Below are 287,835 nucleotides of genomic sequence, written 5' to 3' on the forward strand. Positions count from 1 at the left end.
AAAAAAAAAAAAAAAAAAAAAAAAAAAAAAAAAAATAAAACATGATTTTAAAAATAATTTCATTTTCAATCATAGGGGTATTATACAATCATTTGTTAGCCATTCTTCTATCCCCTCCGGTTTTTGTTTTGTTTTTTGTTTTTTTTTTTGAGATGGAGTCTTGCTCTGTCGTCCAGGCTGGAGTGCAGTGGCGTGATCTCAGCTCACCGTAACTTCCGCCTCCTGGGTTCAAGCAATTCTCCCACCTCAGTCTCCCGAGTAGCTGGGATTACAGGCGTGCGCCACCACGCCCGGCTAATTTTTGTATTTTTGTAGAGACGGGATTTCACCATGTTGGCCAGGCTGGTCTTGAACTCCTGGCCTCAGGTGATCCACCAGCCTCGGCCGCCCAAATTGCTGGATTACAGGCGTGAGCCCCCGAGCCTGGCTATCCCCCTCCCTTTTTTCTTTTTTTGAGACTGTGTCTCTCTCTGTCCAGGCTGGAGTACAGTGGTGGGATCTCTGCTCACTGCAGCCTCCACTTTTCAGGCTTAATTGATGCTCCTGCCTCAGCCTCCCAAGTAGCTGGGACTATAGACATATGCCACCATGCCCAGCTCATTTTCGTATATTTTTTGTAGAGTCAAGGTTTCCCCATGTTGCCCAGGCTGGTCTCAAACTCCTGGACTCAAGTGATCCATCTGCCTCTGCCTTCCAAAGTGCTGAGAATACAGGCATGAGCCACTGGACCCAGCTATGCCCCTCTTTAAAATCAGCTTTATTGAGGTTAGTTAATACACATAAAATTGACTTTTTTTAAACAAAATCTTCCTTTGAACACAAAAAATTCACCACTTTGAGAGTAATATTGTAATGTTTTGATTAAATGTACACAGGGTTTACATCAATTTTTTTCTGTAGCACAAGTCCGATAAAGGATACATTAATTTGTAATCTAGTTTGACAGCTACAAAGCAGAAATCTTTCCATATAAGTTATTCTTAGAACTTCTTTAGTACCGAGTATATTTAAGTCAATTCTATGAATTGACTTTCAAAACAGACTGAATTGGTGTAAAAAAAAGAACGTTAAATTCTATTTTAAGTAAAAGTTAACTAAATTAAGCCCTCTGTAAACTAAGGCTTACTCTACTTTTATTTATTGGGAGACAAGGTCTCCCTCTGTTGCCCAGGCTGGAATGCAGTGGTGCGATCATAACACTGCAGCCTCCTCAGCCGAGCACAGTGGCTCGCGTCTGTAATGCAAGCACTTTGGGAAGCGGAGGTGGGTGGATCACCTGAGGTCAGGAGTTTGAGACCAGCCTGGCCAACATGGTGAAACCCCGTCTCTATTAAAAATACAAAAGTTAGCTGGGCATGGTGGTGCACCTCTGTAATCCCAGCTACTCAGGAGGCTGAGGTGGGAGAATTGCTTGAACCCAGGAGTCGGATGCTGCAGTGAGCCGCGATGGCGCCATTGCACTCCAGCCTGGGTGACAGAGCAAGACCCCGTGTCAAAACAAAAACAAAACAAAACACTGCAGCCTCTAACTCCTGGGCTCAGTTCATCCCCCTTCTTCAGCCTTCGGAGTTGCTGGGACTACAGGTGCTGCCACCACTCTCAGCTAATTGTTCAATTTTTTTGTAGTGACAGGGTCTTTCTATGTTGCCCAGACTGGTCCTGGCTTCAAGCCATCCTCCCGTTTTGGCCTCCCAAAGTGTTAGGAGTATAGGTGTGAGCCACTGCACCCAGCCTACTGTACTTTTAGATGACAGATGTGTGTCATAAGAAAACAAAGTGTGGCCGGGCGCGGTGGCTCAAGCCTGTAATCCCAGCACTTTGGGAGGCCGAGACGGGTGGATCACGAGGTCAGGAGATCGAGACTATCCTGGCTAACACGGTGAAACCCCGTCTCTACTAAAAAATACAAAAAACTAGCCGGGCGATGTGGCGGACGCCTGTAGTCCCAGCTACTCGGGAGGCTGAGGCAGGAGAATGGCGGGAACCCGGGAGGTGGAGCTTGCAGTGAGCTGAGATCCGGCCACTGCACTCCAGCCTGGGCGACAGAGCGAGACTCCGTCTCAAAAAAAAAAAAAAAAAAAGAAAACAAAGTGCTAACTAAATTTTTATTTTTTATTTTTTTTTTGAGATGGAATCTTGCTCTGTCACCCAGGCTGGAGTGTAGTGGCATGATCTCAGCTCACTGCAATCTCTGCCTCCCAGGTTCAAGTGATTCTCCTGCCTCAGCCTCCCCAGTGGCTGGGACTACAGTGGCTGGGACTACAGGTGCCCGCCACCATGCCCAGCTAATTGTTGTATTTTTAGTAGAGACAGGGTTTCACCATATTGGCCAGGCTGATCTCAAACTCCAGACCTTGTGGTCCGCCCGCCTCGGACTCCCAAAGTGCTGGGATTACAGGAGTGAACCACCATACCCGGCCATAACCAAAATTTTATTTAGTGAAACAATTTTCATACTATGGCCTTTAGTCTATAGAGAGAAATTTAGAAAATGCTCTATAATTTCCATAGTAAAATGCAATTAATTTTAAAGTGTGGGAAGATTGCTAAAAGTTATTTATTGGGCTGGGTGCACTGGTTTATGCCTGAAATCCCAGGCTGGGAGGCCAAGGCGGGTGAAACACCTGAGGTCAGGAGTTCGAGACCAGCCTGGTCAACATAGTGAAACCTATCTCTACAAAAAAATTAGCCAGGCGTGGTGGTGGGCGCCTGTAATCCCGGCTACCCAAGGTGGCTGAGGCAGGAGAACTGCTTGAACCCAGGACGCAGGGGTTGAGGTGAGCTGAGATCATGTCACTGCACTCCAGGCTGGACAACAGGGCAAGACTCTGTCTCAAAAACAAACAAAACAAACAAAAAAAATTAAAGTAGTCAATCTTTCTGCTTTTTTAATTCTCTTTAGTAACGTACCTATCTCTAGGTTGAGTAATGTCTTAAAATTGTCTAATTCAACTTTCTATCTAATGATTGTATCCCTTCTAAAATAAGATATTCTTTAGAGTAGCTAGTTTAAGGAAATGGGTTTTAACGTAGGGTCCATGGCTAGGGGGTAATGGATAAACTTTAAGAGAGATCATAACCCTTTGAACACACATTCAGAACTTGATGTGCTTGCATTTCTGTGTGTGTGTATTTTTTTTTTCCCTTTTCTTTTTTGAGACAGGGTCTTGCTCTGTCATCTAAGCTGGAGTGCAGTGGCGCGATCTCGGCTCACTGCAAGCTCTGCCTCCTGGGGTTCAAGCGACTCTCCTGCCTCAGCCTCCGGAGTACCTGGGATTGTAGGCGCCCGCCACCACACCTGGCTAATTTTTGTATTTTTAGTACAGATGGGGTTTCTCCATGTTTGCCAGGCTGGTCTCGAGCTCCTGACCTCAAGTGATCCACCCACCTCAGCCTCCCGAAGTGCTGGGATTACAGGCATGAACCACCACCCCCGGCCTTGTGTGTATTTTTTCTAAGGAAAGTTAAGTGGTTCCATCAGATTCTGAAAGGTGTTCCTGGCTGGCATGGTGGCTTATGCCTGTAATCTCAACATTTTGGGAGGCCGAAGTGGGTGAATCACTTGAGGTCAGGAGTTCAAGACCAGCCTGGCCAACATGGAGAAACCCCGTCTCTACTAAAAATACAAAAATTAGCCAGGTGTGGTGGTGGGCGCCTACAATCTCAGGTACTCTGGAGGCTGAGGCAGGAGAATTGCTTGAACCCAGGAGGCAGAGGCTGCAGTGAGCCGAGATTGTGCCACTGCACTCCAGCCTGGGCGACAAGGGCAAGACTGTCTCAAAAACAAGAAAAAAAAAAAAAAAAAAAGATTTAGATACATTCCTAAACAAAAGCTTTAAAATGAGACATTAGAGAAAACTAAAGGCTGGTCTGAGTGCAGTGGTGTTTACAACTAATTGATCACAACCAGTTATAGACTTCTCAGTTCCTTCTCCACTCCCACTGCTTCACTTGATTAGCCAGGAAGGAAGGAGGGAATGGAGGAAGGGAGGGAGAGAGGGAGAGTGGGAGAGAAGGAGGGAGGGAGGGAGCAAGGGAGGGACCAAGGAAGGGAGGGAGGGAGGGGAAGAAGGAGGAGGAGGAGGAAGAAAGCTAAGAGCAGCTTGGGTACTTTTTCACACATAAGAATAACATGAATGACATTTATATGCTGCCTCTCAAGGGGCAGGCAAGGACCCACAGTATGCATCCATCTCTGTTCTCCACAAGACTCCCTTTGGGGTATAAATATGTGTTGAATAAATAAGTAAGTAAACATTATTTCACCGTTTTGTTTTTGAGACGGAGTCTCACTCTGTTGCCCAGGCTGGAGTGCAGTGGATCTCGGCTCACTGCAAGCTCCGCCTCCCCGGTTCACGTCATTCTCCTGCCTCACCCTCTGGAGTAGCTGGGACTACAGGCGCCCGCCACCACGCCCGGCTAATTTTTTGTATTTTTAGTCGAGACGTGGTTTCACCGTGTTAGCCAGGCTGGTCTCGATCTCCTGACCTCGTGATCCGCCCGCCCCGGCCTCCCAAAGTGCTGGGATTACAGGCATGAGCCACCGCGCCCGACCACCCAGTGTTTTTTGATGGCACTTATCAGAGAGAGAGGCTTGTAGGCTTGAAACAAATCCAGTTCAAATCATACCCAGTACATTCATGCCTTTTTTTTTTTTTTTCTTTTTTTTTTTGACAGTAACAGGCTTAATTCACTTTATTTTTCTTGTATAAAAACCCTTTGTTGTAGTCACAGCTAGAGCCTGAGTCCTCTGCACGGAGACTCTGGTGTGGATCTTGGGGAGGTGGTCAGTGAATTCCTGATAGGGAGACTTGGTGAATACAGTCTCCTTCCAGATGGTCGGGGGTCAGGTAGCTATAGGTCTTAGAGATGGCATCCAAGGTGGCCTTGGCAAAGTTGCCCAGAGTGGCAGTGCAGCCCCTGGCTGAGGTGTAGCAGTCATAGATACCAGCCATCATGAGCAGCTTCTTGGGCACAGGCTCTGAGATAATGCCAGTGCCCCTGGGGAAGGGGATGAGACGCACCAGCACAGAGCTGCATCGGCCTGTCACCTTGCAAGGGATGGTGTGCAGCTTACCGATCTTGTTCCCCCGGTAGCCTCCGCGCACGGAGACAATGGAGAGCTTGGCCAGGATGATGGCTCCGCGGATGGCGGCGGCCACCTCCTTGGAGCACTTAACAACCAGACCAACGTGGCCATTGTAGTCCCTGATGGCAACAAACGCCTTGAACCTGGTACGCTAGCCAGCGCGGGCGGATCTACTGCTTCTGCGCGGGCATAATCTTCAAAACCTCATCCCTGAGAGAGGCCCCCAGGAGAAAGTCAATGATCTCAGATTCCTTGATGGGCAGGGAGAAGAGATAGATCTCCTCCTCCAAGGACCTGATCTTCATGTCCTTGGCCAGGGGGCCCAGTGTGGTGACGGGCATCCCCTCCTTATCCTCGGCCTTGCCTCCGCGAGCTCCGCGGTCTTGGCCACGGCCCCATCCACGGCCGCCACCCCGGCCTGGGCCCCATCCACGGCCGCCACCCCGGCCTGGGCCCCATCCACGGCCGCCACCCCGGCCTGGGCCCCATCCGCTGCCGCCACCCCGGCCTGGGCCCCATCCGCTGCCGCGACCCCGGCCTGGGCCCCATCCGCAGCCATGACCCCGGATCCGGATGCCACTGCCGGATCCCGATGCCACTGCCGAATCCCTCCGCGGAAGCCACAGCGGTTTCCCTTCCCAGGGCCCCCGGGGCCTCCGGCGCCTCCCCCGCCCGCCCCCGCCCGCTGCGCGGGCGTCATCCGCCATTTGGTGTTTTCTCGGAGAAGCAGTACATTAATGTCGTAACAGAAAAATGTATCTGCTATAGTCACAACTTTTAGAATCTAGGGATTATATAAATCTTTTGTTGTTGTTGTTAGCTAAGTAGCTAACAACACAATGAAACCTTATAACATTTCACAACATTTTGAATAGTGTTAACTATTTCATGTAACCCATCATGAAAGAAATGTAAGAATGAAGGATCCCAGCCTGATGTGGTGTTGTGTCTCCGCAATCCCAGATACTCAGGAGGCTGAAGTGGAAGGATTGCTTGAGCCCAGGAGTTTGAGGCCAGCCTGGGCAACACAGCCAGCCCCATCACAAAACAAACAAAAGTATCCCATAACCAAAACATGTATTTTTCTATCTGGAATTACAGCTCTTTTAAAATAGAAGGTGAAATACATGTAACTTGCTGGAATTTCATTTAATAATTACATGAGATAATTCCTGTAATCCCGGCACTTTCGGAGGCCGAGGCGGGCGGATCACGAGGTCAGGAGATTGAGACTAACATGGATAACACGGTGAAACCCCGTCTGTACTAAAAATACAAAAAAATTAGCAGGGCACCGTAGTGGGCGCTGTAGTCCCAGCTACTGGGGAGGCCAAGGCAAGGGAATGGCGTGAATCCGGGAGGCGGAGCTTGCGGTGAGCCGAGATCACGCCACTGCACTCCAGCCTGGGCGAGAGAGTGAGACTCCATCTCCAAAAAAAAGAAAAGAAAAAAGAGGGAGTTTCGCTCTTGTTGCCCAGGCTGGAGTGCAATGGCGGGATCTCGGCTCATCACAACTTCTGCCTCCTGGGTTCAAGCGATTCTCCTGCCTCAGCCTCCCGAGTGGCTGGGATTACAGGCGCACACCACCATGCTCAGCTAATTTTGTATTTCTAGTAGAGAGGGGGTTTCTCCAATATTGGTCAGGCTGGTCTTGAACTCGCAACCTCAGGTGATCCACCCACCTCGGCCTCCCAAAGTGCTGGGATTACAGGAGTGAGCTACAGCGCCCAGCTGAACTGTACTTTTCAACCCAAGAATTACTGTTCGAGGAGTTTAGATTTCCAGGTCAATTTTGCCATTTCTTCTCTTCAAATAGGATATCGTAAAAACCTCATGTTAACAATATATATAATATGTATATTAAATATACATATATGTATATACATATATTTGTGTTAATATGTATATGCATCTATGTATGTAGATACATATAATATGTATATAAATACGTAATATTATTATATGTATATATATATATATTTTTTTTTAAGACGGAGTCTCACTTTGTCACCCAGGCTACAGTGCAATAGCATGATCTTGGCTCAATTTCCGCCTCCTGGGTTGAAGGGATTCTCCTGTCTCAGCCTCCCAAGTAGCTGGGATTACAGCCTTGTGCCACCATACCCAGCTAATTTTTGTATTTTTAGTAGAGACAGAGTTTCACCATGTTGGCCAGGCTGGTCTCGAACTCCTGACCTCAGGTGATTTGCCTGCCTCAGTCTCTCACAGTGCTGGGATTATAGGTGTGAGGCACGGCGCCCAGCCTTAACTCGGTATATGTTGCCAAAATGAAAATAATCATCCATAGTAAGCCTCAAAATCTCCTTTAAATAAAGTTCTGCTATTATTATTTCTTTTGTTTCCTTTTTTTGAGACAGAGTCTCGATCTGTCACCCAGACTGGAGTACAGTGGCACAGTCTTGGCTCACTGCAACCTGCGACTCCTGGGTTCGAGGAATTCTCCCTGCCTCAGCCTCCCAAGTAGCTGAGATTACAGGCACCCACCACCACACCTGGCTAAGTTTTGTACTTTTAGTAGAGACAGGGTTTTGCCTTGTTGGCTAGTATTGTCTCCAACTCCTGACCCCAGGTGATCCACCCACCTCAGCCTCTCAAAGTGCTGGGATTACAGCTGTGAGCCACTGTACCAGGTCTCTATTATTATTTCTTAAAGGGTAGTCCATATATGAAGTAATAAAAGTTCATGATGCCGTATCTGACATGGATGTACTGATACTGAATTATGACCAAAACTTTTCATCACCCTTAGATAATTGAAACCATAAAGCTTCAAGACATTTTAGTTCTGAAAAATTGGTCTATGTTCTCAATTCCAAAGTAACGGGGTTTTTGTTGTTGCTGTTGTTTTTTCAAACGAGGTCACCACATGCCTTTTGTGGGGTGGAGAATGTATTTGCACAAAAAAACTCCAACATTTGTATGCTCAACAATGCATACTAAAGACTTGCAGCATGGAAGGCTTGATGTTAGACAGTATGACACATTCATTCGGCAAATATTTACTAAGTATTTACTATGGGCCAAGCACAATTTAATGTATTGGGAAGTGGCAGTGAACAACATAAACCAAAAAAATCTCTGCCCTCATGGAGTTTACTTATATACAAAGATAAATCAGACCTTGCTAATCAGTTTAGACTCCAACAGGAGAGACAAGTGTAAAAATATTTTTAAAAATGATAAATATTTTGCAATAAACAAAGTGCTATATCAAATTCACATTTTAAAATTCTGAAATCTAGGTCGGGTGCGGTGGCTTATGCCTGTAATCCCAGCACTTTGGGAGGCCAAGGCGGGCAGATCACGAGGTCAGGAGATTGAGACCAGCCTGGTCAGCATAGTGAAACCCCGTCTCTACTAAAAATACAAAAAAAAAGCCAGCATGGTGGCATGCGCCTGTAGTCCCAGCTACTTGGGACGCTGAGGCAGGAGAATTCCTTGAACCCAGGAGGTGGAGGTTGCAGTGAGCCGAGATCGCTCCACTGCACTCCAGCCTGGGCAGCAGCAAAGTAAGACTCCATTTCAAAAAAAAAAAAAAAAATTGAAATCATAGGAGTAAATGATTTTTTCTTTTTTTTTTTTTTGAGACAGAGTCTCACTCTGTCGCCCAGGCTGGAGTGCAGTGGCACCGTGTGGGTTCACTGCAACCTCTCTGTTGCCAGGCTGGAGTACAGTGGCATGATCTCGGCTCACTGCAACCTCCGCCTCCTGGGTTCAAGTGATTCTCCTGCCTCAGCCTCCCTAGTACCTGGGATTACAGGTGTGCACCACCACACCCAGCTAACTTTTTGTATTTTAGTAGAGAGAAGGTTTCGCCATGTTGGCCAGGCTGGTCTTGAACTCCCGACCTCAAGCGATTCACCTGCCTCGGCCTCTCAAAAGTGCTGGGATTACAGGCATTGAGTTACCGAGCCCGATAATTTTTTTTTGTTTTTTTAAAGACAGTCTCGCTCTGTCACGCAGGCTGGAGTGCAATGGCCCAATCTTGGCTCACTGCAACCTCTGTCTCCTGGGTTCAAGCAATTCTCCTGCCTCAGCCTCTGGATTAGCTGGGATTACAGGTGCCCACTACCATGACCGGCTAATTTTTTTTTTTTTGAGATGGTGTCTCCCTCGGTTGCCCAGGCTAGAGTGCAGTGGTGAGATCTCGGCTCACTGCCAGCTCCGCCTCCTGGGTTCACACCATTCTCCCGCCTCACCCTCCCGAGTACATGGGGCTACAGGCGCCCGCCACCACGCCCAGCTAATTTTTTGTATTTTTAGTAGAGACGGAGTTTCACCGTGTTAGCCAGGATTGTCTCGATCTCCTGACCACGTGATCTGCCCGCCTTGGCCTCCCAAAGTGCTGAGATTATAGGCGTGAGCCACCGCGCCCGGCCATGCCTGGCTAATTTTTGTATTTTTTTTTTCTTTCTTTTTTTTTTTTAAGTAGAGACAAGGTTTCACCACGTTGGCCAAGCTGGTCTCGAACTCCTCGCCTTAAATGATCCACCCGCCTCGGCTTCCCAGTTTTGAGATTACAGGCATGAGCCATTGCACCTGGCCAGTAAGGGATTCCTTTACAGGAATAGATTTTTTTTTTTTTCCTTCTGCTTTCCCCACAAACTTACCTATCCGTGTTATTTGAGTAAAATTTTCTTTCCTTCTCTCTATCTCTGATCCTGGTTATATGGACACAAAATATCCCTCCCTGCATTATTTTCCAGTGTCAAGCAAGCATCCCTTTCTCTCTTGCATTTTATAGTACGCTCTAAACTGGTCCAATCATTTTACCAATATTCCCAGTCTTAGTCCTTTTTCTGAAAACTAAATTCCACAAATACCTGTTGAAAACCACTCAGTGCTCTCGTGCAATGAAAAAGAGAAAGGGTGGTAGAAGTAGTTTAACTCTTTTTACAGCTGTGGAAACAAAGGCCCGGGAGGTGAAGAAAACTGACCCAGGGTCACAGCAACATCAGCTACGCACACACAAAACAAGCACCAGGGCAGCATCCACAGTTTAGGAATGAAGACAAACCGATTGACAGGTAAATGAAGTTATTGCAAAGCAGCTTCTAATTCAAAGGCACAGCCAAGGACTGTGACTGTCTTACTTTTCAGTTCATGTATCTAGTTAGGGGTGAGAGCTTGGGCTTGCAATTCACTCAGTGGTTCTTCAACTCCTTAGGAGATAGGAGTAGGGGGAGTCCCAAGTAACAGTTTGTGGAGAAAGCAGAAAAAAAAAAAAGAAAAGAAAAGAAAAAACTATCCCCTGTAAAGGAATCCCTTATTAATGCCAGCCATTAACATAAGCCGACGTCCTGGACAAATTTAAGAAATTTGTCTCAACAATCCAAGTAAAACAATACATTTTCTTTTTTTTTTTTTGAAACGGTGTCTCGCTAGTTGTCCAGGCTGGAGTACAGTGGCACCATCTCAGCTCACTGCAATCTCTGCCTGCCGGGTTCAAGCAATTCTCCTGCCTCAGCCTCCTAAGTAGCTGGGATTACAGGTGCCCGCCACTACGCCCGGCTAATTTTTGTACAATTAGTAGAGATGGGGTTTCACCAGTTGGCCAGGCTGGTCTTGAACTCCTGACCTCGGGTGATCTGCCCGCCTCAGCCTCCCAAAGTGCTGAGATTACAGGTGTGAGCCACCGTGCCCAGCCAGCAATACATTTTCATAAAATATTTCCTTCTGTTAGAATCAGACCCTTGTGCTTCATGTGAACTTAGGTAAGAAATATTAAGTAGTAATACACAGTCCCTCCACCCCGTGGTAGTTTTTTTTCCCTTTTTTAAAATACATTTTTGAAACTGAAGGATGCCTGCTGCCTGTGAAGTCCCAGCCCCAGGAAGTCCTGATGACATGTGCCCTTTCCCTTTTTTTTTTTTTTTGAGACAGAGCCTTTCTCTGTCCCCTAGGCACAAGTGCAGTGGCTTAATCTCGGCTCACTGCAGCCTCAAACTCCCGGGCTCACGCAATCCTCCTACCTCAGCCTCCTGAGTAGCTGGGACTACGGATGCGCAGCATCATGCCCAGCTAATTTTTATACTTTGGTAGAGATGGGGTTTCACCATGTTGGCCAGGCTGGTCTCCAACTCCTGAGCTCAAGTGATCCTCCTGTCTCGGCCTCTCAAAATGCTGGGACTACAGGCCTGAGGCACCATACCCAGCCTCTGATGTTTCACTGAAGCAAAAATATAATAAAATTCAACCCCACCGACTGGTAATCTGGAGTAAATCAGAGCATAACATTTTTCAAGTTTGATATAAGGAAGAATTTACCTTACCACTAGGAGTGTGTGAGGTGACTGTTAAAGCAGATTTCTTGGCCGGGCACGGAGGCTCAGGACTGTAATCCCAGCACTTTGGGAGGCCAAGGCAGGAGGACTACCCTAGGCCAGGAGTTTGGGCAACATAGTGACATAGTGACATCTTGTCTAAGAAAAAAGAAAGAGAGACAGAGAGAGAGAGAAAGCAAGCAAGCAAGCAAGCAGATTCCTTGTTACCTAGCGATTCTGATATAGCTGGGCCTTGAATCAAGCTTTTGAGAGACAGGAGAGAGATCACAGGCTAAATAAATCATGGGGTTTCTTCCCTAGAAGCCTTTTAGTGAACTGATTTTACCTGTTTGCGAGTTTAAACGAGATCCTGACTGAAGTTACTAAGGTAAAGCAGGTGATTTTTTTCAAGATCTCCTCCACCATCAAAACTTTCAACCTTTAAGCTTTCCATAACTTGCAGAACCCCTGGTAAGCATAAATGTAGGTGTTTTATTTAAAAAGGTAATGATTTTGTGTCTGGGCAAACCTCATCTTGGGTCTGTTTTCTTGTCACCAAAAATAGGAAAAACATACTACTTCTCCCTGGGGTTGTTTTATCATGTCCTTCAGTGATTAACACATCTTGGTCCTGCCACTGAACTAGCTGTGTGTCTGCCTGCATTGACCTTCCTTGGCCTCAATGGTAAATGGGTATCTAGTAGATCCCTAATAATCTGTCTAGCCTTCAAATTATAGAAACATCTTTATGAAACAAGTTCAACTGAAAGTCATGTAAAAGAGAATGTACAATCCCCTAGTTATTAAACAGAAAACAAACAAACTCACCAAACTTCCTTATCCAAAGTATCTAAGAATTTGGAATATATTTAAATAGGGCCAGGTGTGGTGACTCACACCTGTAATCCCAGCACTTTGGGAGGCTGAGGCAAGAGGATCGTTTGAGCCCAGGAGTTCAAGACCAGCCTGAGCAATATAGTGAGACACTGTATTTAAAAAAAAAAAAAATTGCTGGGCATGGTGGTACGTGCCTTGTAGTCCCAGCTACTCAGGAGACTGAGGTGGGAGGATTAAGTCAAGTAGTTCAAGGCTGCAGGGCGCTGTGTTCGTCACTGCATCCCAGCATGGGCTATGGAGGGAGGCTCTGTCTCAGAAACAAACAAACAAAAGGGGTAGATATTGTATCTTCCCACTTTGAGTCTTCTAGTACTAGGTTGTAACACACATTGCCTCAATCTCTCTTTTCATTAAATAAAAAGTGCTAAAAGCATACACTTCCAAAGATAAAATCTTAACTACCAAAATTATATTTTAGAGAAATTGTAACTTACTATTTACTATAATGGATATACTATTTACTATAGTGGATGTAACCAGAAGATACCTTCCAGTTATGCGTTCTTTTCCTGTTACAAGTGCTTTAAACACTTTGACTTCCCTTTACGTCACAGAGTCTGATTTCTTAACATGCACTCTAGCCTGGCTTTTGAAAACAAGACTATATTTGCATATTTACATTGGTATGTCCATAGCAGGATTCAAAATCCAGAGTCTATTACTTCATTTTACATTGCAGAATCACTTTGATAACGCCAAAGTGGCAATTTTCTTCAAATGTATTGTTTTCAAAATGAATTTGTGAATATACAACCTCTAATCAGCTACATATAGATATAGATATAAAATCAAAATCTCCAATGTCCTTACATTACCTGTAAGATTTTTATTTTTAAATCAGCAAAACTTGTTTTATGAGCTTTTTGCAGTGTTGTGATCTCGGCTCACTGCAACCTCCACTTCCCAGGTTCAAGCAATTCTCCTGCCTCAAGCTTCCTAAGTAGCTGGGACTACAGGTGCGTGCCACCACGCCCAGCTACTTTTTCGTATTTTCAATAGAGATGAGGGTTCAACATGTTGGCCAGGCTGGTCTCGAACTCCTGACCTCAGGCGATCCGACTGCGTCAGCCTCCCAAAGTGCTGGGATTACAGGCATGAGCCACCACACGCGGCTGTCAGTTAGCTTTTAATAGGTTATATTCCAAGCTTTCATGGAAAAGTTAGAAAAGGACCATATTTTAATCCACGATACCTGATTTTTATAAAACAACTTTAACAGTCTTCAGTTTAACTTTCTTTTCTCTTTTTGTTTTTTTGAGATGGAGTCTCGCTTTGTCGCCCAGGCTGGAGTGCAGTGGCACAAACATGGCTCACTGCAACCTCTGCTTCCCAGGTTCAAACAATTCTCCTGCCTCAGCCTCCCAAGTAGCTGGGACTACAGGTGCGTGCCACCACACCCAGCTGATTTTTGTATTTTCAGTAGAGACAGGGTTTCCTCATATTGGCCAGGATGGTCTCGATCTCCTGACCTTGTCATGTGCCTGCCTCGGCCTCCCAAAGTACTGGGATTACAGGCATGAGCCACCGCGCCTGGCTCAGTTTAACTTTCACATTTTTGAATTTACTTGAAAGAAACATGGGAAAAAAACTTTAAAAACAAAATAATTGTATTTTATATTATATAAAGTTACATTAAACGAAACCACAAATAGATTTTTCTCATAATTAGTAACAACTTCATACTAACAATACTTTCAAGTTTTTACTTTGTTATAGGTTTTAAAGACTGTAAGCTTGATCACTGGATTTGGTTGTAAGAAGATACTCTAAATTTTAGCTTAATCAGGAGTTCCATAAATCTGGTATTTTTATTTTTTGTTGCTTATATATCCTCTCTGTGCTTCACTGTAATATGTTTATTTCTATTAATTGCCACACCCAGAGAGTAACTCAGTTTATTACTATGTTAGCAGAACATTGCCATAGGTAAAGAAAGATGATAAATGCATCACTTATTGTAACAAAGATAAACTTGTTTTTGTTTTGGTTTAAAAAGCAATGGGCATTCTTCATCCATTTAGAGGCTCAAAGTGTTAAAAATGTTTAGTTATCCTAATACAATATGACTCTCCCTCACTTTGCAATGAAATAATTTAAGAATATTTAATAAATAAAGAAAAATTATTTTAAAGAATAACAGGAAGGAGCTACCATTTGATTGAAAGAACATTCTTCATTTATAGCAACTTAAAACTTTGTTGGTGGTCATTCCTGAAGCAACATTACAGTTTAATCTCAGTTCTCCTAACCCCAAATAAAGACAGTAAATAACAGGACTCACACTTCACTTAAATCTGAGTTTTCTGTCCTTATTTAAGTTTCAAAAACCATTGTTGTTTTCACGACAAGAACAGACCAGTATCTATCTTTGGCTCTTTTTTTTTAGAGACATTTTCTCAGATAACACTGCTTATTTTGATTAATGTATCTATTATGGATAATGTACACAAATAGAAGTGGTAGAACAATCCAACAGAAAGGATTTGTGATAACTTCATGCTTTGGAGATAAATTTAACTTCAAAATATGTGACTCGTATTACTTCTACCAATTTTTAAACTGGTTATGTTTATGTTTTAATAATATTGATTGATATTTTATATGTATAATACTAACTACATATATTTTAAATAGAAAACGAGTTATAGAAAGATTAAAAAATGGAAAACATATTTGTATGATGTAAGTTCTAATGGTGATATACTAGTAGCATCATAATTTCAGTTCAATCTATACTGTTAGTCTTATCTCCCGAGCTTTAAAGACATCATACTCAAGTATTCTGATGGTTAAGAAAACACTTTAAAAGTAGTGCTTGCCTTGCTTGTTTTAACCTGCAACCTCAGAATTTGAACACAAGTTCTATCTTGCTTTGCTCCTTCACTAATCTCTCTAAAGGGCTTCTCAGCAGAAATATGTGCATATATTCACATGTCCAAGTGCACACACTGAGTGCATTCCATACCCGACAAAACTGCCCTCAACTGGAAGATCTGTTGTTGTTGAGGGAACAGAGTAATGTTACCTTTTGCCCTATTGTCTATTTCACTGAATTAAAACATCTACTTGACTTTTTTTTGTTTTATTAATTTTTAAAACAAAATTCAATTTAATCTCTTTCAAAAAGTCACTATATTGACTTGGGATTAAAATAAAATTTGAATATATCACTATGGTTGCAGAAATAAGCACTTACAGTGTACTACACTACAACTTTTGATGTTTTAGTTTATTTTCTATTTGGCTTTTTATAGATATTTATATTTAAATGAAAAGCAAAGATATCATTTGAATCTTGGTAGTGAAGAAATACAAAAGCAAAGAAATTACCATCAGATATATGGTAACAGAGTCAAGGAACAAAATTCTAGGCAATTTTGAACAAACGAAAACAAAACATGGTAACATCATTCTGTACTTAATTGTCTAATAACAAAATGTTCACCAGATGACAGAAACAGTATCTATTTCTGTTATAACAAAAACTGATTTTTTTTGGCTTTTATGAATTGTTACTTCGTTGGTATCTTTTTTATGAATTAGATTTCTAATAGCTGGATTAGATTTAGGCTACTTATAAAAAAGGAACCATGCAGTTATTTCAGTTTAATGGATGATTAAAACACAAAATATTTCATATTTATTTATATTGTACACAATTTAAAAAGTCTTTATTCAAATCTTAAAAGTAAGATTTACTTTTAAATTATTCTTCAAGCCTTGGAAAATGCTAGGAAAAAGATTTTAAGTTACAAATAATATATAAATAGTTTACCCTACAAAGAAAAAATAATTAAAAAAACAGAAAAACTGCTTCAATGAATGACACAAGACCCCCCCCCCCACCCACTGCCAAAACAAAATCAATCAAGAATTGGAAATTATCAGTCAGGTCCAATTATTGATATTAAATTAAACCTCAGTTCAAACAAAATTTTGCCTTTAAGAAGGCACTAGTACTGTCAACTTAGAAATAATTGATCACTAAATTTAAGTCAGTTGAGAAAAAGCAAGAAAAATTTTCTCTCTCTCTCTGTATATTTTTAATCCCCAATGTGATAGTGCCAACAATCACACTGGGGATTAAGAATATACACAGATTAAGAATATACATGTGTTTATATTTAAACAATCCTCTATTAAAAAAAAGTCAATCTTTCAATAGAAGCATGTTAGGCATGAATTTCAGGAGAAATTTTTTTACAGTATAGATTTTTAGAAAGATGATTAAGTTTTGTTTTTCTCTACTATATCTTATGCTCTCAGATTCTTTATGAACTTCAGCTGAGATATTTTGAAATAGAAACAAAAAACAGAAACCCCTCACTTAGCCTGCTGTTTCCCTCTTTAAAGCTAGGATCATCATGCTAGAGAATAGCTTAGGACCAAAATGTAAACTAAAATCAAGAAGGAATGAATTTTAATGAATCCAAATGGAAATGGTAATGATCTATCATCATCTTGCAAGTAAGGAATTGTAAAATTTATTCTGCCTCAGTACATCTAAAAATTAACTTTACATTTATAGATAGCATGAGGCATTAATCAATTTACCTTAAAGATAGACTAGAAAGAGTTAATTTGTACCTAAATATATGTCATGAGATCTGCTGTTTTATTAAAGAACCTTTAATTTCTGAGATGTTTGGAATGAGTTTCTGGAATAGAAATGGTCAAGAAAACAAAGGGTCCAAATATGAACACAGCAACCTAGCATGTGTCTTTTAAATGTAGGTGTTAGAGAGTGCTGAAAACTAGCTATAACCTCAGCATGTGCTTCGTTTTCAGATTATTTTAGTGGGGAGAGTAGGTTTTTATTGTTCTTTCCAGTGGGATTTCATGCATGGATTACTTTCCCATTTTACACCATTAGTTAATACATTCTCTCTCTACCCTCTTCCTTCCACACTGAGCAAGGAAACCTGCAGGATAAATGAGTTGCAACCAATAAACAAGATTAAATACCCAAATCTTTCCAGTTTCCCCAGACCCCTCCCCCTATAAACAAACGCCTACCCTGTTTTCTATGGCTGGTCTGCAAACACATATGTACACACTAATCACCAAAGAGTCTTCAGAGAAGGTCTCATCCTTCCCACCCCTCCTCCAGAAGAAAGAGTATTTTAAAGTTTTCACCTAAGTGAAGTAGTATTAATACAGGATATAATTCCAATAAAAGTACTCATGCTTATCTACTACTTTAACAACTATGGATAATGTTTACCAGATAAAAATTCCAATTCCTGACTCAGGAGTTGAAAATTTAAAAAACCAGTTTCTGTCAAACAGAACAGTTTTTTGTTTGTTTTTTTAAAATACTGATTGTATAAATCTTTGATTTTGACAAAACATTAAAAAATATCCCAGGTTTTAGAGTTTTGGCTTGTCTAAATGATTAATTTTGACTTTTTTTATTTTTACAATTACAATTTTCTCTAATAAATTCCTCAATAGTTTTCTACTGTATCATTTCCAAAATAAAAAATAACTGAATATATAAATTCCAACCTAGAATCATTTCACAATCTTATTTTCATAATTTAAATTTCTTAGGTGATAAAGGATTATCTAAATTATTAACTCTATAATCTTTAGCATACTACAAATTCAGTCCTTAAGTTTTAATTAATTTATTCAACTCAAACCATTTCTAAGTTATTCTAATGTTTCTGATGAATAATTTTACATGACAAGTTCAAAAATACTATCAACCACATTAGTGACATGTAGTTGAATTATATAAATGTAAATAAAATATGTTTAATGATTACTTCTATTTTAAAGTAGTTTTTCTTTACTAACCAATTCAGTTGTTAAAATTTGTTTTAAAATTTTGGTACATGGCAATTTATGTTACTTTAGTTTTTAGAGACTAACAGAACTAATAATTTTTTCAAAAGCACTTAGAGGAAGATGTAACATCACAGGATGTAACATCACTAAGAGTAAACAACACAGAAAATCTTTGAACTCTCTGATTTAAACCAATCCTCTCAAAGTTTTAAATATTTACTGAAGAATTATCATTTTACCGTTTTTAACCAAATCGAGTATTTTGTCAAGACAAAAAATGAACAATTATCTGCAAACAAATTAATTTATATTCTTAACTGGTACATTTCCTTTTCTCCAGATAATTAAAGGTTAGTAAAGTCTGTTATGAAATTAGATATACCAAACAAATTTATACTTCCTTCTTTTTTTGTCATAGCCAGAGTTCTGATCTGTATTTCTGATGAAACCAACAGCAATTTATGTATATAATTACAAACTCACCAAAGACACCAGCACCTAGTATACACCATTGTGGCTGTTTGCCTTTTCAGTTAATCAAATTAAATATGATTATTTCGTTTGTTTTGTGCTTTTCCAAGTCAAATTCATATTTATTTTTTCTCACCGTCTCCACCAAACGTCAGTAAAATTGGAACATTTCAGCTACAGAAATCGTTAATCCTTGAAGGTCGGTCTCAGCTTCATTGGTCTTAGGGCAGCTTCAACGAAAACGTGGTCTCAGCATAGTTGATTTTACCCGGAATTTTTCGTTTGCTTTTTTTGGAGGGGTTGTTTGATTTTGCTTAAAACAACCCTGTGGACCACAAAGGGGTTTAGGAAGGGAGGGGGCAGGGCGAGTCGATTACTCTAGAAGCCCAGAAAAGTTCAGGTACCTGAGAACACATTTGGTTGTAGTTGTTTTAAGTTAAAAAAGGACGTATAAACTCTAAGATGTTGGAAATGGGCAGGGAAACGAAGATGTGACTCCAGCTGCTGAGCATGGCGCAAATCCAGAACCTCCGGGCGCTGGACGTTGGGGGAAGGGAGGGGACCGTGCGGGCACCATGCGGTCAGCCAAGGGGCGGGCTCCACCCACGGACGCAGAACTGCTTTCCACCCTTCCTCAGCGTTACCTCCCTCTTTCCTCCTTGGGGGTTGGGGCTGGGGGCGAGCAGTTAAAGGGCAGGAAAAACGAGAGCGAGCAGAGGGGAACACAATCCCACCTCTCAACCTCGACAAAACCAACGAGGGAGCAAAGGGTTATTTTCGCGCCACAAAAGATGGAAATCCAGGGGCGGCTCCGGGGCCAATGAATGGAAACCAGCAAACCGCTCTGGCGGAGGCGGCCCACGGCGATAGGCTCCCCCCGTCAGCCAATCGGGAGCGAGGAGAGGCCCCCGCCCGCAGCAGGGGCGGTGTCTCTCTCGACGCCGGTTGCTCAACTTGGACTCGGCAAGCCGGCCCCGGGGAGCGCGGGAGCCCCGCCTTGTACCCGCTTTTGCGCGCCAGTCTCACGGCCCGCCCCACCCCGGGCAGACCCGCAGGGCTCGGCGAGGGATTCTACCCAGTGGGTACCAAGCATCTCTGAGCCCCACGGAATCCCTCGCGCACACACGCAACTGAGACCGGAGGTGCGGGAGAATCGCCAAACCCACGCTGCCCGGTGCGTCCCCGCGCTGGCGGGCGGACTCAGGTGGGGTGGCGCGGCGAGGGCCCCAGCCACACGGCTCCGCACATACGGACGCAGTCCCAGGAGGACCCAGAAGCCCGCAGTCCCGCGGTAGGGCCCCGGGAAAGGCGGTCCAGTGGTCCAGGCCCTCCGAGGCGAGCCGGCGGCCGACGAAAGACCCTCCCCAGTGTTGAGCTGTGAGGATCCCGCCCTCTTTCTCAGGGCAGAGCCAGAGGAAAAAGGAAACAACCCCATCTTCTCTCCCGGGGCACCATTTTTATTTATTTTAAACAATAAGATATATGCAGGCAGCTTCCAGGGAGAGGGCAGATCCAGGTTACCACTTACTACGCCTCTGGTTTAAACAGATCAGAGTCCAGGAGGGCCGTTCAAAAGCGCAAGAGCCTGTTAAAGCACCTCCGAGGAGGCCCAAGCGACACGCCAGGCATTGTGTGCCCACCCGCGTGAGGGGATTCGGCTTGAGACTCCAGGCTGGTCCCAAGTCGGGCATGAGGAGGGGTGTCAGCCCCTTCCCCCCATCTGCCCACTCAGCCTTTGCCCCTGACGTGTGGGTACAGCAACGGTAACTGGCCTTCTAAACATAGCTATGCTTTAATATTATGCTGACCCAAAAGAAACATTTGTACAGTCCTCAGTTCAGCAGATAAGGAGGAGATGCAGCTGTCCAAAGAGTAAACAGACTGCAATTGGAAAGACTCAGCCGCATCCCAGAGCACACACAAGGTGGGAGTTCTTTCTTCGTGGAGTTCACATTAATTAGGAGCTACAACTGCTTCAGGAAGAAGCTGAAGTAGCCTATAGCCAGTTAATTTGTGTGAGATTCATTTAAAAAAACCTCGAAGTTAAATTAATTTTATATTCATTCTTGAAAATTCACCAAAGGTATCTTTGTACTTGAAGTGCTAGTGCAAGAAAACTACCTAAGATCTTTTGACTCAGCCCTTAAATGATTGGAGACTGGAAGTGGAGTGGACTGCATCTACCTCTCTTTGATGTCTGAGCTTATATTACTCATGTATGTTTTTAAGGTCCTAGATGGACTATCCAGTTTGTTACAATAATACACAGATTAGGTTAACAGGAGTCCCAGGAACATATTTCATCAAAACATACACTTGTTTTAAATTCCAGCTGTTAAGATTTGTTTGATAGTGCCAGACAAGCATGGACTAGTATTTATGGAAAATAAACAATTTATTCCATGCTTTAGAAGTAGATATTTCCTTAGGTCTCAGTTTTAGTAAGAGCAAATACAGTTAACCCAGAAGCCATGGTTCAATTGATTTTGGAAGCAAACTGAACACACACAATTTGTTTTTATGAAAAATTACTAAAAGTTAAATGATCAACAGGTTGTAAAATTTACAGTGATACTGAGAAGTGCAAATATTACCAAATGAATGAATGAAGAACATTTCTCCAAATGGCTTTTCTACAACAGGTACATTTAAAATAAATCCATAATTTTTGATATTTACATTTTGCATACCACAGAAGCCAAAAGAAAGAATACATTTCTTTTTTAGAACTGAAGTTCTCTTTTTTAAAAAAATAGCTTTAAAAAAGTTAAACCTAACCATAAACTTAGAGAAATTTTACCAAAACGTTCTTTCAAGGCTGAGCTCTTAATTCAGTTCCAAATATTGTAACACAAAAAGACGTCTGTCCCCCTATTTTATAAAGTAACAACATTTCATTAAACGTGAATGAAATATTGTGAAAGTGTGTTTACGTTTAAAATGTTGGATTCGCTTGGCAGGAAAGAAAAACCTGTAAGAAAGAACAGTTGCATTTAAAATGGATGATCTGACACCTTCCGGTTCCTTAACACAAAATTACAAAGTAAGTTCCCTTTAAAAGACAAAATGTAAATACTCTTTATATCATGCAGTAATTCCCATGTTTAAATCTACCATTCATCTTTTAAATGAAAAATACACATTTTAAAATGCTAACAACGGTTTTGACAGAGAAGCTTTTATCAATTTCCGAAGATGTTTCCAGCGTAAATCACAATATTTCCTCTATTCAGGATACCTTTTTTCTACCAGTAAGAGTACCGTCATTAAAGATTCTTGTCTATATTTTCATGTTATATAGAATTTATTTCACTTAAAAAATTAGCATTTTATATCTTTTCCATAGAATACCTGTTAAAAATATACCTGTTAAAAACACAACTATCTAGTGCAAATGAAACCTTTGAGTGGAGTACACAATCATTAAACGACACTTGGAGATTTCCACTAGAACCCCAGCACTGCCTTCGTTTCCGTATTGCTCGTCTCCAGTTCACATTTTGTTGGCCCACAAAGGCTCCACCGGGCCCAAATCCTCCTCCGACAACCACCATTGTACTCATTACATATAGAGAAAATTATGTATGGCTCTCATGGCCAAATGTAGGCAGAAAAGAGGCAGAAAGAGGCTCGAACAGTTTTTCAAATACGAATCCCACCTAGGGGTAACGCAGGACGGTCTTCCAATTTTAAGTCTCAAGTTCTCCAACTAAAATTAATTAAATAAAAGTACCAGCCTGCTCCACTCCTCCCCCTTTAAAAACTACAGGAAGAGAGGATTTCCCTTTAAGTACCGACTTCTCCCACTTTGACTTCTCTCCTCCAGCGGCCCAGGTCCCCGACGACCCCAGCCCCTAGCTAGAAACCTCCGCCCCTGCACTCCCCTCCCCCACCAGTGGCCAAGCCCGCCCCCGGCCTCATTTATCCTGGAGCCTTTTCTGAATCGCGCAACCAATGGCAAACGCGAAGCCGAGAGCCACCGCGAGCGCAGGCGGAGGCGGAGGAGGTGTCGCCCAGACACCCGCCCAGGACGCTGCGGGCTCCCATCCCCCACCGCCCCGGGCCCGGGCCGCCCCCACTCGCGGGGTGCCCGGGGCCCGAGAAGGGCGCACAGGGTGGGGTGCGTCGCCCGCCTGTCTTGCCACTACCCCTTGCCCCCTTCACCCAGTCCCCCACCCCTCCTCGCATCGTTTCCGTCCCTGCCAGCCTTAGAAACGTGCCTGCGGCTTTGCTGGGGTTACACTTCTAATGCCATTAAAGCCACCAGGCGAGTTCGAGATTGTGACTCTGGTTTTGTTGTTAATAACCTATTTTGAAAAATCGAATGATTAAAACTACGGTAACTAGAGCTGAGGAATTGCCTGTTAGTACCTCTACCCATTTCCTCAATTAAAAAAAAAAAAAAAAAAAAAAATCAGTATTCCAGCCCTCCCTCCCAGGATCCGCCCAGACCAGATAACCCTTTCCAAACTCGAGTTGTGACCGTCAGCGCCCCGCGCCGCGCTCCCCTCGGTGCCGGCTGCGGTTCCTTTAGCATTTTCCCTCTTCCTCCTCCCCCTTCTCAGGGTCCCTCTCCCAATCTCGTTTCCCCTCCCCCTCTTCCTCTCGCTCGCTTTTTTTTTTTCTCCGAAACCCACTCTAATTGAGGCTCTGGGATTCCTCACGTGAGACGTTGATTTGTAGTTTGAACACGTGGCTCATTCAAAAAGCCGGACACTCGGAGCGGATTTTTTCCGCCTCCTGCGCCTTCATCCCTCCTCCTCCTCCTCTCCCCTCCCTCCTGCCAGTCACCCTTCTGGGTTTTTTATGGGGAGGCGGCGCCTGCCTCACGTAGTGTGATATTTTCACAGTCCGCTGGCCGAAGCCAAAGGGGTTGGGGAGGAAGAGACAAAAAGTAGTTTTTTCCCCTCCTCCTCCTCCTTTCTCTTGCTAATCCCGCCTCCTTCTCAGACTTAGGAAGACTGGTGGATGCGTTTGGGTTGTAGCTAGGCTTTTTCTTTTCTTTCTCTTTTAAAACATATCTAGACAAGGAAAAACAAGCCTCGGATCTGATTTTTCGCTCCTCATTCTTGTGCTTGGTTCTTACTGTGTTTGTGTATTTTAAAGGCGAGAAGACGAGGGGAACAAAACCAGCTGGATCCATCCATCACCGTGGGTGGTTTTAATTTTTCGTTTTTCTCGTTAATTTTTTTTTAAACAACCACTCTTCACAATGAACAAACTGTATATCGGAAACCTCAGCGACAACGCCGCCCCCTCGGACCTAGAAAGTATCTTCAAGGACGCCAAGATCCCGGTGTCGGGACCCTTCCTGGTGAAGACTGGCTACGCGTTCGTGGACTGCCCGGACGAGAGCTGGGCCCTCAAGGCCATCGAGGCGCTTTCAGGTGGGCCCGGGCCTGGCCCCACCCGGGCTCTCGCCCCAGCCCTGCACCGCCCGCCCAGACCCACCGGGGTGGCTCCGCGGGCCCCAGGCCCGGCGCGCTGGGGGAGCGGGGGTGAGGCCTCAGCGCCCACACCCACGCGCGTGGGGGCCGGGGCTCTCCTCAGCTTCGGCTCCCACTCCAGCCCGCGGCTCTGCTTCCCCGGCCGGGGTTTGTTGGGTGAGGGCGGACGCGCTGTCAAGAAAGCCCCGGCGCTGGCTAAGGGGGGCGCGGGGCTGGGGGAGGCGCGCTCCCCCGGCGCCCCGCCCGGGCCCAGGCGCGTGCTCCAGGCCCCGGCACGCTGGGCCTCGGGGGCCGAGCTAGAATGCCCGCCTGTGTCTCATTCCTTCCTGCTTTCCTCGGTCGTTATTTACGGCGCTGTCTGTGCTGCGCCCCGAAACCCCGGCCGTGGAGAACGGAAAGTGGCCTCAACCTTGCTGCCGAGTGAGACCGCGGGGCTGGTGCCTCGCACAGGCGGCCCCGCGCTTCCTCCCCACCCTGCGGGAGGAGAGAGTGTGCCCGGTTTCCCCGTTCCACCTCCCCCGGTCCGACGAGCGATAGGGGCAGGTGGGCGGGGGCGGCTGGTCGCCTGGAAGGGAGTCGCCGCCACGCACCGGGCCGCCCGCCGCTCTCCGGGCCCTGGCGCGGGGCTGCGGCCTCCGGGTATGGCTCCGCCAGGGCGAGGGACGGTGCCGGGCGGGGCGGGACGCCCGGGGGAAGGCTGCGCTGGGGTCCCCATGGGAGCCCCGTGCTTTTCGGCTTCCCTTTTAATCAACTCAGACGTGGTGCGGGCGCCTCGCAGTCCTTCGCTCTTGGTTCAGCCTGAGCCGAGCTGCGCCTCTGCCAGTTCTCCCGTTCTGGCTCTCCCCTGCCGTCCCCGACCCTTTCCCGCCACTCCTTGTCCTCCCCAAGCCCACTGCTGAGTGTTCCCGGCGGGTTGGGCTGAAGCAGAGGGCAGAGCCAGGGCGCCCCCTCCTGAAGAAAGCCAGGGGAGCCCCCTGCCCCGAGTCTGTCCTGTGGAGCGTCTCCAGGGCGGTGAGAGGATGGGCCGTGTCCCTCTTGCGGGCTTCGTGTTGGTGGCCCCCAGGGGTGGGTGGGGGAGGCTTTGGGGACTGGACTGATACCCAAGTAGTGGGCCCGTCAGCGGACCCTGCTCCTCAACCATCTGCGAGTTAAATGCCCACGCCGCCCGAGGGGGTCGGCTTCTCCCTCCGTCTGGAGCCGCGTCCGGGTCTCGGGGACCCTTCGGGGGCCTCAGGAGGCCATTTGTGTCGCCAGTTGGGCTGTGCGGGTCTTTCGGGCAGGGAGAGCCGCTGAACTCGGCCGACCGTCTCTCACTTCTTGTGTGTCCGCAGGTAAAATAGAACTGCACGGGAAACCCATAGAAGTTGAGCACTCGGTCCCAAAAAGGCAAAGGTGAGCTGCTGCTTCTGTTTCCCCCGATTCTGTTCTCACTCCGTTATTGGGTGGAGAGACTCAGCTGAGAACTTCTTGTCCTTTGGTGCTTACCCGGCTGCGGTGTGGCGTGGTGTTCTGGTCTTTTCCCCTTGCTTTTAAGTTTATGGTGGGGGTGTGTGTGTGTGTTGATGATGCTGGGTAGGAATTGAAAGCTTGTCTGTGGCCTCTGCCGCGGGATTATGGTTATTGGTTACAAAATCTCTCGGAAGCTCACAGCTGAATGTCCTCGGTCAGAGCGGGTCTAATTGCTCCTACGGGAAATGGGTCGAAACAAGCAGTTTCGGGGGGTACTCTGCAGGACTTGGGAAGCAGCGGATGATTCCCCTACCCCTCCAGGAGCAAGAAAGGCGAAACCAGCTGCGGAAACGCGGGGGGCGCGCCTTTCTGTCCGGATTTGGGAGGCCGTGGGCGCGGCCGACTGGAGAGGAATTTGCCTCTGCCCTGTGAGCTCGCCAGGGGTATTGGAACGCGTGCGTAAACGCCGGGGCCTCTCCGGCCCAGAAGTGCCTTTGAGTCATTCCAAAGTTCTACAGGTTCTTGCAGTCAGCACCTTTGTCTCCCCGCTTTCCACCCCACTTCTCCTGGGTACATTTTTGCTTACAACCACCAAATGATGAAGACAGGAAGATTTTGTGCCACTTAAGGAGGGGGATTTCTCGTCTCCGAGATCATGTGTGTAGTATGTCCCTTTACAGAATGTTTGCAGATTGTTTTAGCCTCTGAAGCATTTTGGAGACATGGCTGTTTCCCTTTTTCTTTTTCTTATGAAGCCTTTTGGAGCAGTGGAGACTCCTTTCCTTTCGCTAGAGCCGGCCAGATTCCGGCTCTATTTTTTTGTTTTGTTTTATTTTTTAAAACCTTCAGCCAACTCACACCATAGGTTCCGGCTCTAACTCCAGTTGGAAAGGCACTGCTGCCTCCCAGTCGCACCGGGGTGGGCCTCTAAGCCTTTCTGGGTTTTGCAAGATGGGGTTAGGGTTTCTGCCTGCCCCTCTCCCATCCCCCCAACTCCCAACCTGAGCCAAACAATAAGCTGAAAGTTAATTTAAATCAGGACTGCGTGTATCTGGTTAGATAGTGGTGAGAGTGTGTGTGTGCTGGAGAGCAGGAGAGTTTGCTATGCATTTCACTGGTGCTGTGCAGAAATAGATGGCTACAAAACATGTCATCTATATGCCTGTGTAGATTCCAGCTGTCTTCCCAGGCAAAGCATTTTCACAAATCTTGTTTTTAAGGATGAGTTGGTTTGGATTTTTCTTGTTCTCATGCTTAAATTTCACTAAGATAATTGAAAGGGATTTGAGTGACTGGATAGATTGTTCTAATTGGGAACTTTGGTAGGGGTCACATTACTTTCATATAAATTGAGCTTGGTTTAACAAGAATTGAAAATCGAGGGAGAAGTTATATTCCCCTAAAAAGAAGCTTAAAGCCATAGCCTGAATTAGTTAGGAAAAAAACATAAGCACATTTTGCGAATTCTAGTTGTTATTATGTTTGGTCAGTGTGTCTTAATTTTGTTAAAATGTTGAATAAATAAGCAAATGGTTGTGCCTCAAGTACTGGCATTTTAACTTTTGGGAGTTTCTAAATTTAAAAATTAAATGTTTTGGATTTTTACAATTCATTAAGCTACATGTAAATACAGATGACTGTGCCTTCCCCTGCTGCTTTTCTTTTGCTAACTGATGGGAATTTCTCCCCAGGTGTAGGGGATTAATTTAAAAACATTACCTGGTAACAACGGCCTGTTTTATTCCTAAAGGCTTTTGCTTAGTCCAAAAGCATATATATACTTAGTTACTTGTTACTTTATAATAAACAGGAGTTCCTCTTTAGGAAAGCACATAAGGTAAGGTGTCACCAGTGACAGCAAGTATTTAGCAATGTATCTTCCGTTTATTAATAATGTAGATTACATTTTTAAGTTCATTTTTCACTAGCATTAAAATGCTCAGGATTTTAAGTGATACAGTACTATCTTACTAACGAAGTAAACAGGGATGAGAACACTGGAGATTTCTTTTACTGATAGAACAGTCATGTTCCTTGCTTGTGTTGAAATGTCTTAAAAGTAGAGCCTTTGGCCGGGCGTGGTGGCTCCTGCCTGTAATCTCAGCACTTTGGGAGGCCAAGGTGGGTGGATTGCCTGAGGTCAGGAGTTCGAGACCAGCCTGGTCAACATGGTGAAATCCTGTCTCTACTAAAAATACAAAAATTAGCCGGGCGTGTTAGGGGGTGCCTATAATCCCACCCAGCTACTCAGGAGGCTGAGGCAGGAGAATTGCTTGAACCAGGGAGGTGGAGGTTGCAGTGAGCCATGGTGCCACTTCACTCCAGCCTGAGCAAGAGTGAAACTCCACCTCAAAAACAAAAACAAAACTTTTTTCCTCTGCCCCTGGAAATCTATGTTACAATTATTTTAACTGACCCTTGGAGCTGTGATGCAGTTTCTCATATCTGGACTATTCCACCATTTTCAGAGGCTTTGGAAGCAGACAGAGAAGGCATCAGGGTGACAACATGCCCAGCACCTAAGGGAAGGTCAAGAGGTTGTACTGACTGATGGGGGTTGCTCTGATAGTTGAATGCCACAAACCAATCCTTGCCAAGCCTGCTGGACTTGAGGGTGGAGTTCTTTCTGCTTAGCAGTCATTTCATTCCATCCCATCATCATGTGGGCATCTGAGGCAGGCACACCCACATGTGCACCAGTGACCTTTATACTTGATATACAAGGCATGTCAGGAACCTGGTGCTGGAGAATGCACGCTGAGATGGATGAATGGGCTTGCGCTGACTAAATAGGGGAGCAGGCCCAGGAGGTGATTGGAGGCTTGGCAGGCTGGGTTAGCTTTGACTTCCAATGGAGCTGGGCGGGGGGACCCTTTCAGGAAGGAGTAAGGTTGAATTTGGTTCAGACCACGCTTAGCTCCCAATTACTGAGGTCTCAAGGGAATGTGGAAGGAATGTGGCTTTTCTGCATTCAGATACCCCTCAGTTGGGGAAGATTATAGCAGTTACTTTACAGACATTGAAGTCTCCTGCATCTGGACTAAAGAGAAGATTGCACTGGATATCTGTGATAGTGTTGCACTTTCTATTCTAAATGTAAAAGCTATAGAACATGAAGACTTCGACTCCGAAGTATAGGCTCAACTTTTTTCCCTCCACTTTGGAGGTAAGGGTGGGTATGGAAAATAGTTGGTACTTGGAAATGTTGTATCTGAGTTTGGTTGGAAGAGCTGCTGGTATCCTGTGGGGCCTTGTTTGTGCCCCTATGTGATTATGTAAATAGCACTGATGTCCTTTTTTGTTATGTTGTGGGCTGTTGGGCATGGGAGAGGGAAGAGGAAAATTGCTGACACTGGAGAACTGAGGGGATGGTGGTTTTAGTTCAATTTCCTTGACTTTTTTAAATTATAAAAATAATTTTTCATAAGTTCAGTTTTTCAGAACCTAACCTTTTTGTTGCTGCTTCCTATGTGATGAAGAACCTAAGCATATTTTTATGAAACTTCCTCACGATTTAGCTGTTGGCATTGTTTAGGATTATGTGTAGCAACAAATACATTTGAAGAAAGGAGGAAAAAAATAGGATATTATAGTTAATATTTTTCTAGGCAGGATCCTTTATTTTTTTCTTCCTTTTAGGGTAGGATTTTTTTCCCCCCTCAGAGTCTCGCTCTGTTGCCCAGGCTGGAGTGCAGTGGCATGATCTCAGCTCACTGCAACCTCTGCCTCCCAGGTTCAAGTGATCCTCCTGCCTCAGCCCTGCTAGTAGTTGGGATTACAGGCACGCGCCTTCATGCCGGGCTAACTTAGGGTAAGATCTTTTAAAACGGACTATGGTGCCTAAGCTCAAACGTTCTTTTTTGTTTACTTAAAAAAAAAAAACAGTGATAGTTGCCCAACACTATGAATGTATTTAACACCATTTAATTGTACTCTTAAAAGTGATTAAGATGGTAAATTTTATGTGTTTTTACCACAGTAAAATTGGGGGAAAATGCAAAAAAGAAAGTGAAGAACTTATTTCCATATTAGTCTCCTGTTTAACATGTAAATTGGGTAGAACTTATAAAAGTCATTGGGGTTTTAAATGTATCTTACTTTAAGTGGCTATTTAAAAGCTAGTGTTGCATTTTAATAGGTGTTAAGGATAGAATAGGCTAGTGTCAGGACCAGCAACGTGCCCATTAGCCAGGGCACATGACCCTTCTATGCTGCCTCCGACTTCAAAGTCCTAGGACAATAAAAGCTGTTTTTAATATAGAACATCTAAACACAGGTATGAATATCAGTGGTACTCCTTCCTTATCAGTGTGTGGCTCAGGTGAATCGTGTGATTCGGGAAAGTTTCTCACACATGCAGAGACTTGAGGTTCTGAATGTTAGGAAGCTTTCTTGGCTGGTTAAATGATTATAAACTGGGTTATCTTTAGAGTGCTCAGTTTAAGATCAGTGTGGGATTGCCTAAGTGGTTGTAGCTGAAAAGATTTTTTTCCTGATTTCATATTTTCTCAAAACAAATTGAGAGAGTTTGAAAGATTTCTTACTTTGGTTTTGATAAGAGTTTTTAAAAAAATTAGATGCATGTTGATGAGTAGCTTCTACTGTGTGGCTGTCCGCAGTAACCCTGAGGAAGATGTTATGGAAACATGACATGTGCCTGGAGCCAGTGGAAATTGAGAATCTTGGCTTCTGTTTCTGGCTTTCCCTTTGATTTGTGTGATCAGTTACATTCTCTGTTCAGGCCAGATGCCATTATGATAAACTACAAGGGGCATATAGTATTTTGTTCTGAGGTTTTGCCATTGTGCTCAAAATAAATAGGTTATCAGCTAAGGCTTAAAAATATCTTTTGGAATTAGAGAGATCTGGGGTTTTTCCTGTAAGGAGCTTGACTTAAAATTTTTTTTCTGTAGCTCTGTTGTTTTTGCCTGTGTACCTCTTTCATGCAGTCAGCAAGGGGGAAATGATCTTTGCCATGCTTTGAAACTCCTATGAGCGACACCAGTTTAGTTAATGTGTGGTTATAGGATTGGGATTTTGTGTTAAAGTGAAGCTGTCGAACTACCTTCATGTATTTGAAGTGACTCCATTATAATTGTTTTTAGCAGCATCCAGGCAGCAACTTTTCTAGCAATAACTAATTTTTGGAAGGTGTGAGTTAGCCATTCAGTAACTCTGGCGGTTGGTTTGGTCTGGGAGGAAGGAGAGGCGGAAAGACGAGATGGTTAGCTGTGCTATTCTTAGCTGAGTTTCCTTTATTGACTGTTGCCTCTGATTCAGGCTTCCAGAGTCATAAGACAGGAGGTGGCAGTGTGGTAGCAATGACCAAGGGGTAGGATTGGTATTCTTAGTTAAGATCTCAGCCCCATAATTCTGATGTTACAAATTGGCTTGGACTGCGAGGATTTTGCTTGAAGGCTGGTGGCAAGCATCCGTAGTTTTGAGTGTTCCATTAAAATTAAGGGTGTAATTTATCATGGTCTGAAATTGCTGTTTGGCAAGTATTCAGTATTGGTAAATAAACACAGTTATAAATATTGACATATTATGTGAACTTTATTGCCCTGAAGGGGAATACATAGTACGTAAATTATAGATATTTTAGAGAATTATCCTGAGACCACTTAACTTGATTAGGAAATAGTTTAAAGTTATTGTAGAAATATTCTTGGGCCAGGTGCGGTGGCTCACGCCTGTAATCCCAGCACTTTGAAAGGCCGAGGCGGGCGGATCACGAGGTCAGGAGATCCAGACCATCCTGACTAACATGGTGAAACCCCGTCTCTACTAAAACTACAAAAAATTTGCCAGGTGTGGTGGCGGGCGCCTGTAGTTCCAGCTACTCGGGAGGCTGAGGCACGAGAATGGCTTGAACCCGGGAGGTGGAGCTTGCAGTGAGCCAAGATCGCGCCACTGCACTCCAGCCTGGGTGACAGAGGGAGACTCTCTCTCTCAAAAAAAAAAAAAAAAGAAATATTCTTAGAGGAATCTATTGAACTATAAGCTGAAAGGAGCCTAAGTCTTTAGAATGTCTGGCATTATTGCATTATCATTAGTTGTTTAGGAAGCTGATTCTCTTGTGGTCATGGTATATCAGTTATCTGTTGCTGCGTAAACAAACCACCCCAAAACTTAGTGGCTCAGAACAATTTATTCTTTCTCATTCTGTGGCTGTTAGGTGGTGGTTTCTGATCCACATGTATCACTCAGGTCCCTTACTAAACTGGGGTAAAAGGACCAGGGAAGCTCTGCTGATGTAACTGGCCATCCTTGTAACCTTTCTCCAAATGGTATCTTATTGTTCAGAAGAAGCTGGAGTTTTTTTTTTCCTGGCACAGTTGACTAATTTTACCCTAAGTGAAAATGGAAACTGCTAGTCTTCTTAAAGGCTGGGCTCAGAATTGGCACATTACTTCTGTCCCATTCTATTGATTAAGGCAAGTCATCAGGCCAGCTCAGATTCAGGGGAGATGTGGAAATAAACTCCATCTTTAGTTGGTAGAGTGGCATGCATGTACCAAGAGGGAGGAATTGATGGTGGCTATCTTTGTATGTCATCTTCCACAAGTTGAAGGAAGTGTGGTTTCAAAATGCTTGGAACAGAAAATACCTGAAAATTGCATTTAGCACTGTTGTAATATTCTGGCAGGCGATGATGTTATTAGCTTTGGAGGTAATGAGTAGTAGCTATGCTCTGTGTAGCCATAAGGAACAGCCAACAGGATTTGCTGATGGATTAGCTGAGGTGTATGAGAAACGTGAAGAATGACAAGATTTTTTTTGGCCAGAGCAACTGGGTGGAAGATGGTGCCATTTACCAAAATGGAGAATATTGGGAGAGGAGCAGATTCTTGGGTAGAAAACAGGAACTTTGGTTTTGATATGGTGTTTCTAATACTAGAAATTTAAGTGAAGAAGGTTAGTAGGCAGATATATCAATTTGGAGCACGGGGGGAGATAGGACATAGAAGTGACATTTGGGGACTTCATTAGCTTGTGGCATTTGAAACCATGGAATTGGACACGATCATCAAGGGACTGAGCCTATGGCTCTAGGATGAAGGAGAGACCAGCAAAGGAGGGTGAGGAAGGACAGTTGAGCAGAAGAAAGCAAGCAGGGCAAACTGTTTCTAGAAGATAAATGAAGAAAGCCTGTGGAGAAGGAGGGTGTAATCAGCTGTGTAGAATACCACTGAGAGTGATGTAGATGGATGAATAAGTGAGTGGGGGTGGTGGTAAATCTCGGCCTTCTGGCTCTGCTGTAAATAGAAGGAGAAAGATTACAAATTTTGGAGCAACCTAGGATATAACCTTTCTTTCAGAATTCATTTATTCAATTTTTGTTCATTAGTTTTTTTATTTATTTATTTTCTTGAGACAGAGTCTTGCTCTGTTGCCAGGCTGGAGTGCAGTGGTGTGATCTTGGCTCACTCCCCCTCCTGGGTTCAAGAGATTCTCCTGCTGCAGCCTCCCGAGTAGCTGGGACTACAGGTGTGTGCCACCATGCCCAGTTGATTTTTGTAGTTTTTAGTGGAGACGGGTTTTACCACGTTGGCCAGAATGGTCTTGAACCCCTGACCTCAGGTGATCTGCCTGTCTCGGCCTCCCAAAGTGCTGGCATTACAGGCGTGAGCCAGCGTACCTGGCATTTTCTTAGTTTCTAGAAATATCTGAGTATTTATGTATCTGTTAGAGATGTAAGAATCTCCTTGGTAGATCCTCTGACTCAATGGACAAGGCTTGTTTGTGACAAATGACAATTGATCTATTCTTTTTTTTTTGAGATGGAGTTTCACTCTTGTCGCCCAGGCTGGAGTGCAATGGCGATCTTGGCTCACTTGCAGCCTCTGCCTCCTGAATTCGATTCTCCTGCCTCAGCCTCCTGAGTAGCTGGGATTACAGACACCCGCCACTACACCTGGCTGATTTTTTTTGCATATTTAGTAGAGACAGTGTTTCACCATGTTAGCCAGGTTGGTCTCGAACTCGTGACCTAAGGTAATCTGCTCACCTCAGCCTCCCAAAGTGCTGGGATTACAGATGTGAGCCACCGCCCCTGGCCAGTTGATCTACTCTTGTACTTTTTAACATTTCTGGTGAGTGTGAGCTCACTTTTTTTTTTTTTTTTGAGACAGGGTCTTGCTCTGTTGCCCAGGCTGGAGTACAGTGATCACAGGTGTAGACTACAGGCACCTATAGGCACATGCCACCTCGCCTGGCTAATTTTTAAAAAAAATTTTTAGTATAGACGAGGTCTTGCTGTGTTACTCAGGTTAGTCTTGAACTCCTTGGCTCAAGCAGTCCTCCCACTTCGGCCTCCCAAAGTGCTGAGATTACAGATGTGAACCACTGTGCCTGGCCTTCACTTTCTTACAAAGTCATCCTGCTTTCTTATTAACATAACATTGGGGAAATTGTCTGAACCTATCTTAGGTTCCAAAAGAGTGTAGACCAAGTCCAGTTCTTCTTCTTCTTCTTTTTTTTTTTTTTTTTTTTTTGAGTCAGAGTCTTTTTTTGTTGCTCAGGCTGAAGTACAATGGTACGATGTCAGCTCACTGCAACCTCCTCCTCCCAGGTTCAAGTGATTCTCCTGCCTCAGCCTCCTGAGTAGCTGGGATTACAGGCGCACACTACCACACCCGGCTAATTTTTTTATTTTTAGTAAAGATGGGGTTTCACCATGTTGGCCAGGCTGGTCTCAAACTCCTGACCTTGTGATTTGCCTGCCTCGGCCTCCCACAGTGCTGGAATTACAGGCGTGAGTCTCTGCACCCAGCCCCAAGTCCAGTTCTTCTATATGGTGGACTAAATGCGTGATTTGACAAGCAGAGGTTGAAACTCTTGGCCAAAACGTTTATGGGTATGAGCCAGGTTTAAAATACCTTTATCATGATTATTTTAGGACACTAGCATAAATTAAGTATTCCTTCCATTTTGTTCATAAAACTTTTGCTAAAAGAAATACTGGAAATCTTTTGGGAGGAACTAAATTCCTTCATTTTTACACTAAAAAAAAAGTGGTCGTAGGCAAAGTAGCATGCTTCCCCAATTATGAATCCTGTCTTGTGACCAAAACCATTAATCAAAAATTGGGTGATATGTTAGATCAGTTGATTTTGAGATAGGTGACTTGTTCTGAATAACTCCTTTCGAGACTTTCCTGCTGGCTATGCAAGTCTTTTGATCAATAGAGTACTACTTCCAGGATGTATTTAAATATTATAAGAAAGGAAAACTTATAAAAATGAAATAGCACAATAGATGCTTTACCAAGGATTCTCCATAGAACCCTGGGAGAATCTACCTGCCCGAGGCCCTCCAGATAATCACGGGAGCCCATTACCAGGTGCTACAACTCTGCCTGACTTCATCCCTCCCATTTAAGTTGTCCACATACTCAAAGTAGCTTGCACAGGAGCCCAATCGTGTTTGCAGTGGCAAGTCAGAGCAGAGATGTCCTATTTCTTGCCTTCTCTAAGTACGGAAATCTCTTTTGGCTTTTTTGAAGGGTTGATTTATCTTCTTTCTTTAGGAAAAAGACTAGTATACAGGTAGTCTGCTCTCTGGGGCTTATTATAGAATAAAAACATTTGGATATCCTGTTTTAAGACAGAAAAATGAGACTTTTTTTGTTTCAATGTGTTTTTTAGTAGCTTCATCATAATGTAAGCGGATTGCAGAGAAGTTGAAGAGGGACCTAAGGATAGGAGGTTAGGACAGAGGGCATAGAGAGGTAGATGTCACGGCTTTGTCTCAGGAGGCTGATTGTGGTTCCTGGGGATGTGTACTTAGATTGCAAGAGGTAGAGGTATCTGGAGTGGAGTCCACGGTGTCTGTCTGTCTCAGCTTGTTATCAAATTTGGTATGACCCTGACTTGCAGAAAAAAATGTCTTGAATGTAAGATACTGCTGAGGATCAGGAGAGTAGGAGGAGAAACTGTGCTGAAACCTCGCGATGAGGAGACTGGGTGCTTGCCATATGTGTCCTTGTTGAACCAAGGGAAAAGCCAGGAGGATGTGGGATATGAGGTCTGGATCTGGGCTTGTTTTGTGGGATGTGAGGTCTAGATCTGGGCTTGATTTCCAGCTCCACTTACTAAATGTATGATGTAGTTTGAGGATGAGGAATTTGAGGTCTTGGGAGGTTAGAATGGAAGTGATGCTTCATAGGATCCTGTCGGACAATGTGTGTAAAGGATGAATACAGCGTCACCCAGTAGTCATTCCAATGGAAGCCGCTGTATTTTTCTCCTTGAGATTCAGATGGGGAAGCTGGATGGATGTAGATTAGATTTGTTGGTGATAACAGAAACATGGAAGATCTTTGTTCTCTCTTGGGATGTGGACTCAAGTAATAATCTGTGGGTGGTGTGTTTTTAATTTACAATGAGCATGTATTACCTTTTTTGTTCAGATACAACATAGATACAACAGACTGTATAAATATTAAACAGATTGATAATTTTTATATATGTGCACATTCAGATTAATTCAAAAATACATAAAATGTAAAAAATGTTTTTCAGTCCTCACTCTCTCTAGTAGTTCCCAGGGCTTACTTACCACTGGTTGTATATTTTCTAGAAGCTCTATGCACGTGTCCACAAACATCTTTGAATATAATAATGAAATCATACTGTTTATAATTTTTGCTTTTACTAAATAATGTATCCTGAAGAATCTTCAATGTAGGTACAAATAGTTCTCTTTTTTAACCAACAGATGCATTGTTCAACATAGGTGTGCAATAATTTAGCCATCCTTTTCATAGTAACTTTATTCAAGTGTACTTACGTGTATGCCATCAGACTTCTGGTTGAGAAGTTTGTACTTTTTTTTTTTTTTTTTTGAGACAGAGTCTTGGTCTCGCCCAGGCTGGAGTGCAGTGGTGTGATCTCTGTTCACTGAAATCTCCGCCTGCTGGGTTCAAGGGATTCTCATGCTTCAGCCTCCTGAGCAGCTGGGATTACAGGTGTGTGCCACCACGCCCGGCTAATTTTTATATTTTTTGGTAGAGATGGAGTTTTGCCATGTTGGCCAGGCTGGTCTCGAACTGCTGACCTCAAGTGATCCTCCTGCCTTAGCCTCCCAAAGTGTTAAGATTACCTGAGTGAGCCACCATGCCCAGCCCCTGGTTGAGAATTTTTATAACATAAATTCTTAAACTAGGAATTGTTATGTCAAAATATGTGGACATTTAAATTTGAAAGCACTCTGCAAAACCTAAAACTAAATTTCGGTTTTGTTTTTTTTCTTTTCTTTTTTTCTTTTTTTTTTTTTTTTTTTTGAGACGAATCTTGCTTTGTCCCCTGGGCTGGAGTGCAGTGGTGTGATCTTGGCTCACTGCAACCTCTGCCTCCCGGGTTCAAGGGATTCTCCTGCCTCAGCCTCCCAAGTAACTGCGACTACAGGCATGTGCCACTACACCCAGCTAATTTTTGTATTTTTAGTAGAGATGGGGTTTCACCATGTTGGTTGGCCAGGATGGTCTCGATCTTTTGACCTCATGATCTCCCCGCCTTAGCCTCCCAAAGTGCTGGGATTAAGGGCGTGATCCACTGTGCCTGGCCCCAGAACTAAATTTCTTATGTTGACATGATTAGTTGTAATTTTGACAACAAAGTGCTTCTTTCAATGAAGTGTGCAGTGAGACCATTTGATTAAGAACTGTCTCATCAAACATGGAGGACTATATAATTGTAGGAACACACTCTTCTATCATAGATGTGCTAACTCTGAGAAGTCTGCCCATTTCATTTGTGCCCCTTGTATACAAAAATTAAGTAAAAAGCTGTAAAGATGAAATTCTGATACCTTATAGCTAAGATGTCTAGGACTCATGCTCTCCCATACTTAGCACCTTAAATTTTGCATCCTACCTCAGAAACTAACAGTAGTTTCTTGCGGAGGAAACTTCAAGAAGGTCCACATTTTGAGGTGGAATTTGATTAAGAATTAGTTTCCAAAAGAAGGTGCTACACAGCTTTTGGTCCTAGCAGGGCAGATAATGAAAGAATCTAGTTAAGAGAACCTGTGGTAATAGTGGTTAAAAAACAACAACAAAAAAGCTGGTTGAAAAGTGAGCTCTCCCCAGATGTGGTTTTTTTTTTCCTAAGTGCAGTTGAAATTTTTAGTTTCTATATTTTTTGTGTGCTAGTTTACCTATTTTTGCATTTTTTCAGTTTCAGAAATGACTTAATTCCTTACGTAAATTTTTAGTTTCACAAGCATAGATTAAGTGCCTGTGCTCATAGTTGATTCTATGCTAGGTTTCAGGGGCTAGAAAGAAGAGTAAGACCCTGTGGGGCACAGTGGCTCACACCTCTAATCCAGCATTTTGGGAGGCTGAGGCGGGTGGATCATGAGGTCAGGAGATCAAGACCATCCTGGCTAATACAGTGAAACCCTGTCTCTACTAAAAATACAAAAAATTAGCTGGGCGTTGTGGCAGGCGCCTGTAGTCCCAGCTACTCAGGAGGTTGAGGCAGGAGAATGGCTCGAATCCGGGAGGTGGAGCTTGCAGTGAACTGAGATTGTGTCACTGCACTCCAGCCTGGGCAACAGAGGGAGCCGTCTCAAAAAAAAAAAGAGTAAGACCCTTGTCCTGCAGAAAGACATGGATGGAGTACAGTGGCTTTCACTTTGTTCTGTCTGAGTTCCTGGGTGACATTCTTTTTATTTTTCAACAGTAATTGGTGGCTTACTGTGGCAGTGATCCTAAAGGTGGGTTAAAATCCCTGCAATAAAGAGAAGTTGTGAATGTTCTAAGTAGGGTATATGTGAGATGCCCCAGAAACATATGAGGCGGGGGCATTATTAGGCTTAGCCTGTTACCAATGAGGAATACATTCAGAGAGGGATGTGGAAATAGGCAGAGGCTAATAACCATGTGCACCTAAGAGGGAAGAGGCAGAAGGGACAGCAGGAGCCACGTCATGTAAGTGTGAAACATCCTGGGGTGTGTGTGGGAACTACAAGCTGTTTGAGATTAAAGAGGCTGGAGTGTGAGGCAGGTTAGTGATTGAGGCTGAGCGAAGAGGGCAGCTACAGCAGCCTGTGTGCATGATGGAGTGACTGCATTATTCTCATTCTTGATGTGTTTGACTTTAGGAGCTAAGTTTTTTTTTTTTTTTTTTGAGACAGAGTCTCGCTCTGTCACCCAGACTGGAGTGCAGTGGTGAGATCTCGGCTCACTGCAAGCTCCGCCTCCCGGGTTTATGCCATTCTCCTGCCTCCCGGGTAGCTGGGACTAAAGGTGCTCGCCACCTCACCCGGCTAGTTGTTTTTTTTTTTCTTTCTTTCTTTCTTTTTTTTTTTTTTTTTTTTGTATTTTTTAGTGGAGACGGGGTTTCACCATGTTAGCCAGAATGGTAAGTAGTTTAGTTCATGCCATTTAGCAAATGCTGATTTGGGATATCATGGAAGACTGATGCCTAGGTTAATTTTGGAAAACGCTCACCAGACATCCCATTGAACTTTTTTTTTTGCCTCTTCAGTACTTCATAAGCATGGGACTGGCTATGCTCCCAAAACATTTCATGGAGTTCACACCTGTTCTTAGGGTATCCTCTGACAGGGTAATTAAGGCAAATTGTGATACAGGACTAGGAATCTTATAATAAGGTTGACTGAGCCCATGTTATTATTATTATTTTTTTTTTTTGAGAGGGAGTCTCGCTCTGTCGCCCAGGCTGGAGTGCAGTGGCGCGATCTCGGCTCACTGCAAGCTCCGCCTCCCGGGTTCACGCCATTCTCCTGCCTCAGCCTCCCGAGTAGCTGGAACTACAGGCGCCCGCCACCACGCCCGGCTAATTTTTTGTATTTTTAGTAGAGACGGGGTTTCACCATGTTAGTCAGGATGGTCTGGATCTCCTGACCTCGTGATCCGCCCGCCCCGGCCTCCCAAAGTGCTGGGATTTCAGGCGTGAGCCACCGCGCCTGGCCCATGTTATTTTTTTAAGGTTAGCTGTGGCGAGACAGTCATCAGTGGTGCTGGTTAAAGCTCCTAGTATTATATGATTTTTGTTAAAGACATTCCAAGTGATGTAATGAACTTTTGGAGAAAAATGTGATAGACGCTTCTGTGTGCGCGTACTACTACCTAAACTTGGGGACAACAGTACAGCACAGTGGTGGGGGGGCCAGTGGCATCTTGCTTGGAGCTACACAGGCCTCAGCAGGAACCTTTGCTTAGCCCTGTGATCTTGTGCAAACTGATTAAACTCTGAGATTTCTGTTTTTAAAATCTGTAAGTGAGGATAGTAAAACCTAGTGGAGAGGGTTATTGGGTATTAAATGATAATGTCTGTAAAGGACTTCTTGGATTATCTGATACTAAAGTCATATTATCTCAGTAATAAGTTTGTGTATTTACCATGTGGCAGTGGAAAATGGGGGATGGATGTGCCTGTTCCTGTATGACCCCATGGTTTATGGTTTATGTTTTGTATATACAGAGACATAGGAATGTTTCACATTTCTTTGTAAAATACGGGTTATGCACTGTGAATAAGTTAAGAATTGGTGTTTTATATCTAGGTGCATGGATCTTAGAATCCCTAAAATGTGTTTAGTTATGGGATTATCTTAAACAAGAGAGATCATGCTTAAGGGAAATAATAGACCAGGAGATGAATTCCTAATTCTAAACAGTTTAAAAATGGACAAAGGATGAGAAGTGGCAGTTCAGAAGGGGATAGCTGAAAAGTCAATCTGTGTACAAAAAGATACCCAATCTAGGCTGGGCATGGTGGTTCATGCCTGTAATCCCAGCACTTGGGGAGGCCGAGGTGGGTGAATTGCTTGAGCTCAGGAGTTTGAGACCAGCCTGGGCAACATGGTGAAACACTGTCCCTACAAAAAATACAAAAATTAGCCAGGCATGGTGGTGCGTGCCTGTAGTCCCAGCTCACTGGGGGGCTGAGGCGGGGGAATGGCTTGAGCCCAGGTTTGCACCACTGCACTCCAGGCTGGGCAATAGAGTGAGATCTTATTTCAAAAAGCAACAACAAAACAAACAAAACCCTAATCTAACTAGTTATTAGGGAAGTACCAACTATAATGACATTTTTTTGCCTATGAGGTTGGAGAAAAATGAATAAGATTGGCAGTATCTGGTGTTGGCAAGGTTGTGGAGGCATGGCCACTCATATAGCTAGAGAGTACATTGGCAAAGATTTCTTGGCACACTATTTGGCAGTATCTATTAGAACTTAAAATGAGAATACCTTTCAACTAAGTGTCATGGAAAACAACCCAGTCCTCATGGCTTTGTGTCATCTGTAAGCACAGTTTTAACCAGCAGTATTGTAAAAGAGCTCCATCCAAATTGCCAAGCAGGAATTGGTAAAAGTGGTCTCTAGTAGGTGGGAGTCCATAAAACACAGAATTCTTAGGTTATACTATATTACACGTCACATTTTAACAGGTATCGTACAGATAATCTGAAACTAACACTATTGTCTACTTTTCAAGCAAAAAAGATCTCTGGCTCTAATTTTACTGTTTGGGACATTTTGTAATTGCCTATCTTTGAGTTGTAGAAAGGAAATTTTTGTAAAGGAAGACAATACTAAGAGTCCTTCCTTTTTTCTTTTTGTTAAAAGTGCTTTAAGGCCAGGGTGCTTGGCTCATGCTTGTAATTCCAGCACTTTGGGAGACCATCCTGTGTAAGACAGCAAGAACCCATGTTTACTTATTTCTGTTTGTTTGTTTGAGACAGAGTCTTGCTCTGTCACCCAGGCTGAAGTGCAGTGGCATGATCTCGGCTCACTGCAACCTTCTGCTCACTGCAACCTCCGCCTTCCGGGTAAGGGATTCTTGTGCCTCAGCCTCCTGAGTAGCTGGGATTACAGGCCGGTACTACCATACCCAGCTAATTTTTGTATTTTTAGTAGAGACGGGGTTTCACCATGTTGACCAGGCTGGTCTTGAACTCCTGACCTCAAGTAATCTGCCCGCCTCAGCCTCCTAAAATGCTGGGTATACAGGCGTGAGCCATTGCGCCTGGTGAACCATGGTATTTTGTTTTAGATGTAGTCTAGCTCTGTCACCAGCCTGGAGTGCAGTTCCGTGATCTCGGCTCACTGCAACCTCTGCCTCTCAGGTTCAAGCGATTGTCCTGCCTCAGCCTCCGGAGTAGCTGGGACTACAGGCTTGTGCCACCATGCCTGGCTAATTTTTGTATTTTTGGTAGAGATGGGGTTTCACCATATTAACCAGGATGGTCTCAATCTCCTGACCTTGTTATCTACCCGCCTCAGCCTCTGAAAGTGCTGGGATTACAGGTGTGAGCCACTGCGCTCGCCCCCGCCCCCACTTTTTTTTTTTCTTTTTTTTTTTTTTTTTTTTGAGATGAGTCTCACACTGTTGCCTGGGCTGGAGTGCAATGGCATGATCTCAGCTCACTGCAACCTCCGCCTCCTGGGTTCAAGCAGTTCTCCCACCTCAGCCTCCCGAGTAGCTGGGATTACAGGTGCCTGCCACCACGCCCAGCTAATTTTTTGTATTTTTAATAGAGATGGAGTTTCACCATGTTGGCCAGGCTGGTCTTGAACTGCTGACATTGTGATTCACCCACCTTAGCCTCCTAAAGTGTTAGGGATTACAGGCGTGAGCCACCATGCCTGGCGGAACCCATGTTTAAAAGGAAAGAATAAGCACTTTAAAATAATGTTCAACTATTTGTAACTTTGAGGCATGTTTAATGCCTTTCTCCATAACAGCAATTTCACTTGTAGTATTCTGTTACAAAGACATACTTGGCAAAAAGACATAAGTGTTTTTTCCGTATTGTTTAATAGTTAAAAATAGGAAATAACCTAAATGGCCATCAAAAGAAAACATACCCTGTTCTGGCCTGGTATGGTGGCTCACGCCTATAATCCCAGCACTTGGGGAGGCTGAGACAGGTGGATCACGAGATCACAAGATGGAGACCATACTGGCTAACATGGTGAAACCCCATCTCCACTAAAAACAAAAAATTAGCTGGGTGTGGTGGTGGGCACCTGTAGTACCAGCTACTCGGGAGCAAGAGAATGGTGTGGACCCATTCTCTTGGAGAGTGGAGGTGGAGTTTGCAGTGAGCCGGTATCACGCCACTGTGCTCCAACCTTGGCGACAGTGTGAGACTCCGCCTCAAAAAACAAAACCCAAAAAAAAGGAAAAAAGAAAACATACCCTATTCTAACCATATATTCCCTTTTTTTTTTTTTCTTGCTCTGTCGCCCAGGCTGGAGTGCAGTGGTATAATCTTGGCTCACTGCAGCCTCTGCCTCCTGTGTTCAAGTGATTCTCCTGTCTTGGCCTCCTGAGTAACTGAGATTATAGGCACCTGCCAGCGTACCAGGCTAATTTTTGTATTTTTAGTAGGATGGGGTTTCACCATGTTGGCCAGCCTGGTCTCGAATTCCTGACCTCAAATGATCTGCCCACCTTGGCCTCCCAAAGTGTTGTTATTACTGGCATGAGCCACTGCACCCAGCCCTAACAATATATTCTGTGGCATATTTTGTAGCAGTTATAAGGAATGATAGAGGTTTGTTTTGTTTTGTTTTGTTTTGTTTTTGAGATGGAGGTTAGCTATTGTTGCTCAAGCTGGAGTTCAATGGTGCAATCTCGTCTCACTGCAGCCTCCACCTCCTGGGTTTAATCGATTCTTCTGCCTCAGCCTCCTGGAATGATAGAGGTTTTATAATAAACCCATTACATGTTAACATAAAATTTTCAATTAAAAAACTCTTTTTCTGAGACAGAGTCTTGCTCTGTTGCCCAGGCTGGAATGCAGTGATGCAATCTCAGCTCACTGCAGCCTCCGCCTTCTGGGTTCAAGTGATTCTCCTGCCTCAGCCTCCCGAGTAGCTGGGACTACAGGCGTGTGCCACCACACCTGACTAGTTTTTGTACCTTTAGTAGAGACCGGGTTTCACCATGTTGGCCAAACTGTTCTCAAACCCCTGACCTCAAGTGATCCGCCCACCTCAGCCTCCCAAAGTACTGAGATTAGAGGCGTGAGCCACCATGTCTGGCCCTAAAAAACTTAAGAGAACTGTTTTTCATTTTTGTAAGTTTCTTTGGCCTAAGAGGCAACTGGGAACTGGTAACTACTACTGCATTCAGTTTGTTGTCATGTATTGTTTTGATTGAAGCATATGAAGAAAATCCAGCCACATACGGATATGTAGTTAGAAAAGGAAGGAGTATAAATAATTACAGATATTCTTTGGTCCTACATCAAAATATGACAAGGGAGAGTTAAAAAAAAAAAAGTTCCTTTTTTAATTTAAATTGAGACAGGATCTCACTATGTTGCATAGACTGGTCTTGAACTCCTGGGCTTCAAGTAAGTGATCATTGTGTCTCGGCCTCCCCGAAGTGTTGGGATTACAGGCGTGAGCCACTGCACCCAGCTACAAGTGGTAGGTTTTTTGCAGATGTGCAGGGGTGGGGGCTTACTGGTAAAGACCGGGAAACCACCTGCTGGACAGATTCTAAAAGAGCTGTAACACCAAGTTAGTGGTGTTTTTTTAAAGGCTAGTTTCATTGTGGAATCTGAAATATCAGTGAATTTTTTTTGTACTTGTTACAAAAAAAAAAATACATTGATTCTCTTATACTTGGAAAGGATCTTTATCCACGAGGATTGGGAGGCTGTCAAAGCTTATTGGTAATAGATAGAAGCTTTTCAAAATACTAGTTTTTACTTTAAAGCTCAAATTTAGTCATTTGGCAACAAATACTTCAGGAAAATAGTTTTACCTGAAGTGACAGACTCATTTTATTCCTTTTTGAGAAAATATCTGCCAGATACTCAGGCTTTTAAGTGACTACATTTTGCTTGTAGTTCCTTCAGGTAGAAACGGTGCGTAAGTGGTTCGTCTTGCACCTCAAACAACTGCACAGTGCTTTTTGTGCAGACAGCCGGGATAGGTAGCAGAAGTGCTTTATGCATACTTCCCTTTTCTTCATATAGATCATAAAAGGATGTATACTCAAGGGTTGAGATTAGGGCTTTTTTTTTTTTTTGAGACGGAGTCTCGCTCTGTCACCCGGGCTGGAGTGCAGTGGCCGGATCTCAGCTCACTGCAAGCTCCGCCTCCCGGGTTCCCGCCATTCTCCTGCCTCAGCCTCCTGAGTAGCTGGGACTACAGGCGCCGCCACCTCGCCCCGCTAGTTTTTTGTACTTTTTAGTAGAGACGGGGTTTCACCGTGTTAGCCAGGATGGTCTCGATCTCCTGACCTCGTGATCCGCCCGTCTCGGCCTCCCAAAGTGCTGAGATTACAGGCTTGAGCCACCGCGCCCGGCCAAGATTAGGGCATTTTTAAACAGTTTGCATAATTCTTCACTGCAAATGCCAGCGAAGAATACAGTGACTACTAGTACAGTTCAGTGCCACTGTGTTGCTTCATGCTAAGGACCAGCAGCTTTACTCATCATTGCTTTTGCTCTATCAGTGCAAATACAACACAGCAGAAAAGGCAAATAACATCTTAGTGTTATTAGGAAAATAGTCTTAACTTCTTAGACTTCCTGAAAGTGTGTCAGGGATTCCTTTTTTTTTTTTTTTTTTTTTTTTTTCTTTTTTTTTTTGAGGCGGAGTCTTCACTCTGTCCCCCAGGCTGGAGTGCAGTGGCACCATCTCGGCTCACTGCAAGCTCCGCCTCCCGGGTTCGCGCCATTCTCCTGCCTCAGCCTCCCGAGTAGCTGGGACTACAGGCGCCGCCACCGCGCCCGGCTAATTTTTTGTATTTTTAGTAGAGACGGGGTTTCACCTTGTTAGCCAGGATGGTCTCGATCTCCTGACCTCGTGATCCGCCCACCTCGGCCTCCCAAAGTGCAGGGATTACAGGCGTGAGCCACCGCGCCCGGCCAGGGATTCCTTATACCATACTTTGAGAATGGCTGCTCCACTCTAATGTGTGGTTTGAAATTAGATCAAGTGACTGGGTGTAATGGCTCATGCCTTTAGTCCCAGAACTTTGGGAGGCTGAGGTGGCCACGTCGATCACTTGAGGCCGGGAGTTTGAGACCAGTCTGGCCAATAGAGTTAAACCACCCCCCGTCTCTACTAAAAATACAAAAAGTGATCCGGGTGTGGTAGTGCATGCCTGTGGTCCCAGCTACTTAGGAGGCTGAGGCACGAGAATCTCTTGAGCCTGGGAGGCGGAGGTTTGCAGTGACCCAAGATTGCACCACTGCACTCCAGCCAGGGCGACAGAGTGAGACTCTCTAAAAAAAAAAAAAAAAAAAAAGAAAAGGGGAAAAAAAAGTATCACGTATATACATATATATACACACACACACATATATATATATATATATTCTTTTTTTTTCTTTTTTTGAGATGGAGTCTCGCTCTGTCACCCAGGCTGGAGTGCAATGGTGCGATCTCGGCTCACTGCAAGCTCTGCCTCCCGGATTCACACCATTCTCCTGCCTCAGCCTCCTGAGTAGCTGGGACTACAGGCACCCGCCAGCACACCCAGCTAATTTTTTGTATGTTTAGTAGAGATGGAGTTTCACTGTGTTAGCCAGGATGGTTTGGATCTCCTGACCTCATGATCCACCTGCCTTGGCCTCCCAAAGTGCTGGGATTACAGGCGTGAACCACCGTGCGTGGTCTGTATCAGGTATTCTTGAAAATATGTATTTAGGCCGGGCGCGGTGGCTCAAGCCTGTAGTCCCAGCACTTTGGGAGGCCGAGACGGGCGGATCACGAGGTCAGGAGATCGAAACCATCCTGGCTAACATGGTGAAACCCCGTCTCTACTAAAAAATACAAAAAAAATAGCCGGGCGAGGTGGCGGGCGCCTGTAGTCCCAGCTACTCGGGAGGCTGAGGCAGGAGAATGGCGTAAACCCGGGAGGCGGAGCTTGCAGTGAGCTGAGATCGGGCCACTGCACTCCAGCCTGGGTGACAGAGCGAGACTCCGTCTCAAAAAAAAAAAAAAAAAAGAAAATATGTATTTACATAATAACAAGAGCAAGTGAGGATTTTATGCAATTCCATGGCATATTAGCCTCAATAGGGAAGTCAATATGGAGAAAAAAAAAAAAAAGATAATCGGTATAGAGAAGCAAATGAAAAAATGCCAGAAATTCTAAATAAAAAGAAGAAAAATCTAAGTGTATGAAAGATAAAATATTGCCAGGTGTGATGTCTCAGTCTTGTAATCCCAGCACTTTGGGAAACTGCAGCCCGGAGGACTGCTTGAGCCCAGGAGTTCAAGACCAGTCTGGGTGGCTGGATGCAGTGGCTCACGCCTATAATTCCAGCACTTTGGGAGGCCAAAGTGGGCAGATCACTTGAGGTCAGGAGTTCAAGACCAGCCTGGCCAACATGGTAAAACCCCATCTCTACCAAAAATACAAAAAAAATTAGCCGGGTGTGGTGTTGTGTGCCTGTGGTCCCAGCTACTCAGGAGGCTGAGGCACGAGAATCGTTTGAACGTAGGAGGTGGAGGCTGTACTGAGCCGAGATCAGGTCACTGCACTCCAGCCTGGGTGATAGAATGAGACTCCACCTCAGAAAACAAAACAAAACAAAACAAAAAAACCAGCCTGGGCAACATAGTGAGACCCCATCTCTACAAAAAATAAAAAATTAGCCAAATGTGATGGTGCATGCCTGTAGTCCCAGCTACTTGGGAGGCTGAGGTGGGAGGATTGCTTGAGCCTAGTGAGCCGCAGTGAGCTGTGATTGTGCTACTGCCCTCCAGCCTGGGCAACAGAGTGAGACCCTCTCTCTAAAATGTATTTTTAAAAAGATAAAGCATTTAGAATAAATAGTTAAGGACTGCTGAAAACAAATAGACATGAGCAGGATGAATCTATTTTTAGATAGATTCTAAAATCTGAAAAACCGCATCACCATGCGGTTTGACCATGTTGGGCAGGCTGGTCTTGAACTCCTGACCTCAAGTGATCCTCCTGCCTCAGCCTCCCAAAGTGCTAGGATTACAGGCGTGAGCTACCACGCCTGGCACCAGGTGAGGCATTTTTGATGGAATTCCTCAGAAGTGATACTGCTTTCAGTGCATCTCATCTAGAGGCACATAGTGCTTATTGATTTTTGTTCCAGTAGTGGTGGTAACTTTGACCAATTGGTTAAGTAGTGTCTGCCAGGTTTCTTCAGGATAAAGTTACTTTTTTTTCCCCTCCTAATAAGAACTTTGTGGGGAGATATTTTGAGACAATGTAAAGATTATGTCTCTCATAATACTGTCACTAATTTTAGCAAACCCATTGATGATTCTTGTCAGCAGCTGTCACTGCTACTATAGTGGCTGTCAAATGGTGGTGGCTTTCTACTTCTGTTTTTTCTACATTTATTATTTGTTTTTTATTTTGTTCAAGACAGAGTCTTGCTCTGTCGCCCAGGCAGCAGTGCAGTGGTGCTATCTCGGCTCACTGCCACTTCTGCCTCCTGGACTCAAGTGATCCTCCTGCGTCCCAAATAGCTGGGATTACAGGTGCCTGCCACCATGCCCAGCTAATTTTTTGTATTTTTAGTAGAGATGAGGTTTCGTCATGTTGGCCAGGCTGGTCTCAAACTCCTGACTTCAGGTAATCCACCCACCTTGGTCTCCCATAGTGCTGGGATTACACGTGTGAGCCACCACGCTGGGCGTCTACACTTACTATTTGGAATAAACTTTACTTTCCCCAATTTACTTTATTTTAATATTAGACTCATGGAATCTTACTGCATAGATTATAACATGTTACAGTTGTTATTTTATTGCTCGGACTGTGGAAATGAGGTTTTCCAAAGGCAAGTGTATTAACATGGTGGTGGTATTCTGAAGGCAGTGATTCAGCACAGATGGAAAGATGATTATGACCATCTAATGTCCAAAGATTATGATCATCTAATTTCAAAGATGAAATCTTTGCTTGTGCTTCATTTTATTTTTTCTTTTAATTTGTTTTGTGCTTCATTTTAGACGAGCAGCTTTATACTTACTACAGACTTATCTACCTAAATGTAATAAATCTAATACTTTCTGGGGATATCTTACAACTAGTGAAAGTAAGGTCATTCGTTGTTCATATACATGATGCATTGCCTTAAATTCAGATACTGCCCTCTACTTAAACATAACTATTATATGTTGTATATGTCATTTATGGTCATTGTTAATCACCTGCAGGTTATTTTTTCCATACCAGTCTAACTTTAGCTCATGATCATGCATTTTTCCCCAGTCTCTTGCATTTTGATGTGCTATCTATAACAATATTGGTAAAGCATTGTTATACCCTTCTTCAGCGTTCCTATCTATTCTTAGGTCTCTTGATGAATAATGTACATACCGAAACAAATCTAATGGAATCTTAAGCTGTTTTCTGTATACAAAAAGCACTCACAGGAACTAAGTAAAAGCAGTTTTACTTAGTTATACTAAGTAATACTATATACTGTATACAAAATACCCATAGGAACTAAGTAATAGTTATACTGTATACAAAACACCCACAGGAACTAAGTAAAAGTAGTTTTTTCTAAATTAATTAAAAAGCTTGGAAGGTTTTAGAAAAATAGTGCACGTGGCAAAATTTAAATAATTTATTTTTCTCCTTCCTTAAATGCAGCTACTGTGCAGTTTATTGTGTTCCTTTAGGGAACATTTGCATGTATATGTGAGCATCTATGAATGTATGCTTTTTTTAATAAAAAATACAACTTAGCGCCACAGCTTACTGTTTTATTTGTTGTTTTTAGAGATAGGGTCTCACTCTGCCACCCAGGCTGGAATGTAGCGGTATGAACATAGCTCAGTGCAGCCTCTAAATTCTGGGCTGAAGTGATCCTTCCACCTCAGCCTCCTGAGGAGCTGAGACCACACCTGGTTAATTGTTTCCTTTTTAAATTTTTAGTAGAGATGGTAACTCTATGTTGTTCAAACGGGTCTCCAGCTCCTGCTTCAAGTGATCCTCCTGCTTCGGCCTCAGATTGCTGGGATTACCGGCATGAGCCACTGAACCCAAATACCTCACTGTTTCAAAAAGCAATTTTTTTTTTTTTTTTTTTTAAAGACAGAGTCTTGCTCTGTCACCCAGGCTGGAGTGCAGTGGTGCAATCTGAACTCACAGCAACCTCCACCTCCCAGGTTCAAGTGATTCTCATGCCTCAGCCTCCCAGGTAGCTGGGATTACCAGCACCCACTACCACGCTCAGCTACTTTTTGTATTTTTTAGTAGAGATGGGGGTTTTACCATGATGGCCAGGGTGGTCTTGAACTCCTGGCCTCAAGTGATATGTTCGCTTTGGCCTCCCAGAGTGCTGGGATTACAGGTGTGAGCCACCGCACCTGACCTAAAAAGCAATTTTAAAGGTTCTTTGGAAGGTGGGATAGGGAATAATTACAGTAATGTGATATGTTAAATACTATTAAAATAGTGGACTTGATTTAGGAGTATATTCACCCATATGTGGGCCAATAATACATTGTAACATATTTAAATATCTTGTCATTGATAGGATATTAATAATATCTTAGGTTTCATTATTAGTGCTTGTTAAAGATTTTTCTGATTTTCAGGAAACTCCAGCATGTGGTTTACCCCAATTACGATGGAAAGAAGAAATGTGTTGTGCAACGTTTAACCAAAAATAAAAAAAGAACAAAACCCCTAAACCTCTGAAAACCTCAGAGCAGTCTTTTTAAATAGCATATGCATGACACATTGTATTAACTGGAACATGTTCAGTGCTCTAAATTTAATTCTAATGGTGTCGTGTTTTGTTTTTTTTTTTTGACGAAGTCTCCCTCTGTTTCCCAGGCAGGAGTGCAGTGGCGCGATCTTGGCTCACTGCAACCTCCGCCTCCCGGGTTCAAGTGATTCTTCTGCCTCAGCCTCCCGAGTAGCTGGGATTACAGGCGTGTGCCACCATGCCTGGCTAATTTTCTGTATTTTTAGTAGAGACGGGGTTTCACCATGTTAGCCAGGATGGTCTCAATCTCGTGACCTCGTGATCTGCCCTCCTTGGCCTCCCAAAGTGCTGAAATTATAGGCGTGAGCCACTGCGCCCAGCCCAGAAAATCTTGCATATTTTATTTTTTATTTTTGCTTATTATTATTATGTTTTTTGAGATGGAGTCTCACTCTGTAGCCCAGGCTGGAGTGCACTGGTGCCACCTCGGCTCACGGTAACCTCTGCCTTCCAGGTTCAAGAGATTCGCCCGCCTCAGCTTCCTGAGTAGCTGTGATTACAGGTGCCTGCCACCACACCTGGCTAATTTTTGTGTTTTCAGTATAGATGGGGTTTCACAATGTTGGCCAGGCTGGTCAACATGGCGAAACCCTGTCTCTACTAAAAAATACAAAAATAGGCCAGGCGCAATGGCTTATGCCTATAATCCCAGCATTTTGGGAGGCCGAGGCAGGTGGATCACCTGAGGTTGGGAGTTCGAGACCAGCCTGATGAACATGAAGAAACCCTGTCTCTACTAAAAGTACAAAATGACCTGGGAGTGGTGGCGCATGCCTGTAATCCCAGCTACTCAGGAGGCTGAGGCAGGAGAATCGCCGGAACCCGGGAGGCGGAGTTTGCAGTAAGCCGAGATGGCACCACTGCACTCCAGCCTGGGTGACAGAGCAAGGCACTGTCTCAAAAATAATAATAATAATAATAATAATCACTGTAATGTTTAAATATGTAGATCTGAGTGATATATTTTACTTTTGGTTGTGGATGATTTGTGTTTCAGTATTAATATTTAACTTTTTCAAAATAAGCTTAATGCCAGTATAATTTAAGATACTGAAATTTCACAAAACTGCTTCCAAATGGTTTGATTAAACATAAAATTCTAGTTACCTGGTTTTATAGTACATTTTAATTTGGTTTACATACTGCCACCATAAATCTCTGAATTTATCAAAGGACTAGATGGACATTTTAGTAAAATAACATCAAAACATCTAAAATGAATATTTATAAATTAAAATTGAAACTATAACTCCTTAAAATCTAGAGATTGGTCTCTGCAAAGTCTGAGTATGTTATTTCTTGTTATTTTAAAAATGAAGGAAACAGGCTGGGCTCGGTGGCTCAAGCTTGTAATCCCAGCTGGGAGGCCGAAATGGGTGGATCACCTGAAGTAAGGAGTTTGAGACCAGCCTGACCAACATGGCGAAACCCTGTCTCTACTGAAAATACAAAAATTAGCCGGGCGTGGTAGTGGGCACCTGTAATCCCAGCTTCTTGGGAGGCTGAGGCAGGATAATTGCTTGAACCTGGGAGACGATGGTTGCACTGAGCTGAGATCAGGCCAGTGTACTCCAGCCTGGGCGACAGCAAGACTCCATCTTAAAAAAAAAAAAAAAAAAAAAAGGAATGTTATTCTATATTATTGACTTTGCATAAAACCTAAGATGACATTAATCTGTACACAACTGATAAATCTGCCTTAAGGGATTACAATTTAACGTTGTTGATGTTTGCAGTTTGATTTCTATTGCTTATTTGAAGTTTCATTTTCTTTCAACTTATGTTTTGAGCCCTGCCAATGACATCCATTATGCCCAGGTGCTAGGGAGACAGAAAAGCATTAACTTACAATTTTAAAAGAGAAAAATTAACTTTTTAAAAAATTTGCTTGAGACCGAGTTTCACTCTTGTTGCCCAGGCTGGAGTGCAATGACACAATCTTGGCTCACTGCAACCTCTGCCTCCTGGGTTCAAGTGATTCTCATCCCTCAGCCTCCCGAGTAGCTGGGATTACAGGCATGCGCTACCACGCCCAGCTAATATTTTTGTATTTTTAGTACAGACGGGGTTTCTCCATGTTGGCCATGCTGGTCTCGAACTCCTGACCTCAGGTGATCCACCCGCCTCTGCCTCCCAGAGTGTTGGGATTACAGGTGTGAGCCACCCCACCCAGCCAGAAAAATTAACATTTTATAGTACTTATTCAATTTAAAAACAGCTTTATGTGAATGATACAAGTATAATATTTTTAACCACTGTCATAATTGGCAGTCACTTTAAATGCTTAGCTGGACTGAGTTTTCACACTCTGATTAGGTAATTTCTGGAAGAGGTGGGAGCAGTTAAGGTTCTGCAAGTCTTTTTTTTGTTTTTTCCCTAAATCTACAGAATTTTAACATGTGTGTCTTTTTTTTTTTTTTTTTTAAGAGACGGAGTCTCACTCTTGTCCCCAGGCTGGAGTGCAGTGGCGTGATCTTGGCTCACTGCAACCTCTGCCTCCCAGGTTCAAGCGATTCTCTTGCCTCAGCCTCCCAAGTAGCTGGGACTACAGGCGCACACCACCAAGCCCAGCTAATTTTTCTATTTTTAGTAGAGATGGGGTTTCACTATATTGGCCAGGATGGTCTCGATCTCTTGACCTCGTGATCCGGCCACCTTGGCCTCCCAAAGTGCTGGGATTACAGGTGTGAGCCACCCTTGCCTGGTCTTAACGTATGTGTCTTTATTTTTTGTAGAGATGTGATCTCACTGTATTGCCCAGGCTGGTCTTGAACTCCTGGCCTCAAGCGATCCTCCCACCTTAAGATGTGTGTCTTGTTAGGAGTAAATCAGATCTGGTGGTTTTGATGCTATTTATTCAGTCTCATAACTGTCATGACTCTGAATATACAGGCTCTTGAAATGGTAGACCAAAAAATACTTCCAGTATATTACTTCCTATTCTTTTCTGCTAGTAGGATTTTTGCAACTAATTTTTTAGTTATTTATGTATTTAAAGCCTTCCCAAGTCCCAGGATACCTAAAGTTGTAAACATAGAGGTAATTAACTAAATGATGTCTGATAGATAAATCTATATAGGAGGGATTCATAATCCCAAATGCTTGTAACTGATATTGTATTCTTGTGTTCAAGGTTTAATCGTCAGTAGAGTAGGCTTAAATTTGTGTATGTATATGATGTGGGACCTCTTAGAAAAAAGCTAAAACTTTGACTTAGGTCCTTCTGTAGCCCTAGTAGAGCCTGTGTAAAAATAAAAATGACCTGATACGTGGACAGGTGGCTGGTGGTTAGGGGTGTGTTGGAGTCCTGGTGTGCCGCTCCCCCAGTAGACAGTCTGTCCGGATAGCTTATGTTTGCGCTTGTTTCTACTAGTCTGTTGCAGGCAGTTATTAAAGTACTTGGCTGTGTAACACATTTTTAAAGCTTACGCATTTCCAAAACACTGATTTCAACATTTTTACAAGGTGTTAAGGCCCATCCCACTGAAGTGTAATACCTTATATAGATTGTTAAAAACAGATTTAATCTATGATGTTTTTTCAAATTATAAAGCTTTGTTTTGAAACAGAATCTCTCTCTGTTGCCCAGGCTGGAGTGCAGTGGCATGATCTTGGCTCACTGCACCTGCAACCTCTGCCTCCTGGGTTGAAGTGATTCTCTCGTCTCAGCCTCCCTAGTAACTGGGATTAAGGGCACGCGCCACCATGCCCAGCTAATTTTTTTTTTTATTTTTTGGAATAACTAAAAAATTCCTGCTCTGTTGCCTAGGCTGGAGTGCGGTGGCACGATCTCGGCTCACTGCAACCTCTGCCTCCTGGGTTCAAGCGATTCTTCTGCCTCAGCCTCCTGAGTAGCTGGGACTACAGGTGTGTGCCACCACGCCCAGCTAATTTTTTGTATTTTTAGTAGAGATGGGGTTTCACCGTGTTAGCCAGGATGGTCTCGATCTCCTGACCTCGTGATCTGCCCACCTCGGCCTCCCAAAGTGCTGGGATTACAGGTGTGAGCCACCGTGCTCAACCACTAATTGTAAAGCTTTTAAAAAAGAGCTAGAAGGTTTGGCAGAGAGGAAAGGGCCGTTGTAAATTTTTGTGGTTCTGTTATAGAGAAAGCCCGAGGGCAGATAGGTATGCTCTGGGTACTATTGAGTGTGGGTATTATGCAAAGGTGAGAGCCATTTGTTTCTATCTTTGGTGCTTGGTGCCCCCACCCACCCAAGTTTCTTTGTTTATGTTAAACATTTTGGCCAATTATATCAGCGTTGGAAGGGAGACCAAGAGTTTCTTCCTTTGAGAGACTTGTATCCTCTGTGAGATTGGTTGGTTATGTGTTAAGTCATAGGGGTAGTGTGTGTTGTGTAATCACACTGATTATAAGCATGATATCACAACCTACATTATCATAGGGCACAGAGTTTAAACATGTCACTTTTTATTTTATTTTTTTATTTTGAGGCAAGATCTCTGTCCCCAGGCTGGAGTGCAGTGGTGGTATCATAGCTCACTGCAGCCTCAAACTCCTGGGCTTAAGGGATTCTCTTGCCTCAGCCTTCCTGAGTAGCTGGGACTACAGGTGCATGCCACTGTGTCCAGCTAATTTTTAAAGTTTTTGTAGAGATGAGGTCTCATTTTGTTGCCCAGGCTGGTCTTTAGCTCCTGGACTGAAGTGATTCTACTTCAACCTCCCAAAATATTAAGACTACAGGTGTCAGACACGTGCCTGGCCTAAACATGTAACTTTTTAAATTGAAATTGGAAAATATGTAACATTTTTAACAGCTATAATGGTGGAAAGGAGAATCATTGAATTTTTTTTTTTTTTTTTTTGAGACAGAGTCTCGCTGTCTCCGAGGCTGGAGTGCAGTGGCTGGATTTCAGCTCACTACAAGCTCCGCCTCCCAGGTTCACGCCATTCTCCTGCCTCAGTTTCCCAAGTAACTGGGACTACAGGTGCCCACCCCCACGCCCGGCTAATTTTTTGTATTTTTAGTAGAGATGGGGTTTCACTGTGTTAGCCAGGATGGTCTCGATCTCCTGACCTGGTGATCCGCCCACCTCGACCTCCCAAAGTGCTGGGATTACAGGTGTGAGCCACCCCGCCCAGCCGAATCATTGAATTTTCTTAGCATCTCAGTCTTACGAGTTTGTTAAGTAGATTTTTTTTTTTTTTTTTTTGAGACAGAGTCTGGCTCTGTCGCCCAGGCTGGAGTGCAGTGGCCGGATCTCAGCTCACTGCAAGCTCCGCCTTCCGGGTTCACGCCATTCTCCCGCCTCAGCCTCCCGAGTAGCTGGGACCACAGGCGCCCGCCACCTCGCCCGGCTAATTTTTTGTATTTTTTAGTAGAGACGGGGTTTCACCGTGTTAGCCAGCATGGTCTCGATCTCCTGACCTCATGATCCGCCCATCTCGGCCTCCCAAAGTGCTGGGATTACAGGCTTGAGCCACCGCGCCCGGCCTGTTAAGTAGATTTTACCATTATTTTTACTGGAAATCTGTCATCTTTTCTGAGAATGTAATTTAACTGGAAGTGTGACATAATTACTGAAGTTTTAAAGGACCACAACTAGGGTTATTATAACTAAATTTATTTAACTAAACTTTTAAAGATTATTTTATCAGCTTAACAACCATTATAAGCATGTGGGGTCCTTGAAATGACTTCCCAGTAGAAAGGAATTTAAAAAATTTTTAAAAATAGAATCAGGGTCTTGCTAAGTTACCCAGGCTGGTCAAAGGGAACTTCTTGAAACATCATATGCACTGAATCTTTTATTGTCAGTTAGTGTACTTATTTGGCTTATTTATCTTAGATGGTGGCTGAGGTTGGATATTTGCCTTGAAATGATCTATGTTGATGTGACCTTTATAAAATTTGTATGTGGTCCAGTGTAGTGGCTTGGTGGTTCATGCCCATAATTCCAGCACTTTGGGAAGGCCGAGGGGGCAGATTACTTAAGCTCAGGAATTCAAGACCAACCTGGCCAACATGGAGAAACCTTGTCTGTACGAAAAATACAGAAATTAGCCAGACATGGTGGTGGGTGCCTGTAATCTCAGCTACTTGGGAGACTGAGACAGGAGAATCACTTGAACCTGGGAGGTGGAGGTTGCAGTGAGCTGAGATGGTGGCACTGCACTTCAGTCTGGGCAACAGAGTGAGACTGTGTCTCAAAAAAATTAAAATTTGAAAGTAAGTTAGATAATTTCTAGTGTTTCCCCCAGGAGATTGGGATTCATGTTGTTATTATATTGAACAATTTTCCTGAATATCTGTGTAAGTGGGTTTTATTTACACAGAAGCCAGATAGTGTACCTCTAAGATAAAGGTAGACGTAGCATGGACATTGGAGGTGTGAGTTTGAATTTGGCTGTTCGTTGACTTGCTTTTTGACTTTGGTTAAAATAATCCTTTGAGGCTATTTCCTTAATCTGTAAAATGGGAGTCTTAAATTGACCTCACTTGTTTGGTTAAGGGTACAGTGGAAATGGATTTCAAGTACTTGGTATGGCTTTACCCATAAGGAGTCACTGAATAGTTTTTTACTTTTGTTCTCAATATTGGTGAAATTTTAAAGTTTATTGTTAAATTGCAGTTGTGGCAGAAATAATCTGGAAATGATTAAGCTTCCTGTATGTTAATGACTTTGTTTTGCTGGCTAAAAGATGTAACTTTTCATTTACAGCAGCTCTTCTGCTTTCATCAGAATTGGCATAAATGTGAATTGTGCAGAATTGTCTTAATGTAACAAAGGATTACATTTAAGTGAATGGTCCAGATTGTTTGTTTGTTTGTTTTATTTTTGAGACCAAGTCTTGCTCTTGTCCCCTAGGCTGGAGTGCGATGGCGCGATCTCGGCTCACTGCAACCTCCGCCTCCCGGGTTCAAGAGATTCTCCTGCCTCGACCCCCTGAGTAGCTGGGATTACAGGTGCCTGCCACCATGCCTGGCTAGTTTTGGTATTTTTAATAGAGACGGGGTTTCATCATGTTGGCCAGGCTGGTCTCGAACTCCTGACCTCAGGTGATCCACGTGCCTCTGCCTCGAAAAGTGCTGGGATTACAGGCATGAGCCACCACGCCTGGCAGATAATTTTATTAATATACATTAAGTTATATAACAAACTTTAGAAAGTATCCTATATTTGCTTTTCTGTTTTTTTTTTTTTTTTTTTTTGAGACAGAGTCTGGCTCTATTGCCCAGGCTGGAGTGCAGTCACGCGATCTAGGCTCACTGCAGCCTCTGCCTCCTGGGTTCAAGCAATTCTCCTGCCTCAGCCTCCTAAATAGCTGGGACTACAGGTGCACACCACCACCATGCCTGGCTAATTTTTGCATTTTTAGTAGAGACAGGGTTGCACCCAGTTGGCCAGGCTGGTCTTGAACTCCTGACCTCAGGTAATCCACCCACCTCAGCCCCCCAAAGTGCTGGGATTACAGATGTGAGCCACTGGGCCTGGCCAATGTCCTATATTTGAAGTTATACTGTAGTTATTGCAGCAAAATGAATCCAAATGTACTCTCCTAGGCAAAGGAAGGAGATTTAACACTGTCTAATGCAACAATCTTAAAAAAATTCTAGTTTTTTTGCGGTATAGGAAGTGCTTATGTCATCTCAGATTTTGTGCATGGCAAATATTTAACATCTCTTTACTACCAGATAGTCATATAAAGTTAAATTATATTTTTCTCTTAAAACTTCCTTCTTGGTACTAACAAGCCCAGAGTTTGATTTTAATGGAATTTAACATTTGTATAGATTATGACTTCTAAATTTAAGAGAGTAGGGAAAAACAGTGGAAATTTTAAAAGTACCACAGTGGGGATAATGGTATAATAAATCTTCCTATACTGATCACTTAACTTCAAGAATCACCAAATGATGACTGGCTTTGGTTCGTCTCTGTGCCTCAATGCCACACCTCCCCAAATTATTTCAAAACAAATTGAAGATAGCAAGCTTTTTACATTCCTAATTCTTCAGCATGTATCTCTAAAAGACAGACTTTTAAAAAGCATAGACAATATCATTACATATTTAAAAACATGACACTAACTCACTGATATTAAATATTGCAGTTTTCCTGATTAGTTTTTTCCATTGTATTTGAATTGGGATTTAAAGAAGTTTCTTCCATTATGATTGGTTGATAGGTTTTAAGTTTGTTTTCTTAATGTCAAGGATTCCCCCCTCCTTTTTTCACTTTGAAATTTATTTGTTAAAAAATTTAGATGTTGGCCGGGCATGGTGGCTCACGCCTGTGATCCCAGTACTTTGGGAGGCCGAGGTGGGTGGATCACTTGAGGTCAGGAATTCCAGACCAACCTGGCCAACATGGTAAAACCCCATCTCTACTAAAACTACAATATTAGCTGGGCATGGTGGCACATACCTGTAATTCCAGTGACTCTAGAGGCTGAGGCACAAGAATCTCTTGAACCTGGGAAGTGGAGGTTGCAGTGACCTGAGATCACACCGCTGCCCTCCAGCCTGGGTTACAGAGTGAGACTGTCTCAAAAAAAAAAAAAAAGGCCAGGCGCTGTGGCTCACGCCTGTAATCCCAGCACTTTGGAAGGCTGAGGCAGACGGATCACGAGGTCAGTGCCATCCTAGCCAACATGGTGAAACCTCGTCTCTACTAAAAATACAAAAAAAATTAGCTGGGCGTGGTCGTGGGCTCCTGTAATCCCAGCTACTCGGGAGGCTGAAGCAGGAGAATCGCTTGAACCCAGGAGGCAGAGGTTGCGGTGAGCTGAGATCATGCCCCTGTACTCCAGCCTGGGCGGCAGAGCGAGACTAAAAAAAAAAAGAAAAATACAAAACAAAAAAACCTTAGATGTTTGTGCTGGAGAGTTTCCCAGGTCTGGATGTTGCTGACAGTATTTTTGTGGTATAATTTTATGTGTAATTCTGTTCTCAGAGGACACAATAGGTCTAGAGACTTCATCATTTTCAGGATTTTTTTTTTTTGAGACAGTCTTGCTCTGTCGCCTGGTCTGGAGTGCAATGGCGCGATCTCAGTTCACTGCAACCTCTGCCTCCCGGATTCAGGTGATTCTTCTGCCTCAGCCTCCCGAATAGCTGGGACTACAGGCACCCGCCACCACGCCTGGCTAATTTTTGTACCTTTAGTAGAGACGGGGTTTCACCATGTTAGCCAGATTGGTCTCATCTCCTGACCTCGTGATCCGCCTGCCTCCGCCTCCCAAAGTGCTGGGATTATAGGCATGAGCCACCACACCCGGCCCATTTTCAGGATTTTTGTGTTTAATTGGCAAACATGTCATAGGTGAGAAACGGGAAGATTTTAATACTTTGTCCAAGGTTTTATTCATTCAAGGAAATGATGGATTAATGTGACTGAGTTCAAATTTGGGAAAATATTGATATAGATGGGGAAGCATGTTGCACTTAAGTGGAGGGTTTTTTTTAACTTGTTTGTCCTTAAGTGTAGTAAACATACCTATTCTATCTTACTAGAAGGAAAAAGAGCTTAGTAAGCAGGAACAATTTGCTACTATCGGAGACTGGTAATGTATTATTGCATTTGCATTATGCTTTCTGCTAGGAGAAGGGTTATCTACAAAGCCTAGTAAAATTATATCTTGGGAGAAAAGAAAGGATTGAGTTACCTAGGATGAGGAATGTCAGGCAGAAATATTTCGATCAAACTTGTCAACCTCTTTTGTTTTCTTGATACATTGGAGTTCTCAGAGTGCATGAAACTGAGAATTCTCATACTTAATGAGTTTCTTGTGCACGATTATTTGCTTCTTTTCTTTTTTTTTTTTTTTTTTTTGAGACGGGGTCTGGCTCTGTCACCCAGGCTGGAGTGCAGTGTCCGGATCTCAGCTCACTGCAAGCTCCGCCTCCTGGGTTCACGCCATTCTCCTGCCTCAGCCTCCCGAGTAGCTGGGACTACAGGCACCCGCCACCTCACCCGGCTAGTTTTTTGTATTTTTTTTAGTAGAGACGGGGTTTCACCGGGTTCGCCAGGATGGTCTCGATCTCCTGACCTTGTGATCCGCCCGTCTCGGCCTCCCAAAGTGCTGGGATTACAGGCGTGAGCCACCGCGCCCGGCCTATTTGCTTATTTTCTTTGCCTACTTGTAGAAAACATTAAAAATGGAAATATAAACAAGTCTGGCTGTATAACTCCACCTCTGGGAAACAGTCTTCAAGCTTTCAGGTGATGAGATTATTATAGTTTCTAAAGTTGATGAGAAGATGGTATAATTTGATAATGATCAACTGCAACTTTCCCACAAACAAAAACAAATCCAAGGATCTGCCTTGTCTAAGAACCACATCCACTTAGCAGTAATATGAAATAAAAACTGTTAATGTATACATAACCCGTATTCAAAATACGGCAGTTTTAAAAGTTTAGTAATCTTAAAACACCTCTTCTTGCAGGTACAGTTCACTTAGCGACGCTCACTTTTATGTGGAAAATAAGTATTCCATATAAAACTTTTTCTTCTTTTTTTTTAATTTAATTTTTCCAGACAGAGTCTCACTCTGTCGCCCAGGCTGGAATGCAGTGGCACAATCTTGTCTCACTGTAACCTCTGCCTTCCAGGTTCAAGCGATTCTCCTGCGCCAGCCTCCCAAGTAGCTGGGATTACAGGCACATGCCACCATGATGCCCGGCTAATTTTTGTATTTTTAACAGAGATGGGTTTCGCCATGTTGGCCAGACTGGTCTTGAACTCTTGACCTCAGATGATCCTCCCGTGTCGGCCTCCCAAAGTGCTGGGATTGTAGTCATGAGCCACTGCGCCTGGCCTAAAACTTTTTCTTGATTGTTCTTCAAATTCCCTTGACAAACAAATTAAATTTAATCAATTAGTTTTAGATAAGCTCTGTTCAATAGAAATACATGAACTAAATATATATGATTTTAACCTTTTAGTAGCCACAATAAGTAAAACAAAGGCCCAGTGTGGTGATGTGTGCCTGTGTTCTAGCTGACTGGGAGGCCGAGGTGGGAGAATTGCTTGAGCCCAGGAGGTTGAGGCTGCAGTGAGCTATGGTCGTGCCACTAGAGTTTGGGCGAGAGAGCAAAACCCTCTCTCAAAAAAAAAAAAAAATTGTTATTATATACAACCTAATATATCTAAAATGTAACAGTATAATAAATTGTTAAGAAATTTTGCTTTTTTTGGTATTGAATCTTTAGCATGTGTATGTATTTTATCCTTACAGAACAATTCAATTCAGACTAGCCACATTGCAAGTAGTTAGACACATGTGGCTAGTGACTTCTTTATTGGACAGAGCAGTTTAAGATGTACGGTTTCTAAAATCACTTTTTAAAAATATCTTGTTGCTGGAAAAAAAGTAATGATATTTATAAAGCTAGTTTTAGCTTATGGAAAAATATGGGAATAATTAATTTTCAATGTGACACAAGCATATTAGAGGTTTTATACCAAGTTCTTTATTCCCTTGTTACCACTGTAATTTTTAAGGAAGATATGTGCAATTTACTATATTGTGTTAATATTAAGACTTTTGAAAGAGCTATGCATTTAGGTCATACAGGCAATGAGGCTTTTGTTTAAATAATAACTGTTGAACTGCGTGTTTCTGTGGTTTTAATACTGGTGGTGACTTTTTAGTTTAAAGGCACATTTACAGACTTGGGCGCAAGGGCTCATGCCTATGATCCTAGCAGTTTGGTAGGCTGAGGCAAGTGGATTGCTTGAGCCCAGGAGTTCAAAACCAATCTCGGCAACATGGTGAAACCGCAGGTCTACGAAAAATACAAAAATTAGCTGGGTGTGATGCATGCCTGTAGTCCCAGCTACTCAAGGGGCTGAGGCAGGAGGCTTGCATGAACCTCGGAGGTTGAGGCTGTAATGAGCAGAGATCATGCCATTTGCACTCCAGTCTGAGCAACAGAGTGAGACCTGGTCTCCAAAAATAATAATAATAATAATAATTTTAAAAAATTAAAAAATTAAGCACATTTAGTTAAAATCTCCGTTTGAAGACTATAAAAATCTTCGATTTAGGGATCAAGGATTAGTTTGTGCCCTGTTTTTTTGTTTTTTTCCTGTTTGACATTCTATATGAAGATGTGTATGCCCTTCTAGTAGTCACATTAAGAAGTAAAACAAAGGCCCAGTGTGGTGATGTGTACCTGTATCAATTATCTTTCGAACAGTGTTAGGTTTTCCTAACTTGCACATATCCTAAGGAGTGTAAAAACTTTGACTATGTTTCTTCAAAGAACATTTAATCTTCTAAAAGAAATACATGGCAGTGTGTAAATGCAAGCAAACAATAGTAGTAAGAGAGTATGTAGAAAAACATTGAGTCTTTTTTGGACTCTTCCAGTGCATACCCATGGCGTCAGTCAAATTTTCATCCATGCACGTCTGGCTGTCAGACTTTTCTATATAGATGGAGATAAGATGTGCAAATGTAAAAGATAAAATATACCTCTGTTTTAGTTAACAGGACTAAAACATAGCTGTTACCATGGAGATCTGGGAGCTGGGGATGATGGAAAAAACCATGTTTAGATTCTCACTTAGAACTGTGATGTTAAAAGACTTTGTTCCCTTGCTCATTGTTTAAGTAATATTGAATAATTGCCTGAGATGAGCTAAGCAATCTGCTAACCAATGGAATATGCAACAGTGAATGAAGCAAATAATTTTGCCTTTGAGGCTTGCCCTGTTAACTATACCACAGTGGCCACCAATCCATGAGAGAGAGAGAGAGAGAGAGAATGTGTGTGTGTGTGTGTGTGTGTGTGTGTGTGTGTGGCCAAGTTCCCCTGCCCCACCCCCAGAAATTATGATTTAAGTCTGTGTTGCGGCCCTGCAATCTGCATTTCAGTTCCTTGTGTTGATTCTAACATAGGTGGTTCTCAGACCATACTTGAAGGACATCTCTTTACTTTTACAGTGTAGGGGACCTTGTACTTAATCTTTTTTTTGTTTTTTCCCTTCCTTCCTCCATCCACTATTTAGTTCACTAGAATCTGGCATTCTTTTTAACTGTTGCGGTAAGTATGCTTTTCTTTAGAGTACCTGTGACGCTCTGTCAATTCACTAGATGCAATTCCATCTTTCATAGGGATTTTTGACCTGGGTCTACCTGTGTTATTCCTAAGTCATGTTTCCTCCTTTCCACTTTTACAGATATTTATTTAAGACTGACCTAAAGTATCTAGTTTCTTCTGCTATATAAAATCTATAGGAATTTTATATGGGGAGGGAGAACCGATGTCACAGAGCTAGTTAGAACTGTTGGAATCTAGAATTGTTTTCCTCTTGGTTTCATTCTGATATTATACTGCTGGCTAGAAATAATAGCTTATTTTCCCCTCAACAACTAGTAAAGTTCATTTTATAAAACACAAGGCTGGAAGAAATGGAAAACTGCCGATGATTCTACCAGCCAGGTCTCATCATGGTCAGTATCTTAATGCTCTCCCTTCCTTATTTCTGTTAATGTTCATGTGTATGTACAGATACGTACATTTTGTTCCTGGTTGGAATGTTCTTTTTGTGATAAAAACACATATTTTAAAATGAGATCATATTCCATGTTCTCTTTTAGTGATGCACTTTTTTCAGTGAATAGTGTCACAGGCACATGTCCTCATTAAATATTCTTTCATATTTATAATGTCTCCATGAGATTTCATTCTGTGTGTTGTAATTGAATCCCTTGTTCCTGGACCTCTAGGTTCTTCCTAGTTCTCCCTATTTACAGACAGCTAAGCCTTTGAGCATGTTACAACTTAACCTGAGGAAATGATGTAAGAGAGATAATTCTTGAGTTAGAGGATAAGACACTGCCAAGTCAGCAATGAGGCATAGTTATGCCAGTTGACACTTAGACCAGGAATATAAGACTGATCATTTTCCCAAGTATTTACTTGGAGTACAGTATTAAACTTCTTGAAAATTGAGGTTGACCTTTTAAAGAGCTAATTCTTAACTGCATAAACCAAGAAAGAATACGTGTAATTACAATATAGCCATATTGAAATTAGCCAGGCTGAATGAAGTCCTCTTTGGACATAGGTTCAGTTCAGCACAGCTAGAATGAAAATTTGCAGCCAGTACAGAGTGCCACCAAGTGGCGGGTTGGAAAGCCTGCACTAGACTGCTTTGAGCCACAAGGCTTGGCTTTTTACGTGAAAATGCCAGTCCAAATCCGAGCCTTGTGTTCCAGTTTTTTTGCATAAGAAATAAGGCAGCTGGGCGTGGTGGCTCCCACCTGTAATCCCAGCACTTTGGGAGGCCGAGGCGGGCGGATCACGAGGTCAGGAGTTTGAGACCAGCCTGGCCAGCATGGTGAAACCCCGTCTCTACTAAAAATACAAAAAATTGGCTGGACATTGGTGGCGTGCACCTGTAATCCCAGCTACTGGGGAAGCTGAGGCAGGAGAATTGCTTGAACCTGGGAGGTGGAGGTTGCCGTGAGCCGATATCGCACCACTGCACTCCAGCCTGGGCAACAGAGTGAGATTCCATCTCAAAAAAAAAAAAAAAAAAAAAAAAAAAAAAACGCAAAGAACATGTTACAAGTTAGACTTAGTTTTCTCCTCCTATCATCAGCTGGTGTTAGCAGCATTATATCAGTATCTGTCTTATAAAGTAGGAAAGCAGTGATTCCCACTTGATTTGTATGTAAGTGTTGATAGAAGGAAAGGGCTGAGACAGAGCCTTTTCCAGAGGAATAAGATAAAGGTGCATCCAGGACTTACAGGTAATTTGGATGAAAGGTTGCAGGTCTAATACAGTTTTGTGTCTTGCATTGGGACTTGATACGACTAGCTTCAGAAGTACCTGAAGTGCCTGTGTATATAATCTTTATAATACCTTGAGGCAACTAAGTAGTTGTGTTTTCCTCATAGTTGCCTTACCTCTCTTCTTCTTTTCTTGGTATTAATATGTCAGCTTGTCCACTTAATTTCAATATTGAGTTGCCAAATGTAAGTTATGGTGGTTTAAAGCTAAGGTGTAAAGGGAAAATATTGCTTAGGATTAGCATATATTTTTATCTTTTGAATTTAATATGCAATCTGTACTTTTTTCTGAAGTTATTTGATATGGTTATGCTATTGGTTGGATTATAAGTGAAATCAGTAAGACCGAATAGAGTATGGTTAGGAGGATAGAATCTGGGGCCAGAATGCTCAACTATATATTCTGATCCTGCCACACAGTAGCTGTGTGTGTATTCAGACAAATTAAATTACTTCTGCCTTTGTTTCCTAATCTGTAAAATGCAGACTCTGAGGGCTAAATGAGATAATAAACATAAAGCACTTTTTTTTTTGTTCTTCTGTCTTTTGTCAGAGTTTTTAGTGGAAGAAAATATGCAAATATAAGAGACTTTCTGAGAAATTCTAGTCATCCAAAATTTGAGTTGGAAATAATCAGTATGAATGCATGGTTTATTTTCTTTCCAAGTGTATTTTCTAGCTCTGGCTTGGAAGCATGACCAATCTAATAACGATGAGCGCCTCTAGTGACCAGATTGTAGTCTCTCTGTACTTTTTCTGACTAAAAGGGATCAAGGATCCATGTTGATAAGGCCAATTAAAGACAGGGACAAGAAACATACAAGCTAGACCTAGAATATCACACCATAACAGAAAGCAGAAGTATTCACAAATATTATTGGAGTAACATCAAAAGATGAAGGAGCCAGCGTGAAGAGGCCGTTTTGTTGGCCAAAGATGGGACAATTTGAGCATCTAAAAAGATTGATACAAGCAAAATATTTATGACTCTGAATTAATAATGATACTGAAGGAATGAAATATTTGGTTGTCTTTGGGCAATGTCAGGGCCCTAACACATTATTCTGAAAAATTTGAAATAATGTCTTTGGACTCCTTTTTTTTTTTTTTTTTTCCTAAAAAACAGAAAAAGAGGTTTGCTCTGTTGCCCAGGCTGGAGTGCAGTGGCACAGTCATAGCTTACTGTAGCCTCACAACCTCTTGAGCCCAAGCAGTCTTCCCACCTCAGCCTCCCAAGTAGCTGGGACTACAGGCACGTACCACCATGCCCATTAATTTTTAAATATATATATGTAAATATATATATATTTTTTCTTTTATACAGCATCAAAGATAAGCCAATAAATTTTTTTTTTTTTTTTGAGATGGAGTCTCACTCTGTCACCCAGGCTGGAGTGCAGTGGTGCGATACTAGCTCACTGCAACCTCTGCCTTCCGAGTTCAAGCGATTCTCCTGCCTCAGCCTCCCGAGTAGGTGGTACTATAGGCACGTGCCACCATGCTTGGCTAATTTTTTGTATCTTTTAGTAGAGATGGGATTTCACGGTGTTAGCCAGGATGGTCTCAATCTCCTGACCTTGTGATCCGCCTGCCTTGGCCTTCCAAAGTGCTGGGATTACAGGCATGAGCCACTGCTCCCAGCCTTTTTTTTAAATTTATTTTTGAGATGGAGTCTCACTCTGTGTCTAAGGCTGGAGTGCAGTGGCACGATCTTGGCTCACTGCAACCTCTACCTCCTGGGTTCAAGTGATCCTCCTGCTTCAGCCTCCTGAGTAGCTGGGATTACAGGTGCATACCACCACACCTGGTTGTTTTTGTTTATTTGTTTTTTGTTTTTTTTTTGAGAGGGAGTCTCGCTCTGTCACCCAGGCTGGAGTGCATTGGTGCGATCTCAGTTCACTACAACCTCCGCCTCCTGGGTTCAAGCAATTCTCTGCGTCAGCCTCCTGAGTAGCTGGGATTACAGATGCCCACCACCACGCCCAGCTAATTTTTTGTATTTTTAGTAGAGATGGGATTTCACCATCTTGGCCAGGCTGGTCTTGAACTCCTGACCTCATGAACCACCCTCCTCAGCCTCCCAAAGTGCTGGGATTACAGGCGTGAGCCACTGTGCCTAGCCTAATTTTTGTGTTTTTAGTAGAGATGGGGTTTCGCCATGTTGGCCAGGCTGGTCTTGAACTCTGGACCGCAGGTGATCTGCCTGCCTCTGCCTCCCAAAGTGTTGGGATTACAGGTATGAGCCACCACACCCGGCAAAATTTTTTAGTTTTTAATTTTTTTGTAGAGACGAAGTCTCACTGTGTTGCCCAGGCTGGTCTCTAACTCCTGGCTTCAAGCGATCCTCCCACCTTGGTCTCCCAAAGTGCTGGGATTAGAGATGTGAGCCACTGTGCCCAGCCTGGACTCCTCTTTAAGCAGAGATTGAGACAGGGATTTGCCAAAGTTGGTTTATTTTAGAGATAATTTCAAGAAGAAGTGAGGGAAGGGGGAGAATGAATTGGGGAGTTAGGAAAAGCCAATGATAGGTACTTTATTGAGTTTCCTGCAGGGAAATGGGATCTCCAAGAAATTCGCAGAATACCTCCCAGGTTTATCTATCTGAAAAATTGGAGCTCCCTGCCCCCACCCTCATACACCTACATTTATAAATTTTTTTTTGTTTTTTGTTTTTTGAGACGGAGCCTCACTCTGTCGCCCAGGCTGGAGTGCAGTGGCTCAATCTCGGCTCACTGCAAGCTCCACTTCCCGGGTTCACGCCATTCTCCTGCCTCAGCCTTCCAAGTAGCTGGGACTACAGGCGCCCGCCACCACGCCCAGCTAATTTTTTGTATTTTTAGTAGAGATGGGGTTTCACCATGTTAGCCAGAATGGTCTCAATCTCCTGACCTCGTGATCTGCCCGCCTTGGCCTCCCAAAGTGCTGGGATTATAGACGTGAGCCACCTTGCCCAGCCTATGCATGTTCTTAAGGATTTTCTCTGTCCAGTGTTTCTGGGCTGCTCCTGTACTCTAGAGGCTTTGGAGAAAGCCCTGAGATAAAGAAGCAGCCTTGTGTAAGGTGTGTGCTTACGGGTGGAAAGAAGTGAGACAACTGAAATGTGTGTGGGATTGATTGTCCACCACAGCGATGAGTCAGGTGATGTGGTAAGAAGCACAAAACCATCTGCTGCAGAAGGGAAAGAATAAAGTATCCTGTCTTTACTGCACTTAGTATGCTTCAGAGCATCCAAATACTTGATGAGGGACACTTGTTCTTTATAGAATAACTCTGGCTAAAAAACACAGAAGGCATGATAGAATGAGAAAATCATGATTTTTCAACCTTGAATGAAATAATGGATTTAGGCAGTGATCACTAGTAGCTGCCAACATCATAGAAAGACATCAGAGGTAACAACTCCCATGGAAGTACAGAACACTCCCTATGGAATATTGCCTCTCCCAAACACGAAACGAGAAACCAAGTTGAGCCTTTGGATCTAACTACAACTTTATAGGGAACAGAGGAATGTATTAAACACTATTACAGGAGTGTCACTAGCAAACTCCAGACAGTGAGAAACTAGAGGACAAGGGACAGCATTTTAGGTTTTTTATCCAAATAAGTTGCAAGAAAAAGGGCAACATTTAGGTTATAAGACTAGAGTCATAATCAACCAAATGCCACATATAGATCTTAATCTGAATACTGATTTGAACATACCAGTTGTTAAGAAAGATATTTTTTTTTTTTTTTTTTCTTTTTTTTTTTTTTTCTTTTTTTTTTGAGGCGGAGTCTCGCTCTGCCGCCCAGGCTGGAGTGCAGTGGCCGGATCTCAGCTCACTGCAAGCTCCGCCTCCCGGGTTCACGCCATTCTCCTGCCTCAGCCTCCCGAGCAGCTGGGACTACAGGCGCCCGCCACCTCGCCCGGCTAGTTTTCTGTCTTTTTTTAGTAGAGACGGGGTTTCACCGTGTCAGCCAGGATGGTCTCGATCTCCTGACCTCGTGATCCGCCCGTCTCGGCCTCCCAAAGTGCTGGGATTACAGGCTTGAGCCACCGCGCCCGGCCAAGAAAGATATTTTTTAATCAGGAAAATTTGAGTACTGACTAGATAGTATTAAGTTTCGCTCATTAAATTTTACCCCCCCGACCATTTCTGGCAATTTTGGCCTTTTTTTTTTTGAGACAGAGTTTTGCTTTTATTGCCCAGGCTGGAGTACAATGGCACAGTCTCAGCTTGCTGCAACGTCTGAGTTCAAGCAGTTCTCCTGTCTCAGCGCCCCCAGGTAGCTGGGATTACAGGCCTGTGCCACCACACCTGGCTAATTTTTGTATTTTCGGTACGGACTGGTTTTCACGATGTTGGCCAGGCTGGTCTCGAACTCCTGACCTCAGGTGATCTGCCTGCCTCGGCATCCCAAAGTGCTGGGATTACAGGCGCAAGCCACTGCACCCAGCCAATTTTGGTCTTTTTTGAAGACTGCTAGCAGCATTTTGTCTACTTTTTAAAAGTCAAGGTTTTTTTGTTTGTTTTTTGAGATAGGGTCTTACCCTGTTGCCCAGGCTGGAATGCAGTGGCACCGCTACCACTCACTGCAACCTTGACCTCCCTAGGGCTTAGTCGATCCTCCTGCCTCAGTCTCCCGAGTAGCTGGGACTACAGGCATGCACCACTATGCCCAGCTAAAAACAGTTTTAACAGATTAACTGTTGTAAAAACATGAGAATAAAAAAATTAGGGGTGATAATTATATTCTGGGAGGAGGAGGGTTGGGGGAGAGGTGTCAAATTATCTTCAATTATCTTCTGATTATTGGAGGTGGGTTCATAGATGTCTTATGTATATAAACAAATTATATATTATTGACGCCAAAGTAGGAGGATTGCTTGAGGCCAGGAGTTCGAGACCAGCCTGGGAAATGTAGTGAGACCCCATCTCTACAAAAAATTTAGCTGGGCGGCGTGGTAGCGTATACCTGTGGTCCCGGCTACTAAGAAGGCTGTGATGGTAGGATCACTTGAGTCCCAGGGGTTTGAGTCTGCAGTGAGCTGATTGTACCACTGCTCTCCCGTCTGGGCAATAGAGCAAGATCCTGTCTCAGAAAAAACACGTTATTATATATCTAATTCTATGTAGTAAACAATTATTAAAACGATACAAAGGGGGATGCAGTGAGTAAAATCCAGAATGAGTAATTGTGTAGGATTTTGACTTTGGACCATTACATAAATGTGAAGAAAGCAGTGAAGGGAAACTTGTATTAAATAGACCTAAGATTATATATCAGCATGTCAGCTGTATGCGTGTGTGTATCTTGTTGGCATCTTGATATGAACAAACCTCATGTAAAAAGATAGTTATGGCCGGGCGCGGTGGCTCAAGCCTGTAATCCCAGCACTTTGGGAGGCCGAGACGGGTGGATCACGAGGTCAGGAGATCAAGACCATCCTGGCAAACACGGTGAAACCCCGTCTCTACTAAAAAATACAAAAAACTAGCCGGGCGAGGTGGCGGGCGCCTGTAATCCCAGCTACTCGGGAGGCTGAGGCAGGAGAATGGCGTGAACCTGGGAGGCGGAGCTTGCAGTGAGCCGAGATCCGGCCACTGCACTCCAGCCTGGGCGGCAGAGCGAGACTCCGTCTCAAAAAAAAAAAAAAAAAAAAGATAGTTATTAGCAATCGGAAATAAACACTTACTGGATATCTAATAGCAAGGAATTTTTGCTAATTACTTTTAGGAGCAATGATGCTATTGTGGTTATGTTGAAATAAAGCTCCTTATTTTTCATTGTTGTTTACTGGAGTACTTCAGCGTGGCATGCTATGTAAGGGAGACTTGGTACAGGTTTGGGTATAGAATACACAAGATCAGATTATCATATATCACACTTGTTAATTGGAACAGGTGATGGGTATATGGAGGCTCACTTTCTCTAGTTGGTGTCAATTAGATTTCTCTAAAATCAACTTAAATCAGTTTCATCGATTACTAAAGATCTTGAAGATGCCCTTCAGAGTCTACATGAGCTGCTCTATTGGCTCTTGTTAAAAATTAATTTTAATTTTGATTTTTTTGTAGATAGGCAGGGCTGTTGGAGGGGGGGGGGCTGTCTCATTTTATTACCCAAGGTGGTCTGGAACTCTTGGTTTCAAGCAGTTCTCCCAAAGTGCTGGGTTTACAGGCATGAGCTACCCTGCCAGGCCTACTGTTGACTCTTTCTTTTGGAATTAAACATGCTTTTAATAAATGATTACTGAATTTTCATAATAACTAATATTTCTAGCAGAGTGGGCAGTTTTTAAATTTTTTTTTTTGAGACGGAGTCTTGCTTTGTTGCCCAGGCTAGAGTGTAGTGGTACGATCTTGGCTCACTGCAATGTCCACCTCCTGGGTTCAGGCGATTCTCCTGCCTCAGCCTCCGGAGTAGCTGAGATTACAGGTGCCCACCACTGCGGCCGGCTCATTTTTGTATTTTTAGTAGAGACAGGGTTTTACCATCTTGGCCAAGCTGGTCTTGAACTCCTGACCTCTTGATCCCCCCACCTCAGCCTCCCAAAGTGCTGGGATTACAGGCTTGAACCACTGCACCTGGCCTTTAAATTTTTAATCTATTAGCCTGAGAACTAAAATTTACCCTGTTTCCCCTCTGGTGGGGGAAACCCTTAAACTGTGTTGATTTTTTTTTTTTTTTTTTGAGACGGAGCCTCACTCTGTCTCCTAGGCTGGAGTGCAGTGGTGCAGTCTCAGCTCACTGCAACCTCTGCCTCCTGGGTTCAAGCAGTTCTCCTGCCTCAGCCTCCTGAGTAGCTGGGATTACAGGCGCATACCACCAAGCCCAGCTAATTTTTGTATTTTTAGTAGAGTCGAGGTTTCACCATGTTGATCAGGCTGGTCTTGAACTTCTGACCTCGTGATCTGCCTGCCTTGGCCTCCCAAAGTGCTGGGATTACAGACATGAGCCACTGTGCCCAGCCTGAATTTTTAAAAATAATGCAAATGCTTAAATAATTCAATTTTTTTTTTTCCCATTCTCAGAAATGCGTGGCAGTTGTTTTTCTTGGTCCCTTTATAAGCTATAAGAAAATCATTTGAAATGTTAGTTTCTGGATGGTGGTTCTGTGAGTCTTTTTTCTTTTCCCCCCAGTCTATATATTGTAACAGATTTTAACTATCAGTTGAATACTTATCAGATGCCAAGCACTGTTCAAGCTCTGAATGCAGCAATGAACAAGATAACCTAATTAGTCCCTGTTGTTATGGAGTGTGCATCCTGTGTATTTATGGGTATTTTAGGAGGTGGTGAAACACTAATTTATTTGCTGGTAGTTAAATTGAACTTTAATGACTTGGTAACCAGTATGCTAGAAACACTCTATTAAAATATTAATACCTTTTCTTGACTTGTAAGTATTTAGAATCAAACCCAAACATAAACTAATTCTCAAATCTCAGATGGAACATAACCAAAGAAGCAGTAGAGTATTTTAATTGTATAGCTGACTGAGATAGATTTTTCTCCAGTTCTTTCCATGCCATAAGTTTGTGTTTATCTCTGCTGGATGATTATAATTCATGCCTTTGGTTCATTCCTGTTAATGTTGAGACTTTTGGCTCTTGTACTGATAAGAGCAGAGCACAGGGTTAGGAGCCAGAGGTAAACGTCACACAGTTTAAGATTAGTTACTGAACAAATGGGAAAGAACAATTCTAGATATCAAAACACTAACTGCAGGGCCGGGCGCAGCAGCTCACACCTGCAATCCCAGCACTTCGGGAGGCTGAGGTGGGCAGATCACTTGTGATCAGGTGTTTGAGACCAGCATGGCCAACATGGTGAAACCCCATCTTTACTTAAAAAAAAAAAAACAAAAATTAATGGGCATCTAATAATCCCACCTACTAGGAAGGCTGAGGTAGGATAATTGCTTGAACCTGGGAGACAGAGGTTGCAGTGAGCTGAGATTGCGCTACTGCACTCCAGCCTGGGTGAGAGAGCGAGACTCCCATCTGAAAAACAAAGCAAAACACTGCATAAAAATAACTCAGATGTTTGTCTAAAATGACACTTGAGAGTATCAGGTAAGGGAAGCTAGAAAACCATTTAAGGGAAATAATTATTCTGGAGTAACATCCAAACTTCCAATAATTAAATGAGTGTTGGATGTACATTTTGAAGAGTGGGTAGAAAATCCATGGGATCCTTGAGTATGAGATTCTTAAGAAGTCTTTGGGAAAACATGGCAAATGGATTGCTTTTTGTGTGTGTGTGAGACAGGGTCTCAATCCATTGCTCAGGCTGGAGTGCAGTGGCATGATTATAGCTCACTGAAACTTTAAACTGCTGGGCTCATGTGATTCTTCCACCTCAGCATCCTGAGTATCTAGGACTACAGGCGTGTGCCACCATGCCAGGCTAATTTTACTCCTGGCCTTAAGCACTCCTCCCGCCTTGGCCCCCCAAAGGGCTGGGATTATAGGCATGAGCCACTGTGTACCGCCTGGATTACTCTTAATAAACAAAAGATAGTATCCTATTTGTGAAGTGAATATTTATTTTTGTAATGTGTACGATCATGTGCTAATTAACCTAAACTCTCCATGTATATTTACATGTGTACTTTTGGGAAAATTTTTTGGTAATATATACACCCTCCAAAATGAGGCCAGTGGAGGTGAATACTTAGTTTCTTAACACTGCTGCAAATCCTTACTGTGTTAGATACACAGAATAGGGCCAGGCATGGTGGCTCAAGCCTGTAATCCCAGCACTTTGGGGAGGTCAAGATAGAAGGACTGCTTGAGTCCAGGAGTTCAAGATGAACCTGGACCACATAGCGAGGCCACCATCTCTATAAAAAGTTGGCTGGATGTGGTGGCATACACCTGTAGTCCCAGCTACTCGGGAGGATGAGGCAGGAGAACTGCTTGAACCCAGGAGGCAGAGATTGCAGTGAGCTAAGACCACGCCACTGCACTCCAGCCTGGGCGATAGAGTGAGACTCCATCTCAAAACAGAACAAAAACAAAAACAAAAAACAAACCAGATCAGTACTTGCATATATGTAGTAAATCATACTTTCATTAGCCAGGTAAATACAGTGTGAGCAACTTTTTTTTTTTTTTTTTTTTTGAGTCTCACTGTCACCCAGGGTGGAGTGCAGTGGCACAGTCTTGGCTCACCACAAACTCTGCCTCTTGGGTTCAAGCGATTCTCCTGCCTCAGCCTCCCGAGTAGCCGGGATTACAGGCATGTGCCACCACGCCCAGCTAATTTTGTATTTTTAGTAGAGATGGGGTTTCTCTATTTTGGTCAGGCTGGTCTCGAACTCCTGACCCCTGGTGATCCGCCCACCTCAGCCCCCAAAGTGCTGGGATCACAGGTGTGAGCCACCATGTCTGGCCGCAATTTTTCTTTTAACTGAAGCAACATATAACAGTTGTGAAATCTATGAATTACAGATCTTTTTATTAGGGTATATATTTTAAACCTTTTATAGAAAATACAGCCCGACACAGTGGCTCATGCCTGTAATCCAAGCATTCTGGGAGGCGGAGGCGAGTGGATCACTTGAGGTCAGGAGTTTGAGACCAGCCTGGTCAACATGGTGAAACCCCATCTGTACTAAAAACACAATAATTAGCTGGGTGTGATGGCGCATGCCTGTAATCCCAGCTACGCAGGAGGCTGAGGTGGGAGAATTGCCTGAACTCGGGAGGCAGAGGCTGCAGTGAGCTGAGATTGTGCCACTGAATTCCAGCGTGGGCGACAGAGCGAGACTCTTGTCACACACACACAAAAAGAAAAATTATAAAACTTACATAAAAGCAGAGAGGTACCTGTCCTGAAGCTTTAACAGTTATTACCACATGAGTTATTTTGAAACAAATCCCAAACTAGCATTTTATCTGTAAATCTATACTAGCTATAGTTTGGATTTTTTTTTTCTCTTAAACTGGCATTCTCTTTTATCTCTTTGGTATATTTTACCCTGATAACTGCGCTTTTACTTTGTCATGAAAATAACGTAAAAGTGCTTCTCTTCCTTTCCTCCTCCGTTTTATGATTGTAGACAGGATGTACCTGAGTTTAGTTAATCTAGATTTTCTTTGATGTTCTCGAAGGGATCAGTGGCAGCTGTGGTATTTTGTTTGTTCTCACCCTTTTGGGGAAAGGGAAGAGGCAAAGGACTGAACTAGGCTATGAATCTAGACTAAACTGGTCTTTTGCTCTGATATTTCAAAATTGTGGATTATTTGACCTGGAAAGAAAAGTTCACTATAGTTCTTTGTTTTTTTCTATTTTTTATTTTTCTTTTTTCTTGTCTTTTCTTTTTGAGACAGGGTGTCACTCTATTGCCCAGGCTGGATTGCAGTGGTGCAGTCACAGCTCACTGTAGCTTTGAACTCCTGGTCTCAAGCAATCCTTCCATCTCAGTCTCCTGAGTAGCTGGTACTACAAGCATGCAACACCATGCCTAGCTAATTTAAAAAAAAATTTTAAAGATTTTTGTAGAGATGGGGTTTGGCTTTGTTGTCCAGGCTGGTCTGGAACTCCTGGGCTCAAGTGATCCTCCTAAAGTGCTGGGATTACAGGCATGAGCCACAAGGCCTGTCCTATAGTTCTTTTTTTTTTTTTTTTTGAGACGGAGTCTCGCTTTGTCGCCCAGACGAGTGCGGTGGCGCGATCTCGGCTCATTGCAAGCTCCGCCTCCCGGGTTCACGCCATTCTCCTGCCTCAGCCTCCTAGTAGCTGGGACTACAGGCGCCCGCCACCACGCCCGGCTAATTTTTTGTATTTTTAGTAGAGACAGGGTTTCACCGTGTTAGCCAGGATGGTCTCGATCTCCTGACCTCATGATCCGCCCGCCTCGGCCTCCCAAAGTGCTGGGATTACAGGCGTGAGCCACTGCGTCCGGCCGCCTGTCCTATAGTTCTGATTGTAGAAGTTAAGTAATTTATTTCACTTGAGATGTCAGGCTCAGTTGCTAGTTTTTGTTTTATTTTGTTTTTAATAGCTAGTTGACTAAATTCTTCCTCCTTCAAAGGAGGTGACTGGCATGTGACTTCTATAGTATGGTCTCATACAATTAACATACAGTTGTGTTATTTGCATCACCCTCTTCCTTCCCTTATACGTATGTATATACATGTTTGGGGGGCATTTGAACTAAGGTGCTGATTCTTCACATTTTCTGTACTGTGCAGTACTTTCGCAGTCTGAAACCTCTGGATCTCTTCTTATGTTTCAGGATGTCTTATTTTTTATTTTTTTGAGACAGAGTCTCGCTCTGTTGCCCAGGCTGCAGTGCCGTGATGCGATCTCGGCTTACCGCAACCTCCGCTTTCCAGGTTCAAGAGATTCTCCTGCCTCAGCCTCTGGAGTAGCTGGGACTACAGGCACCTGCCACCATGCCCAGCTACTTTTTTGTAATTTTAGTAGAGACGGGGTTTCACCACGTGACCAGTCTGGTCCCAAACTCCAGACCTCGAGTAATGCACCTGCCTCAGCCACCCAAAGTGTTGGGATTACAGGCATGAGCCACTGTGCCCGGCCTTAGGATGTCTTAAAATGCATAAAATACATAGGATTGTAAAGGAAGCCAATTATTTTGAAATGTAGTTAGCAGAATGTTAAAACTCAGTGATAGGTGCTTAATATAATAAGTAACAAGTTCTAGCAACACATCTAAGTTTCACAGTAATGAGTGTAGATGATATTTAAAGATCTTCAACAGTCTAATGTGGTATGAAAATATCTGATTTATGTTGATGTCAAAATTACAAGTACTGTAATTCTGTGGTTTAGTGCCAGCATTCATAATTGAAGGACGTGTTAAATTTCAGTTAGGGGATAGTGAAGATAAATGTGTAATTTCCTCCCACCCACACCTCATTTTTATTTCCCTGAGTTTTATCCATGGACTCCTTAGCTGTGACGGTCAGAGTAAGATCACCTGGACTGAGGCCTTGTTTGTGTCCTGGGATGCCTAATTTGAAGCTAAAGGATTTGAACTTAGAATGTAGTCATCAGATAAGTGTGTTTTAAACATTCTGTCTACCAATTTTAGTGACTTTTAAAATAAGTCATAACAGTCCAATAAATACTGGATCTCCAAATGGTCTCTGCATTTTATGACTTTGCTTCTTTGCTTTTCCTTCTTGGGCTGTATTTTCTTAATAGATATTGGTTTGTAATTAATATAGAGTTAATATTTTAAGTAATTTCTAAACTTCCGTGTTGGCTATTATTGTCTTGCTTTTATGTTTTTTTTTTCTTTTAAAAAACATTTTAATTCTTCTGCAGGATTCGGAAACTTCAGATACGAAATATCCCGCCTCACTTACAGTGGGAGGTAAGAATTTCTTTATTTAAAATTAAGATCTAAGTATGGAAACCTATTGCTGTTAGTTTTTTCAAAGCTTTTTCTCCTTTCTTCAACTCTTGGGTGTGCTAGAACATAAAATTCTTCTCTTATGACCCATGTCTTAGTGTGGGATTTTCTTCATAAGGGCACAGTGTATCTTAAAAATCTGCTTTTTGGCATAAGAAACCAAAAATTGAAATATATTCTTGGGTAACTAGGTAATCTTTCTCATTCAGTCCCTTCCCAAAAGGATTTTGTTGATTTCAGTTCTTTCTGATGAATTTGCCAATTGTATTTAAACATGAAGCTCCTATCTTGGCAAAGTTTTAAAACGACAAATACCTGCTACTTTGTGCTTTTATTTTAAGATGTTATTCTGCTTCCTTTTGCTCAGATGGTGGCACTGCACTGATTGTGTAATGTGCACAAACACAAACTATTTAGCACAATTGAATAGCCTGTGTCAGCAATTTCCAAAGCATAATAATGATGTCATGGTGAGAATTTGAGACACCTGTAGTTGAAGGGATAAAATAAAATGTCTTTTGATTCTTCAGACAATGGAACCTGAAAGTTCTTAAAACTCACTTTGGAGAGGGTGGTGCAGAGAAACTGCTTAGCTTTTATGTATTTCTAATATAAAAAAAACAAGAGTAACTAGTTATGTGTGTTTTACACTGGTCTTCTGTTTGGTTAAAAGGTTACTTTGGTGGGAAGTTGAGGGAAGTTGATCTAAGTCTGATTCTCCAAGGTTTCTCAGTCACAAGTGATTTGTGCTGAGAATATTTATCTTCAAAACAATATTATTGAGATTAAGTTTTGCAGGAAGGGGTTGGTTTTTGGTATATGCTGAATATATTGCAAGTTATATAATGCATTAAAAATATACTTTATAGATGGAAGTGGTGGGTTATAAGATTAAACTTTTTTTTTATATGTTCCTGTTTTAGATTAACATTTGTTTAGGGAATTCGGTAGCTTGGGGGATAGGTCCTCAAGTGTTGTAATAGCAAGATTATTAGTTTGATCCCCTTATTTTAAGATGAGCCATATTAAATATGATTTAAAATGTAATTCAATATGATTTTTTTGTTCAGGAGCTACATCTAGTGTAATGTAGCTTTCTATGAAATAGCCAAATGGTAGAAACCAAGTTTAAGTAAATTATTAGAGTACTAGCATATCTGCTATGGGCAGAGTTTCCTTTTAATTCATTCATAATCTCTTCAAATTTAGAGAATTTAGCCTTTAGTTTATTGCATTTTCCCTCGTTCTGGGTATTTGCCATATCTAACTTTTCTTAATTTTTGTATTTCACTTTACTCTCCTTACTGTCCTTTGGGATAGTGTCAAGTTTTAGTGGGTTATCTCTGTTTTCAAATGAGCAAATATGGGCACGCAAGATAAAATTAATTAAGAGCACACACTGAATCGTAAGATAGCTTGGCTAGACTTTGGAATTCTTCACCTTTGACTCCCTTTAAAAATTTAATGATTGTTTACATATTGATCAAAAAAAACAATTTTATTGAGAGTTAGGAATAAGATGAGCTGCTGTTGTTAGGTGTTTTTTTTCCTTAAAGACTTGAGGGAACACTATTTCCTTTTCGAGAAGGGTCACTTTGTATGGTTTGTTTGTTTGTTTGTTTGTTTTTGAGATGGAGTTTTGTTCTTGTTGCCCAGGCTGGAGTAGAATGGTGCAATCTAGGCTCACTGCAACCTCCGCCTCCCAGGTTCAAGGGATTCTCCTGCTCAGCCTCCCGAGTAGCTGGGATTACAGGCATCCACCAACCACGCCTGGCTAATTTTTTGTAATTTTAGTAGAGATGGGATTTCACCATGTTGGTCAGGCAGGTCTCAAACTCCCGACCTCAGGTGATCCACCTGCCTCAGCCTCCCAAAGTGCTGGGGTTACAGGCATGAGCCATTGTACCCAGCCTGTATATGTTTTATTTATTCATGCTGGATATGCCGCTTGTTCTGTGCCAAAGCCTTATTATAAACAGTGATAATTTTGCAGTTCCGGACAACTTTTATAATGGAAGATTAGGCTTTCAGTCCCTAATTAATCTTAGAATCACTGAAAGTGGAATGAGCAGACATTATGTGCCTTCTACTTTGATGCAGTAGAATATACATGTCACCACAGAGAAAATAGTCTTATCTAAATAGGTTCAACTGGCTTCAGTCTTAATCTAACTTTGAGTTTACAAGAAATACAGAAGATAGAGGGACAAATTAAATGATGCATCAAAGAAACAACTAGCCATGTCCTGAATGTGGAATATTCCACAGGACAAATGATACTGTTTTGCTAGAGGAGCAGTGGGATGAAAAAAGGGAAGAGGCCTGTTATGAGTAAGACTCAAGAGGATAACAAAAAAACCACTATAGTAAGTTCTTTGTGAGCAACGTAAATAGCCCTGTGAAGCAGCATGGAGCACCTAAAAAAGCCTTATAGTTGTTATTTTATTTATTTATTTATTTTGCAGGAAATGGGGCAGCCTTGAGGTCAGACTTAGAATTATGTCCTAGCTCCACTGCTTTCTCATTGTGTGATCTAGTTATGGGATCTCTGAACAGGTTTTTAAAATTCTTTGAGCCTCATTTTCCTCGTTTCTAACAAGGGTGATGATGGTGGCCCCCTCATTGGGTTGCTTTGAGCATTAAATAGGATTATGCATGCTAAAGCCTTTAAAACAGTGCTTGGTACATATAAGTACACAATATGTTTTAGCTATGATATAATAAGAACAACAACAAATTCACCAGCTCTCAGCCTTCGGTTTTGTGCTTGTCTCAGTGAGATCCAGGCAGGAGCACAGATAATACCCTCAGTATTTCACCAGAGAGAATCATACAGGTGCTGAAAGGTGAAAGAACAAAGGAGAATCCAGAGTAGTGACTGTAAGGAGCAGCCACGGCCTGAGGGCTGGAAGGCCAAACAGGAAGTTGAGGTTTTGGATCCTAGTAGAGACTTGGAGGGAAGAGCCCTGAGCACCTGAGACTCAGATTTCTGAGCAATGGCAGCTCCTTGACTGGGGCTGGCGCCTGGGATGGGGGGAAGAGAGAGGAGTTATAAATCTTGTTCTGAGTGTCCAGAGGAGCTAGAGGATGTAACCAACTGCTGATTCAGTGACGCCGGCTGATAGACAGGGACCTACGGATGCGGTGATGCCGACTGCCAGAGAGGGACCTGCGGATGCGCTGAAGCCAACTGAGGGACGGGACTTGCTAATGTGGTGATGTCGACTGATGGACGGGGACCTGGTGATGCGGTGACGCCGACTGACGGACGGGGACCTGGTGATGCGGTGACGCCGACTGACGGGGACCTGGTGGTGCGGTGACGCCGACTGACGGACGGGACCTGGTGGTGCGGTGACGCCGACTGACGGACGGGACCTGCTGATGTGGTGAAGCCAGCTGACGGATGGGGACCTGCGGATGGGGTGATGCCGACTGATGGACGGGATCTGGTGGTACGGTAATACCAACCGAAGGACGGAACCTGGGGATGCGGTGATGCTGACTGATGGAGAGGGACTTGCGGATGCGGTGATGCCGACTGATGGACAGGGGCCTGCCGTTGTGGGGATGCCGACTGACAGGGCCTGCTGATGTCGACTGATGGACGGGACCTGTGGGTGTGGGGATGCCGACTGACAGACGGGCAAGAGCATGTCGTCTCTACCCCGACTCCTGCTTTCTAGTACCTCTCTGGTGCCTTCTGTTGGCAGAAACTAGCAGGTAACAGCTGGCAAAGGAGAGATTAGAGTCCAGAGTCCTACACCCAGCATCACAAAGCTGAGAAGTACATTTGGAACTAAGAGCTTATTTTTCTTTGTTTGCCCTAATGCCTCATATACCCTGTCTGATGGAACTGAGAGCTTAATATCAAGGTAAACTTCTATCCTTGAAGTGAAACAACCTCCTCCCCCAATTCTAGGAGTCATCTTGTAAGCTAGATTCTGTGAAGTCACTGAAGAGGTGACAGAATCTGGGACCACAGCAGAAACGCTCGTGACATGTGGCGTTTTGTAAGATCTGTAGCTGGAGTGTTACCTTTCTGTTACTGTTAGATCTTCATTATTTATGTTATCTGTATACCACCATATACTACTAAATGATCAGAAGGGGATTCCCCAAGTTCTCTGGGCAGCATATCTTACATGCTGTGTCAAGCAGGTTTAAACAGTTTCTAACCATTTAGAAACCATTTTTAGATGATGATAAAGCACTTATGGGTGGGCGCTGGATTCTGCTAAATGTTTATGGCACATGGAGATACAGGGAGACTTTTTTTTTTTTTTTTTGAGACGGAGTCTTGCACTGTCACTCAGGCTGGAGTGCAGTGGCACGATCTTGGCTCACTGCAACCTCTGCCTCCCGGGTTCAAGCAATTCTCCTGCCTCAGCCTCCTGAGGAACTGGGACTACAGGCGCGTGCCACCATGCCCAGCTAATTTTTTGTATTTTTAGTAGAGACAGTGTTAGCCAGGATGGTCTCTATCTCTTGACCTTGTGATCTGCCCGCCTTCGCCTCCCGAAGTGCTGGGATTACAGGTGTGAGCCACCGCACCTGGCGGGAGACTAACTTTTTGAAGGACTCACTGCTAGAGAATTAGGTAGGTTTGTTTTCTCCCAAATATATGGAATATAGCAGAGAAATAAGAGAAAATGTTTTTTCATCCATCCGTCACTGTTTTGCCTGAGGTACCTGAAGAGTAGACTCAGTGTGACCAGAACTAGAAGGGCTCCTCCACAGAAACAGTCCCAGCAGACAACGATGTGGACATTCAGATGCCACAAGGGAGGTGTACATTAGGAAGAGGATTTGAGAGCCCTTCCTTGAGTGAAAAAGGGTAGGACTTTGGGAGAAAGTCCTAGTGGAGTATTTGACGTTAAACACCTTTAGATATTTTTTCTTTTGCCTACTCAATTTCTCAAGTGGGCTCCATTTTCTAAATTTAAGGAATGTCTTGTTGTTGTTGTTTTGTTTTAGAGACGGAGTCTTGCTCTGTCACCGAGGCTGGAGTACAGTGATGCGATCTCGGCTCACTGCAACCTCCTCCTCCTTGGTTCAAGCAATTCTCCTTCCTTAGCCTCCTGAGTAGCTGGGAATACAGGTGCCTGCCACCACACACGGCTGATTTTTATATTTTTAGTAGAGACAGGGTTTCACCATGTTGACCAGGCTGGTCTGGAATTCCTGACCTCAAGTGATCTGTTCACCTCAGCCTCCCAAAGTGCTGGGATTACAGGCATGAGCCACCACACCCGGCAGGAATGTCTTTTTGTATGTAAAAAATACATAATAAATGGGGCCAGTTGTGGTGACTCACGCCTGTAATCCCAGCACTTTGGGAGGCCAAGGCAGGTGGGTCCCTTGAGGTCAGGAGATCGAGACCAGCCTAGCCAACATGGAGAAAACCCCATCTTTACTAAAAATACAGAAATTAGCTGGGTGTGGTGGCACAGGCTTGTAATTCCAGCTACTCAAGAGGTTGAGTCAGGAGAACCTCTTGAACCCGGGAGGTGGAGGTTGCAGTGAGCCAAGATCGCATCACTGCACTCTAGCCTAGGTAACAGAGTGAGACTCTGTCTCAAAAAAAAAAAAAACAAAAAAAAGGCCAGTCTTAAGGAAATGATTTCTCAGTTTCTCCAAATGTTATTTTCTTATTTCTGTCCAGTCAAAAGAATCAAAACTCCTAATAAGTACCCAAAAAATGCCCAGGCCGGGCATGGTGGCTCATGCCTGTAATCTCAGCATTTGGGAGGCCAAGGCAGGCAGATCACGAGGTCAGGAGATCGAGACCATCCTGGCTAACACAGTGAAACCCCATCTCTACTAAAAATACAAAAAAAATTAGCTGGGTGTGGTGGCGGGCGCCTGTAGTCCCAGCTACTGGGGAGGCTGAGGCTGGAGAATGGCGTGAACCCAGAGGGTGGAACTTACAGTGAGTGGAAATTGCGCCACTGCACTCCAGCCTGGGCAACAGTGAGACTCTGTCTAAAAAAAAAAATGCCCAAAGCTGGGGTTACCTTCCCTGAAGTGAAGCATATAAGACCTTATGTAAAGGAAGTCATTAAGTAAATGAAGTGGTCCTAGAGGAAAGGGCAGGCAAGGTTGTCATTCTGGGGGCTGATGAGGAAGCTGAAACAGTATTTCCCCATGTTTACTGTGTGGGGAAACAGCCTGTGCTACAGTTAGTCACCTGCATTACCAGGTTCTCCATGCTGGTGGGGCCCCCACATCGCTCATGACTGGAATGACTGTTTTCCGAGCAAAGATTTGAATATGTGGTCTGACAGGTACTTAGGGGGAATACATACTTTAAAATCACAGTCTTGCTAGAAAATTCAGAACGTTTCTTGGTTTTACTTCAACACTTGCATATTTGATTTTTTTCCTGGACTTAATTGATCTGGGAAGATGAATATTAAGTGAGTCTCTGGTCAAAGAAGGGAAACCAAGTATTCCTTATTTAGAAGAAACAAGTAGGCCTGGTGTGGTGGCTCAGGCCTGCAATCCCAGCACTTTCGGAGACTGAGGCAGAAAAATCACTTGAGGCCAGGAGTTTGAGACCAGCCTGGCCAACATGGCAAAACCCTATCTCTGCTATAAATACAAAAATTAGCCAGGCATGGTAGCACATGCCTGTAATCTTAGCTACTCAGGAGGCCGAGGCACAAAAATTGCTTGAGCCTAGGATGCATAGGTTGCAGTGAGCTGAGACTGTGCCACTGTACTTCTGGGAAACAGGTGAGACTCTGCTTAAAAAAAAAAAAAAAAAAGAAAAAAGAAATAAGTGGGAAAGTAGTGATGCCATGTTATCTAGTCTGGAGGAAAAACAAAACAATACTATAGTTAACATAAAATGGCTCAGAGAGAACCCACTGTAAGCCTTGGATGAAGGTATGCTGAGAAGTGGAAAGCTGTCTTGAGGTTTGTGGGGAGGTGGATGACTTCCTGGGGAATAGAGTGGGCAGGGGCCACAGAGTGAGTTAGGTGACATCCCTGCTGGATGTTGGCATCTTTAAAGGCAGGAGCTGTCATTCATCTTCTGTCCAACTGCTGATTGTTTTTGGTGCTGTGTTAGGTGCTACTTGGTCCATATGGATACAGGAATGAATGTCAAATAGAAATGAGCAGCATTTTATTTATTTTTTGAGACAGCATTTCACACTTGTTGCCCAGGCTGGAGTGCAATGGGCGTGATCTCGGCTCACTACAGTCTCCACCTCCTGGATTCAAACCATTCTCCTGCCTCAGCCTCCTGAGTAGCTGGGATTACAGGCGTGTGCCACCATGCCCGGATAATTTTTGCATTTTTAGTAGAGACAGGGTTTCACCATGTTGACCAGGCTGGTCTTGAACTCCTGACCTCAGGTGATCCCCCCACTTCGGCCTCCCAAAGTGCTGGGATTACAGGTGTGAGTCACTATGCCTGGCTGAGAAGCATTTTAAGTGTAATTGGATGTAAAGCTAACACCGTGAGGTGCTTTAACTCAACAGAGGAAAACATCTGTAGAAACAGTGATGTTGAGATTTTCCATGAGCGAGCAAGAAGAAGCAATGGGAGTCAGAAATGTTAAATATTAGAAATAACCAATTTAAAGGTTGCTTTTATAGCAGACAGCTTGGAGTTCTAAATAAATAGCAGATAAACTGCGTGTTCTCGGTAGATGCCTTTCTTCTTCTCAGTGGCCTGACTCTGAGCACTTGGCCAGTAAGTGGCTGACACTAGGCACTTACGTGCTGGGCACTGAATTAACATGTTTTAATCTTCACAGCAGTCCCATGTCCCCACTGTACAGGTAAGGCAGTGGTGGTACAGAGAGGTGAAGTAGCTTCTCCAGGATCATGCAGCTGGAAAGTGTTAGTGTCTAGTGTCGATCAGGTTGCTTTAACAGAAAACTTCCTCCCAAAGGGTTGTTTCTGTTTCTTCCAGTATCATTTGGTTTCAACATGCCTCTGAAAAGCTTGACAGTGAAGCCAGTAGAAACTGAATCCTCCCCAGGTCTGGAAGTAAAGTATGGTTACGAGTGATGAATGAACTTCCTTGGGGAAGTTATTAGTAAAGTTCTCTGTTTAAAGAACTGTGGACAGTAGAGTTCCTCATGCATGGCTGCTCTGGGATGGGCCAAACTTCACATCATTAGAAGTAATCTGGTGATGGGTGTGCAGGGGGAATACCAGAGTTCCCTACAACCAGTATGTATGAATGGTATATGAGGCAAGCATTTCTCACCCGACCCTGCTCCCTCCATGTTTACTCCATGTCCTTTGCGCTGTGCTGCCTGGACTTTTGTCCTGCGCTTCTATAGTTTTTCTGGATATGATCATCTTAAAGGTCGTCATGCCCTTTATCAGTTGATTGAGACAGAATCTTGACTTACCGCCCAGGCTGGAGTGCAGTGGCGCAATCACAGCTCACTGCAGCCTCGACTTCCCAGGCTCAGGTGATTTTCCCATCTCAGTCTCCCGAGTAGCTGGGACTACAGGTGTGCACCACCACACCTGGCTATTTTTTTTTCTTTTTTTTTCTCTTATTTTATTTTATTTTATTTTTGAGACAAAGTCTGGCTCTGTCGTCCAGGCTGGAGTGCAGTGGTGCAATCTGGGCCCACTACAAGCTCCGCCTCCTGGGTTCACGCCATTCTCCTGCCTCAGCCTTTCGAGTAGCTGGGACTACAGGCGCCCACCACCACACCCTGCTAATTTTTTTTTTGTATTTTTAGTAGGAACGGGGTTTCACCATGTTCGCCAGGATGGTCTCAATCTCCTGACCTTGTGATCCTCCCGCCTCGGCCTCCCAAAGTATTGGGATTACAGGCGTGAGCCACTGTGCCCAGCCTTTTTTTTTTTTTTTTCTTTCGTATCTTTATTTTTTTTTTAATTTTTGAGATGGAGTGTTGCTCTGTCAGCCAGACTGGAGTGCAATGGTGCGATCTCGGCTCACTGCAACCTTCGCCTCCCGGGTTCAAGCGATTCTCATGTCTCAGCCTCCTGAGTAGCTGGGATTACAGGCGCCCACCACTATGCCTGGCTAATTTTTGTATTTTTAGTAAAGACGGGGTTTCACCATGTTGGCCAGGCTGGTCTCAAACTCCTGACCTCAGGTGATCAGTCCATTTTGGCCTCCCAAAGTGCTGGGATTAGAGGCTTGAGCCACTGCACTTGACCAAAAGTTTTAAATTTTAATGAAGTTCAGTGTATTCATTTCTGCCAGTCTCATTTTATGAATAGTATTTTTGGTGTCCTGTCTAAAAACATTTTGCCTAAATCAAAGTTATGAAGGTTTTCTCCTGTTGTCTTAAACCTATGGTGCATTTTGAGTTAATTTTTATGTAATGTATGATTCACAGGCCGTGGTTTTATTTTTTGCATGTAAATGTTTCATTCTAATACCATAAATTGAAAATATTGTTCATTTTCCATTGAATTGCCCTCACACTTTTGTTACAAATCAATTGACCATATTTGGGTGGGTCTGTTTCTGGACTCTTTTCTCCCATTAATTTATATGTCTGTCCCTTTGCTACTACACTTTCTTGGTTACTGTGGCTTTATATTGTCAGTCTTAAAATGAAATAATATTACTCCTTCAACTTTATTATTTTTCAGAATCGTGGCTATTGTCATTACTTTGCTTTTCCATATGTATTTTAGAACCAGTAAGTCTGTACACAAAAATTCAGTTGGGATTTTTATTGGGATTGTAATAAGTTAAAAAAAAACCCTTTTGGAATAATTATCAACTTTACTAAGTTGTCTTCTTATGACTGGCTTATTTCACTTAGTATACTATTCACCCATGTTGTAGCACAGGGATCCCTAACCCCCAGGCCTCAGACTGGTATACCGTCTGTGGCCTGTTAGAAACTGGGCTGTACCACAGGAAGTGAGTGGTAAGTGAGCGAGCATTACTGCCTAAGCTTTGCCTCCTGACAGATCAGTGGTGGCATTAGATTCTCATAGGAATGCATACCCTATTGTGAACTGCACATGTTGAGGGATCTAGGTTGCTCACTCCTTAGGAGAATTGAATGCCTGATGATCTGAGGTGGAAAAGTTCCATCCTGAAACCATCCCCCTAACCCCACTCTCTGTCCCTGGAAAAATTGTCTTCCATGAAACCAGTCCCTGGTGTGAAAATGGTTGGGGACCGCTGTTGTAGTATGTGTCAGAATTTTCTTTTGAAAGCTAAGTAGTATTCCTTTATATGCGAATTTTACATTTTGTTTATTCTTCTGTCCATGGGTGTATGGGTTGCTTCCACCTTTTGGCTATTGTGTTCAATGCCTCTCTGAATGTAGGTGAACAAATATCTCTTTGAGATTCTGCTTTCAGTTCTTTTGGGTATGTTCCTAGAAGTAGGATTGCTGGATGTTATAGCAATTCTTCTTTTCCTGTCCTTGAATAAACCAGTGAAAAAGATGTTACAGCAATTATATTTTTAATTATTTCAGGAATTGCCATACTGTTTTCCATAGCAGCTGTACCGTTTTACATTTCTACCAACAATGTCCAAGTGTGTCCTAATTTCTCCACATCCACTCCAACACTTGTTATTTTGGGTTTTTTTCCCTAAACAGTAGGTGAATATTATTTTTTAAGTTTTGACTTCTACTTGTTTTTAGTAGGTAGAAATATTTTAAATTTTTGTGTGTTGACCTTATATCCTTTGGCATTGCTAAACTTACTAGTTCTGGAAGTTTGTTTTTTATTTTTTAATAGATTGCTTAGGATTTTCTACTTAGACAATTACGTATTCAAATGGGCATAGTTTTATTTCTTCCTTTATAGTCTGTGTGCCTTTTCTTTTATTGCTGTAATGTACTGTCTAGGACCTGTAATGAGAGTCAACATCCTTACCCGTCCTCAATTTTTGTGAGAAAACACTGTCTTTCATCATTACGTAAAATGTTAGCTATGGGTTTTTTGTAGATACTCTTTATCAGGTTGAAGACATTGCCTTCTGTTTCTAGTTTGTTGACAGTCTATATGATGAGTGAATGTTGGATTGTTTCAAATGCTTTTTTTGCATAAATTGACATTATCATGTAGTTTCTGGGCTGTAAATGAATTACATTGACTTTTTACCCCTACAAATGTTGAACCAACCCTGCATTCCTATGATAAACTCCACTTTATTGTGGTATTTTATTCTTTTAAGATATTGCTTGGTTTAATTTGCTAACTTTTTTGTTGAGGACTTACTGTGTCTCTGCTCATGAGGGATATTGGTCTGTAGTGTTTTTGTTTTGTTTTGTTTTGTTTTTGGATTGTCATTGATTTTGTTATCTGGGTAGCAGCCTTAAAATGTGTTGGGAAATCATGCTTATGTTTTCTGGAAGTGATTGTGCTGAATTGGTGTTCTTTAATTGTTTGATACAATTCACCTGTGAAACCACTTGAACAATTTCTCTCAGAGGTTTTTTGTTGTTGTTGTTGTTTTTTGAGATGGTGTTTTGCTCTTGTTGCCCAGGCTGGAGTGAATGGCCCAATCTCGGCTCACCACAACCTCCGCCTCCCGGGTTCAAGTGATTCTCCTGCCTTGGCCTCCCAAGTAGCTGGGATTACAGACATGTGCCACCATGCCCAGCTAATTGTTGCATTTTTAGTAGAGACAGGTTTCTCCATGTTGGTCAGGCTGGTCTTGAACTCCTGACCTTAGGTGATCCATTTGCCTCAGCCTCCCAAAGTGCTGGGATTACAGTCGTGAGCCACCAGTTCCCCCCGCCCCTTTTTTTATGCTCAAATTCAGTATCTTCAGTAATTATAGTGTTCTTCAGGTTATTTCATCTTGGGTCGTTTGTAGTGTTCAAAGAATTGGTTAATTTTATCCAAGTTGTTTATTTTTTTTCTTTTCCGTTTTTTAAAATAACTTTACATCATCATGGACAAGTTATGTAAAGCTTTGTAGTATTCCCTTATCCTTTAATGTCTGTAGGGTCGCTAGTGATATCTCCACTTTTTAATTCTGATACTAGTAATTTTTGTGTTCTCTCACAATCTTCATCAGCCTTGCAGAGGTTTATCCGTTTGATTGATTTCTGATAACATAGTGATGTTGAAGCTGAATGAGCTCCTCTGTCTCCATGGTTTTGAGAGGTGAAGCCAGCTGGGCTTCTGGGTCAGGAGGTGACTTGGAAAACTTTTCTGTCTAGCTAAAGGGTTGTAAACACACCAATCAGCACTCTGTCTATCTAAGGTTTGTAAATGCACCAATCAGCACTCTGTAAAAACGCACCAATCAGTGCTCTGTAAAATGGACCAATCAGCAGGATGTGGGTGGGGCCAAATAAGGGAATAAAAGCTGGCCACTTGGGCCAACAGCAGCAACCAGCTTGGGTCCCGTTTCCAAGTTGTGGAAGTTTTGTTCTTTGGCTGTTCGCAATAAGTCCTGCTGCTGCAGTCTTTGGGTCCACCCTACCTTTAAGAGCCATAACACTCACTGCGAATGTCTGCAGCTTCACTCCTGAATTCAGAGAGACCAGGAACCCACCGGGGGAACAAACAAATCCTGATGCGCCACCTTTAAGAGCTGTAACACTCACTGCAAAGGTCTGCGGCTTCACTCCTGAAGTCAGCAAGACCACGAACCCACCGGAAGGAAGAAACTCTGGACACATCTGAACATCTGAAGGAACAAACTCCAGACACACTATCTTTAAGAACTGTAACACTCACCACAAGGGTCCGCGTCTTCATTCTTGAAGTTAGCAAGACCAAGAACCCACTGGAAGGAACCAATTCTGGACACAATTTGATTAGTATTTTGTTTCCCTGAGGCTTCCCTTTTTGATTCTCTAATCAGAAAAGCAAGGGCCTTAGATACGTTGCGTGGCTGTGCACTTCCTGTAACTGTATACGTGTCCAGGGCTAACGAGAGGCAAACAGAAGGAAAAGAAGCAAACAGGTTCAACCCATCCCTTTGGAACTATAGCTTCTTAGCTCTGTTGGTGTTTTAGATCAGTGGTCCCCAACCTTTTTGGCACCAGGAACTGATGTGGTAGAAGACAATTTTTCCATGGTGGGGGAAGGGGAGTGGTTTCAGGATAGAAACTGCTCTACCTCAGATCATCAGGCATTGGTTAGAATCTCTTAAGGAGTATGCAACCTGGATCCATTGCGTGCGCAGTTCACAATAGGGTATGCACGCCTATGAGAATCTAATGCTGCTGCCGCCGCTGATCTGACAGGAGGCGGGGTTCAGGCAGTTAGGCCTGCTCACCTCCTCTCACCTCCTGCTGTGCGCCCCGTTCCCCTTTCTTGCTTCTCCAGCCCAAACTACAAGGCTTCTCCTGAGATCTGTCTGTGTGCACTAACTTGCAGGTTTTTTGCTGCTGAATCTAGGCTGGGGCATAGCAGAGGAAAAAAAAAGAAGCAAATCCCTTCAGCTTCTATAGTACTATGGAGTTCCCAATCTGTTTGCTATCTTTACTTTGAGTCTTCAAATTATTGTTTGATACTTTCGGTCCAGATTTTATAACTGCTTTCAGTGGGAGAAACAAGGTGGGTTGTGCCTGTTGAAGTTTGTCTGGATCTAGAACCTGGAGCTAAAGTTTAAGTTGTTTCTTTGAATATTGTTTTTTTGGTGCCTTTTAAATTTAGAAAGAGGTGAATTGGAATCTTTTATTTCTCAAGAACGGAGTAACTGCTCATAAGTAATTTGCTTTTAAATTTATTCTTGTAGATAACCTTTGGTTGAATTAAGACTGAAACAGGACTTTACCATCTTAAAAGAAATGCGTATTCAGTTTTTTCCATGTGACTCAGCACTAGAGATGTGTATACAGTGCTCATCATTTTAAATTTAAGTATATAAAAACCTTCACTTGTTCTTTTCCTGTCTTTCTACCTCCAGTTTTAATGAACAAAATATACAAGGTTAAGACTGGGGAGGGCAAAGTCTCCTGGTAGGGTTTTAGAACAGTAAACCAATTGGGAATGACAGGGCACTATTGATGCTGTTCCTAATTTTATTATTAGCAACCTGAAAAGCAAGGATTGCCTCAGTACTAAGGCCCCCCGCCTACCTGCCGTATTTTGATTTCCTGAATGGCCTACTTTGTCTTATTCAAAACACAATATTACTATTCAGTAATTACTATTCAGTATTACTTTCCATGTGGGGATGAGAAAGGCTATAATTTACTGCAATCTTTCCTAGATGTGTATTGTATATATTCACAGATCCGTTTCCTTTTCTATTCCAATCTGGTAGACAAAGGTGGTGCTCAGTAAGTTAAGTGTTGGTTGAATTGAGGGTGTATGATGCTTTTCAGAGCTTGACTATCAACCCAAATAGAGATTTCTGTGTTCATCTTGCTAGATTTTTTTTCTTGTTTTGTATCCACTACCCCTAGACTCTCACATGTGTCCAGGTATATATACAAAGATTGAAATTGTTTGATTGGCTTACTCTGGCTAATGATAATGACTGATATTTCAGATTTCTTTTTAAAAGAAGGCCTATATTTGATTTGTCTATCTTTCACTCATTTTTATGACTACTCTCATATTCTTAGCTCATTTCCTTCTCTTTAGTACTCTGCCTTTGCATTTTAGATTAACTTAATATCACACATGTGGGTTGTGCTGATTATGAGCAGAGCAATATGCGAACCTTTTTTTTTACATTTGATTTTTTCGAGACTCTGTCACCCAGGCTGGAGTGAGGTGGCACAATCACTACTCACTGCAGCCTTAAACTCCTCCTGGGCTCAAGCAATCCTACTGCTTCAGCCTCCCGAGTTGCTAGGACAACAGGCACATACGTCACCATGCTCCATTAATTTAATTTTTTTTTTTTTTTTTTTTAAAACAAACAGGGTCTTGCCCAGGCTGGTCTCAAACTCCTGGACTTAAGTGATCCTCCTGCCTTGACCTCCCAAAGTGTTGGGATTTTAATTGTAAGCCACCGTGCCTGGCCAAGTACCTCTCTAGATGGATTCTCATTCTTGTTATATTCTTAGAACCAACCCTAGATATAGGAAGGGAATAGGGCTATTCTTATTTTTAAAAACAAACAAAAAAAAGTAATTGGGAAATGGAAAAACTTGCCAAGGTCTTGCAGCTACCATTGGCTAAATTGGGATTTAAACTAGGCAGAACCTCCTTTTTCACCTGCTACTGTATCTAAACTGTATATACTTCTGTCATCTCAAACGTGGAAATAAGGATGACTTCTAATATCTTCTGCAAGTTCACCTACACATTTATGACTTAGCACCGATTTCATCAGTGTTTTTATTGAGATCTATAATTTCCTCCTATGTAATGTCCCAATTACAATCCTAAGTGAAATTCACAGAAAATATAACCCACTTATATATGTATATAATTTAAAAGTCAATATAATGTCCTAGTAGTACCAGAAAGGTGACATAAAAATTATTTATACAAAAAAAGTTTAGTACGTAAATACTTAGGCATGATCAGAGTTTAGGTATAATGAAATGGCCAAGTGCTTGTACCATATGTAGAATAATCCTCAGTGGACCAATACTGGTGTTGAGACAGGAATAATATGCAGGCAATGCAAAGTTGTGTGCTCTCAGTTTAGTGGTTTTCTACAGTGATAAGCAGACCAAAATACAATAGTATCTTGATTTACATGATACAGTTTTGGAAGATACAGTATATATGAAAACTGAGCAGTAAATATTTTGTCAGGTTATAGGGACAGATAAATGGGTTTCCTCTGTATCTGAAGATCAAGGACCTTCAAAGGCTGTGCAGGACATGAGGCCACCTCTCTTTATTGTGGGAAGCTGTACTGCACACTTCAGGATGTGTGACATACCTGGTCTGTGCCTCTCAAATATTAGTAAAGGACCCTTTTCCTAACCCCAAAAGATCCATAGATTTCTAAAACCACTTCCTTAAGGGGTGAAGGTTTCTCCATTAAGAATTACTTTTCTAAATCATTCGTTCCTCAGCTGTGTTGAACGACCAGTTATTTTTAAATTTCTAATTGATCACTTCTTTGTAAAATACAATGAAAATAAATTATTACAATGAAATTTTAATGTCAGCCAACAGACAAGCTGATTTTTATTATCAGATTCAACAGACATAAAATTGTCAGTCTGCTATAAAAATTTGTAAATGCTTAATCTCCACTTGTAAGTTTGTCTTGTCATGATGTGGTCTCTATCTTAATCTCACTCTGCTTTCTCTCCCCTCAGTCACCCAAAATGATGGTATGTTCCTAAAATACTTTCCCATGGAAGGTGTAAGTTCCCTCTTCTTGACCAAATGCTCAAATGTTTTACTCCCATCACCTCCTTTGTTTTGCACAAGTATCACTTTCTATAAAAATTATCATTTAATGATGGAAATGAACTTAACTGCCTTTGCCATCAGCAGTCCCTTTTTATCTATGATAGAAATTTGCAAAGTAGTTTAACAGGCGTAACTCAAGTTGTTTATTTCTTCTTAGCTTTATATACTTATGGATAGAAAGTCATGCAGTACAAATGTGCAAAAGTTCTGCAAAGTATATGTTACTTTTGCTAATCACATATAGGTAAATCCATCTTAGATGATCTGATTTCTAATACAACTTAACTCTAAAAGTCTAAAAATATCTCTGAGCTATGTATTAAGCAGGTGGTTTTGGACTTAGACTGCATTTTTCTTTTTTCCTTTTTTTTTTTTTTTTTTTTTTTTGAGACAGTCTTGTTGTTTCGCCCAGGCTGGAGCGCAGTGGCGCAATCTCAGCTCGTTGCAGCCTCTGCCTCCTGGGTTCAAGCGATTCTCCTGCCTCAGCCTCCTGAGTAGCTGGGACTTCAGGCACGCACCCCCATGCCTGGATAATTTTCGTAATTTTAGTAGAGATGGGGTTTTGCCATGTTGGCCAGGCTGGTCTTGAATTGCTGACCTCAAGACCTCAGGTGATCCACCCGTCTCGGCCAACCAAATTGCTGGGATTACAGGCTTTACAGGCTTCAGCCGCCGTGCCCAGCCTAAACTGCATTTTGCTTCATACTAACCGCTAGGGAAGCAGTGACATTTTTGAAGATGAGCCTTGTTCTATCACCCAGACTGGAGTGCAGTGGTGCAGTCTTGCTCACTGCAACCTTTACCTCCCGGGTTCAAGTGATTCTCCTGCCTCAGCCTCTCAAGTAGCTGGGATTACAGGTGCCTGCCACCACACCCAGCTAATTTTTGTAGTTTCAGTAGAGACAGAGTTTCACCATGCTGGCCAGGCTGGTCTTGAACTCCTGACCTCAGGTGATCCACCTGCCTTGGCCTCCCAAAGTGCTGAAATTACAGGCGTGAGCCACCGCGCCCGGCATAGCAGTGACTTTTCAAACCTTAATTTCATAAGACTTCCTGCTGTATTTTTTGTACTGTGAGTTTGAATGATGGAAGACAATTCCTATAACAAGGCAGGAAGGGTCCTGGATAATCAGACTCCTGGCAGTTCATGCTGGTGATGCTGATGGTGAACCCCCCTCAGCAGGGGCCCTGCAACTGTTTCTCTGGTGGGTCTGTGTGAAGGCAAGTACTGCTGGGAAGGGGTCCTACTACTTGGCCACAGTGACTGAATCTTAAATATGATTGGTGTCCTTACTTTTGGTTACTCTGTAGCAGCAGAAAAGTTACAATTTTTAAATGGAGACCATTTCTTCAATCATGGTTTAACAATCAGGGTTTTGGGCTGGGCGCGGTGGCTCATGCCTGTAATTCCAGCACTTTGGGAGGCTGAGGCAGGCGGGTCACTTGAGGTCAGGAGTTTGAGACCAACCTGGGCAACATGGTGAAACCCCTGTCTCTACTAAAAATACAACAATTAGCCTTGTGTGGTAGCACATGCTTGTAATCCCAGCTACTCGGGAGGCTGAGGCACATGAATTACTTGAACCCAGGAGGCAGATATTGCAGTGGGCCAAGATCGTGCCTCTGCACTCAAGCCTAAGCGACAGAGTGAGGCTCCATCTCAAAAAAGTAGGGTTTTGACAGCATCTTAAATACTTCTGCTCCTCCAGCTGACTCATTTTACACACAGTCATTATGCTGCGATGCATATGGTTGGCTTTGGTGCGTGCTTGTGTAAGTATTTATGGTTGGATCCATGCTCAGTCATGAGGTGGCTTTTGAAGTTGTTCTTGTGTGAAATGGAAATTCTTGGGCATCTAGGTATTTCTTAATTTTCAGTGGGTGTAACAAGTACAGCCAGATTAGATTGAAGGATGTGATCTTATCACGTGCTTTGCTTTCTGAGGCTGGGTCAGCCTTAGAATGGCCCCTTTTGGTTGCAGTGTTGGTGTGGCAGACAGTACTTAGGCTATGAAGAACGTCTGATAGCATTGTCCTCAAAATGTTACCCTGGAGGAGCAGGACAAGATCAGCTGTGGCTCTCTCAGTTCAAAACCACCTGCTTATTATATAGCTTAGAGATACTACTTTTAATGGCAAAAACTCCATTTACTTTTGTACCAACCTAATATTTTGTGTTAGACTTTCACAGAGTTGAATTGCATTAGAAATCAGATCATGTTAGATGCATTTGCCTATTTGTGATCAGCAAAAAGTAATATAATACTTTGGAGAACTCTTTTTAATACATGATTTACTATCCGGAGAAACAAGATAGGGGAAACACAAATGTTACTTTAGGTGCTCAGCTCCTGTGTGCCTCTCAGATGTACTGCTTAGAAAACATGTTTAAGGATGCACACTTTTTATACCATGTGTCCCTTATCTACTAACCAAGGACCTGGTGTGGCATTGAACTAAAGATATGACAACTTGTTCCAGTGTTGGGGGAAAAAAAAACTGGCTCATACGGCTCAGTGGGAGATGGTGTAGAAATGTGATTTCTTCCTTAGGAATTTTAAAGTGACTTTTTAAACCCTGTACTTTGGGAGTTTTCAAACATAAACACATTGAGAAAATAGTATACTGAACCCCCCATCTGCTGACCTTAATAATAGTCAACATTCTGCTTTTGTTTTATTGATCAATATTGCTTCCCTTTTTTAGGTGGAGGAGAGGTAGATTCTTTTAGAGCAATTTAATATGACTGGTGGTATAGAAAATTTACCTGCTAACATAAAATAAGAATAGGTATATTAGTTTCCTATGCTGCTGTAACAAATTAATCACAAACTTGGTGGTTTAAAGCAGCAGAAATTAATTTTTGTTTTAGAAGCCAGGAGTCTGAAATCAGTCTCAGTGGGTTAAAGTCAAGGTTGTCATGAGAACTGGCTCCCTCTGGAAGTCTTAGGGGAGAATCCATTTGCTTGCCTTTCCCAGGACCTAGTGCCTGGCTGTGGTCCTTGGCTTTCATGGTTTCCTCTTTCAAAGTATACCACTTCAGCCTCTGCTTCTGTCCTCATATTGCCTTCTCTCTGACTTTCCGTCCTCTCTTGCCCCTTTTGCAAGGATCCATGATTACATCAGGCTCACCCAGGTAATCCCATATAATATCTCCACCTCAAGATACTTAATTATACCTGTAATGTCCCTTTTGCCATATAAGGTGCCATTCATAGATTTTAAGCATTAGGAGGTAGATATATTTGGGACCATTATTCAATTTACCACCAGTGTAGTCAGCACTCAAGTGTCAAATAAATGGTTATAGGACCACAACCTTGAGAGTGGGGAATATAAATACTCAGTGGTGAAATACATTAAGATAAAGTTCTTCAGTACCTAGAGGGATTTCTATGCAGAATACATTTTATCATTTCACGTAGGGGATGCAGCATTCCTATTATGAGATGACAAGATAGAAGGAGGCATGTATTGGTATAAGGCCAGTTAGTAGCTGGTGCCTTTGAGACCTGAGAGGAAATGGCAGCAGTTCAACATCAGAGCCCAGATGGTGCTAGTTCATAGCTCCTGTCTCAGGCTTGACCCTGGCAGTTGACTACACGGTGCTCTCCTGGGCCTTAGGCCATTCTGTCACCCTCCCTGAGCTGTGGAGCTGAGCTCCTTCCCTGTCCTTGCTTCTGCCTCTTCTTAGAAGCCTTTTTGAATTTATCATAGTGCCTACTATGTGCTGGAGGGGAATCTGCTGCACAAGACAACTTTGATGTCTTATCCAAGTCTGCTTCTCTGGACTTGCAAAAAAACAGATTCCTCCTAGCTCTGGTTTTCACTAAATGTTTCTGAGGTCTTGGTTATTCTCCACATAAACCTGAAGACACACTTTTCATTAAAATATAAGGCAGAGGTATGGGGTTTCTGGGTCTGAACCTCAAGCCCCAGAATAGTCGAAAGATGGGGTAGAGACTTTGAGGGCAACTTCTTCTGGCTATGAGACTTTGGGTAAAAGTGACAATCATACAGAGTCCCTTTCCCATCTGTGAAAATGGGATTAACAAAAAAAAGTCCTTTCAGGGTCAGTGTGAGAACCAGCAAATAAGACAAGTGCCTCGCCCTGCTGCACTGTGAATTGACTTTTCTTGGAGGCATTTGTCCTTTGGCTGAAATTCACATGCTGTGTGCTCCAGTACTGTGAAGTACTTTACTTCCTCAACCCCATCCTTCTCTTAGCTTCACGGCTTTTTGCATACGTTTTCTTTGCCAAGAATCCATTTGCTCTCTCTCTTTTTTTTTCCCCCCCCCAACAGTCTTATTTTGTTCTGGATCCTTTCCATCTTTCTTGATTCTCACCAATTATTTAGCCCTCAATTTAGACGTCATTCCTGCCACTCTTGGATTAGACATCTCTCCTGTGTTTCTCCCATACTTAACACTGTGGTAGCACTTAGCATGTAGGCTTGCATTCTCTCGTGTATATGTTTTTTTTCTTCAGAAAACTAGGTTTATTGCTACACGATCTGCCAGTAATTCCAGCTATTTTAGGTGATTTCATTATTTGACTTAGCATTTTATGTGTGTGTGTGTAAGTGTGTAAATACATATTTTAAAACTCAGAGTCTTCTCTGTTGTCCAGTGCAGTGGTGAGATCATAGCTCACTGCTGCATCAATTTCCTGGGCTAAAGCAATCCTCCCTTCTTTGCCTCCCAAAGTTCCGGGCCTATAGGTGTGTACCCCTCCCTGCCCCCTATCCCCAAGCCAGCACTTTATATTTAATTGTCTTCTGACTTGTGTTTATTTCCCCCACCAGAGCTAAGGTGGGTAGGGCTCTGTCCTCCCATGTTGTCAAAGACCCAGAACAATGGCTGGTGTGGACTTGCTGGTCAGGATTCACTCAACGTGTATTGGTTGGGAATTTTTTCAACTCTGTAATGGGTTATTCGGTTTAAAAAAATAATAACTCACTGGATTTTTTTGTGTAGGGGTGGGGTGGGGGGGTGGGTATAAGAAAATAGGATATAAATTTGTTGTTTCAGGTCACTGAGGTTTGTATTTTTTGTTGTTATTATTATTGTTTTTTTTTTTTGAGATGGAGTCTCCCTCTGTCACCCAGGCTGGAGTGCAGAGGCGTGATCTCGGCTCACTGCAGCCTCTGCCTCCCAGGTTCAAGCAGTTCTCCTGCCTCAGTCCCCCGAGTAGCTGGGAGTACAGGTACCTGCCACCACGCCCAGCTAATTATTGTATTTTCAGTAGAGACAGGGTTTCACCACTGTGGCCAGGTGGGTCACGAACTCCTGACCTCAAGTGATTCATCCGCTGCAGCCTACCAAAGTGCTAGGATTACAGGTGTGAGTTACTGTGCCCAGCCTCTTGGTTTTTCAGTTAATTATTTTCTTCTTTTTTGGGGGGTAGAGATGGGGTCTCGCCATATTGCCCAGGCTGGTCTCAAATTCCTGGGCTCAAGCTATCCTCCTGCCTCAGCCTCCCAAAGGGCTAGGATTGTAGGCGTTAACCACTGCACTTGGCCCCAGGTCATTGAGTTTTATTGATGCGGAAATCACTGAAGTTCTTAAAAAATGTTTTTGTTTGTTGTTTCTTTGTGTTATTTTTTATTTTTTGGTGGTGGCAAATGGAAATCTTGGTGCCAGCTATGATCCCTTCACTAGCAGGGATCAGATGTTTTGGAAAGTATGTTGCAGGTGTTTTATCTTGATCTGGTTACTTGTTTTAAATAGTTCAGGTTGTTTTGGTTAGGCTTTCTAATAGCAGTTGATCATAATATTCAGCTTTCTATTTTGGGGGAAGTTCAGTTTCTTATTAAAAAAATGTTAAGGAAAACCTCAGACATTTAGTGTTGAAAAAATGAGTCACAAAGAAGTCAGAAGCATCAGTGAGGGATGCTCCTTATGGCTGTGAAATTGAGCAGGCTGTGCCCCCAGATGCCAGCCTCATTAGGGTGGATTAATGCTAAGCTCCTCTGAGCTTACACCCATCATTACTTCATGTTCTCCTTTCTCAGCAAATCTGATGCCCATCAATTCTGAGCATGTTCTGTGCACTTGCAGTATCCAGTATTGTTTACCACTGCTTGAAGTTGCCCAGCTGAACAAATATTTCTGACTTCAGATAATTTACATGATATCTTTCCCATGAAAGACATGACTTCATCGTGTTAATTTCTTTCTTGCTTAACTAAACACGAGCAAACCTTTCTTTTGTCACAGCTTTGTTTTTGTATGGTAGGAATTTTATTCTGACGTGCTGTTTAATTAACGTTTAAAAAGAGCATCTTTGCTTATATGCTCCCCTTGGCTACTAGAGACAGCTTTGTAGCGCATGATGGAGCCTGCATAATTTCTCACTGACCGCGTTTGCCTTGGTGTTGTCTTCTACTGAGTTTAAGGGTCACCTCTACTATATATTTTTAGAATATTTAACTTCACCGCTAACTTCATATCAATTTATTTTCAATCTTAATTTTTCCTGGCCTTATTTTTCTCTCATGGTTTGTTGTTGTTGTTTTGGGGGAGGGTAGAGGCAGGGGAGACAGGGTCTCCCTCTGTCACCTAGGCTAGAGTGCAGTGGCATGATCACAGCTCACTGCAGCCTCGATTGTCCAGGCTCAAGCGACTCTGCTACCTCAGCTTCCCGAGTAGCTGGGACTACAGGTACGTGCCACCACACCTGGCTAAATTTTGTATTTTTTATAGAGACAGGGTTTTGCCATGTTGTTCAGGCTGGTCTCCAACTCCTGGGCTCGTGCAGTCTGCTTGCATTGGCCTCCCAAAGTGGATATTTTAAAAAGTCTTGATTATAAATAGCTTTATCATTTTGGGATAAAATGGGATTTTTTAAGTCATGCAGGTGTGTCTGTAGCTGAAAGACCTTGTTGTGTGAACTAGATTACCTTTAGAAACCTATAACACTAATAAGTTTTTTTAAAATCACACAACCCATGTACCTATCTGAAAGATTATGGTATACACAAGTGTAGGAATTGTTGTTTATTCGCCTTATCAGAAGGTCTTGATTGAAAGCATGTGTGGATTTGTGTACCCTTTAATAACTCGACTGGCCTCTTCAGTATCCAGGCCACTGGCGAAGATCACTGCTGGGAATCCACGGTACTTGTTCAGCCTCCTTCCTTCCACGGCAGGAGGGACTCTCAAGGAGAGACTCTTCTCACTTATCCTAGATTAGGCCACAATCCTCCTCACACAAACTGTGGATCATCACAACCAGTTGTTTGCAGCTGGCATGCAAAATGAACGTGATTGGCACCCTCAGGTTAGATGATCTTTAGAGAGCCTGTTCATTTCAACCTCCATGTTTGTTTTAGCTCCTTTGAAAATATAAAAATTCTCCCAGTGTGTGAAGAGAGCACATTCAAATGGTCCATCATCTGTCTGAGAAACTCTCCAGACCACTCGTCTGTCCCTCCCAGATTCCCCTCCACTGGCCCCTCTCAGCCTGTTTCCCTTTGGGGGCACAGTTTCCGTGTCCCTTAGAGTAGGGTTCAGAACTGAACATAGTCCTCGCTACAGGTCTAAACTGTGCTTATTGCAGGGTGGAATCTTAGCTGTCCTTGACATTTGTTGACATTTGTTCAGTGAATAGAAGATCACATGCCCGTATTCCTTAGGCGTGAGATGATCGTCGGTTACAATTGAACTAGCTTTTAGTTGTTAATAATAACTTATTATTGATTTACATGTTACAAGGTATGTGTGGGAGGGAGGCTTTTGTGAACGAGGTGTCTGATTTAACCACGTTGCCTGGTACTAGTGTGAAGGACCATTCTGAGTGATCGTTGGTGAGGCAATCACAGTTCTGCAGGGAAAGGGTCCTTCTGGAAGGCCACTCCAGCGGGCAGAAGACATCTTGAGTTGGATGAAACCAAGTTCTCTTTTATCACAGAAGCAAAGGTGGGTTAATTCCAAGGAAGCTAATGAGACTTGCTGAGTGTCCCCTAAGGAAGTCAGATATCAGAGTGTCCTTTAGGAACTCCTAAGAAATTGACCAGTGGCCATCTTATAGCAACTGGGAGTTATATGCCACTCAAACTTTAATTTTTTAAAATTAGAAATATTTTTGGCCAGGCACAGAGGCTCATGCCTGTAATCACAGCACTTTGGGAGGCCAAGGTGGGAGGATTTCTTGAGCCCAAGAGTTCAAGATCAGCCTGGGCAACATAATAAAACCCCATCTCTTTAAAAAAGGACAATAATTTGCCAGGCGTGGTGGCCCACGTCTGTAGTCCCAGCTACTTGGGAGGCTGAGGTGGAGGATCCCTTGAGCCTGGGAGATTGAGGCTGCAGTGAGCCGTAATCATACTATGGCCTGGGTGACAGAGCAGCAAGACCCTGTCTCCAAAAAAAAAAAAAAAAAAAAAAAAGTGTTTGTGTTCACTTTAGAAAACAGAAAAAAGGACTTAAAATCCTACCATTCAGAGGTTAACTATCATTAATAGTTGTATATTTTTGTCGATACATGGGATGATTAACTGTCCTTGTCTTTTTTTTTTCTCCAAATGGTTTTCCATTTGTGACAGCACTACTTACTGAATCAGCCTTTTCTTGAACTCAGCCTTTGTGCTATCCAGCACTCTGACATGTTTGCAGAAAGTGTTGCCTTTTCTCATTTGAGGCTTAGCTAAGCTTGAGGAAGTCTTGGTTCATCAGGGTTAGTGAGGAAGGGACTGATGGTTCTGCCCTCATTTTGGCCCCATCTGCCATACTGTGGGCAGTATTGGCCATCGGTTTACAACATTCATGAATGTAGAGAAGAGCAGCCTCTTCCTTCTTTACTACTTACCTTAAATAATTTCTGTAGGTTAGCTGTGTTGGTTAGGGTGTGTAGCAGGTGACACCAGTATTGTGCATTTTAATCTGGGTGCATTATCTTCTATGTCATTAATATTCTAGAAGAGCTATTAATGAGACTTGCTGGGTTGTTCGATTTTTCATTTTGTTTCAGATGCTTAGCAATTTACTTATTGTTTCTTGAACTAAATGCATTGAAGAATAAGGACTAAAAGTGGTGGTTCATAAACATTCACTTGTAAAAAGAGAAACATTCCTTCTCCTTGCCCCAAGTTCTTACTCATTTTGATCTTGCTGTTCTACCTTTGTGATACAATTTATTCAACTAGGGTGTGTACTGGGTCTGTCTACAGACAATGGTCAGTGCTTTTTATCATTTTAAAAAGACTTTTTCATTTGCAATCTTTTGGATGAAACATTTCTCAGGTTATTCTGCCTTTCTTTGGTGATACTTGATTCTAAGTAGATGTCTGTAGTAGTACCTTAGTCATTGTAATATAAGTCCCACTTTCATGTTTTGTTTGGGGCTCAGTTCCAAAGAAGTTAAAAATTAATCAGCACTGGCTTCCAGGAATAGATCAGAAAGTCTGAGTGTCTAAACCCATTATAGCTGTTAAAGCTGTCCTTGCACCCCTGGAAAGTGAGAGTGTCATGGATGGGTTACGGCTATGTCAGACCATACAACTGAGATTTGAAAAGGCAATGACAAGGCTGGGCACAGTGGCTCATGCCCGTAATCCCAGCACTTTGGGAGGCCAAGGCAGGCAGATCATTTGAGGTCAGGAATTCGAGTCCAGCCTAGCAAACGTGGCTAAACCCTGTCTGTACTAAACATATAAAAATTAGCTGGATGTGGTGGCACACACCTGTAATCCCAGCTACTCAGGAGGCTGAGGCACAAGAATCGCTTGAACCCGGGTGGTGGAGGTTGCAGTGAGCCAAGATCATGCCACTGCACTCCAGCCTGGGTGACAGAGTAAGAATCTGTCTTTAAAAAAAAAAAAAAAAGCTGGACGCAGTGGCTCATGCCTATAACCCCAGCACTTTGGGAGGCCGAGGCGGGCTGATCACTTGAGGTCAGGAGTTCAAGACTACCCTGGCTAACATGGCTAAACCCCGTCTCTGCTAAAAATACAAAAAATTAGCTGGCGTGGTGGCGGGTGCCTGTGATCCCAGCCACTTGGGAGGCTGAGGCAAGAGAATTGCTTGAACCCAGGAGGCGGACGTTGCAGTGAGCTGAGATCATGCCACTGCACTCCAGCCGGGGCAACAGAGCGAGACTCCGTCCCAAAAAAAAAAAAAAAAAAAAAAAGCAACAACAAATCCAAGGTGACAGAAACAACTGTGAAGTTTTTGGCTATCTTTTCAAAAGTGAAAGTTTTGTGCTGTACAGTTGTGGCCTTGGCATTCTTGTGCTGCCTATACATAAGCTATGAAGAGGGAGGAAAGGGGGTAAAAGTGGTTGTGCTGTTACGGGTTTTGTATTTAATTCTAACTGGCATGTGAGGGATTTCATTCATGTGCACGAGTAGGAGGTCCTGGAGTGGGGTTGCCCTGCTGTCTGAATCTTCCCACCAGCTACTCCTAACAGAGCTGTGGTGGTTTACCCCAATCTAGCGGCACTGTTTGCTTCCCTGTAGCTCAGTAGCTTCATCTGTATTCTTGTCTTGGTCAGTGAAGGGACAGATCTACGCTTGTTTAGTTGGTATTTTGGTTTCAAACTGATTTTTTTTTTTTTCAGAAGCCTCTGTTAAAGAATGACTTAAATATACTTCTTCCCCATTATAAGTAATACAGGCTCATTGAATAAAATTTGGAAAGTAAAGTTCAAAAATGTCTTGGCATATTACCTTTCATACTTCTATGCAGGTATACACACAAATTGAATTAGATCAGAGTGAATTTTTAGGCTATTGGGTATTACCAAAACTTTTATAGAAATTCTATGCTTCTTTATACTTTCCCCCACTAATGGACAAGACATTGTTTTTCCATATCCTTCCCAGCATGCTTCACGCTAACATCATTCAAAATATTAGCCAATTTTGTCTGCAAAAACTAGCATCGTCATTTCACTTGGCATATTTGCGTATCTTTAACCAGTAGTCAAAGTGGTGTGTGTGTGGGTATGTGTGTATTTTAGAGACAGGGTCTCACTGTGTTGCCCAGGCTGGAGTGTACTGGCTCAATCACGGCTCACTGCAGCCTTGACCTCCCAGGCTCAAGTGATCTTCCTGCTTCAGTCTCCCAGGTGCATACCACCATGCCCAGCTAAAAATTTTTTTTTTTTAACACAAGGGATCTCACTATGTTGCCCAGGCTGGTCTTGAACTCTTGGCTTCAAGGGATCCCCTTGACTTGGTCTCCCAAAGTGCTGGTATTATGATCGTGAGCTACCACACCCAGCCTGACCATTTATTTTTGACTCTCAGTTCTATTCATGGCTTCTTTTCTCCAACTGTATATGTCTGATATTCTTCACACTTTTTGGGCAAACAGTTACAATGTGTTGATTAAAGATTTATCATCCAATTTCTTTTTCCCATCTGTGTAGTCTTGTAATTTAAAAAAAAAAAAAAAAAAGTACTGAATATATTGCATGTAATTTCCTGCTTTTGTTTTTCTCACTTAAACCTTAAGCCTCTTCACACATTAAACATTGAGAGTAAGCCGGGTGTGGTGGTTCACCCCTGTAAATCCCAGCACTTTGGGAGGCCAAGGCAGGTGGATCACCAGGTCAGGAGTTTGAGACCAGCCTGGCCAATATGGTGAAACCCCTTCTCTACTAAAAAATACAAAAATTAGGCGGTGTAGTGTCGTGTGCCTGTAATCCCAGCTACTCGGGAGGCTGAGGCAGGAGAATCAGTTGAACGTGGGAGGTGGAGGTTGCGGTGTGCCGAGATAGTGCCACTGCACTCCAGCCTAGGTGACAGAGTGAGACTCTATCTCAAAAAAAAAAAAAAAAAAAAAGGAATAATTCTCACTTTTGTTCTGATTTGTAACAACTTAAGTCGTTGAATTAGTAGGTATTTTTTAAAAAAGAGGTATGATGGACATAAACACATCTTTAAAGTGAACATTTTGATAAGTTTTGACATACATATACACATGTGAAACCATTGAGATTTACCTATGATGCGTGAGTCAATAGCTCATTCCCTTTCGCTGAGTAGTGGTTTGTTGTATAGATATACCACAATTTACTTGTTTACCTGTTGATGAACATTTGGGCTGTTTCCAGTTTTTACTACAAGTAAAGGTGCTATGAACATTTATGCGTAGGTCTCTATATGGATGTTTGCTTTTTGTGAGGACCTACTTGTAACCCCCAGAGATAGTATGAAGATTATTTTAAACTAAAGACATTTGAGATTCAACAGATGCAGAAAGAAGCCTAATCAGAAATTCCTTAATTTAACTAAAGGCAGAAACTTCTGGGAATCGGGGATTTTTAGCAGCCTCCTCTTGGGGAATGTTCTTGGCGTGGAAAAAAAAAAATGGAGAAGACCACTCTTACCTGCATAAACAAACATTACCACAAAGTGTATCTCCTGTTCCCCTTGAAATCCATTTATTTTCCCATAGAAGCCTTTTCTCCTGTATCCTTTCCCCCCAGTTAATTGGGTTTTTAAACTCCCTTTTTTAGCTGTTTGGAGTACTGCTTTTGTGCACTTCCATATATGAAAAAGTTTTGGTTTTTTTCTCCTCTTCATCTGTGCATTATCAGTTGAATTTGCAGGCCCTCAATTACTGAACCTAAGTTGATAAAGGAGAAAGTTTTTCTTCCTGGTATATTCATTTCTCTTAGATAAATACACAGGGGTGGAATAACTGGATCATATATTTAATGTTTTTAAAAAATTCTAAACTTGTGACAGTAGTTGTGCCACTTTATGTTCTCACCAGCAGGTCCAGTCCTTGACAACACTTGGTGGTTTAATTTTTAGCCAGTCTGAAATGGCTCTGCATCCTTGCCATAGGTGTGTAGTATCTCATTGTGTGAATGTGTGTGTGTGTTTATAATAACTTTATTGAGATATTCACATACCAAGTGGCTTCTTTCGCCTAGTATAATGCTCTCAGTGTTCATGTGTGCTGTAGCAGGTTATCAGTGCTTTGTTCCTTTTTTAAAATCAGATAAGTTAAATCAGATAATTTGAAACAAATTGTAGAATAGCCATAGGTTTATAGGGAAGTAGTACAGATAGTGTAGAGTTCCCACACACCCTAGACCCTGTCTTCTCTGTTTTTAACATCATACTTGAGTATGGCACATTTGTCACAATTAAAGAACCAAATTATTTTTTCATGGTTTATAATAAACCACATTCCATATCATTCCATATTGTTACTCAGATTTCCTTAGTTCTTACCTAATATCCTTTATCCGTTCCATTATCCTGTTTAGGATACTGTTTCATTGTCATTTTTCCTTAGGCTTCTCTTGACTGACTGCGACAGTTTCTTAAACTCTCCTTCTTACTGATGATCTTGACAGTTTTCAGGAATATTGATCAGGTATTTTGTCGAATGACCCTCAGTTGGAACTTGTGTGAAGTTTTTCCCATTACTAGACTGGGTTTATGGACTTTCTAGGAGGAAGACTTCAGATAAAATGTCGTTCTCATTATATCAAGGGTACATACAGTCAATATGACTTACCTCTGATGTTGATGTTAACCTTTCTTTCTCTCTTTCTCTCTCTCTCTTTTTTTCTTTCTTTTTTTTTTTTTGAGACGGAGTCTTGCTCTGTGGCCAGGCAGGAGTGCGGTGACGTGATCTCGGCTCACTGCAGCCTCCACCTCCCAGGTTCAAGCAATTCTCCTGCCTCAGTCTCCCCAGTAGCTGGGATTATAGGTGCTTGCCACCATGCCTTTATAATTTTTGTATTTTCAGGAGAGATGGGGTTTCACCATATTGGCCAGGCTGGTCTCAAACTCCTGACCTCAAGTGATCCACCTGCCTTGGCCTCCCTAAGTGCTGGGATTATAGGTGTGAACCACCACACCCGGCCCACTGATGTTAACCTTAATCACCTGGATGAAATAGTATATGGTAGTTTGCACCACCACCCCTCCCTGCCAATACTTTGCACAGCCCACACTTAAGGAGTGGAGAATTATGCTCTATCTCTTTGAGGGTGGACCGTCTACATAAATTATTTAGAATTCTCTCCATGGAGATCTGCTCAATCTTCCCTGTTTATTCAGTCATTTGGCTTGTGGACATTTATTTTGTACTCTGGGCTATAGTCTAATACTACTTCACCTATTTTGCTGTTCTGATGTTCCAGCTTTGGCTGTTGGGGGCTCCTGTGTCCCTTTGGTCACTCCATCATTGTGTGTTTCTGTGTGTGGTGGTTTTTTGTTGGTTGGTTGCGATTGGTTTTTCCTTTTTGAGTACGTACTTTCTGGCACTACAAGATATTTCAGGATTATCTTCTAGAATTCCTGCTTCAGTCCTTGAAATGGCTGTTTGTCTAAGGAGCTTTGGTTACTTTTATTAGAGAATGGCTCAAGCACTCCATCTGCCTTGGCCTCCCAAAGCACTGGAATTAGAGGCGTGAGCCAGCACGCCTGGCCAATGTTTCACATTTTAAAAACATTATAAAATGGATAATTTTTAAGCATTTATAAATGTAGAGAGAATAGTATAATAAATCTCCCCGTGTACCTATTCCCTAACTTCAGTTGCCAGCTTAAGGCCAATCTCATTTTCTCTATATCTATCCCACCTCTCTCTATCAGATAATTTAAAACAAATCTTAGAGAAGTAATTTCATTAGAAATTATTTCAGCATGCATCTCTAAAAGATATGGGTTTAAAAAAAAAATCAGTATCATCACATATAAAAAATTCTCATAAACCATGAAGTCTGTTCAAATATCTTAGTTGGTTCACATTTGAAAAATTGTATTAGGATCCAAATAGACTGGACATGGTGGCTCACGCCTGTAATCCCAGCACTTTGGGGAGCTGAGGCAGGACAACTTTGGGCAATGTAGCGACACCCTGTCTCTCTTTCCAAAAAAAAAAAGGTGGGTGGTACGGGGAATCCAGGTGAGGTTTATATTTTGCAGTTAGTCGATTTAAGTCTCTTGACTTTTATGTTCCCATTCCTTTCTTGTTTTATCTTCCCCCCCAACCCCCGCCCCATTAGTTGAAGAAACTCTTTTATCCTGTCATGTTTAGGTTGACTGACTTCATCCTTGAAGTATAGTGCATGTTCCTCAGTCTTCTGGATTCTTGTGAATTGGTGGTTAGATTTAGAGTAGTGATCTCAACCTTAAATTTTAAAAATTCTAATGTCCAGGCTATTTCTCATACTAATTTGAATTTCTAGTGTTAGGATCCAGGCGTCAGTATTTTAAGCTCCCCAGGTGATTCTACTGTGCTGCCAAGATTGAGAACCACAATAGGTTTGGGCATATTCAGATTCACTTTCTTTCTCCCTCCCCTCCACCTCCCCTGTTTTTCTTTAAGCAAGAATACTTCATAGATGGTAGTACAGACTTCTGTCAGGAAGTACATACTTGGTTTTCTCTTTTTGTAATGTTAGCAGCCATAGATTTGAGAGCTCCATTATTCATAAAGGGAGGCAAAAAGGTCATTTTCCAATTCTATTATTCTTTCATTTATTAATCGAAACACTTCTATAAACTCCCAGATACTATTTGGTTACTGCCAAAATTTAATTTCTATAAGAAGGGCATTAATGTTTGATTTTACAGATGGCTTATCAACTTATAAGGGGTTATGGTCCTGATAATCCCATTATAAATTGAAAATATTGTAAGTTGAAAATTCATTTAAGGCCGGGCGCGGTGGCTCAAGCCTGTAATCCCAGCACTTTGGGAGGCCGAGACGGGAGGATCACAAGGTCAGGAGATCGAGACCATCCTGGCTGACACGGTGAAACCCCGTCTCTACTAAAAAATACAAAAAACTAGCCGGGCGAGGTGGCGGGCGCCTGTAGTCCCAGCTACTCGGGAGGCTGAGGCAGGAGAATGGCGTGAACCCGGGAGGCGGAGCTTGCAGTGAGCCGAGATCTGGCCACTGCACTCCAGCCTGGGCGGCAGAGCGAGACTCCGTCTCAAAAAAAAAAATAATAATAATAATAATAATAATAATTAATAAATAAATAAAAAATAAAAAAAAAAAAGAAAATTCATTTAATACACCTAACCTACCAGGTAGGTTGTTTTGTTTTGTTTTGAGATAGAGTCTCACTCTGTCACCCAGGCTGGAGTACAGTGGTGTGATCTTGGCTCACTACAACCTTTGCCTCTGAGGCTCAAGAGATCCTCCCACCTCAGCCTCCTGAGTAGGTGGAACCACAGGCATGCACCACCACACCCAGCTAATTTTTGTATTTTTTGTAGAAACGGGGTTTTGCCATGTTGCCCAGGCTGTTCTTGAACACCTGGGTTCAAATGACGTGCCTGCCTCTGCCTCCCAAAGTGCTGGGATTACAGGTATGAACCACCTCGCTCAGGCCCTACCAGGTGTTTTATAAAGATCCATTTATAGCCATTCTTTTTAAAGGGCTGCATAATTGGAAAAGACTAATTTATTTCTTTTGTTGGGGTTGTATAAATTGTTTTCAGTCTCATTCTTGTAAATAAGGCTTTCTTACACTGCTTTGAGATACAATTTATATACCATACAATTCACCCATTTAAAGTGTACAATTCAGTGGTTTTTAGTATATTCACAAATACATACTACCACAGTTAATTTTAGAATATTTTTATCACCTCAAATTCTGCACCCTTCCGATATCGCTCTCCTGTTCTTTCCCCCCCGCACTGAACCCCCATTACCCCACCCCACTTAGTCCTAAGCATCTGCTAATCTTTCTCTGTATTTCCCTATTCTGGGCGTTTCATATAAATGCAGTCATATAATATGTGGTCTTTTGTGTCTGGCTTCCTTCACTGAGGAAAGTGTTTACAAGGTTCTTCAATGTTGTTGCCTGTATCCAGACTTTATTCTTTTTATTGCTGAGTAATACTCCACTGCATAAATATACCACATATTGTTTATCTGTTTGTCAGTTCATGGACATTTTGGTTGTTTCCACTTTTTGGCTGTAGTAATGCTTCTATGTATATTAATGTATAATTTCTTGTGTGAACATGTGTTTTCATTTTTCTTGGGTCTGTTTCTAGGAGTTCAACTGCAGAGTCACATAGTAACGTTATGTTTAACATTTTGAGAAGTTGCCAGACTGTTATCCAAAGTGACTGTACCATTTTACATTCTTGCCAGCAGTGTAAGATGGCTCTAATCTCTTCATTTTCTGTGCAAACACTTGGTATGATCGGACTTTTTGATTATAGCCTACTGGGTGTAAAGTGGTGGCATCCTTTTGTGGTTTTCGTTCGCATTTCCCTGATGACTAATGATATCAAGCATCTTTTCATGTGTTTATTGACCTTTTGTAGTATATCTTCTTAGACAAATAATCTGAGTAGACATTTTTCCAATCTGTTAATGGATTATTTGTCTTTATTATTGAGTTGTAAAAGTTATTCATATACTTGCTTGTTAGCCTGCATGTAAACATCTAAATCCATCAGCCTTCGTGTCCTGATTTTTGCTCTATACTTCCATCACTATTCACTGTATTTGAATAATTAGTATTAAAGACTAATTTATCAAAATAATCAATGTAGTTATATTGTTTCTACACATGGCTTTACTTAGGTGTGTTTGTTTGTTTGTTTTGAGATTGAGTCTTGCTCTGTCACCCAGGCTGGAGTGCGCCATCATAGCTCACTGCCACCTCTATTTCCTGGGCTCAAATGATCCTCTTGCCTCAGCCTCCCAAGAAGCTGCATCTGTAGGTGCAAGCCACTGCACCTAGCTGATTGATTGATTGCTTGATTGATTGATTTTTTTTTGTTGGGGGGGAGAGCTAGGTTTTTCTTTATTGCCCAGGATGGTCTCAAACTCCTAGGCTCCAGCAAATCTCTACCCTCCCTTACCCCTCCACCCCTGCATTGGCCTCTCAAAGCACTGGGATTTACAGGCATGAGCTACCACACCCAGCCTTGCTTAAGTATTGAGTTTGTTATGAGGTTCTAGAATTTTGATCTTTATACTTACTTGTCTGAGGTGTCACTAATGGGCAAGGCCATTTTTGTTTTACCATAAGGCACATAGCAATTGGATAAAAAGTAATGGTAGGAGGATAGTTACTGAGATGGCAGATGATGCACTGATTGTGATATAAGTGAATTTGTATTTAGCTGAACTTTTGGTCATGATTAAAATTCTAACAGATGTAGTGCTTGAATTTGGTTTTAGCAATTTTACTGCTTCTGCCTATAAAATGTTAAACAATGAGAGAGTATTTCTCTTACGATACAGTTGAAATCCTAGGAAACTTTATCCTGGAAAAAAAATAAACCTGGTAAGATCAAATTTCATTTTACTCAAACTACAGTGTTTTCTGAAAGATGCAGGAGTTGCTATTCTGCCAGCCTGTTTTGTTGTATTGAGATAATAACCTGTAGTGCATTACATAATGAAGTTTTTTGGTTTTTGTTTTTTTAAAACAGGGTCTCTGTTGCCCAGGCTAGGAGTACAATGCTGCAACCATGGCTCACTGCAGCCTCAACCTCCTGGGCTCAAGTGATCCTCCCACCTCAGCCTCCTGAATAGCTGGGACCACAGAAGTGTACCACCACACTTGGCTAATGTATTTTATGTAAAAATGGGATCTTCCTATGTTGCCCAGGCTGGTCTCCTGAGCTTGAGTGATTCTCCCGCCTCGGCCTCCCAAAGTGCTGGGATTATAGGTGTGAGTCACTGCACCAGGTCACATACTGATGTTTTAATGAACAGTGTAAATGTTACATCTTTGCCCAGTGATTATTGTTGATTTTAAACTTTGGACTTTGACGTTAAAAATTAAGTTTTAAAGCCGGGTACAGTGGCTCAAGCCTGTAATCCCAGCACTTTGGGAGGCCGAGGTGGGCGCATCATTTGAGGTCTGGAGTTCGAGACCAACCTTGCCAACATGGCAAAACCCCATCTCTACTAAAAATACAAAAATTAGCTGGGTGTGGTGGTATGTGTCTGTAATCCCAGCTACTCAGGAGGCTGAGGCAGGAGAATTGCTTGAACCTGGGAGGCGGAGGTTGCAGTGAGCTGAGATCATGCCACTGCACTCCAGCCTGAGTGACACAGTGAGACTCCATCTAAAAAAAAAAAAAAAAAATTTAAATTTAAATTTAAGTTAAAATTTTAAAATCAGCCATCACTATAATGAACATATAAGCATATACAAGTAGAAAGTGTATAATAAATCCTCGTGTACCTATCAACCAGCTTCAACATTTATCAACTTTCTGCGCTTGCTGGTATGAAGAGCTTTTGAGGACTCATTTTCCATACAAGGTGGTGACTTTCTGAGAAACAGGTGTAGCGTATTGAGCACTGACTTTGATAGTCACACAGTGTGGGTTCAAATCCTGACTCTTCATGTATTTCCCGTCCCACTGGGCATGTGGCCTTTCCTCTTTGAAACTCAGTTTTTGCATCTTGAAAACAGGGTTAATATCTGCCTTTGAAGGTTGTTCAGATGACTAAGTGGAATAATGTGTGTGAAGAATCCAGTGTGTTTGGTGGCTGATTACTGTGTGGATATAGAGACTGCTGGGAGGAGGGATTCTCCATTGCTGTGTTGGAGTCCTAAAGTCTACAGCTGTGTGCTAGGGCCTGTTCTAGATATAGCTATGAAGTAGAGTCTAATTCAGACATGGACAAGTGAATGGCCTTCCAAAGTAAAGACAAGCCCCTGGATTAGGTTGGAGGTGGGTGCTTACTATGGAGGATGAGAGAGAGGTGTATTAATTTATCAGGGCTGCTGTAACTAATTTCCACAAACTAGGAAACTTGAAACGAAGTTCTGGAAACCAGAAGTCTGCTATCAGGTGCTGGCAAGCCTTCCTCCTAGCCTTTGGTGCTTGTGCCCAATCTTTGCTGTTCTTGGCTTGTAGCTGCGTCATCCCAGTCTCTGCCTTTGTGGTCACGTTGTGTTCTCCCTGTGTGTGTCCGTCCAAATTTCCCTCTTAAAAGCGTATTAGTAATTGGATTAGAGCTATATTCACAGGTACTGGTGAATTTTTAAAGGATGCTATTCATCCCAGTACAGGGAGTTAACCAAGACTGGGGTGATCAGGGATTGTGTCCTAGAAGTAAGAAGACATAGTGTGTTCTAGTTTAAAGGTAGTTAGTAGGGAATCAGTTGGGAGTGGATGAGAGTAATGTATGGCAGTCTCGAACCATATTAAATTGCATGGATGCCACTCATCAGCCAAGAGGCATGGTGGGAAGTAGGCCGGGCGCGGTGGCTCACACCTGTAATCCCAGCACTTTGGGAGGCTGAGGCAGGCGGATCATGAGGTCAGGAGATCAAGACCATCCTGGCTAGCACGGTGAAACCCCATCTCTACTAAAAAATACAAAAAATTAGCTGGGCATGGTGGCAGGCACTTGTAGTCCCATCTACTCAGGAGGCTGAGGCAGGAGAATGGTGTGAACCCGGGAGGCAGAGCTTGCAGTGAGCCAAGATCTCACCACTGCACTCCAGCCTGGGCGACAGAGGGAGACTCCATCTCAAAAAAAAAAAAAAAAAAAAAAGAGGCATGGTGGGCATTTTCCAAGGTTTTTAGCTCAAAATTCACAGTGCAGTGGGTATTGTTTTATATTCACGGCTGGAAATTAATTTTGAAATAGTCTTTTTATATTTAAAGACATTTCCAAGTTACAACTTTACCAAGTCATCTTAGAAGTTGACACTTAAGTTCTCTGCATCCCCGACCCCTCACCAGTTAGCTGACCACAGCTTGACCTCTTAAATGCACCTGTGTAAGACTTCACTTGTTAACAATAAGAGATGCATGGAATTGCCCCGTGTATAGCCAATGCATGGATGTATATTTTGTAGGGACCAAATACAAGCTATAAGAGCATATAGGTTCCAAACCAAGTATGGACTGGGAGTGGCGAGTTGCAGACACAACTCTGGGAATCCTGTTGTTGAGTACAGAAGCAGGCACATGAGGAGGAGCAGTTTGAAGACTAGAAAATTGAGATTTTGTTTTGTAATATCTTTAAACTCCAGGTGAACTTGGTGAATAGAGCTTCTGTGAGGTCAATTTACTGTTTTATAGAACTGATTTCCTAAAAGATTTGCAGTTAACTAAACTGTCTTCTGCTAACCATAACTTCTCCTTGATTATTAATGGACCCCTGTTACTCATTGAAACCTTTAAAATTACTTGAGAATGCCTGCTTCCAGTCCCAGTTTACTCGCAGTAGGTGCTATCCAAATTGGTACCCAAATCTTTTCTAAACAACATGAAGTGGGATCACATCTGAGGGATAGGATCTGAGTGAATAGTTGGATTAATAGAATTTTGCACCAAAAGCAGTACTCATGGACTTAAGCAGTTTTTTGAGTACAGCAGATATAAGAGAACATGGCTGGGATCAAAAAATACCTTTATCTTGAATACACACTAGCTGAGACAGAGCAACACTGGGTGTGGGGAAACCTTGGTTTGCCTTGTAGAACTACCTGCTCCACCCCACCAATAAATTTCAGAAGGAGAAAATTTCAAGGACATTTGTAACACTCTGATAATTTGTCTGCCCAATGTTCAGAAGCAGCTGAACTTATTATGAAACACATGTCAATCATAGGAAACAAATGCTAATGGAGGGAGGGACTCCCTTAGTCCCCTGTCTTGCATAGAACTCTGACCTTGCCTAGCAGTGTGTTCAATATGCTGCAATGAGTTGGTGTGGTAAGCATCTTTTTTTCCTCTGCCTGGTCTCCAAATAATTCATACATTTGGCTCTGCTCATTCAATTGTGTTTCTCCAGTACTCTCCCAGGGGAGCCTTAAGACTAGAAGGCCGGGCATAGTGACCCACACCTGTAATTCCAGCACTTTGGGAGGCCAAGGCGGGTGGATCACAAGGTCAAGAGATTGAGACCATCCTGGCCAACATGGTGAAACCCTGTCTCTACTAAAAATACAAAAATTAGCTGGGCATGGTGGCATGCACCTGTAGTCCTTGCTACTCGGGAGGCTGAGGCAGGAGAATGGCTTGAACGCGGGAGGCGGAGGTTACAGTGAGCCGAGATCGTGCCACTGCACTCCAGCCTGGCGACAGAGCAAGACTCTGTCTACCAAAAAAAAAAAAAGCAAAAATTAGCCTGGCATGGTGGTGCACACCTGTAATCCCAGCTACTTAGGAGGCTGAGGCAGGAGAATTGCTTGAACCTGGGAGGCAGAGGTTACAGTGAGCCAAGGTCACACCACTGCACTCCAGCCTGGGCGATAAAGCAAGACTCTGTCTCAAAAATAAAAAAAAAAAGAGAAATGTCTATTTTCCTGGCATTTTTTAAAAAAAACATCTAAAGGCCAATATAATTCAGATTTGATATTTGTTTTCATTTTCTTTCTGATTCTCAAATTATATACTCCTTGTAGCAAATATGAAAAGTGAAAAGAAAAAGTCTTTCTCCCAGTGGCAACATTATTCCATGACTAATAGTTCAGTTTAATGATTAGGCATTTTTCAACATGGTTGGGTCTTGCATGTATGATTTTATATCCTGTTTTAAATTAACATTTTTAATTTTTAAAAAAATCAAACTATATTTGATGTCATAAAATTCACCTTTCTGAAGCATACAATTCAGTGGTTTTTATTATATTCTAAAGGTTTGAAAGTATCACCACTGATCTTAAGACATATTAATTACTCCCAAAAGTAACCCTATAGCCATTAACAGTCACTTGCCCCTCCTATCTTCCAGTCTCCTCCCAGGCCCTAGAAACCTCTAATCTACTTTCTGAGTCTCTAGATTTGACATTTAATATGAATGGAATCATACACTATATGGCCTTTTATGTCTGGCTTTCTTCACTTAGCATAATATTTTCAAGGTGCAGCCAGATTTTAGTAGGTAATTCATTCCTTTTTATGGCTGGGTAATAATTATTGTGTGAATATACCACTTACTGTTTATCCATCCATCAGTTGATGGACATTTGGGTTGTTTCCATTGAATGTCCAATCTGAACATTGGTGTACATGTTTTTGTGTAAACATAGATTTTCAGTTCTTTGGGTATATACCCAGGAATGGAATTGCTGGATCATATGGTAACTTTTTGAAGAACAACCAGACAGTTTTCCAAAGAGGCTGTACCATTTTACATTCCCACCAACAATGTCTGAGGGTTCCAGTTTCCCTATATCCTTATTATTTGTCTTTTCAATTATAGCTGTCCTAGTGGGTGTGAAGCGATAGGTCATTTTAGTTTGATTTCTGTTACCCTACTGACTAATGATGTCAAGCATTGTTTCATGCGCTTATTAGTCATCTATATATCTTCTTTGAGGAAATGTCTATTCACTTCCTCTGTGCATAAAAAAATGGGTTACTTGGCCTTTTAGTGTTGAGTTGTAAGAGTTCTTTGTATATTCTAGATACAAGTCCCTTATCAGATGTATGATTTGCAAATATTTTCTCCTGTTATCTGTGTCTTTGCACTTTCTTGATAGTGTTCTTTGAAGCACAAAGATTTTATTTTATTTTTTTTGTTCTTTTCTTTTTAGCACAGTTTTTTTCTTTTTTTAATTTTGTTGTAAATGTTATGTAATTGGACTCATTAAGTTTATAATGGATGTTTTTTCTGTTCTGTGTGTAATTGGTAATTTACTTAACCATTCCTCCTGTAACAATTACCACAGTTATGAACATATCTGGATAAATTTATACCCACATTCCTGCTGATTTCTTTAGTGACAATTGAACAGAAATAAAATTAGCAGGTCAAAGATTAGCAATGTTTCAAGGCTTTTTAATTAATTAATTTAGTTACTTAGTTAATTTTGGTCTTTGAGACAGGGTTTCGCTGTGTTGCCCAGGTTGATCTTGGCTCATTGCAGCCTCGACCTTCTGGGCCAAGGCATCTTCCTGCTTCAGCCTCCCGTGTAGCTGTGACTACAGGCATGCACCACCATTCCCAGCTAATTTTTTGTATTTTTTGTAGAGATGGGGTCTAGCCATGTTGCCCAAAATGGTCTTGAATTCCTGGACTCAAGCGATCCGCCTGCCTCAGCCTCCCAAAGTGTTGGGATTGTAGGTGTGAGCCACCATGCCCAGCCTCAAGGCTTTTTGGGAGATGGAGCCTTACTCTGTTGCCCAGGCTAAAGTGCAGTGATGTGATCTTGGTTCACTGCAATCTTCGCCTTCCAGGTTCAAGCCATTCTCCTGCCTCAGCCACCCAAGTAGCTGGGATTACAGGTGTCTGCCACCATGCCTGGCTAATTTTTGTATTTTTAGTAGAGATGGGGTTTCACCATGTTGCCCAGGCTGGTCTTGAACTCCAAACCTCAGGTGATCCGCCTGCCTTGGCCTCTCAAAGTGCTGGGAGTACAGGGGTGAGCCACCGCACCTGGCCTCAAGGCTTTTTTTAATTGCCAAATGTCTTTTGAGAAATATCTCAATTAACACTCCTCCCGGCAAAGTTTAAGACTTCTTCCAGTGATCCCTTGTTAACGCTGTATGTTGGTATTAGCATCTGTTAGCTGTGATTCCTTTGCCCTTTTGCAAGTGGAGCTGCTGTGTTTTCCCAAAATTATTTGTGTATTTTAAAGTCAATTTTACGAAATCATGTGTTTTCATGTAGTCTGGTATTCTTAACTGCACCTATTGATGGGATGTTGAGAACTGCTCATGCTAAATTCAATTCTATGGCGTAAGTCAGTAGTGAGAGATTCTGAGTTTTCTTTTTTCCCTTTATTGAACTGGTCTAGGAATTTTATTATAAGGCCCCATAGAGCCAGAAGGATAACTGCTGCACACCTGAAGGACTAATTCTTGTAGGAAACATTCCTATCATTATTGACTTTGGAATCTACCTCTTCTCCTCCTCCAGTTGCTTTTATTCTTACTTTTAAAATAAGCTTTAAATGGGGGTAGTGGGTAAAATGCCAGCATCGGGATGGTCTGCTACTGCTTTTGGAGGCCATATAATCTTGGACATTTTTCACCTCCTTTAGAAAATCCACTTCTTATTCTGTGATTTTACCAGAATTATGTTAGAGTTGTAATTAGGCTTTGTTCTGAACTGCTCTCTTTCCCTTTTTCTCTAGTAATTTGTGGCTGTTTGGAATGATAGTCCTGCCTTTCTGCTAAAGGAGTAAGTTAGTTACTGAAACTGGTGTTTGCTTCTAGGATTCTCTAGCCTTTGCGTTTTGGTTTAGAGGCGAAAAGCCTAGAAGGGGACCCTGGGCAGTCAGTGCTGTCCTAGTTCTTTGCTCAACTCTCCCCAGACTGTGTGGCCTGTTGGGCGACCCTATGCCTGAAGCGGGTGGAATGAAAGAAAGATAGCAGATCAATAGCTGGGACTCCCAGCTATTGAAATTCCATGTGGCAGTTCCAAAGGTTTGCATTTACCAAGAAGGATGTATCACCAAGATGACAGATTGGGGTGGTGGGGGAGGGTAGCAAGGTGAGGAATGTCATACTTGAGCCAAGTTACTTAAAATCGACCTCAGTTTATTCATATGTGAAATGGGGATAATTGCTACATTCTGAGGTGTAAATAAGATGGATTATGTAAAACGTTTAAAACAGTATTTGACACTCTAGTATGAAAATTTAAAACTCAACAAATATTGTTCTTTGGGTATATATGTGACTATATGGGCATATACACATACCTTTTTAAATATCGAGAAATTCACACAATATAAAATCATTTTATTTTTAAACTTTTACTTGTTTATCATCATCATCATCTTCATCATTATTGGAGACAGAGTCTCACTGTGTCACCCAGGATGGAGTGCAGTGGCATAATCATAGCTTACTGTATCCTCCTAACTCTGGGTTCAAGCATTCCTGCCACCTCAACCTCCAGAGTAGCTGGGAGTACAGGCACTCACCACCACACCTGTCTTAATTATTTTTATTTTTGTAGAGATGAGGTCTTCCTGTGTTGCCCAGGCTGGTCTCAAACTCTTGGCCTCCAGTGATCCCTTGCTTCAAGTGATAACTTGACCTCCCAAAGCGCAGGGATTACGGGCGTGAGCCACCATGCCTAGCCTCTACTATACTATTTTTATATAAGGGGCTTGAGCGTCTATGAATTTTGGTATCCAAGGTAGGGGGTTGCTGAAACCAATCCCTCACAGATACTGAGGGATGACTGTTTATATGTACTACGTTTTGTTTTATCCAGTCATTAGTCAGAGGATGCTTGGGATGCTTTCACCTTTCAATTATTGGCTATTGTGAATAATGCTCCCGTGAACATGGGTGTAGAAATACTTCTTTGAGTCCCTGTGTTCAGTTCTTTTGAATATATACTTGGTTAGTTCATTTGTGTTGCTGTAAAGGAATACCTGAGGCTGGGTAATTTATAAAGAAAATAGGTTTATTTGGCTCACGGTTCCTCAGGCTGTACAAGCATGGCTCCGGCATCTGCTCAGTTTCTAGTGAGGCCCGGAAAGCATTTACTCATGGTGAAAGGCAAAGGGGAGTGGGCATGTCACATGGCATGAGAGGGAGCAAGAGAGAAAAGGAAGTTCCAGGCTCTTTGAAAACAACCAGATCTCATGTGAGCTCACAGAGCAATAACTCACTTGTTACCTCAAGGATGGCACCAAGCCATTCATGAAGGGTCTGCCCCCATGACCTTAACATCTCCCACCTGGCCCCACCCCCAACACTGGGGATCACATTTCAGCATGAGATTTGAAGACACAATGTTCAAACCATATCAATACCCAGAAGTGGAATTGATGGATCATATGGTAGTTCTATTTTTAATTTTTTTTTTTGAGGAACTGCTGTACTGTTTTTCATAGCAGCTGCACCATTTTATCCAGCAATGTGTGAGGGTTTTGATTTTTCCACATCCAAGTCAACACTCATTATTTTCCTTTTATTTTTCTTTTTATTATGTCCCTTGAGTCATAATATTTTCCTTCTTTTTAAAAAAATTATAGCCATTCTAATGGAGGTGAAGTGGTATCTCCTTGAGGTTTTGATTTACATTTCTCTAATGGCTAATGGTGCAGAGCGTCTTTTCATGTGACACACATACTTCTAAAAACACCTGGAGAAACCCCACCAAACCAACAGTGGTTTCTTCTAGGGGTCAGGGGAAGTCCCTGTTTTGAAAGCAGGTGGTTCAAAAACTACCTAACGTTGAACTATTTTGAATGTTTTTATGAGTATTTCTGTGAGTAAAATGTAGCACACGTTAATGCTGGCTAATACCTTCTTCTGACTGAGATGTATAGAAGTATAGTATTTAGTACTTGGAACATAAGCTAGGGATACACGGGAGTTAATAAAGCTCTTAACTGGCCAACAGACAGATTTGATTTTCCAGTGCAAGTGATGGCCAAGTAAGGATTGAACTGGTTTCCATCTGTGTATTTATATTTTATTTAAATTGGGTAGGGAAATGAGGCAACTTACTAGACCAAGTGATTAAGAGTTTGGGCTCTGGAGTCTGTGAGCTGGAGTTTGAATCATTTCTCCAGCATTTATCTGTCCAGGTTCTGACACTGTGAACTTTTCTGTGCTGCAGTTTACCCATCTATAACATGGAATAATGTTGTGTCATGGGATTGTGTGGATTTGAGTTAAAGTAGATAAAGCATTTGGGACAGTGCTGCTGCCAGAAAGCACTCAAATGTTAGCAGCCCTGATTCATGACTGAATGAAGGCTGGTGTGGTTGGAGAGAAGAGAATGGCCTTAAAGGATGAGTGGGACACAGGGCCTTCAGGGCACTTGTTAGGGATCTCTTAGAGTCTGTAGTAGGGTGTGACTTGTTCAGCTCAGCTTTTAAAATCAGTCTAGTTCCGTATTATTCTAAGTGAAGTAACTCAGGAATGGAAAACCAAATGTCACATGCTCTCATTCATAAGTGGGAGCTGGGCTATGAGGCTGCGAAGGCATAAGAATGATACAGTGGACTTTGGGTACTTGGGGGAAAGGGTGGGAGGAGGGTGAGGTATAAGAGTACACATTGGGTACAGTGTACACTGCCTGCGTGATGGGTGCACCAGAATCTCAGAAATCACCACTAAAGAACTTATTTATGTAGGCCGGGCACAGTGGCTCACACCTGTAATCCCCAGCACTTTTGGAGGCCAAGGCAGGTAGATCACGAGGTCAGGAGTTCGAGAGCAGCCTGGCCAACGTAGTGAAACCCTGTCTGTACTAAAAATACAAAAATTGGCCTGGGGTGGTGGCACATACCTGCAGTCCCAGCTACTCGGGAGGCTGAGGCAGGAGAATTGCTTGAACCCGGGTGGTGGAGGTTGTGGTGAGCCGAGACCATGCCATCACACTCCAGCCTGGGTGACAGAGTGAGACTCCGTCTCAAAAAAGAAAAAGAAGAAAAAAAGAACTTATTCTTGTAACCAAATACCACCCATTCCCCAAAAACCTATTGAAATAAAAAATAAATTTAAAATAAAAATAAAATCAGTCTAGTTCAGCACTGCCCAAGAGAAACATAATGTAAGCCCCTTAAGCTGTGGATTCAGTTTTTCCACTGTGACTGCAGAGGTCAGTGTGACCGGATTGTAACTTGGACTGTTCTCTCTTGGAGGCTCTGATCACATGACTCCTAGGAGTCCTGAAGCATCATCTCCTCCCCATGTTAGAGGATCTAACTTGTGAGCATTGAAGGTGGCTAGAAAGTTGAGAGGCTTTGCTAGAAAGTTGGTATGATGAAGGCTGAGCTTCCCTTTGGGGTTTTCAATGATGAAGGGGATATGCAGCATGGTTTAGGATCTTATTAATGGTCTGGTCTGTGGTGCTGGCTTTCTCAACTTGACAGTCATTTTCGAAGCAGTGTGAGGAATGGTTTGAGTGTTATCCAAGTAATTACGATGCTAACATTTTAGAGAAATATACATTAAGGTGGATATTTCTTTATTTTGTTTTGGAATTATATATCAATATTTAACTGGAAATGATTATTTGAAACCTGCAATACAGATTGTTCTTCATTTTGTAATATAGCCATTTCTCATAGATAGATGTAAAAGAACAGTTCCTGAGATGAACTTACCGATAACAGATAAGTAGTTCCTGTTTCTATAAAATATGCTTAGCTGTTTGAAGGATGTTCCCTTCATCTCCATATCCCTAGCTCTAAGGGTGATTCTGTGGAGACTTTTTGTCTCTTGTTGCAGTGAGTGGTAGTCAAGGTGACTCCTTTCTAGAAACCCCTCCCCAGTGACTGAGATTGGCTTTGGTGTTTGGAAGGGGGTGTGTGTGTGTGTGTGTGTGTGTGTGTGTGTGTGTGTTGGCAAGGTGTGGGCAAGTGAGCATTAACTGTCCCGCTTTGCATTTTATTAATACTTTAATCTCACTGCGATTTTTGTAATGTTTGTTCCACTTCTACATCTTTTGTATAAATTCCTGATGAATACCCGTTTGCTTATATTATTATGGACTTTTAAAGAAACCTAGAACTGGCTGGGCACGGTGACTCATGCCTGTAATTCCAGCATTTTGGGAGGCCAAGGTGGGCAGATCACTTGAGGTCAGGAGTTTGAGACCAGCCTGGCCAATATGGCAAAACTCTGTCTCTACTAAAAATACAAAAAATTAGCTGGGCGCAGTGGCACATGCCTGTAATCCCAGCTTCTCGGGAGGCCAAGGTGGGCGAATGGCTTGAGCCCAGGAAGTGGAGGTTGCAGTGAGCTGAGATCATGCCACTGCACACCAGCCTGGATGACAGAGCGAGACTCTCTTTCTAAGAAAGAAAAAGAAACCTAGAACTAGCTTCCTTTGCCCTGTAAAACATAAAAATGTGACTCCTTTTTAATCTTTTATTGTTCATCACTGATCCTGAGCACTGGGTTGAAAGGTAAGACATGGTCCCTTGCCTCATGAGGTTTATGGGATCGTGCAGCTCTGTTTTAGAGCCACAATGAAGGAGTAACCCATTTCCAGAGAGATTTTCAGGATATAGATTGGTGCGCAGACTATAATGCCCGACATTGTTGTTCCATCTTCTGAAATACATAAGGCAAATGTAACATAGTCAAATAAAAAAGATTTGGAATCTAAGATCGTATGTATTATAAATTCCCTGCCAGCTTAAGCATGGAAGTCAATGTGACTCTGAAAAATATATTACTGTGACATACCTGACAATCACATCACTGTGGTTAATAATCACTAGCAGGAAAATAAAGATCAGGAAAGAGATTATAAAGTGACATTGCTTTGATTTCCAATAACGGGCATTAGAGAGATGACGAGAGAGGCACTTTACCCAGTTTTGAGGGTGTTACTGGTGCATAGGTGTGGGAAGTACATTGAATATATGGAAAAGAGAAGTAGTACCAGATAACTGACAACCTCTTATGCCATGTTGAAGTTTGGACAAGTTATAATGGCAGTTCAAAACCACAGAAGGGTAGTAACTGCTGGCAGGAGGATATAGTCATAGAGTGTTAGGCTACAGGCAAGCATACTAATCAGACTCGATTCAGATAGCCCAGGAGTGATGGGACTTGAGCAGTGGGTATAAAGACTAAGCAGTCAGCAGAAGGCTTACCTGCAGAACATAAATTATCTACCTCACGCCCATAGTGGTACCAGCTAAATACAGCCAGTTTTGTGAGGGAGGTGGGGATATAACTGGTGTGTGGCTGAGGAAATCTGATCACATTGCAGGTCAAAGACAGTTTTTTAAACTGTCTTTGTTGCAGTGATCTCTGTATGTGTCAGTAAACTAGGCTACTAGATTGAAGAGAGGCATGAAGAAACTTGTCATGATGGTGATCGTTTCATTAGTGTATACATAATGTCAAAGTGAATCAAATTTCATGCAGTTTATCCTGCATTTCAATGATACTGTTACTGAACGAAACTGGTTCTGTTTGTCCTTGTGCAGTGGAAAGCCAAACACCAAAGCATAGGTTCTTTTGTAAAGAGAAAAGTTCGTGGTAAGACTGTCAAGCAAGGAGACGGTCAGGCTCAAATCTGTCACCCTCAGGTGGGGGCTGGGACATACTTTATAGACAGAGGTTAATGAGGTATGATCTGATTGAATCTTACAGTGATCTGATGCCAGGAGGTGTGATCTGACTGGATCATATCAGGAGGTGATACCAGGACTCAATCTGATTGGATCATGGATCATGACATGTGGTGTCCACTTCTTAATTTGGTCCTGTCTCGGTCCAGGCACTTAGGTTCTGCTTGTGGTTGCATGTGTGATTCATCTGGACAGGCTCAGGTTACAGAACTTGCAAGCTGGGGATCCATGGCAACTGAAGAACAAATCACCATTTTGTCACACAAAGTTGAACCAGACTAGGCTGGTTCTGTTTATGATTCTTGGCCAAAAGGCCAAGAAGCGATCAATAATACTTCAAAGTTTAAAATGCAAAACTAGGCTATTACCTGGTAAAGTTGCTCTTAGTATTTTTTTAACAGCTTTATTGAGGTATAATTCACATACTATGCAATTCGCCATTTAAAGTGTACAATTCAATTAATTTTTTGGTTTTTGTTTTTTTTTTTTAGGGTTTTTTTTTTTTTTCTTTCTTTCTTTTTCTTTTGAGATGGAGTTTTGCTCTTGTGGCCCAGACTTGAGTGCAATGGTGCGATCTCAGCTCACCACAACCTCTGCCTCCCGGATTCAAGTGATTCTCCTCCTCAGTGTCCTGAGTAGCTGGATTACAGGCATGCGTGATCACGCCCGGCTAATTTTGTAGTTTTAGTAGGTTTGGGGTTTCTCCATGTTGGTCAGGCTGGTCTCAAAGTCCTGACCTTAAGTGATCCGCCCTCTGGGGCCTCCCAAAGTGCTGGGATTACAGATGTGAGCCACTATCCTGGCTTAGTATGTTAGTAGATAATGTGCAACCATCACCACAATTTTAGGACATTCTCATCACCTCAAAAATAAACATTTATCGCCCTCCACTTTCACTTTCCTCAGCTCATAGAAACCACTAATCTACTTTCTGTCTATAGTAGAGTTCCCTATTCTGAACATTTCATACAAATGAAATCATATAATAAGTAGTTTTGTGTGACTGTCTTTTTCACTTAGCATAATGCCTTCTTCTCTTTCTTTTTTTTTAAATTTAAAACCACTATACTAACAAGGTAACATAATACTTTCAAGGTCTGTCTATGTTGCAGTATGTATAAGTACCTCCCTTTTATGGTTGAATAATATTCCATTGTACAAATATACCACATTTTGTTTCCATTCATCAGTCAGTAAGCATTCATTCAGGTTGTTTCTACTTCAGACTATTATGAGTGATCTTAATTTTGTACTACTACATTCAGGAAGTGATAATCTTTGCATTTTTCATGGGATTCTTTCTGTACTGTTTATACGTTTGGATGAACTTTTTTTTTTTTTTTTAAATAGATGGAGTCTGTTGCCCAGGCTGCAGTGCAGTGGTGCAATCTCAGCTCACTGCAACCTCCGCCTCCCGGGTTCAAGGATTCTTCTGCCTCAGCCTCCCAAGTACCTGGGAATACAGGTGCATGCCACCATGCCCAGCTAATTTTTGTAAATTTAGTAGAGATGGGGTTTCACCATGTTGGCCAGGCTGGTCTCAAACTCCTGACCTCAAGTGATCCACCCACCTCAGCCACCCAAAGTGCTAGGATTATGGGTGTGAGCCACTGCACCCAGCTGTGGATGAACTTTTTTTTTAAAAAGGCTGAACATTTGAGGCTTTCACGTCCTAAATACATAATAGGGGGGAATTCAAGAACGACATTTTCTATGAGGGTTTACTTTGCATTTATACCCCTCCTCCCTCCCCTGTCACTGGAATTTAAACTTACCTACGCATAGAGAAATGTTTCCTTTCTGGTTTAAGATTTTATTTAGGTATGGGAACTTGTGAAAGTGTTGGAAATATACAGTGGAAGCCTTTTTGGTTTTTTTCGTGTTTTTTTGGTTTGTTTTTGTTTTTTGTTTTTTGTTTTTGCCTTTAAGACTGTTTAAAAGAAATATTTGTGGTTGACATAGAAGGATTAGTGGTACTGAGAGGGGACAAGAATCTAGGAGACAAAAACAGGCACATAAATAGTTTATGTGACAGGTAACAGGAACACTGTCTTCCTGTTTAATGCAGAATTAAGCAAAATGCGGCCAGGCACGGTGGCTCACACCTGTAATCAATCCCAGCACTTTAGGAGGCTGAGGCAGACAGATCACTTGAGCTCAGGAGTTCAGGACTAGCCTGGCCAACGTGGCAAAACTTTGTCTCTACTATAATACAAAAAGTAGCCAGGCGTGGTGGCACATGCATGTAATCCCAGCTACTCAGGAGGCTGAGGCACAAGAATGGCTTGAGCCTGGGAGGCGGAGGTTGCAGTGAGCCAAGATCATGTCACTGCACTCCACTGAGACTCTGTCTTTAAAAAAAAAAAAAGAAAAAAAAAAAGGCAAAATGTCAGAACTTATCAAGTGTAACTTGTATTTATTCTTTGACAGTTGAGGGGGCTGGAGTGGCATGATACCATTTGGTAGCCCTTGACATAAAAGAACATATTCAGATAATGGCCTGCCTTAAGATTGATGGGGTTACTATAGTACAGTTCAAGTCGTTTTGGGGGTTGGAAATCCTTTTGAGATTTGGGAATCTTATTAGGCTATTGACAGCCCTCTCCCTATTCTGTTGTCATTACTTCCAAACCTTGTACATGAAACTTTGAGTAAGACATCAGAGATCCACTGAAATCCATCTATGGGGTGTATGTAAAATCTCCTAAGTTGTGTTAAATTTTTTCACAGCTAGGTACCAAGATTGAATCTGCACCTATTTCTTCTAAGGATTAGAAGGCTTTTTGTTTGTGTTTTTTTTTTTGTTTTAAAGTCATGCTTGTTAAAGTTTTATTTACAGACAATAAAATTTACCATTTTAAAAAAGTGCACAGGATTGTAGTTACCTTTCTAAAGACTTTATATGGCCGGGTGTGGTGGCTCACACCTGTAATCCCATCACTTTGGGGGCCGAGGCAGGTGGATCACTTGAGGTCAGGAGTTCAAGACCAGCCTGGGCAACATGGTGAAACCCTGTCTCTACTGAAAATACAAAAATTAGCTGGGTGTGGTGTCTTGTGCCTGTAATCCCAGTTACTTGGGAGGCTGAGACAGGAGAATCACTTGAACCTGGGAGGCGGAGGTTGCAGTGAGCCAAGATTGTACCATTGCACTCCAGCCTGGGTGATACAGTAAGGCTGTTAAAAAAAAAAAAAAAAAAAAAAAAAAAAAAAGACTTTACCTACACAGAAGTTGACGTTGACAACCAATAGCATTTATCTGTTCTTAGGAATAGAATGTTTAACTATACAAGCAATTTTGTTTTGAATATATGCAGTGAAAATTTTAATGTATATTTCTTCTCGTGTGTGTGTGTGTGTGGTTTTATAACTTTAACATATTTGATGATCAGTGGCTAGTTCTCATCCGCATTGACTGACTATAGATTTTTGAAAGTGGTAATAGGTACACAGGTAATCAAAATATAGAGCTCGTTTGGCAAATCTTCATTTTCATTACATTTCCTGGACAGCTGCTCACATATTATCGTATAGGACATTCCTTATTCCTTTGGTCCAGACAACTTTGTTGAGCCTCGTGTCTGTGAACACGTGTCTCCTTCTTAGCAAATTTCCAGATCTCTTTGAATGCCCAGGGGCAGTCTTTTTTTTTTTTTTTTTTTTTTTTTTTGAGACGGAGTCTCGCTCTGTCCCCCTGGCTGGAGTGCAGTGGCGCGATCTCGGCTCACTGCAAGCTCCGCGTCCCAGGATCATGCCATTCTCCTGCCTCAGCCTCCTGAGTAGCTGGGACTACAGGTGCCCGCCACCGTGCCCCGTTAATTTTTTTGTATTTTTAGTAGAGATGGGATTTCACCGTGTTAGCCAGGATGGTCTTGATCTCCTGACTTTGTGATCCACCTGCCTCGGCCTCCCAAAGTGCTGGGATTACAGGCGTGAGCCACCGTGCCCGGCCAGGGGCAGTCTTCTTGAAGCACACTCTGTGGATACCCTTGTGAATGCTGATGATGTGTTCTCAGGTCATCAACTTGTTGGTGGCAGAGCAGCCCTTCTTCTCACAACCCTTCTTTGTAGAAGCCATTCTACCAGGCCTAACTTGGAAAGGAAGCGCATGAAAGGATTGTCCCCTGATTTTTTAAGTTAAAAAGTTTACCTGTATCATTTATATGATTATATGATACAGGTTGTATACATATATATAAATATAAATGTATGTATATATAATTGTGTGTGTATATAAATATTTATCACTTTGGCACTGTAGCTTTTGAAGAATATTTGTTGCCTTGGCATTATTGTAGGTTTAGTCGGTATTGTTTATAGATCACAGGTTTAACTTTTGTAGTGTTATCTCTAAGAGTAATAAAAGTTAAGGTGGCATAAGGTAATCTGTGTGGAGACTAATATACTTAATTACTGAACAAATTGCATTTCAGAAGAATTAAGAAGGATGTTTAATTAAACAAATTGGCAACTACCTCCTACTCCCTAAACCCCTCCTCTACCCCTACCTCCATCCAAGTTGCTATAAAGCTGTACTATTAGTGTGGCTTTCATTTAAAAACTAAATTTTATTTTGAGACAGAGTCTTGCTCTGTTGCCCAGGCTGGAGTGCAGTGGTGCAATCTCAGTTCATTGCAACCTCCACCTCCCAGGTTCAAGCAATTCTCTTGCCTCAGCCTCCTGAGTAGCTGGGAATACAGGCATGCGCCACCACGCCTGGCTAATTTTTGTATTTTTAGTGGGGATGGGGTTTCACTATGTTGGCCAGGCTGGTCTCAAACTCCTAACCTCTAGTGATCCACCTGCCTTGGCCTCCCAAAGTGCTGGATTACAGCCATGAGCCACTGTGTCTGGCCCTAAAAGCTAAATTTTAAATGACATATTAAACTGGCAACTACCCCCTACTCCCTGAACCCCTCTGCTACCCCTGCCTCCATCCAAGTTGCTATAAAGCTCTACTATTATTTAAAAACTAAATTTTGATGATAGACATACTTTTCCTCCTGCCTTCATTATTGAAGGTGGAATGAATTTGTTAGAATTCTGACTTAAGTATGAAGTAAAACATTTTTTGTATTGAAAAAAATTCATTTTTGTTTAGAAAATTAGGGTTGCCCCCTCCCCCCGCCTTTTTTTTTTTTCTTTTTCTTTTTTTTTTTTAAGTGCAGTCTTGCTCTGTTTCCCAGGCTGGAATGCAATGGTGTGGTCTCAGCTCACTGCAAGCTCCGCCTCCCAGGTTCAAGTAATTCTCCTGCCTCAGCCTCCTGAGTAGCTGGTATTACAGGCACCTGCCACCAAGCCCAGCTAATTTTTTGTGTTTTCTTCTTTCTTTCTTTCTTTCTTTTTTTTTTTTATTTTTAAAGACAGAGTCTTGCTCTGTCACCCACGCTGAAGTGCAGTGGCACGATCTCAGCCCACTGCAACCTCTGCCTCCTGGGTTCAAGCCGTTCTCCTGCCTCAGCCTCCTGAGTAGCTGGGACTACAAGGGCATACCACCATGCCCAACGAATTTTTGTATTTTTAGTAGAGACAGGGCTTCACCATGTTGGCCAGGCTGCTCTCAAAATCCTGACCTCGTGATCTGCCCACCTCGGCCTCCCAAAGTGCTGGGATTGCAGATGTGAGCCACCGTGCCCTGCCACTATTTTTGTATTTTTAATAGAGACGAGGTTTTGCCATGTTGGCCAGGCTGGTCTCGAACTCCTGACCTCAGGTGATCCACCCACCTCGGCTTCCCAAAGTGCTGGGATTACAGGCATGAGCCACTGTGCCCGGCCATCCTTGTTTTTAATTTAAGGAATTATGTGTTGTATATTTTCTCTTTGAATGGCAGCGTGAGAGATTTCTTAATTTTTGGCCTTTATAAAATGAGTCTGTGATCAACATCATATGGCAAATTCACCTATAAAACAGACAAGCACTTTTACAGAGTACCCTTCCTATAAGATATACCAGGATTTCCTCCTCTGAAGTATTCACTTCACTCATGAAATATTTGAATGTCTTTTTGTGATTAACAGTAGCTGTAATCAGAGACAAAGATTAATGTGCTCCTGTGTGTATACCTCATGCAAAAGAAATTTACCAAATAAAAATTCAGTTTACCTCATGCAAAGGAAATTTACCAAATAAAAATAAATGAAAGGGCATTTCACTCATAAATAGGTATTAACCTTATTTAAAAGAAAAACCAGGCCAGGCGCTGGGTCACGCCTGTAATCTCAGCACTTGGGGAGGCCCAGCTGGGACGATCTCTTGAATCTGGGAGTTTGAGACCAGTCTGGGCAGCATAGTGAGACCCCCATCTCTACGGAAAACTTAAAAATTAGCCAGGTGTGGTGGCATGCACCTGTAGTGCTGGCTACTCAGAAAGCTGGTGTGGGAGGATTGCTTGAGCCCAGTGGTTGAGGATACAGTGAGCTATGGTCGTGCCACTGCCCTCCAGCATAGGTGACAGTGAGACCCTGACCCAAAACTAAAAACAAAAGCTCACCCCAGACAAACCGTGTTATATGTTTCAAACTGGAAACAGTAGACAAAAGCCTAAAATATACCACCTAAGATAAAACTTCGTTTAGAAGAAATTGCTTAAGTTTAGTAGTAAATTATCATAAAAATTTGTTTTCTAATGGTTTACTGTTTCCTGGCGCCTGAAAAACATTTTCAAGGAACAGCCTTTTTAACTTTGCAGTTAGGCTAGGGCTAACATCTGTAATCGCAGCACTTTGGGAGGCCAAGGCAGGAGGATTCCTTGAGCTCAGGAGTTTGAGACCAGCCTGGGCAACATAGTGAGACCTCATCTCTACAAAAAAATTTAAAAATTAGCTCAGGGTGGCGCTGTGCACCTGTAGTGCCCGCTGCTTGGATGGCTGAGGTGAGAAGATCACTTAAACTCAGAAGGTTGATGCTGCAGTGAGCTGTGATCATGTCACTGCACTCCAGCCTGGGTGACATAGCAAGACCCTGTCTCATACATACTTATACATACATACATACATAAGAAAATTTGTAGCTAAATTGATGAGTAAGTAGTTTGCTATTATTTACAGAAGCTTACTTTGTTTTGCTATAGCTCTTAGAAGCTAAGGACACCTGAATTTGGTTTATATTGACGAGACATACATCTGCAGTTGATATTACAATAAACGTAGAGTTACTGTTTTAACAGCCTCTCCATTTGGATAACATGCGTACTCTAATAATACAGCTACAGGAAAGATGGTGAAAACATAGATAACTTCAGATTGTACATTTTCCAACCCTGTGTAGACTAAGAAATGTTCGCTTCATTTCATACTTTTGCTGTCTATGTATTTATGTTGGGCTTTAAATTCGACTCCAGGTAGAGTATGCACTGTGCTGTCTTCATTTTGCTAGCCTGCCTTGAGCAATCTGTTCTGTAAGAACCATTAGAGCTGTAAAGGAAGTCATTTGGAAAAGAACATATTATAGATAAAACTTTAGTTTTTTTCTCTTTTTATTTTATTTTTTAGAGATGGGGTCTCACTATGTTGACCAGGCTGGTCTCGAACTCCTGGCCTCAAGCAATGCTCCCATCTTGGCCTCCCAAAGTGCTAGGATTACAGGTGCGAGCCACCACCCCCCGTTAAACTTTAGTTTTTAACTTGGTCCCTTATCTAGTGACTTTGTATACAAGTAGAAAGTATGATGATGTGTTTGTGTATGTGTGAGAAATATATGCTCCTTCTTCAGCCTCAGGAACCAGGCGGCTGTGACTTTGCATACTTTGCTGAGCCGGTGTTACTTCTTGGTTAGCCCTAGGAAATGAGATTAATGTCAGGGATCTAGGAGAGGGCAGAAGAGACAAGTCTGAGTGTAGTATTTGTGGTATCCATCCCTTAGTTCGGCAGTCCAAAGCCCCAGATAATTTTTTGGCTCTTTTCCATCACAATTACTTAGTGATTTTAAGACATATTCCTGCCCTTGATAATAACTTGGGAAACTCAAAATTTTTAATTTTCTCTCCCCCTCCTGATAGGTGCTGGATAGTTTACTAGTCCAGTATGGAGTGGTGGAGAGCTGTGAGCAAGGTACATGTCTTCTGAATTGCTTTCAAATTTGTAAAAGGAAGGAAGTAGAAATAAAACTAACTTTTATTTTCTTTGTTTTTCTCTTCCTCTAGTGAACACTGACTCGGAAACTGCAGTTGTAAATGTAACCTATTCCAGTAAGGACCAAGCTAGACAGTAAGCAGCTTGAAACTTAATCTTTATATAATAACTAAGTTAAGTACAGTAACATATTTTGTGGATTTCTCAATTGATAAGGGCTGGTGGGTGGCAGAGAGAAGCTTTATTTTACAAAGTTTGACCCTGTAATCGTACCTTTCTTTTTAAGTTTGAATGTCTAATAAGAATCTACATTGGTTAAAGTTGTATTACATTTTCAATATATCTTTAATGCCAATAATAGAGTGGTCTAGTATGAAACTAAATCACACCCTATTTGCAGAAACTCTGGGCCTTGGTATTGTTGCCAAATAACGTAAAGTCTCTCCCCCTCTCCCAGTCTTGTATGACACATATATTATTGCTATTTTATCTAAAGCTGGTAAGTTGGATCATGTGTTAAACAACAGTGTTAAATGTTAAGTCTTCTTACTCACTGATTACCTGATTACTATTGTCATTTAGGAGCGTGCAGACGTTGGATCAGTGTAATTTGCTCTTAGATTTATGGGAAAAAATATATTCCAGTGCAGTAAACAGGCAGTACTTTACAGATCAAACAGTCTCCCCTAGGAAAAGATAATTCTATAGGCTTGAAATGATCTAATAAACTGAGCACTAGAGAGAGAAATGGGGGTCCCACAAATTTATGGCCTTTAACAGATCTGCTCAGAATATGAACATGAAAGAATGGCATACAAAGTGCTCAGTAGCACAGCACTGGGTGTTAGGTGACTATGGAAGCCTGAACTACCTCCAGATACCATACTGGCAGGAGCAGGCTGACTGTCCTCTGTGTCAGACAGGTGAAAGAAAAGACCACACTGGCTGACTCTGAGCCCTGAAGGGGAAAGGTAAAATGAGCTGCAAGAGTAGGACCTCAGCTAGGTTACTAAAGGCAGTACTCACTTGGGAGGGACTATGAAAAGAAAGATAAGACTGAGAAGAAGATGGAAATGTGTATAAGGTAAATGGAACTTTATTTGTAAAATCAATAACACTCACATGGTTCAAAATATAAAAGATTTGAAGATGCACATAGTACAAATCTTCCTCCTAGTATTACTCCCCAACTACCTCATCTCTTGGGAGATAACCATGTGGAAAACAAATGCTACATGTATCTATTCCTGCTTTTACACAAATGATACCATAGCATTTGAATGTTTTGTGTATATAAATATATTTTTTATAGTTACATAGTACTTGGTTGTACAGATATGGCATGACTTTGATTAATCTCAGTTTGGATATTTAGGTTGTTTCCAGTCTCTTGCAGTTATGAACAATATCGTAGTGAATCTCTTTTTGCGTGTCATGTGTATGCAAGCATGTATCTGTATGATAAATTCCCAGAAGTAGAACTGCACTTTAAATTTTGTTGTAGAGCTTGAGCTAGTTTAAATTCTCATCAGCGTTGTGGGGGTGTCCGTTTCTCCAATTCTCCCCAACACAGGACTTTATCACACTTTCCCAATCTAGTATGTGAAAGTGATATATCATGTTAATTTTCACTTTTCCCATAAGTGAGAGTGGAGGCTTTTAATATGTTTAAACACATTCTGTTATTTCTTCTGTTTGTATCCTTTGTTCATTTAAAATTTTTTGGCAATTTGCATAAGGTCTCAGACATTATGGAAATTGTGGTATGAGTCATAAAACAAATTGATTTTTCTTTCTCTTCTTTTTTTGACTAATTTTGTTCTTCAGTTGTATCATGTAAGAAGACCAGGAAAATTTTACCTTTTATACCCTCAGTAGAATGAGGGATAAAAGTGAGGGCAGTGAGAAAGTAGAGGCTCCATAGTGTTTTAATTTTTATTTATTTTGAGGCTGGGTTATGAGACTGGCAATTTTTTTTATTTTTTTATTGTATTTTTTGTAGACATGGGGTTTCACCATGTTGCCCAGGCTGGTCTTGAACTCCTGGGCTCAAGTGATCTGCCCACCTTAGCCTCCTAAAGTGCTGGGATTACAGGCGTGAGCCGCTGCACCTGGCCATGTTTTACTTTACAAAGATTTATATTGAATACTTGGTAGAGCCAAGTCCCTGTTGGAAAATACGAGATAATGTGATAAACCCAAGGATATTTGGAGATTGTCAGAGGCCTGTTGTTGTGGCCTTATTTGAAAACTTAAATTAGCTAAGGGGAAACAAAATGCTTATTTAACAGTTAATTAGTTGAATGGGAGAACATAAGTTGGAGACATAAGCTATATAGCTTTGAAGAGGCATAAGATTTTGCTAAGGATAAAGTAATTGATATTTAGCCTTCCTTCTTTGAAAACAGACAAACAGAGCATTAAGACTGCAAGCACAGGAAAGGTAGACTGGCCAGTCAAGGCAGAATTATTGCTGAAAAGAATCCTAACCACGACAGCAAACTGAACGTAGATACCCTCGTATTCTCAAAATCTTTAGCGTGGTTGTTAAGAGATAGGTAGGCTTCCGTTGATCCCAAGGAGGAAGGAAAAGTCTGTTAGGAATTGTGTAATTAGTAATTAGGTAACTTAAATAAATTAGGCATTTCGATTAGGGAAGTAGTCTTCGTATCCTTTGTTCTAATATTCAGTCAGTTAACACCTATTAAATACTAAATACTGACCAAAAGTCGCCAATAAGAATATTTGGAGAGGGACTGCCTAATTTTAGTTCCTGCCAGTCAAGTGGCCTTATAGGAATATTGTTCTCATTCCCTCTGCAAGAATTCAAAGATGGAGAGAATTAGAAAGCAATGAGGTATTTAAAAAGTTAACGATCTAAGGAGTGGAAAACTCAGTTTTGTGTTACAGTGTTACAAAAATTGTTATTAGAGTTTTCTAATAAGCTTTTAAAAGGGATATGGAATATATTTTCATTCTGTGAGGAGAATTAATTTTATTTGAGAGGCATTGGTTGTAGTAGAGAAGTGTGAACTCCAAAGTCAGGTAGCCCGGACTTAGTAACCTCGACTTCTGAGTTTCAGTTTTCTCAGCTACAAAGTGAAGATTAAAGAGAAACAAATATTTCTGCATATATGCATGTATTTATAGTTTAACCCACTGGTTTGGGCTGCTTGGAGCAGTTTGAAGTGGCTTGAGCCTGGGAAAGTCTGGTCCTTCCAGGACTGACTTTGAGGACTTCCAGTGAACCCTGTAGGCCTGCTCCATGGGCTCCAAACATGACAGCCTGGTGTCATTTCTCCATGCCTTCTTTGGCAGGCCACCCAAAGCTCAATCTTTAGGTAAAAGGGCTATTTTGATAATTCTCAGTTTTCTCTTTGTAACAACTGTTGCTTGGAAGGCTATGTGACCTTGATGTACTTGTGAAGTGAACTTGGAGGTTGAGTTCAATTCCAGAGCCCAGTTTCTTGGAATAGACTCTGTGCCACCACTGTTCTAGCTGACGTTGGTCAAGTTAATCTGTCATGGTTCAGCCCCATTTCTGAAATGGGAATAACTATAGTCTTTAGCTAATGAGGCTACTGAGAAAACTAAGATAATGCCTCCAAAACATGTTTCATAATACCTATAAGGTAAGGTAGTCAGAGCTCAAAAGTTAGCAGCTATTAAGTATTTTTCCAACATGTTTGATTGCTGCTGCTGCCCCCCTGTTATTGTTTGGTATACTTCATTTCCAGTGATGGCTGGTCACTGACGCTGAGGAGCCAGGGACCTAGTTTTAACGTGATTGTAGCTGCCTGTTACTTAAAGCTCTGTGAATGTCATTTAAGAGGAGTCCTCAAATATGGCTGTCTTTAAGACAGAATTTAACATGGAAATTCCTGCCACCTTGTGGCTAAAATAAATCAAAGGTTAATAGCACACATATTCTAGAAAATATTAATACGTGTGTTCATTTTAGGCTTAAGTCTTGAATTATTAAAATAAAAATTTGACAAGTTTAAATTTCAAATTCGTTAGTTTCATTAAAAATGGAAGTATGTGTTTAGTGAATGCACCTTTTCTTGCTCCTCAGAGCAAGAGAGGCTCACCTTTTTCCTTCCCTCTTCCAGAGATGTTGAGATAAGACAGTCAAGGACAGACATTACTCATGAGAGGATTTGTCATGTGTGACAAACAAATAACCCCCTAGAAAATGTGTAGACATTGAGTTCTTATACTTTCTTTTGTTTGGGGTTATTCTGATGTTTTTGTTAGGGAATAGGAATGTTTATTCATACTTTAAGACTATCATTCTGAGGCAGGAGAATTGCTTGAACCTGGGAGGCGGACGTTGCAGTGAGCTGAGATCACGCCATTGCACTCCAGCCTGGGCGACAAGAGCAAAACTCCATCTCGAAAGAAGAAGAAAGAGAAAAAAAAACAAAAAAAAGAAACTATCATTGCAGTTCCTTTGTATGACTGTATAAGGTAAATGTGGTTATGGTTAGAAGTGTTTGAAGCAACTTGGCCAGTGGCTAACGGTAAGAAAATTCCCATTTAAACTTTGACAATTGTGTAAATAAAAGACTTATTTTCAAAAAAGAAATAAAGCAGCGAGACAAAGGGATTTTTTGCCATTCAGGGATAACCACTGTTAAATTTGCCATAGTTTTGTAGACTTTGTCCCATGCATTGTAACTTTCAGAATTACAAAGAATCATTCTGCAGAGTTTTGTGTGTTTTTCATTCAGTGTATTTATACTGATTCTAATCTCTGCATAGTGTTGGATCCTCACCACAGTTTACCTATCCCATCTTCTGTTGTGCATCATCTAGGGCATTTGCCCATACCGTTTCGTTTTGTTTTTAGAACCAATTTAGTCATGAAGCCCTACATTTGGGCTTCGTCCATATTTATTTCATTAAAGTACATCCTTAAAATCATATTACCCAGGCTTTCAGTAATGATTGCTGAATTGTGTCAACCCCTTATTCTTGGTACAAGGAGATCATTGAATTTATGACTTTTCAATAATGGGTTAAACCTCATTTTGTGAGGACCCTGTATTATATACAGGGTGACATCTGGGAATAAAAGAGATTTTTAGACATGGAATTTTATTTATTTTATTTTATTATCTTTTGAGACAGATTCTCATTCTGTTACCCAGGCAGACTTGGGAGTGCAGTAGCACAATCATGGCTCAATGTAGCCTCAACCTCCTGGGCTCAAGCAGTCCTCCCACCACAGCCTCCCAAGTAGCTGGGACTACAGGCATGTGCCACTACACCCACCTAACTTTTTTTTTTTTTTTTTTTTTTTTAAGAGACGGGGTCTCACTATGTTGCCCAAGCTGATCTCAAACTGCTGGGCTCAAGTGATCCTCCCTCCTTGGCCTCCCAGAGTGCTAGAATTAGAGGTGTGAGCTCCTGCATCCAGCCAGGCATGAAATTTGAGAGCTGAAAGGGACCATGAATCTGATCTTTTAGTTTTATTAGGGAGATGGTTAATGCCAAACAGGAAAATGACCTTTGGAGGATAACGTGGTTACTTAATGTTCAAGCCTGGACTAGAATTCTGGTCTCTAGTCCGTATTCTTTTTTCACTATTCAGATCTGTATGTGTGGACTCTTGGGTACGTTTAACTTGTCTGGGTCTCATTTCTTCTCCTTTTTTCTTTCTCTTTCTCCCTCCTCCTCAAGTTGAACTACTTATTGTCTCTATTGAGGCCCATTCAGCTCTAAATTGTGATCTACCCCAATGAACAATTTTTTTTTGTTGGGGGGGGGAGACAAAGTCTCGTTCCATCACCTAGGCTGGAGTGCAGTGGGGCAGTCTTGGCTCACTGCAACCTCCACCTCCCAGATTCAAGCAATTCTTATGCCTCTGCCTCCCAAGTAGCTGGAATTACAGGCTCACGCCACCATGCCTGGCTAATTTTTGTACTTTAAGTAGAGACAGAGTTCTACCATATTGTCCAAGTTGGTCTTGAGCTCCTGACCTCAAGTGATCCACCCACCTTGGTCTCCTGAAGTGTTGGGATTACAGGCATGAGCCACTGCACCTCACCCCAGTAAACTTCTTATCAATACGATTAAATTCTACCAACTGGCAAAATTGCTCAGCATCTTCTCAGCAACCCTTAAAATAGCACCAAGAGCAGAGAGTCAAGTAATCACAGGATCCTGGCCAGGCGCTGTGGCTCACGCCTGTAATCCAAGCACTTTGGGAGGCAGAGGCAGGTGGATCACTTGAGGTCAGAAGTTCGAGACCAACCTGACCAATATGGTGAAACCCTGTCTCTAGTTAAAAAAAAAAAAAAATTAGCTGGGTGTGGTGGTAGACACATGTAATCCCAGCTACTTGGGAGGAGGAAGAAGGAGAATTGCTCAAACCAAGGAGGCTGAGGTTGTAGCAGTGAGCCAAGATCGCGTCATTGCACTCCAGCCTGGGCAAAAGAGTGAGAGTCCGTCTCCAAAAAAAAAAAAACAAAAAAACCCTGAATACATGTGTGTCAAATAATTATGACAGTTCATCTCATGTCTTGCATTTACGGTGGGTTTGGTGAAAATACTAAAAATTTTTTCCCCATGAACTCGGCAGATCACCATATGACATAGCTGAATAATAAACTTTGTGCCCAGAAAGGTTCTAGTAGTTGACTTAAATTCAGTAATTTAGGAGCTGCAGTCATGAGAAAGCCACCATTCTGCAGTTAGGTTCCTCCTGTACCTTTTCAGTTGTGTCTGAGTGTGGATGGATCACTGTGATTTGAGGGTCAGGAACTCTGCTTAGATGGCAGTTAGATAGTAAGATACACTCAATAGTGGCTGTCTGCACTCTGCCTGGAACAACCTTAGTTTTTAGCCATTGGGGCCCAGAAGGTACACTGGGGACTAGAGCCCCACCTGACCTCTTCAGTGAGAGAATCTTTTCTTTTCCCCACAAGGAAAAATCTTTTTAAAGCTGCACAATAAAAATTAGAAGGCCGGGCGCGGTGGCTCACGCCTGTAATCCCAGCACTTTGGGAGGCCGAGGCAGGCGGATCACGAGGTCACGAGATCGAGACCATCCTGGCTAACACAGTGAAACCCCATCTCTACTAAAAATACAAAAAAATTAGCCGGGTGAGGTGGCGGGCGCCTGTAGTCCCAGCTACTCCGGAGGCTGAGGCAGGAGAATGGCGTGAACCCGGGAGGCGGAGCTTGCAGTGAGCCGAGATCGCGCCACTGCACTCCAGCCTGGGCAACAGAGCAAGACTCCGTCTCAAAAAAAAAAAAAAAAAAAAAAAAATTAGACGTTAGTTTTTGCCAAGTTATAAAGTTGTTTCTTGTGATACATGTGACTATTTAGATGGTTCTAGAATATAGAAGCATCTGGTAACTGACGTGTATACCTTGGTTTTACCCCAGGGAGAATGATATCTATCTGTATATGTCTATCTCAGTCAAGAAGAAAGTTATCTACCATTTTTGTAACATTAATGACTTAATTTACTAGTCAAAATATACTTATTCTCTTCTGAAGCTGGCAATATGCCATTTATAAGGAAAAAGGCTAGACTACCTTTTATGCCTAGATGTAATTGATGCCTTCAGTGGGTTCAGGTTTCCTGATTTTTTTGAAAGAACCTTCAATGATCTGTTTATTCCCGGCTTTAAAAACATTTAAGGCCGGGTGTGGTGGCTCACACCTGTAATCGCAGCACTTTGGGAGGCCGAGGTGGGTGGATCACCTAAGGTCGAGAGTTCGAGACCAGCCTGGCCAACACAACAAAACTCATCTCTACCAAAAATACAAAAATTAGCTGGGAGTGGTGGCATGTGCCTGTAATCCCAGGTACTCAGGAGGCCGAGGCAGGAGAATTGCTTGAACCCAGGAGGTGGAGGTTGCAGTGAGCCAAGATCACACCACTGCACTCCAGCCTGGGCAACAAGAACAAAAGTCCGTTTCAAAAAAAAAAATTAAAGCTGTTTTGAAAGAATCTGTAGTTGGTTGACTCTTCTGCAACTCCAACTTTTTATAACAAATATACACCATAAATACTAAAATTTATCAGCTGTTCTCTTCCTTTAGAAATAACGACAATATTTTAGGGCCCTTAATCCACATTCCCTTAAGGAAAAAGGGGCAGGAGGAAAGCACAGCATTAGGGGTCTGTCATCAAGTCATTGGCAAAGTAAGTGTGGCATGTGCCAGCTGTCACCCTCTGAAGCTTATGAAAAGAATGCCCTCTGACATAGAAATCACATGGAAATATCCCAAGACATGGTATTTAAAAAGAAGCCACAGAGCAGTGTACATCACAACCCCAATTATGCTTTTAACGAAGGTACCGAACATGAATACATGTGTTTGTAAACATATAGAAAGGACTGGTCCATTCATAGAAGTATGGCAGTGAGCAGCAGTTCTGGGAGGGGCCTTGGAGGGTTGGTGATGGTGCCAAAGCAACCACTTGCTACTTTCTGCATGACTGATCTTTTACAATAGAGTTCATTCATGTGCCAGAGAAGGTAGGACAGTGATAGAGGACTGAAGTGAGAAACCGAGAATCATTCTGGGCCGGAGAATGTCAGTGAGCCCTCTGCTTGCCCGGGTCTGCCTTCCAGGTCCTAGCCCTCAGTGACCTTTTCGGTGCTAGAACTGTCTCCCACTCTACCCCCTTTTTTCTATTTAGGTCAAGAATTGAGAGTAGATTTGCAAGTAAAGCAGTGTATAAGCTGGAAACGACCACACCAAGCAACTAGAAAGAGACCATTTTATGCCTGTTTTTCTTTCCCATCTGGGGTAAACTCAGGGCCATTGGAACAGAATCTGAGCAAAGAACCTGCGTGACACTGGGAAATGTGGGGACCTCTTTCTTTTTGTTTTTCATTTTGTTGTGCACTGGGGAGTTAGAAAGGGATGTATTATTAGGTGTATGTTTATGAAATCTGGGCTATATCCTCTCTACTAATTTATTATTTTCTCTTCTCAAAGTAGAACACACACACACACACAAAATGAATACAAAACAAAACAAACCCAGAAAATAGAACACAACAATTTGGATGAATATACAATAAGTTAAAAGTTTCCAGATATGAGAGAATACGTATGTACACTCATACATACTTACATAAAATTTTTAAATAGGCAGAATTAATCTATGGTGTTAGAAGTCTGCAAGGGGTAGGGGGGCAGTAACTACTAGAAGCAGGTACTGGTGGGGCTTCTGGGGTCCTGGTGTTTTCTAGTTCTGGATCTGGATGAGCGTGTTCACCTCGTGAAAATTCACTGAGATTTATGCTCAACATTTGGGCACGTTTCCTTGTGTGTTAAAATAAAGATCAAGAATGAAAAAGAGGCTGGGTACAGTAGCTCATGCCTGTAATCCCAGCACTTTGGGAGGCCAATGCCGCAGATCACTTGAGGTCAAAGAGTTCAAAACCAGCCTGGCCAACATGGTGAAACCCCATCTCTGCTAAAAATACAAAAATTAGCCAGGCGTGATGGTGCACGCCTGTAATCCCAGCTACTCAGAAGGCTGAGGCACAAGAATCGCTTGAACCCTGGAGGCACAGGTTGTAGTGAGCCAAGATGGCTCCACTATACTCCAGCCTGTGTGACAGAGCAAGACTCTGTCTCAAAAAAAAAAAAAAAAAACCAGGTGAAAAAGACAGAAACTCTCCCAAAATAGTGTGGTAGAGTGGGCAGATTAGAAAGTAATTCTCTTTTTTTGGTTTATCACCACCCTTGCCTCTTTGCCCCAAATCAGATCATTAACCACAAAGTCAGGGACCACTGTTTACTCAGGGACTGGCTCATAATAGGTACTGAGTGTGACTGGTAGAATTTAATACTCAGGATAGTTTGTGAATAGTTTAGAGATATTTGTCCACTGCTTCTTAAAATGGTTTTAAATACTTCACATTTTAGAGGGTGAAGTAAAAGAGGTATATATTTCTAATGTCTCTTCCACTGTGATTTGGAAACATTAGCCAAGGCAAGAAGCCCACTTGCTTCTCTATTGCTGCTTAGCTATTCTAAACTGTTAATAACCTTATGGGTTAAACTTAACCAAGAGTTTGACAAAATGTTTTTTGTTTTTCTATTTTTCACTAGTAGATGGCACATAAGCTCCCTCTGGAAACTTGTGGCCTTTTTCCCCGCTGCGCCTGTCTCAAAGGAAAATGTGTGCAGGTGGTGGTGGTGCGGGGCGAGGAGGGGGAGGATTATGTGTGTTGCAGGTTTGCTGCTTGTGCTGGGGCTTTACTCAGAAGTTTATAGCTAGTAATGCTGAGTAGAAGAGATGGGTGTTGCTTTGCTAAAAGATGTATCGTATAGACTGATTCCTTTTCCCAAACCTGCCCCTTTTCAACTTTCAGAGCACTAGACAAACTGAATGGATTTCAGTTAGAGAATTTCACCTTGAAAGTAGCCTATATCCCTGATGAAATGGCCGCCCAGCAAAACCCCTTGCAGCAGCCCCGAGGTCGCCGGGGGCTTGGGCAGAGGGGCTCCTCAAGGCAGGGGTCTCCAGGATCTGTGTCCAAGCAGAAACCATGTGATTTGCCTCTGCGCCTGCTGGTTCCCACCCAATTTGTTGGAGCCATCATAGGAAAAGAAGGTGCCACCATTCGGAACATCACCAAACAGACCCAGTCTAAGTGAGTATGCTGAGTGTATGGTGGGTGTTCAGGAGAATTCCCCTTGGAATCTTAGCAGTGTGTCGTTCTGGTACTTGGTGCCCTTCTGAACGCAGCCATGAGGCCTCCTTGTACAGTACTTGGGAAATGTGTAAAAATCTTGCAGTATCTTGGTGTTCATTTCATATAAATCTGGAGCTAATCCTCAGTCTCAAACGGAACCTCAGATTTTCACACATGAATGGAAAACAAATGATACCTAATCCTCTTCTGGTTGGGGAGGCTCTGGAAGACAGACAGGCAGCTTCTAGGTTGTTCTCTGTTCCACCCCTTACCCCCCACCTCCCCTCATTGCTTTTAGAAGTAATTTTCTGGGTCCAATCCGTTTTATTTGTGGCCTCAATACAGAGATAGTTTTTCAGTCTTGCCTTACTCGAATCGCTCATCTTATTTATCCAAATTTTTCCTGTGATTAAGCCATGTGATTAGAATGGCTTTTTCTTCTGGATATTTTTTGATGTTTTTAATTGGTGGGCTTTAAGGGATTGGAAGATTCCCATCCAAATGTTGGAGCTAATTATCATGAGCAGAAAGCAGGAACTATTTGTTTTTATTTACTACTGTAGCCCCAGGGCCAAGGCCAGGGCCTTGCTGCATAGAAGGATCTTCTATTTGTCAAATGACTAAAATGACTACATGTGAATTATGCTTGAAGCCCTTCACATGTGTCTAAGATACTTCTCAGTCCTCATGCATTATATGTTAGTTGTTTTGCTTTAGAAACCATGCTGTTGTACAGTATATGGATATTTTTTGACCCAGAGAAGTTTGGTGACAAGCTCTGCCCCCCATACCTAGCTCGGTAACATGCTACAGGGCACATCTCTGGGCCTGTTACTAACGTTTTTCCTGAAGAACCTGTGAATGTGCTGGGAAAAAGAGGTTGTATCCAAAAATACCATCCTGTAAGCCTTGGGCCAGCTACAGAAATGACAAGATTATTTTGCCTTTTAAATTGAGAAAGGAGAATGATTTTTTTTTAATGTGATCCGACGAAATAAGCTTAATCTTTCCCTAAAAGTTAGAACTACACTGCTGTGTATACTTTGTGTTTGTTCCAGCAGGCCTAAGAGTACATGCGTATTCATCATAGGCACCATGCCTGCATTGGACTAGCTGACCCATTTCTCATGCAGAACCAAAAAGAACTGTACTAAGAGGTGGTCTATACCCACCTGCTCCCTGCAGTGACATCTGATCCTGCCTTCCCCTGCTTTGAAGCAGGAGATATTGGGTGCTGGTTACCTGAATGCAAAATTAATGGCCCTGACCTCATCATGTAGGAGTGGGAAAGACAATTGGACCATAACCATAACCTAGTCAGTCGGCTTGGCTTTTATCTTAAAATTTAAGGGCTTCTTGCTTCCCTTGATCCACCGTTACCTGCAGAAATTCTTTATATGGCTTCCCTTCCTTGTCATGTAGCAGATTAGAATTGTTCCTTTTCGAGCTATTCATTTCTCTGTCAGATGAAAGAGCTGTGACTTAAATTGAACTGTTTGTTTTACTTAAGGCAGGAAAATGGGGATGGGGAAGGGAAGCAATCTTTGTTATATCCGATGATTCATTTGCAGAGCTCTGCCAGTGGATTTAATTAACTCTTGACATTGAAATTAGTCATTATCAGAACCTCTGTTTCTGGAATGGTCTCAGAGGGCCACTTTAATCTCCAAAGCCACATTCCCTTCTCTCAGGGGATCGGAGTTTAGTAATCCAGGCACAGTGAAAGGGTGGAAATAAACTGCAAAGAGGGATGCTAATGTGTTACTGGAAGACACGCATCACTGAAAGTGACTGGGGATTGAAACAGCAGCTGGGAAGATGACTCCTAAGATTGGGACTGTTACCTAAGACACTATTTTTTTTATTAGTTATTTTTAGGTAGCCCTTAATTTGTTTCATGCCCTTATTTTTAGTTTTCTTTCCCTCTTGAGGTAAAGCTTTAGATTTCAACCAAACATTTAGGAAAATGAAAGCCAAACCTTGATTTTATTGGCATGATCAAGTGGTCACTCTCACGGCCATGAGTTATTTAGGTCTTTAAGTGTTTGAGTGGCCAGAGGAACTCAACAAACACTTAATTTTCCCAAAAACACACATTTTTGAGTAGCTGATTTTCTTTCTTGTACTTTTTAAATAACAGCAGACTTATATTTAATTCAAAACATATAAATATGTAAATTAAAAAGTTACCATTCGTCTCACCCGGGTAGCCATTGGTAAGTTGGGGATGTATCTCTATAGGATTTGTTGCCTGTATCTACTAACATGTGTGACTTTAAAAAAGAAATCATGTCATGATATGAATTGCATTATTTCACTTAAGGACTTTGTACTATGTTGGTACCTGTAGTTTTACCACATTTTCAAAAACATCTGTATGATATGAATATACTGTTACTTAACCATCTCTTCCTACATTTAACCATCTCTTCCTGCAATTAGATAATTCTGACTTTCTATCTGTCAGAAATGGAACCTTCCCATGCCAGTGGTTCTCAACCATAAATGATCATCTCACTGCCCCAACCCCCGTGGACATTTGGCAATGTCTGGAGACATTTTTGGCTGTTAGAGTTGAGAGAGAGGCATGCTACTGGCATCTAGTAGGTGGAGGCCAGGGATGTTGGTAAATTTCCTACAATGCAGAAGACACCCCACCCACAGCAAAGAATCTGGCCCAAAAAGTCATTAGTGCCAAGGGTAAGAAACATCGCTCTTGGCCCACGTATGAGACTGTATCTGTAGATATTACTAGGAGTAGATGTTACAGGAAGTACAGTTCTTGAGTCACAAGGTGCTCAGCATTTTGCTGAACCAGTTTGCTCTATACTCTAGCAAAAGTGTTGAGTGTGCCCTGTTACCCATCATCTTGCACATATTTTTTTCTATCTCAATTTTTGTAAGTTTAGAAGAAAATGACATTCTTTTAACTGGCAGACATATAATTACTAGTGAAATTAAACATCATTTTGAGTTTATTGACCACTTGCTTTTCTTGAAGTAGAATTGTCATCTGTCTAAGTTCCATTCCTATCACTGTTTGTTGCAGACTTTCCTCTATCAAGGAGGCAAAATGTGGGAAGAACCTTGCAAAGGGGGGAGCAGACTGGTGAAATCTGCTCATCCAATGAATGAAGAGTGACATACTGTGCAGAATAAGCAGTTCAACTTGGCTTGTGGGATTCCAGTTCCTCTCTTGGCATGCCCTCCAGTTCCTATTTGTTTTAGAGCAGATTGAATCCAGGCTCTTTGTCATGAGACATTTGTTCTGTGGCATCTGAAAGGAAGCTGTAAGCACAAACAGCTTGGGTAGAATGAAAAGATGTCCCTGCTTGGTTGGATTGAGGAAAGAGAAAGGGGAGTGTTCCTAGAATTAAAACTTGCCTCCTAAGGCATTGATGTTGACAGCTTATTGAAAGTTTATGCTCTTGAGGGAAGTGAGTCATCTGCTTTGCCCTGAAGCCCTATGACTTTGCAATTGGTAATTACAGACTCCACTGTGAATACACGCTTACTGCTCTGGTTTTCCTCTCTGCTTGCACCCACTATCAGAATCGATGTCCACCGTAAAGAAAATGCAGGGGCTGCTGAGAAGTCAATTACTATCCTCTCTACACCTGAAGGCACCTCTGCGGCTTGTAAGTCTATTCTGGAGATCATGCATAAGGAAGCTCAAGATATAAAATTGTGAGTAAAGAAAATTGTCCTGTGAAAGAGGTTGATATTTGTGCTCTTGTATTTTTGATATCTCTGACACAATTCTTGGGAATTGCCAATAAACAAAGGGAAATGATACCTGATGAGCTACAGTGACTGGCACTGTTGATTTGGTCGTGAAGTGTCTGTCTTTTAATATTTAAATATTTTCATTCACATTTGAACATAGGTGAGTGGTGATAACGGGGAAGAGAAGTGCAGCTATAGAAGAAGGCAGCTTGGGGAACCTAGGACCAGGAAATATCCTGGATTAACCCAAGACAAGAGCCCCAAATCTTGACTCATCCTTTACTCAGAGGTCATTGGAGCTTTGTCCTTGTCCTCTGCCTGGCCCCACCTTGGAGCAGCAGGGAGTGTGGAGGTGGGGAAGTGCCTAAGTGTCTTCTAAGGCAAACTGGAGATTTATCTGGGTAATGGAGGCAGGAACTCTAAATATTTCTTCCACAGGAACTTTGAGTGAAGGTTGGGTTCTGTGCCACGTTTAGTGTACAGAACAGCGCTGCACTGAAAGCAGAATCCAGCGTAAGGCACTGGAGTTAGTGTGGGGACCTCATCGCCAACCTTAACTTGTAGAGAACTTTAAATATGTTTTAGTAATATTATATGTGGGTGCCATATTATAAGAATGTAATTATTAAAGTAAAAATTTTTAAAAAGAATTATTTTAATATAGAGAAAAATAGGCCAGGTGCAGTGGCTCGTGCCTATAATCCCAGCACTTTGGGAGGCCGAGGCAGGCGGATCATGAGGTCAAGAGATCAAGATCATCCTGGCCAACATGGTGAAACCCTGTCTGTACTAAAAATACAAGAATTAGCTGGGCATGGTGGCATGCACCTGTAATCCCAGCCACTTGGGAGGTGGAGGCAGGAGAATGGCTTGAACCCGGGAGGTGGAGGTTGCAGTGAGTGGAGATCGTGCCACTGCACTCCAGCCTGGCGCCAGAGGGAGACTCTGTCTCAAAAAAAAAAAAAAAAAAAAAAAAAGACAGAAAAAGGAAAAGCCGCAATGACACTTTAAACAGTTACATATATATGACTGGGAAATTCAGAAAGCTACAAAACAAAAAATGAAAGCTCCCCTTCCTGTTCTTACGCCCTTCCCCCAAAGTGTAACCACTGTTGTTTCTTCTGTTTCCTCATATAAATTATGCACATATCTCCAGGTGTATATTTGTACTGGATGGTACTGTTTTTTATTTGTATGTTGTGTTTTGGTAGTAGGGGTTTAGTAATATGGTTTTGAGTAAGAGACTCCATCACTGAAGATATTTCCCGAAGTGAATAAAAGAAAAACTATTTAAGAAGTTAACTTCTGTACTTTTCCTCCCCTTCTATTCATGCATTGCTAGAATGCTGGCCAATTGTCAGCAAGTTTTAAGCTGTACCTAACACAGTGCTTCCCAGATGGTAGGTAGGAAGTAAATGTTTAATGAGTGAATATTGTCTTTTTACCCAAGAATAGATTTACTAACTCTAATTTTATGACCACTTTTCTGTTTACAGCACAGAAGAGATCCCATTGAAGATTTTAGCTCATAATAACTTTGTTGGCCGTCTTATTGGTAAAGAAGGAAGAAATCTTAAAAAAATTGAGCAGGACACAGACACTAAAATCACGATATCTCCGTGAGTGCTCCTTTGCTTTTGAATAAGAAAACTTTCAAACACTGTAAGCTGCATGTTGTGTATTGAGCTTCAGCTAACCCGTGCTGCTGTACTTACACATGGTTTCTCAAATACAGCCTGCTGCCTGTTAGGTTTCTGACCCGTATTGAAAGCATTATCTGCTTCTGGCAGGAGGAACCAAATGCTTTACATTCATATTTTCTAAATGCAGTCTTAACTATGTTTTATGACGTTTATTCCTAAAGTTGGAATATATAACCCAGTTTATTATCCATTGTCATGTAACGCATTATCCCAACATTTGACAGCTTAAGACAATGAGAACATTAATTGCTCAGCTAGTTTTTGTGGGTTAGGAATGCAGGAGCAGCTTAGCTGGGTGATTCTGGCTTGGGGTCTCACGATGCTGCTGACAAGTTGATGCTAGCTGTTGGCAGAAAGCCTCAGTTCCTCCCACATGGGCTTCTCCACAGAGCTGCTTGAGTGTTCTCAAGACATGGCAGTTGTCAAGATGGAAACTGCAATGTCTTTTATGACATAGCCTCGGAAGTTATACTCTATCATTTTTCTAATGTTGTTTACACAAGTCAGCCCTATTCGGTATGTATGTGCGGGACTACAGATAACTGGGTGGCGGGGAGTCACCTTGGAGACAGGCTACCACACCTAGAATCTGTGGATGCTCTGAAATTATATGGAAAGGTTTTTCTTTTTCTGAGGGTGGCCATTCTTAGTTTCAATCAGAGTACTCAAAAAGGTGGGAAAAGATTGATGAACTGAGGAAGAATGGTAGGGGAAAGACTGCACAGTGTTTGTGTACAAGGAGTTTTCAAAGAAGGTAGCAAGGAAGCAGGAAACTTCTGTTTGGTTGTAAATAAAGGGGAAAAAAAGTGGCAAATACAATAAGTAATACTACTTTGTCTTAAATTTACCCCCAGAAAGGGGAGAGTTTTAAAAGCAAAAAAATCTTAGTTATTATAGAAGCAGCTATTTTTAAAACTGTAATACAAAATGCTTGGTAGGGCCAGGTTGAGACTGAATTAGAATTATAGACTTCTTTTTAAAGTAGTCTAAGAGAAATAGTCTTCATTATATAAATGTTTACATTTTTAGCAGGTTTGAAGAAAATGTTAAAGAATAACTTCGCATTCATCTGGCTCAAGGTTAGCCTGTGACATTTCACTAGTAGTGAAAATGAGAACTTCCAGAAGATGCAGGAGATTTGTACCAATAATCCGTATCCTCTCAATTTATGTACTTTGTTCTGTTTTCCATGGCGCATGTCTCCCATTGCTCTTCCTCTCAAGGCTGTTGACCAGCATAGGCTTAGGTGTTTTCAGATATGATTTTCAGTGACTTGTGAAGGTTCAGCAGGACCCAGGTCCCGCAGGGAGTTTCTGAATATTCCTGCCGCTATCTAACATTTTTGTTGTCTAAATGGCCATGAGTGAACCATTTTAAATTTTAGTCAAGATGGATTGATATTCCTCCAGCCTACTTCAATCTAAATTCTAAAACAACTGGTAAAAACTAAGTTTAGACATGTGAATTCTGGCTTGTGTTTTTGGAATATTTCCATGCTTTTTCCTTGCTTGGTGACCCAGAAAATGCAATTGCACGAGAATGCCAATTATGCCTAGAATTGGTTAGTGCAGACTGGGAACATACTTATGAAAGGTTATGTACTTAAGGTATTTGGTTTCCTCAAAAACTATACATCTTTTCAGTCATTTCTCAATTCACTGTTAAATTGTGAAAATGGTTCAACTATGAGCGGTTGAAAAGTAAGCTGTGTTTTTAAAACATGGACTTGAATGAACTATATGTACCCAGTCATCTTTACTTGAGAAGATGGGAGGGCAAGTATTTTCTTCTCTCTTGCAGCTTTACAGTTTTGGATTTATGTCTTTTAGGGCTTATTCATTTTCCATCATGTTTTACCCCACCCACTTTTACATATTACCAGGCTCCACAGTTTGTTTTTAATTGCCATCTGTGGCTGAATTATTAACTGTCTTCCTCCAATTTTCATTCTTTTTCTTTCTCTTCTTTTTCATTCTGCAGATTGCAGGAATTGACGCTGTATAATCCAGAACGCACCATTACAGTTAAAGGCAATGTTGAGACGTGTGCCAAAGCTGAGGAAGAGATCATGAAGAAAATTAGGGAGTCTTATGAAAATGATATTGCTTCTATGAATGTTAGTTTTGTTATGAAGGGCATGTCTTTATTTTAACAAATAGTTAAAACAATGTTTTTAACTGCATTAATATTGAATTCTTTCGTGGCATTATCATTAGAAGTAGTTCTAGTTGATTTTTAGCACCTCAGCAAGTACCCTGGGATAGTATAGGGAAGATACTGGCTGTGACATTAAGCTTTGCTGTCTCTGTGACTTTAGCAAATTATTTAGTCTTTGAGCCTTAGCTTCCTTCTCTCTGAAGTAAGGCTAGTATCTACCTACAAAGGTTAATATAGCACCTCTCTTACAATGTTAATTTGAGAGAGTTTAATATAGAAGAAATGTTACATGAACTGTATTTGAATCACAACTGAACTATTTATGAGCTGCAACTCTATTCTCTTAGATGGTTTACTCAGTCTCTCTGAGCCTCAGTTTACTCATCTGTAAAATGGGACTACTGCCTACCTTGCATGCTTATTAGGATTACAATAGATATAATGCATATAAAAGTTAATGTTAAGATTACAGGTTTAAAACTTACTTGGTTACCCATATAAACCTTGGAGATACAAGAATTTCAATTGATAAAACAATCTGTGTAATGCATCTGAGGCTATTAAAGCAAATTGCTAACATTCCTTAATCAGTGAAATGATGCTGAAAATGGAACTCTTCAAAAGCCTGTCCTAAGTGTTAAAGTAAATTATTTTAAAAAATAATTTGTTTTTCAAGTGGGCCAGTCATGTGAAACACAAAACCTGAGACGAGGGAAATATCAAAATACTGCGTTTGTGAGAAGAGCCTAGAATGCGCGCCATTTTACACCCCACGTGACTTCCTGCCAAGCTCCTTCAATTCTTACTGCTTGGCTCCAAATGTTCTGGAATCCACTGGGATTAAATCTAACCCCCTTAGGCCTTTTAAAAAGATTTTCAAGTACACTCAAATCTCCCACTGTCTATATTACATCCTCAACCCTTAAAAAATTAAACAAATTAAAATCCCCTTTAAGGCTCCTATATGCATTCCAATGATATATTTACTTGCAGTAGTTACATGGGGATGGGCCCTGATTTCCACAGGGCTCAACTTAGAGGCCTCTAGACCCATGGTTGCTAAGTTTTACCCAACGAGTAAAGATCTCTTAATAGCTGGTTTGCTTTTCAATGAACCAATCTTACTTGATTACCTCTGCAATTCTGATACATCACTTTTAGTCTATATTTAGTTTGCCCACAGCATGCAGAATACAGTTGTGTCTAAGCCCTGTACTCATAAGGGAAAGGAAAGCTGCCCTTGAGATACCTTAATGCAGCTGTGGACCAAGGAGGGGGCAAACCAGCACACAGATTTTAAAATACCAAGGGATATAAACAGATGTAAACGATGTACTCAAGTAAAGTCCCATGGAACATCTGCTTTAAGTTTGAGTTATGTGATGATTTCTTTATTAGACAAGAGATCAACAGTTTGCATACTGTCACTTAAAAATGCTAACTTTCCCTTGATTCTTTTAATTGTCAAATTAAGCGGCCTTTTTACTGTTGCAGCTTCAAGCACATTTAATTCCTGGATTAAATCTGAACGCCTTGGGTCTGTTCCCACCCACTTCAGGGATGCCACCTCCCACCTCAGGGCCCCCTTCAGCCATGACTCCTCCCTACCCACAGTTTGAGGTAAGATGAGTGGCCTTGGCTTTCTTTGTGATTGGGCAAAATCTTAATGTAAACCTAGTCCCCGTGTGATCATCTGTTTAGAGCCAACATACGCTCTCCAGTTCTTGCTAATGGAGCCTTCTTATTTGGCCCTTTGTGGAGTAGACATGGGATTATTTTGAAGCTTTTGGATAGTAGGGTTGTCAACATGTGTTTTCAAATATCACAAGAAAAGTTTGGGACTTTGAGGTGGCAGGGGAAGAAACTTAGTAATTGTTTTTATTTTAATTTTTTTTTTCTTTTTTCTTTTTCCTAAGTTCTGGGATACATGTGCAGAATGTGCAGGTTTGTTACATAGGTATACGTGTGCTATGGTGGTTGTTTAAAATTTTTTTGAGACAGAGTCTCACTCTTTTGCCCAGACTAGAATGCAGTGGTACAATCTTGACTAACTGCAGCCTTCACCTCCCGGGTTCAAATGATTCTCATGCCTCAGCCTCCTGAGTAACTGGAATTACAGGTGTGTGCCACACCATACCCGGCTACTTTTTTTGTATTTTTAGTAGAGACAGGTTTCACCATGCTGTTCAGGCTGATCTCAAACTCCTGGCCTCCAGTGGTCTGCCTGCCTCGGCCTCTCAAAGTGCTGGGGTTACAGGCATGAGCTACCACGTGGCCAGTAATTATTAAATACTAAAGGAAAAGATTTTTTTTTTTTTTTAATTTATTTATTATTATTATACTGTAAGTTGTAGGGTACATGTGCATAACGTGCAGGTTTGTTACATATGTATACTTGTGCCTTGTTGGTGTGCTGCACCCATCAACTCGTCATTTACATCAGGTATAACTCCCAATGCAATCCCTCCCCCCGCCCCCCCTCCCCATGATAGGCCCCGGTGTGTGATGTTCCCCTTCCCGAGTCCAAGTGATCTCATTGTTCAGTTCCCACCTATGAGTGAGAACATGCGGTGTTTGGTTTTCTGTTCTTGTGATAGTTTGCTAAGAATGATGGATTCCAGCTGCATCCATGTCCCTACAAAGGACACAAACTCATCCTTTTTTATGGCTGCATAGTATTCCATGGTGTATATATGCCACATTTTCTTAATCCAATCTGTCACTGATGGACATTTGGGTTGATTCCAAGTCTTTGCTATTGTGAATAGTGCTGCAATAAACATACGTGGGGAAAAGATTTTTTAAAGGCTTCTTTCATCTTTGTCACCTGGAAGTCATGGCTTTGCAAGGTCAGGAGTGACTGTGTGTGTTTTCCATGTTGAGTGTTTGCACTTTTTTAAACCAAGGAGATAAGATAGTTTTGTGCACAATTACATTGTTTGTGCGTGTGCATATGTTAAACAGATCTTTATTTTGTAAAGAGGTATGTTATATAAGAAATAAATCTTAGGCCAGGTGCCATGGCTCACACCTGTAATCCCAGCACTTTGAGAGGCCGGGGCAGGAGGATCACCCGAGATCAGGAGTTCAAGACCAGCCTGGCCAACATGATAAAACCCCATCTCTACTAAAAATACAAAAAATTAGCCGGAGTGGTGGCAGGTGCCTGTAATCCCAGCTACTTGGGAGGCTGAGGCAGGAGAATTGCCTGAACCCAGGAGGCAGAGGTTGCAGTGAGCCGAGATTACGACATTGCACTCCAGCCTGGGCAACACAGCAAAACTCCATCTGGAAAAAAATAATAAGAAGAAGAAGAAACCTTTTATACTTGCTTTTTAAGAATAGCAGTTTCCTTGAGGTCAGAAATAGGAGACTAGTGATGGTATGAAAATAATCGCAGCACAGTAGACAGCTGGTAGAATAAATTATTTTGAAAGTAGTTAATAATTCAGTTGCATTATCCATGATAATTGGAGGTATTCATGTGACATTCTAGGATCTTCCTTCATGAATTTGTTTTTACATCGCTCCCTTTTTGTTTGGCTCTCTTATTTAATATTAATATTTTGAGTGATACCTCTTACACCAATTTAGGAGAACGTCCAGGTGGAACAGGTTAGAGATTCCATTGTATCACTACCTAGAATAAATATGTAGAGTAAAATGACATTGAAGTTGTACAGAAAATACAGATGACTCAGATTGTGCCCCTTTTATCCCTTTAAAAATGAAAATTTCCTTTTCCTGTCCTTGAACCCACCAAACTGATAGGGGTTCTAAGCAGTTGCCCTCTTGCCGTGTGTGTTTCTGCTTTTACTGTCAGCAGCATCTTGTCCTTCCTGCAATTCACCTGCCATTTCTAGGATGTTTTGGCCTGGAAATCATATAACAGACAGAGGGATAGCCATCAAAATTTCAGCTACAAGTGAAGTGTGCATAGATTGATTACACGTCCCCTGAAGTGGCTGGCATGTTTGTACCTTGATGCTAAAGGGACTGGTGGAAAGAACCCTAAAGTCAGAGCCCGGGTCTGGCCCACTGCCTCTGACACAATTTTGTGTCACTGAAGGTCAGACTCCTTGGCTCTGGATTTGTTTTCTCACCTGTATAATGGAAAAAAAAAACTGAACTAGAAGCTTTGTGTCTAAAGACTTTAAGTCACACATTTCTAGTTTCTATAGAATTAAATAATATGAAAGGTTTAAGGAGGAATAGGGGAGAATGAGCCTAAAATAGGAATCTGAGAGTACATCTAGAGACTTAACTTTGAACGTGTCCACTAGTTTATGTGTGTGTCATAGGATTGGTTTAGGGCAGGTGTGTCCCCAACACTTCTGTGTAAAATGACACTTACTGAAAGGTACAATGAGCTGATCATGTGAAGTACCTCTGCTAGGAAAGCTCGTATGTAACCCACATTTCTGCTCGTTCCCCTAAATTAGCTTTCTCTCTGGGTGGGTTGCTTAACCTCTCTGTTCCTTTCATTCCCAGTTTGTAAATTGAGGTGTCCCTTTAACTCTTTTTCTCTCCATACTGGTGACACGTTCCAATCAACAAAGCTTTTCACATTACAAGTGGTCACAGAATAGAACATTCTTGGACATCAGTCTTTTACACTTACGTGGATGCTTCAGTAGCCAAAATTCCTAAAGTGAACTTGTAGGTAACCATTTTAAAAATATTTAGATAAGACTGCATATTCTCTGGAATTAGTCATTTTTCTGATACAGTTCTGTGTATCAGGTTCCTATGTTAGAAAAATCAAGAATGCTTTGAGAGAAGTGAGATCATATTAAGAACTTGTATTTCTCAAACACTTCTACAGTCTTAAATGTCTGAATGACTTAAATCAGTGGCAGTTTTGTTTTAAGAATGGGAGGAGGAGGTCAGTGATGTTTACTTAATGAAAGTTGAGCCAAGAGTAAATGTAAGGAAGATGTCACTGGAATAGGTCATCTTGCTTCTCCTGAGTCATTAAGCTAAATCAAATAGGTACAATTAGAAGGAGCAAATGAGAACAGAAGTTGCAGAAGCTGCCAACAGTAAAAACACTGCAACAGGGCAAGAGCTGCAAACATGTAACAGTTTGGTGGTTTCAAGGACAGGCAAAGGAAATTCGCATTCTTAAAGGAATACAACATGGACAGCCTTAGCAATCTGTGTTCTTTGCAGAATTCCGGTGGATATTTTATTCTACATGTATTCCAGGCAGTGATACAGTGGAATCCTCAAATTTATAACTGAATATTTTCCTAAATCATTTACCCAAATCATATATTTCCATAAATCATATATTACTGTTTTTATTTCTTATTTTACATTCATTGGCAATCTGTAAAGTTCAACATTAATTATTCCTTGCCTTAAGAGGAAAAATGTTTTTCCTATAATTAAATTATAATTACCCCAGACAATTTGAATTAAAATCCCTAGGGGTGAGGCATAGGTATCAATTTCGAAAGCTCCCTAGATGACTCCAATGTGTAGCCAAGGCTAACAACAACTGTTTAATTAGTTAAGAACCTATGGCCCACTTAAATAAATAAAAATCTCAGTGGGAGCAAGTGGAAGCTCAGAAATGTATAGTTTTATAAAAGTCATCAGGAATATTTTGCTACCCATTTATTGTCAAGAACTGTTCTTTTCAAGAGATGGGGTCTCACTATGTTGCCCAGGCTGGACTTTAACTCCTGGGTGCAAGTGATCCTCCCACCTCTGACTCCCAAGTAGCTGGGACTACAGGCACACACCATCATGCCCAGCTAAGAACTACTGTTCTACAAAGAATGTTTACTAGTCTTTAGAGGGGTGTTTCAATGTTGGAAAGAACATTTTTTATCAGTACCAATTGCAAGGGAGAAAAAGTTTAGGATAAGCACAAATACATGCTAGTTGTGCATATCCCTTTTTCTACCTTGTTCTATGCTTTAAAGAGTGAAAAAAACCTTTCTCTCTGGACCACCTGCCATCCCAACTTGTAGGAAATATCATGCCAAAAACCTCTGTGGGATGTTGCCATATGTCTGTTTTTACCCTTCTAACTCTATTTTGGCATACGACATATATCAGGATTAGGTTTGGGTATGTATTGTTACAAGAAAAAAAATGGCTTAGATTAGTTTTCCTTTTTCATGACAACAGTTCAAGGGTAGACAATCCAAGACTGGAAGTGGTTCCACCATATCCTTCAGGGTTGGTGCTTCTATCTGCCTTGTGTGCCATTCCCTGGCCCAGGATAACTGCTCAAGCTCCAACTATTGGGTCTGCTTCTAGCCAACAAGAAGGATAAAGGATTGCTGGGTGTGGTGACAGACACCTGTAGTCCCAGCTACTGGGGAGGCTGAGGTGGGAGGATTGCTTGAGCCCAGGAATTTGAGTCCAGTCTGGTGAGACCTCATTTCAAACTGAAGGATAAAAGATCAAAATTGGCAGCATCCTTATTTAAGGACACTGCCTGAGGATAGCTTTTCATACTTCTGTTGGCCTCATGTTGGCCAGAACATACCACTGGCTGTGTCTAGCTGCAAGAGAAGCTGGGAAACAATCCCTATGTGGGGGCAGCAATGTGTCCATTAAACACAGGGTCTATTACTAGAAGAAAATACATGTTGGGGACAGCTATTTGTCTGCTTCACTGGGTTTGGCACTATTGCCTGTTAAAGGAGCCTCCCAGAGCCTGGAAGAGAGGAAGCGAACTTTTAAGTTCTCTCAAAAAGCAGAATCTAAATTCTGGAGGAGAAAATTCCATATTCCAGATTCCCATTCCTGTGGTTATTTTCATCTAAATAAAAACACCGTTTTTCAGAAAATCATATTGTCCCTGGATACAATTTGGATACAATTAGAGTAAATTCTACTTTCAAACAGCTGCCAGGCAATCTTCTGGCTTAATGTTCAGGGGAACAATTCTTTAACAAGTGTTGTTTGAGTATATAACTTCAAGTTGTGGGGGGTAGGGGGTGGTTGCAAGTACTTAGTTGGAATAGCTTCACCTTCACTATTTTTAGACTTTGTTCTTTTTTTAAACCCAAATCACTAATACTTATCTATTTTGTGTACCTAGTGGTCACCACTTTTTGAAATACAAATAAACTATTGTTTTTAAAGGCAATAAATCTCCCAAAGCTTTACCAGTTTCTTTGCTTATCATTGCTTTTTTTTTTTTTTTTTGGAGACAGAGTCTTGCTCTGTCACCCAGGGTGGAGTGTGGTGTCGCAATCTCGGTTCACTGCAAACTCCACCTCCTGGGTTCAAGTGATTCTCGTGCCTCAGCCTCATGAGTAGCTGGGATTACAAGCACGCACCACCATGCCTGGCTAATTTTTGTATTTTTAGTAGAGACAGCGTTTTACCATGTTTGCCAGGCTGGTCTCGAATTCGTGACCTCAAGTGATCCTCCCACTTTGGCCTCCCAAAGTACTGGGATTACAGATGTGAGCCACTGCAGCCGGCCTATTCTTTAGCAAGAAAAATGAAGCCAAAAAGAAGCAATGATAACGACCAGGCGTTGCAGAGAGCCGAGGAGGTGGAGGTTGCAATGAGCCGAGATCGTGCCACTGCACTCCCGCCTGGGTGACTAAGCAAGACTGTCTAAAAAAAAAAAACAAAAAAACAAAAAAAAAAAAAAAAAAAATCATATTTTTTTTTGTTGGGGGTCTTTGATGTTATTAAAAAAAAAAAAAAAACTGGGTTAGAAAGTTAAAGATCAACAGGCATTTTGCTCTTAGCACTTTTAAACTGTTCCTGAAGTGCATTCTGGTATCTATACTTGCTGGTGAGAAGCTTGCTGTTCCTTTGAAGCTATCACAGATTATGTACTAAGATCATGTTTATCCTTGATGTCCTGTAGGTTAACAGTGAACTTCTGCTTTTATTTTAAATGTATATTGCCTGTCAAGAAGTAGGTTTTGATGGCTAAATATTTCAAAGAATCTGGTTTTTTTTAATATATACTACTTCCTTTTTCTTTCAGAATTGTTTCATTACTCATGTTTTCTCATTCCTGCTTTGTAGCATGAAAGTAGAAATGATGCATCTCTTTGGATAAATCCCTTGCCTCTATTTCATTCTAGAATTTTGCCCACTAGTTCCCCCACAATATTCTCTTCTTCCCAGAACCTGCCAGGTTGAGTCCCCCTAGAGCCAAAGAGTTGGTTCTTCCAACAGACAAAAAGTCTCTAGTTCCTGCCTAGCAGCTGGCTCATGCAGTACTTAACTGGCAAACTTCGAGTTTATAAATGACAGGAAACGCGCCTTTCAGAAATGCTCAAACAGTAGGGAAGAAGGAATTGGCAGCTAGTGAAGCAGAGCAAGCAAGAGCTGGAATTGGCATAGTGCATGTCGCCTTAGCTGGATGGTCTTGGCAGCATGCAGTTGGGTTGGCAGAAGTAAGCCCACGGGCTGCTGGCTTCATAGTTTTGATAGCCTCTTTGGAGTCTTCTCAGAAGTCTCCAGAATGATAGTGTAACCTTAAAATGGCTAGCTTTCTGCTTATGAAAGAGGCAAGAGAGATAAGCACTTTTTTAGGCTTAAGGTACTCTAAGAAACAAAGGGCGAGGTGCAGTGGCTTATGCCTGTAATCCCAGCACTTTGGGAGGCCAAGGTGAGAGGATTGCTTGAGACCAGGCTGGGCAACATAGGGAGACTCTGTCTCTACAAAAAAAAACTTCTTTAGATTAGGCAGGGGTGGTGGCCTGTGTCTATCCCAGCTACTTGGGAGGCTGAGGTGGGAAGTGAGGTCAAGGCTGCAGTGAGCCATGATTGAGCCACTGCACTCTAGCCTGGGTGACAGAGTGAGACCCTGTCAAAAAAAAAAAAGAAAAATTATGAGTTGGAGGCAATTTTTTACATCAGATGACTGTTTCAGGGAGTCTCTTAATCTTGCTCACAGTGGGTGCAACTCTTGTCAGTAAACAATTTCTAAGTAAATAACTTATCGTGCACATTTATTATCTCTGAGAAGCCTCGGTTATCTAGTTACGGCAAAAAACTTTTCTTTGCCTTTTTTTGTTTGTTTGTTAGGGACTTCAATATTTTATTCAGGTCATAGAGTTGAGTAAACTTAGTTTCAGTTCCAGACCAAAATCCATTAAAAAAAAAAAAAAAAAAAAACCAGGAATATCTATTTTACAAGCCAAAGGGAAACCCTGGCATCCTTCCAGGTTCATGGAGGCCGGCCGTGTTGGCTGGCATACATGTCTCCATGCCTTTGTGATGTCTTAAATTTTGTTCCCCACAAAGTAAATACACTTAACCTTACTGTTTGCTCATACTTATGTTTTCACGATAGATGATTAGGAATTACTCATTGGCAGACTTCACCAGTTATGCAAACTTTCAGTTGAGCAGCTTTGTTCTTCTGTTATTTCAAGCCATAGTTCAGAGTCTGCCAAGAAGTCCAAAGGAAGTTTTGCTGATAGGCATCTGGCAGAAATCCACTGGGAAGCAGCTTATGTCCTGTGAACATCCTTCGGTCCCGAAGAATGTATCCAAGAAAAGGTTCAGACAATGCAACTAGACCTTAACTTAAATGGAAGGAATGCGTAGCGAGACTGGGTAACGCTAATGTGCCTTTTCCAGCCTAGGTCTCATAGACTTAAATTCACAGGTGAAAAAGGTTTATTATAATCTTTGCTCTGCCTGCTGAGTTTTGCAAGTAAAAATTTAAATTATCTGCTTATTTGGGGTGTCCAAATCCTGACACAGGCTTGTTCTAGGATAGGCTTATTGTAGTCTCGATTTCTTCTTTTTTATTTTTTGAGACAGTCTCGCTGTGTTGCCCAGACTGGAGTACAGTGTCATGATCTTGGCTCACTGTAACCTCCACCTCCCTGATTCAGGCGATTCTCCTGCCTCAGCCTCCTGAGTAGCTGGAATTACAGGCACGTGCCCAGCTAATTTTTGTACTTTTAGTAGAGATGGGGTTTCACCATATCAGCCTGGCTGGTCTCAAACTCCTGACTTCAAGGGATCCACCCGCCTCAGCCTTCCAAAGTTCTGGGATTACAGGCATGAGCCATGGCGCCCGGCTCATGGTTTATTCTGAATCCCACATAAGAATGAATTGTACCAGAGAGCCAATTTAATGATTGGCAAAAGTTGACAGCGTATTTATGTGAGCTGCCTTACATTCCCAGAGGAAAATTTTCTTGAAAAGTAATCTTTGGTTAAGAAGTTGCTTTGTGGATAGGAAATTGGAGCAAAGGGAATTGGACGACATCCAGAAATGTCTTCACCAAGCCTCAGACATCTGATGAGTCAACTTTTCTTTAAGACATGATTGCCAACAGCACACATCATTGTCCGTCATTCTAGGGCAGCATCTCCTGGTGTGGAAAAACACTTAGTTTGCTTCTAACTCTGCTGCTTCTATTTGACAAATTCTGTTGCTTCTGTTTTCATTCCAGGATAAGACATTTTAAAGTCTACACATTGATTCTTCATGTATGTGCCCTTTTTTTCTGTTACATTTGGTCCTTTTGACCCTTTCTGCTGGCCACCATTCCTTTTCCAAAGCTTCACACAACATTTCTCTTAAGTTTATGCTTAATCTTCATTTTGGGTTTGTTATTTCTCATCAGCAAAACAAGAACATGGACAGCCCTTCATCACTATGTCAGAAAGATAACTTTGTTTTTGTTTCTCACAGCGGCAGCCTTGGACGTATTCCAGGCTAAGACACATGCATGTTTAGGCCAGGCTTTCACTCTGAGGAGGATGCTGCTACATGAGTGTTCTCTGGGGATATTGAGGAGTTGCTCTCTGAAACCAGTACCAGGAATAGTCATTTTTAATAAGTAAATGAATCGTTTTTCTCTCATAGTCATGGGAAATCATGCAACTAACTTTTTAAGAAATTAGCTGCGAGGAAGCTTAAAGCCAAATTTGTATAACAGCATTTTTGGCTTTATCTTATCTTGAGTGTTCAGGTCCCTATGCTCTTATTTCTTCACCTCCTTTGTTTTATCTTTCCAGATTATGTGTATTTCATAAGCAGCATAAAATTCTTTTTGGAACAAGGCCCAGGAAACAAATAATTACAGTCATGATGAAATACTGTGGGGTAAATCTGGGAAAGTTACACATTAGGTTTAGTTTGATCATTGAAAAGGTCTTTATCACCACCAGCCTCCCCCAAGTATATTGTTCAGAAGAACATAATATGGACGTTGTTAGTGAGATAAAATATTTAGATCCCACCCTTAATTTTTTAAAAAATGGTCAAGATTAACTTAATGGTCTTGATACAATGATGAAGTAATGCTAACATTGAGCACAGTTTATAGTCAGTGTTGGCATTAATTCAATTGGTCTATCCAGTTATAAAATAAAAAAGGCCATAAAGGGATAAATGACATATGGTAACTGTGTGACACACTGGGAGCTGTGAGTTATATAGTATCTTCCAAAGAGAGATGCTCTTCTTCTGACTTAAATAGTGAAGAATGAAATAATTTTATTTTGTGTTCTTTGTTGATGAAGAGAAACAAGTGATCTGGCCAAGCCGTGCAGGACAGGCCCTAACACAAATCTCCACATAATAGTTTAGTAGGAAGGGAAGTCCTCCTCTGATGTATGTGTTCTAAAACTGCTAAATAGCCACAAGGGAGATTTCATTTAACTAACAGCTACATTAATACTTGCAGTGTGTTACATTATCCTAGAAAACATGGGGCATGCCAGAGAACTTTGCCAAGTTGTAAACAATATGGTACAAATTTAGTACATCTGTTTATACAGGTGCTGAAGAAACAAATGATTAGAGATGGGTGGGTGATTAGAGATGATGAATTGAATTTTGGGTTAACTCTTACATAAATAAGAGGTATATGATGGGGGTTGAAGATATAAAGGAAGAGACAATAGAGTTTAAATGATTTTCATTTGTAGGAAGCTAGTTGATATGGGTTGGCTGTGTCCCCACCCAAATCTCATCTTGAATTGTAATTCCCACTTGTCAGTGGGAGGTGATTGGATCATGGGGGCAGATCCAAGGGGGAACCCTTGCTGTTCTTGTGATAGTGAGTTCTCATGAAGTCTAAGGGTTTAAAAGTGTGACACTTGCCCCATGCCTTACTCTGTCTCTCTCCCTTCTGCTGCCAAGTAAGACGTGCCTTGTTTCCTCTTTGTCTTCCGCCATGATTGTAAGTTTTCTGAGGCCTCCCCAGCCATGTGGAACTGAGTCAATTAAACTTTTTATTTTTATTTTTTTTTCCTCTGAGACAGTTTCGCTCTGTCGCCCACATTGGAGTGCAGTGGTGCAATCTCAACTCATTGCAACCTCTGCCTCCCAGGTTCAAGCAGTTCTCCTGCCTCAGTCTCCCGAGTAGCTGGGACTACAGGCACACGCCACCATGCCCAGCTAATTTTTGTATTTTCAGTAGAGATGGAGTTTCACCATGTTGCCCACGTTGGTCTCAAACTTCTGACCTCAGGTGATCCACCCACCATGGCCTCCCGAAGTACTAGGATTACAGGTGTGAGTCACCATGACCAGCTGAACTCCTTTATAAATTACCCATTCTTGGGTAGTTCTTTCTTTCTTTTTTGGTTTGGTTTGGTTTGGTTTTTGAGACAAAGTCTCGCTGTGTCTCATCTGTACACAACCATCTTATGCAGGTTTAAGATACTTTGCAACTTAAAAGTTTCAATTCCTTTATCTTCACCTGACAGTTATTTTGCTTTATCTGAAGGTGCTTTATAAAGATTTTCAGAAAGTTCAGTTTTCTGTTTTTCACTAATTCATGTAATGATGCAATCAGATCTTTAAACATAAACTTCTGTGTCTTGGTACAAATAGTTCTAAGAATTTATGTAATAGAACGTCTGAGTCAAAGAGCACAAACTTTTAAAATTGACAGACAACTCCAAATCATCATGGTACCACATGTATTTTATGGTCAATAAATTTATTAAAGAAAGGAAGGAATCATTTTAGTATAAATCGTGCCTTTCACTTTTATGAAAAATAAAGCAGCCGGGCACAGTGGCTCACACCTGTAATTCCAGCACTTTGGGAGGCTGAGGTGGGCGGATCACTTGAGGTTAGGAGTTCAAGACCAGCCTGGCCAACATGGTGAAACCCCGTCTCTACTAAAAAATACAAAAATTAGCTGGGCATGGTGGCATGTGCCTGTAATTTCAGCTATCCGGGAGGCTGAGGCAGGAGAATAGCTTGAACTTGGAAGGCGGAGGTTGCAGTTGCAGTGAGTCGAGATTGTGCCACTGCACTCCAGCCTGGGCAAAAGAGCACGACTCTGCCTCAAAACAAAACAAGAAAAAGCAACGTATGATTCTAGACCATATACCTAGTATATATTAGTCCAGTTTCACACCACTATAAAGAACTACCTGAGTAATTCCAGCACTCTGGGAGGCCAAGGCGGGCAGATCACTTGAGGTCAGGGGTTCAAGACCAGCCCGGCCAACATTGCTTGCTTTCAGTTGTTGCTTTCAGTTCTTAATCTTCAGTCTACCCCTATTTTTCAAAATAAAAATAACAGACTGTCTCTGGATGCCCTTTTCAGCGTTTCGATGATCAAAGGTTTAAACTTTTGCCAACTCCACAAAAGAAATTTCTTTTGACTCACAGGAAGTCATACCAAGGTCAGTCAAGGGACTTGTGAGAGGACAGGGGAAGGCAGCCCCTTGAGTGACAGTTCTAGTGGGTACTTTTCTTTAGAGCTTTCATGTATATTTTTGACAGCTCAGGAGATATATATATATATATATATGTGTGTGTTTTTTGTTTGTTTGTTTGTTTTTTTGAGACGGAGTCTTGTACTGTCACCCAGGCTAGAGTGCAATGGTGCGATCTCTGCTCACTGCAGCCTCCGCCTCCCAGGTTCAAGCAATTCTCCTGTCTCAGCCTCCCGAGTAGCTGGGATTACAGGCACCTGCTACCATGCCTGGCCTATTTTTTGTATTTTTAGTAGAGATGGGGTTTCACTATGTTGGCCAGGCTGGTCTCGAACTCCTGACCTTGTGATCTGCCCACCTTGGCCTCCCAAAGTGCTGGGATTACAGGCGTGAGCCACCGTGCCTGGCAGCTCTGGCTCTATTTTAAAGCATATCTGTACCCACTGAGAGCTTCATACTGGTTTATGAATCCGGCTTAGGAGATAGAGAAACCCAGGTTTGAATCCTGGCTCCACCAGGTGGTGTGTGACTTCAGGCAAATAACCTCTCTGGCTCAGTTTTTTCAGCTCTAAAATGAGAATGTTGTTAGTTTCTAGAAATTGGATCTGTTTTGGGGTACAAATGAGGTCATGCACCGTACCTCACACAGAGGAGACACAAACTGATCTTGCCACATGGCTGCTGCATACACTTACCCTTGTCAGAGTTATTTTTGCCTCAACCTGAATTTTTATCTCAGCATGCTTTTTACCCATCTCCACTACTCTTGTGTGAAAACAAAGGCAGTATTCAAAGGTATCATAAATGTCTTAACTGGAGTTCTACTGGAATGGAGAAACTGGAATTCCATGGACTGAGCAGGGGCCTTTTTGTATGGGGATTTAATAATAATTAGCAATTTTAAATATTCAGGCCCTTTTGACTTAGCAGTTCTACTTCTAAGAACATGTGCAATAGAAGTATTTACACAGGGCACAACTTTTTTGTACCAAGGTTTTATTGAAACATTGAAGTTGGAAACTATGCACATACACTGTAGGTGAGAGAAATCAGCTGTGGTGTATCTATTTGAAGAAATACTCTTGTCAAAATGCAGTAGGGATGTTTGAGTGATATGAGAAGATATCCAAGTTAAGGTTAAAAAAAAAAAAGCAAATTAGGATGTTATTTATTGTATCCATTTCTTATTTAAAATTTTTAATACATTTTTTAAACTTATGGAATATGTCTGCCTGACCTTTCTGGTTTTCCATGTCTCTCTTTTCACTGGGCTTCTGTCATTCTTCTTGAGCATTTGGCTTGAAAGGACTAACTACTGAAGCTGTTTGGGTGTAGCACTTACTTTAGGTAGGTAGTTGATTGTAGAAGTCTAAATTACTTGGTCATGTATAAGTTTTTCTGATTAACCTTGGTAATTCCTAGATTAATTCTTGATATTTTCAGATTTGTTGGCGCACTGTTGTACTTTAATTTTTCTCTTGTCTAGGTATCCGTTCCCATTTCAATTTTATTGGAAAATAGGCAAAAGTTATTCCTTACATTCAAAGAACCAGCCCTTTTGTTATTTCTGGAGTGTTTTTGTTAAAAATATTTTCTTCAGTTCTTGTGATAGTTTGCTAAGAATGATGGTTTCCAGGTGCATCCATGTCCCTACAAAGGACACAAACTCATCCTTTTTTATGGCTGCATAGTATTCCATGGTGTATATGTGCCACATTTTCTTAATACAGTCTGCCACTGATGGACATTTGGGTTGATTCCAAGCATTCTTAGCAAACTATCACAAGAACAGAAAACCAAACACCACATGTTCTCACTCATAGGTGGGAACTGAACAATGAGATCACTTGGACTTGGGAAGGGGAACATCACACACCGGGGCCTATCATGGGGAGGGGGGAGGGGGGAGGGATTGCATTGGGAGTTATACCTGATGTAAATGACGAGTTGATGGGTGCTGATGAGTTGATGGGTGCGGCACACTAACATGGCACAAGTATACATATGTAACAAACCTGCACGTTATGCACATGTACCCTAGAACTTAAAGTATAATAATAAAGTAGAAAAATTGTATAATATAACTTGGAATAAACATTGAGTTTAAAAATATATATATTTTTTTTCTTCAGAGGAAACCAAAGGCTTAAAGTTGTTTAAAAAAAGTAGTTAAGGGCCGGGCACAGTGGATCACCTGAGGTCAGAAGTTGGAGACCAGTCTGACCAATATGATGAAACCCAATTCTACTAAAAAGACAAAAGTTAGCTGGGCATGGTGGTACACACCTATAATCCCAGCTACTCAGGAGGCTGAAGCAGAAGAATCGCTTGAACCCAGGAGGCGGAGGTTGCAGCGAGCCAAGATTGTGCCACTGCACTACAGCCTAGGAGACAGAGCAAGACTATGTCTCCAAAAAAAAAAAAAAAAAGTAAACAACTGAATTTTTCCTTTAAAGATTTAAGATGATATTAGCTGAGATTTTTCTTGAAAAATGTAAACAAACAAAAAAGGTAAACGATTAACTGAATTTTTCCTTTAAAGATTTAAGATGATAGTAGAGATTTTTCTTGAAAAATGTAAACAAATGAGGTAGCAGAAAGGATACGGCCCAACTACTTTTGAGTGGGATTGATTTTTCACCTGTATCATAGGTGGGAGTCTAGAGAGACAGAGAGACTCTCAGGTTTAAATAAACACGATTAAAATTCCTACCAAACAGGGCGAGTAAACTGACCTACAGGATGGCCTCCTGGTAAGTCTGCGTTGGGGGACAAGCAAGTGGCACGGCCTGTGTGTCCGGTGCGGAATTCTGCCGTTGGTGATCAGTACCTCTCCATGGATTTATGGTGCCTAGTGCTCTGCTCTTTGCCTCTGCTCTGGGCTCACAGGAAAAAGTTGGAACCGTTAGTGCCACTAGTGATCTCTGTGTGGGAAGAATGATGTCATTTGGTAGTCAGACATTAAATGGCACAAATTGGTTTCTACATCTAGTAAAGCTGTCATAGCCCAGTGTTACTGTTTTCTTTGGCTGATTTTTGAAAACTGCTTTAAAATGTTAAAGATTTCTATCTAGTTCCTGAGATTTTTGAAAGCAAAACTGTTGCTCTGCTGTTGTTTGAGACTTAAGAATTTCAGGCCGGGCTTGGTGGCTCACACCTGTAATCCCAACACTTTGGGAGGCCGAGGCAGGCGGATCACCAGGTCAGGAGTTTGAAACCAGGCTGACCAACATGGTGAAACCCTGTCTCTACTAAAAATACAAAAATTAGCCGGGTGTGGTGGCACACACCTGTAATCCCAGCTACTCAGGAGGCTGAGGTAGGAGAATCGCTTGAACCTGGGAGGCAGAGGTTGCAGTGAGCCAAGATGACGCCACTGCCCTCCAGTCTGGGCAACAGAGCGAGACTCTGTCTCAAAAAAAGAAAAGAATTTCAGAAAAGTGTTGAGGTTAAAAAATTAGAAATTAGGAGCTGTCTTATGGCAGTGTGTATACATACTACAGTACTGATGGGTTAACTTGAGTACTTGGGAGCCGAATTTATAGTATTATGCAATAGGAATCTAAGATTCACGAGAATCCCATGAAAGTGTTAAGTAGTTCGTAGTTCATGTGTAAGTTGTATAAGACAAAGTATCTTCTAATATTTCTAGAAATATTTGCTGATTGGGTATACATAGTGGGTTTTTTGTTTTTCTTTCTTTCTTTCTTTCTTTCTTTCTTCTTCTTCTTTTTTTTTTTTTTTTTTTTTTTTTTTTGAGACAGAGTTTCACTCTCACCCAGGTTGGAGAGCAGTGGTGTGATCTCAGCTCACTGCATCCTCAACCACCTGGGCTCAAGTGATCCTCCCATCTCAGCCTCCCCTGAGTAGCTGGGACGACAGGCACGTGCCACCATGTCTGGCTAATTTTTGTAATTTTTGAAGAGGTGGGGTTTTGCCATGTTGCCCAGGCTGGTCTCAAACTCCTGGGTTCAAGCAATCCACCCACCTTGGCCTCCCAAAGTGCTGGGATTACAGGCATGAACCACTGTGCCTGGCTTTTTCTTTTCTTTTTCTTCTAAATTTTTTTTTTTTTTTTTTTAAAAAAAGCGTTTTTCTTTTTTTTTGAGAGGGAGTCTCGCACTGTCGCCCAGGCTGGAGTGCAGTGGCCGGATCTCAGCTCACTGCAAGCTCCGCCTCCCAGGTTTACGCCATTCTCCTGCCTCAGCCTCCCTATAGCTGGGACTACAGGCGCCCGCCACCTCGCCCGGCTATTTTTTTTTTTTTGTATTTTTTAGTAGAGACGGGGTTTCACTGTGTTAGCCAGGATGGTCTCGATCTCCTGACCTCGTGATCCGCCCGTCTCGGCCTCCCAAAGTGCTGGGATTACAGGCTTGAGCCACCGCGCCCGGCCAAACTATTTCTTGTAATATGTGTCTTGGAACCATCCTTGGAAGTGTTTTTCTTACTATATTGTTAGAAGGTAAACAAAGTGGAAAGTGCATAAATGATGTGCACTGCTTCTGCACTTTAGAACTGTTAGTTGACTGGTAACATTACTGAACCTTAAATTGGCCTTTTTAGGAGCCCAGTCACTGTGAACTCTTGAGTAAATGTGTCCTTTTTCCCTGCAAGGACTATTTGAAAAGAGACTCAGGAAGGGCACAACTGGCTTGAAGTGGGAAGTAGTGAAGGAATGAGGTACACAGATAAAATCCATTTATGAAGAACCTTTCAGGAGTTAGCCTTCAAAATATTTTCTAATTTCTTCATGTATAAAATGCAAAGGGGGCCGGGTGCAGTGGCTCATGCCTATAATCCCAGCACTTTGGGAGGCCAAGGCAGGTGGATCATTTGAGGTCAGGAGTTCAAGACCAGCCTGCCAACATGCTGAAACCCTCTCTCTACTAAAAATACAAAAAAAAAAAGGCCGGGTGTGGTGGCAAGTGCCTGTAATCTCAGCTACTCGGGAAGCTGAGGCAGGAGAATAGCTCGAACCCAGGAGATGGAGGTTGCAGTGAGCCGAGATTGTGCCATTGCACTCTAGTCTGGGCGACAAGAGTGAGACTCCATCTCAAAAAAAAAAAAAAAAAACAGCAAAGGCACAGATGGAAGGAATAAGGAATTCTGTGGGAAAGCATCTTATGGCATCTTACCACTAAAGTGAATTAGCTCTCTCCTAATCCTGTCCTGCACTTGGATGTCATAACTACTGAATGACAGTGGTAAGATTTCATACAATTTGGTCATATGTAACAAAATTCAGCTTTTCTCTAAAACTTCACTATGTATGTGTTTAAGGAGTGAAACCTACATAGATAAGGTGTGGAGCTGGCGTCCTTGAATGCTGTCATGTTTGATATGTAGCCCATAATTTCATTTACTTGTTAAGAATCTACCTTGAGAGTGGTAGGGGGATCTTACTTAATTTTTAATGCAACCATGTCCCTCTATTCTAATATGATTAAACTTTACAACATCTACATATCTTTTAAATCCATAACTCAGTGACATTTTAAAGTTTAAGGAAACCGTAGAGAAAAGTGAAATTTTAAATACCACTGTTTTCAGGATGACTATATGAGATCTTCTTGATCTATTGGGTAAGCTCTTGTCAACTTCTTGTGGTAGCTTTTCCTTAAACTTTCCTAGTATTCCTACTGCATGAGAAGGTGTCCATCCTAAAGCTAATGTTAACAAAAGCCTGATTTGTAGCAAATAAACATGCATGTCCTCGCTTTCTTTTCTAACAGCAATCAGAAACGGAGACTGTTCATCTCTTTATCCCGGCTCTATCAGTCGGTGCCATCATTGGCAAGCAGGGCCAGCACATCAAGCAGCTTTCTCGCTTTGCTGGAGCTTCAATTAAGGTACTCTTCTACCAGCTGTGGCTCTCTGGTTCTTTAAGTAAGTTACAGAAATATGAATCTTCTTGCCACTTTATAATTTGAATCGAATGTAGAAGACCCTATTAGGGTTACATAAGGATATGAAGAAAACCCCAAACAACAGTGGCTCACACCAAGGAGGCTAACTTCTGTGTGCAGAAAACACAGTCTGGAGGTGAGCATCAGGGCTGGGTGCTGACTCTGCCCCTCCAAGTCCTTGGACCTAAGTTCCTTCCAAGTCACCTTCCCCAGGTATGGCCTCAGTCCCTCATGGTTCCAGATGACACCATTCAGTGCTCCAAGAATCAGGTCTGTTGTCCAGATAGTAGGAGAGGAGAACACCATAAAGAGCTTTTTTCCTACGGAAGTTTCTTGTTAGCTGCTATGGGATAGTTCTACCTATATTCCATTGCCCAGAACTTGGCCAGATGAAGTTGAAGGGGCAAAATACAGGCTATGCACAGTCAGCTAAACATTTTGCAACTACAGCAGGTAACATATCAGAGGACAACTAATGGTGTCTGCCATAATAGATAACTGTGTGTTCTGAAGATTCTGTATTTTGATGCCTTATTTAAGGAAAATAAAGGTTGGCCAGGTGTGGTGGCACACACCTGTAATCCCAGCACTTTGGGAGGCCAAAGCAGGCAAATTGACCCCAGGAGTTGAAGACCAGACTGTGCAACATGGTGAGATCCCATCTCTACAAAAAAAAAATTTTTTTTTTTTAATTAGCCAGGCATGGTGGCACTCACCTGTAGTCCCAGCTACTTGGGAGGCTGAGGTGGGAGGAACACTTGAGCTTGGGTGGTTGAAGCTGCAGTGAGCTATGATCACACCACTGCACGCCAGCCTGGGCCACAGAGTAAGACCCTGCCTCAGACAAACAAAGGCATGTGGTGTGCAGTATCCTTGAAACTTAGGGTACAGAGACTCCTAGAGTATGTTGCATACACAGGAAGCCCAAGGAGCTCTGATGCAAGTGGGCCAAGGACCACACTTTGAGCACCACTGGTGCAGTGAACATGGACAATGGAGACAGACCCAGCTCTCCCTCTAGCTCTGTTAGCTGTGTGATCATCGTCCAGGTAACTCAACTTCTCCAGCCTTCCATCTCCACATTTGTGAAGTGGAGGTAATACTTCATCAGGATGTGGTGAGGATTAGCTGAGAGACTACATGTGGAGGTCTCCATTAGGGCCAGGCACAGAGTAAGTATATAGTATACAGCAGGAGGGCGGCCTAAATGGTGAACCCACAGGAATTGCTGCCTCTTCCTAATTTCCTTCACGAAGGCTTTAATTCTGCATTTCAGCCAATCACATGAAAATGTTAGGCTGGTTGGCCTAAGATGCTATCAGTGATACCTCAAAGTATCATAACTTGTTGGGTCTGTTACAGATTGCTCCAGCAGAAGCACCAGATGCTAAAGTGAGGATGGTGATTATCACTGGACCACCAGAGGCTCAGTTCAAGGTATGTGCTATGCCCACAGGTAACAAATGCACAAGTACTCCATAACCTGGCGTCTCCCTTAAATATGTCTGAATCTCAGAAGAGTCAATGGAAATTCTTACCTAAGAGCAGAGTAGAATCATACTCAAAATTATATTTCAAAATTAACCAAAAGTCTTTAATTTTGAGAGTTCTGTACCGGTTGCTGGGTTTACCTGTCTCTCAAAGGTGAATTTTGCTCAATGGCTTGTAATCCTATGCTAAGGTGAGACCTTAAAATTTACAAACCTGCCAGGTTAATATGCTTGGAAACTTGTTTTCAGATGTTTTCCCTCCTGTCCCTGAGATTCCCTAGCCTTGAATTAAAATGCCCCCTTTTTCCTCTTACCCTTGGATTATCTCTGTTAGACCCTGCCCATAGACTCTCTACAAATCTCTGTAATCCTTGGGATCTTAGAGGTAGGAATGGCAGGAGCTCTTGTAGCATTTGTCCTGGTATGAACCATTGCACGTTTATTGGAATTTGAGGTCTTCGGGGCTGCAGTGTGCCTTTCAATGTCTACTGAGAGGTGGTAGAGCAGGGACTTGGCAGCCAGGCTGCTAGTTCAAATCCTAGCTCTGCCATTTGCCTTGTATGACATTGGGCAAGTTACTTAACCTTTTTCTGTAAAACCAGGGATTAAGAGCACCTACATCCTATAGTAGTTTAAGGTTTACACAATATATGAAATGTTTAGAAAAGTGCCTAACACACGGGCAGCACAAAACTAGCATGCTGGGAGTATTCAGCAGACTATGGATGAATCAGACTAAGACCAGGCCAAATTCATGAATATATTCCTTTTAGTGTATGATTTCTCCCATAAAATTTAGTATGGGTGTCTTGTCTTAGAACATTTAGTGTCTGTGTAGTAAGAAGACAACTATTGAACCTTAAGCCATAGTTATTTTTTGTTTTTTTGGTTTTTTGGTTTTTTTGAGACAGAGTCTCACTCTGTTGCCCAGACTGGACTGCAGTGGCATGATCTCGGCTCACTGCAAACTCTGCCTTCTGGGTTCAAGCGATCCTCCTGCCTCAGCCTCCCCAGTAGCTGGGATTACAGGCATGTGCTGCCATGCCCGGCCAATTTATTTTTAGTAGAGATGGGGTTTCGCCATGTTGGCCACGCTGGTCTCAAACTCCTGACCTCAAGTGATCCACCCACTTTGGCCTCCCAAAGTGCTGGGATTACAGGAGTGAGCCACTGTGCTCCTGGCCAAGCCTTAGTTTTCTTAGCCTTAAAGTGTGACAGTAACTAGTAACAGTGCATATAGTTCTCTCCCCACCCCACCTTTCTCCCTTAAAAACAAACAAAAAATCACTTTCTTTGACTTATATTTTCTCTGGGGCATTTTTTCACTAAAAATCCAAAGCTGCGGGCCGGGCGCGGTGGCTCAAGCCTGTAATCCCAGCACTTTGGGAGGCCGAGACGGGCGGATCACGAGGTCAGGAGATTGAGACCAGCCTGGCTAACATGGTGAAACCCCGCCTCCACTAAAAAATACAAAGAACTAGCCGGGCAAGGTGGTGGGCACCTGTAGTCCCAGCTACTCGGAAGGCTGAGGCAGGAGAATGGCGTAAACCCAGGAGGCGGAGCTTGCAGTGAGCTGAGATCTGGCCACTGCACTCTAGCCTGGGCGACAGAGCGAGACTCCGTCTCAAAAAAACAAAACAAACAAACAAAAAAAACAAAAACAAATCCAAAACTGCTTTCACTTCATTTGTGGGAAGAATGGGAAATGAAGGAGGTGCTTTGAGCTGTGGGTGATTAGGTGAAGAAAGAAAATAATGCGAAGAAATGTATTCCTTCACAGCAGCCTTGTGATCCAGGCAGTTCAAATCTTAACTCAGAATTGTTGAAAACTGCTTCCTATCCCAAACCTTCAGGGTCACTTTTAGTTTGAAATCTTAAAAGATAAATACAAATGTATCTCTTCTTGGTGCTGCTTTTACTCTTGTAAGTGGAATTACTGTCCTGCAACTCCTATGATGCTTGTATAATAGGAACTTCAAAGTTCTTTCCCTGTATTCTCTAATAAAACTCATGTTTTATAGTTAACTTAAATGTTAACACTTAAGCCATAGTGGTTAAATTTCATTTATGTGATTGGTGACAATGCTAACTGAATGTTTTATTTTAGAGATCTAAGGAATGGTAAACCTCCTACCCCGTATTTTTTCTTACAAATTCAAGAGCTTCAGTTTTGGAGGATAGTGTACATATCCCTAGTGTGCTTTTGACTGTGTTAAGTAGTAGTAATATCTACATCATTGCCCTGAGGCGTTAAGGATCAATGGAATATAGGGTATTAAGACAAATTTTGTCTGTAATGCCCTAAAATGAGCTCAGTTTTCTGAAGCAGTGAACACGTGTTGGGTACTATTGTTTTTTGTGGTTTACCCTGGCAGTTTGTCAAACCAACTCTCGGGCTCCTTTCTCCTTTGCTGACTGATGGTTGTATGTAATAGGATATTTATATATAACTTCTAGTTGCATGCAGTAGGTGATAGGATGTATTGACTCTAAATATCAGAAGTCTCTTGGCCAGGTGCAGTGATCCACACCTGCTATCCCAGCACTTTGAGAGGCCTAGGTGGGTGGATCACTTGAGTGCAGGAGTTCAAGGCCAGCCTGGCCAACATGGCAAAACTCCATCTCTACTAAAAATACAAAAATTAGCTGGGCATGGTGGCGGGTGCCTGTAATCCCAGCTCCTTGGGAGGCTGAGGCAGGAGAGTCGCTTGAACCCAGGAGGCAGAGATTGCAGGGTGCTGAGATCACACCATGGCACTCCAGTCTGAGTGACAGAAAGAGACTCTGTCTCTTAAAAAAAAATTTTTTTTTAAAGCCAGGCACAGTCGCTCACACCTGTAATCCCAGCACTTTGGGAGGCCGAGGTGGGTGGATCACCTGAGGTCAGGAGTTCAAGACCAGCCTGGCCAACACGGTGAATCCCCGTCTCAACTAAAATAACAACAAAAAATTAGCTGGGTGTGGTGGCGGGCACCTGTAATCCCAGCTACTTTGGGAGGCTGAGGCAGGACAATCGCTTGAACCCGGGGGTGGGAGGTTGCAGTGAGCCAAAATCACACCATTACACTCCAACCTGGATGACAGGGCAAGGCTCTGTCTCAAAAAAGAAAAAAAAAAGTGTCTTTGTCTTGATGTTGTAGCCTTTTTAAAATATTCAAAGGAAAAACCACCCTTCTAAGAGTATGAAACACATTTAAATTGAAAACATTTTTCTCAGCAGATTTCTAACTGGCCCATGTAGACATGAGTTTGACTTTTAATGAGCCTGGCATAGCTGACTCTGCAGTTCTCAGTCTCTTTTGCTCAAAAAAAAATGTGACCAGGTGTGGTGGCGTGCACTGGTAATACCAACACTTTGGGAGGCCAAGGCAGGACTCTTGAGCCCAGGAGTTTGTGATGAACCTGGCAACATAGCAAGACCCCCATTTCTATAAAAATTAGTGGCACGGTGGCTCACGCCTGTAATTCTAGCACTTTGGGAGGCTGAGGTGGGCAGATCACTTGAGGTCAAGAGTTCGAGACCAGCCTGACCAACATGGTAAAACCCCATGCCTACTAAAAATGCAAAAATAATTAGCCGCGTGTGGTTGCGGGCACCTGTAATCCCACCGGGAGGGAGGGAGGCTGAGGCAGGAGAATTGCTTGAACCTGGAAGGCAGGGGTTGCAGTGAGCCAAGATCGTGCCACTGCACTCTAGCCTGGGCAACAAAGTAAGACTCCGTCTCAAAAGAAAAAAGCCAGGGGTGGTGTTGCATGCCTGTAGTCCCAGCTGCTACTCAGGAGGCTGAGGTGGGAGGATCGCTTGAGCCCAGGAGGTTGAAGCTGCAGTGAGCTATGATTACACCACTGCACTCCAGCCTGGACAACAGAAGGACCCCATCTCCAAAAAAAAAGGAAAGAAAAATGCAATTAATTTCTCATGGCCAGCATGAGAAGTTTTACCTATCACAATTTTAGTACAAATGGCCATTTGCCCACAAAAATTTATTTTTATTAGGCTATTAACTGCCTTTAACTATTTTCATCAGAAGAATATGGCTTATCCTTCTTCCACCAAGCATTCAGTTGCCTCTACTGTGATGGGTAGTAGTTATTGTCAACCTTTTAGGACTTCCTAACTGCTCTCTTCTATGTTATTTTCAATAATCTGTGAAATGTAGATGTGTCACTGCAAAGGGCTATCCCACTTGGATTTGGGATATCCCACTTTCGAGTTAACTGATCTTTTCCATTTCATACATGAATGACACTAATAGGATGTGTTTTAATCTGTAGGCTCAGGGAAGAATTTATGGAAAAATTAAAGAAGAAAACTTTGTTAGTCCTAAAGAAGAGGTGAAACTTGAAGCTCATATCAGAGTGCCATCCTTTGCTGCTGGCAGAGTTATTGGAAAAGGAGGCAAAACGGCAAGTACTTCAGCAAAACCTGTGCAGTGGTATGAAAGGGAAAGCGTTGAAAGGTACTTAGGAGTTCCAAGTCCCCGAATTTTGGCTAATTTATAAAAAGCAGGACCATCTTGACCAAGGTTTGGAGAAGACTGCCTTTTGTTTCCTGTCTGAGTGTTGGCGCCAGCTATTAGTGAAAGTAATGCATCTCTTTCAGATCACTTTGTGTGAGAGGATTGTCCTATATTTATAAAGAGCATTTAACGTTCTCTTGATAAAACTTTAGCTTTTTATTGAACAGACACTTAACAGGAATTTTAAGAATTTCATCTACAGCTCGTTACATCTATAATGGAAAAAAAGCAAACTGTTTCTAGTTTCTAATACATATAACTTATAAGTGGGTTTCAAAGCTATTTATAATTTTGAAGTGACTGAGTACACACACTTTGGAATCAGACTCAGGATTTGAATCTAGTTTTGCCATTCACTTGTGTAACTGGACAAATCAATTTCTTTGGATGAGGCTTAATCATCTTGAAATGGGGATAATTCTAATAACCTCATGGAATTACTAGTGGACTAAATGAAATTTGTAAAGCCATACATAGCTCAGTGTCTGGCACACAGTAAGTGCTCAGGAAGGAAGCTTTTAAAACTGCCACTTAATGTGATTTATATTTATCTCTTTCAGGTGAATGAACTTCAGAATTTGTCAAGTGCAGAAGTTGTTGTCCCTCGTGACCAGACACCTGATGAGAATGACCAAGTGGTTGTCAAAATAACTGGTCACTTCTATGCTTGCCAGGCAAGTGGGCTCTAAAATGGATAAGCTTTTGTATCTTTCTCAATTGGAAGCGATTTTCCCACAGGTGCTCCTACCTGATAGAATTAGTTAAGATTGTTTGATGATTAAGACTCTTCATCTCCCTTTTAGCAGGTGATTTCAGAGACTACTAGCAAACTGACTAGTATGTATCTTTAATCATCAAGTGGATTTCTATTTGAAATTGTTGAAATGAGGGGTTACAATAACTTTTAGTAGCTTTTGATCAAGTAGAATTTCAAAGCTCTGTCCTTTTCCAGGTTGCCCAGAGAAAAATTCAGGAAATTCTGACTCAGGTAAAGCAGCACCAACAACAGAAGGCTCTGCAAAGTGGACCACCTCAGTCAAGACGGAAGTAAAGGCTCAGGAAACAGCCCACCACAGAGGCAGATGCCAAACCAAAGACAGATTGCTTAACCAACAGACGGGCGCTGACCCCCTATCCAGAATCACATGCACAAGTTTTTACCTAGCCAGTTGTTTCTGAGGACCAGGCAACTTTTGAACTCCTGTCTCTGTGAGAATGTATACTTTATGCTCTCTGAAATGTATGACACCCAGCTTTAAAACAAACAAACAAAAAAGGGTAGGGGAGGGAGGGAAAGAGAAGAGCTCTATGCACTTCCCTTTGTTGTAGTCTCACAGTATAACAGATATTCTAATTATTCTTAATATTCCCCCATAATGCCAGAAATTGGCTTAATGATGCTTTCACTAAATTCATCAAACAGATTGCTCCTAAATCCAATTGTTACAATTGGATCAGAATAATTATCACAGGAACTTAAATGTTAAGCCATTAGCATAGAAAAACTGTTCTCAGTTTTATTTTTACCTAACACTAACATGAGTAACCTAAGGGAAGTGCTGAATGGTGTTGGCAGGGGTATTAAATGTGCATTTTTACTCAACTACCTCAGGTATTCAATAATACAACGAAAAGCAAAATTGTTCCTTTTTTTTGAAAATTTTATATACTTTATAATGATAGAAGTCCAACCGTTTTTTAAAAAATAAATTTAAAATTTAACAGCAATCAGCTAACAGGCAAATTAAGAATTTTACTTCTGGCTGGTGACAGTAAAGCTGGAAAATTAATTTCAGGGTTTTTTGAGGCTTTTGACACAGTTATTAGGTAAAAAAATAAAATGTTCAAAGATACGGAGCAGTGCCTAATATCTGGAGAGCAGCACTACCATTTATTCTTTCATTTATAGTTGAGAAAGTTTTTGATGGTACTAACAAAGTGGTGGCAGGAGGTTTTGGAACGGCTGGTTTAAATGGCTTCAGGAGACTTCAGTTTTTTGTTTAGCTACATGATTGAATGCATAATAAATGCTTTGTGCTTTTGACTATCAATACCTAAAGAAAGTGCATCAATGAAGAGATGCAGGACTTTCAACTAGTTGGCAAAAAGCAAGCTTTAGCTTGTCTTACAGGATGCTTAGTTTGCCAGTACACTTCAGACCAATGGGACAGTCATAGATGGTGTGACAGTGTTTAAAGGCAACAAAAGGCTACATTTCCATGCAGCCAGCACTGTCATGAGCCTCACTAGTATTTTGAAGATTTTTAAGCACTGATAAATTTAAAAAAAAAAATTAGACTCCACCTAAAGTAGTACATAAGTATAGCAGGACTTCTGTATACTCTGCAATCAGTTCTTTGGGAAAAAAAAAAAAAGTCAAAAGAGAGAGAATAAAAGTTTTTGGGATATAATTTGAATGACTGTGAAAACATATGACCTTTGATACCGAACTCATTTGCTCACTCCTTAGCTTGACAGCAAAGTCCAGTGTGTACAATTATGTTGGGTGTGGGTGGTCTCCAAGGCCACGCTGCTCTCTGAATTGATTTTGAGTTTTGTTTGTAAGATGATCACAGTCATACTACACTGATCTAAAGGATATATATATATCCCTTTAAAAAAAATCACTGCCTCATTCTTATTTCAAGATGAATTTCTATACGGACTGTTTTTCTGAAGATCGTATCAACTAGACATTTTGAAAATGATTTAAAATGTTTTCCTTAATGTTCTCACAAAACAAGTTTCTTTTGTAGTTTTAACCAAAAAAGTGCCCTTTTTGTCACTGGATTCTCCTAGCATTCATAATTTTTTTTCATACAATGAATTAAAATTGCTAAAATCATGGACTGGCTTTCTGGTTGGATTTCAGGTGAGATGTGTTTAAGGCCAGAGCTTTTCTCATATTTTTTTCCCCCAATATTTGATTTTTAATCAATATACACATAGGTGCTGCATTTATATCTGCTGGTTTAAATTCTGTCATATTTCACTTCTAGCCTTTTAGTATGGCAAATCGTATTTTACTTTTACTTAAGCATTTGTAATTTGGAGTATCTGGTACTAGCTAAGAAATAATTCTATAATTGAGTTTTGTACTCACCATATATGGATCATTCCTCATGTATAATGTGCCCCAAATGCAGCTTCATTTTCCAGGTATCTTGACGCAGAATAAAGTTTTTCATCATTTAGGTGCAGTTTGTTGTGTAGTACATTTTATTTTTGGTTTTCAATTGTATGTGAACATTCTGAATTTGAGTTTTTCAAACTCTATAGACAGATTTCTGTTATACCATGTCCAGCCATGGTACTTAATGTGAACCTTGATAATACTCTTGCATATGTTAAGAACTAGAGCTTTCAGAGTTTTTCCTAACACTTTGTTTACTTTCTTTTGTTACTGGAGTATTGTGGAAGGGTTACAGAAGTCCTCCTAGAAGAATATTATCACCTCAAAGAAAAAGTATAAAAATAGGACCAGTGGGCTGGTGGTACATTTTATGTTACTTTTTAAAATTTTTGCCATTCCATTAAACAGGGTTAAGATTTACATTTAAGCTAAATTAATAAAAATCTGAGCAGAGAACTCAATCACAGGAGCCAGTGCTAACTCACTCCAGGAAATTCTGATGACATTTCTAGGATAAAGGCAGTGTGTCATAAGTTTTGGGTAGAGTGTACTGATTTTTGGTTGCAGGTATTAGCCCACTTATCTACAGTCTCTGCATGTCAGTTAGCAGGAGTGCCCATGAAGTAGACAAGCCTTGTCCTAAGAGCAGCCTAACCAAGGAGGCGGGCTTTAGGAGCTGTACTTTCCAATAAGTGACTCAATCCAAATCTGAAATGACTAAAGCAGTGCATAAAATATTTTATTCACATTTGAACTCCACTGGAGTCACAGATGAAGCATCATCTTCTATTCCAAGAATGAAGTCTTCAGGTACTGTCTCAGGTGCTATCTGAGCTAACTGGTCATCATAAGAACGTAGGGTCCATAATTTCTCTAATTCATAGATTTCTCTGGTTTCTGGAAGCATCAAATGAATCACCATGCTGCCTATCAGGGACAGACAAGAGATACAATGAAGGAATAGTTAATTTGCTTTTATTTCTTACCTTACAACACACACTGGCTAGTATAACTCTAGGAATAAAGCAGTGGTTCGCAAGTGTGGTTCCCAGATTAGCATCACTGTGGACCCCATTCCGGTAAAAATACCACAGAAATGATGCTATGCCTTTCTCAGCGTGCCTTATAGGAGGGATATGTCAATATATAACATTGCTGGTGATAGTAACTTTATCAAAGAGACTAAAGGTGGTCAGGTTTCTCTTTGGTGACAATTCTCCATGGGTAACACACTTACGCACATCTTTTGTGCAAAACACTGCATTTTGTTCTGACTATCCATGAATGTTTTGTATTGTGAATATTCTTAACAGAAAGATACTGCCTCCCTCCAGGGCAAAGGGCAGCTTTGCTTACAACAGCATTTCTCAATTGGGTAATACTGGTAATGTTTAGAGTCATTTTTTTTATTGTCACAATTGGAAAGGAGGATACTGCTAAACATCCTACCGTTGCACAAGAGACACCCCACCCCACGTGCAAAATGACCTGGTCCAAAGCACTTAATAGCGACAAAAGTGAGAAACCATCAGAGCAAAGGCAGCCCTGCTTCTTGCCAGTTACAAAAAGGCCAAGACACCCTCATCTGAGTTCCTGTTTTACAACTGTGTATGCTGGTGTCATCTGGCCCACGTTGCCCTATGGAATCCAGAACTCAGGAAACCAGTGCAAAATGGATGCTGGCTACTGCTGTAATAAACTGTCCTTTGTCTCTAACCCTCTAACAGTCTTGGCTTTTACCAGTATCCATGAAAACTGGCGGGACAACTTATTAGCTTACCAGTAGAATAAAATCTCAAGATTCCTCAGTTCTTGACATACAGCTATGTTTTCCCCTTTGTAAATAGTATCTTGTTGGGAGGTGCTTTGAAACTATGTACACATTAATACCCAAAGTTGTTAGACCTTTTCAAAATTCTAGTCCTCTGCTCTTGTCCTTTCTTGTGCCTGGAATAACCTCATCCTCATCTATGCACCCCAGCCCCCAAACCTTCCTCTACCACTACTAAGGAATCTCTCCCGCCTCTACTATGTTACTCTGTTGTCCACCACCTTCCTGATCTGTATAGCTAGTAGATACACACCATGTAGTATATATCTTCCTCCAGGTGCGCATTACCTAGGGTACTTTGGCTTGGTTAGGTGAAAATTCTACATGTGAATAAGACCACCTGGATTATAACTAAAAAAGCTTTTGTTACCTTAAACACACTTCAAAAATCTTACCTGGGAATACATTCATCAATTTGATCTCAATCCTTTTGCAACTGAAAACAACTCAAGATTAGTGTAGTACCATCAGTTACCTGTAAAATACGCCAGAGTAACTTACCAAAATCCACGCACATCCAGTCATCAGTGTCCTTCCCTTCAATCTTAACATGAGGGTCGTGTTTACATTTCAGGTGTTTGTACTGCAAAAAGCCACATGGTTTATTAAAGGAAGAGGAGAAGGGGGAAGCCTGTTCTTGCTGAAGGTCTGTTGGTTTTTGTTTGTTTGTTTTTAATCTTACCCATTTCTCATTGCTATACTTTGCCCTGTGATGAATAACTTAGGGAAACTATTTCTCCCTCTAAATCTTATCCACTTTCACCTCTCCCCTGAATTCTCCTGCCCCAGCCCTTCTGAGAGTGCCTCTGAGGCTGAAAAAGCTCAGTCGGCATGTGGTACCCACCTACATCCATCACTTGTGTTCCTCCCAGCTTCCCTTCACCTTTAGGGACTGCAGATACTACCTTCTGTTTATAAAGCCAGGTTGTCTCAGTGCCACTGATTTCACCTCATCTGCCTTCATGACATGTTAATGGAACCCTGTCATCCTATAAATGTGTTCAGTTATTTTGTTAAGACAGATATACTAATATCAAACAAGATGGCCATTAAGTAAAAACTGTTAAAAGAGACAAAGGACATCTCATATCACCCCAAAATCAAAGGAAACGATAATTAGGGCAGGAAAAAGACAAAATCAATGAAACTAGGATTTGGTTCTTAGAATGACTAAGAAAAAAGACAACTAAAATCTGAAATGAAAGAGGTGACACTACTGATTTTAGAGAAATAGGATTGTAAGAGTACTATGAGCAACTGTACACCAAACAACTGGGTAACCTAGATGAAACAGCAAAATTTCTAGAAACACACAACCTACCGACTGAATCACGAAGAAATACAAAGTTTCAATAGACCGTTAACTAGTTATGGGGATTGGATCAGTAATCAAAAATCTGTCAGCAATAGTCCTAGACCAGACAGCTTCCCTGGCGAGTTTTACCAAATATTCAAACCAGAATGCAATACTCAAATTCTCCCCAAAAAATGGAAGAGCAGGGAACACTTCCTAACTCATTCCATAAGACCAATACCCCGATGAACATTTGATGCAAAAATTCTCAACAAAATACTAGCAAACCAAATTCAGTACCATATTAAAAGGAGTATAGACCATGACCAAGTGGGATTTATCCCTGGAATGCAGGGTGGTTCAACATATAAGAACGGATCAATGCAATAATACCACATTAATAGAATGAAGAAAAAATCTATATGATAATCTGAACTGATGCAGAAAAAGCATTTAACAAAATTCAGTACCTTATGACAATAAAGCACTCAACAAAGTAGGCATAAAAGGAAATTACTTCAACATCATAAAGGCCATGTAACAAAAGCACACAGCTAATATATTCAGTGACGAGACTGAAAGCTTTCCTGTAAGACCAGGAATAAAACTAAGTATGCCTGCTTTTCCTACTTCTATTCAACACAGTATTGGAAGTTCTAGTCGGAGCAATTCGTCAAGGAAAAAAAAAAGGGTTCCAAATTGGAAAGGAAGAAGTAAAATCATCTCTGAAGACAATACAACTTCACATGTAGAAAAGCCCAAAGATTCCACAAAAAAAGCCCAGTTAGGACTACTAAACAAATTCAGCACACAAAAATCCATCGTATTTCTATACAGTAACAATGAGCAACCTGAAAATAAAGTTTTTAAAATTCCATTTATAACAGACTAATCCTTTTTTTTAATTGAGACATTCTTGTTTTGAGTTTTGCTCTTGTTGCCCAGGCTGCAGTACAATGGCGCAATCTCAGCTCACAGTAACCTCCGCCTCCCGAGTTCAAGCGATTCTCCTGCCTCGGCCTCCCAAGTAGCCAGGATTATAGGCATGTACCACCACGCCCGACTAATTTTATGTTTTTAGTAGAGATGAGGTTTCTCCATGTTGGTCAGGCTGGTCTCGAACTCCTGACCTCAGGTGATCCGCCTGCTTCGGCCTCCCAAAGTGCTGTGATTACAGACATAAGCCACCGTACCCAGCCTAGCAGAATAATCTTAACCACAGGAGCAAAAGACTTGTACATTGAAGACTACAAAACACTGCTGAAAGAACTTAAAAGATGCCAGTAAATGGAAAAATACTTCATATTCATGGATGGGAAGACAATACTGTAAAGATGCCAATACTACCCAATGCAGTCCACAGATTCAATGCAATCTATATCAAGATCACAATATTTTTTGAAGAAACAGAAAAATCCAACCTAAAATTTATATGGGTCCAGGCATGGTGGCTAACACCTGTAATCCCAGCACTTTGGGAGGCCAAGGCAGGAGAATTGCTTGAATCTATGAGCCAAGATTGTGCCACTCTACCACAGCCCGGGTAACATAAGCGAAACTCCATCTCAAAAAAAAATTATATGGACTCTCAAGGAACCCCAAATAGCCAAAACAATCTTGTAAAAGAAACAAAGTTGGAGTCTCGTATTTCTTGATTTCAAAACTTAGAACAAAGCTATAGTAAACAAAACAGTCTGAAACTAGCAAAAAGACAGACGTGCAGACTGATGAAACAGAATACAGAGCCCAGAAATAAACCCTTGTGCATATGGTCAAATGATTTTCAACAAGGGAGCCAAGACCATTCAATGCACAAAGGACAGTCCTTCCAACAAAGGGTGCTGAGGAAATGGGTCCACATGGAAAACCTTACCGTCCACAAAAACTAACTCGAAATGGGTTAAATATCTAAACAGGAGTCCTAAAACTATAAAACTCTTAGAAGAAAATGGGGAAAACATGATACTGGTTTGGCAATTATTTACTGGATATAATACCAAAGACACAGGCAACAGAAGAAAAAAGAAATTGGACTTCACCAAAATTAAATACTTTTGTGCATCAAAGGACACTGTAAAAAGAGTAAAAAGGCAACCCACAGAATGGCAGAAAACATCTGCAAGTCACATATTTGATAAAGGATTAATACCCAGAATATACAGAGAGCTCCTACAACTCAACAACAAAACAACAACCAACCTGATTTTAAAATGGGCAGAGAATCTGGGCAATATAGTGAGACCCTGTCTCTACAAAAAAAAATTAGCTGGGCATTGTGGAGTAACTCCTACCATTCTACTTTCTGTCTCTATGAATTTGACGACGACTACTCCTCTAGTCCTAACAACTTGGGAGGCTGAGGTGAGAGGATCACTTGAGCCCAGAAGTTCCAGGCTGCAGTGAGCTATGACCACACCACTGCCCTGAAGCCTGGGCAACAAAGTGAGACACTGTCTCTTTAAAACAAACAAAAAAGCAAAGGACTTTGAAGGTTCTTCAAAGAACATATACAAATGGGCAATACGCAAAAGAAAATATGCTCAACATCACTAATCCTTAGGAAAATACAAATAAAAACCACAATGAGATTTCACTTCATGCCCATTAGGATGGCTATTACCAAAACCAGAAAATAAGTGTTGGTGAGGATGTGAAGACTGGAAACTGCACTGCTAGAGGAAATGTAAAGTGGTGTAGCCACTATGAAAGAATACAGGAGCTCCTCAAAAAATTAAAAACATTCAGCTTTGTGCTAGGCTGGTAAATAGAAAAAACAAAAATTAAAAACAGAATCACTATATGATCCAGCAATCCCATTTTTTTGCACATACCCCAAAGCATTAAAAGCAAGGACATAAACAATTTTTTTTTTTTTTTTTTTTTGAGACTGAGTTTTGCTCTTGTCACCCAGGCTGGAGAGCAGCAGCACGATCTTGGCTCACTGCAACCTCCACCTCCCAGGTTCAAGCAATTCTCCTGCCTCAGTCTCCCAAGTAGCTGGGATTACCGGCACCCTCCACCATACCCAGCTAATTATTATATTTTTAATAGAGACAGGGTTTCACCATTTTGGCCAGGCTGGTCTTGAATTCCTAACCTCAGGTGATCTACCTGCCTTGGCCTCCCAAAGTGCTGGGATTACAGGCATGAGCCCAGCCTTTTTGTTTGTTTGGTTTTTTTTTTTGTTTTTTTGAGACAGCGTCTTGCTCTGTCACCCAGGGTGGAGTGCAGCAGTACAATCTCGGCTCACTGCAGCCTCGACCTCCTGGGCTCAAACAATCCTCCACCTCAGCATCCCGAGTAGCTGGGACTACATGCACACACCACCAAGCCCGGTCAATTTTTTATTTTATTTTTTATCTTTTTTGTAGAGATGGGGTTTCACCGTGTTGCCCAGGCTGGTTTCAAACTTCTGAGCTCAAGCAATCCACCCTCCTTGGCCTCTCAAAATGCTGGGATTACAGGCATGAGCCACTGCGCCCAGCCTCATGAACAGTATTTCTATACACATATTTGTACCAGCATTATTCACAATAGCCAAAAGGTGGAGGCAATCTAAGTGTCCATCAATGGATAAAAGGATAAACGAAATGTGGTATATACACAAGACAGAGTATTATTCAGCCTTAAGAAAGAAGGAAATTCTGGCACATGTTGCTACATGGATGAACCCTGAAGACATTATGTTAAGTCAGATAAGTCAGTCACAAATGTATGATTCTACTCTTATGAGATACTGAAAAGTAGTCAAATTCATAGAGACAGGCAGTAGAATGGTAGCTGCCTAGGGAAGGGGAAATGGGGAGTTATTGTTTAATGAGTTCAGTGTTTCGGTTTTGCAAGATGAAAAAAGTTCTAGAGATGGATGGTGGTAATGATTGCACATCAATGTGAAGGTACTTAAAGCTACTGAACAACACATTTTAAAATTACTAAATGGGCGGGGCACAGTGGCTCACGCCTGTAATCCCAGCACTTTGGGAAGCTGAGGTGGGTGGATCACAAGGTCAGGAGTTGGAGACCAGCCTGACCAACATGGTGAAACCCCATCTCTACTAAAAATAGAAAAATCAGCCGAGCGTGGTGGCGGGTGCCTATAATCCCATCTACTCAGGAGGGTTAGGCCAGAGAATCACTGGAATCCGGAAGGTGGAGTTTGCAGTGAGCCGAGATCGAGCAACTGCACTCCAGCCTGGGTGACAAAGCGAGACTCCACTCCAGCCTGGGTGACAGAGTGAGACTCTGTTTCAAAAATAAAAATAAAAAAGATTCAACGGTAGGTTTTACGTTATATATATTTTACCACAAACAACAAAACTTTCTTGCCTTTGCATTTCTCTCCTCATCTAAAATCTTTGTAAAGGTAATTTCTATCTATCTCTTTCACAGAAGCTTCTCTGTAAAACCTCCCATTCTTTTTACATCCCCAAGTCCAGTGGTCACTAAGTCTTCTTACTCCATCCCACCATTACATCTGATAGGGACCCTAGTATGCTGTCTTTATATCTCTTCTTTATGCTTTCCTAGTTCTCTTCCTCTCTCTCCAGTTACCCCGTTTTTGGCATCTTCTTCTGCTCTGTCATGTTGCACCAGGGTTTTGTGTACAGCCCCCACCTTTTTATTTTACAACCGTTCTCTATACAATCTCGGCTACTCTTTTGGTCTTAACTGCCTCCTCTATGACCAATTCTCAACAGACTAAGAAAGGTATGATGGCCCTGTGGAATGGTACCAGAGTCAGCTGGAGGCTTCCAAGTAGTTTCTTCCTCATTCTGATTCATATTCAGTGCAAATGGAAAACAATCCCCCTTTCTTTCCTCAACTAGACCTGTAAGGGCAAGGACTACAGATCTTTTTTGTTCTTACCTTCCCAATACCCCATGCTTGGGAACAGTGCTTGGGAACACTGGGCATGCTGAAATATTTGAATTAAACTCCAGGCCAGCACTGTCCAATAGAACATTTTACAATTATGAAAATGCTTTATGGCCGTCCCATATGATAGTCATTAGCCACATGTGGCTATTGAGCATCTGAAATATAGTTAATATAACTGAATTTATATTTTATTTATTTTTTTTGAGACAGAGTCTCGCTCTGTCACCAGGCTGGAGAGAAGTGATGCGATCTCGGCTCACTGCAACCTCCGCCTCCCGGGTTCATGATTCTCCTGCCTCAGCCTCCGGAGTAGCTAGGATTACAGGCACACGCCACCACACCCAGCTAATTTTTGTATTTTTAGTAGAGACAGCGTTTCACCATGTTGGCCAGGATGTTCTTGATCTCTTGACCTGGTGATCCACCCGCCTCAGCCTCCCAAAGTGCTGGGATTACAGGCGTGAGCCACCACGCCTGGCTGAATTTATATTCTAATTTATAATTAAATAGGCACATGTGGCTAGTGGCTACCGCAATGGATACTGCCTCTAGAACTCCCTCTGGTTATACTGTCTTCTAGCTTGCCTCGGGTTATAAAATATTATCTTCCGGCTGGGCGCAGTGGCTCATGCCAGTAATCCTAGCACTTCAGGAAGCCAAGGCAGGCGGATCCCCTGAGGTCGGGAGTTCGAGACCAGCCAGGCCAACATGGAGAAACCCATCTCCACTAAAAATACAAAATTAGCTGGGCGTGGTGGCACATGCCTGTAATCCCAGCTACTCGGGAGGATGAGGCAGGAGAATCGCTTGAACCCTGGAGGCAGAGGTTGCCGTGAACCGAGATCGCGCCATTGCACTCCAGCCTGGGCAACAAGAGCAAAACTCCATCTCAACTAAAAAAAAAAAAAATCTTCCTTGCGGTCACAAGAGAAAAGAATCAGGAATATCCTAACTCAACAGGGCTGGATATTTGTTCCCATACCTTTCACTATCAAAGAACATAAAATGAATTCATGCAAATTCTGAAAATGTGGGCTTCTTCTGTAACTTTGTATGATGGGTTTACTCTCTCTTTTTTTTTTTTTTTTTTTTTTTTTTGGGACAGGGTGTTCTCCTTTCGCCCAGGCTGGAGTGCAGTGGCCGGATCTCAGCTCACTGCAAGCTCCGCCTCCTGGGTTTACGCCATTCTCCTGCCTCAGCCTCCCGAGTAGCTGGGACTACAGGCGCCTGCCACCTCGCCCGGCTAAGTTTTTGTATTTTTAGTAGAGACGGGGTTTCACTGTGTTAGCCAGGATGGTCTCGATCTCCTGACCTCGTGATCCGCCCGTCTCGGCCTCCCAAAGTGCTGGGATTACAGGCTTGAGCCACCGCGCCCGGCCGATGGGTTTACTCTCTAAGTGTTGCTCCTTGGCCTGATGCACTGTCACTATCCCACTCAGTTAATGGTCCAAAAGAGAAAAGAAAGCATCCTACCATTTTCACAATGTAGAAGGCCATGGCATGTAAGTGTCGGGTAGAAGTTCCACTACCAATCACAAAGTAATCTGTGTATCTCATTTCTGGAGGAACCTGGATCACACAAATGTCTCTCGCATTTTCTTGCCTCAGAAGTGAAACCATTATATCGATGTCAAACTTGGGACCAGTATGATCTGAAATGCACAAATAGTTGTTTGTATCAGGACGGCCAAGCAGATAGACCTGTATGCACCCAGAGATGCCGGCAGCTGACTGTTCCTCCATGAGGGTGTTTAGGTCCAAAGTGTTTTTACAGACAGCAAGGCAAAGGCCTCCTGGAAGCTCAACCTAGACAGCAGTATCATAGCACTGCTCAACTTTTATGGTCAGTGCTCAGATTACGCAGAGCCACTATACATCCTTCACCATTAACCATATGCAAGTATAACCAGACATCAGTGACAAATGACTTTCTATTCACTAATACTTAAAAGGAGCAATACACCACAAACACAGAAATGCTATACAAAGAAAAACAGTGCCACAATTGGGTAGGAGGTGATATCCTGGAGCATATTACATTGAATCTCAGTCATAACGTGTCACAGAATTGTGAGCTGGAAGGGCTCTTAGATATACCTGGTCCACAATCTTCAATTGCGAGATGAAGAAACCGAGGCCTAGCAGAATTACTGTGGCCTAAGGTCAGTCACTGAAAAAGCTACATTTTTAAGTAATTATTATTCTGAACCTTTAAGTTTTCATATAAAGCCACTGGGTTATTAACAACTGTTACCTGTGAAAATCTAATTTTTTTTCCCGTAAAGATTTAGATACTCTGATCTTCAGCTTGGAGTATTACAGGCTGTAAATTTAAAGCTCGCCCAAGTTCTAAAGCCGACTCCAAAGGACCTAGTAGCTAAGTCCACTAAGGCCTCTCCCTCTCATACTCTACATTCTTAGATGTAATCTGTTTATCATTCTTAAGTTTCTAAAAACGTCAGCAATAACTAGAGGATATTAACTTGGACCCATCTAATACTGGTGCTTCCTACGCACCCCTTCGCACCCAGACCCTAGAGCTCCTCAGAATCCTCAAGCCCCAACAGTCCCCACAAACCCATTTTCCAGGATCCTAGGAACAGAGTGAAAGGAGGTGAGGACGGTAAGACTGTGATGCCAAGGGTGGGAGGTGGCCGTCCGGGAGGCTGCGATTTTGCAGTTCATCTCTTGCCCTCAGTTTCTTCACTGTGAAAAGGGAAAGTTGGCGCCAACAATCTTTGAAGTCCCTACCAGCTCTGGATGTGCAGGAGCTTTGTGACTCCAAGAGAAATGCACAAAGAGGGGAACCCAGAGCCACCTTGGCTGAGACCTGACTACAGACTGCCCGGAGAAGGTCGCCTTCGTTCTCCTCCACGCCCGTACCTGCCGCGTCCGATTCTGGGCGTCCCTCGTCGACCGTCTTCTCCGCCCGCTCCTCCAGGCCAGGCTCGCTGTGCAGGCCGCGGACAAAGTTTGGGGTCTGGCAAGCCCGGCAGAACGCTGCTCCTACGGGAAGCCGCTGCATGGCCAGCAGCTGAAGCCCGGGCTCAGCTCCAACCGCGCACCCCGCCACCGAAGAAACCGCCCTGCGCCACATTAGTGGCGCGAGCAGCCGCGCCACACACCCGCTCAGCCCCATGGCAGTAGCCTCACGTCGGCGTCGCTGGTGGGTGGCCCTTCAGGGAGCCCGGCCTGGAAATTCTACGTCGATGCGTGGGCGGAGTCAAGGCCTGAAGGACGGGCCATGGGCGGAGTCTGGAGCTGGCGAAGACGGCAGTGACCCGGAAGAGCTACTTAGGGATTAAGGCGTGCAGGAATAAAGAACTGGTGTTGCTTGCCCAGCTTGCTTTACCTTGTGTCGCAGTGGCGCACTACGTTGTCACTTTTTTGGACTCTGTCCACTAAGCCTCATAAAGGCAATAATTTTTGTTTCATTTTTAACTGTTCTCTCCACAGCACCTAAAACAGTTCCTGGTACTAAATGTCCAGAAGTTGCTGTTAATCTGATTAGGCTGGGATTAGGACATATAATGTACCCTCTCTCATTACTAAAAAAATATTCAAGATTCGCTTGCAAATTTGAAATCCCACGAGGAAAGTCTGTTACCCTGGGCTAGAGTGGGGTGGGAGGCAGAGGCGTAAAGGACCATTTGGAAACCGTTCTTAGGCCAGCCCATCTACACCCGCTGCATGGAGGAGTTCATGTCCGGGGGCGGCACTGTGGGGACCAGCTCTGTGAGAATGAGGAATTCTGAGGTACCGTTGCGGTATTAAGTCATTGGACTTGAGAACTGCAATAGATCCTGGGCGCGGGGGAGGGGGGGAAGCGGGGCGGGGGGTTGGGGGGCATGGGGCTCGGCAGGGAAGCAACTTGCCCAGGTCATACACTTACTGACCGTGTCAGAATCAGAAGCCAGTTTTTGGCTTCTGAACTCCAGGCCTGCTAACTGCTGAAAGGCAGGCTTCATAGAGAGCAAATACTTCAAATGCCTGAAACAGTGCCAGACACATAGCAGGCACTCCAAAAATGTTTGCTATATTATTTTAAATAATTCCAAGCACTAATTTTGGGAAGTTTTTTAAAAAAATACAGAAATTAAGCATTTGTATATATCACACCAGATATGTACAATCACTTCAAGGTATTTCTGAAAAGAAGAAAGACATTACAGATTAAGTTTCCTCAGTCCAATTTTAGCTCCATCCTCAATTCCATTTTTCCATAGGCATGAACTTGGCGTTTCTCCCAGCTTTTGGCATCCATTCTGTGTTCCCATCCTTCTCTGAACATCCCAGACCTGCTTTACCACCTGTATTTGCCAGCTCATTTAATGGGTCATCATCCCTTCAAATCTCCCAAACCCTGGATTTCATTCAGTCCAGGATCTTCATACAACAAACGATTCTGTTGTCAAAATCCTACTTATGTTACCTCCAAAATGTTTTTGTGAGTCCAGCTTCTTGTCTTCATGTCCAGTGTTTCTTCCTTAGTCTAAACCCTTATTAGTTCTTGCCTGATTACAGAGACCACCTCCTACCTGGCTTTCCTGTCTCCAGTCTGTTTCTACTCTTTTCATCCTCCATGCTGCCCTTCTATCCACTATAGTCATTTTCACTTCTCTGCTTTTTGCTATTTTTCAAACTCACCATACTTTTTTTTTTTTTTAAGAGATGGGGTCTTACTCTTGTCACCCAGACTGGAGTGCAGTCGCACAATCATAGCTAACTACATCCTCAAACTCCTGGGCTCAAGCAGTGCTCCTGCCTTAGCCTCCCAATTAGCTAGGACTATAGGCATGTGGAACCATGGCCAGCTAATTTTTGTTTTTAATTGTTTTAAAGACAGGATCTCACTATGTTGCCCAGGCTGGTTTCAAACTCCTGGCCTTAAGCAATCTACCTCCCTGTAGCCGTGAGTACAGGCACAAACCACCATGCCTGGCAACCTCACCATATCTTTCAATGCCAAGCTTTGCATATACTTTTTTTTTTTTTGAGATGGAGTCTCACTCTGTCACCCAGACTAGAATGCAGTGGCACCATCTCGGCTCACCACAACCTTTGCCTCCAGAGTTCAAGCGATTCTCCTGCCTCGGCTTCCCGAGTAGCTGGGATTGTAGGCATGCACCACCACACCCAGCTAATTTTTGTATTTTTAGTAGAGACAGGGTTTCACCACGTTGGCCAGGCTGATCTCAAAGTCCTGACCTCAAGTGATCTACCCACCTCAGCCTCCCAAAGTGTTGGGTTTACAGGTGAGACACTGTGCTTGGCCACTACTCTTTTTAGAGCACCCTTTTCCCATTTTTTCATATGACAAACTCAGACTCACTCTGTAAGATATACCTTAAGCATTAAGATATCTCCCCCCTACTCTCTCAGATGGTCCCTCAGAAACCCCTCATCCCTTTGTTCATAAATGTCTTTAATATTTACTATGTTTGATTGGATGATACCCCACTAGAAAAGACTTAGATTTAATTCCACCTCTTCTGTTTATTAGCAGTATACTACTGAAATTCTTAATCTGAGCCTTAGTTTCCTCATCTGAAAATGAGGGAATGATACCTTCTTCACAGAGTCTCAAAAGCTTGAATAAAATATGTAGCACAAATTATATACCATAGTGCTTGGCATGTAGTAATCATATGGAAATTAGTATCTATCTACAAACTGACCTCATGGAGAGGAAATGGCTTGAACCCAGTCATTATGATAAAGCTCATCAGAAAAAGACTACCAGGAACACACGTGTGGTCAAAGTTTTTTTTTTTTCTGAGTTGCTCTGTCACCCAGGCTGGAGCGCAGTGGCGCAATCTCACCTCACTGCAACCTCCACTTCCCGAGTTCAAGCAATTCTTCTGCCTCAGCCTCCTGAGTAGCTAGGATTACAGGTGTGCACCACCACACCTGGCTAATTTTTTTTTTGTATTTTTAATAGAGACGGGGTTTCACCATGTTGGCCAGGCTGGTCTTGAACTCCTGACCTCGTGATCCTCCCACCTTGGCCTCCCAAAGTGCTGCAATTACAGGTGTGAGCCACCACACCTGGCCCAAAGTTAGTTTTATTAACTTGCTGTAGCAAGGGAGACTGCATGCTATGGAGGACAGAGGAGAAGCTCAGGAAGAGGGACTAGAAGAGGCTTTGTTTAGGGCTTGTGCTTATGCTCAGTGAGTCTGAGACCAGAGGAAGTGGGGTCAGCTGTGGATTGGGTAGTCCTGAAGCACGGGAAGTTTAGGAATTTTGTTTCTCAGTAATCTTTGTTCAGGAGACAGGAGAATGTTCACAGGGGCTGGAGATGTCAGTGGTCAGTCACTCACAAGAGTCGTGTGGTCTGGGGAGAATCATGTCCTATTAAAAACATTATTTTAGGCTTCACTAGGAACATCACATTCTGATTAGCAGCAGGGCTGAGAAACAGACTCAGGATCCTTGTTCCTTATAAGTATAAAAGTTAAGATAAATATGGAGTGCTGGCCCCCGGGGAGGATTGATGCTGAAGCTGTGTCTTTGTGTGGAATGATGTGAAATGACCCCCATGCCCAGTCTTCAGACAAGACCGGGACGTTTCATTCCCACTGAAATGATTCCAAACAACAGTTTCTCATCATCTGTGATTTTAGAGACAAGGTTTGCCAGCACTATGTATGTCTTTAATGTTAATGACCAACATCCATATTTACAGGTCATATTTCCTACCTGAGGAAAATTAGAGAGGTTCTCAGAAATGCAAAATGCCCCTTTCCCCCAAAACTGCCATCTACTCATGGGCTTGGACGTAGTTTTCAGACCTTGGTTGCTTAGTAAAGGCAGAATCAGAAGTGGGGGTGGTTTGATAATCATTACCTTTGGGGTATGGAGCCAGAGGATTTAAGCCAAAAGCAACTTCCTGAGAGAGTCAGGAATTATAAATTCACTACAGTCCATGAGTACAAGGACTTCCTGATTACAGACCCTAATTACATCCCTGGTGTGTTAATTTGGGAGCCTCCTATTTGCTGTGTTAGCAGCAGAGTCAAAAGGTTCCCAAATTTGTGTCCTGGGGCTTCATGGGAAGGTGAGAAGCTGCAGTCACAAACACCTTCTCTGCAGCTAGCCCCAGGGGCTGGGGAGAAGGTGGGGGCCTACTTTGGGAGATGACACCACACAGACCTCAGGACTTTGCTTCAGAGAGAACAGAGAGGTAGGAAGTACAGAGCAGGCTGGGCCATACAAAGTCCCAAGGGCTGGAGAGAGATTGCACAAGCTTCCTGATGTGCCCATACTGGACCATCGGGTCCTTAACATCACACATTACAGGACTGGCACATAATGTATAAATGACTAAATTTATATAGTTTTGATACCGGGAAGCTTATCACTCCGACCTCTGCTTACTCCATGCATGAATTTATTATGCATCTGTGGACCATTAACCCCCTTTTGACAGCAGAGGACCCTCAAATCCACATGTGCATCAAATATTGTCTTTGGGCCAAATAAGCATGTCCCTTACAGCAAATAGGTGTAGATTGCAATTCAATAAAAATTTAAAAGTGTGGCTTAGTTTCAAGTAGCTCTTTGTCATGCATGTACTGAATGACTTTTTTGAGACAGGGTCTCTGTCACCCAGGCTGGAGGGCAGTGGCATGATCATAGCTCACTAGAACTTCGAACTCCTGGGCTCAAGCGATTCTCCTGCCTCAGCCTCCTGAGCAGCTGGGACTACAGGCATATGCCACCATGCCTGGCTAATTTTTAACTCTTTTTGTAGAGACAGCCTTGCTATGTTGCCCAGGCTGGTCTCAAACTCCTGTCCTCAAGGAATCCTCCTACCTCAGCCTCCCAAAGTATTGGGATTACAGGCACCATGCCCAGCTCAATAATAGACATTTAAAGAGTCATACATTTTATGACAAAAGTTCATTATAACTAAAATGTTGGAATCACTGCTCACCCTACAGCCTCAGCTTACCCTTCCCATCATCATAGGACAGCTGTTTCCACCACCGGGCAGCTGTAGCTGCTGGTGAATATTCCCACCTCATGTAAACTTCATCCTTTTTCCTGGATTTCCACTGCCTTTGTACTGGTTCTGCCCTACAGAGACCTTGCAGAAGGAAGGGCCAGGATTAAAATGACCTCTCTTATAATCTATTATAAATACTATGGATTTGTATCTTTATATTTTTAAAATTATTTTGTCCCCCACTTTGTAAATCTCATTGGGAGGAGGACAAAATCCTTTTAAAGAGAAGACAGATAGGGACTTTGTATTTTTTAAACCTAGGAGTAAGGTACTAACTCTCTGCACCCCAAACTCCCTGGGGCTGTGGGGTTTGTGTTGTCTGCTCAGATGTTCTGTGTGGGTTTGCCAGGCATGTCTTCCGGGCTTGTAAGGGCAGGGAGAGCAGCCTGCAGTAGACACCGAGGCCTGCGATGAGATGAGCTGTTGGCTTCTCAGGGCACCAAGCCTGTGGTTTGTGAGCATCCCAGAGCACTGCTTGCAGCCTCCCATAGGAGGTTCCCATGTGAGGAGGCCCCTCCTCCACCATTTCTCCACTCTATTTGTGGAACCAAAGTGCAGGCTGTGACTCCCATCCCTTGCAGCATCATTTCCTCAGCTTTCACAGCCATTGTTTGTTCTGAAGCTGTTCCTCTAAACACTCATATTGGCCGCTTGGATTACTGGGCCCTGTCACAGAGCCAGACTATTGTTTTTCCCACAGCCTCAGGAATTGGTAGGGACCCACAGACCCACCAGCCCCACTTGCACTCCCCTCTCGTCACCCTGATGTTGGTAGGTGGGCTTTGCAGGTCGTGGGTCACTCTGCGTAGACTTGTGATCCACTCTCCCAAGGAGCCTCACCAAGGTTCAAGCGAACAGACATTCTGTGTCAGGCACTGGGCTAAGGCCAGAGAGAGGAAAGGTGAATAAAACATTGTCTCAGCCGGGCGCGGTGGATCACACCTATAATCCCAGCACCTTGGGAGGCTGAGGTGGGTGGATCACTTGAGGTCAGGAGTTCGAGACCAGCCTAGCTGATACTAAAAATACAAAAAATTAGCCAGGTATGGTGGCGGGTGCCTGTAATCCCAGCTACTTAAGAGGTTGAGGCAGGAGAAACACTTGAACCCGGGAGGCAGAGATTGCAGTGAGCCGAGATCACACCATAGAATTCCAGCCTGGGCAACAAGAGCAAAACTCCATCTCTAAATAAATAAATAAATAAACAAAACATAGTAACTGTACCCAGGGAGCTCCCAGAGAGTAGGAGAGATAATGGTTAAATGTCATCAATACCGTGTAATTGTGTTTGAAAGAGGAGAGCCCACGCGCTGTGGTACACAGCAGCAATCCTCCCCCACAGCTGGAAAAGTCTCTGCAGAGAGGTGCTATTTGAACAGACCTGGGTCTTGAGGCAGCGGTAAGGAGAGTGGACTACAGGGCCCCAAATTAGCCAACTTCAGACGGCCCCTTTTACAATGGACTTGGGGGGAATGGAAACCCCTAAAGGGATGCAACTTGAAGGTGCTGTGGGGTGATGTTCCAGGCCAGGGGAATCCCACAGTGATGGCATGAACCCCCGGAGAAGTCCATGGGTTTCTGTTGCCATATCTACCACAGCCTGTGAAGTGTTTTGTCCCCAGAGCTAGCTGAACTGTGATAGTAAACACTGATTCACAGGTACGGCACAGCCCCAACTCCCCACTGTGTCATAAGACAAGACCTTGGGTGGTTTTCTTTCTGCCAAAACTTGATTTCTAAAGGGCCTCCAATTTCTTTTGATCAGCTCTGCTGACAATCCAGTAAAACTTCTGCTTTTCATTTTCTTATCCCAGTTTTATGAGGTTCCTCCATTTTGGGATTGTTGTGAGATTTGAGTCATTGTGATTAACAGGTGAGGAGAACCTCTGGCTGCTGAACTCTGGAGGGCTGGGGGAAAGAAACAAAGCCTGCCTCCTCTGCCAGTGCATCTTGGGGAGCTTGTGGTTTGGGGGCAAGTCCCTTGAAGGAACATTTCCACCACAGTAAGGAGACCCAACGTCTGGGAAGGCAGGCAAGAGTGATTAATTCCACCTAGGGAGGTGAGGGGACACCTCACAGAGCAGGTCAAGCTGGAACTTTGACCTTGGCTTTTACTACTACAAACTTTTTCGTCACACCTCAGGAAAGCATCTGACAATAGACATTCATTCCCAATCAGTTACAGCCAATCAATTCTCCTGTCTACCTGGTGGTTTCACAAATCCAAACTGCAAAGAAATTCTGAGAAGTGTAGCTAATGAGTTTAGGAACACTACAGGCTGATCCATATTCAGCTTTATTAAAATATCTAGAGGCTGCCTTAGCTCCCTGGGAAAAGGTCCGAGCCTAAGTCCTAGTGAGGTGTGAGTGGCTTCCGAGGACACACCTTCCCTTCCCTTTCTTTCCCTTTCCCTTCCCTTCCTTTCCCTTTCCCTTCCCCTTCCTTTCCCTTTCCCTTCCCCTTCCTTTCCCTTTCCCTTCCCCTTCCCTTCCTTTCCCCTTCCTTTCCATTTCCTTTCCCTTTCCTTTTCCCTTCCCTTTCCTTTTCCCTCCCCTTTCCGTTCCCTCCCCTTTCCGTTCCCTCCCCTTTCCGTTCCCTCCCCTTTCCTCCGTTCCCTTCCCTTTCCGTTCCATTCCCTTTCCGTTCCATTCCCCTTCCGTCCCCTTCCCTTTCCCTTTCCCTTCCCTTCCCCTTCTTTCCATTCCCCTTTCTTTTCCCCTCCCTTCTTTTGAGATGGAGTCTTGCTGTGTCGCCCAGGCTGGAGTGCTGTGGTGCAATCTTGGCTCACTGCAACCTCTGCCTCCCAGGTTCAAGTGATTCTCCTGCCTCAGCCTCCCGAGTAGTTGGGATTGCAGGCACCGGCCACCGTGCCTGGCTAATTTTTGTATTTTTAGTAGAAACGGGGTTTCACCATCTTGGCCAGGCTGGTCTCGAAATCCTGACTGCATGATCCACCCACCTTGGCCTCCCAAAGTGCTGGGATTACAGGTGTGAGCCACTGCGCCCGGCCAGGGCACTCCATTTCTGTCTGGCCCTCTGTTATTGTTTGGCACTTACAGCTGCTAGTCAGGAACAAGGTGACAATATCAGAAGTACAGCTCCCTTATCTTATACCGTGGAAAAAAAATCTTAAAATAGGTCAAAGACTTTAAAAAGTAAGACCTGAAACTGTAAAACTGCTAGAAGAAAAACTAGTGGAAAAACTCTTACAACAAGGTGTCCAATCTTTTGGCTTCTCTGGGCCACATTGAATGAAGAATTGTCTTGAGCCACACATACAGTACACTAACACCAATGATAGCTGATGAGCTAAAAAAGAAAGAAGAAAAAAAGAAACCTTAGTTTTCTGTTTGTTTTTTGTTTGTTTGTTTTGAGACAGAGTCTTGCTCTGTTGCCCAGGCTGGAGTGCAGTGGCGTGATCTCGCCCCTACCAATTATTTGGGACCACAGGTGTACACCACCACACCTGGCTAATTTTTGTATTTTTAGTAGAGACAGGGTTTCACCATGTTGGCCAGGCTGGTCCCAAACTCCTGACCTCCGGTGATCTGCCTACCTCGGCCTGCCAAAGTACATGAGCCACCATGCCTGGCCTAAAAAATCTGTCATGTTTTAAGAATGTTTACATACTTGTGTTGAGCCTCATTCAAAGCTGCCCTGGGCCGCATGTGACCTGTGGGCCACAAGTTGGATAAGCTTGCTCTACAACACTGATCTAGTCAAGGATTTTTCTTCTTCTTCTTTTTTGACTATGACCTTGAATGCTCAAACAACAAAAGCAAAAATAGGCAAATGTGGTTGCATAAAACTAAAAAGCTTTTATACAGCAAAATAATTAATGAAGTGAAAAGATACTCCACAGAGTAGGAAAAATATTTGCAAACCACACATCTGGTAAACATTTTGTATATTAGCCCCTTAAGGAACTCAAGAAACTCAATAGCAAGAAAACCTGATTTTTACAATGGGCAAAGGACCTGAACAGATATTTCACAAAAGGACATACAAATGGCCAACAGGTTCATGCAAAACTGCTCAGCATCACTAATTATTAGGGAAATGCAAATTAAAAGTACAACAATAATTGCAGGGAAAAATGACAGGAACACTATGTCAATTAGGGAAAAAAAAAAAAAACACACAACCACACAATGAGACGACCCCTCATCCTGTTAGAATGGCTAATATCAAAAAGATGAAAGTTGGCAAGGATGTGGAGGAAAGCTATTTGTTCTCTTTAGAGTTTGGAAATAATATGTTATGACCTAATTAAGACCCAAACAGTCTCTGGGGGATGTTATAGCAACAACCGCTGTTATAACATTTTTGCAATGTGCCCCACCAAGAGACTGCTGTGAATGAGACCTCCAAGTTTGGAGCGAATCAGAGTGGCCTGCACTGATTGTAAGACGTTCAATTCAAGGTCATCCTGTTTTTTTAAATCCTCAATTGAGAAGAATTCTAAGCCAGTGTTTTCTCTCAAGGACAACTCTCTTCCTCAAGTTTTCCGTCTGGAATTTGTATTCCCCGAAATGTTCAGGCTCTAGGTTGTACAGGTAATGGTGGTGGGAAAACATTCCAGAAAATACGTTTTCAGCTGGCTAAAAAGCCAGTGCAGAGGCTTTTGCCTTGCTAGAACACAAATGTGACTTGAACTCTGCATAGTTTTGTCTTTGTTTTCACACTGGTTCTGCTCTTCTCTGCTAGGTTACCACATCAAAAGTGGATCCTCCAGTAGCAACAGGGTTTAAATGTGGGGCTTTTTTTTTTTTTTTTTTTTTGTGAGGCAGAGTCTCACTCTGTTGTCCAGGCTGGAGTGCAGTGGCATGATCTTGGCTCACTGCAACCTCTGCCTCCCAGGTTCAAGCGATTCTCCTGCCACAGCCTCATGAGTAGCTGGGATTACAGGTGCGCGCCACAACACCCAGCTAATTTTCAATTTTTTTTTTTTTTTTTTTTTTTAGTAGAGGTGGGGTTTCACCATGTTGGTCAAGCTGGTCTCGAACTCCTGGCCTTGTGATCCACCTGCCTCGGCCTCCCAAAGTGCTGAGATTACAGGCGTGAGCCACTGTGGCCCACCCATGTGGGGCCCTTGAGCTATGCTTGTCCAAGGTTCCCTACCCACTTGATTATAAGATCTTCTGCAGAAGCTGCAACGGGTTTGGGTGTCAGGAGTTTTAACTAGAACAGCTATTCTACTTGCAGCAGTAAATCAGGTAAGAAAATCTTAGCTAGAGATCTAAAGTTTGGCCAGGCACAGTGGCTCACGCCTGTAATCCCAGCACTTTGGAAGGCCAAGGTGGGTGGATCCCCTGAGGTCAGAAGTCCAAGACCAGCCTGGCCCACATGGTGAAACCCCATCTCTATTAAAAATACAAAAATTAGCTTGACGTGGTGGCAGAGACCTGTAGTCTCAGCTACTCAAGAGACTGAGGCAAGAGAATTGCTCGAACATGGGTGAGCCAAGATTGCAACACAGCACTCCAGCCTGGGCGACAGACTCCATCTCCAAAAAAATAAATAAATAAAAAGTAAAGTTTGCATTTGTGGCCTTTAAATAGCAGTCAATCAGCAAGTTGCCCTGGAGCCACCATTTAATGATGGAATTGAATTAGATGGCTTCGAAGGGTTTTCTGTATCAAAAGGGGACTGACCAGGTAGGTACTCCAGGAATACCCCGGCTTTGGCTTCACTGGGCTTACCATGTAGAAGAAGAAAAAGACACAAACGTTTGAAGTAGAAAAATAAGGGACTTAAATAACAGCGTACACCACAGTAGAATGATGCCTTGTGGCCATTTAAAAGCATAACTCCTAATTCTTTGACACTTTTGCCCACTGAGGGGTGGGGTCTGTGTCTCCTCTCCTTACACCTGGACTTGGGAGTGTTCCCACCAATAAAACATGGCTTCAGTGACACTACATAGCATTCAAGGCTAGACTTGGAAAGGCTGTGCAGCAGCAGCCTCAACCTCCCAGGCTCAAGCCATCCTCCTACCTCAGCCTCCCCGGGAGCTGGCACCACAGGCGTGCATCACCACGCCCGACCAGTTTAAGTTTTTTGTAGAGATGGGGTTTCACCATATTGCCCAGGCTGGTCTCGAACTCCTGGGCTCAAGTGATCCACCCACCTTGGCCTCCCAAAGTGTTGGGATTACAGGCATGAGCCAGCACGCCCAGCCCCACTTAGATCTTTCTAGTCATCCCTCTGGGGACACTCTCAGAACACATCAAGTGAGAAGTACAAGTATGAGAGGCCACGTGCATGCTGTGGTCAATAGTCCCAGCTGAACCCAGCCTTTGATTCATCCCAGTTCGGGTCCCAGATGCATGAGTGAAGAAGCGTCTGCATAATTCTAGGCCCCAGCTTTGAGTTTTCTCAGCTGAGGCCTCAGACATCGTAGAGGAGAAACGGGCCATCCCTGTTGTGCCCTGTCCAAATCCTCCACCCACAGAAACTGTGAGCATAATAAAGCAGTTGTTTACACCACTAAGTTGGGGGTGTTTGTTATGCAGCCATAGTCAATGGGATCCACCTAAATTTAAAAAAAAAAAAAAAAAAAAAAAAAAAAAAAAAACCTGTTCTAATTGTGTACAAAAAGCTTAGAGACTCCAGCACAAAGCAGGTACTCAATAGGCATTTGGTTGAAAACAGAAGAAAGCACTTTGTGCCAGGCTGGAGAGGAGGAGCGTGGAGAGAACAGTGAGAGAGCCCCAAGACTGGAGGCAGGAAGGGGACAAGTTTGGTGCAAGGCAGAGTGAATCAGCCAAACGGCCAGATGACAGGGTTCCAGCAGGAAGTGGTGGGGCTTGAGGGTGGAGAGGGAGGGTGGTGCAGAGGCAGAGGGACTCTAGGCCCTTTTCAGCCTTGCCACACACAGCGAGGTGCATCATATACAGTGCCTGATCAAGGTAAGGAAGGATTTAGGGCAAAACTTAAATCCTCATATGAACGAAGGCACTTAGTATTTACAGAGGTGGTGCTTCCCAACTGCCACTGCAGACAGCCACACCCAAGAGTCTGGATTTTCCCTGTGGGTGATGGGGGACCACTGAAGGCTTCTTAATAGTGGCTCAACAATTCCAAAGCTACTTTTTTTTTTATTTCCCCTGAGATGGCTCTGTTGCCCAGACTGGAGTGCAGTGGCATGATCTCGGTTCACTGCAACCTCTGCCTCCCGGGTTCAAGTGATTCTCCTGCCTCAGCCTCTGGAGTAGTTGGGACTACAGGCATGTGCCACCATCACACCTGGCTAATTTTGTATTTTCAGTAGAGACAGGGTTTCATCACATTGGCCAGGCTGGTCTTGAACTCCTGACCTTGTGATCCACTTGCCCCAGCCTCCCAAAGTGCTGGGATTACAGGCATGAGCCACCGTGCCTGGCCTCCAAAGTTACCTTTTAAAAGATGGTCTTGGCCAGGCACAGCGGCTCACACCTGTAATCCCAACACTTTGGGAGTCCGAGGTGGGCAGATCACCTTAGGTCAGGGGTTCAAGAGCATCCTGGCTAACATGGTGAAACCCCGTCTCTACTTAAAACATACAAAAAGTAGCCGGGCGTGGTAGTGTGCGCCTGTAATCCCAGCTACCCGGGAGCTGAGACAGGAGAATCACTTGAACCTGGGAGGCGGAGGTTGCGGTGAGCTGGAATTGTGCCATTGCACTCTAGCCTGGGTGACAGAGAAACTGTCTCAAAAGTAAAAATAAAAATAAAAAAGATGGCCTTGAGGCCGGGCACAGTGGCTCACGCCTATAATCCAAGCACTTCAGGAGGCTGAAGTGGGCAGATTGCCTGAGCTCAAGAGTTGGAGACTAGCTTGGGCAACATGGCAAAACCCCATCTCTACTAAAAATAAATTAAAAAAAATAAAAATTAGCCAGGTGTGGTGGCACATGCCTGTAGTCCCAGTTATTTCGGAGGCTGAGGCAGGAGAATCACTTGAACCCAGGAGGCAGAGGTTGCAGTGAACTGAGATCACGCCACTGTACTCCGGGCGTGAGTGAGCCTGGGCGACAGAGTGAGACTCTCTCCAACAACAACAACAATAAAAAGATGGCCTTGAAAGCAATGAGATGGGGGAGGAGTGGGGGTAGGGGGGAGGAGTTGGGGGGAGGAGGGGGGAGGGAGGGGAGAGAGCGGGGGAGGGAGGGGAGGGAGGCGGGGGACAGAGGGGGAATTGGGAAACCGTTTGGAGGACGTTACTTTTACTGGATGGAAGGTCTTGACTGTGAATGGTCCAGGTTCTTGGTGTCTTGAATAAAGAGTTGAACAAAACGCACAAAGCAACAAAAGACGAAACAACGAAGTCGGGAGCAAAAGTACAACTCACAGAGTGAAATCAAGCTAGAGCAAGCGGTCGAAGAGTTCCCGTTACAATGTTCTTAAGGGTTTTTATTAAGCTAAAAGTATTTGGTAACACCCCTAGGTGCTCATTAGAGACCTCTGATTGGTTACACTCTATGAAGGTTTGGCCCGTGACCAATCAGAGGCTAAAGTGGAGATTCGTCCGCAGTTAATCAGAGGCTGAAGTGGAACCTTCTGTCTTATCACAGGAGTGAGAATGTGGCCTGTCTACTGCCTAATCTTGCCTAGAACTGGCTGCGCCTGCTGGTCTTTTGCTTATACCTTAACCTTTGGTTACCCTAATTCCCTTTTCTCCTGCCTCATTACTATATAATACAGATCTGGATTGATAGCCTTAGGGAAGAATGTTATTGAGAAAAGAGATTTTGTTTGTTAAGGAAAACACAACATACAAGGACTTATTACTTAAAGGTCTCGTAAAAGAGTCCATCATTTAAGACAGGGGTGTCCAATCTTTTCACTTTCCTGGGCCACATTGGAAAAAGAATTGTTTTGGGCCGCACATACAATACACTAACGATAGCTGATGGGTTAGAAAAAAAAATCGCAAAAAAAGTCAAATGTTTTAAGAAAGTTTACAAATTTGTGTTGGGGTGCATTCAAAGCTGTCCTGGGTCACATGTGACCTGTGGGACACTGACTGGACAAGTTTGATTTAAGAGCATTTTTTAACCCAGTCTTCAGGGGATGAAATGGTATTGGTGAACATATTTGCGTTGTTCCTCTCAGTAACTTTATGAGTTGCTTAGGGAAGACTCAGGCTGGGAGTGGAATCAAAATGTCACTGGCTTTTGAGCCAAGTGTCCCCTCAGGACATGTTTGATATCTATGGGGCCCAGGACCAATGGGTGAGCAGCTATTTTCACACAGCATTAAAATGAAGGAAGGCAGCAGCTGGGAGCTTTGAAACACAGCTACTAAAAATACAAAAATTAGCTGGGTGTCATGACGGGCACCTGTAATCCCAGCTGCTCTGAAGGCTAGGGCATGAGAATAACTTGAACCCAGGAGGCAGAGATTGCAGTGAGCCAAGATCATACCACTGCACTCCAGCCTGGAAGACAGAGTGAGATGTCTCAAAAAAAAAAAGAAATAAAATGTTACAGATTCAGCTGAAGCCCCTCACATTCCTCCCTCATGCTATGCCTCTCTCTATCATCAGAGATAACCACTACTCTAATTTTTTAGATGAGGTCTTGCTCTGTCCCCCAGGATGGAGTGCAGTGGTACAAACACTGCTCACTGCAGCCTTGACGTCGGGGCTCAAATGATCCTCCCACCTCACCCTCCCATAGCCACAGGCACACACCACCACACCCGGCTAATCTTTTACTTTTTATAGAGATAGGGTTTTGCCATGTTGTCCAAGCTGGTCTCGAACTTTTGGGCTCCGGTGATGAGCCCACCATGGCCTCCCAAAAGTGTTTGGATTACAGGCGTGAGCCACTGTGCCCAACCACTGCTCTGAATTTGATGTGTGCCATCCCTGCATGTTTCTATTCTTTAACTTCACATGTGTGCATAAACAATTTATATTGTTTTAAATATTTCAAAGTTTTACCTAAACGTGATCTTAACGTACCAAAAGGCTGATTGTTGACGTATCTTTGTTTTCTTCGTTTGCATTTCCCTAATTACTAGTGTTGAACATCTTTTCATATGTTCATTGGCATTGGATTTCCTCTTTTGTAAACTGTTCACTAACCTTTGCCAGCTTTGTTGTTGTTGTTGTTGAGTTGTCTTTATTTTAAAAGTTTTTAGAGGTTTTTTTATTCCACATAAAAAGTAATATTGGAAAACTACTGAAGAATACATATAGCATGTAGGTAAATATAAAGAAGAATAACCATAAAGAAGAACTACCAGTCAACTTAATGAAACACAATAATGCTGTTGAAGTTCCCCATCCCACCCAGTGCTGCCCCCAACACCACCCCATTCCTCCTTTCCAGAGACAACCACCGTGTTGAATTTTACGTAGTAATTCTTTGGCCTTCTTATCCATGGGCTTATTACACATGTTTGTATATATCCCCATATTGTTTAGTTTTCCATGCTTTTGAAAACTTTATATAAATGGTATCATATTGTATGCACTCTTGCAACTTGCTTTTTTCTGTCTACATTATGTTGGTGAGTGTCTTTTCTCTTGGTGCTTATAGCTGTCATCTCATTCATTTTCACTAGAATATGGCTTCATATTCCATTGCGTATCAGCCGGGTGCCTGTAATCCTAGCACTTTGGGAGCTGAGGCAGGCAGATCACTTGAGGTCAGGGTTTGAGACCAGCCTGGCCAACATGGTAAAACGCCATCTCTACTAAAAATACAAAAATTAGCTGGGTGTGGTGGTGCATGCCTGTAATCCCAGCTACTTGGGAGGCTGAGGCAGGAGAATCGCTTGAACCCGGGAGGCGCAGGTTGCAGTGAGCTGAGATGGCGCCACTGCACTCTAGCCTGGGTGACAGAGCAAGACTCTGTCTCAACAAAACAAAACAAAACAAAACAAAACATATTCCGTTGCATATCACAACTGACTTATCCATTCTGCTGTTGATGGACATTTGCTCTGAGTCTTATGTGTGTCCCCTGGAACACATGTGCAAGGGTTTCTCTGGGGCATTACCTACCTAGGAGTGAGATTGCTGGATCCTAGGCATGCATGTCTTCAGTTTCACCAGATGATGCCAGATTGTTTTCCAGAGCTACTGTTTCAATTTAAAATCCCGACAGCAAAGTTGTACTTTCTTTCAACGCTTGATTTTGTCAGATATTTTTTCATCTTTGGCAATCTGGTGGGTGTGAAATGATGTCTCACTGTATAGTAGTTTGCACTTCCCTAACAGTTCTTTTTCTTCTTTGAGACAGAGTCTCGCTCTATTGCCCAGGCTGGAGTGCAGTGGCATGATCTAGGCTCACCGAAACCTCCACCTCCTGGGTTCAAGTGATTCTCCTGTCTCAGCCTCCTGAGTAGCTGGGATTACAGGTGTCCATAACCGCACCCAGCTGATTTTTGTATTGTTAGTAGAGACGGGATTTCACCATGTTGATCAGGCTTGTTTCGAACTCCTGACCTCAGGTGATCCACCCACCTCGGCCTCCCAGAGTGCTGGGAGCTGGGATTACAGGCATGAGCCTGGCCCCCTAACAGTTCTTTTTTTTTTGAGATGGAGTCTCACTCTGTTGCCCAGGCTGGAGAACAGTGGTGCATCTCGGCTTACTGCAACCTCTGCCTCCCGAGTTCAAGCAATTCTCTGCCTCAGCCTCCCGAGTAGCTGGGATTATAGGTGACCGCCACCACACCTGGCTCATTTTTGTATTTTTAGTAGAGATGGGGTTTCACCATCTTGGCCAGGCTGATCTTGAAATCCTGACCTCATGATCCGCCTGCCTTGGCCTCCCAAAGAACTGTTCTTAACAGGTTTTTTTTTTTTTTTTTTCTTTTTTTGAGACAGAGTCTCACTCTGTTGTCCAGGTTGGAGTGCAGTGGTGTGATCACAGCTCAATGCAGCCTCTTCATCCTTGGCCCACTCGATCCTCCCACCTCAGCCTCCTGAGTAGCTGGGACTACAGACACGTGTCACCACACCTGGCTAATTTTTGTTTTTTTTTTTTTTTTTTTTTTGAGACGGAGTCTCGCTCTGTCGCCCAGGCTGGAGTGCAGTGGCTGGATCTCGGCTCACTACAAGCTCTGCCTCCCGGGTTTACGCCATTCTCCTGCCTCAGCCTCCCAAGTAGCTGGGACTACAGGCGCCCGCCACCTCTCCCAGCTAGTTTTTTGTATTTTTTAGTAGAGACAGGGTTTCACCGGGTTAGCCAGGATGGTCTCGATCTCCTGACCTTGTGATCCGCCCGTCTCGGCCTCCCAAAGTGCTGGGATTACAGGCTTGAGCCACCGCGCCCGGCCAATTTTTGTATTTTTTGTAGAGATGTGGTCTCACCATGTTGCCCAGGTTTGTCTCAAACTCCTGGGCTCAAACAATCTTGGCCTCCCAAAGTGCTGGGAATCATAGGCATAAGCTACCACACCTGGCCCTTTTTGACTCTTTTGAAATAATAAAATTATTACGATATTGTAAGTATTGTAAAAATAATATTACAATGTTATAAAATTCTATTCTTATTCTATAAGCTTTTTTTCTATTTAATGATTTTTATTTATTTTTTCTTTTTAAGCTTTTTTTAAACAACATCAAGTGGCTGGGCACAGTGGCTCACGCTTATAATCCCAGCACTTTGGGAGGCTGTGGTGGGCAGATCACTTGAGGTCAGGAGTTTGAGATCAGCCTGGCCAACATGGTGAAACCTCATCTCTACTAAAAATACAAAGATTAGCTGAGTGTGGTAGCCCGTGCTACTTGGGAGGCTGAGGCAGGAGAATCACTTGAACCTGGGAAGTGGAGGTTGCAGTGCTAAGATCATGCCACTGCACTCCAGCCTGGGTGACAGAGACTCCATTTCAAAAACAAAAAGAAAACACAATGCCAGGAGACATTAATAAACTTTTTATTAAAAACGAAGGCACAAACACACACATTAGCCCAGTCCTACACAGGGTCAGGATCATCAGCATCACTGTCTTCCACTCCCACATCTTGTCCCAGTGGGTGGTCTTCAGTGGCAGTAACACCCATGGGACTGTCATCTGCTTTAATAACAATGCCTTCTGCTGAAATACCTCCTGAAGGACCTGCTTGAGGCTGGTGTACAGTTAACTTTTTAAAATTTTTAATAAGTAGAAGGACTCTACTTATAAAATAGATGATACACTCTACACTCTAAAATAAATGATACAAAGCATAATATTGTAAATACTAGGCAATAGGAATTTTTCAGCTCCATTGTAATCTTATGGGACCACTGTTGTATATATGTAATGTCCTTATGCAGTGCATGACTGAATTTCAGTATATGGATATACCACAATTTATCAATTCTCCAGTTGGTGGAAACTTACATTGTTTCTAGTTTGTGGCTATTAGAAATAACACTATTGTGAACATTTGGGTACAAGTCATTGTATGAACATCTAACTTATTTCTCTTGGTTAAATACCTAAGAGTTATGGTATGTGCATATTTAACTTTATAAAAAACTGCTGAACTGTTCCAAAGTGGTTATTCCATGTTGCATTTCCACCAGCAGTCTATGAGAATTCTGTGGTTCTTTTCTTCAAACAGAAGTGTGTGTGGTCTTTTTCATATACTTTCATTTTATTTATTTATTATTTTTTTAAGATGGAGTCTCACTCTGTAGCCCAAGCTGGAGTGCAATGGCACGATCTCGGCTCACTCAACCTCCACCTCCCAGGCTCAAGTGATTCTCCTGCCTCAGCCTACTGAGTAGCTGGGACTACAGGTGTGCACCACCACACCTGGCTAATTTTTGGTATTTTAGTGGAGACAGAGTTTCACCTTGTTGGCCAGGCTGGTCTCGAACTCCTGAGCTCAGGCAATCCGCCCGCCTCGGCCTCCCAAAGTGCTGGGATTACAGGTGTGAGCCACAGCGCCTGGCCCTTTGTATACTTTTAAATGATGACATAATCAGATATATCGATCTTTTTCTTTATGGTTGGTGCTTTTGGGGATGTATGAAATTCTCCATCACTTGCTTCCTTGTGTTATGATTCTCCTATTTGTATAAGCTCTTGAGAGGATTCTTGGAAATTTTTTTCTTCAGAAAGGTCTTTTATGACATCCCTCTATGGCAATTCATTAGCAATGTACACTTAGCTTACTATGGTACATAATACAACATTTGTCATCACTTCAGAATAATGAATGTGACATGAAATTGAGGGTAGGAGATCAAAGCGCTCTATTATGAAAATTGGCCTGGTGCAGTGGCTCACACCTGTAATCCCAGCACTTTGGGATGCCAACGTGGGTGGATCACCTGAGCCCAGGAGTTCAAGACCAGCCTGGGCAATGTGGTGAAACCCCTAAAAAAAAATTTTAAAGAAATTTTTTAAAAAAGAAAATTACATCTCGCATAATTGAAGTTCTCTAAATATTTATTTTCCCAATTCAGTTCAGAGTGGAGTCCAGCATGCTTTAGAACACAGATGAGCAAACTCATTCTGTAAAGAGCCAGATAGGAAACATTTTTAGGGCTTCCAGGCCATGCAGTTTCTGTCACACTAGTCAACTCTGCTGTTGCAATGCAAAAGCAGTGGCTGACAATATGTAATGAACGAACGTGGCTGTGTTCCAATAAAACTTCATTTAGGGACACCAAAATTTGAATTTTATGTCATTTTTATGTGTCACAAAATAATATTCTTCTTTTGATTTTTTCCCCCAAACCATTAAAAAAGTGAAAACTATATTTAGCTTATATGCCATACAAAAATAGGCAAAGGGCTGGCTTTGGCCAGTAGACTGCAATTTCCCAACCCCTCGTTTAGAATATAATCCTCCTGACATCTCTATAAGGAAACTGGGTAATATTATCCTTTCCATTAGAACCTGGAGAGACTTTAGAGTTCATCCAGTTTAATTTCCCTCTCCGCCTCCTTGCCTCCAATTTGCAGATGAGGAGGCTGCAGTGGAGAAAAGGGAGAATGACTGGCTTCAGGTCACCCAGCTAAGACATCTTGCTGTGGCTCAGGTCTCTCAACGTAAGTCCTAGTTATCTTCCTCCACTCACTTCCAAAAATCAAATTTCAAAACCATATCCACAGCCACAAAATCCTTCTGCCACATTCTTATCAGTGGCTCTTTTTTATTTGCTCTAAAGGAATTTATTTTAATAAACATTTTAGCTGGGCGTGGTGGCTCGTGCCTGTAATCCCAACATTTTGGGAGGCCGAGGTGGGTGGATCACTTGAGGTCAGGAGTTCGAGACCAGCCTTGCCAACATGGTGGAACTCCGTCTCTGCTAAAAATACAAAAATTAGCTGGTTGTAGTGGCAGGCACCTGTAATCCCAGCTAGTCAGGAGGCTGAGGCAGGAGAATCACTTGAACCCAGGAGGCGGAGGTTGCAGTGAGCCGAGATTGTGCCATTGCACTCCAGCCTGGGTGACAAGACCAAAACTCTGCATCAAAAAATAAAAAATAAACATTTTAAAATTAAGGACTCAATAAGCCCAAATCTTGATACTTAATTTGCATCATTAAAACCTGTACAATGGGTCAGGCATGGTGGCTCATCCCTGTAATCCCAGCACTCTGGGAGGCTGAGGCAGGTGGATCACTTAAGCTCAGGAGTTCGAGACCAGCCTGGTCAACATGGCAAAATCCCGTCTCTACTAAAAATACAAAAATTAGCCTGGTGTGGTGGTGCACAGCTGTAGTCCTAGCTACTCTGGGATGCTGAGGTGGGAGAATCGCTTGAGTCCAGGAGGCGGAAGTTGTAGTGAGCTGAGATCGCACCACTGTACTCCAGCCTGGGTGACAGAGTGAGACCCTGTCTCAAAACCAAAATAAAAGAAAACAACAAACCTGTACAATGCAATTAATAATGGCAATTACATTGTAAACTGGAGAAACATTTTGATTAGTGAGATGACATGACATTTGTGAGAAAATTATACATAGAATAAAAATTGGTTAAATATTAAAATACCATTAAGGTACCCAAATTCCAAAATGCCTATGGGAGAGCTCCAAAGAAAATTTATTCCAGAATTTCAAGGACAATAGGAATGGCTGTTCAGTTCTAAGCAGCAGAGGAACTGTCCCTGAGGATTAAGCTGAGGCCAGTGGGGTTGACCAAGATGGGGGCCTCCGGGTCAGAGTTTACCACTCTCCCTGCAGTGACACTTGTGCAGTGACGTGTTACATTAGTCTGGAATCCAAGCTCCATGAGAACAGAGTCCTTGTCTCTCTTGTCGCTGTTGAGTCCTCTCCTAGACCAGAGCCTGGGACATACTGGTGCCCAGGAAATGATAGTTGAATGATTGAAATCAGTCTGCAAGGGGTGATTCCTGGGAGATGAACTCTGATTTTTTTTTTTTTTTTTTGAGACAGGGCCTCACTCTGTTACCCAGGCTGGAGTGCAATGGTGCACTGTAAGCTCACTGCAACCTCCTCCTGGGTTCAAGTGATTCTCCTGCTTTAGCCTCCCGAGTAGCTGGGGTGACAGGCACCTGCCACCACACTCAGCTAGTTTTTGTATTTTCAAAAATTAGGCAATGGCAATGTTAAAAGTGAAAATAAACCTGAGGAAAACAAGGATTCCCCCTCCCGAGTAGCTGGGGTGACAGGCACCTGCCACCACACTCGGCTAGTTTCACCATGTTGGCCAGGCTGGTCTCGAACTCCTGACCTCAGGTGATCCACCTGCCTTGGCCTCCTAAAGTTCTGGGATTACAAGCGTGAGCCATGGCGCCCAGCCTGAACTCCAATTTTTTTTTTTTTTTTGAGACGGAGTCTCGCTCTGTCACCCAGGCTGGAGTGCAGTGGTGCAATCTCGGCTCACTGCAAACTCCACCTCCCGTGTTCACGCCATTCTCCTGCCTCAGCCTCCAGAATAGCTGGGACTACAGGCGCCCGCCACCTCGCCCGGCTAGTTTTTTGTATTTTTAGTGGAGACGGGGTTTCACCGTGTTAGCCAGGATGGTCTCGATCTCCTGACCTCGTGATCCACCCGCCTCAGCCTCCCAAAGTGCTGGGATTACAGGCGTGATGAGCTACCGTGCCCGACCCTGAACTCTGATTTTTTAATGTAACTATTCCGACAGCTTTGGAACCATTCTTTAAAAAAACCTTAAAGGATTTTTCCCCCACCAAAAGCCCCATCAGAATGTGGTCGCCATCACCCCTGGATGACAGTCTTCTCATCTGCCCTTACACCGTCACTTGGGTTTGAAGTTGCTATACATTCTGGATGTAATGAATGCATTGAACGTATTGCCCTCTAAACTATTAAACAATTGAAAATTCAATGAGGGCAACCAATGTTTATAAATGAGTCAGAAGTGTTTAAAATGCAGACATTTAGAAAAAGTCCCAAGAATAAGAAATTCCCAGAATAATTTATTACCTACACATTTCAATTTTCTGTGGAAGTTCTAACTCTCAACAAACATTAATCAAGTCATCCCACTATCTTTTAGGTTGTTTCCCCCGTTTCACAAATTGTGATTCAGCACAAGTTAAATGACTTGTTGCTGGGGTCATAGGGATAATATAAATCTAAATAATTCACTATTTCAGCCCTCTCTTCTGCCACTTGTTAGATTGAAACTGATGGAGGTTTGATGAGGATTTTGACCTGCTTCCTCGCCGAATGACTGTCTATTTGCTGCTCTCTGCTACCCCCTGTTGATAAGGGAAGGGAAGAACGGATTTCAAGACTGAATTTCTCAAAGTTAGTTCCTTCCACCCAGTAGTAGCAGGATTATCTGGAAACTTGTTAGAAAGCCTTAAGGGGCCTCAGCCCAGAAAAGTGAATTCAAAGCTCTGGGTGTGGGCCCAGCAATATGTGTGTTAACCAAACTTCAGGTGATTCTGCTGCAGTTTGAAATTACTTTTCTGCTTTAGGTACTTATGTCTTGGCCTCCTGATCATTATAAAGATGATACAGCCTCTCCACACTGCTTCCGTCCTCAGGCCTCACATGGAGTACATACCACGATGCCATAAACAGGGTGCTCCCATGCCCACTCATTCGGGCAGATGGATGTGCCGCAGCCCTGTGAAGTAGCCAAGGAGGCATACATACCCACTTTACAGATGAGGAGACTGAGAAAGGAGAGGCTCAGGAAGGGGCAAACAACTTGCCCAGAGTTACTCAGACTTCACTGGCAGGACTGGATTCAAATAAAGTCTTCTGTCTTCATGCCCATGCCCAGAGCTTCGGTAGTCACTCCAAAGCAGGGTGGTTCTACATTCAGGGCCAGATAATTGTTTGTTTGTTTGTTTGTTTTTTTGAGATGGAGTCTCTTTCTGTCTCCCAGGCTGGAATGCAGTGGTGCTATCTCAGCTCACTGCAACCTCTGCCTCCTGTGTTCAAGTGATTCTCATGCCTTAGCCTCCTGAGTAGCTGGGATTACCGGCGCGCGCCACCACACCTGGCTAATTTTTGTATTTTTAGTAGAGACGGGGTTTTTGCTGTGTTGACGAGGCTGTTCTCAAACTTCTAAGCTGCGGTGATCCACCTTCCTCAGCCTCCCAAAGTGCTGGGATTACAGGCAGGATCCACCGCACTCTCCATGGGCCAGATAATTCTTTGTGTGGTGGTTGTCTTGTAGATTGTAGGATGTTGGGCAACATTACTGGCCTCTAACCACGGGAGGCCACAAATGTCTCCAAACATTGCCAAATGTCCTCTAGGGGGCAAAATCACCCCTGGTTGAGAACCATGGCCCTATAGTCATCATGTAAATGGAGAGAAATCTCAATTCTTGTTCTGCAAATTTTACACTCTTTGGAAGCGATTTTAGAACAAATAGCTGTATTTTTTTGGCCTCTAGGTCATGCAGGAAATGAAGAACCTAGACTAAATGTTAATCCCCACAATACCTTTACCATTCCTTAAGAAAATTAACAATTCTATAATATCATCTGGTATCCAGTGTGTACTCAAGTTTCCCCAGTTGTCCCACGAGTATCTTTCATGGCTGTTTTTTCCTCAAGCTAGGATCCAATGTAGATTCTCAAATTGCATTTGGTTGCTATGTCTATTTTGTCTCTGTTAGTGTAAAACAGGCAAACTATGTCCCATGGGCCAAATCTGGCCCACCACCTGTTTTTGTAAATACATTTTTGCCGGAACACAGCCAGGCTCTTTTATTTACGTAATGTCTACGGTTGTTTTCACGCTACAATGAGAGAGTTGAGTAGTTGTGACTGAGACTGTATGGCCCATAAAGCCTAAGAGATTTAGTACCCAGCCCTTTATGGAAAAAGTTTACTAAACTGTGACCTAGAATTCCACCCCCTGCCTTTATTTTTAATATGATACTGATTACTCAAAGAGTCCAGGACAATTGCTTATAGAAAATCTCTTATTTTAGATTGATCTGATTACATACATTTACACATTAAACTTTTATTTGAAGTTTCACATATGATGTGATTGTGTATATATATATAGATATGTGAAAGATATATACACACACACACACACACACACACACACATATATGTCTTTTTTTTTTTGAGACAGAATCTGACTCTGCTTCCTAGGCTGGAGTGCAGTGGCACCATCCTGGCTCACTGCAGCCTTGACCTCCTCAAGTGATCCTTCCACCTCAACCTCCTGAGCAGCTGGGACTACAAGCATGTACCATCAGGCCCTGCTAATTTTAATAATTTTTGTAGGGACGGGGTTTCATTATGTTGCCTAGGCTGGTCTCAAACTGCTGAGCTTAAGCAATCTGCCTGCCTCAGCCTCCCAAAGTGTGATTAAAAGCGTGAGCCACTGTGCTCAGCCCTATATATATACATGTATTTAGGTAAAAAATATTTATGAGATTATCAATGTTCTATGAGACATTGTTAAACAACTTTTTACTTGTCAAAAACTATAAATGAAATTGAGGCTGGGTATAGTGGCTCACTACTGTAATCCCAGTGCTTTGGGATGCTGAGGCAGGAGGATCCCTTGAGGCCAGGAGTCTGAGACCAGCTTGGACAATATAGGGAGACCCTCATCTATAAAAAAGAAACAACTGTAAGTGTAATTGAAAAGCAAATGATGAATCAGAAAAATAATTACAATACCAAAGTCTTGTCTCTTCCCACACTTTATTTTTCAGGAAGGAGAGAAAAAGAATGTCATGTCTAACAGATAGTAGATAGTTTTAGTTACAAACAGAGGTGAAATCCTTACTGATCAAGTTGCCATGAAAAACCAGGGACCTCATCCTTTGGAAAGTCATAATATATGATTTCAAATATGTGCACCGACTGTACAAAAATTTGGAAATATACACAAGAGTGTCACTCAGCATCATGCCTGGTATATAAAAAGCACTAACTAAATGTCCATGGAATAAATGAATATCATTCCTTAACTCAGCCGAGCAAAGCAAGTTGTCACCAAAATACTCCCACCCATCTATGAGAGTAGTATTTTTTCTGAGTCTAACAAGTGTGCACATCATACCAGAGGTTTGGGCCTGTTGTTGTTCCATCAGGAGCTCCTAAGTGTGTTTTGAAATGGGATTCAGTTAACCTGGAACATGATCTTAGAAACTGGACTACATCGGTTTTATGCATATAGTTACATGGAAAGCTGAAAGTATCCCTCCTCTCCTTGCAGTTAACCTGGGTTAGGCTCTAATCGATAGTAGCTTCTCTCCTTACTCTTGGGACACAGTGTTTCTATCCTACTAGTTACCTAAGACTTTATAAGTGAAACATAAAAAATAATGAAAGGAAGCCTTGCTAAGTTGCTTTTATCAGTTTCACAACATGGCTGAAACTGCCTGCAGTATAATCCCTCTCCCCAACTCTAAAATGACATTTAACCTATAAAAAAATTCAACTTCCCCAAACCACAATATCTATTTTACAATAATCTTTAGGAAAAAATGGTTAATAGCCACTCTGGCACATCTCACATCAATGGCACTGAAAAGTGAGCTTCAGAAAGAAGGTCGAAATTTAAGAAACTCCTTTAAATTCTTGGTTTTTGAGTAGCGGATCCTTTTCCTGGTTTCCCGGGAAGAACACGGCTTTTGCACGGTTGAGAAAGCCACTCAGACCTTTGCTTCTGACCACATTCGCAGGACTGTTTTCTATTGGTTTGTATTTCTTGTGTTTTCTGAAAACAATCTATTGGTTAGTTATTTTTAGAAGATCTTCAGTTGAAATATATTACTTTCTACAATCTTTTTCATGCCAGGTATAAAAGGATTCATTCCACTTAACATGTTTGCAAGACACTGGTATCTTATGAAAGTACATTTACTTACTCTTCTTCATGCAAGAAATGTGCCTGCTCACTATAATTTGAGATTATCATGTTAAAATTAAGCTGACATAATTTTGTAAAGTTACTGAGATCTGGTAGCATTTTTAGGATTAAAAACAAACCACAGCAAGATTAACAGGCCAGTTTGGCCCACACAAAATGTTTAAAAACAAAAAAGGGGAAAATGGCGCATTTACACAGGATATATTCACTTTTGACCATACACTATAGTGATATAAAGCATAGGAACCAAAAACTTACTTGTACACCAAGAGGGAGATCACAGTGACAAATATGGCCAAGCAGCCAACGGAGATCAGGGCAGTATTTGCCATCCTTAAAGAGGAGGCTGGGTCTTAAAACAGAAGCAAGAGCATATTAGTTATGTCTTCTACCTAGAGGACATGACGCTTATAATGCCATTAAATAAATGAGGAAGGGAGCTGTCACAGAAGATATATGGCTCCCTCTGGGCTTTCAGTAATCTTTTCTATTAAATAATACATAGTCTTTGGGTCAGCTTATCTTCTATTTACAGAATGAGTCAGCATGTCTGGAACACTGTGGTAAGGGCCCTGTGGAGAGATGTCACGTCCTGGAGACACCTGCTCAGGTCTTGGCTGATCCAGCAGCGTCACCATGGGGAAGGGCTCCCGTGATCAGGCGGTCGTGCCTCCAGCTTCCTCTCTCACCACCTACCTTCCAGCTGTGCTAAAAATCCTGAAAGGTGGCCATACTCCCCTTGCTCTTTCAGACCTCCATGCCCCCTTACAGGAGTGCCCTCCCCCCGGCTCATGCCTGTAATACCAGCACTTTGGGAGGCAGAGGCGACATAGTGAGACCCCATCTCTACAAAAAATTAAAAAATTAGCCTAGCATGGTGGCGCATGCCTGTGGTGCCAGCTACTCAGGAGGCAGAAGTGGGAGGATTGCTTGAACCCGGGAGGTCGAGGCTGCAGTGAGCCATGATTGTCCTATTGCACTCCAGCCTGGGTGACAGAGCAAGACCCTGCTTTAAAAAAAAAAAAAAAAAATCACCACCTTTAAAGTTTTCCTTGTAACAGCTGTCACTGCGCACAGAAGCCGGGGCTTCTTTGTCTTGGTTTCTACTCTGTCCAGAACTGTATCTTCTGCCTAGAACTGTGCTGAGCATGGAGTAGATGCTCAAGGATATTTGTTGAAAGAATTACAGGTGCTTCATGAATATCCATTGAATCGATATATAAAAGTCACTTCAGCTAAAAGTCTATAGGTTTGCCTTTGAAGAATGATCTATTTCTGAAATTCTGCCTTTGAAACCCAAGCTATTAAGCTACAATCCCCACTGAATTAAAAACTCTCCTTCTGAGCTCTCATTTTCTCTTTCGCTCGCTCGCTCTCTCGCTCTCTCTCTCTCGTTCTTTCAGACAGGGTTTTGCCGTGCTGCCCAGGCTGGACTTCTGGGCTCAAGGGATCCTCCCACCCTAGCCTCCTGACTAGCTGGGACTACAGGAATGTGCCTGGCATTCTGAGCTTGCTTTATTTGGCTTTTGAAAATGACTCAGGTCCCACCTAAAGTTATCACTCACTACAAGAAGAATTAAAGGAAAGCAAATGTCTAAACATCTAATTCACAGAAGAGATCAGTGGTTTGCCAATGCAGAGGAAGCTTAATAGAATGAATTAAGACTCGAAAGGTAATTCTAACCAACCTTTGAGCTGTGGCAACACTGGAGGAATAACATCAGCAGCTTCTGATGGTGACTTTAAAGTCCATGGCCACTTGGATGCAGAGGTTTCAGTTCCCTTCTCCAGTCCCCACCCACCCCGGCTCCCCAACCAGGCCCTGATCCACCCCCCGCCCCCCAGGCAGAAAGCAGGGCACCCTTGCACTGTTGGTTTTGCTTTTAAATCTGCACCTTGGATATCACCAACAACCAAGCCCTCACACAAATAATTAGACGTATGATTATTTTCTTTTAATGGGATTAAAGCTCTTCTTTTAATGGGATTAAAACTGCCTTTTATATTATTATTATTATTTTTATTTTTATTTTTTATTTTTTTGACGGAGTCTCGATCTGTCCCCCAAGCTGGAGTGCAGTGGCACGATCTCGGCTCACTGCAAGCTCCGCCTCCAGGGTTTACGCCATTCTCCTGCCTCAGCCTCCCGAGTAGCTGAGACTGCAGGCGCCCGCCACCGCGCCTGGCTAATTTTATTTTATTTTATTTTATTTTATTTTATTTTATTTTTTCGAGAAGGAGTCTGGCTGTGTCGCCCGGGCTGGAGTGCAGTGGCCGGATCTCAGCTCACTGCAAGCTCCGCCTTCCGGGTTTACACCATTCTCCTGCCTCAGCCTCCTGAGTAGCTGGGATTACAGGCGCCCGCCACCTCACCCGGCTAGTTTTTTTTTTGTATTTTTTTTTAGTAGAGACGAGGTTTCACCGTGTTAGCCAGGATGGTCTCGATCTCCTGACCTCGTGATCCGCCCGTCTCGGCCTCCCAAAGTGCTGGGATTACAGGCTTGAGCCACCGCGCCCGGCCATTTTTTTTGTATTTTTAGTAGAGACGGGGTTTCACCGTGGTCTCGATCTCCTGACCTTGTGATCTGCCCGCCTCGGCCTCCCAAAGTGCTGGGATTACAGGCATGAGCCACCGCGCCCGGCCTAAAACTGCCTTTTATATTATTAATGAGGAAATTTTGTTTTACATTTTTTTGTTGTGTTTGGTTATTTGTTTGAGATGGAGTCTCAGTCTGGTGGCCAGGCTGGAGTGCAGTGTCTTCATCTCAGCTCACTGCAACCTCTGCCTCCTGGGTTCAAATGATTCTCCTACCTCAGCCTCCTGAGTAGCTGGGACTACAGGCGCCTGCCACCATGTCTGGCTAATTTTTGTATTTTTAGTAGAGATGGGGTCTCACTATGTTGGCCAGGCTGGTCTGGAACTCCTGACCTCAAGTGATCTGCCCACCTTGGCCTCCCAAAGTGCTGGGATTACAGGCGTGAGCCACCGCGCCCGACCAGAAACATATGTTTTTGTTTGTTTGTTTGTTTTTGTGGCTGGAAATATATGTTTAAGAACATATTACCTTATGAGATAGGCTTCAAGTTCAAAGTGAATGAGCTATTAGATTGTACCTGACAATACTCAAATTAAGGAGTGAAGTAAGTGCTTTAATGCAGGGGTCCCCCACCCCCAGATCGCGGGCCAGTACCCGTACGGGTCCTCAGCCTGTTAGCAACTGGGCCGCACAGCAGGAGGTGAGCAGCCAACGACTGAGCATTACCGCCCAAGCTCTGCCTCCTGTCAGCTCAGCGGCAGCATTATATTCTCATAGGAGTGCAAACCCTATCGTGAACTGCACATGCGAGACAGCTAGGTTGCGTGCTCCTTATGAGACTCTAACTAATGCCTGATGATCTGAGGTGGAACGGTTTCATCCCGAAGCCATCCCCCACCATCCCCGTTCCACGGAAAAACAGTCTTCCACAAAACAGGTCCCTGGTGTCAGAAAGGTTGGGGACTGCTGCTGCAATATCTACACAACTTAATCTTTCCCTTTCATCCTACCACGAAGCACTTCTTCTAAGCCACAGGTAATATCTTACAACAAAGTTGATTATCTGTGACAGTTAGTGAGGGCCATTAGGGTAGAGCCCTAATTTGGAGGTTGGGGGAAGCTGGATGCCACCAGTAAATGCAAATTTCTAAATGAAATTCCTTTGTCTTCTTTGTTAACATTGTACCTTTCCAAGCATTCAGAGGGAAAAGAGTAGTTTTTCTGGTGAAGATGTGAGGAATAATAAGCTGGTTTGTTACCGTGTCCTGTAATGCTCAGTGGAGTTTGGGAAGGGAGAGAGAGGATGCATGGTAAGTTAGAAGGGACTGAGGAGAACAGCTTGTGTCTCATTTCTCTTCCAGGCTTCATATCTTTGCTCAGGTGGATTTTCATGAAAATGTGATATCAGCCTCTCCTTTGTTGTTGCTTCATTGGAGAACATTGCTATTTTTTGATATTGGCCTTTACACTTTCTCCTTGAAATACAAATCTATTCAAGTGTGCAGTGATCATATCCCATTGTTACTGGTCCATGATCACAGCTGATTTTTCTTCATCAAAAGGCTTTTCTTTGACCACTATTTCACCGGATGTCTCATCACTTCCCTAAGTAGATTTGCTGTTGGATTGTAATGCCAGTCCTCAGATCCTTATTAATAAGAGTTCAATGAATTTTATACTGAAATAAAATTAAACATTGACAACAAAGACCTAAATAGCTTCAGTATGGGATACCTACTTTACCTGCAGTAGGAAATGCTCATATGGCCATAAAACAGACCTCACCTCTGTCAGGAACAGAAATCAGGGTGCTCGTGAGAGCCAGGCTTGTATCATCCCCCAGGGTGAGGTTCACACAGTATGTCCCAGACCCATTGAAGGCTCGTCTCACAGTCAGCAGACACATCTCATCCACATCCACAGGGCTGCAGACTGCGTTCTGGGTGATCTCGCAGGTGGGGTCGGAAATGATGGTACAGACCTCCGTGGGAATGCTGCGACAGGGGAGGTGGGCGAGGGCACACAGGGCACAGAGAGGGGGAGAGAGGAAGGTCAGATCCATTTTACAAAGGGAAAGTCATTACATTTCTATGAAATTGAATTCCACCTCATTGTTACTCAAACTATAAGATGCCAAATTGTTAGTCTTATGATTTGCTCTTAAGCAAGCCCGTGTGCTGAGCTATGCCTTTCTCTGCATCCTCAGGAAAATGAGGCCCTGGGGTGGAGGAGAAAAAAAATGATCTCCCCAGGGGAAGGGGCTGATGGAAACCACGTGAAGCCCAGCTCACTCCTTTTACATTCCTTCTAAATCCCTAGAATGTTCGAAGATGCAGATAGCTTGGGTGTTAGGCAGACATATTATTAAATGCCATAGTTGGCCCTGCCTAGGTTCCTGTGGAAGTATAACAGCAACAGCAGCAGTTGTTTTTGCAGGACTTATTATGTGCTGGGCACTGAGTTTTATTTATTTATTTATCTTTCCTCAGAGACCTTTGTTCTGAGTGAGTTTTAGATATATGACATGATCTTGCTTATTCCTCTCAATAGCTTTTTTTTTTTTGAGACAGAGTTTTGCTCTTGTTGCCCAGGCTGGAGTGCAATGGCATGATCTCAGCTCACTGCAACCTCCGTCTCCCGGGTTCAAGAGATTCTCCTGCTTCAGCCTGCCGAGTAGCTGGGGTTACAGGCACCTACCACCACTCCTGGCTAATTTTTGTATTTTTAGTAGAGACGGAGTTTCACCATGTTGGCCAGACTGGTCTCGAACTCCTGACCTCAGGTGATCCACCACCTCGGCCTCCCAAAGTGCTGAAATTACAGGCGTGAGCCACCGCGCCCGGCCTCTCTCAATAGCTTTTTGAAGAAAGTAACATTACCCCAGTTTAACAGATGACAGACCATCTCAGGGAGAGAGATTAACGAGTCCAGGTCATACAAGCAGCCAGGGGTGGAGCTGGGACTTGAACAGAAAAGGTAGGCTACCTGCCATTGCTGTCCTGACCACTATCTCATGGCAGCCTTCTTGGATGGAGAGACCAGGCTCTGATGCTGGGCTCATGGGGCGGGGTCTGGGATGGGGACAGTCCCTCTTCTCACCAGCCGGGCCTCTCGCAGCAGCTTTACTCCCTGGGTCAGCTTTCACTCTATTTTCTGCCACCCTTACCCTCATTCTGGTCCTCTCCCCAAGGTGGAGAGCTTCTCAGCTCTTCTTTTCTACCAAATAAGGCCACATCTTCATACCACCTCATTCTCCTGATTAATTTATGTATTTACACACATATATATTTTAATCAAGTAATTTATATATTATATGCAAATGATTTGTTAATGTATATTTAGTTAGTCAATATAGCATTTATATATTCGTTCATTTATATTTACTTTATTACATATAGTCATGACCAAATCATAGGAAACCAAATTATATAATGCGTTGGAAAGAGCTTTGTAAATTCTAAAGAGAGGATTATCAGGCGTTGCTATTAATGTTAGCATAGGCAGCTTCCTGGAAGCTTAAGAGCTCTCCTGTGAGCTGCACTCTGTTGGCTACCAGCATTCCATTGGTAGGCAAGTTTTGTGACCACTGGGGGCCTCAGTTGCCTCATCTGTAAAATGGGGAGGCTCATAGGATTGTTGTGAGGATTCAATATGAGAACAGGCATAAGGTGTTAAGAATTCAGTTAAGTGTTCAAACAGTTATCATAATTATTATTCAGCTTAATTATTAAAGGTTTCTCAATTGCTCAACTGTAGCAAAACACGTGTGTGCTTGATAGCACCTCCTAGGGCCCTTCCTGTCTAAGGTTACCAGTAAATAGGAATTCAAATCAACTTAAAAGAGGTAACTGGTGGTCAATGCCTTTGTTCAGACTTGAGGTCCTCACTTGACCCATGCCTCTGTCAGAGATAATATACTCACCTCCCTTGGCAGGTCACAACAAAGTCTATTAGGGAGCTGTCAGGCCCTGGCACCAGCATCAGGACGTCTGTCGTCTGGATGATGTTAACCTCTAAGATTCCCTCTAACAAAATAACCCCCAGAGAAAAACACATCAAAATACAACAGAAATCAGACAAAGCCAAACAATCATTCTGGTATAGATTGAATGTTTGTGTCCCCCAGAAATTCATATGTTGAAACCCCCAAGGTGACAGCATTAGGAGCTGGGGCCTTTGGGAGGTGGTTAGGTCATGAGGGTGAAGCCTTCATGTGTGGGATTAATACCCTTATGAAAGTGACCCCACAGAGCCCTTTTGCCTCTTCCACTACATGAGGACACAGCAAGAAGACTGCCATCTGCCATCTATGAACCAGGAAGTGGGCCCTCACCAGACATCGAATGTGCTGGTACCTTGAACTCGGACTTCCCAGCCTCTAGGACTACGAGAAATAAATTCCTGCTGTTGGTTTATAAGCCACCCAGTCTATGGAATTGTGTTATAGAAGCCTGAATGGACTAAGGTACAGCTCTTAATACATCAGAAAGTGAAAAAAATTAAAAAAGGAAGACAGCCTTCTTGCCATACAGAAACATATCAGATCTGGCAATCTACCCCCGTAGCTTAGGATACATATCCATGCAGCATTTTCAAAGTCAAACTGAACTGTTTTTCAGTCCAACCTAGATTTTTGTTTCTAGAGCCTGTGTGTGCATCAGAAAGTAGCACTCCATCTTGGAAGGTGTTTCAGGAAAAGGTAATCCTGGGTAGACGCAGCCCCAGGCTCAGGCCTTGGCCAGCTTCTCAAGTGGCTTGGACTCAAGGGATACTGCTTGGGCTTCCACCTCCATCTTCACTCCCAGAATCGGTGAGCATAGGTTGGGCTTCAGTTCCCCTCGGTCTTCTCTGTTGTATGCCTTAGGGCTGTGCCCAAATGCACAGTCATGTGTGGTGGCCTGCTCTTTCCCCTTTTCACATACAAGTGTGACTTTGTGAAAATTAACTAGGGGAAGACAGGGGAAGTTGTGGGAACTCGATGCTAGCCTTCCTTTACCCTACATACCCCATTCAGATGGCTGGGCTGCAGAGGTGGAATACAGGCCCAGGGCAGGCTCATTAGCATGTGGCCTTCACCGTAGGCTTGTTTCCACCAGGATGTGGAAGGAAGGCCAGGGAGGCAGGTGGGAATCTAGAAATGAGTAGGGTCTTTGCTCTTGCATGTGTGGTGTCATCTTAGACAAGCAGAGGGGTGCCCTTACCACCTACCTCCACCCCTTCAGAGTTAGCAAAGAGAGCGTGTGACCCTAGGTGGAGTCTAGCATCCCTCCTCACCGGTCTTCATCTTCAGCCTTACCTACAATTGTGACGGTGGCCTGAAAGTGACCATATCTGTTAATCTGGCAGTTTTCATCAGGAATCTCACTCAGCTCCAGGGGGTTGTCACCAGCAGGTCCTGGGGTGTTTGAATAACAAGATTTTAGAGTAGTTGCTACGAATGTAAAAGATACACATGATATAATAAAAAATCAAAACATTTGCCATTTGCTTTTTAGAAAAATATCAAGAATGCTATACTATGAAATTGCTATAGAAATTTCAACTAAATGTGTCATAATTTACACAGATGTGAGAGCTATAAGGTATTATAATTGCTAAATTATGTAAGGAAGCATAATCTCACATTTTGTGTGAACACAAGAAGCAAATAAAAGGTTGAAACTGTATTAAAATGTGTGATACAATGGTCATGAAGAAATAAACCTGGCCATAATAGATGAAGTTATATTTTAATTTTGGAAGCAGGTATTCTGGGCTCAAATTCCAGTTTCCCTTGTTTTTAGCTGTTTGAGACCACAGGCACATCATTTAATCTGTTTTTGTCTCTATTCGCTCATCTGTAAAATAAGAACAATACTTGCTGTCCTCTGGGGGCTGAACTATGAAACTTAAATGACATAAAGTATATAAAACCTGCTGCTCATCACTGCTGCAGAGGGAGGACTTAATAAATCACAGTTTCTTTCTTCCAGTAATATGGGAAAAGATCATTCTTTCCCTGTTTGGATGTCTCACAGCTCCAAAGCTAAATTCTAAAAGTCTTACTGTGATGAGCAGAGACGTGAGGAAGGAAAGGAGGGAATATAAGACATTTTTGAAAAATAAGCCTTGAATATAATTAGAGCAAAGAATCTAATGCCCTATTAATTACAATTTAACAGGCTCTAATTAAGACCTCGCTGCTCCTTCAGCAAGATAAAAAGTCTAGAAAGAGGCCAGGTGTGGTGGCTCACGCCTGTAATCTCAGCACTTTGGGAGGCTGAAGTGGGCGGACCACAAGGTCAGGAGATTGAGACCATCCTGGCTAACGCGGTGAAACCCCGTCTCTACTAAAAATACAAAAAAATTAGCCGGGCATGGTGTTGGGCACGGTGGTGGGCACGGTGGCGGGCGCCTGTAGTCCCAGCTACTCTAGGGAGGCTGAGGCAGAATGGCGTGAACCCGGGAGGCGGAACTTGCAGTGAGCCAAGATTACGCCACTGAACTCCAGCCTGGGCAACAGAGTGAGACTCCATCTCAAAAAAAAAAAGAAAGTCTAGAAAGAAAATAACGATACTGAAAATACAATCTTCTTCTTAATTTCAAAAGATATGTGAAGCGGACTCAGTCTTGGGGAAGGACGTCAACGCCTCATAAGAGCTGCATTTCTAACTGAGTGACGTGTGAGTGAAGCCAGCTGGGAGATTTCTCCAGGGCATCTCAGAACCGTCAGCGGGTAAACATCCCTGTGATTTTCCTGTGCCCAGAGCAGGTTTCTCAGAGCAGTTCTCAGAACAGGTCCAGAAATGAATGCTCCATGGCACACACTTTGAGAAATGCTGCTCAGGTAAAGCCCAGAAAGGCCTGGACACTGTTAGACTGAATGCAGTGGTTTACCAGCAGGAAGGGCTGTGGCAGCCTCTTGGGAATGTCCCTTGAGTTTCACATTGGTCCTCTGGAAATGACAAAACAGTCATTCTGTCTGTCCTGAGATTCAAATGATCTACTCTATAGCAATAGGATTGTTTGTACAGGGCATTCGAGTTCAGTAGCTCTTCTCCAGAAAACCATACAATTTCTTATTTTGAAGTTCTTGACAGGCAGAATTTAGTTGTCAAGTTAGAGCACGGAATCATGACCCTGCCATATTTTAAAATGAAACTTCTCTTGCTCTGCATATACTCTAGTGCTAAAAATGAAATAAAACTTATTTTCTTAAAAAATGACCAAATAATAAAAGTCAATGATTCTACCTTAGATAGAATGCTTTTAAAATGCATATGGAGGCCGGGCATGGTGGCTCACACCTGTAATCCCAGCACTTTGGGGGGCTGAGGGAGGCGGATCACTTGAGGTCAGGAGTTCGAGACCAACCTGGGCAACACGGTGGAACCTAGTCTCCATTAAAAATAAAGAAATATTAGTTGGGCATGGTGGTTCGCATGCCTGTAGTCCTGCCTACTGGGGAGGCTGAAGCAGGAGAATTGCTTGAACCCGGAAGGTAGAGGTTGCAGTGAGCCGAGACAAGACTCCGTCTCAAAAAAAAAAAAAAAAAAAAAAAAGCACATGGAGCTTTGCAAACATTGTGTCTATAAAGTCAAGGTATGATTCAAGGGCTAATGGAGAGAAACGCACACCTTAAAACACAGATGAGAAAGAAGGTCAGCTTCATCCTTAATTCAGTATTTATGTCCCTGTTGCCCAGAGAATGGTGTGAGAGCTCTTGATTCTCTGGGAAAGTTCTCTATGATATAATATTATTTTATATAAAGAGAGAGTGTTACAGTAATTAGCATCGGTCTTACAAAAGGTTTTTTTATTTTTTCAGATTTGTTCACAAGTCTGAAAAACGAGTAATAGCACTGTTAGCTAAGGGAAGAGAATTCTGTGACTTAAAAATAGCACACACACATCTGCCTTCGGATTTAAACCCATCTACCTGAGTCACCTCTTCGACTTGCTTCTGCCTCACTCCTGTATTTGCATTTCATTTCTATTTTTGGCTGTGCATTATTATGAAGCCACTTACCAAAGCAGAGAGAACACATTTTTTTGGCCAAACAATAATATAATAGTTAGTCATCCAAGCCCTTTAACATGGCCCATAGAGCTGGAAATGCTACCTGGAAGAGACCCCTTTTAGAAACGTCCCTTCTCGCTCTCCCTAAGAGAGATGCTGGTTTAAGGCATTTTGGGGTTGATTATGATTGATCTAACATCTTTAGATAAAGCCAGGCAGCTTTCCTTTGCAATAAAACTTAACTAACTTGTAGGGGTTTCTAGTTTACTCTATTTTATTTTATTTTTTTTGAGACACAGTTTCTCTCTTGTCGCCCAGGCTGGAGTGCAGTGGTGCGATCTCGATTCACTGCAACCTCCACCTCCGAGGTTCAAGCAATTCTTCTGCCTCAGCCTCCCAAGTAGCTGGGATTACAAACACTCTCCACCATGCTCAGCTAATTTTTATATTTTCAGTGGAGACGGGGTTTCACCATGTTGACCAGGCTGGTCTTGAACTCCTAACCTCAGGTGATCCACCTGCCTTGGCCTCCCGAAGTGCTGGGATTACAGATGTGAGCCACTGCGCCTAGCCCTCTAGTTTATATCTTATGGTCTCACCTAGGGATAAATTATAACAGAAATTTTAAATAACTTTTCATTGGCTTCAAATATATTTTTAACACATGCTATGATATAAATAGTTTATAAGAAAAACAAGCTAGTTTAATAAAAATGAAATTCAAAGTAGACTACCATTAAACAACCTAACATTAAGTCTTTTACCATTCTGGAACTTAAATATTAAAGGCATCTGTAATTTATTTTGAATTTTATACCTGGTTCTCTTTTTTATAAAGAAGATCATTAATACTTGTAGATAAAGAAATTGCTTCTTCTAAAGGATTACTAGAATGAAGCTATATGTTTAAAGTTGTTCAATACAGTTATAGTTGTAGTTGGAATTAGGAATAATCTAATCATCCATCAATAAAAGAATGGTGGGCTGGGCACGGTGCCTCACGCCTATAATCCCACCAGTCTGGAAGGCTGGGGTGGGTGGATCACCTGTGCTCAGGAATTGGACACCAGCCTGAGCAACATGGCAAAACCCCATCTCTACTAAAAAACAAAAAAATTAGCTGGCCATGGTTGTGCATGCCTGTAGTCCCAGCCACTCGGGAGGCTGAGGCAGGAGGATCACTTGAGTCCAGGAGGCGGAGGTTGCAGTAAGCTGAGATTGTGCCACTGCACTCTAGCCTGGGTGTTAGAGCAAGACCCTTTCTCAAAAAAAAAAAAAAAAAAAAAAAACAGAGAGAATGGTGAGATAAATGATATAAATGATAGTAGATACATTCTATGGAACACCATGCAGTCACTGGATAAAGTGAGATAGATTTACATGTATTAACAATGAAAAGATGTCTATAATGTTTGTTAAATTAGAAAAAAAGCAAATTGTAAAACAATATGAATAGCCCTCTTGTGTAAATGAACCCGTTTACACAAGCAAAACAACAAACCTTATGTGTATATATAGTATATGTTTATAAATGCATAGACAAAGATCTGGAAAGAAATCCTCCCAATTATTAACAGGGTTTAACTCTTGGGAGGAGAGTATGAGTGGGGATTTTTGCTTTTTACTCTAGACATTTATATTGTTTTACTTTTTACTAAGGAACATGCATGAATTTCGTAATTTAAAACATTTTTGAGATAATCAAAATCAGTGATAACTTGTGTTGTCTTGACTTAGATATGCTTGATTTAACAAGCTCTCATTTTATTACTAACATCTTATTGTAAAACTTTATAATATATAACAAACAGGATTTTGTAAAAACAAGAAGCCCCAGATGTCATGATGGACCGTCGTGGGCTTGGTCCATGGCGCCCTCTTGCGACCAGTGAGAGGATGTCAGCCTATTGCTATCCCCGGGATCCTGGGGTGCTGAGTGCAACTGGCCCAGTAGGGAAAGGATGGTGATGGCATGGGGTAGCGTGGGGAATCAGATAGAAACCAGTGCTACCCAAAGTGGACTCTTAAGGACTTCTTGAATGTCCCCAGACTTTTAATACAGGGTGGTATTGAATTACTAATGTCTTATATGCAGCACAATTTTATTTTTATTTATTTATTTTAATCTTTTTTTAATATACTTTAAGCTCTAGGGTATATGTGCATAATGTGCAGGTTTGTTACATATGTATACATGTGCCATGTTGGTGTGCTGCACCCATTAACTCGTCATTTACATTAGGTATATCTCTTAATGCCATCCTGCCCCCCCCTCCCCTCACCCCCCACAGGCCCTGGTGTGTGATGTTCCCTGCCCTGTGTCCAAGTGTTCTCATTGTTCAATTCCCCCCTGTGAGTGAGAACATGTGGAGTTTGGTTTTCTGTCCTTGTGACAGTTTGCTCAGAATGATGGTTTCCAGTTTCATCCACGTCCCTACAAAGGACATGAACTCATCCTTTTTTGTGGCTGCATAGTATTCCATGGTGTATATGTGCCACATTTTCTTAATCCAATCTATCATTGATGGACATTTGGGTTCATTCCAAGTCTTTGCTATTGTGAATAGTGCCGCAATAAACATACGATGCAGCACAATTTTAATGTCAGGAGTCACTGCAGCTGGCTAACCCAGAAGTACTCTCAAGCTGCATTCTTTCCTGGACCATTTGGAAATTGCTTTCAAGTACAGCTGTATCTTCATGGACACTAGGTGGGTGTGGGCAGGGTAGGGAAAGAAATTAGCAGGCGAGAGGAAGGAACATAGAAATGGCCTGATCATTTATAAGGTGCCAGTGTGCCTTCTCATAGCCATAAAAAATGGCAGATAAACAAAAATATGACAGGTTAGAAGAGGGCAGAGTGTGTACACATAGCAGGGGCGAGTGCAAATGAGGAAGGTCAAAGAGCTTTCTACAAGTCACTGAATTCTATTTGCAAAGTGACTTTAAATACATTCTCCCTTCTTCTGTGTTCTATAGGTGTAAAATGGTGATAAATTTGCTTTAAAAAATCAACAGGTACAAAATGGAATCACCACAGAGTCCTTACAACATCCCCTTAAGGAGGGATTTAATAATATGACCTACGTGAATATTTTGTTAGCCAGTAAGGAGCCCCCCTCAAAGATCACTGCGAAACCTTACCTAAAGAAGGGGTGGGTTTTGGAGGTCTGGGTGGTGGTGGTGGTGGTGGCGGACAAGGTCCTGGTGCTGCAGCTTTCACAGTGAGGTTAAGGCTGAAGGTTCCATTGAGCACATACGTGTGATTCACAGTATGATTGATGGAAACAAACAGGCCAGTATTATCCCCGAAGCTCCACTTGTAGTTAATGGTAGAATAATTGAGGAAGTGGCTAGGATCATGAATCAGGACATCAAACGTAATGGGGAGATCTTTGAGGAAGGTTTCATCGGATGAATTTCGATCATTCTTCTGGGACATAGTCACAAATACAGGAATCTGATCTAAAATATACATCCCCCAAAGAAAGAAAGAATGCATGACTGCTTGATTGTAAGTGGAGGACTTCGACGATGCTTTTAGGTTAAAATATTAAAATGAGGGATAATCTAGCATTATTTTCCTTTTCACATGCAAGTTTTCTGGGGTTTCCTAAGCTATTCTGGAAAACAGATGAACTACAACTAATTAAATATACAAGCTTAGGTAGGGGCCCAGATGAATCGTAACCTAACCCCGAACACTTGGCCTTAACTCTTTTTGAACCCATTGACATCAACAGAATGAAGTGCCTCATCCTCAGAGTTCGCACCACTCACCTGTTACCATGTACACATCTTTCACTTGTGCGATGGGAACATATGCCCGTCCATGTCTTCTATAGACAGTCACTTCCATGAGTTGAGGCCCAAGTGTCACATTGGCTGTGTTCACAGAAACTCTCACTGAACATCGTCCCAATTTCTGGAAATACTGACCTTTGGGAGGATGGAAATTTTTAGTTATTGGCTGCATTAAATCATCATTATAGGAAGCTGTTCCTTAAAGACTAGCTACCACCATTTATAGATTGCTCTGAGGAGGGAAAATAGGATAGGCCTATGGTCTGCTTCAGAAAGGGAGATGGTGCTCATTTTAATGTAAAATCTTACGAAACAAACCCACAGTTATACACATGTAATTGTATATAGTTGGTTAAAATAAAAAAAGCTGTTTAGTGGCATAATACAGTTAGCCCTTAGTTTACAAATAAATGCTTTTCATGTTAAGTATTTGGCACTTGAAATACATGTTTTCCCCACAGAAAATACATTTAATATAATGATGAGGTGTCCAGAAGAGTTAAAAAATTATTTACCCAATAACCTACTTTATTTTTGTCACTATTTCCGCTATATTATTAAGCAGATTTTTAAAAGGGGACTGGAATCCTCCATCTCCTAATAGTATTTGTATATAAAAATACAGCAAGTAGCTGGGCGCGGTGGCTCATGCCTGTAATCTCAGCACTTTGGGAGGCCGAGGCAGGCAGATCACCTGAGGTCAGGAGATGGAGCCCATCCTGGCCAACATGGTGAAACCCTGTCTCTACTAAAATACAAAAAAAAATTAGCCGGCTGTGGTGGTACGAGCCTATAATCCGAGCTACTTGGGAGGCTGAGGCAGCCGAATGGCTTGAACCCAGAGGCGGAGATTGCAGTGAGCCAACATCATGCCACTGCACTCCAGCCTGGCGACAGAGCGAAACTCTGTCTCAAAAACATAAAAATCAAAATCCAGTAAGTGATGAAATAGAGGATGGCAGACATAAAACAGAATAGAGCAGTTCCACAGGCACTTTCCTAGAACACCCCTGAGTCATTCCTTTTCTTTCTCCAACCCTCCCTGCTGCTAGCTAACAGGTGGAAGTAATTCCTCTCCTTCAGGGCTCAAGGACATTTAAACACATTTTAAAACTCTGTAACTCCTCTTACTATAATTCCCAAATCAAGAACTTTTCTAATCCTGCCAGGGGGCCTGGTTTAGACCTGTCACTGACTGGGTATCTTACCCTGAATGCTTTCGAGACCGGGTTGTTTCAAGACCCCATTTATCATACCGTCAAACGTGGGAGAAAAACATACTGGTCTCTCAAGGGATGTGTGATTTGGAATCCTCCTTCACTCTGAGATGCAGGGGTAGCTCCCTCAGAAGTTATAAGGGGAAGGGGTGTCTCTCAGGCGTTATTCATGAAGCAAATGTTAGTTTCAGCTCTGAGAGGTGAGACCATACTTAGTTGAGGGAGAAAATCAGTTAACTCTGAGACCTCAGTGGAAGACAGCAATTCAAGGCAGTCTTGTTAGACCAACAGAGCAAGTTCTAGGCTGAAGGTTGATTGTAAATACAGACAGTTGATCTGGTAAGTTATTGGAATGTTTACTAGGCTAAAGAGTCTGGGAGTGTTAGTAAGCATAAGTGACTCCATGCAAACTGTCAGAATTCTGTCATGAGAGGGACAAGTCAAAGAAACGTTTGGGGAGTTGGCTAATGGGGTCATAATGGCAGTGAAAAATAAGTCAGTTTTAAGGCAATTGGTTTATATAGATGAGCATAATATTTGACATAGCTTTACTCTGCTCAATGGGTATGTATTGTTACTATTTTGTCCTGATTTGTAAATAAGTTAATTGAAGGAAGAGGAGCGCTCTCTAATCTGTGATGAAAGATGAACATTTAGAAATCTGGAGGCTGCTCAATTGGTAGCAGTTTTCTTTTTTCTTTTTTTTTTTTTTTTGAGAAGGAGTCTGGCTGTGTCGCCCGGGCTGGAGTGCAGTGGCCGGATCTCAGCTCACTGCAAGCTCCGCCTTCCGGGTTTACACCATTCTCCTGCCTCAGCCTCCTGAGTAGCTGGGATTACAGGCGCCCGCCACCTCACCCGGCTAGTTTTTTGTATTTTTTAGTAGAGACGAGGTTTCACCGTGTTAGCCAGCATGGTCTCGATCTCCTGACCTCGTGATCCGCCCGTCTCGGCCTCCCAAAGTGCTGGGATTACAGGCTTGAGCCACCGCGCCCGGCCGGTAGCAGTTTTCAAATATGCGGTGCCAGGTGGCACCTAGTGACATTTTAAACTAAGAATTTAGCAGCCTAATTAATAATAAACTAAGTTTGCTTCTTCTAAAGTAATAATTTCCCCAGTAATAAAGCAAAATGAATACCATTTGTAATTTAAAAAAAGACAGAATGGGCTAGGTCAAAGCGGAACAGTAGTTATTTTATTTCTACACAATGAAATATTGTGCAGCCATTAAAACAAAGTATAAACATTTTAAAAATCATATCATTAAATGCTGATGATAGTAAGCAAAAATGTGTATGTGATCTTAATAATGAACTTAATAAATACTAGCAAAGAAAACACCATAATAATTCACAATGATAATCTCTGGTGTTAATTACGGATAATTTTTATTTTTTATTTCTATCTTTTCTGAGGATTTCCTACAAATAAATAGCACATGCTTCTTTAAATCTTAAAAATTCTCTAGAGAACATAAAAAAACAGAAGAATAAATCAATGAATGCTCATCCATGTGCCATTCTGTTTTTTTGTTTTTGTTTTTTTTGAGATGGAGTCTCACTCTGTCGCCCGGGCTGGAGTGCAATGGCTCAATCTCCTCTCACTGCAACCTCTACACCCTGGGTTCAAGTGATTCTCCTGCCTCAACCTCCTGAGTAGCTGGGATTACAGGTGCACACCACCACACCTAGCTAATTTTTGTATTTTTAGTGGGGACAGGGCTTCACCATGTTGGCCAGGCTGGTCTTGAACTCCTGACCTCAGGTGATCCACCCGCCTCGGCCTTCCAAGGTGCTGGAATTACAGGTGTAAACCATATGCCCAGCCTCCATGTGCCATTCAAATAAATAAGTGTTAGTATTTTTTCTTGTTATGGTTTTAGGTAGAAAAAAAATAAGTGATTTTGTTTTTTTGAAAAAGAGCTTAATATTTTAGTTTTTCTCTCTTTTTAACTCTTCAGTGTCCTGGAGATTTGGCAAGGTTAACCAGGATTTCATTTTTCTCTCTCACCGTTCACCCATGCTAAGGAAAGTTAGCAGGGTGACTGCTATTAACTCTCTGTGTTATCATTCCCAATTATAGAGTAAGAAAAGAGAAGGTTGAAATTTTAAGGAAAGGTAAAGAAGAGGCTTAGGGGTTTGTAAAAGCCAACCAAGTGTGTGGAAGACGTAGACGAAATTCCATCTTCTCCAACCGGGGTGGTGAGGAAAAGGTTTCCCATCGGGGAAGACGTTATGATGGCTTTGGCCGGTGCCATTTTCCCCATCACTGTCCTCTGACCACGCTGTCCAGTTGTAAACATATGGATCAGCAGATAAACCAGCCTCTAAACAGAGAAAGAAACCAGCTATGAGTGTTATCTGGGCTCAGAAAACCCAATGTGCATGCATCACTGAATTAAACACCTTTTCATATTTTTTTCATAACTAGCTTAAAAGTAGTTAGACAACTAAACACTTAATATGTAGAATTTATCCAATAGTGTGCTTATGACTTGTGCACTTTTCTGAATTTGTTATATTTCAATGAAAGTTTTATACAAAGCAATTATTCAAGAAAGTCCAATGTAGAGATATCATTTAATGTATTTTTCTTCCTATTGGGTTTTCAAATCATAATCCTATTCAAATCAAACTGAGAGATAGTTTATCTTTTTATTTTGACACACTCTCTCTGTAGTTTTTTTTCCGGAACACACTTGACATCATGACTGTTTATTCGTAAAGACTCCAGCACACATGTCTAAGAATAAGAACATTTTCCTACACAGCCCTGACACCATTATCACCCCAATCAAGGTTTGCATATTATATTTGGCTATTTTTGATGCTTTAAATGATTTTTAAAATCCCTCTTTCTCTCTCTAGATGTGGATATATATATATATAGCTATCCTTATATCTACATACGGCTATAGATATATGGAGAGAAGCAGATATGACAAAGTGCTAAAATTGTTGAATCTAGGTGACTATAGTTAACAACAATTTGTTTATGTTTTAAAACAGCTAGAAGAAAGATTTGGGCTGGGTGCAGTGGCTCACACCTGTAATCCCAGCATTTTGAGAGGCCGAGGTGGGCGGATCAGTTGAGGTCAGGAGTTCGAGACCAGCCTGGCCAGCATGTGAAACCCCCGTCTCTACTAAAAATACAAAAATTAGCCAGGCGTGTTGCGTGCGCCTATAATCCCAGCTACTCAGGATGCCGAGGCAGGAGAATTGCTTGAACCTGGGAGGCGGAGGTTGCAGTGAGCTGAGATTGCGCCGCTGCACTCCAGCCTGGGTAACAGAGTGAAACTCCATCTCAAAAAATAAATAAACAAAGAGAAAGATTTGAAATGTTCTTAACACAAAGAAATGATAAATGTTTGAGGTGATGGATATCCCAATCACCCTGATTTGATCACCATAAATTGTATGCATGTATCAAAATATTGCATGTATCCCAGAAATATGTATGATTATCATGTATCAATAAAAAATTAATCAAAAAATGGGTGAAAGATCTGAATAGACATTTCTCAAAAAAGGTAATACAGATCACCAACAGTATATCATTGCTGGTGGGAATGTAAATTAGTACAACCACTATGGAAAACAGTATGGTGGTTCCTCAAAAAACTAAAAATAGAGCTACCATATGAGGCAGCTGGGAATATATCCAAAAGAAAGGAAATCAATCTATCAAAGAGATGTATGTACTCCTATGTTGCAGCGCTATTCACAATAGTCAAGACATGGAACCAAATGAAGTATCCATCAATAGATAAATGGATAAAGAAAATGTGGTATATATACACAATGGAATATTAGTCATAAAAAGAATTAAATCCCATCATTTTCAGCAACATGAATGGAACTGGAGGTCATGATGTTAAGTGAAATAAGCTAGGCATAGAAAGACAAACACTGGCTGGGCGCGGTGGCTCACGCCTGTAATCCCAGCACTTTGGGAGACCGAGGCAGGTGGATCACAAAGTCAAATGTTCGAGACCAGCCTGGCCAACATAGTGAAACCCCGTATCTACAAAAAATACAAAAATTAGCTGAACATGGTGTTGGGTGCCTGTAATCCCAGCTACTTGGGAGGCTGAGGCAGGAGAATCATTTGAACCTGGGAGGCAAAGATTGCAGTGAACCGAGATCGCGCCATTGCACTCCAGCCTGGGTGACAGAGTGAAACTCCATCTCAAAAAAAAAAAAAAAAGTTGTTTCAAAAAAAGAAGAGAAAAAAAAGTTACAAAATATTAAATGCTTAATTCATGTTAAATATAAAATATTTTCCATACAGAATTGAATGTTTTCCCCACAGGAAGATAAAAAATTAATAAAAAATGAATATATTGACAGCTTAATAAAAGTTCTAAATAATAAAATCATAAATTCATTATTAAAAAGCCTTGTTACTGACTGAAGAATCTCAATAATTAGCTCCGGTTTTTTTGTTTTGTTTTTTGAGACGGAGTCTTGCTCTGTCACTCAGGCTGGAGTGCAGTGGCGCAATCTCGGCTCACTGCAACCTTCGCCTCCCAGAGTTAGGCAATTTTCCTGCCTCAGCCTCCCGAGTAGCTGTCATTACAGGCACCTGCCACCATGCCCGGCTAATTTTTATATTTTTAGTAGAGACAGGGTTTCACCATGTTGGCCAGGATAGTCTTGAACTCCTGACCTCAGGTGATCCGCCTGCCTCGGCCTCTCAAAGTGCTGGAATTACAGGCGTGAGCCATGGCGCCCGGCCATTAGCTCTTTTTTTTGAGCATGTACCATTCTGATAAGATAATTTCCCTTGATGTATTTGCGCCTTTGGTCCTCTTTAACATGGACAGGGAGCTTATTTCTTTCACTAAGAGCAAAGCAAAACCAAAATATACACATTTTAGCATTTGTGCCAGCATACAGCATTTGCTTAAGAAATCCTTGTCGGCCGAAATTAGACTGATCAGCAAACATCTGTCAAATTGGCTATTCTTTGAATAGCCAAGAGTTCCAAGTAATAAAGGCAAAATCTGAGACTCAACAAGGTATTCTCTGTCCAATCAACTGGACACTAAGGAAAAGCAGGGGGTGGCGATGTGGCTTTTGAAGAGGGCTCCAAGCAGGGGAGAGCTGGCTGACGTTGATGTTGATGAAGGCGCTGGGTAGGACCACACACTCATCGTCTCTGTCATCCAGCTCATGGAGTGCAGTGGCAAGGGACGAGAGCAGCATCTGGCACTTACAGGAGCACCTGTGACCATTAAGGTTTAGAAAACGGGTCTCCAGTAGTTTAGAATACTGTGTTCTTACCATTTCTGCAGTTCTTCTCATAGACTATGTTGCCATTGGCATCTTCCTTTTGGCATCTAGGGAATACCAGATTCACCGCAAATGTTATATTTGAGCCCACGAGGGCTGGTGAGTCACTTGTCAGGACTGCCTGCACACGGCCTCCTAGGGCAAAAAAAAGTGGGGCTCAATGACCCAGCATCTTTCTCCTTTCATTCATAAACATTTAGAGGTAACTTTATTAATAAGGACCAGAGGACCCACATGCCTCTTTATAATATATTAAATTTATATTTTGTATTCCTCACTTAAGCTTTCAGAGTACAACACTCTAGAAGATAAATTAAAAAGTAAATCAGACCAATTAAGAATTCTCTAATCACAGCAAGAACATTTACCTACGATAATAAAACAAATCAGCTCACTTGGGTTAAGGAGATAAGTTTTAAACGTTTGTATTTTTAAATCTCAAAACCAATGACTGAAGGACGCATTCTTTTATCTAAAAAGAAAGATTTTCAGTTTCTGATAAGCCACACCTTTGAGACAGTAAACATGGTTTTGGGGTGACTGGGTTTCTGAAGATGACCATTCCCAGGTTGGTTAAATAGGTTTAAAGCTAAATCTGCTCACTCTTCAAAAGTATTCCAAGAGCTACCAATGTGGAAATTTCTAAGGAGATTATTTGTGGCTTAGGAAGTGATAGTGTTGGACTAAAGAAAATACTGCCAAGTCCAGGTGCCCCCCGACTTGGTAATGAGAGCACTGTCATTTGTGGAAATGACGTGAGCCGTGTGATCTAAAAGGCTTTACTATCTACAAGACTTACTGAAGTAGGAAATTGCAGGTGTTTGGGTTGAATCTTTTGACTTACCCTTCCAGGAGTTTTTCCACCTCATGTCTCCCCTCTTCCACACTGGATAGAGTTTTTCATTCCAGTCATTTTCATCAGAAGACCAGCCATTTAATTGATTGTGCTCCCTCATGTAAGCAGAAGGTCTTTCATTGCCCAGCACATCATGAAATCCTGTATCAATATTCGAAAAACAAATTCCATTCTTCATTTAGTAATCACCTCACAGAAACTTTTTATTTCTTACTGTTGAAAAGCACATGCATAATATATTTAGCACATCAAGTAAACAGAGGGTGCTTTGTTTTTTAAAGGAAGTCTACTGGAAATATCTTGATTACAAGCATTCAGACCCTATGTCTTTATGAACTTTAAATGAGTCAAATAAAAATTTTGAAAGTCAATATTTTTTAGCCATCACTTGGCTTCTCAATACACATCCTCTCAATATTTAAATTTGATACAATACCATTAGGAAAACACTGATGTCAAAAATCTTCGGATTTTTGGATTTTTTTTCCCATTCTGAACGACTCACTTGGCTAAAGGAATGCCAGGCTCAGGAATGCCTTCAAGATTCCAAGCAACCCGTACTAGTACCAGGAAGTTTACTGATAAACAGCTTTTTAATGGTCTTGGTGAATGTTCCATATACTTTGTGTAGTCCATATTTGTTAGGTAGAGTGTCTTCTTTTTAAGTGTCATTTATGTCAAGCTAGTGGATGGTGTTCTTTGAGTTTTCTGTGTCCCTATTGATTTTCTCTACTTGTTATTTCAGTTACTGAGAGAGAAATCTTGAAATCTCCAACTATAATTGTGGTTTTTTTCCATTTGCCTGTTTCTTCTTCCAGTTTTTGCTGTATGAATTTTGAAGCTTTGTTGTCAGGTGCATACTATACATTTAGAATTGTTACAGCTTCTTGATGAACTGACCCTTTTCTCAATAGGAATTTATGCTCTTTATCCCTGGTATTATCCCTTGTTCTAAAGAATACTTTGATATGAATGCTTAGTGTTTGGTATATCTTTTTCCATTCTTTTACTTTAAAAAATGTTTAGATTGATTTATGTTTCTACTCATCCTTACATTTTAAACCTTTGTGCATTTTTATATTTGAAGTAAATTTCTCATAGAAAGCATGTAATTGGATGTTTAAAAATCCAGTCTGACAATCTCTGTCTTTTAGTTGGAGTGTTTAGATAATTCACATTTAATGTAATGATCAATATGATGAAATTTAAGTGTACCATCTTGTTATTTGTTTTCTATTTGTTCCATTTGTTCTTTTTTCCCTTCTTTTCCTATACTCTTTGGAGTTATATTTGGATTCCATTTTATCTCTACAACTAGCTTGTTAGTGACACCTCTTTCACTTATTTTGTTCTGAGTGGTTGCTCTAGGCTTATAATATTACAGTTATTTTTAAATTATTTCTAATCGTGAGTTAGTGTCTGCCTTTTTGCTTTGCCCGACCAGCCTGGTGGTCACATGGTCTCTCTGTTTTGAGAATTATAGCAGACTGGTTGGTTGCCTCCAAGAAGCTATTTCCTGCCTGCACCCCTCCTCCTTTTTTCCCCTTGCTGGCAGAGTTTCTACTCTAACAGTTCAAAATTCCAGAGTATCACTTCCTAGCTTTCCTTACAATTAGGGCAGGAGCAGATAGATAATTTGATACTGGCCAATGAGAGCTGAGAAGCAGTCTTCTGGGACTTCTGAGAAAGGTTTTCCTTCTTTATAACAAGAGATATGTGAGAACAAACTCAATTTTTCCTCCTCAGAATTGATTTTGGAGATGGTAGTGTAATAATGTGATGGCCAGAGCTATGACAGTCATATTTAACGATGAGGACACACATCTGAGGAAACAGCCAACACATTAAGGGTGTCAGAGTGGAAAGATAAAAAGAAATGGAGCCCTCAATGAAACTGTTGAGCCGTTGCTCTAGTCCTGCTTACCTCGGGACTGACCAAGATAATAAATGTCTTAGTCTACTTTGTTACAGCCCAAAGCTCAACTGTCTGTATTCCTCAGCCAATGGCCTTAAACTTTTCTCCCATTGATTTCTATGGTTCTATGTCTTGGCCTAGCTATAGACTCTCGGAGGACAGAAACTGTCTTGTTCTTCTCTTAAATCCTGGGAGAGATCCTCCATGAGGTGTGGTATTTAGTGGGTGCTCAGAGAAGCCATGTTGGATGCATGTCTCGGACCTATTTCTTCTATTCCTCTTCTCTGGTAGGAGAAGGGAGCAACATGTTCCCTTCTTCTCTGGGAGGCAGAGAGAATGGGAAAGAGCAGCAAAGTAGGAGTCATGGAACCTGTTTTCTAGCCTTGGTTCTGTTGTTAAACAGGCTGTGTGACCTCAGGCCATGTGTATTATCTGGGCCTTCAAATATGACAAAAGCCAAATGTCCTGTGATTCTATGAGATTTCTCCTATTTGGAAATAGATATTAAGTGAGGGGAGGACATTTGTGTTTATCAATAAATATTTGTAATTGGAAATTCACTTGAGTCATATGAAAAGAACTAAGATTATTTAGTTCAAATCCCTTCATTTTATATATGAAGAAATTCAGGCCTGGGGAAATGATATGATTCACCTAGGGTCATCTTTAGTAGCAATCAAGATTCACATCTTTCGATTCCCAGGACAAGTTCTTTCCACTGTTCCAGAGAGTCTTCCTCTTCCTCAGATCTTGAAAGAAAGTTATTGTTTCCAGGAACATAATCAAAACACAGATTTCTCTTCTGATTTTAAATGTCAGAAGTCAAGGAAAAGTACAAACTTAAAAGGAGAGTTACAAGGGATAGGCACATAGGTCAATGGAATAGAAGAGAGAATCCAGAAATAGACCCACACAAGCATGCGCTACTAATTTTTTTTTTTTTAAGAGATGGGGGTCTCACTATGTTGCTCAGGCTGGACTCAAACTCCTGGGCTCAAGTGATCTACCTGCCCCAGCCTTCCGATTAGCTAGGACCACGGGCAAGCACTACAGTGCCCAACTGGATTTTAGACAAAGATGCAAAAACAATCCAATGGAGGGAAGATAGCCTTTTCAACATATGGTGCTGTAAAATAGCAAAAAGCCTAGGTGAAATCTTCAGGATCTAGGACTAGGCAAGAATTCTTAGAATTGACACAAACACAACCCATAAAAGGAAGTTGGAACTCATTAAAATAAAAAACCTTTGCTCTCTGAAACATGACATGAAAGAGGATGAAAAGGCAAGCCACAGACTGGGAGAAATTATTTGTAAACCACACTTCCAATAAAGGACTAGTATTTAGAATATATAAAGAATTTTCGAAACTCACTATAAGAAAACCATGGGATTCAATTAGAAAAATCGGTAAAAATTAATGAAATGATATTTCACCATTTCATTCATCTTGTGGCAAATAAACACACAAGAAGATATTCAACATCATTAGCCAGTAGTGAAATATCACTATATCCCTATCAGTAAGACTTAACTAAAAAGCAGTGACAACATCAAATGCTTACAAGGATGTAGAGAAACTGGATTGCTCACACATTGCTAGTGGAAATATAAAATGGTACAACCACTCTGTTAGTTTCTTGCAAAATTAAACATGCAGCTATCATATAACCAAGAAATTATACCCTTTGGCATGCATCCCAGAGAAACGAAACTGATATTCACACAGAGATCTGCACATGAATGTTTATAGCAGCTTTATTCATAATAGCCCAAACTGAAATAACCCAGATGTCCTTTAATGGGTGAATGGTTAAGCAAACTGTGGTACATCCATACCATGGAATACTAATCTGTGACAAAGAGTAACAAACTATTGATGCAGTTACTTCAATAAATCAATAAAGTTCCAGGAAATTATGTTGGGTTTAAAAAAAAGCAAATCTCAAAAGGTTACATACCGGATAATTCCATTTGTATAGAATTTTGGAAATGACAAAGTGATAAAAATGGAAACCAGATTAGTGGTTGCCAGGAACTGGGTGAGTGTTGGAAGAAGGGAAGTGGATTTGGCTATACAAGGGCATGAGAATACTTTGGTGATGGAGCTCTGCTGTGTTTTGACTGTATCAATGTCAATATCTGGGCTGTGATGTCGTGTTTTGCATGATGGTACCACTGGGGCAAACTGGGTAAAGGGTGCATGGGGATCTCTCTGTATTATTTCTTACAACAGTATGTGAATCTATAAATACCTCACAATAAAAAGTTGAATTTAAAAATAAAGGCCGGATGCAATGGCTCATGCCTGTAATCCCAACACTTTGGAAGGCTGAGAGTGGGCGATTGCCTGAGCCCAGGAGTTCCAGACCAGCTTGGGCAACATGGCAAAAACCCTGTGTCTACAAAAATTAAAAAAATAAAATAAACCCATCCGAATGAGGTGGCTCACGCCTGTAGTCCTAGCATTCTGGGAGGCCAAGGCAGGATTGAGCCCAGGAGTTTGAGACCAGCCTGGGCAACATAGTAAGATCCATTTCTACAACAAATACAAAAATGTGAAGGTAAATTTGAGGTCACACCCAGTGCTGCAGCTGACTCTCCCTTCACACTTTGGCCTCCTTGCTGTGTCCACCAGCAGAGAGGTGGTGGCAGGGCTGCCGCCAGCTACCTTGTCCACACCTTCTTCCTTCAGGGCTACGAATGAAAAACGGCAGGAAATCTTTAGTGCTTGATACACTGCTACATTCTGCCTGCCCTTATTTTTTCTGGGCAGAATATTTAGTCCAGAGCAAGGTGAACCCGGTGAATGGCTGAGTTTTGTTACACTGCCTAAGAGGTTGAGGACTCTTGAGCTAACAGTGCGGATTCAGCCTCCTGCTAATCTGCTTTATTGAGCAGAGCGAAGTGGGCTTGAAAGAGGCTGGAATAAGGGCAGGTGTCCCCCATCGGGTCTATTCGTCTATTCTGTGTTCCTTCGTCTTTAAAGGAGCCTGTCCTGGGAGGTATCCTAAGGGTGGGTGCAAGTCTGCCTCCTTAGGAACAATCCCCACCATGCATGTCTCCCACGCCAAGCAGCTGATCTCACAAGAACCCAATTACCCAGTTTTGCAAATGAGGAAACGAAAACTCCTCGTTTTGAAGGAAATGAGGAAACGGAGCGAAACCACTGGAGACCCAGCCCCTAGGCTGGCGGGAAGCCCGAACCTGTCCAACCCCAAACCCAGGCAGGAAGGACAGAGGTCAGGATGGAAGGCTGCCTCCTCAGCTTGCCCGCTGTGTGGCTTGGGGCGAGTTCCTTGCCCACTCTGTGGCCCGTGTCCTTGTGTTGGAAGCGGGACCATCACAGCGCCGGGCTCCGCGGGCTGCTAGGAGGACGCGCAGCGCACTGCGGGCCCGGCACGTGCTACACGCCGACTCCGGATCAGCTCCTTGTGATGAGACTTCCTTTCCAAAAACGCAGGCGTTTTCCCGGGTCGCAGTCGCAGTCGGGAGACCGAGGGTTAGGGCGCGGCCGCGGGGTCTTGTGGGCCGGCCCACGTCTCAGGCCTCTGCGGCTCCGAGCAGAAGCCGCTGCGCCTCTGGCTGCTTCCCACCCGTCCCGTCCCGGCAATCCCAGGCCCAGGGTCACAGCGACTCAGCTCTCTTCCTCTCGCGAATCTGCACACTGACTCAGTGGTCTGGACCGTGGCTGCATAGGCAGCTCCCAAGAGGAACTTTTAAAACAAGGATCCTCTGACCCCACTCCCAAAGATTCCGGTTTCATTGCGTGGGTATCAGTATTGTTAAAAATGCCCTGGCCTCTCCTGCGTGACCAGGGTAGAGAGCCTGGGTTTCAGCTCCTCTCCCAGCAAGCTCCTGCAGGTCTGCGAGGAAGCCCCGCAGGAGGAGCAATAGCTTCTGGGCTGGGAAGATTAGTGAGTTTGTCTCCAGATTGGAGACCCCATTTCATGTGAGGTCTCCACCTTTTTGGATGGAAGCTGGACACAGTTTAGTTGATGGAGTTGCTTTGTTCTGTGACCGGAGGCTGTCCAACCCTCCACCAACCACTGTCTGGCAAGAATGGGTTACAACTGCAATGGAAAAAAAGCTTCACAAGAGAAGGGCTGCATGGTTTTTACCTTCCAAGAGCCGAAAGCAAAGAATGGAGCTGGAGGCATTTTGCTGTAGTTTCAGCCTTCCCAACAATTTGCAGAAGAAAAGATGAGTGAGCCAGAGATGAATGCTTCCTGAAGAACTTCAGTCCAACCTCTAGTTCAGAGGATATTATTAGCCATCATTTCAGCCAATGGCCAGAGAATGGGTTAAACATAGAAATTGAGGGTTACTCACGTTTGGCAGCATCAAGTGGCAATCTTGCAGCCAGCAGCAGAAATCCCAGGAAATAGTAGAGACATTCCATGCTGAATTCTCAGGGACGCAGGCACTCAAGGTTTAACTCTGAATTCCTCTGGGCCCATCCACCAAAAGCAACAGTGCTCTTCTGGCATCTGTGGTGCCTCCCTCTCTATTTTAATTAAATACAGGGCCTCGGGGAGGATCATGTGATGGTATTAAGCGGCATTGCCTGATCTGGTCTCTCAAGTTCAGCCTCTTACAACTCATGTGCTTATGAGTCACTCCTTCTTGGCATCTATTTATTCACTTTTCAGACGCACATTATTTCAATTTTGTGATTCCACATTTACTAGATTCAAGGAGAGTTTTTTCCTATAGATTCTATTTCAATTTTTTTTTTTTTTTTTTTTTTTTTGAGATGGAGTCTCACACTGTCACCCAGGCTGGAGTGCAATGGCATGATCTCAGCTCACTGCAACTTCCACCTCCCAGGTTCAAGCCATTCTCCTGCCTCAGCCTCCCGAGTAGCTGGGATTACAGGTGCCCACCACCATGCCTGACTAATTTTTTGTATTTTTAGTAGAGGCAGGTTTCACTATGTTGGCTAGGCTGGTCTCAAACTCCTGACCTCGTGATCTGCCCGCCTCGGTCTCCCAAAGTGCTGGGATTACAGGCGTGAGCCACCGCGCCTGGCGCAATATTCTTTACCAAATAAAATTTCAATCCTCCAGCCTCACTGATTATCAACTTCCTTGGTTCCTATACTGCATCAGGCACCCAGCTCATGTTTAGAGTTCACAGTTATGCATCCTTTCCTATGATGTAGTTGTCCACCTCTTCCTGTGCTCGTGATTGCTTGTATATTTTTTTCCTCCAAGAGGAAGCAAAGATGGAGGAGGTGTATCATCAATCATTTGAAATTGTGGAATACATAAGTGGATGATAACATGAATGTTGTGCCAGGATGTGCTGGAAACAGCTGCCCAGGCCTCTGGTAGCTGAGACATTTACTCAAAAGCACATTTAGAATATCTGTGCAATTCCATATAACTTTTGTAATAACCTGCATAATTTTTGGTAACTGCTCAAAGCATTTATGTGTTGCATTACTGAGGGCCAATTGCATAAAATGTTCTGTGTATTTTTTCATGTTATAGAAAGCAGGCATTAAATGTACAAACAAGTGTGTCTGTAACATAAATTTATACAGTCATATCATTCCTGGTTATAGAATATGCAGAAAATGTGGCAACACAAAAACTTTACCATGTGTGACCTTTCTCAAACTCACATTCACATGGCCATTTTCAGTACAGTAGAAACCTTGATTGCAGGTAAGGGTAAAACTTGGGGTATTGATTTATGGTTCAGTGTGTCAAGGAGGAATGGAAATAGCCTATGAAACTAAAATCCATACAGCAGGAGTGGCTGACTTCCATCCCTAAGGTGGCACACAACTCTGTAGGGTACCTTTTACAGCCTTTGCAGCAAATATGAAGGGGAAAACAACGAAGGGAACACATCATTCATAATTGAAACAAAACAATTTTCAAATATAGATGAATAAAGGAATAATGCAAGTACTTATTAGTTTCATGTAATGTAAAGCAAATAATGTAGACAGTTATTTGCTTCTTAAATTGCTTAAAAACATTTTTCTTTTTTTTAAGAGACAGGCTCTCACTCTGTTACCCAGGCCAGAGTGCAGTGGCATGATTATAGCTCATTGCAGCCTCAAACTCCTAGACTCAAGTGATTCTCCCACCTCAGTCTTCCATGTAGGTAGGACTACAGGCATACGCCACCACACCCTGCTAATTTTTTATTTGCTTTTTATTTTTTGTAGAGACAAAGTCTCACTATGCTGCCCAGGCTGGTCTTGAACTCCTGTCCTCAAGTGATCTTCCCACCTCAGCTGCCTATAGCACTATTTGCTTTTTATGACAAACACATAACTTTTACAATTAAAAAAAAAAAAAAAACCTTTTCAATTTAAGGAAAAGCTACTATTAACATTTTCAAAGGTATTATTGTCCTTTGTTGCAGACACAGTTCTGGCTCATATTTCTGGCCAGATTAGCCACCCCGTCTCTAAATAAATTGGAAGTTTTAAACTCTTCTGTAACAAAACCTTCATTTTGTTTAGGGAGACACAATGATCAAATCAACTGTTATGTCTTTTTTCCTTCCCTGCACAATCAAGGAGAAGGGGCACAGATAGGACAAGAGTCAAAATGTAGGCAGCTGGACAGAGGTGAATAAGAGAACAAGAGAAAGAGCTTGACTCCAAAGAACTACAGGTTGGATAATCTGTCCCCTGATAATCTATGGTTGACAATATATAAAGTAGTTAACTCTGTGTAGGACACAGAGACAGGGCCATTTTGGGTAAAGAATATTCTCAAGCTTGTTTGTTTGCTTTGGAAAGATAAAATTATACTGTAAAGAAAGTTTGAAATATTTTGTTGAAATCATTTTTTGAGCTGGTGTAGTGATGTGTACCTGAAGTCCCAGTGATTTGAGAGGCTGAAGCGGGAAGATTGCTTAAGCCCAGGAGTTTGAGTCCAGTCTGGGCAACAGAGTGAGACCTCATCTCTTAAAAAAAAAAAAAAGAAAAGAAAGAAAACAAAAAAAAAAGAAAGAAAAGAAAGAAAAATCATTCCTTTCAGATCTTCATCTCTAGGTCTGGTAAATATATTATATGGCTTGGGAGGATGAAGGTTGCTAATCAACTGGCCTTAAGGCAATTGAGAAATGAAAAGGGAAACATCTCAATTATCTGGAATTACAGATACAATTATTCTGTTTGGAAATGATGTTGAGGAAAGCAAATAGTCAACTTTTGAGAAATGCCCCAAATTGTCTTCTCTTGGCTTCTGACACTCCTCCTGGTGGCCACAGTCCCGACTTGAGGAGCGATACTTGGGCTGTGAGGACTGAGGCAGCCACCCCACGGGAGACGGTCGAAATGGCAGGCAGTAGCCACACCCAGGAATCCCGGCAGGCTGCCAAGGAATTCACATCTTTAATTTTAGGAACTGCTCAGTTTAAACTGGTGTTTGAACTGTCTCCAGGTTTACTAAGCTTTGAAATTACTCTCCTACCAAAATGTTTTTCCTTAGTTTTTCAGGGAAAGAAAAAAAAAAGGAATTAACATCTTTAATTTTAGGAATTGCTCAATTCAAACTGGTGTTTCTGAGCAAGATTATAAAAATTAGTTAAGATCCTTTTTTCCCAAAAAATGGTCAGAAACTTGGAGTCTGCAAACAACACAAATTTATGATCTTACATTTCTGGAAGCTGAAGAGTGAAATGGCCTCACTGGACTAACATCACAGTGCTGGCAGGGCGGCTCTAGGGCAGAATTGATTTCCTTGCCTTTCCAGCTTCTAGGGGCTGCCCACATTTCCTGGCTCATTGGCCCCTCTGTCTCCAGCATTGTAGCCCTCTGGCACTGATTCCCACGTCTCCCTCTCCCACTCGCAAGGACCCTCGTGATTATACTGGGTCCCCCTAGATAATCTGAAATCATCTCCTTGCCTTAAGTCCAGCTGATTAGCAACCTTCATCTGCTCCTTGCCATATAATATATTTACAGGTCCTGGGGGTTAGGATGTGGAAATCTTTGGGGGCCATTATTCTGTCTAGCACAGTTATACAGCAGATGACATGGTAAAAACAATTTATTTTTATTTTTATAGAGATGAGGTATCACTATGTTGCCCAGGCTGGACTCAAACTCCTGGGCTCAAGCAATTCCCCCCTTCAGCTTCTCAAGTCGCTGGGATTTCAGGTGCACACCATTGCACCAGCTCAACAAATTCTATTTTTGAAGAAAGCATGTGATGGAAGCAGTGATAGAAAGTACCTCTCACAGGTTACAGACTTGTTGAAACAAAGCTTTGATATTTGGCAGAACAGAAAGCCAAGAACAAACTACAGGTAGAGGAATCAGTTCAAAGAGAGAGACAGCGCATGTGACTGCCCTGTCCCAATGTGGGCGTTTTAACATGTCATAATCAGAGTCATGGTTTTCAGATTTAAGCATTAGCCAATGACTCAGAGACTTCTGTTTTGTGTATAGTTCTTCAGTCTCTCCTGTCTGGGTATTCTCTGCATGAACAGGTAATTAAAATCCCTTGTTTTCAGGTTTACTAAGCTTTGAAATTATTCTCCCACCAAAATGTGTTCCCTAGCTTTTTGGAAAAAGAAAAGAAAGTTAATCACAGGCCAGATGCGGTGGCTCATCCCTGTAATTCCAGCACTTTGGGAGGTAGAGGCGGGAGGATTGCTTAAGTTCAGGAGTTCAAAACCAGTTTGGGTAACATAGTGAGACCCCATCTCTACAAAAAATAAAAAAAATGAGCCAGGCATAGTAGTGGATGCCTATAGTCCCAGCTACTCGGGAGGCTGAGGTGGCGGAATCAATGGAGCCCAGAGGTCGGGGCTGCAGTGAGCCGTGATAGAGCCACTGCACTCCAGCCTGGGTGACAAAGTGGGACCCTGTCTCAAAAAAAAAAAAAAAAAAAAAAAAAAACCCAAAGGTTAGTGCATCCTTTTCAGTCACCTTTGCAGTGACAATGGCTACTGTGTTTTTAGCCTGTTTTTTCACCTGGAGGAATTTGACACTGGATGCAGGCAAAGGGGCTTTCTTCTTGGAGTGCTGGCTGCAAACATTTTTTTAAAAAAGGACTCTTCTCATGGAATTACTGGCTCCATTTGAAGTGACAAAGAGCAATAGGTATAGAAAAATGTGGATGATGGCCGGGTGCAGTGGCTCACGCCTGTAATCCCAGCACTCTGGGAGGCCAAGGTGAGCGGATCATCTGAGGTCAGGAGTTTGAGACCAGCCTGGCCAACATGGTGAAACCCCATGTCTATTAAAAATACAAAAAGTAGCTGAGTGTGATGGCAGGCACCTGTAATCCCAGCTACTCTGGAGGCTGAGGCAGGAGAATTGCTTGAAGCTGGGAGGCAGAGGTTGCAGTGAGCCGAGATTGAGCCACTGAACTCCCACCTGGGAAACAAAGTGAGACTCCATCTCAAAAAAAAAAAGAAAAAAAAGAAAAAGAAACAGAAAAATGTGGATGATCACCATATTTCATCCTACTATTGTTTTTAGACCACTTTCTCTGAATTACAGTATAGAAGGAGAGTAAGACACGAATACTCATTGTGTAGATGTGAAAGCAATGGCGAATATGCTCTTTTCTCTTCTACCTTTAGTGCCCATAGAACAGGGAGACATAGTGGGAGAAGCAGAATGGGATCTATGGAGTGAGAAAAAAGGGAGGGGCCAACATAAAAAACTGAATGCAAACTTGGCTTCCAGTTAATTAATCAATTAACTTAGAGATGGGATATTGCTACCCTGCCCAGCCTGGCCTTGAACTCCTGGGAGTCCTGGGCTCAAGCGATCCTCTGCTACAGCCTCTCTCATAGCTGGCATTAAATGCATGCACCACCATACCCAGATGGTTCTTAATTTTAATATAACTATGGGCTATCCAGAAATGCCTCAGTACACTGGAGCAGGGGCACTGCAGGCATTCACTGAAGCTTAATCATAAGCCCATGAGAGAAGAAGCTAGAGCAGAAATCAAAAAGGAGGTTGACTGTAGAATAAAGGCCAGGAAACAAAAGCTAGAATAGCACCTTGTATCTTTATTCTGACACCTAAATCCAGCTTTTCTCAATGGAATTTTTGGCACCTAAGATAGAGTTTAATTCAGCAAGCACCGATGTAGGTCCTCTTTTCTAAAGTAGCCATCATCTACAAGTCATGAACAACAATCTTAGGAGCATAGGCGCTCATTGTGAAGATAAGACATTAACCCTCAAGGTAGGCATAGTATGAGACATTATTTACATTTTTTATTATAGGAATTTCCAAACATACACAAAAACAGACTAACATAATGAACTTCCATGTACTCCTCACCTACTTCAGTGATCATCAATATATGGCCAATCTTGTTTTGTCCACCTTCTGCAGTAACATTATCTACTGGAGTATTTAAAAATAAATCCTAAACATCATGTGGCAGTCAAACTAAGTCATAAAGACAGAACTACAGGAGTGCAGAGAGATGGAGGATACAGAGAGGTCTTTATGTAAGAAGTATAACTTGACTTAGTTACTATAAAACCATATATACATATATGGTTTATTTTGTTTTTGCTTTAGAGACAAGGTCTCGCTCCGTGAGAGACAAGGTCTTGCTCTGTTGCCCAGGTTGGAGTGCAGTGACATGATCATGGCTCACTGCAGCCTCCAGCTCCTGGGCTCAAGCCTCACGAGCAGCTGGGACTACAGGTGTGGGCCAACATGCCTTGCTAATTTTTTCTTTTTTGTAGAGATGAGGCCTCACTATCTTGCCCAAGGTGGTCTCAAACTCCTAGCCTCAAACAATCTTCCTGCCTCAGCCTCCCAAAGCCCTGGGATTATAGCTGTGAGCCACCATGCCCGGCCTAGTTCTTAAATGAAGAGTTAAATTGGCTAAGCACAAAAGAGGCTAGGCAGAGAGCACTCCAAGTGGGTAAGAACAATATGATTAAAAGAAGGAACATTTTCAAAAAGGACTGAAGTAGTAATACATGCTATAACATGGGTGAAACTCAAAAACATGATGCCGAGTGAACGAAATCAGGTACAAAAGGCCACATATTCTGTGATTCCATTTATATGACATGTCTAGAATAGGCAAATCCATAGAGACAGAAAGCAGATTGGTGATTGTCAGGGGCTGTGGAAAGGAAGGAATGGAGAGTAATTGCTTAATGCGTATGGAATTTCATTCGGGAATAATAAAAATGTTTAGGAACTAGACAGAGGTGGTGGCGTCACAACATTGTGAATGTACAAGATGCCACTGAATTGTTTACTTTAAAATGGTTAATAATAGCTGGGCATGGTGGCACACACCTGTGGTTCTAGCTACTTGGGAGGCTGAGACAGGGGCAGTTGCTGGAAGCCAGGAGTTGGAGGCTGCAGTGAGCCATGTGAATACCCACCACACTCCAGCCTGGGCAACATAGTGAAACCTTGTCTCTAGAAAAGCAATTTAAAAAAAAATGTACTATATATGTATAAACTTGTATATACATACACATTTATATAACATTAATATTAACCGTTAATACGGTTAATATTAATATATGGTAATATATATTAACCATATATAACCATATATACATATATGGTTAATATTAATGTCTCAGAGCATGACAGGGTGTGCAGCCAGGGCGTGAGGAAGGGGCTGTGCAGTTTCATCTGCTTCTGGGGAGGGCTGCTTAATACAAACATAATGTGAACCACGTATATGATTTTTTTTTTTTTTTTTTACTATTTCATAGTGGAAGAGAAATGTGAATGATATTAAATTTCCTGGTAGCCACATTAAATAAAAAGTAAAAAGCAGCAGTTGAAATTATTTAAATAATGTACTTTATTCAATATATTTAAAACATTGTAATTTCAATATGTAATCACTATATGAAATTATTGAGATCTTTTTTTGTGTGTGCAAAGTCTCTGAAACCCGGTGTGAGTTTTGCACTGACAGCACATGACAGTTCAGACCAGCTCATTGCAGGAGCTCGCAGCCACATGTGCCAGCAGCTACTGTATTGGACGGCGCAGTTCTGGAGGGACACAAAAGGCTTCTGGAGGGGCCACAGCTTGGGCCTCTCTCAGCGGGGAAAGATGTGGAAACCCTGGCCCAGGGAAGTGCTGAGGCCTCCCAGCTCTGAGGCTGACAGGCTCCAGTGGGCCAGGGGACAGGGCTGTGCCTGATTTTTATGGAAAGTGAGTATCACAGGGAATATATTTGCATGTGCATCTTGTATTTTTTTCTCTGACCAACTTCCCAGGAGTGGCAATAAAGAAGTGGAAATGTAGAGGCCGAGTTCCCATCACACATAATTGATTTAATGACCACTCCCCACACCCGACTGTCCGTCTCCAGCTTTCTTTTCAAAGTAGAAATAAATCTTGCAAAACTTGCTTGTAAAACTTTTTGATCTCAACCTAGTCATCAGTGCCTTGCTCTGATAATGTTTAAGTGTTATGTTTAAGTGTTAGCCAAGAGTAAAATCTTGCAAGGCAACTAATTTCAGGACAAGTGTAGGGTATGTACCAACAATTTTATAAAATTTAATTTCATTTTGAAATAATTTCCAACATACAGAAGAGTTACAAAAATAGTACAAGAGGGCCAGGCGTGGTGGCTCATGCCTGTAATCCCAGCACTTTGGGAGGTTGAGGCGGGAGGATCACGAGGTCAGTAGTTTGAGACCAGTCTGACCAACATGGTGAAACCCTGTCTCTACTAAAAATACAAAAATTGGTTGGTGTGGTGGTGGGTGCCTGTAATCCCAGCTACTCAGGAGGCTGAGGTAGGAGAATTACTTGAACCTGGGAGGCCGAAGTTCACCGTTGCACTCCAGCCTGGGCGAAACAGTGAAACTCCGTCTCAAAAAAAAAAAAAAAAAGAATAGTACAAGAACTATCATGTATCCTTTACCCAGATTTACCAATGTTAAAATTTTGCCACATATGCACGATATCTAATTTACATATATGTGTGTATGTAAGCATATATACTTATTATTAGTTTTATAATGAACTATAAGTTGCAGACATCATACTCCTTTACTCTTATTTTCTTCAGCTGCTATTTCCAGAGATCAACGACATTCTCTTAATGTAAGTACAGTGCAGTTATCAAAATCATGAAATTTAACATTAATACAATACTACTATCTAATCCCCAAATTTTGCCAGTTATCCCAATAACATGCTTTATAGCAATTCCCCCTCTAATTCGGGATCCAATCAAGGATCATGCTTTATATATTGTTGTCATGTCTCTTTCGTCTCCTTTAATTTGGAACATTCCTAACTTTGTCTTTCATGACATTAATATTTTTGAAGAACATAGGCTGGTTTTTAATAGAGTGCCCCTCATTTTGGAGTTGTGTGATGTAGATTCAGGTTATGTGTTTTGGACAAGAATACCACATACCTGATATTACTTCCTTTGCAGTGCATCACATCTTCCAATCACTTTCCATTCATTAAATTAAAGATGATATGATTTAAACAGAAATATCTACAGACTCACCACAGGGCCAGGCATAGAGCAGGCTCTGAAACATTCTTATGAATTGATTGAGGCTTGGAGACCTTATGTCAGTAAGACAGGCTATTCCTATTCTCACAAGAAATTTATCAAACAAATTAAAGTTTCAGGCACATAAAAAGCAGCAAGGTTCTCTGATTTTAGTCTATATGGGGAAATTCTGAAAAATGTTTAGAACATGCTCTCATAGAGAATATTTACATAAATTAATGAGATATATACCTCAGCTCTCCTATATAAAAACACACTCTTAATATATATATATATATATATATATATATATATATATATATATAAAAGAACACACTCTTGCTTGTTATAGCAGATCCTTTTTTATAAGAGGCTACATTCCAGAAGTTTCCCATCTTACCTCTACCTTCAGAGTTTTCTTAGTTCACTGGGCCTGGACAATAACTTTCTTGCACATTTATATACTTCCCTTTTATTAATCATGTGAATTCAAAAGCTCAAATATTTATAGCTAAATGGTATATTTTCACTAATTCTTTACAATGGAATGACTGCAAATGAAATGGAAGTTTCGCTCAGAACCTCTAACTAAAGGCTAAATATGGAAATAGAGGCAAAAGAAATACAATGCAGTAAAGAGTGTGCACAGCTGTATAAAACGAAACAGGATGACATTCCAGAGCCGAACCGCTGAGCAGAGTTAGATTTAGGGCTGAGCATCAGGGCTTCACACATCGTTCTATCCAGGAACCTGCAGATAGGGTGGAAAGGGCTATGGGGGGAAGCTGCCACAGCTCTCTTGACTCCCTTCCTTTCCACCCATTCTCCGCAAAATGGAAATTCTATTAAGATTTTTGAGTGAGTGAGTGTGTGTGTTGGGCAGCAGGTAACAAGAGGTCACAAAAGGTGCAATATTTGACTGATGCAGAGAGCGCCCTCTTGGTTATAGTTAAACTTCCGGACGTATAGACAGACGCTGGTTCATAGCAGTAGTTGATGTTTTAAAGTTTAGATGTTTTTTGTTGCTCTTTTGAGCAATTCTTCGCAGTCTTCTGACGTTAGGAAACATCTATAAAGTCAGGACTACGCACTTGATTGGTCAAAGCAATTGCAATCAGTATTTTATGCAAACAGTATTTTATTTGCCCCATAGATGTCTGTAATTTCTTACCATCGCCCCTACTTCCTCCAAGTTCCTCTTGGGGAGGACTGTGTGGATGGACTCTGTGTTCATACCTGGGTCAGATGGGATGGTCAGAGCAGGACAGGGAGAGTGGGGAGACAGATTCCACCAAAGTCACAGACTGAAAAAAAGTTGAGAAACGCTGGTAAGGAACAAGCAGAGCAAGGAAATTTTAAAAAGGTATAAAAAACCATCATCTCAGAGCTCTCTGTAAAGTTGGCACTTTTTATTTCTTTCTCTTTCTCTCTCTCTCTCTCTTTCTCTCTCCTTTGTCACCCAGGCTGGAATGCAGTGGCACGATCTCAGCTCACTGTAACCTCTGCCTCCCAGGTTCAAGCGATTCTCCTGCCTCAATCTCCTGAGTAGCTGGGATTACAGGCGCCCGGCACCATGCCTGGCTAATTTTTGTATTTTTAGTAGAGATAGAGTTTCACCATGTTGGCCAGGCTGGTCTCGAACTCCTGGTCTCAAGCGATCAACCTACCTCGGCCTCCCAAAGTGCTGGGATGCATTTCAAGACATCCAATTTTAAAAGTTATGTTGCATTTCTTGTTAGTTCTTGTTTGATTGGGCCTTCATTTGCTCATCTGCTGAGTCTTGTAGGCAGAGGGTCACAGGCAAAGCATACAACCTGTGAGCCGGGAGAATCAAACAGGCTACCTGCCAGGGCATGCTCGTGGGCTCTGACTCACCGGGGCTGGGATCCCATGCTGAGCTCTGGCTCCTGGGAACCTGTGTGTTCACATCCCTGTCTTCCTTTTCGACACTGATTGTGTACTTTGGTTATATGCCATTACTATAGCTCAAACTGTAAGTTTGATTGCTTAACTATTGCAAGAGATGACTCTGATGGTCCTGATGAGTCAACCATTATGATGAAGAGCAGAGCTTTTACTGCACAAGGCCTATGGGACACTCTTCAACTTACAGCCTTACACCATGTGACTGTTCAGCAGCAGAAGAGTCCTGACTGTGGAACATTGAATTTGATTAGAAAAGGCCACCCAGAACTTATAAAAGCTACTCAGCTAACTTTTGTGCTTCTATGATTTCAAAACCATGTGAAACAACTTGAAGAAATTATCTTTTCCTATTGCCCACACTGGAGAGCAGTGGTGCAATCTCACTGCAACCTCCACCTTACGGGTTCAAATGATTCTCCTGCCTCAGCCCCCTGAGTAGCTGGGATTACAGGTGTGGTGACACACAGCTGTAATCCCACACTAACTTTTGTATTTTTAATGGAGACAGGGTTTTGTCATGTTTGCCAGGTTGGTCTCGAACTCCTGACCTCAAGTGATCAGCCCACCTCGGCCTTCCAAAGTGCTGGGATGACAGACATGAGCCACTGCGCCCCACCAAGAAATTATCTTATTTTAAAATGAGTTACCCATCTCAGGAGAGGTTGGAATTAAATTTGGTTCTGCGCATAAAAAATAGTTCTAATTTCTGGGTTGTCTTTCAAAAGTCAGAAATCAGCCTCCCTATTAATCAGCCTTGGGGCAGATACTTTTCTTTGCCGACCCCAAAGACATTTCTTGATTCCTCATTCCCTGATGCTGCTGCAGTTTTGGGTGGAAACCTCTAGTTCTCAAGGGAAGGGGTCCAGACCCTAGTGTGAGGGAGCATGTGATCCATTCCTGGCTAATGCCATGAGAGGAAGTCTGCTTTGGGGCTCCAAGGATTATTTTCCTCCTTGACTTGTTTACTAGGTCAAGTTATTTGCACATGTTGCTGTGCATGTTCTGTCTTTCAACAAAGGTGGTATGAGGAAATGATCCAAGGAGATGGGTGCTGTGGCCATCCTGAAACCATGTGGGCAGGCGGAAGAGGCGTTGACTCAAGGCCCTGATCCAACGCCACTGAGTTTGAAGCAGTGCCAGTTTTCTCTCTAGAGTTCTTGTTATATGAAAACCAAAATCCTGTCGGTAGGGTATTCTGTTACTTCAAACCAAAAGTAGTCCACAGTGATGGAAATAGCACCAATTACCTGCCAGGCCCTGTGCTGAGCAGTCAGGGAAATAAGACAAATATTGGATATGATATCCATCCTCAAGGGGCACACAAGAGTTCAGGGGTTGGCATTTTTTTTTCTGCAAAGGGCCAGGTAGTACATATTTTTGGCTTTGTGGGCCATATGGTCTCTGTCATAACTACTTAACTGTGCAGTTGTGAGAAAGCAGCCATCCACAGTCTGTGTTCCAATCAAACACATGAACAGTGAGGGTTGTATTTCACATAATGTTAATGTGTCACGAAATATTATTCTTACTTTGCTTTCTCTGACTTAACCAATTAAGATGTAAAAATCTTTCTTAGTAGGCTGTATGAAAATATGTGGTGGGCTGGATTTGCCTCACGTCCATAGTTTGCTGACCTCTGTTCTGGGCAAAGGAGAAACCTAGAAGAAGAAGAAGAAGAAAAAAAAGACACAACACTGAAGGTAGAGAAAATGCAGGCTTCAAGGTTTTGATTTTCTTCCACTTTTATCCTTAAACAAAAGATAATCTCTCAGCCGTTGAGAAGGGCTGACCAAGAGGTGAGCGAGAACTGGAAAACCAATCTGAATGGAAGAAATGTTCAAGGAATTGTATGTATCTGAATTTTTGCTTGAGAGGTTCTTTCCCTAGGTCACTGAGATATTCATTCACCTACATTTCCTTCTAGTAATCTCATTGCTTTATATTTTGGTCCTTTTTTTTTTTTAAGATGGAGTCTCGTTCTGTCACCCAGGTGGGAGTGCCGTGGCATGATCTCGGCTCACTGCAAACTCCACCTCCCAGGTTCAAGTGATTCTGGTGCCTCAGCCTCCCAAGAAGCTGGGACTACAGTGTGAGGTGTATGCCACCTCACCCAGTTAATTTTTGTATTTTTAGTAGAGATGAGGTTTCACTATATTGGCCAGGCTGGTCTCGAACTCCTGAGCTCAGGTGATCCACCCGCCTCGGCCTCTCAAAGTGCTGGGATTACAGGTGTGAGCCTCTACGCCCTATGTTTTGATCTTTAATCAACCTGACCTAGAGTTCACTTTATATGGAGTGTTAGGTGGGGATCCAGCTGTATTTTTATTCACATAGTAGCAAGATTTCCTGGTACCATCTTCTGAGAAATCCTTCTTTTCCCTGGTTCATTGCAGAGGATGATTGGAGGCAACCTGGGTATCTGTCACCTGGGAAGGGGAGAGTGAAATATAAGGATGCACACCAGGTAGTCGCAGGCAGATGTCAGAAGAGAAGATGAGAAGTCCTCATGGCAGCATGGATCTTAAGACTGTGTGGGGAACACTCCATTCATCAGCTGTGTAACTTGAAGTCAGGCATTCACCACCGCAACACTCCCTTTAAACAAATACTTGGAAACAGAATGGTGGGGTAGGTGGATGTGGGAGTAAGGAAAGTGGATAAAAGAGAATAAATAAAATATAAAGCAAGAGAAGGGACTTACGCTGACTAATGGCAAACATGTGCCTTGAACTGAGGAATGAAATGAACTCAACTCTCCTCACCTAGGTTAATAACCAAAAAAAAAAAAAAAATTGAAGAACATCTTGAAAAAGCAGCTCAGTTTCCTGTTGTGACCTGGGGGCTTCCTGCTTATTCCTGCCTTCTGAGTGAAAGTAGTTTATCACCTGGGGACATCCTCCTAGCGGGAGAGGCAGATCCTGTGTTAGGGAGCAGGAATGTGAGGAAGGACAGGAGCAGACTTCCAGGAAGACCATTCTGGCAACGTTGTGAAGGCTGGATGGGAAAGTCACTGTCATCCACCCAGGACATAATGATGACTGTGACGATTGCTTTTCGTATGCTGGACAATAATCGAAGCATTCTACACACTCACGACAGCCCCTTGGGGTAGGTACTCCAATTGTTCCGATTTTATAGATGAGGAGACTAGGGCACAGAGAGAAGTGATTTGCCCAAGATCACACAGCTAGTAAGTACTGGATCTGGCATTTGAATCCCTGCTGTCTGGTTCCAGAATCTGCCGTTGGACCTTCTCACTGTGCGGAGGGCCTCACTAGATGTTAGCAGTATCTGGTGAAGCCACCTGCCTGCACCACTTAATTCATGTCTTGATATTTCAAATGGGAACAAAAGTTTAGTGTTTTGTTTTGTTTTGTTTTTTTAAATATGAGGCAGCCCACCAGGTGGCTCATGCCTGTAATCCCAGCACTTTGGGAGGCCGAGGCGGGTGGATCACCTGAGCTCAGGAGTTCGAGACCAGCCTGGCCAACATGGTGAAACCCCGTATCTACTAAAAATACAAAACTGAGCTGGGCATGATGGCTCACATCTGTAGTCCCAGCTACTTGGGAGGCTGAGGCAAGAGAATAACTTGAACCTGGGAGGTGGAGCCTGCAATGAGCTGAGATTATGCCACTGCGCCCCAGCCTGGGCAACAGAGTGAGACACTGTCTCAAAAATAAATATAAATAAATAAATAAATAAACAAAATGAGGCACTCCGTACTACAGGGGACAACATACAGATTTTGTTTTGAATACTTTTTTCAGGATTTTTTTTTCTTGTAGTTTTATTTCTCAGGTAATTGATATAGACTAGGCACAGTGGCTCATGCCTATAATCCCAGCACTTTGGGAGGCTGAGGTGTGAGGACTGCCTGAACCCAAGGAGTTCAAGACCAGCCTGGGTAACACGGGGAAACCTCATCTTTACAGAAAATTTAAAAATTAGTCGGACATGGTGGTGTGTGCCTATAGTTGCAGCTACTTGGGAGGCCGATGTGGGAGTATTACATGAGCCCAGGAGGTAGATAGAGGCAACAGTGAGCCATGATTGTGCCACTACACTCCAGCCAAGGAAATAGAGCAAGACTCTGTCTCTTAAAAAAATATATATATATCTATATATATATATATATATATGCATTTTTTTAAAGAAAAGAACATGCCCCTCCACATTTCTGACTAAAAATGGTCAGTGGTATATTAATCATAGCTCACTTTTTGTAGAGACAGGGTCTCACTATTTTAAATTTTTTTGTCCAGGCTGGCCTTGAAGTCCTGGGCTTAAGCGATCCTCCCACTTCAGACTCCCAAACTTTGGTTATCACGGGTGTGATCACTGGGTGATCACCACACCCAGCCAGTCTATGTTCTTTGCTAGTGCCACTAAACATGCTGTGAACTGTCCTTTCTGGGCCTGGATATTGAGAATGACCAAAAAACGTGAGAAGGGGCCACTTTGATGGAGGTACAACTACGACAAGTCAACAGGTTGACTGTGCCTTTTAATCTCTAATTATATAGTTTGTAACTTAATCAGTGGGAAAGATTTTGGCATATCTTCCTAAGTCTCGAAAATAAATGACTGCATTTTGCACTACCAAACAGATCAAAGTACTGCCAGTGAGTACAATAAAATGCAGAGGAAAGAAGATGATTAGAATAATGTCAATGAACTGTTTAAGAGGGAAAGTTAAAGATTTTACATTCAGGGCTTTCCAGTGCTAAACTGATCTTTCAGGCCAATGTTTTGGAGTGTGTTCAAACCCAGAAAAAAGAGCGACATTCTTCATTAGCTGGCAATGACAAGAAGCATTTTCAGTGGGATTTAATGCTGGGCATAGACTGCAGTAAGCACGAAAATAACTGAGGGGGCTGAACTCATTGAATTGATTTGTGCTGTTTACTGATGTTCAAAAATAAAAAGACCCCATTGATTCAAGTTCTCTGCCCCTGAATCCTTTCATCAAGTGTGCAAGGAATTGGCATGATGCACAAGGCCAAAAAAAGTGACACCATGAAAAAGAGAATCGTAAAGGAAGTGGACTTTTCTGGCAGGAACACACCAGGGCCTGTGAAAGGGAACACTGAACGTCTGTGGGGCTGGGCCAGGGGCCACAGCTGTCAGATGGGGCCTGAGCGGAACACGTGGCTTCTGCCGAAGGAATTGGGTTTCTGAGAAAGAATTAAGGCCTGGGCCAAGGTGGCAGAGGAGAGCTCAGAATGGTGAGAAAGACAGCTGGGGTTGGCACCAGGAGAGCACACCAGGCCCCCTGAAAGGCAGCCCTGCTGTGAATAAGGGCCATTGTACAATGACACTTCAGCCCCCAGGGGCTCACCCAGACCTACTGAGAAGAAGTGGCTGTCCTTCTGGGTCAGCTCACACCAGATTCCATGACACACAGTGCTAGAGATTAAAGGCTCAATACAACTTCTATGAGGAGGGGATTATGAAAATATGCTCGCAGAGGTACAATCTTCAGAAAGACAGCAGGCCAAAAGGGGACAGCCCTGTAAGGGAGGTAGATTAAAAGGGCAATCAGGAAACAACATAAAGAAGGAGGAGGAGGAGGAGAAAGGGGCCTTAAGACTAGGCCCTCACTTTTTCTCTAACACACACACCCACACACAGACACATCATTATGTATATATTTACATTTTATTATGAAAATTTCAGACATAAAACAGTACAATGATTCCTGTATATCCATCACCTAGATTAATAATTATTAACATTTTACTATATTTCTTCACATTTTCTTTATTTATCTCTCTCTCTCTCTTTTTTTTTCTTTTTTTTTTTTGACAGAGTCTTGCTCTGTCACGCAGGCTGGAGTGCAATGGCGTGATCTTGCCTCACTGCAACCTCTGCCTCCTGGTTCAAGCAATTCTCCTGCCTCAGCTTCCCGAGTAGCTGAGATTACAGGCGTGCACCACCACACCTAGCTAATTTTTGTATTTTTAACAGAGACGGGGTTTTGCCATGTTGGCCAGGCTGGCCTTGAACTCCTGACCTCAGGTGATCCACCCACCTCGGTCTCCCAAAGTGCTGAGATTATAGGTGTGAGCCACCACACTTGACCCTACTTATTTCTTTATCATTATTTATTTATTTTGAGATGGAGTCTTGCTCTGTCATCCAGTTTAGAGTGCAGTGGTACGATCTTGGCTCACTGCAGCCTCCGTCTCCCAGGTTCAAGTGATTCTCATGCCTCAGCCTCCTGAGTAGTTGGAACTACAGGCCTGTGCTACCACACCCAACTAATTTTTTTTTGTATTTTTAGTAGAGATGGGGTTTCACCATGTTGGCCAACCTGGTCTCAAACTCCTGACCTCAAGTGATCTGCCTGCCTCCCAAAGTGCTGGGATTACAGATGTGAGCCACCATGCCCGGACTTCTTTACCTTTATTTTTAAACAAATCACAGATACTTCCTTAGTACTTTCACATGCATCACTAAAAAAAGAGCATTTTTCATAACTCCAACTTACAACAGTTACATGTTAACAATAATTCCTTAATATTGCATTATGCTTAGTCATTGTATTAGTTACCTGGGGCTACATAACAGATTATCATAAATTTAGTGGCTTGGAAATGCACAAATTCATTATCTCACAATCTCCATGGGTTAGAAGTCTGAGCACAGCTTAACTGGGTCCTCTGTTCAGCATCACACAGGCTGTGATTAAGGTGTCAGCTAGGCTGTGTTCATTCTAGATCTCAGGGTCTTGTTCCAAGCATATATGTTTGTTAGCAGAATTCAGTTCCTGGTGGTTGTAGGACTGAGGTTTCCATTTTCTTGCTGGTCAGCTACTCTCCCAGCTCTCTGCTTCTCTTTGCAGTGCAGCTCCTCAAAAGAATGGCCATGCTTGCTGCCTCCACGCCCTCTCCCCGATCCCCTTTTGAAACCATTGCAATCAGGGTTTCTTTCCCACCTTCCCATTGGACAGCTCGTCACCATGACCTTCTTATGGTGTCAAATCTGCTGGTCCATTCTCGGGCTTCATCTTGTTTCAACTAAAAGCACCATCAGGCACTGCTGGTCACCCTCATCCTTGCAATCCTTTTTCCTGGATTCTGGAACCCACTTCTCCTTGTCCCTCCTGCTCAGTCTCCTTGCTAATTCCTTCTCATCTCGACCTCTGGATGTCACAGTGCTCCAATCTCTTCTCTGCTCTAGCTACATGTACTCCTTAGGTGAGCTCATCCAGTATCATGGCTTTAAAAGCCTGCTGCATGCTGGTGACCCCAAAAATGTTTATCTCCAGCCTAGTCTTTCTTCCTAAACCTCAGATATAGAGATAATAGTAACAAAAATAAAATAAGCAGTGCATTTGTGTATTGTGTATATGTATTTGCTAGGTTATTAATTAAAATAATAATTAAATAAACCACTATTAATTAAAGTTATTATTAGTATTAGTATTATTATCATAGCAAACACATATACATTGATTATTTTGTGCCAGGCACAGTTTTAAACAATTTACAAACATTAATTTATTTAATTTCTCATAACAACACTACTCGAGAAGATACTGAAATAAATGGTTATTAAATAACATTATTATTGTCATTTTACAGCTGGTAAAACAGGCACAGGGAGGTTAAGATACTTGCTCAATGTCACACAGCTAATAAATGATGTAGCTATGATATGAAACCAAGCAGACTGGTTCCAGAATCTGTGCTCTTACTACTACCTTACACTGCATTTTACTTCCCTGCCTACTGCTCAGCTCTAGTCATATATCGAAATGACACCTTACATTTATAGTGTTCAAAACTGAACTCCAGATTTTCTTTCCCAAACTGACTCCATCCGCAGCATGACGGATATTGTGGACTGACTCTCTCAACATCTATCCCAACCACCCTCTAAGAGTGCCTTCCATGGCTGAGCGTGGTGGCTCATGCCTGTAATCCCAGCACTTTTGGAGGCTGAGGTGGGCAGATCACCCGAGGTCAGGAGTTCAAGACCAGCCTGGCCAACACAGTGAAACCCCGTCTCTACTAAAAATACAAAAATTATCCAAGCCTGATGGTGCCTGTAATCCCAACTATTCGGGAGGCTGAAGCGGGAGAATCGCTTGAACCTGGGAGGTGGAGGTTGCAGTGAGCCAAGATCGTACCACTGCCCTATAGCCTGGGCAACAGAGTCAGACTCCGTCTCAAAAAAAAAAAAGCCTTTCAATATTGCAGAGGCCAGAAAGCTAAAAAAACACATTTTCCAGACTTCCTTGCTGCCAGGGTTCCAGATGTCATTTAGCTTTTTTTCTTTTTCCTTTTTCTTTTCTTTTCTTTTTTTTTTTTTTTTTTTCGCTCTTGTTGCCCAGGCTGGAGTGCAATGGCACAATCTGGCTCACTGCAACTTCTGCCTCCTGGGTTCAAGTGATTCTCCTGCCTCAGCCTCCCGACTAGCTGGGATTACAGGCGCCCACCACCATGCCTGGCTAATTTTTGTATTTTTAGTAGAGATGGGGGTTTCACCATGTTGGCCAGGCTGGTCTCGAACTCCTGACCCCTGGTGATCCACCTGTGTTGGCCTCCCAAAGTGCTGGGATTACAGGTGTGAGCCACCATGCCCGGCCTGTCATTTAGCTTTTGACAATCAGACGTGAGACCTGAATTTGGAACTGATTTAATGAGGAGGAGAGGCAAGACATATGCGTCTGTTTTGTTAGTGAAGACCCCACCAGAAGCGGTACAGCTCTGAGGCTGGCGGAGGGAGCGGTGGCTTCCCGATTTAGCAGAGGCAGCTTGCTGATTGTGGCAGGAACAGCAGTTCCCTTGGCGACAAGCTTTGTGATGTGTCTCCAAGAGTTGTTCCTGGATACTGAGTCTAGCAGCTATATTGTTGGCCCTCTTAATGATCTTGTAATTCATTTTATACTCAAAAATGTCTCCTACTGCTTAGCGTAGCTCGATTGGACTCTGTTCTCTGCAACTGAAACTTGACTGGTACTTGCAGTCTTCCTTATCTGAGTGACAACGCCATTCTTCATGGGTGTGGATATAACTTGTACACTTTAAATGTGTGTGGCTTATTGTCTCTTATACCTCAACAGAGCTGTTTAAAATATAATTGATTTTGAGTTCATTTTATATATAATGTGAGGTATAGCTCGAAATTCAGTTTATACATATAAATATCCAGTTATTCTAGCACAATTTGTTGGAAAGACCATCCTTTCTTCACTAAACTGTCTTCACACCTTAGTAAAAAAATCAGTTGTCAGGCCAGGCATGGTGGCTCACACCTGTAATCCCAGCACTTTGGGAGGCTGAGGTAGGCAGATCACTTGAGCTCAGGAGTTTGAGACCAACCTGGGCAACAGGGAGAAACCCTATCTCTAGCAAAAATACAAAAATTAGCTGGGTATGGTGATATGAGTCTGTAGTCCCAGCTACTTGGGAGGCTGAGGCGGGAGGTTGGCTTGAACCCAGGAGGTGAAGGTTGCAATGAGCCAAGATTGCACCACTGCACTCTAGCCTGGGCAACAGAGCCATACCCTGTCTCCAAAAAAAAAAAAAAAAATTCAGTTGTCCATACATGTATAGATCTATTTCTGGAGTCTATTCTGTTCCATTGATCTATTTGTCTTTTTGCCAACACTACACTGTCTTGATTACTGTAGGTTTATAATACATCTTTAAAATTTATTTTATTATATTTTTTGTAGAGATGGGGTCTTGCTATATTGCCCTGGCTGTTCTGAAACTCCTAGCCACAATTGATCCTCCTGCCTCAGACTCCCAAAATGCTGGGATTACAGACATGAGCCACTGGGCCCTGCCTATAATACAACTTGAAATCAGATAGTGTTAGTCCTCCAACTTTGTTATTCTTTAGACTGATAGATTCTTATTTCACGAGTTAAAATTTATTACTGTAATTATTTATTTTAATTGTTCTATATTTGGTCAATGGGGTCTCTTTGAGCTAGCTCCTGCATTCTTTTGAAATGGCCCCAAGATTTACTGAGCCCTTACTTTTTTGTCATGATCCAGGCTTATCTTGTATTTTCCCTGGCCCAGCCAAGGAGTCAGATATTTCCCCAAAGAGCCCTAATTCTCAGTGCAGTGTAATATTTAGAAATTGTGACCTTGGTGCTAGGTGTGCTAATGGCTACTGGGTGTCGTTGCTTGTAGGTCCTTTCTTTGTGTGTGTGTCTGTGTATCTGCACCACATGTAATTCTATTTTTCTCTCTATATTAAAAATCTTGCATTCATACCAATACCTTCAATTCCAATCTAATATCACAGGACTCATTCAAATCTTACCCCTTTTCATCCTTGTAAATCCACTGTTCAAAAGTGAGAAACGTGACTCTCATTATCCTCAATATAATACTTGCTTGTGGCTGGGTGCAGTGGCTCATGCCTGTAATGCCAGTACTTTGGGAGGCCGAGTCAGGAGGATTGCTTGAGGCCAGGAGTTCGAGATCAGCCTGGCCAACATGGCAAAGCCCTCTACTAAAAATACAAAAATTAGTTGGGCATGGTGGCATGTGTCTGTAGTCCCAGCTACTTGCAAGGCTGAGGCATGAGAATTGCTTGAACCCAGGATGCAGAGGTTGCAGTGAGCTGATATCACAACGCTGTACTCCAGCCTGGGCGACAGAGTGAGACACTATCTCAAAAACAACAACAACAGCAAAACATTTGTTTGCTTAACCCTGGAATATAAAGAAAGTAGTTTTAGAATTTTCAACCCTGTATGAAAAACCAACTTGCTAATAGAGTTTAATATCTGCTACAGTTCTTTTTTGTCTTTAGTCTGAGGGTATATAATCAAAATGCTCTCTTCAAACGTTACCTGTGACTGGAATACGTGTTTCTAAAGAAGATATACAAATGGCCAAAGAGCACACAAAAGATGTTCAACGTCACTATTCATTGGGAAATGTAAATCAAAACCACCAAGAGATACTGAGATGCCACTCCATGCCACTAGGATGGCTACAATTTTTTAAAATGGAAAATAACAAGTGTTGGCCAGAGTGTAGAGAAATTGGAAGCCTCATATGTTGCTGGCGGGAATGTAAAATGGTGCCTCTGCCGAAAACAGTTTGGTGGTTCCTAAAGAAGTGAAACATGCATGGCTGGGCCTGGTGGCTCATGTTTGTAATCCCAGCGCTTTGTGAGGCTGAGGTGGGCGGATCACCTGAGGTCAGGAGTTTGAGACCAGCCTGGCCAATGTGGCAAAATCCCATCTCTATCAAAAATACAAAATTTAGCTGGGCATGGTGGTGCATGCCTGTAATCCCAGCTACTCGGGGGGCTGAGGTAGGAGAATTGCTTGAACCTGGGAGGCAGAGGTTGCAGTGAGCCGGGATTGTGCCGCTGCACTCCAGAATGGGTGACACAGCAAGAATCCGTCTCAAAAAAAAAAAAGAAAAAAAGAAGTGAAACATACAATTACCACATGCCCCAGCAGTTCCACTCTTACACCCCCATAAATTGAAAATAGGAGTTTAAACAAAATCTTGTACATGAATGTTCATAGCAGCACTATACACAATAGCCAAAAGGTAGAAACAACCCAAATGTCTATCAACAGATGAACAGATAAAATGTGGCATATCCACACCATGGACTATTTTCCAGTCATAGAAAGGAATGAAGAGCTTACACAGGCTACAGCATAGGTGGACCTTGAAAACATTACCCTGGGTGAGGCCAGACGTGGTGGCTCACGTCTGTAATCCCAACACTTTGGGAGGCCAAGATGGGTGGATTACCTGAGGTCAGGAGTTCGAGACTAGCCTGGCCAACATGGGTTTTTAGTAGAAACTCCATCTCTACCAAAAATACAAAAATTAGCTGAGTGTTGTGGAGGGCGCCTGTAGCCCCAGCTACTTGGGAGGCTGAGGCAGAAGAATCACTTGAACCTGGGAGGTGGAGGTTGCAATGAGCCAAGATTAACCTGAGTGACAGAGCGAGACTCCATCTCAAAAACAAACAAACAAACAAACAAAAAACACAAAAACACACACACACACAAAACAAAAAGAACACATTACCCTGGATGAAAGAAGCTAGACACATATCTTGACCCACACTGTATGACTCCCTTTATACGAACTACAGAAGAGGCAAATCCATAGAGAGTCTGTGTCCATCAGGTGCTTGTAATCCCTTCCCTTTGGTCCTCCTCTAACCCCCATTTTCTGTCTCATCCCGTGCCGGCTTCATGCTGTGCCCTTGTGTCCAAGACTGGTGACCACGCAGATATTTCCATTCTTCAGACTGGAGTAGCTTCAACATCAACAAAACTCTCTCTACTCCAGGTTACCTCCTATAGATTATTATCCTGAAAGATATGCTCATTCCACCAGCAGACAGGGGAGGAGGTGGAGGGACAAAATGGGCAAAGGGACAGACAGTTCCTTTTAGCCACAAGCTCCCCACTCTCAAAGGGTGGGGCTGCCCCTGCCCCATGTTTAGTGAGATTAGAGTGTGTGGTCCTGCTGGGCCACGTGAGAGGTGATCTCCTGGAATGCACTGAGCCAGTCGTAGGTCAGTTGCAATGAGATGGTTTCCTGATACGCATTGTGAGAAGCTGTCCCTGGTTCCTACGCTTTGCACAGTGGAGTCCTCTCTGCTCAGAAAACTTCCCTCTCCTTCCATGACAACATTAGCCTCATCACTGACCCAGCCTTGCTGCCTTCTTCCTGAAGTCAGCCCTCTGAGGATTCTGGGGGAGGAGGTTGGTTGCCCCTGATACTCGATGGGAAGGGGATCCACTCCTAGCCAAAACTGGGGGTCACTGGGCTCTCCACCCACTAATTGTCCCAAACCTTCTCTTTGCAGAGGTTAGGGGTGAGTGGGTGGGGGTACACTCGGAACACTGTCAGCACTCTGATGAGGCTGTTGCTGTCTGGAGGCTGGGTGGATTCCACCAATTCTCCAGTTCCCCCGCTGGTAAGAGGCTATGGGGATATGTTCTCAGAGTAACTCAGGCTCTGGCTCCTGCTTCCCTCACCAAGTAACAGTACTCTGACTAGGTTCCTCCCCAGCTATAACATCTAAGTGCAGCAGCCTGTTGGCCAGTGCTGACCTGGGACTGGAATTTCACAGCCAGACACAATTGCCCGGCTGTTGCTCTGGGCACAATACCTGGGTCATGGTCTCCTTTTTTGGCATCTGGGGTCTGGCTGAGGGGCCTTGGCCACTGGCATCTTGGAATGTGTCCTCAATTTAGCTGCACACTGAGCAAGGCTTCCTAGCTGCATCCATTTTGCCTGGGCTTGTTCTCAAATATCAATCAACAGGAAGTGCCATAGGTAGCACTGTTCCTGAGCTCCACAGGTGTGGAATAATATGCCCCCTGGCTGTCCCTTGCCTCTTCTCTCCTGGGTTCTGTTCTGTTAAATCCCTCCAGGAGAGGGTCCTTGGGAGCCCTAAGGAGTGATCCTAGATGTTTTCATTTCCGCTAGTAGACCTGAGCAGGGAAGCTGAAAACTAAAACTCATTTACTCCCAAGCTCTAAGCCTCTGTGCAACTTCTGATCCTGCCTGAGGCATGTCTGATGCTTCCAACGAAGTGATCTCTTGTCACCAGGATGCTGCCTGTACTAGTTTGCTAGGGCTGCCATAACAAAGTAGCACAGACTGGGAACCCTGAATCACAGAAATTTTCTTCTCTCAGTTCTGGAGGCTGATGTCTGAGATCAAGGTGTTGGCGGGTTGGTTTGTTCTGAGACTTCTTTCGTTAGCTTTCAGATGGCCGCCTTCTTGCTATGTACACACACGCCTGTGTCCTACTCTCTTCTTATGAGGACACCAATCACCCTGGGTTAGGGCCCTCTCATATGCCCTCATTTCACCTTAATCACTTCTTTAAAGATCTTATCTTCAAACCCAGTCACATTCTGCGGCACTGCAGGGCAGGACTTCAATATGTGAATTCTGGGGAGACACAATTCAGTCATAACACTGCCCTAGGCTGGATGGCTCATTCCAGAAGACAAAATAATTAATGGACTCTAAATCAGAGGGAATGCCTGTCTGAGTAATTTCTGAATAGGTAGTTTTAGTGAACAATGTTTTTGGCTAAATATATCAGCAATGTCTCTTTCCCTTGGGGCCATCCTGGACCAGAAAAAACAGCTATGCTTAGCGCTGCCGTTTCTTCCCTCTCCAGTGAGCACTCAATGCCCACAGTTCTGCAGGGCATGGTTCCTGAGCCAGTATCACCTCCTATCACTGCCTAGTGAGGGTCCCTGTAGGACTCTGTGCACAGGTCCATTGTCCCTCAGTTAGATCGATTGGCCACTCTTCCTGGGAAGGACCTGGGCCTCTGGAGATGTCTACCCCCACCCCCAGGTAGGGTTCCTTCCATCCCACCTACCACTCACCTCAAATGGAAGGAAATTTTTGTAAATACTAAATGTAACAGTGATGAAGTTGGAATATATTCCCCAAACATTTATTAATTGCCTCTACCCAGTTGTCTCTCTGTATTTGGAGCCTCTCTATACTTTTCCAGGGTTCTAATATGAATATTTTTGAAGACCCTTGACAAAGCCACGGGCCCTAAGCTCGGAGCCTGTAACGCATCACAGTTAGGGGCTCTCCCGGTCCTCCCTGTCCCTGGCTGTTCCCAGCTGCCCTCTGCAGGATGGGAGGTGGCGGCGGGGCAGGGGGCAGTGTTCAGTGTCGGCTGATGCTTTTGACAAGTTGCTGAGAGGTTTAGAGTTTCTAGTTTACTTGTTGACAAAATCTTTGTAGTATTACTGAGCTCTGGAAATAGCCTGTGTTCTCAGAAGTGGGCAGGATGGGGCCAGTGGGCAAGTGTGGGAATCTTTTCTAGCTTTGCACTCACTGTTCACAGGAAGAAAATATTCCCCACATATTTGCCTGACGTGAGCAGAATTTATGCTTCCCTCTTCAAGGGAAAGCACCCTTTAAGAAGTGCACTTCCTGGGCACATCCAAGGTTTCCCTGAATACTTCTTTTTTTTTTTTTTTTTGAGATGGAGTTTCACTCTTATTACCCAGGTTGGAATGCAGTGGTAAGATCTTGGCTCACTGCAACCTGTCTCCCAGATTCAAGTGATTCTTCTGCCTCAGCCTCCTGAGTAGCTGGGACTACAGGGGTGCACCACCACTCCCAGTTAATTTTTGTATTTTTAGTAGAGATGGGGTTTCACCATGTTGGCCAGGCTGGTCTCAAACTCCCGTCTTCACATGATCCACCTGCCTTGGCCTCCCAAAGTGCTAGGATTACAGGCGTGTGCCACTGCACCCGGCCTGAACACTTCTATTATCCAAATTACTCTTGAATAATCTTCACCCCAGGCAATCTTCTCTGTCTACTCCTAAAGCAGCCTCTTGGCCTGGCAAAGCTCTCAGGGTAGGAGTGGGGGTGGGGGCGAGGTGGGGGAGTGAGGTGGGCTGTTTTCTCCCTCTCCCTCTCAGCTAAGCCACCTGGTGGTGTGCAGTCACTGTGACGCTCTGAGTCTGTACATTCCTGGCCCTACTGGGTGTCCATATTCTCTGGCCAGGGTGCAATGCTCGATTTTAGTCATTTGCTCAGAGTCCAGTAATCCACACATCCCAGCGTTCCCTGATTTCTTACAGAGTGCATTCTCTGAGCTGCAGGTTTCTGGTAAGGTGTTGAGGCGTTCCTAAGTCAAGGAGTCCCCTTGAGTCTTTGACTTCGGACAGGGGCCCCCCTGGCATCCAGGGTTCCATCTCTCCACTGTCTCTCCTTTGCTCTCCTCTCTAGCCCAGATCCAGAACCCTTAGGAAGGAAGAACATTTCTACCTAGCTCTGCTTCGCCTTAGACCTCTTTCCTCGGGTAGCAAGAATCCCCAAAGTAAACATGATCCATCCTAAGTTTTTTACACCTCCTCCTAGGGTCTGCAGGCTGAAGCCTGTGGGATGTCCTCCGGCTTCTGTCTGATGATGTAAGCCAGCACACTGGGGATGTGACACTAATGGTAGTGGGAGATATGTTGTTTTTCTAGGGCTGCTATAACAAAGTACCACAAATTGGTGACTTAAAACAACAGGAATTTATTCTCTCCTAGTTCAAGGAGACTTGAAGTCTGAAATCAAGGTACTGGCGGGGCCATACTCCTTCTGAAGGCCCTAGTGAAGAATTATTCCTTGCCTCTTCTAGCTTCTGGTGGCTCCTGGAAATCTGTAGTGTTCCTTGGCTTGTATAAGTACCCCTGCAATCTCTGCCTCTGGTTTTGCATGGCCTTCTCCCCTGGGTGTCTGTGCCTCTCTGTCCAAATTTCTCTCCACCTCCCGGGTTCAAGTGATTCTCATGCCTCAGCCTCTCAAGTAGCTGGGACTACAAGTATATACCATCTTGCCCAGCTAATTTTTGTATTTTTAGTAGAGAGGGGGTTTCACTATGTTGGCCAGCCTGGTCTTGAACTCCTGAGCTCAGGTGATCTGCCCACCTCAGACTCCCAATGTGCTGGATTACAGGTGTGAGCCACCGTGCCTGGCCAAAACACCACCAGTCATTGGATTTAGGGGCCACTCTAATCCAGTTTGACCTCATCTTGACTTGATTACCCCTGCAAAGGGCATATTTCCAAATAAGGTCCCATTCACAGGCTTCTGGGTGAAGATGAATTTTGGGGGGCCACTATTCAACCCAGTAGAATTGGTAACACTCAAAAGAGGGTAAAGTTGTTTCCAATTAGTGCACTTACTCTTATCAGTCTCACCGGGTCTGGAAACGCCACCACAGCAGTATTCCTCTGGTTCCATCACCCTTTTTGGAAACTCCAGTCACCCAGATATAGGGAGCTTTCTGTGCACAGACTGCAGGCACCCAACTCTACCAGACCAGTCTGGCATCCTCCCAGACCTGCTAACCCTAGTGACCTTCCCTCTGAGCCTAAGTGGTCTCAGTGAAAGCTCCCACTCCTCCCACTGTGGCAAATCCCTGGCCACAGACTCCGCCACCACAGACCAAGGAGTGCCTATGTGCACAGCCCACTGACAGAGGCTTCGGCTTCCACAACGTGGAGCAGTACTGGGGAGCTGACGCCCCATGGGGATTTTGAGAGAAGATGAAAAGAAGCCAGCAGATAAGTGACTCGCCTTTCCTCCCCAACAACAGACTGTTTCAAATGCAGTAGGTTTCTCTGGCCTCTCTTGAGATGTCCTGTGAGAATGAACAACCTGCTGTGTTTGTTGCAAGCTGTGACAAGCTCAGCAGCCCTTCCCCTGCTCTCTGTTCTCCCTCTTTTCCTGACCCATCTCTCCTTTTCTATCACTTCTGCTTCTCTTGGATTGTATATTTCAGTAAGACATTAGCGTGCAAGCTTTTGCCTCAGGCTGTGTTCTAGGCTAGGATACAACCTTCTCAGATATCGTAGTAGAATATTCCTAGATGTATTTAAAACAACACCAAAAACTCCGGCAACTTGAGAGCCACTGTCCAGCTTACTATACTCCTTTTTGGATCCAAAGGGAGACCTTTGTCTATGGTCCCATTAGCCTATTAGCAAAAGGTCTGGAGTGAAAAGGGTAAAAGCTTGTCTGGGAGAGGTCAAGAAGGGGCCTATAGAATTGGCTATTTTTCTCATTGACTCCATTGTGGATTATTTTACATACAGTAAACATACATTCAATCCATTTTGATAATTGTGCACACCTATGAAACCACAACCACAATCAAAATAGAAAACATCTCTATTACCCCCAAAAGATTCTTTGTGTCACTTTGCACCAGGTCTCCCAGCCCCAGGGACCAACGATATTTTTGTCACTGTAGATTGGTTTTCATTCACACAAATGAAGTCATGCCATATGTATGCTTGCTTGCCTGGCTTCTTCCACTCAGCATCATTTTGACATTGATCTATGTTGTTGTGTGTATTAGAAGTTTGCTCTTTCATGTTGCTGAACAGTATTGCATTGTGTGGGTATATCTAATTATTAATCTATTCACCTGTTGATGGGTCCACACCCTCACCCTGATTTTGGCTATTACAAATAAATCTGCTATAAACATTTGTGTACAAGTCTTTGTGTGGACATAGCTTTTCATTTCTCTTTGATAAATACCTAGTGGAATGTCCAGGTCTTACTGGAGGTAGGTGCATGGTTAACTTTTTACAAAACCACCAAACTTTTACAAAGCAGCTGTACCATTTCCACAAGCAATGGTTGGATGTCTAATTACTCCACATCCTCATCAACACTTGGTACTGGTAAATTTTAAAATTTTAGCCATTTTAATCAATGGTAATGGTATCACATGGTGGTTTTAAGTTACAGATACCTGATGACAAATAATATTGGCATCTTTTCATGTGCTTATTGGCCATTTTTATACATCCTTGTGTAAGTGTCTGTTCAAATAGATGGCCCATTTAAAAACAAAGGATTATCTGTCTTCTTATGAAGATGTAACAGTTTTCTATGTTGTGAATATTTTCTCCCATTTTCTGGTTTGTCTGTTTTCTTGGGGTTTTTTTTTGTTTTCGTTTTTTGTTTTTTGTTTTGAGACAGAGTCTTGCTCTGTTGCCTGGGCTTGAGTGCAGTGGCGCGATCTTGGCTCACTGCAACCTCTGTCATCCAAGTTCGAGCAATTCTCCTACCTCAGTCTCCCGAGAAGCTGGGGTTACAGGCGTGTACCAGCATGCCCAGCTAATTTTTTATTTTTAGTTTCACCATGTTGGCCAGGCTGGTCTTTAACTCCCAACCTCAGGCGACCCAACCACTTCAGCTTCCCAAAGTGAAAAGATTACAAGCGTGAGCCACCGCATCTGGCCCGTCTCTTTGTTTTCGTAATGGTGTCTTTCAATGAGGAAGAGTTTTAAATGTTAATAAAGTCCAATTTATCAAGTTAGTACAAAAATTCCGTGCTTTTACTTGTTCTATATAGGAGATCCTTGCCTTCTAGCAAGTCACAAAGACTTTCATCTGTTTTCTTCCAAGAATTTTAATAGTAATTTTAGCTTTTGTACTTAGTTCCATGCAGGTCTGTGATTCAATTAGAGTTAACTTCTGATTGATGTCCATTTTTTTCCATATGGGTAACCTAACCCTAACTTATGTGGATATATAATAAACATCTCAAATATCAAATGTCCAAAATTAAACTCCAATTTTCATTCCTCTCTATCTCTAATAAGCCACTTAATCCTTCCACAAGTCCTGCTGCAGCCACTGCTCCCTCCCTGACCTCACCCCCTAGTACCAACCCCACTCTGCTCAAGGTCCCCACGGTCTCCTGCTGTGCTTCAAGCCCACCAGGCCCTCTGACCTCAGGGCCTGTGCACTACACACCATTCCCCCAGGAATTTGCCTGGCTCGCTTTCTGACTTCTTCGTATTTTGCCCAAATGCCCATTTTCAGTGAGATCGTCACTGATACCCTTATTGGTAACAGCAATATCCACACCTAGTATAACCTATTTCCTTTCCCATTTATTTTTTTAACATAGCACTTATTATTTTCCTAGACACAATATGGTTGACTCATTTAAAAACAGATTGTCTTCCATAAGTAGTACACAAGCTCCACAAGAGCAGGGATTTGGGTCTGTTTTATTCTTGACTGTCTCCCTAGCCCCAAGAGCAGTGCCTAACCTAGCTGGTATTCAATAAACATGCACTGAATGAACGAACAGTTCTGATTCTTCGGTGGTTCCTGCTCTAGACCTCCTGTAAACGTCCTGAGCTTTGGGGCCTGGCTACATCTAGCCTGGGAGGCGGAGATGGACCCACCCGGGTCTGAAGTGGCAGAGAAGCATCTAATGGGGCAGGATCCTCCCACTAGCGGCTGCCTGTCACCCAGAGACTGACCTTCCTCCTCCAGGTCTCATTAAAACACTCTGTTAAACCAAGTGGGGCTACATGCCACTGTCCCTGTTCTCCCCAATATTTATTACAGGAGATCATTATGGGGAAACATCCTGAATAACTCAAATAATAAAGCTTTCTATGCAAAAACTGCAGGGGGGACTGGGTTTTAGGATGTGATTGGTGGTGGGGGTTTGTTTACTCATTTACTTTTCTGTGAGCCTTGTAATGTGAGGTGTGGAGCCAAAAATTAACTTGTTATGAGAAAGAAAGTAGTATTCCTTCCACACCCGAGTTTGGGATTTAAGAGACATCGTCTTTAGGAGCTTGGGGGATTACCTGTGTGCAGTCTGGGGCTCAGCAGAACGAAGCTTGGCTTGACCTTCTCTTCAGGCTGTGTCCTCACCAGGTTCTTCAACTTTTCATGACGTCATCTCTCCTGTCTAGGGCCAGCTTCACAGAGGTGTGACTTGTGCAGTCTCACAGGGCCCCACTCGTAGAAAGGAGCTTCGGTTGGTTTAATGCTCTATTGTCACCATCTTGATTCCTAACTTTTGAACAAGGAACTCTGTATTTTTATTTTACCCTGGATCTCACAACTCATGCAGCTAGTCCTGACCCTGCCTCTCGCTCAGCACCTTTAAGCACACAGCACTGAAGCCCAGAACAGTTATTCATATGCTTTCCTGAACTCACTGATGCTGAAGAGTTTGCAGAGCTTGCTCAGCGATAATAGGTCTGACCACCCATCCGGCCCTCCAAAACCCACTCAGGTAACAAGCTGAGATGTGTCCCCAAAGGGTATCATCTAGATGTGTCCCCAAAGGGTATCATCTTGGCTCCCTGTAGAACTGATTTCTCATGCTCACTATGGCCTGAAGCGCCCTGCTCTGCAAGAGGACATCATAAGAAACTGCCCTGAAAAGTTACTGTGGTCCATCCAAAGGCATTCACTGAGGACCCTTTTGAAGGCATTACATGTACGTGAGAAATTTCTCTCTGATCTCAGCACATAGAATGCTTAGCCTTCTCCTGAGCAGTTGTATTCTCTTTTCAGAAAAAAAGTACTAGCGGCTGGGCACAGTGGCTCACGGCTGTAATCCCAGCACTTTGGGAGGCCAAGGTGGGTGGATAACTTGAAGCCAGGAGTTCGAGACCAGACTGGGCAACATGGTGAAACCCCTGTCTCTACTAAAAATACAAAAATTAGCCGGGCATGGTGGCGCATGCCTGTAGTCTGAGATACTGGGTGGCTGAGGCACAAGAATCACTTAAATCCAGGTGGCGGAGGCTGCAGTGAGCCGAGATCGTGTCACTGCACTCCAGACTGGGTGACAGAGCAGAACTCTGTCTCAAAAAAAAAAAAAGAAAAAAGAAAAAAATTAGGGACACTGTGAGCCACACAGCTCACTGCTGCCTTCATTATCCTGCTATTAGGAAACTAAGAACCAGCTCTGCTAGCACTGCCAGTAAGCACAGAGCCCGTAGAGCACACATTTTGGTTACAGTCTCCATTTGTGGCTCCGCTTTCTCTTTCCTGTCCTCATTTCCCTTTTGCCTCTGTTTTCTCATACACTTGTCTAAAGCTTTATCTTTGGATAGAGTCTTGCTCTGTCGCCCAGGCTGGAGGGCAGTGGTGTGATATTGGCTAACTGCAATCTCCACCTCTTGGGCTCAAGTGATCCTCCCACCTCAGCCTCCTGAGTAGCTGGGACTACAGGTGCGCACCGCCATGCCCAGCTATTATGTTGCCCAGGCTGGTCTCAAACTCCTGAGCTCAAGTGATCCGCCTACCTTGACCTCCCAAAGTGTTGGGATTACAGGTGTGAACCACCACACCCAGCCTGTATATATTTTCATAAATCATCTCATACCCTTTCTAGAAAAAATAATCAAAAATTATTAATACTAACATAAATCAAATCCTGCAAAATTAAGCCTCTCTTCCCATAAAATCCCTATAACATAAAAAGATGTTTCAAGACTTGCTTACTTAAACTGAATTGCCCACAACAGAATTCTGGCACAACAGTGACTGGAGTCATGGGATTTGCTCTGCAGGGGCCTGAGCCTGGTGTTGAAATGCTTCCAGGCCGGCAAGACCCCGTGACACCCTAAAGTCAGCTGCTCAGGGCTCTTGGAGAGGAGATCACTACCACCCTCTTCCTCTTTCTTAAAAGCAAAACAAACCCAAATCAACTCACTGGCCACTGGACAGATAAATGCTCCATGGCCTTTTCTGATACCCAAACACAGCACAATTAGTCTAGCAGGTGGATTCTGCCTCACTGCTCCAGCTCTGCAGGAAAGAGCGGGGTACAGTGAGCAAGTCACAAAGTTAACTTGCTATACCTGTGGCTGATCATTTGACATAAAGCATGAAGGATGGGCTAGGTGCAGTGGCTCATGCCTGTAATCTCAGCACTTTGGGAGGCCAAGGTGGGTGGATCATCTGAGGTCAGGAGTTCCAGACTGGCCTGGCCAACATGGAAACCCTGTCTCTACTAAAAATACAAAAATTGGCCAGGCATGGTGGTGTATCCCTGTAGTCCCAGCTACTCCGGAGGCTAAGGCAGGAGAATTGCTTGAATTCAGGAGGCGAAGGTTGCAGTGAACCATGATTGAGCCACTGCGCTCCAGTCTGGGGAACAGAGAGAGACTCTGTCTCCAAAAGAAAAAAACAAAAACAAAAACAAAAAAACCCAGGAAGGATGGATGAGGATCAGGCATCACACTATTTATTTAATCATGATGTGTTAGGCAGCATGAAAGGGAGAGCAGGGCCTTCTCAATTTCAGACATTCTTGTACCATCCTCATGGTTTTTGTCATACCTGTTTACCACTTATATTTTCCACTTAATATTTATCTTTGAATCTACTAGCTGTACTTTAATCTCACCCTAGGAAACAGTACCCATGAAATCAGGAAGTCTATATGCTAGCTATGTTGGCCATATTGGGATTTGGGGAATTATAGAACCTGTTCTTTAAAAGGGTCTGCATATATATATGTATATACACATACATTATTATAAACAGACATCACTGAATATCATAAATATAATTGACCAAAAAAATGAATAAAATTAGCAAACACTTGTATATTGATTCTACCTTCTTAAGTAATGAAAGTAGGTTAGCTGGTTTTTTATCTGCTTCAAGCATCATTTACTTAGAGATTTTTGTTTTAAGTTGAATAACGTTTCCTTCTGAGGTCCTCTCTTCTAAATCTCATGAGTAAATGGGGATTAGGTAGTTACGCTAAGTTAAAGTGCTATTTTCAAAGAACAAAGAATAGCTAATGTATGTAGATCTAGAAAAAAAATTAGGTTTGGGTAAACCAAATAATCATAGGGTAGAGCCTTTTACACCATTCCAGTTTCTGTTTCTAGGTTTCTTCTGATAAAATTGAGCCTTTAAAACAAATATGTTTACTGATACCAGCAGGGCAATGTTTGTAATGCCCGTTAGAAACAATGCTGGCAGTGGGCCGAGTGCAGTGGCTGACACCTGTAATCCCAGCACTTTGGGAGGCCGAGGTGGGCGAATCACCTGAGGTCGGGAGTTCGAGACCAGCCTGACCAACGTGGAGAAACCCTGTCTCTACTAAAAATACAAAAAATTAGCCGGGCATGGTGGTGCACGCCTGTAATCCCAGCTACTTGAGAGGCTGAGGCAGAAGAATTGCTTGAACCCACGAGGCGGAGGTTGCAATGAGCCGAGATCGCACCATTGCACTCCAGCCTGGGCAACAAGAGCAGAACTCCGTCTCAAAAAACAAAGAAAAAGAAAAAAAGAAACACTGCTGGCTGTTGCATTATGTTCTGTATTTATTTTAAAAATAGTCCTTGTTTGTTCAGTTTACCAAGCGCCAGTAAAATAAAGTTTTATTCATAAAATAACAGCAAATGTTGTGGCCTGAGGGAAACCACTCCAAAGTGGGCTGGAAGGAATCCCTGTGGCATTAACAATGCTGATGGAGAAGGGTGGGGAACCTTACAGAAAGAAGCTGGAGAGAATATCTTCAGGCTGTGTTTTCATACCATGCTGGGCACACAGGGAGAAGAAGGGGGACGAGGACCTCTATGTAAGGTTTGGAAAATGGGGTTGGTGGTGTTTTGTCATGGCACAACTCAAGATACGAAGGCAAAAGAGAAAAAAAAATAGAAAAATATTTTTTCTGCAAGATTAATAAAAAGCTTATTTATCAGCAACAAAACAAGGATAGGAGGTATAGTCAGGCTTTACCTGGAGACCTGGGTGGTGTTAGACCTGAGCTCTAGGGCTAGCCCACAGAAGTTTGTAAAGTGACGCTAATTATTTAATTGGGCATGAGAAGCAGAAAAAACATTACAGATTTCTGAGAGATACTGCATTTAGCCAGCTAGAAGTTCTAATTCATGGCTTCAGGGTGAAGATTTGGTGAGATAAGGGCATTGTGGGAAGGCAGGACCACTCAGCACAAAGCCAGGAGCCAAGGTGAGGGCTGGAGAAGCCAGGCAAGGGTCTGGGGGCTCACCCTGGTGACGATGGAGGTGGGGGCTGAGGTAGCAGCTTTCTCTGGCTTGAATCATAGCAGCCTACAGAAAATGGCAAAAGAAGGGAAATTGGAAATTTTAAGGGATTTGCCAGTTTTTTGTGAACTGTTATGGTGGAAGCAGGGGCTATACGGTAGAGCTAAGAGAGAGATGCCCCTGACCCAGGTGACCAAGGGAGATTAGAAGGCAATGGGGCTTCCACAGAAATTGTTACAGTAGTTAGGCAGATATGAGCAGGGCAGGAGAGGACCTCTGCCCGCACCAGAAATGTCAGGTGACCATCAGGCGACGGTCAAGCGGTTGTTAGGCTGTCTCTCTAAAATAATAATTGGTCGCAGCGCCAGGGAAAGGTTGTCTCCCAATAGATAGAAACACCTGAAATTGGTGATTAGCAACTTCTAATAAGATCTCAGGAGTTGGGTGACTGGACTCAAGCATACCCACTAATAGGCAAAATGGCGGAGTTTAACTGGTATATAACCTTCCTCCAGCAGCACTGTGCTGTTAAGGAAAGAACGCCTCAAGTGAGCATGCGTACAACCTCAGTAACCATACTGCACGTGCGCCCTCTGTCAGGGGCTGGCCGACCACCACACATGCGGACAGCCCAACCCAAGGGAAAGATCGGGGAGAAGAGATGAAACCCCCCAGAAGCATACCAACGTATAAAACCCAAAGGCAAAGGTCAAACAGCACACTTGACTCTCTCAAGTTGTCCTCTTGGCCCTCTTCCAAGTGTATTTTACTTTCTTTCATTCTCGCCATAAAACTTTTTATTTATTTATTTATTTATTTATTTTTGAGACGGAGTCTCGCTCTGTCGCCCAGGCTGGAGTGCAGTGGCCGGATCTCAGCTCACTGCAAGCTCCGCCTCCCGGGTTCATGCCATTCTCCGGCCTCAGCCTCCCGAGTAGCTGGGACTAGAGGCACCCACCACCTCGCCCGGCTAGTTTTTTGCATGTTTTTTTTTTAGTAGAGACGGGGTTTCACCGTGTTAGCCAGGATGGTCTCGATCTCCTGACCTCGTGATCCACCCGTCTCGGCCTCCCAAAGTGCTGTGATTACAGGCTTGAGCCACCGCGCCCGGCCATAAAACTTTTTAATAAACTTTCACTCCTGCTGTAAAACTTGCGTTGGCCTCTCACTCTACCTTATGCCCCCTTGGGCTAATTCTTTCTTTTGAGGAGGCAAGAACTGAGGTTGTTGCAGACCCGTATGGATTCACTGCTGGTAACAATTTGACAATTAAAAAATAAATTTAGGGGAAGGGCATGGTGGCTCACACCGGTAATCCCTCAGGCCGGTAATCTCTGCACTTTGGGAGGCCAAGGCAGGTGGATCACTTGAGGTCAGGAGTTCAGGACCAGCCTGGCCAACATGGCAAAACCCCGTCTCTACTAAAAATACAAAAATTAGCCGGGCGTGGTGGCATACGCCTACAGTCCCAGCTACTCGGAGGCTGAGGCAGGAGAATGGCTTGAACCCGGGAGATGGAGGTTGCAGTGAGCTTAGATTGTGCCGCTGTACTCCAGCCTAGGTGACAGACTGAGACTCTGTTTCAAAAAACTAATAAATAAATAAATATAGGCCAGGTGTGGTGGCTCATGCCTGTAATCCCAGCACTTTGGGAGGATGAAATCGGAGGATTACTTGATGCTAGGAGTTCAAGACCAGCTTGGGCAAAAAAGCAAAATCCTATCTCTAAACACAAAATTTTAAAAATTTAGAGGACGCTTCAAAGAGCCCCTTTGTCCACAGTTGAACTACATATGGTGAACTAAAGACCGGGAAGAAAGAGTCTAGACATTACAGCCTCCATGGACCCCTCCCCCTCCTCTTGCTCACAGTGATCACAGGAACCTAACAATGTGACATGTTCGTGGTGTGATGGAAAGTTCCTTAAAGCACAATTCAGCAGTCATGCGCTTGGGGTGGCAAATACAGAACTTGCACATGTGTATGTGCGTGCAAGAAAGAAAGTTCATCCTGACATTAATTGTGTTAGTAAATTGCTAGAAAAACCCAAGTGTCCATCAATAAGGGAGAGGTTAAATTCATTATAAGACACTTAGGCACCGGGATACTATTCAGCTGTTAAAACGACCAAGATAGATCTCTGTATCACAGTTGGGTCAGGATATCAGAAGAGCCTCTGTGTATTCCATTTAGGTGGCTTTTACTGTAGGCAGTTATTGGAAAGGCTGAAAGAGTGGAGGTCAGGGAAGCTCCTGCTGGTGACCTCAGCCTGAAGGACCAATGTGAGAGGTTCACACAGGTTATAGAAGTGAACTGGGGCCTGCTCACCCAGTGCAGTAAAACCAGATACTCACACTGAGGTTTTTGCAGTGATAGAAAAGAAGGCATTTACTGCAGGGTGCCAAGCAAGGGAAACGGTCAGCTTATGCTTAAGTCTCTAACTCCTTGATGGCTTGCAGGTAAGGTTTTTAAGGGCAGGAGTAAATGTCAGGAAAACAGAAGCTACAGGCAAATCATAATCAATACATGGAGGCTCCACATTGGTTTTGGCCAAAAAGGGTGAGATATATTGAAGCAAGGGGCTTACATATCATAGGTACATTTAAACATCTTCTGGTTTGCAATTGGCTAAGGAAGAGAAGCTTTGTTTAAAAATGTGAAGTCAGTAGTTAACTGGTTAGGGGGAGTGACTTTCTCCAAGCCCTTCAGGAAATAACTTTGAACAAAGGACAATAAAGTTTAGTCCTCACTTCCCCCTTATCTGGGGTCTATCTGCCATGTCCCTGATCCGTTTAGGGGGTCCTCAGTCGGGGGTCCAAGCCTCTGAAAGACAACTCAGGGACATACTCGAAGATACCATCTTTAATTTCTATAGGGAAAGCAAACATCTCCGGGACTCCAACTTCTTTAGCTATTGTTTTAGGCTACTATCATCTTCTTGTTTAACAAGTTATTTATTTACTTCTCAGGGTTAGCTAGGTGCCTGGAATTGCCCCTAAAGGAACTTAAGATTTATTTATATGGTTAGGGTCCACAGGCCTCTAAAAAAAAGGAAGGGTCCTTGCTTCATCTCACACAAGGTTGTGGCGGGCCGCTGCAACCTCTTGTTTCCCACCTGCCTGAGGGGAGCGGCCTCCGGAGAAGAATGGCCTCTCTCCTTCCTTCTTGCAGATATTGAGCAGGAAACGTTTGCAAGCCAACTTGAACATGGAACCACGAGGTGAAAGGGACTCTGGGAAATGTAGTTCCGGCATCTCCCCTGGGAGCCTGCAGAGTGGGTACCGGTGATGGACAGTTAACTGCAGACTGCCCGTGCAGCCTGAGCATGCTGCGAGGAAAAGGGATGAATGCCCACCAGACTTCACAGCGATGACCTCTTGGGAGGGGCATTTCAAATGGGAAGGGAGAACACGCTATGAAGAGAGAGAGCTATCACTTCTTTATTTTTAAGCAGCTTTGTCAGGATTTATTTGAATACCATACCATTCACCCACATGAAGTGTGCAGTGCAGTTTTTTCAGTATGTTCACAGGCTTTTGCAACTACCACCAGAGCGTTCACTTTTAATTACGTAGTTTTCTGTGTTGTTTAAAACTATGATTACAAACCTTCATTACTCAGTAAATATGATAGAGCCAGGCTGTAACCAAACTTGGTGATTTTGCTGGAGTATTTAAAATAGGGTTGCCAGATAAAATACAGAACGTTCAGTTAACTGTGAATGTCAGATAAACAGTGAATAGTTTTCTAGTGTCAGTGTGTCTCAAATATTGCATAGGACTTATACTAAAATTATACATTGTTTATCTGAAATTCAAATTTAACTGTGTTCTGTTTTTGTTTTTTGCTGAATCTGGCAACTTAAATGTTAAGCATACACGGACCATATGACCCAACCATTCCACTTCTAAGACTTTACTACAGAGAACGGAAAACATATGTCCACACCAAATCTGTATGCAAATGTTTATAGCAGCTTTATTAATAAGAGCCCAAAAGTAGGAACGACCTGTCAACAAGTGAGTAATGAACAAACTATGGCATCTAAACATAGGAGTACTACTTGGCAATAAAAATTAATGAACTATTGATACATGGCAATAACATGCAGGAATCTCAAAAACATTCCACTGAGTGAAAGAAGCCAGACTCAAACTGTGAACTTCTAGAACAGGCAACATTCATCTACAGCAAGAGAAAGCGGACCAGCGAGCGCTATGGAGCAGAGACTGGGGGATTGCTTGCAAAGAGGCAAGAGAAAACTTTCTTGGGTGATGGAATTGCCCTATATCTTGAGAGTGGCAGTGTTTACACAGGTGTATACAGTTGTCAAAACTCACTGAACCCCATTGGAAATAGGTGTATTTTACCGCTCATAAATTATACCTCAACAATAAGGGATTCAAAGAACACGGACACAAATTGTGCACCAAATAGCAGTGAATTAGTAGCATATGTTTAGAGCGCCAATCAGCATGTGCTTGGTAGTGGATTTGACAATCAGCAGTGTTATTTAGTTTAATAAATTGGAATAAAGATATGCTTCTTCTTTTGTCTTTCAGATTTTGTCACATTTGTCCAGAGCTGATAGTTTTATAGCTTAGATCCCACTAAATTTATTTGACTGAGAATTGTCCATACCAACAAAGAAAGGCTCACTTTGTTCAATGAGAAATCTCCCTTCAGTCCACAAATTATGTATTAATTGTCTTCTTTGGGCTGGGCTTCATGCCAGGCTGTGGTCAGATTTACTGACGATTCATGCGGTTGATGGCTGAGCAGTGTGGGGAGGGGGAGACAGACATCAAACAAATAAGCATGGAAATGTCATGGGCATAAATGACAGCATCACATTACCAGACTTTGGAGTGCCTCATTCTTCCTCCTGCTCTTCTAAGGGAGAGCTCACGCAGGCCCTGCTATGCCAACTTCTACCTTCATCTGTGGGGGTGGAAGCTGAAAGTCACCATTATTCATGCCTCTCTTCCTAGCTTTCTTTGGGGCAGCCATACCCACAGCTCAGTGACTGCCTTTTCACGCACTCCCCAGCTTCTCTTGCAGCTTGAGGTAGCCCTTGTCATTTTTCCCAGGTGAGAGGGCAGGAGAAGTGACTTTCAACAAGGTAGTTAGATGCTGCTTAACTCTTGTGCTCTTTCTCCCTCCTCCTGGAAGGTGGATGGTAAAAAGGGCCTGGAGCTTCAGCTGCCATTTTGGATTAGGTGGCATCCTTAAGGATGGATGTCATGTGCAAAGATGGCAGAGCAGAAGACAGAGGGAGTCTAGTTTCTGGTGTTCAAGAAACCAGAATGCCATCATTCTGGTTCTGGACTACTCACCTATGGACTCCATGATGGGAGAGAGAAAGAAAACCTCTGTAGCTCGAGCTTCTGTTATTTTGGGTCCCATTATTACATTCAGCCAAGCCTAACTGAGGCAGAGGGGTTCGGGTCTACCTGTTTGGCTGGTGAGTCTTTTTTTTTTTTTTTTTTTGAGATGGAGCCTCACACTGTCTCTGGGGCTGGAGTGCAGTGGCGCGATCTCGGCTCACTGCAACCTCCGCCTCCTAGGTTCAAGCGATTCTCCTGCCTCAGCCTTCTGAGTAGCTGGGATTACAGGCACCCACCACCACGCCTGGCTAATTTTTTGTATTTTTTTTAGTAGAGATGGGGTTTCACTATGTTGGCCGGGCTGGTCTCGAACGTCTTGGCCTCCCAAAGTGCTGGGATTACAGGCATGAGCCACCGTGCCCAGCCTGGCTGGTGAGTCTTACACTATAAATTGAAGTTCTTGATGGCTGGGGGAGGTGAAATGGGAGAAGGCCTGGAGACGAGAGTGACTAGTGAGAGAGGAAAAGAACTGATCCAAGTCCGGGTGGGGTGCGAAGGAGTCAAGGGTTGGGTGAGGAGAGGGATTTTTGGTGGGAGGTTGGAGACAAAGCATGGACAGCTTCAAGATGTGAGAAATACTGAAAAACGAGGGAAATGGGGCAAGAGGTCTTTAAAATGTGCTGCTCTCACCCAGGCTCCCCTGTTGGTGGCGTCCACAGCAAATGGGGCTGCACTCGGCCACAGCTGCAGCCATGCCTTAGGCCGGGCTTGGTATTTGCCAGCATACTGATGACATTTTCCCTATTACTGAAGGCCAGTGAGACCATAGCCCTGATCCCCAGCCCCAGCAGTGGGTTTCAGCTTAGGTGGGAGGCGCAGGGCAAGGACAAGAGGAAAGGAAGGGCCTATGTGGGTTACCCAGGGAGTCCAGGGCAGAGCAGAAGAATTGTAAGGACAAGTCTTTTTTCACTTAGGTGCAAGTTTGTAAAAGAGTAAGCGTCTACACAAAGAATTGCACGCAAATGTTTATAGCAGCTTTATTCACAAGTACCAAAAACTGGAACAACCCATGCTCATCAACAAATGGATGGATAAACAGATTAGAGTAAATCCATAAAATGGCACACTATTAAAAAGAAATTAAAAAGACTTTAGCAATTAAAAAGAAATAGCAAACAACTGACACAAGGAACCAAACGAATGACTTTCAAAACAATTATTCCCAGTGAAAGCAGCCAGGCCAAAAGACTCCATGCTACATGATTCCTTTAATATGAAAGTTCTAGAAAATGCAGTCTAATCAATAGTAACAGAAAGGCAGGTCAGTGACTGCCCAAGGATGGAGGAAAGGAGCCTTGACGCATGGGTCCTGAGGAAACTTTGGGAGCTGGATATCCTAGATCTTGAGGTTGGTGGGGCTTTCACAATCCACCAATTCCTCCAAACTCTACACATTACAATTTACTGTATGTAAATTATATCTCAGTCAAGTTTATTTAAAGAATAGAGTCTGTGGGGGGAAGTTAATTTAAAAATAATCACTGTTGCCAGGCAAAGTGGCTCACGTCTGTAATCCCAGCACTTTGGGAGGCCAAGGCAGGCGGATCACTTGAGGTCAGGAGTTCGAGACCAGCCTGACCAACATGGTGAAACCCTATCTCTACTAAAAATACAAAAATTAGTGGGACGTGGTGCACACATCTATAATCCCAGCTACATAGGAGGCTGAGGCAGGAGAATTGCTTGAACCTGGGAGGCAGAGGTTGCAGTGAGCTGAGATCGTGCCATTGCACACCAGCCTGGGTGACAAGAGTGAAACTCTGTCTCAAAAAAAAAAAAAAAAAAAGTACTATTGGTGGAGAGTGTTGGTAGGGATAGGAATAGGAAGAGACTATTATTTCTAAAGAACCCAGTTCTGCTTGAGAACCTACCCAAAAAGCAAGAGATGAGACTGTACTCTTGTCTGTTCTGTAGCTCAGAATGGAAAGGGTTTGCTAACTTTGATTCTCCTTACAACGTAATAAAAAAAATACGATCCTTGTGTTTGGAAGAGATATGTAGCATATCTGTGGCAACAGTGGCCAAATCAAGTTTAATGGAACTCATGGTGAGAATGGCCTTGCTTTGCCGCCTTCTTCTTCTTCTTCTTCTTTTTTTTTTTTTTGAGACGGAGTTTCGCTGTGTCTCCCAGGCTGGAGTGCAGTGGCGTGATCTCCTCACTGCAAGCTCCGCCTCCCAGGTTCACGCCATTCTCCCGCCTCAGCCTCCCAAGTAGCTGAGACTACAGGCGCCCACCACCACGCCCGGCTAGTTTTTTGTATTTTTAGTAGAGACGGGGTTTCACCATGTTAGCCAGGATAGTCTCGATCTCCTGACCTCGTGATCCACCCGCCTCGGCCTCCCAAAGTGCTGGGATTACAGGCTTGAGCCACCGCGCC

The 287,835-nt window shown here is 42.6% G+C and overlaps 3 protein-coding genes, 2 non-coding genes and 1 pseudogene across 10 annotated transcripts; 1 reads left to right on the forward strand and 5 right to left on the reverse strand.

The window, feature by feature from the left end:
* Window positions 1-4,690: 4,690 nt before the first annotated feature.
* LOC112621641 lies at window positions 4,691-5,789 on the reverse strand (annotated as a pseudogene).
* Window positions 5,790-23,331: 17,542 nt separating this feature from the next.
* IGF2BP3 (insulin like growth factor 2 mRNA binding protein 3) lies at window positions 23,332-179,593 on the forward strand. Of its 3 annotated transcripts, XM_025378424.1 has the most exons (17): window positions 23,332-23,921; window positions 25,313-25,373; window positions 77,212-77,260; window positions 132,504-132,555; window positions 132,648-132,711; window positions 142,930-143,211; window positions 146,806-146,940; window positions 148,476-148,598; window positions 150,663-150,802; window positions 150,957-150,965; window positions 160,154-160,191; window positions 168,238-168,259; window positions 170,217-170,326; window positions 171,746-171,820; window positions 176,149-176,280; window positions 176,954-177,067; window positions 177,346-179,593. In XM_025378424.1, the coding sequence occupies exons 1-17, from the start codon at window positions 23,747-23,749 to the stop codon at window positions 177,442-177,444; spliced, it is 1,680 nt and encodes a 559-aa protein (XP_025234209.1). In that variant the 5' UTR covers window positions 23,332-23,746; the 3' UTR covers window positions 177,445-179,593. The 3 variants fall into 3 exon arrangements, with proteins under 3 accessions (XP_025234209.1, XP_025234208.1, XP_025234211.1); XM_025378423.1 differs by lacking the exons at window positions 150,957-150,965; window positions 160,154-160,191; window positions 168,238-168,259 and adding an exon at window positions 152,334-152,459 and having other exon boundaries at window positions 150,663-150,798; window positions 170,210-170,326; XM_025378426.1 differs by lacking the exons at window positions 142,930-143,211; window positions 146,806-146,940; window positions 150,957-150,965; window positions 160,154-160,191; window positions 168,238-168,259 and adding an exon at window positions 152,334-152,459 and having other exon boundaries at window positions 150,663-150,798; window positions 170,210-170,326.
* Window positions 43,877-43,941, reverse strand: LOC112621918. Its single transcript, XR_003118844.1, has one exon. It is a non-coding gene; the product is annotated as a U7 small nuclear RNA (small nuclear RNA).
* On the reverse strand, window positions 98,055-98,125 carry LOC112621956. The gene has a single exon (XR_003118876.1). It is a non-coding gene; the product is annotated as a small nucleolar RNA SNORD65 (small nucleolar RNA).
* A 310-nt stretch (window positions 179,594-179,903) lies between the features above and the next one.
* On the reverse strand, window positions 179,904-190,821 carry MALSU1 (mitochondrial assembly of ribosomal large subunit 1). Its single transcript, XM_025378427.1, has 4 exons — window positions 190,413-190,821; window positions 189,003-189,181; window positions 181,859-181,940; window positions 179,904-180,453 (listed from the first exon to the last, which is right to left on the reverse strand). Exons 1-4 carry the CDS (start codon window positions 190,666-190,668, stop codon window positions 180,266-180,268), a joined length of 705 nt encoding a protein of 234 aa, XP_025234212.1. The 5' UTR covers window positions 190,669-190,821; the 3' UTR covers window positions 179,904-180,265.
* Window positions 190,822-215,579: 24,758 nt separating this feature from the next.
* Window positions 215,580-245,086, reverse strand: GPNMB (glycoprotein nmb). Of its 4 annotated transcripts, none has more exons than XM_025378420.1 (11): window positions 244,722-245,086; window positions 238,465-238,617; window positions 237,612-237,755; window positions 234,479-234,652; window positions 231,089-231,247; window positions 230,453-230,773; window positions 224,606-224,704; window positions 223,232-223,334; window positions 221,095-221,303; window positions 217,031-217,124; window positions 215,580-216,619 (listed from the first exon to the last, which is right to left on the reverse strand). In XM_025378420.1, exons 1-11 carry the CDS (start codon window positions 244,789-244,791, stop codon window positions 216,460-216,462), a joined length of 1,686 nt encoding a protein of 561 aa, XP_025234205.1. In that variant the 5' UTR covers window positions 244,792-245,086; the 3' UTR covers window positions 215,580-216,459. The 4 variants fall into 4 exon arrangements, with proteins under 4 accessions (XP_025234205.1, XP_025234204.1, XP_025234206.1 ...); XM_025378419.1 differs by having other exon boundaries at window positions 224,606-224,740; XM_025378421.1 differs by lacking the exon at window positions 234,479-234,652 and having other exon boundaries at window positions 224,606-224,740.
* Window positions 245,087-287,835: the final 42,749 nt, after the last annotated feature.

The sequence above is a fragment of the Theropithecus gelada genome, chromosome 3 (assembly GCF_003255815.1).
Source record: "Theropithecus gelada isolate Dixy chromosome 3, Tgel_1.0, whole genome shotgun sequence".
Lineage (NCBI taxonomy): Eukaryota > Metazoa > Chordata > Mammalia > Primates > Cercopithecidae > Theropithecus > Theropithecus gelada.

Bases quoted from the DNA above. Each gene is read 5' to 3' on its own strand.
- IGF2BP3 (XM_025378423.1), top strand. From the start codon at position 23,747: ATGAACAAACTGTATATCGGAAACCTCAGCGACAACGCCGCCCCCTCG. The intron at 23,922-25,312 runs GTGGGCCCGGGC...GTGTGTCCGCAG, and splicing joins GGCCATCGAGGCGCTTTCAG to GTAAAATAGAACTGCACGGG. The intron at 152,460-170,209 runs GTAAGATGAGTG...CTTTTCTAACAG, and splicing joins CTCCCTACCCACAGTTTGAG to CAATCAGAAACGGAGACTGT.
- MALSU1 (XM_025378427.1), bottom strand. From the start codon at position 190,668: ATGGGGCTGAGCGGGTGTGTGGCGCGGCTGCTCGCGCCACTAATGTGG. The intron at 189,182-190,412 runs GTACGGGCGTGG...TGTGCATTTCAG, and splicing joins CCCAGAATCGGACGCGGCAG to ATCATACTGGTCCCAAGTTT. The intron at 180,454-181,858 runs GTAAGTTACTCT...TGTCCCTGATAG, and splicing joins CTGGATGTGCGTGGATTTTG to GCAGCATGGTGATTCATTTG.
- GPNMB (XM_025378419.1), bottom strand. From the start codon at position 244,791: ATGGAATGTCTCTACTATTTCCTGGGATTTCTGCTGCTGGCTGCAAGA. The intron at 230,774-231,088 runs GTGAGTGGTGCG...TGTATATTTTAG, and splicing joins AGATGTGTACATGGTAACAG to ATCAGATTCCTGTATTTGTG. The intron at 221,304-223,231 runs GTGAGTATATTA...CCCCTGTCGCAG, and splicing joins GTTGTGACCTGCCAAGGGAG to CATTCCCACGGAGGTCTGTA.